General features: G+C 35.0%; 30 protein-coding genes, 1 non-coding gene and 2 pseudogenes across 55 annotated transcripts; 22 read left to right on the top strand and 11 right to left on the bottom strand.

Moving 5' to 3' along the window:
* The first annotated feature begins 6,248 nt into the window (after window positions 1-6,248).
* On the top strand, window positions 6,249-11,348 carry LOC102612407 (autophagy-related protein 101). 3 transcript variants are annotated; one of them, XM_052444911.1, is made up of 8 exons: window positions 6,249-6,505; window positions 6,595-6,631; window positions 6,838-6,977; window positions 7,107-7,202; window positions 7,705-7,870; window positions 7,968-8,127; window positions 10,294-10,411; window positions 10,889-11,348. In XM_052444911.1, the coding sequence occupies exons 1-7, from the start codon at window positions 6,473-6,475 to the stop codon at window positions 10,367-10,369; spliced, it is 708 nt and encodes a 235-aa protein (XP_052300871.1). In that variant the 5' UTR covers window positions 6,249-6,472; the 3' UTR covers window positions 10,370-10,411; window positions 10,889-11,348. The 3 variants fall into 3 exon arrangements, with proteins under 3 accessions (XP_052300871.1, XP_052300870.1, XP_006466658.1); XM_052444910.1 differs by lacking the exon at window positions 10,889-11,348 and having other exon boundaries at window positions 6,250-6,505; window positions 10,294-10,559; XM_006466595.4 differs by lacking the exon at window positions 10,889-11,348 and having other exon boundaries at window positions 6,257-6,505; window positions 6,892-6,977; window positions 10,294-10,559.
* Window positions 11,349-29,242: 17,894 nt separating this feature from the next.
* Window positions 29,243-30,692, top strand: LOC127903808 (methylesterase 10-like; annotated as a pseudogene).
* A 13,961-nt stretch (window positions 30,693-44,653) lies between these two features.
* LOC102612910 (salicylic acid-binding protein 2-like) lies at window positions 44,654-45,928 on the top strand. The gene is made up of 3 exons (XM_006466596.4): window positions 44,654-45,046; window positions 45,216-45,359; window positions 45,589-45,928. The coding sequence occupies exons 1-3, from the start codon at window positions 44,669-44,671 to the stop codon at window positions 45,868-45,870; spliced, it is 804 nt and encodes a 267-aa protein (XP_006466659.2). The 5' UTR covers window positions 44,654-44,668; the 3' UTR covers window positions 45,871-45,928.
* A 3,252-nt stretch (window positions 45,929-49,180) lies between these two features.
* Window positions 49,181-103,383, bottom strand: LOC102614294 (uncharacterized). 10 transcript variants are annotated; one of them, XR_008056668.1, is made up of 13 exons: window positions 103,202-103,382; window positions 103,036-103,098; window positions 102,835-102,948; window positions 102,537-102,623; window positions 101,863-102,438; window positions 100,681-101,157; window positions 99,618-99,679; window positions 99,432-99,537; window positions 99,254-99,333; window positions 98,624-98,950; window positions 98,043-98,095; window positions 73,053-73,098; window positions 49,181-49,811 (listed from the first exon to the last, which is right to left on the bottom strand). XR_008056668.1 is itself a non-coding variant. In XM_052444903.1 (12 exons), exons 1-11 carry the CDS (start codon window positions 103,265-103,267, stop codon window positions 98,019-98,021), a joined length of 2,019 nt encoding a protein of 672 aa, XP_052300863.1. In that variant the 5' UTR covers window positions 103,268-103,383; the 3' UTR covers window positions 49,181-49,811; window positions 97,994-98,018. The 10 variants fall into 10 exon arrangements, 7 of the variants coding, with proteins under 7 accessions (XP_052300863.1, XP_052300865.1, XP_052300864.1 ...); XR_008056667.1 differs by lacking the exon at window positions 73,053-73,098 and having other exon boundaries at window positions 97,994-98,095; XM_052444903.1 differs by lacking the exon at window positions 73,053-73,098 and having other exon boundaries at window positions 97,994-98,079; window positions 103,202-103,383.
* LOC107178665 (methylesterase 10) lies at window positions 61,614-62,997 on the top strand. Its single transcript, XM_052444908.1, has 3 exons — window positions 61,614-62,078; window positions 62,189-62,326; window positions 62,651-62,997. The coding sequence occupies exons 1-3, from the start codon at window positions 61,713-61,715 to the stop codon at window positions 62,927-62,929; spliced, it is 783 nt and encodes a 260-aa protein (XP_052300868.1). The 5' UTR covers window positions 61,614-61,712; the 3' UTR covers window positions 62,930-62,997.
* On the top strand, window positions 67,853-69,147 carry LOC102613503 (salicylic acid-binding protein 2-like). Its single transcript, XM_006466598.4, has 3 exons — window positions 67,853-68,265; window positions 68,435-68,578; window positions 68,808-69,147. The coding sequence occupies exons 1-3, from the start codon at window positions 67,888-67,890 to the stop codon at window positions 69,087-69,089; spliced, it is 804 nt and encodes a 267-aa protein (XP_006466661.1). The 5' UTR covers window positions 67,853-67,887; the 3' UTR covers window positions 69,090-69,147.
* LOC102613996 (salicylic acid-binding protein 2-like) lies at window positions 93,297-94,587 on the top strand. The gene is made up of 3 exons (XM_006466600.4): window positions 93,297-93,689; window positions 93,859-94,002; window positions 94,248-94,587. Exons 1-3 carry the CDS (start codon window positions 93,312-93,314, stop codon window positions 94,527-94,529), a joined length of 804 nt encoding a protein of 267 aa, XP_006466663.2. The 5' UTR covers window positions 93,297-93,311; the 3' UTR covers window positions 94,530-94,587.
* Window positions 103,384-104,546: 1,163 nt separating the features above from the next.
* Window positions 104,547-107,073, top strand: LOC102614584 (pentatricopeptide repeat-containing protein At3g50420). Its single transcript, XM_006466602.4, has one exon. It carries the CDS (start codon window positions 104,621-104,623, stop codon window positions 106,907-106,909), a length of 2,289 nt encoding a protein of 762 aa, XP_006466665.2. The 5' UTR covers window positions 104,547-104,620; the 3' UTR covers window positions 106,910-107,073.
* A 151-nt stretch (window positions 107,074-107,224) lies between these two features.
* On the bottom strand, window positions 107,225-111,609 carry LOC102614875 (nuclear pore complex protein NUP58). Its single transcript, XM_006466604.3, has 6 exons — window positions 111,243-111,609; window positions 110,899-111,013; window positions 109,820-110,293; window positions 108,809-109,319; window positions 107,814-107,854; window positions 107,225-107,606 (listed from the first exon to the last, which is right to left on the bottom strand). The coding sequence occupies exons 1-6, from the start codon at window positions 111,599-111,601 to the stop codon at window positions 107,568-107,570; spliced, it is 1,539 nt and encodes a 512-aa protein (XP_006466667.1). The 5' UTR covers window positions 111,602-111,609; the 3' UTR covers window positions 107,225-107,567.
* A 2,875-nt stretch (window positions 111,610-114,484) lies between these two features.
* Window positions 114,485-115,689, bottom strand: LOC102615356 (dof zinc finger protein DOF3.4). Its single transcript, XM_006466605.4, has one exon. It carries the CDS (start codon window positions 115,623-115,625, stop codon window positions 114,636-114,638), a length of 990 nt encoding a protein of 329 aa, XP_006466668.1. The 5' UTR covers window positions 115,626-115,689; the 3' UTR covers window positions 114,485-114,635.
* Window positions 115,690-119,577: 3,888 nt separating this feature from the next.
* Window positions 119,578-121,612, bottom strand: LOC102611416 (GDSL esterase/lipase At2g23540). The gene is made up of 5 exons (XM_006466681.4): window positions 121,195-121,612; window positions 120,951-121,081; window positions 120,596-120,844; window positions 120,198-120,453; window positions 119,578-120,077 (listed from the first exon to the last, which is right to left on the bottom strand). The coding sequence occupies exons 1-5, from the start codon at window positions 121,466-121,468 to the stop codon at window positions 119,854-119,856; spliced, it is 1,134 nt and encodes a 377-aa protein (XP_006466744.1). The 5' UTR covers window positions 121,469-121,612; the 3' UTR covers window positions 119,578-119,853.
* Window positions 121,613-125,193: 3,581 nt separating this feature from the next.
* On the top strand, window positions 125,194-128,615 carry LOC102615649 (uncharacterized). Of its 2 annotated transcripts, XM_006466606.4 has the most exons (5): window positions 125,196-125,707; window positions 126,010-126,246; window positions 127,048-127,131; window positions 127,270-127,399; window positions 127,487-128,615. In XM_006466606.4, exons 1-5 carry the CDS (start codon window positions 125,442-125,444, stop codon window positions 128,309-128,311), a joined length of 1,542 nt encoding a protein of 513 aa, XP_006466669.1. In that variant the 5' UTR covers window positions 125,196-125,441; the 3' UTR covers window positions 128,312-128,615. The 2 variants fall into 2 exon arrangements, with proteins under 2 accessions (XP_024955858.1, XP_006466669.1); XM_025100090.2 differs by lacking the exon at window positions 126,010-126,246 and having other exon boundaries at window positions 125,194-125,707.
* A 4,752-nt stretch (window positions 128,616-133,367) lies between these two features.
* Window positions 133,368-137,443, top strand: LOC102615948 (uncharacterized). Its single transcript, XM_006466607.4, has one exon. It carries the CDS (start codon window positions 134,175-134,177, stop codon window positions 137,010-137,012), a length of 2,838 nt encoding a protein of 945 aa, XP_006466670.1. The 5' UTR covers window positions 133,368-134,174; the 3' UTR covers window positions 137,013-137,443.
* A 1,310-nt stretch (window positions 137,444-138,753) lies between these two features.
* On the bottom strand, window positions 138,754-144,893 carry LOC102616238 (uncharacterized). 2 transcript variants are annotated; one of them, XM_006466608.4, is made up of 11 exons: window positions 144,446-144,893; window positions 143,395-143,573; window positions 143,005-143,227; window positions 142,772-142,913; window positions 142,478-142,678; window positions 142,138-142,269; window positions 141,897-142,025; window positions 140,763-141,172; window positions 140,347-140,563; window positions 140,017-140,207; window positions 138,754-139,329 (listed from the first exon to the last, which is right to left on the bottom strand). In XM_006466608.4, exons 1-11 carry the CDS (start codon window positions 144,805-144,807, stop codon window positions 139,152-139,154), a joined length of 2,364 nt encoding a protein of 787 aa, XP_006466671.1. In that variant the 5' UTR covers window positions 144,808-144,893; the 3' UTR covers window positions 138,754-139,151. The 2 variants fall into 2 exon arrangements, with proteins under 2 accessions (XP_006466671.1, XP_006466672.1); XM_006466609.4 differs by having other exon boundaries at window positions 143,395-143,592; window positions 144,446-144,757.
* Window positions 144,894-145,351: 458 nt separating this feature from the next.
* Window positions 145,352-146,191, bottom strand: LOC107178632 (cytochrome P450 81D1-like). The gene is given in 3 exon segments (XM_015534023.3): window positions 145,352-145,717; window positions 145,719-146,104; window positions 146,183-146,191. Coding segments are annotated over 2 exon segments (573 nt in total). The 5' UTR covers window positions 146,054-146,104; window positions 146,183-146,191; the 3' UTR covers window positions 145,352-145,479.
* A 1,599-nt stretch (window positions 146,192-147,790) lies between these two features.
* On the top strand, window positions 147,791-150,534 carry LOC102616724 (putative B3 domain-containing protein At5g66980). Its single transcript, XM_006466610.3, has 4 exons — window positions 147,791-147,990; window positions 148,281-148,698; window positions 148,792-148,937; window positions 150,103-150,534. The coding sequence occupies exons 1-4, from the start codon at window positions 147,892-147,894 to the stop codon at window positions 150,367-150,369; spliced, it is 930 nt and encodes a 309-aa protein (XP_006466673.1). The 5' UTR covers window positions 147,791-147,891; the 3' UTR covers window positions 150,370-150,534.
* A 1,077-nt stretch (window positions 150,535-151,611) lies between these two features.
* Window positions 151,612-153,696, top strand: LOC102611716 (cytochrome P450 CYP82D47-like; annotated as a pseudogene).
* Window positions 153,697-155,011: 1,315 nt separating this feature from the next.
* LOC102617325 (protein root UVB sensitive 4) lies at window positions 155,012-159,373 on the top strand. Its single transcript, XM_006466612.4, has 10 exons — window positions 155,012-155,807; window positions 156,280-156,426; window positions 156,664-156,810; window positions 157,216-157,278; window positions 157,364-157,440; window positions 157,591-157,696; window positions 157,876-157,978; window positions 158,084-158,235; window positions 158,341-158,406; window positions 158,581-159,373. The coding sequence occupies exons 1-10, from the start codon at window positions 155,331-155,333 to the stop codon at window positions 158,815-158,817; spliced, it is 1,575 nt and encodes a 524-aa protein (XP_006466675.1). The 5' UTR covers window positions 155,012-155,330; the 3' UTR covers window positions 158,818-159,373.
* Window positions 159,374-159,496: 123 nt separating this feature from the next.
* Window positions 159,497-165,711, bottom strand: LOC102617025 (extra-large guanine nucleotide-binding protein 1). The gene is made up of 8 exons (XM_006466611.4): window positions 164,256-165,711; window positions 164,032-164,169; window positions 163,835-163,939; window positions 163,544-163,729; window positions 162,780-162,960; window positions 162,037-162,278; window positions 161,023-161,186; window positions 159,497-160,319 (listed from the first exon to the last, which is right to left on the bottom strand). The coding sequence occupies exons 1-8, from the start codon at window positions 165,474-165,476 to the stop codon at window positions 159,722-159,724; spliced, it is 2,835 nt and encodes a 944-aa protein (XP_006466674.1). The 5' UTR covers window positions 165,477-165,711; the 3' UTR covers window positions 159,497-159,721.
* A 5,556-nt stretch (window positions 165,712-171,267) lies between these two features.
* On the bottom strand, window positions 171,268-173,533 carry LOC102612004 (protein JINGUBANG). Its single transcript, XM_006466682.4, has 2 exons — window positions 171,922-173,533; window positions 171,268-171,553 (listed from the first exon to the last, which is right to left on the bottom strand). The coding sequence occupies exon 1, from the start codon at window positions 173,373-173,375 to the stop codon at window positions 171,951-171,953; it is 1,425 nt and encodes a 474-aa protein (XP_006466745.4). The 5' UTR covers window positions 173,376-173,533; the 3' UTR covers window positions 171,268-171,553; window positions 171,922-171,950.
* Window positions 173,534-176,546: 3,013 nt separating this feature from the next.
* On the top strand, window positions 176,547-199,681 carry LOC102617616 (uncharacterized). Of its 5 annotated transcripts, XR_008050589.1 has the most exons (37): window positions 176,549-177,074; window positions 177,169-177,262; window positions 177,691-179,948; window positions 180,587-180,701; window positions 181,408-182,274; window positions 182,478-182,745; window positions 182,820-183,271; window positions 184,162-184,288; window positions 184,573-184,697; window positions 185,332-185,999; window positions 186,111-186,228; window positions 186,315-186,431; window positions 186,536-186,630; window positions 187,214-187,362; window positions 188,048-188,103; window positions 188,210-188,423; window positions 189,199-189,618; window positions 189,692-189,969; window positions 190,110-190,195; window positions 190,292-190,378; window positions 190,469-190,730; window positions 190,845-191,252; window positions 191,375-191,471; window positions 192,199-192,518; window positions 193,024-193,140; window positions 193,238-193,405; window positions 193,611-193,739; window positions 193,822-193,911; window positions 194,005-194,111; window positions 194,255-194,403; window positions 195,112-195,194; window positions 195,274-195,369; window positions 195,489-195,611; window positions 196,883-196,966; window positions 197,293-197,436; window positions 197,522-198,312; window positions 198,419-199,681. XR_008050589.1 is itself a non-coding variant. In XM_052431233.1 (36 exons), the coding sequence occupies exons 1-36, from the start codon at window positions 176,791-176,793 to the stop codon at window positions 197,858-197,860; spliced, it is 9,594 nt and encodes a 3,197-aa protein (XP_052287193.1). In that variant the 5' UTR covers window positions 176,549-176,790; the 3' UTR covers window positions 197,861-199,681. The 5 variants fall into 5 exon arrangements, 4 of the variants coding, with proteins under 4 accessions (XP_052287196.1, XP_052287195.1, XP_052287193.1 ...); XM_052431233.1 differs by having other exon boundaries at window positions 197,522-199,681; XM_052431234.1 differs by lacking the exons at window positions 182,478-182,745; window positions 182,820-183,271 and having other exon boundaries at window positions 197,522-199,681.
* Window positions 199,682-200,421: 740 nt separating this feature from the next.
* Window positions 200,422-202,132, bottom strand: LOC102617901 (uncharacterized). Its single transcript, XM_006466614.4, has 5 exons — window positions 201,970-202,132; window positions 201,818-201,870; window positions 201,063-201,239; window positions 200,868-200,948; window positions 200,422-200,768 (listed from the first exon to the last, which is right to left on the bottom strand). The coding sequence occupies exons 1-5, from the start codon at window positions 202,027-202,029 to the stop codon at window positions 200,606-200,608; spliced, it is 534 nt and encodes a 177-aa protein (XP_006466677.1). The 5' UTR covers window positions 202,030-202,132; the 3' UTR covers window positions 200,422-200,605.
* A 7,232-nt stretch (window positions 202,133-209,364) lies between these two features.
* LOC102618181 (wall-associated receptor kinase-like 14) lies at window positions 209,365-214,286 on the top strand. Its single transcript, XM_006466615.4, has 4 exons — window positions 209,365-209,703; window positions 209,827-210,587; window positions 211,918-211,989; window positions 212,680-214,286. Exons 2-4 carry the CDS (start codon window positions 209,861-209,863, stop codon window positions 213,957-213,959), a joined length of 2,079 nt encoding a protein of 692 aa, XP_006466678.1. The 5' UTR covers window positions 209,365-209,703; window positions 209,827-209,860; the 3' UTR covers window positions 213,960-214,286.
* Window positions 214,287-215,622: 1,336 nt separating this feature from the next.
* LOC102618853 (thioredoxin-like protein HCF164, chloroplastic) lies at window positions 215,623-217,411 on the bottom strand. Its single transcript, XM_006466618.4, has 4 exons — window positions 217,014-217,411; window positions 216,715-216,939; window positions 216,446-216,549; window positions 215,623-216,286 (listed from the first exon to the last, which is right to left on the bottom strand). The coding sequence occupies exons 1-4, from the start codon at window positions 217,188-217,190 to the stop codon at window positions 216,004-216,006; spliced, it is 789 nt and encodes a 262-aa protein (XP_006466681.1). The 5' UTR covers window positions 217,191-217,411; the 3' UTR covers window positions 215,623-216,003.
* A 434-nt stretch (window positions 217,412-217,845) lies between these two features.
* LOC102619151 (uncharacterized) lies at window positions 217,846-218,475 on the bottom strand. The gene has a single exon (XM_006466619.4). It carries the CDS (start codon window positions 218,446-218,448, stop codon window positions 217,939-217,941), a length of 510 nt encoding a protein of 169 aa, XP_006466682.1. The 5' UTR covers window positions 218,449-218,475; the 3' UTR covers window positions 217,846-217,938.
* Window positions 218,476-219,073: 598 nt separating this feature from the next.
* Window positions 219,074-222,527, top strand: LOC102619438 (uncharacterized). 2 transcript variants are annotated; one of them, XM_006466620.4, is made up of 6 exons: window positions 219,074-219,439; window positions 220,261-220,517; window positions 220,909-221,106; window positions 221,202-221,292; window positions 221,472-221,745; window positions 221,833-222,527. In XM_006466620.4, exons 1-6 carry the CDS (start codon window positions 219,153-219,155, stop codon window positions 222,163-222,165), a joined length of 1,440 nt encoding a protein of 479 aa, XP_006466683.1. In that variant the 5' UTR covers window positions 219,074-219,152; the 3' UTR covers window positions 222,166-222,527. The 2 variants fall into 2 exon arrangements, with proteins under 2 accessions (XP_006466683.1, XP_015389539.1); XM_015534053.3 differs by having other exon boundaries at window positions 219,079-219,439; window positions 220,912-221,106.
* Window positions 222,528-226,782: 4,255 nt separating this feature from the next.
* Window positions 226,783-229,655, top strand: LOC102619748 (BTB/POZ domain-containing protein At5g66560). Its single transcript, XM_006466621.4, has 4 exons — window positions 226,783-227,303; window positions 227,387-227,456; window positions 227,544-228,818; window positions 228,939-229,655. Exons 1-4 carry the CDS (start codon window positions 227,266-227,268, stop codon window positions 229,473-229,475), a joined length of 1,920 nt encoding a protein of 639 aa, XP_006466684.1. The 5' UTR covers window positions 226,783-227,265; the 3' UTR covers window positions 229,476-229,655.
* Window positions 229,656-231,531: 1,876 nt separating this feature from the next.
* Window positions 231,532-234,154, top strand: LOC102620025 (cold-regulated 413 plasma membrane protein 2). 5 transcript variants are annotated; one of them, XM_006466625.3, is made up of 5 exons: window positions 231,532-231,690; window positions 231,861-232,075; window positions 233,342-233,449; window positions 233,534-233,604; window positions 233,730-234,154. In XM_006466625.3, the coding sequence occupies exons 2-5, from the start codon at window positions 231,897-231,899 to the stop codon at window positions 233,981-233,983; spliced, it is 612 nt and encodes a 203-aa protein (XP_006466688.1). In that variant the 5' UTR covers window positions 231,532-231,690; window positions 231,861-231,896; the 3' UTR covers window positions 233,984-234,154. The 5 variants fall into 5 exon arrangements, with proteins under 5 accessions (XP_006466688.1, XP_006466686.1, XP_006466687.1 ...); XM_006466623.4 differs by having other exon boundaries at window positions 231,538-231,690; window positions 231,781-232,075; XM_006466624.4 differs by having other exon boundaries at window positions 231,628-231,776.
* An 800-nt stretch (window positions 234,155-234,954) lies between these two features.
* Window positions 234,955-235,042, top strand: LOC112496464 (small nucleolar RNA SNOR75). The gene has a single exon (XR_003063024.1). It is a non-coding gene; the product is annotated as a small nucleolar RNA SNOR75 (small nucleolar RNA).
* Window positions 235,043-236,542: 1,500 nt separating this feature from the next.
* LOC102621051 (oxygen-evolving enhancer protein 1, chloroplastic) lies at window positions 236,543-238,312 on the top strand. The gene is made up of 2 exons (XM_006466627.3): window positions 236,543-236,921; window positions 237,399-238,312. The coding sequence occupies exons 1-2, from the start codon at window positions 236,676-236,678 to the stop codon at window positions 238,155-238,157; spliced, it is 1,005 nt and encodes a 334-aa protein (XP_006466690.1). The 5' UTR covers window positions 236,543-236,675; the 3' UTR covers window positions 238,158-238,312.
* A 1,763-nt stretch (window positions 238,313-240,075) lies between these two features.
* On the top strand, window positions 240,076-241,215 carry LOC102621320 (CASP-like protein ARALYDRAFT_485429). 3 transcript variants are annotated; one of them, XM_015534081.3, is made up of 3 exons: window positions 240,076-240,390; window positions 240,544-240,688; window positions 240,803-240,981. In XM_015534081.3, the coding sequence occupies exons 1-3, from the start codon at window positions 240,260-240,262 to the stop codon at window positions 240,929-240,931; spliced, it is 405 nt and encodes a 134-aa protein (XP_015389567.1). In that variant the 5' UTR covers window positions 240,076-240,259; the 3' UTR covers window positions 240,932-240,981. The 3 variants fall into 3 exon arrangements, with proteins under 3 accessions (XP_015389567.1, XP_006466691.1, XP_006466692.1); XM_006466628.4 differs by having other exon boundaries at window positions 240,096-240,390; window positions 240,840-241,215; XM_006466629.4 differs by having other exon boundaries at window positions 240,103-240,390; window positions 240,556-240,688; window positions 240,840-241,215.
* A 2,656-nt stretch (window positions 241,216-243,871) lies between these two features.
* Window positions 243,872-245,784, top strand: LOC102621820 (uncharacterized). Its single transcript, XM_006466630.4, has 3 exons — window positions 243,872-245,018; window positions 245,100-245,324; window positions 245,422-245,784. The coding sequence occupies exons 1-3, from the start codon at window positions 244,839-244,841 to the stop codon at window positions 245,575-245,577; spliced, it is 561 nt and encodes a 186-aa protein (XP_006466693.1). The 5' UTR covers window positions 243,872-244,838; the 3' UTR covers window positions 245,578-245,784.
* A 6,274-nt stretch (window positions 245,785-252,058) lies between these two features.
* Window positions 252,059-252,902, top strand: LOC102622105 (uncharacterized). The gene has a single exon (XM_006466631.4). It carries the CDS (start codon window positions 252,169-252,171, stop codon window positions 252,637-252,639), a length of 471 nt encoding a protein of 156 aa, XP_006466694.1. The 5' UTR covers window positions 252,059-252,168; the 3' UTR covers window positions 252,640-252,902.
* The last annotated feature ends 2,665 nt before the right edge of the window (window positions 252,903-255,567 follow it).

The following is a 255,567-nucleotide window of genomic DNA, read 5'->3' as shown; positions in this document are numbered from 1 at the left end:
TTTAAGCCTCAACAGAAGATTAGGATTCAATATTGGTCAAACAATTGTACGACGTTGAAGTTTAATCAAATCCAAACACATTTAGCACGAATGAGTATCAGTTATGCACAAGTTTGCATTTATACAGAATAAGTTTGAAATTTTACCAAGGTAATTACTAATTCTTCACCCAAGGTTTGTGACCTCAAACCTAAAAAACTGGTTTCGACTTCATTAAAAAATTTCAATTAAGATGAATTATAGTTAATTAAAAAGAGGAAGAGGCTATTTTAACTTAATTATTTTACTAAAAATTTCAATATAAAATTTTGCCATTATCTTATATAATTTTATGATAGATATTGAAAGTGAAATCAGCATTTAATGATGCAAATTCATCAACTACTGGATTGCATGAGATTAATAGCTCAAAATTTAAGTTAAAATAGTCAATAGTTGTTAAAATAGCCTCACTCTCTAGATTTGTTAAAGTCTGAGAAAGCTATTAGGCCATATGATTTAATAGTGTAGTGGAATTATACTATTAAACCATATCGTTTAATAACTTTTCCGAATTTTAATGAAGTCCAAGATCCTTGATGAAATCAGTGCTACAAAAAAAAATTGTAAATTGTAATATATTACATGACGAAATACATTGCTTAGAGTGTGTGTTTTTCTTATCTTTTAACTTATAAAATTTATTATTTGATACATAAGTGACACATATAATTAGATATCAATTGGGACGCCTTTCATTGCTGTTATGTTTATCTTAAAAATACATGTTATTACACCCAAATAAGTCGAAGAACATAAAATGGACAAGATTTTGCCAAATATCATTTGTCCAAATGATAACCAGTGAGCTAAACATAAGCAAACGGTGATCAATACAGACTTTAACTAGTGTATCGCGACCAATTTTTTTCATTTTTCTTTCCCCCCTTTTTCTAAATCCTAAAGAACCAGCTTAATGAAGCCATTTATTATTATTTCTTTTTCTGAAAAAATGAAAACAACTATGATATTCTATTTGTGTGTACGTACATTTAAAAGCTTCGTGATTAATTATTATTATTATTATTAAAAAAAAGAATATTAAATTCAAGAAATAGGAGGCAACAACATCAAATCAGGAATCGTAAGAAAATGTATTTAAGGGAACCCTTTTGATAGAACAACTTGGAGCTGGTGAAACACATAATTGTCGTATTAGGGAATACTATACAATGTTACTGAGGGAGATTGTTGATAAAAATTAAGGAGCATTTACGTTTCCTTTGATAACTTTATTCCAACAGAATCATGACTATATATGCTCCGTATTTGTTTTTTTTTTTTTTCCATGCTTGGATATGATGATAAATCTCAGGGGACAATGGCTTTAACATGGAGATCGTTTCTCTTTCATGTAAACGCAAAGGCCAAAGCTCTTTTGTTTCTCTTTAAATTGGGCAATGATCAGACTAATTTTATTTATTTCCAAAGCTCTTGCTTTAGCCTCGCTGGGTAGTGGGGATGCTGCAAAACGCAGACGAGAAAAGTAATATTTTGATTTATGATGGGAAAGGAAAATTTGACGTACAGTGAGAAGTTTAGAAATCACCCTAAATAACTCCTATCAATATTTTTCTTTATTGGATCTAGCTTTTCAAAAATCAAAAGCATTTCTACCGATATAACTTTAAATCTAACGAAGATTGTTTATTTTTTGTCCAAAGTCTAAATTTAATTTATTTTTAGATGGACCAATAGTAAAAAGTAGCAACGATTCAATGCTCTCACGCATATATTTTCTCAAGAGTCAGAGTGCATTTAATGAAATTCTCGGATCGAGTTCTGACCCTCATCAAGTAGGAAATATGAATAGAATCATGCAAAGAGTTGTTAAACTATATAAATTATCTTTTTATTATTTTTTTATTTATTTATGTTCTTTGTTCTATGCATATCTAACTATCAACTTTCTTTTATTGTAAATGAAGAATTTTAAACATAATAAGACCGTGGGTGAGTGTATTTTGTAATAGGTCTATCTCTTTGTATTGTAATTCAAATAATTAAACAATTTGTAGTCGGCCTAAATAATTAACAAAAAAAAAATACATATAGTATACTTAAAAAATACATGTGTTAGATATATATTTTTTTTCATTCTTTGTTAAGGTACATATTATCAAATTTCTTTAACTAATCCAATAATTTATTTATAACTTGTCAAGTATCTAACAAGTAAATATAAGAATTATTAATACTTGTGAGGTTATATATGTTGAAATATCATTTTTTTCTTTTTAAGAAAATAAATAACTTAATACTTATATTCAGATATTGAAAATATATATATATATATATATATATATTATTTAGATATATGCATTAAGACCTATTCAGACTTCAACTAATTAAATTCAAACTCATTCAAATTTTGGACAAAAAAAAAAAGCTACCTAAGTAAATTTTAATAGAAACATATATGCAACAATAATTTTTTGGATAATTATTGAAAAGGGATTAATTGGATAATTGGCTTAATCGGTATGAATTAAATGGGCATTTACTTGAAGAATAATACTAGACATCCTAACATTCGAATATTAGTTTACTAGGGATATTATTTTATTGAAAAATTATTAGTTGTCCACCAGAAGTTTATCCCCATATAAAAAATACTATAAAAAATTTGAATTTGTTCAAATTTATAATCAATACATGTAATTTGTATCAATTATTCACCAAAAAATATAATTACTTTTACAAAATGACAAAACAAAAGTAAACACAAATTATATTAGTATTATTTTGTAAGGATAATTTTAACCTCTTAGTAGATAATTGATATTGAAAGTGAAATTCTATATTGCAAGTGCAAGTCGACGTTCCTGATATGAAAGGTGAAAGTGGAGTGAAGCCGGCTCTAAGCAGGATCCAAAGACGTTCAAATCCAGTTCCAATCTGTTGTAAACAGTAAGTAAAAAAAATCAAACGCATATAAATTTTTATAATATTTTTTAATAAGGTAAGTTTTGGATAGGTGATCGATAATTTCCCTACTTCATTTAAGTATATTTTAATTGTCCCAACCCGTAATTAAGTTTATGACTTACAAGTACATCTGTTTGTGGAGAAATTCTATAATATATCTAATGTTCCATGTCATTTGATGATGTGAAACCACTAACTAATAATTTTTTTACATGTGTCAATCAATTTTTTAACTTTACCTTATTAAAAGTCAAACAATTCCCTCATTTTCTCTATATTTGCTTTAGTTTCAAAAATTCTTCTTCCCTCTTCCAAATTCCAAGAAACATTATTTTATTTAGAAATTATAAAAATAATAAATTGAACAAAGTGCCTACAGAGGGCCTAATTTCATCCTCCTGCTTGTGAGTTTTCAATTTATAGTTTATTTTTAGCACTAGTGCTGACGTTTTGTTATTTAATGAAAAAAAAAATATTTTGATATGTGCGGAATAATATTGAGCAACAGTGAAAAACTATTCTATGGCTTTTTTTTTTTAAAGGAAGATTCTATTAATTTAAGGAAGAAAATAGGCACATCAAGTTTGAAGGGTATGAACCCATCCATACAATAGTTTCGCATTTTTCTAAAGTTAGTTTAGCTAGAGAATGGGCAATAGTATTGCAAGATCTATGAGCGTACTTGATACTAACTTGTTCAAATTGTTTCATTAAGCTTTGAATTTCTGAAAGTACCTGATAAATCTCGGTTCTGCTGCCTTACCTATTGTTTACTAAGTTAACCACTCCTCGTGCATCTGATTCCACGATCAAAGCTCGTACATGTGCATCTCTAGCAATCTGCATGCCCCATTCCAGGCTTCTGCCTCAGCAAAAGAAACATCTCCAAAGAATTTTGAGACCTTAATTGCAGCTGCTATCACCTTCCAGCTCTCATCTCTAATAATAGCTCCCGGCCCTACAAGGTTTGATTCTGAGTTGGTAGCTGGATCCACTTATGGCCTTTTAAATTATTGAACATTTGGTTATTTTTTCACTGAAGTTGATTATAAATGATTCTCTTTCAAATGGCTTCCCTACAATATTATTGAAAATTCAAAACTGAGTTCCATTCACGAGGGCATGTTTACCAAAGGAAACATACATATTTTACTTGCAATAATTTTGGAATTTACAAGTAATCTATATAATCGTGACACATGTTTGTCCATCAAGAAACAATGAATTATACAATTACAAAAAAAATATCCAGCATCACTATCTTAACTTGTTTCACAGTATATTAAGCAAAAGAAAAATTTACTAAATGTTTCTTAGCTCCTTCTGCAAATGCTTGAACTATGATAGCCCCTAACCTTAATTCACTTTGCAAATATGAAAATAGTCTTGTTTTGATGCTCCTTTTGCTTCCCATTCACAAATCCATTCCCCTAGAAAATCATGTCACTAGCTTAATTAGAAAATTTGTTGCATTTTTTTTTTTGGCAGGGGAATGGAGTTGTAAATGGGAAGAAAATTTGTTGCATTTTTTTTTGCAAGGGAATGGAGTTGTAAATGAGAAGGAGGATGAAATCAGGCTCTTCGTAGGCACTTTATTCAATTTATTATTTTTATAATTTCTAATAAATTAATGTTTCTTGGAATTTAGAAGAGAGAAGAAGAATTTTTGAAACTAGAGCAAAAAAAGAAAGGGTGGGAATTGCTTACCTTTTAATTATTAAAAATTAATTAACATATGTAAAAAAATTATTGATTAGTAGTTTCACATCATCGGATGACATGGAATATCATATATATTGTAGAATTTCTCCTTTTTGCAAATGTAATTATTTTTAAATTTTGTTCAAATGGCAACTTCTTCAATAATAGGATCCTCCTGTGGTGCAACTATGGTACCGTGCCACAATTTTTGTCTTTATTCATCAAGGTCGTTGGATGGTTAGTCGTTCAATCCGACGATTTAAATTAATTATTGGAGAAACGACGCGACAACTTACAACCTTCGTAGCCGGTTTTGTGTAAATGTAATACCATCTAATAGTCAGAGTGCATTTCCGAAACCTTGTTACTACTACATTAATAACAACGATTTCACTTGAAAATCAATCTGCATATTGCAGTTATTGTTGGAATTAAATCTAACGGTTGAAATTGTAGGTAGGTGACGGTGAAAAATTTCGATTAAGAATGTAAACAGGGGTCGTCAAAGAATGTGAGGTTATTAAGGAGGACTAATTTGAAGAATCTCACTGCACTAAGCGCCGAATTGAAGGAGCAAAAGGGACATAAAAAAAGGTTTACCATGTCGATGATTACCCCAATGCTCAAACCGCTTAGCCATTCACCTTTTCGCAACCAAAGTATTTTGAACAGCCCATCTTCAAAATTCACTAAAAAATCGCATTCACAGGCATGAAGCCTACATATGCATGCCAAACAAATCTCATATTTTATTTAAATCAACACGCATGCCATAGACCAATGCACCCTTGGTCCAATGAGAGAAGCCTTACCCTTACAATGTTGAGTGCAAGGGTTCGAGCCTCCTTAAAAGTATTATAGAGGTTAGTTTCAGTACTCCCTCAATTATCAACTAATTGAGTGAAGACAGTCTCTCTCTCACGAAAATGTGAGTGGAGTAGGCACCCTCGAATATTAGAGAGAGTTTAAAGTATCTGGGCAAATACTTAAGTGGGTTAATGTACGGTGGTGGCGGTTAATGTACGGTGGTGGCATAATTTCTCAATAATCTTGCAGTGCCTGCAAAAATCCCAGATTTATAATACCAACAAGGGCAACTTCAATAATCCAGAGATCAATAGAATATAATAGCAGAAATCGACAGTAACATTTTTCTTAAATGCGTCATGGCAAAATCAAAATCACAAGCACCCAAATATACAAATTCATTTACGATTTAAGGAAAGAATCTTTACCCTTCCTTGCCTTACGAAATTTCTGATAATTCCCCTCCCTTGCAAAAGTCAAATTTGAGATTCAAATCCGTATCGCATCCTATTCTCGTATTTATGTTTCCATCGACTTCAAGAGCTTCATTTACACACAACCGATTTAAACGGTTGTTATCGGTTGTTGTTAGTAACTGTCTACTCTCCGATAATTTATTTAAACTGTTAGATTGAACGAACTTATATCCAACGGTTTCATTGAATAAAGACAAAAATTATGATACGGTACCACAGTTGCATCATAAACAAGTCCTCAATAATAACATAAAAGATGGTCAAGTCAACGACCCAAACGGGTCGAAACGGCCCGCCCTGGCTAATCTCAACTCTTCTAAAGCACGAGTAAGCTTTTAATCTAAGAGATTAACTTTATCACTCCGATCGGAGAAACATTAGTTCGTCAAGTTACACTCAACGGACTACCTCAAACTCTGTCAGCAACCAATCGTTGATTGCCACCGCATCACCTTACCCACAGATTCAAATATTTACTTCAAAGCTAAAGCTTTAATTTCTCCTTTGAGTTTGTCATCGTCATGAACTGCGAAGTCTGCCAACTCAAAGAACTGGTACTCAAAACTGATTTCTCTATTTATACTTTAATTAATTCTCTGTTTTATTTATTATCGAGTTTCTTTTTTTGTTTAATTCTTTCTAGGAAGTCGAACACTACGAAATACGCGAAGTTTTGCGCTGTAAGTTACTGATTTTGGCTTACTTTTCTTCTAAATGCTTCTTCTTCTTCTTCTGATGATTATTATTATTATTATTATTATTATTATTATTATTATTATTATTATTATTTGGCTCTTTATTTACTTCAATTTCAGTAATCTGATCAAATTAGCGCCTATTGATTGTCAATCATTTGATATCTCTATTTGCATCTATGTATATGTAGATGGAAGGATAAATGAATTTATGGGACTGAAATGGCCAGGTGATTTATTTGCAGGTATATTACACACAATTATTTTTCATCGAGCATTAGGTCTTGTGCGGCCTAAAGATATTGATCTCGAACTTTTTGAAATCACATATGTAAGTGATTCTGATTTACTGTGCGTTAAATGTCGTTTTCTCGTAGCTTTATGGAAAAATTGAATGTCTTTAGGATTTGATTGATTACCTTTTTATTGTTACTTGAATGTTTTAGATATTTTTGTGTAGGTGCAATGTGGAGATTTGGAAGTTGAGAAGAAAATAGATGAGAAGATTGAGCAATTCATAAGTTGGGTTGAAAAGCATCCTAACAAGAAAAGTCAGGTCATTATTTGCTTACAATTTTTATTTAACGCAACTTTTAGTTTTTGGTGTCGGCTTATTCCTTAAAGTTTTTTGTCTGTTCTAGAATGACAATCTGCTATTGTTGTTTCAAATCTTATTTGAATCATCTGGAGTTGTTAAGAATCTTCTTTTGGTCATGGGGACAGAATATTTAGTTTTTGTGGAGAATGCATGTTAAATACTCTTTTAAGTTAGAACATGGAATTAGGTTACTTCCATAATGTGACAGTTTGAAATTTTCTGTTCTGGTATGAGTTTGGAGTACTTCTTTATCATCCACCGCTCCCTGACCTAAACAATTTATGTTGGCATTTTAAGTGTAGCATATTTTTGTTTTGTGTTTTTTGTTGACTTGAAAAATTATTAGTGCAGGGCTTTTTATCTTAGATTACTTCTAAGTTGAGGTTTAGGCTCCGCCATGTGCTTTCTTTTGGTTAGGTTCATATCTGTTTGTTTACTAACTTCTGAAATAATTATGCAGATATGTTTATCTTTCTATGAAGTAAAAAACAAACAGCCATCATGGTTCACTAACAAAATTGAACGCCTATACTGGGAGCAGTGGTATGTGAATTTGAATGTGGCCCAACTCCCAAAAGCTCATTCCAACAAGTCTCATCATTCCAAAGTTGTATTCGACCCTGGAGGTACTGAAACTATAGATTTAACTTAAAGAATATTTGATGTCTCACTTATTCGAAGGTATATGCTTCTTATTTTCCCTCATTATATCCTTGAATACAGAGAGCGCATCTGAGGAGAGAAGCGTTCACCGGGCAGCACTAGAAGCTTCTCTTCGTGATGTTTTATTTCAAATAATAAAATTTGTTAATGAGAAAAAAGACCACGTTCCTTCCATTTCTGAGGGTGTCATCTATTTTCCTTATGAAATAACCATCCCAAGGTCAGCTCTCCTTTAATAGCTTTTTCTTCATTAATGTGAATGCCTATTTTACTTTTCATGTGGTAGTTTTGTTATTATCGCTCATGCTTATATGTGGAAAGTGAGTGATTTTTCCCCACCTCTTGATTGTCTTAGCCTTCTTGCTTCAAAGGATTTCTTTATCCCTTGTGATCGAAGTTATACAGTGGCTTAGGTTTGGATGAATTTTATGTGACTGTTTTAGCAAAATGATGCCAATAAAGCTTCAGTACATTTTCTTTAAAATTTTTGTTGCGTGTTTGCTGAACTTTAATAATGTTTACTTCTCTTGTTGCTATGATTTTGAAATAAAATTTACATACATGTTTTTTACTTTTTTCTTTTAATGTTGTTGGATAGGTGGGTCGCCCATGATGGGCCGACCTGACCCGACCCGCACATGGTAACTACCATGTAGTTACATGTACGGTTATGGAGATTGAGAGGGAAGTTAATTTTAAACAAACTTCCTCCACTTTGGCTAAAATCTCTCTAATGATAAGAATAAGAGTAGAGATACATAAAAATTGTTAAAAATCATCTTCTTCTCTTCTTCGTGAAGATTAAAATTAAGAACGTTGAACAATCCATAAAAAGGGCATTTATACTGTGATCAGAGAAGGATTTCCGCTTGTGATTTCTTTCCGACCATTAACGTGATCCAATACTTGATTACTCCGCTGCTTAATTCGAGAATAAAGGTATTTCTAGAATCCTTATTTTTCCTTCGAATGCAATAGAAAAATTGTCTTTGAAATTGTTCAAGCAAGAAAAAGAACCGGATGGGGAGGGAGAAAGAATACACACAATCTTGGATGAAAGTTGTAGTTATGTTCACTGTTTTTCCCACTTGGTGGCTGTTTCATCCAAGAACGATCTTAATATTACTATAATTTGTGTGACTGAAGCCACTTTCTGTGTTTATCGATTGTTGTTTCATGGGTGATCTGGGCAATATAATTTATTTTGGATAGATTTATGCCTACTGAAGAGGGTCGGTAGTATTCAAGGGTTATGTTTTTCATTTATGGTCACCATCATTGTGGAAGGATATTAGCACAGAGAATGTTATTGTTCAACAGAAAAATTTCTTTAGGAGCAGTATAATGTCCAAGACTATAGTTTACATGAGGTTGAGTTGAGAAAATTTCTACATGGCATAAGGTCTAACATGAATCATACTGTGACATTTGTCCTGCATTGTTGGTTCAGCTCCTCTGATTCTTTATGGACCAAAGTAAGATCTGATATGGGTTGTTAGCTGGTGCAATGTTGTCCATCACCAAATATTGATTCCTTACCCTTGCATTAGTATAATGCAATATAGTAATTCTAATATCCAACTACCTTGGAGCAAATAAAATGGTGTAGACATTGGCTTTTCGTTTGGACTCTGATAATCGTAGGTCCAACCTGTTGAAATCACCAAACAAGTAAATTTTCTTTTTCTTTTGGTTGAGGGCTCCTTGAAGCATTTTTGTTTAGAAGGCTGACTGCAGAGGGTAGGTTGCTTATGCTTCTAGAAATTTGGAATTCTTTATGTGAAGTAAATTTAATACACACAAATTGTGATAGGTCATTTGAGAAATATACTGATGGAGGTGAGACTGATTGTTTACTAGGTTTGTTTAACGATTCTGCAAAATTTCTCCAATGCTAAGTTTGTTCTGAATTATTGTCCTTTTTTACCATATACGTGGCTGTTTTTTTATGTAATTATGAAATCTGAAGTATAATTGATTGCTTGGGCAATGATTTCTAAGTTCCCAATCTTCCGACCTGATTTACAACCCTTCTTCATACCTGTTATTAGTTTATTTGATTTTTTTTTTTAATAATTAAAGCCAATTATGTAATGTAGTAGTATAGTTCATCTGCAAGTAAAGGTGCATCTCCATGTCTTGTATATATCCATTTACCAAACAGATCTGTTTATACACTAGCAACATTTTATTTTTATTTTTATTTTGGGGGGGAACTGATAAAGAGGTCTGAGTAATGAAGTTTTGTCAACACAGAAAGATAACTGCCCTTGGTGACATGTCTTTGTTTTATCAATCTATGAGAAGTTGTTGCTGTCGTCAAATCTGTTTAATAAGAAACATTTCTGATTTATGTGTGAACCAATATTGTGCCTCTGTTTCTCAGTTCATCGGATTCTGCTTTTGGGATGGATATGATCAAGAGAATGCTCCAGACCGGGCATCCAACCATGCTCAGCTGAATATCAGCATTAGCGATCTGAATAACTTGTCAAACTCTGAAGGTAAAATGGTATAATTCTTCTAATAGTACTGCTGATAGGAGTATTGGAGTTGTTAACCTTGTATATGAGAAGCAATCGATAAGAGGATGTTTGCACAATTTGTGTAAATGTTGTCCGTTTGTATAATTTAATCTTCATTTTTTCTTTCTGCTTGTGGTGATTAATTTGCCTGTACATACTATTCTGATACATTTTTCAATAAACCGGAGTCAACAGTAAGGTGCTGCACATTGTTTCTTTCCAAAATGGGTTTGATAGGGGGGGAAATGATGAGCTTTTTTTAAAATAAAAAAAAAATTGGTGTGGTACAGACTTACCGATGATGACCCTTCTACTGCAGAGATTTATTTTAATTGGCTAAAAATGCTTCAGTCATCTTTGCTGCTTTATTTATTTATTAATTTATTTTCGAAGTGTTAAAAGAGTCTTGAAGTTGTTGGATTGATCTTTCGGCCCGCCCTTGTTGCGTAAGTTTAGGTGCAGAAGTAATTCTAATTGGGCATTCAAATCGATCAACTTGGATTCTTAAAATAAACTATATCGAAAGTGTGGTGATTGACGGATCGTATGGAGGACAGAAAACAACAAACGAAGCTGCCTCTTTTTAAACTAATTTAAAAAGGAAAAGAATTCCTGGCCAACGGCAGACACTTGCCTGGGAGAGAGGCCCAGATGCTAATGGGCATTTCATTCTCGGGACTTTAGGATTCAAGCCTGGAGGCTTGATTATTGGGCGAAGTCATCCATACTCATGTTCTGAGGTCCGCAGGAAACAAGTTTAGGGTTAGAAGATTTGAGGTGAAGGAGGTTGTGTTCGTTCTGATTTCATTATGAATTTGAATCAAAACTGAGAAATTGTGATATAAATATAAGCCGCGGATGCACAGGGGTCACTTCGGACATGAGAAAAAGACTGATAGAAAAAGACTGAACGATTGTCGATTACATCTGGTATTTATTATTATTACTATTTTTTTGGGGAAATATAACCCAAAATGAAAGACAACCCAAAATATTATTATTATAATTACTATATATAGAGTGATTTTTCAATTAGAATTCTTTAACTTTAATAAAATTACGAATTAGTTAAAAGAAAAAAAAATTAAATTTTAATACACAATAAAATACAGTACATTGAAGACTGGGATTCCTAATTGAAAAATTACTCTATATATATATATATATATATAATATCTCCTTCTGGTATCAGAGCCAAGGGGAGGATAGTGTAATATAGGATAGAGATTTTGTGTTTAAAGACTTATATTTTTGTTGAATATTGTTTGTGTGGTGAGTGTTACCTCTGGGTGCCTCGGTAGTTTTTGGTCGTAAGTCCCGATTTAGTTGAAGGGCAGTAAAACCAATTCTTAGCCTTGGATTGTAGCCATACCAACAAGACTAAAACTTAGATATAGGTCCTAACCCATGGATTCTTTGCTCTGTAGAGCATCATCCTTTTCTAGCTCTTCCTCTGGAAGAGCTAGTGATTCAAAGAATGTTGTGAATTCTGAAGAATTTGTAATTGAAGACTTTAATAAAGCAATTGATAATTGGGAATTACCAAAGGTTAATAAAGAAATGATTTATAAAACAAAAAAGCTTGATTTTTTAAAGAATGATTATGTTATAAAGACTGAAGAACGTGACATAACCCTTTCAAAGTCTTTTGAAACAATTCATTTGTTTTCAGAACAATCTTTAAAGAAATTAAGAGATAAAAATTTTAATTATATTCACATCGGCTTAATACAAGTCGGCATAAAACCCCTTACTACAGAAGGACTTAATACTTCCATACTTGCTATCCTAAGAGATGGGCGATTCATCTCTTTTGATGATTCTTTACTAAGTAGTATAGAATCAAGTCTTTGTAAAGGACCCATTTCATTTAATTATTATCCAAACATAACGATTTCCTTAAAAGACAAGAACATTTTAAAAACCATGATTTTACAAATCAAAACCCACAATTATGATATGATTGAGGGATCTATTCCAGTAGCCTTAATTTATAAAATTTCTTACAAAGCCATGATTTCTGCGTTTAGTACGCAACATAAATTCCAGTCAAAAAGAGATGAGACTCTTCTCTTACGTTCTGTTTCCTTCTGGTATGCAGGATGGATGTGATTATGCAGAATTTAAAATTTAAACTTTAATATTGCAATAAATAACCAATTTTTAATAGGTACGTGGCGTTGTAACCAGATCGATGCAGAACTTAATCTGCCTTTGAGATCAGATCTGACTTAGAACAGATCAATATCTCGCACGTTCTGTTTTCCAGCCGATATACCCTTTTTAAATTTCTTTGCAATCTTTAAGCAGAAAATGTTTTCTTTAGCAAACCTAGCAACAGATCTAAAGGCTCATAGATAGTATTAGATCTGGATCCCAGAAATAATACTCTGAATGGTTGGAGGGAAAAGAGAAGATACAACAGAAGACAGAGATCCAGTCTCTTTGCTTCTGAGGAACGTAACAATTTATACGACAGATCTGATACAAATCAGTCTGCAAAGTGTTGTGCAAATTTTAATGTACTCGCAAGCGCACGAATCTATTGTAGTATAGACTAATGGTGACAAATGTCGATCCCACGAGGAGGTGGATTTTAATTATGTAGAATTAATTTTGTAAATGGGTGATTGGATTTGTGGTGGAAATGATTTGAAATATGCTAAATCTTAAATTGAATTGGTGAGAATAAATTCTAAAATTGGAATTGAAATGGCGAGAATAAATTAAAGAGAAATCTATTGAAATGACGTACTTGAGTATCTAGATCCGTATCAACATGCATCATGGGCTAAATAATCCTTATTAATGCCAATTAAATCATGAGGGGGGAATTCACACCTCATGAACCACGCTCTAATCAATATGGTGCTAAGGGCTTATCGTGCCAAATAATAATAACCTTATACTAGAGAGCCGGTGTAACCAAGGCGGTATCTAGACAAGATTATTATTATTTATCGACGAGAAGTCAAAACATCCACAAAAACTAGAGGGGAAGAGAAAATAAATTTACCAAATTAAGCCCATGACACATGTTGAGACTTTACCTTCAACCCAAGCTTGAAAGAAAATTAGCTACTCATAATTGAACTAGGGGCAAAATGGAAATTTATTAAAATACGAAGAAAATACAAGATGGAGAAGGAATTACAGAAAATGGATCCCAAAAATGGATTCAGAGATATCAAATTAGGGGGGGGGAGACCCTCTTTTTATAGATACATGGAGTAAATCATGGCCATCGGATTAAAAACAGTTTGGACGCTCAGGATTGCCCCACGTCATCAGTCAACAGTCCACGGTTTGACCACGCGGATGAACAGTAACACGGTTTGACTCGGATGAACAGTAACGCGGTTTGACTCGGATGAACAGTAATGCAGTTTGACTCGGATGAACAGTAACGCGGTTTGGTTGAAAATAATCCTATGTGATGCATGTACCGTACGCGAGATTTTTCATCCACTGATATGCTGCCACGTCACCATCAACAGTACATAAGAATTTTAGCCCAACAGGATCGTGCCACCTCATCAGTCAATGCCACATCATCGGTCAATGCCACGTCATCGATCCGTCTATGTGAACAGTGTTGTGAACAGTAACATAGTTAGTACCGTACACGTGAATAGTACCGTACATATGAATAGTGCCATTTTTCCTTTTATGCTCCTCCTAAGGTTTTCGACCGTCCTGAGTTCAAAAGTGATGTCCGTTTTGCCGTCTGATCTCTCCTTTATTGTGAAATAACTATAATGCCCCTAAAATACATAAAATACTTAATTAAAATAAAACACATGTAATTAAATCACAAGAAGGTTAAATACATAAAAGTAAGGGTTGTTAGTAAGACTTGAAATGTAAAATGACGGTTTTCTCTTTTATAAATATGCATTTTCTAACACTCAACACACCCCCCAACTAGCTTATTGCTAGTCCCTAGCAAATAAAGCGAAAACAAAATTCAAATTCAAAATTTTTTTTTTTAAATAGAAACACTCGTATTTATTCCATCAGATTAATGATAGCAATCAAATAAAAGTATAAGCATTATCTCCAGTCTAAAGCAACATCACACCCACATCAACCATCCACATGAATCAGCCCAATAGATTTTGTTATAGCTACTTTCAAGAATGACATGTCAAACCCCAAAATCTCATTGGAAGTAGTGACACTCTCACAAAGAAATTAAAACCAATAAAAATAGTCACTCCAATGAATGGTAATTGAGAGAGAAAATAATAAAGAAGTGATATCACATGTTCTCACCAAGATGAAATAAACATGTCCTTAGCTTAGAAATAATACGATCTCAAGTCAAATAAAAATGCTAGTCAACCCAATTTATTTATCTTTTTTATTTATTTTTATTATGCACCACTACATCTTTTTAGCCCATATAACTAGCTTCTACTTCAAACTATAATTCCCTAAAATCAAGAAGGACTTTTATTAGGACGTAACGTAGGCTAGGGATATGGTTAACAAAGAAGGGAAGTAAGGAAAACAAAGTGTATGTTTGAGAAAAATGCAAAGATTTTTTTTTTTGGAAGTTGCAAGGTGGATTTCACCTATTATTTTTATTTTTTATTTTTCTTTTGAAACAACAATTTTTGTTTTGTTGTTTTTTTTTTATTTGGCATAACTTCACTGAACAAAAATACTTATTTACATTTTTCTCAAACATAAATAGGTGATGGAACTTATAAGACATTGGGTAATACTCCAAATCGGAGTGGGTTAAGATAAGTTTAACAAATAAAAGGTTTTTTTTTTTTTAAAAGACTCAAAATGGTTAACTATGGATATTTCACAAAATGGATGGCTAGAAAGGCTCAAACGGGACAAAGATGGCATTTCCATCGTCTTTTAGGGCTCTAAATAATCATCAATATCTACTAGTTAGATGGGTCTCCCAATGTAGCACACACTTTTTTTTCTTTTTTTTTCTTGTTTTTATTTATTTTATAATTTTTTTTTAAGGGTTAACTCAAAAGAAATCTAGAGATCGTGTATATAATAATAAACTGTTAAGCTGTATAAAGAATGGGCAAAAGGGTTACTCTCCAAGAAAAATGATAGGCTCAAAAACTCACTTGGTACTTATTACGACATGTTCATTCCTTCAAGCAACTCACATTTGTCTCCGACATCAACATGTAAAGTAGCAAACATAGCGTAACATCACTTAAGACCAAAGATAATACAAATACTAAAATTTGAAATTAATCATGTCATCCAATGTTAAAACAAATCGCACAAATTTTTTTTAAACAACATTCTACCCCCCAACCTATTCTAAACATGAAAGGAAAATATGCATGCAGAAATGTGAAAATGATGCATAAAAACTAATTAGAAAAGTTACACGTAAAATGATAGAAAACGAAAATAATTTTTTTTTTTTTAAAGAAGATGCGTTTCTAGAGGAACTACACTCCATATTCAGCCATCTTCGACTCAAAAGTTGGAAAATGTATATTTATAGAGGAGAAATTAAAAAGAAGAAAAATAAACATAAACACATAATAAAGAAAAAAAATGTCTGAATTTTTTTTTTAAAGTTTTTTTTAAAACGATGAAGATGCGTTTCTAGAGTCACTACACTCCATATTCAGCCATCTTCAACACAAAAAGTTAGCAACAGTTAGTTTCTATAACAAAAAATTAGTAAAAACTTAACCAAAATTCCACAATTGTCGATTATTCCCTCCCCCCAACCAGAACGAAACATTGTCTTCAATGTTTGAAATGAAAGAAGTAGAGTTTAGAAGACATCACCTGGGTGGTGCAACACAGAAAATAATATTTACAAGCGGAGAGTTAAATCTAATTTGTACTTCTTACTGCGGCTACTATTGCCATCATTATGTGGATGCTCCAACACAAAGGTCCAGGGGTCTGGCTCCGGTTTATAAGCTTGTAACAGATCAAGTAGCTCATTAGCAGTGTGAGCACAAATAAAAAGTTTTTTCACATTAGAATGAATGAAATAGTTTTTTATTGCATGGTTAAGAAATGCGATAAAGCCATCATAAAAGTTATTGACATTTAACAAACCGATGGGTTTTTGGTGGATGTGCAGATGGGCCCAAGATGCTAGTGTGATAAGTGCCCTTAGTGTTGCAAGATCTCCTGGAAGGAAAATAAAAGCATCAGCATGATTAAGCATTTCAGTTATTCTTTCTTGCATACCTGAGAAGACTAACTCTTCTTCAGTTGATGAGTCAGACGAACTGCCCAATGGTTTTAGGACTCTTGGGATGATGCCTAACACTTGACTTCCTCTGATAAAAGCTGCTTCTGAGACCATTTTTGATAACCCTCGGTTACCTCCTCCATACACCAAGTGTAATTTTCTCGCTGCTATGCTTCGACCAAGATCTATAGCTGCCTCAACGAACTCTTTATGTTTGCCATAGGTAAATCCAAAAAGCACACAAATGTTCTTGAATTGTCTATTGGGAGTAGCTGCCATTGTGATACTTCTCGAAAACAATTTGTGAGTGCTTGACAAAAATGAAATCACATTTAAGAATCTTGGTGACAGTGGATCACAGTTGTGTATGAGGTAACATGTCAGTGTCAAATAACATGTAAAGCACGTGGCTCGCTAGTCAAAAAGGAAACAGTAAAAGGGAAAAAGAAAACAGTAATAAGGAAAAAGCAAACAGTAATAAAATTTTTAAAGACAATAATGCACACAATAAAATAATAGTGAAATAAAATAACAGTAAAGTGAAAGGATATTTACAGGTAGTTGCGACTATGACTCACATCTTTCTCTGGGTTTAAGTCCAGAAACGGCTTGAACGCCCTCTATGGGTCGAGGATAGGCTTCCTATCCAGTTTTCTTATAAACTGGCAAACAGGGTCGTTTATAGTTAGATTCCCGAGACTATATCGTGCATGCTCTTTCTGGAATAATGGTCATAACTGGAGAATCGCTCCTTGCACATATCCACTGGGATGCGTTTCAAGAGACAAAAGGATATCATCAAATGACTCCTTATTCAAGCCATCCCTAATGAATTGAATCTTATCTTCCCTGTTATCAGACATCATTCCTAAAGAACATGGGTTTTTATTGCAACTCATTCTGGCACACTTATGACAAGCAACAGAAATTCTTCGAGCTCGTCGTTTTCTTGCATAATTTCCTTTACCACAACCAGACATGTATGCAATAAATTTTGGAGGTAACTCACCTGCCGATCGTACTTTAGCCTCGATTAATCAACGGATGTCAGCAGGTATGTTATTCCTCATGAGTAATCGCATGCGTTCGGACCGAGCTTTGTAGATCGTAAGGAGGGCATTCTGAGGAAGTGAAGGGAATCGCTTGTGAAGTTTCGCTAGAATCTCGTTTCTGTCCATACTTTTGCCTCAAAATATCAGTTATTATGGGAAACTGAAGTAACCGACTTGATTGTCACGGAGTACCGTTATCCGCCACTTCACCGAGGTAACAAACTAAAGCACACAAACAGAAAAATAAATTAAAACACACAAAGAAAATTAAAATCGTTCTCTTATTGAATTTACCTCAAGCTCCAACTGGATGTCGTAAACACTTCTCTCAATGTCTCTGAGTTGACTTTCTAAACCCTCAACATAGGTTACTAACTCTGGTGGTTGTAGAGCCCAAATGCGATGTGTTTTACAAAATTGAATCTGCCTTTTGAGATGAGTTTTGACACGTTGAAGTGGTTTAAGAATGTTCAGGAGGAACGGTCTAAGTAAGGTACTCATGATTAAAAACGATAAAAGAAAACTTAATAGTTAAACAAACACAATTATGCAAAAATAATTTCAATTAGCAGAAGAATAATATAAAGAAAGAAAAAAAATCAAATCAACGAAAAGAAAAAAAATCAATTCAAATCTGGTGGGTCACTCAAATTTATTTCGGTGTCTTCTCCATGTGGTTGGTATTCTAGATATGGCTTTAATCTTTGACAATTAACTTTAAACGTGACACTGTTCTTTGGGTCCTTAATTTCAATTGCCCCATGTGGAAAAACAGTATGAACAATAAATGGGCTAGACCAACGAGAGTTAACTTACCTGGGAATAGGTGCAAGCGAGAATTGAATAAAAGCACTTTCTGACCCGGAGTGAACGATTTTCTCATAATTTGCTTATCATGGAAGACTTTCATTCGTTGCTTGTAAATCTTGGCATTTTCGTATGCATCATTACGAATTTCTTCAAGTTCTGCCAGCTGTAATCTTCTTTCTGAGCTGGCTTGTTGCATGTCAAAATTGAATTTCTTGATGGCCCAATATACACGATGCTCGAGTTCCACAGGTAGGTGGCAAGCTTTTTCATATACTAGCCTGTAGGGTGACATCCCAATCGGGGTCTTGAAAGCCGTTCTATATGCCCATAATGCATCATCAAGTCTTAATGACCAATCTTTCCTGTCTGGCCTCACCGTTTTTTCTAATATGTGCTTTATTTCTCGATTGGATATCTCAACTTGGCCACTGGTTTGCGGATGATACGGAGTCGCCACTTTGTGTGTGATTGAATACTTTGTCAAAAAAGCTTTGAATGCTTTGTTACAAAAGTGGGCACCACCATCACTAATTATTGCTCGAGAGAATCCAAAGCGTGAGACAATATTGCTTTTCAAAAATCCTATCACCACCTTGTGATCATTGGTTCTACATGGAATTGCTTCTACCCATTTCGATACGTAGTCAACAGTAACCAATATGTATTGATGGCCAAAAGAAGAGGGAAAGGGTCCTATGAAGTCGATACCCCATACATTAAAAATCTCAACCACTAAAATTGGATTTAGTGGCATCATATTCCTTCGTGTAATGCTCCCCATTTGTTGACACCTATCACATGAAGAACAAAAAGTGTAAGCATCTCGAAATATAGTTGGCCAATAAAAAACCACATTGTAAAACTTTAGCTGCTGTTTTCTTAGCATTGAAATGGCCTCCACAAGCTTGTTCATGGCAGAATGAAAGAATATTCTGAATTTCATTTTCTGGGACACATTGTCTAACAATTTTGTTAACATAAATATGTTAATAATATTGATTTTGATGATAACAAATTTTAAATGTATTTTGACATAAATATTGGAGCTATTTCTTAATAAACGAAAACTCTTTTAATCATTGCCTTATTTCTTCATAAAATATGGTTTTTCAAATTAGAAAGAAATTCTCTGCAAAAACATGTTTAAAATTACAATTCTGGTTATAAACGGTGAACCGGTTATTTTAAACGGTTAACCGATTATAGGCAGAGAGTAACACATTTCCTAAACCTCTAACCGTTTATGGAAAACGGAAAACACAATGGATAGGGAGGTTACTGGAAATTAACGGTAAACCGTTTGCTTTTAAACGGTTAACCGATTATCACCAGAGAGCAACATATTTGCCTAAGCTCTAGCCGTTTATGCTTAACGGAAACACCTAAGATGGGAAGGCTACTGGACACTAACGGGGAACCGTTTATTTTAAACGGTTAACCGATAACGTCCAGAATTGAAGGTTGTCCTCTTCTGGCATTGATTAACGAAAACTGATAAGGCTAATTTATTGTGCAGGTTACTGGAGACAAACGGCAAACCGTTTATTTTTAAACGGTCAACCGATAACACCCAGAGAAGCCACTTTATGCAAACCCTTAACCGCTAAATGAAAACGGATTAACTGATGTTCATTGTGCAGGTCTCTGGAAGTTAACGGCGAAAGGGCAATCCTAAACGGCAAACCGTTTATTTAAAATCTGGCCCAACGGTAACTTTGACCAGCCTAAACGGTTAACCGTTAATGGCTAACGGCGAACCGTTTTCTGTCCGACAGTTTGTAACGGCTAGATTTTCAGCTCCAAATATAAATAAGCTCATTCAAATTCAAAGAAGATTGATCACAACACAACTATTTGAGCTAATATTCGAGAATACAATCTTCATAGAGCTTAGAACACATTCTTGCTTCATCTACTCACATATCAAACATCATTGTGTAATCTTATATATTGTGAGAGGCAAAACAATTTGTAATCTTTTACTTTGAGTGATTGTAAGTGTTGGGATACACTTGGGTTAAGAGATTGGGGATAATCTCTTGTTGTAAAGGTCCATTGACACATTGGAAGTCAAGTGTAAGCATTTGAAGCCTTGGAGGCTTGCTTAGTGGAATCCTCAAGCCCGGAAAGCTTGGAGGCGTGGACGTAGGCGAGGTTGGCCGAACCACGTAAAAATCTCGTGTTTGAATCTCTCTTCCCTTATCTTTTTATATTGTGATCATCTTAATTGTTATTGCTTTGAATTTGAGTTATATTTGCATTAAGATTTTCTTTAATATTGAATAATTTTTTTAGAATCCCAATTCACCCCCCCTCTTGGGTTGCATACTTGTATTTCAAATTTGATCAGTACAATACTTGAACAAATACGGGTCATCCCAAAAGAAATTCTTTATCTCTGCAAAGAATTTAGCCTTGTCTTGCTTGGTCCAATGCTCTGGAAGTTTACCTGTAACAAGATAATTAACTATATCAGCATACCAAGGTAATACTTCCACACTCATTAATTGTTCATCTGGAAATGACTCATTCAATATTAATGGCTCTGTAATTGTGTCAAAATGGAGACGAGAGAGGTGGTCCGCCACAACATTTTCTGTCCCTTTCTTATCTTTGAATTCCAAGTCAAATTCCTGCAAAAGTAACACCCAACGAATTAGTCTAGCTTTTGCATCTTTCTTTGTGAGAAGATATTTAAGAGCAGCATGATCTGTGAATATAATTATTTTACAACCAATGAGATAGGATCGAAATTTTTCCAATGCAAACACTACTGCTAGTATTTCTTTTTCAGTAGTTGAATAGTTCAACTGTGCATCATTTAATGTCATACTAGCATAGTAAATAACGTAGGGAATTCGATCAACTCTTTGTCCTAATACTGCTCCTACTGCATAATCAGATGCATCACACATTAGCTCAAATGGTAAGCTCCAGTTTGGGGCCTGAATGATGGGTGCTGATGTCAACAACTGTTTTAATTTTTCAAACGCCATAAGACATGAATCATTAAAGATAAAAGGTACATCCTTAGCAAGTAAATTGCATAAGGGTCTAGAAACTTTGCTAAAATCTTTAATGAAACGTCTATAGAAACCAGCATGCCCAAGGAAAGATCTTACTTCTCTGACTGTTTTGGGTGGAGGAAGATAAAAAATGAGATCCACATTGGCTTTGTCAACCTCAATACCTTTGCTCGAAATGATGTGACCGAGAACAATACCTTGTTTTACCATAAAATGGCATTTCTCCCAATTTAAGACCAAGTTCTTCTCGATACATCTCTGCAAAACTAGTGTTAAATGATGTAAACATTGATCAAACGAGTCACCAAAGACAGAAAAGTCATCCATAAAGACTTCAAGAAATCGTTCAACCATATCAGAAAAAATGCTTAGCATGCATCGTTAAAATGTAGCAGGTGCATTACATAATCCAAATGGCATCCTCCTATATGCAAAAGTGCCAAAAGGACAAGTGAAAGTAGTTTTCTCTTGATCTTTTGGTGCTATGGGAATCTGATTATATCCTGAGTAGCCATCTAGAAAGCAATAAAATTCATGGCCTGCTAATCTATCAAGCATTTGATCAATAAATGGTAAAGGAAAATGGTCTTTACGTGTGACAGAATTCAATTTTCTATAATCAATGCATACACGCCATCCTGTAGGTACTCTAGTGGGTATCAATTCATTATCAGCATTGGTAACTACTGTGACTCCTGACGTTTTGGGGACGACTTGTACAGGACTGACCCATGAACTATCAGAAATTGGGTAAATGATACTTGCATCTAATAGCTTAAGGACTTCAGTTCTAATAACTTCTTTCATGTTATGATTTAACCGACGTTGCATCTCCCTAGTAGATTTAGCATTTTCATCGAGGTGAATGTAATGCATGCAGTCTACTGGGTTTATACCTTTAATGTCTGCTATGGTCCATCCGAATGCCCCTTTGTGCTCTTTCAAAACATCCAACAACTTACCTTTTTGTTCGTTATTGAGGGATGATGAAATGATTACCGGGAAAGTACTTTCTTCTCCCAAAAATGCATATTTCAATGTGTTGGGCAATGGTTTGAGCTCAAGTTTCGGTGGTGATTCTGATGATGGGATGAGTTTCTTCTCTGATGGTGCTAGTTGTTCAACTCTTGACTTCCATTTATTGGTGTCCATGGATGGTGCTGAGTCAAGTAGGGCGTTGACCTCTTCGACCGATCTGTTAATATCAAAATCAAAACCAAAGTGAGTTAAACATGTCTGTAAAGGATCATCACTAAGGTTTGAAATAAAAGTGTCATCAATTAATGCTTCTATTAAATCCACATCAACAATTCCATCATCTGCATTGTGAGGTTGTTTGGTAATGTTGAAGATGTTCAGCTCCATAGTCATGTTGCCGAAGGACAACTGCATATTTCTAATCCTGCATTGAATGTGAGCATCCGCAGTTGCCAAGAAAGGTCGGCCTAAAATAATGGGGATGTGCTTCCTTGAATCCTGTATAGGTTGAGTGTCAATTACAATGAAATCAACAGGAAAATAAAACTTGTCTACCTGGATAAGCACGTCCTCCACAATACCACGAGGTATTTTCGTGGACTGATCTGCAAGTTGTAACACCACTGGAGTTGGGTGTAATTCTCCCAGTCCAAGTTTCACAAATATTAAATAAGGCAACAGATTTACACTAGCTCTTAAATCCAACAAAGCATTCTTAATTGTGTGGTTCCCTATACTACATGAGATAATGGGGGAGCCTGGGTCTTTGCATTTTAAAGGAATTTTATGTTGGAGTATAGAACTAATGTTTTCTGTTAAAAATGCATTCTTTTGAACATGCATATTTCTCTTTTTAGTACAAAGGTCTTTAAGAAACTTGGCATAAGATGGAACTTGTTTAATAGCATCAAGTAAAGGGATGTTAACACTTACCTGTTTGAAGATTTCAAGAATCTCACCTGTGAATTTTCCCTTCTTGCCTTTAGCTAACCTCTGGGGAAATGGAGCTTTCGGAACATATTCTCGTGGGTTGGTTTCTTTTTTCTCCTCCGGTGGTGAGTCCTCAATACTCACAGGTACAATTTGATTTTCTTTTGTCACTGGCATCTCCACTTTGTTGTCGACTTCTTTTCCTTTTCGCAAGGTCATTACTGCTTTGACTTCTCTATGCTGCTGTGGTGAACTGGTACTTGCTTCATGCACTCCTTTAGGGTTAGGCACTGGTTGACTTGGAAACTTACCTTTCTCAACGGTCATTGCCAAGGTCTGAACTGAAAAAGCAAGTTGTCCCACCATCTTCTCGAGGCTTGAAACTGATTGGGCTTGTGAGTTGAAGCCCGCTCTCAATTCATTTCGTAGTCCATCAATGGTGCGGTTCTGTTGCTCAATCGTAGAGTGAGTAAGATTCTTGAAATTTTGGAATGAATCCTCCCATGGTCTAGGTTGGGAGTAGTTCTGGTTCTGATTGTATGGTCTAAATGGGGGCTGAGAGGCTTGAGGAATTTGCGGAATTGGTTGCATTCGTGGAGCTGGAGCTGCTGGTCCATTCTGTTGGAATCCTTGAGACCAAGAAAAATTGGGGTGGTCTCTCCATCCAGGATTATATGTGTTGGAGTATGGGTTGTAATTCGATGGTTTTCTTATTACACCTATGGCATTGGCTTGATCTGAGTATGAGTCATGGTCATGTGATTATGTTGATTTAGCAGTCGATAACGATGCTATTTGTCGAGCAAGACCTTCAACCATCTCCTTGACTTCTTTGATTCCTGAAGTTGATTCGCCAATTTGAACCTCATTCACTCCTTTAATTCTTCTAGTAATCCTGAGTGATCGACTCCGTTGTTGGGAATTATCTGCTTGTCGCTGGAAGAATTCCCAAATTTCTGATGCACTTTTTGACATTAGCTCTCCTCCACTTGTTGCCATTAGCCATTCTTGCACATTCGGCAATAATCCCTCCAAAAAGTATTGACATTGGTGCCATTTCTCGTACCCATGATGTGGACACTTCAAGAGTAGCCCATTGAATTGCTCTCACGTTTCGAAAAACTGATCGTCCTTTCTCTGGGTAAACTCCGAGATTTCCCTGCGAATAACATTGGTTTTATGCACTGGGAAATATTTATTCAAAAATTTTGTAATCATTTGTTCCCATGATGTGATGCTATTAACAGGCAAAGTATTTAACCATGAACGAGCTCTATCCTTTAAAGAAAATGGGAATAATCTGAGTTTAACATCATCGTCTGAAAAATTCTTATATTTAAATGTTTGACAAATGGCATGAAAATCATTCAGATGATTATATGGGTCCTCATTTTCTAAGCCATAGAATGTGGGGAGACAATTTAGCACACTAGGTTTTAGTTCAAAACTTATAGCAGCTACATTTGGGTATCTTATGCATGATGTGCTCAAATTAGCTAAGGGACTAAAATAGTCCTTAAATGGCCTCTCTTGTGGTGCTTGTAAATCCATTCCAAATTTATTTTTAATGTACTTTTGTGTGCGAAGTGTTTTTTCTAGTTCAAGGTCTATAGGTTCAAGATTAGGAAATAATGACCTACGACCATGCATGCAAAACAAATAAAATAAAAATAAAGATGGGAACAAAACAAATAAAAATAAAGAAGAGGGAGAAATTACGATACTAACCTTATTGCGCTATTACAACCTTTCTATAAAAATACACAAAAACAGATACGTGAAATAAATTAACTAAAAATAAATTAATAAAATAAAAAAAATTACAAAGAAAAATAAATTAAAAATTAAATCACAGAATTTTAAAGAAGAGAAAAAGAAAAGAAATACTAGCCTTTAAATGTAGATTCACTTTTTTTTCTTTTTTTTTAATTAAAAAAATACAAGAAAACAAATAAAAGAAATTATTCAAAAAAATTAATTCTATAAATTAAAATTACTTACCTCCCCGGCAACGGCGCCAAAAACTTGTTGTGCAAATTTTAATATACTCGCAAGCCACGTCACCATCAACAGTACATAAGAATTTTAGCCCAACAGGATCGTGATACCTCATCAGTCAATGCCACGTCATCGATCCGTCTATGTGAACAGTGTTGTGAACAGTAACGTAATTAGTACCGTACACGTGAATAGTACCGTACATATGAATAGTGCTATTTTTCCTTTTATGCTCCTCCTAAGGTTTTCGACCGTCCTGAGTTCAAAAGTGATGTTCGTTTTGCCGTCTGATCTCTCCTTTATTGTGAAATGACTATAATGCCCCTAAAATACATAAAATACTTAATTAAAATAAAACACATGTAATTAAATCACAAGAAGGTTAAATACATAAAAGTAAGGGTTGTTAGTAAGACATGAAATGTAAAATGACGGTTTTCTCCTTTATAAATATGCATTTTCTAACACTCAACACAAAGCATGCATAAAAATTTAAATTACTGAAATTTAAATGCTTTAAAATAAATTGCAGAAATTTAAACATACAGAACTTTAAATTTATTACAAACTTTAAAAGGAATTACAAATCTTACATTTGATTTTTCTTGCTTTGTTCTTCTTTAAAGAAAAATATAGAAGAAATGGGAAATTAATCTGAAGACAGGAAAATTCCTTATCGTCTTCCGATTCCTGATTCCCAGAGAGAGAGAGAGAGAAAGGAGAAAGAAAGAAAGAAAAATTAGAATTCAAAAAATCTGAGGAGTCTAAGTCTTCCTCCCGATTTAAATACAAAGACTGGATCTTTAACTGTAGCGAGTCTGTAGCTTCACAACTGTAGCAAAATTGTAGCTTCATCATTGTAGCGAAACTGTAGCTTTATCACTGTAGCGAAACTGTAGTTTTAAAATTATTCGGGTGAAGAGACATGTGCGCTTTCACTTGTGTCCAGAGGACCACCCGGCAAAACAATTTTACTCTTTTTTTTTACATCAACGAGAAAGAAATAGTACAAATAATCACAAATAATTACAAATAATATTTTAGTGCTTTATTGGAGAGAAGATCCCGAAGCAGTCGTTTTCATTGTCGTCACCAAGGGATATAAAGGGCTCTGCACTTTCGTTGTCGGATGAGCTGGCAACAGATGGCTCAGATCTAGATGCAAGCAGCTGTTCCATGACTTTAAAATATTCTTCTTCTGTTTTGGCACTTGCCAATAGAGATTGGGCTTTAGATTTTTGGGTAAGGAATGTTCCTTGGGCTTTAATATCTTTGACGGTTGAGTGTAGAAGGTTTTTAGAGGAGAGCCAATTTTCGATCATATTAACAGTCAATTTGGACTGTTCATCAAATTTTGACCCCCATTTGACTTTAAAGGTTCTTTGTAAAATTAGTTGGGCATCTTGTGGATGGTATCGGAAGTTCCACATCCATACCCAGAGAAGAAAGAAATTTGTAAGAAACAGAGAAAATGAGGAAATCGTTTCTCAAATTCTGTAGGTACATAATGGGTTTTAAAAAGATTTAGGCACTGGATGGCATTTTGGGTGAGGATTTCAGGGCATGGGCCGAAATAATTCCACCACTGCTGGAACCAGTTTTAAAGGCTTTGGACGGTTATTTTTGAGTTGAAGAAAAATAACAAAGAATGAGTTTTCTTTGGGTTTTGGATGAAAAATGTGTTAAACCATGCCTGTTGATAGTCCCAGTAAGAATAGGACAGGCAGTGTGGCAAACACATTTGAAAATTGGCGGGGAAGGGTTTTAGTTTATGGAGTTGGTCTCCCCATTGTTTTGGGCTCAAAACCTTTAGGATAATGGCAGTGGAGTAGGCTGGTTCTGTATGGGTTTCGCTAAGGAAGAAATGTTTAAATTTTACAAACTCAGTAGACTCCAAAATGCTTTGATAATAACACTAGGGCTTTGTTAAGTCCCAAGGTTTGAAAAACCATCCCTTAGGGAAAATATTTGAAATTAGTTGAAAAGGATCAGTGTGGTAAAAACCATCTTCCATGGATAAAACATTTTGAAAATGGGCTTTATCATACTAATCCGAAGTTTTCTTTGAAATATTTGTTTGGGAAAGAACAATCTGGGATGATGAACTTTCTCCAGAAAGAACTACATTTTGTAAAGAGGCTTTAGAAATTTTTTTAGAAATGGATTTTTCTTCTTTAGGGGAAATCTGACTTTGAGAAAAGCTTTGTAATGCAAGCATAAGTTCAGGGGATTTAGAAATGGATTTCATACATTCATTTACCTGTTCTTGAGAGGCGTTGGCTTTAGATTTGGCTTCTTCGTCTTCAATCATATCGATCCATGATTTGATTGGCATGGCTGATGAAAGTAATTTTTCTTTAGGAGGGGAAGATTGGGAGGCTTTAGAAGGTGTCTGGGATACAGGGTCTTTGAGGATCCATTTTCGTTTGTCTTTCTTTTTGGGCGGCATTTATCTGTTTTGAAGGAATTCCCTGGTTAGAAAATCAGGGAGAGAATTTGTATCTCCTTTAATAATATATATATATATATATATATATATATATTCGGACAAATCACTTTCAAAATTAAAGAAAAGGGTAAATTTTAGGGACCTCCCCTGAGGTTTGAAGTATTAACATTTTAATAGAATGTATTGATGTAATTACACATACCTCCCTTGTCGTTAGTATAAAAATGCGTATGGTGTTAGTATAAAAGAATAAATATGTAAAAGCTTATTTAAAATTCAAAATAATTCAAAATTAAAGCTTTAAGTTCTTGATGTCTGTGAAACATTGCTTGGTTTACTCTATTATCTAGTGGTGTGTAATGACCAGTGGACAAAAGTAAAAAAAATATTCACAAAATAAAGCATGCACTTAGCTTTCTCTTTCATCTACGCAACACCCAACCATTTCGTCTTCCTAAGGCTGTGAAGAAGCAGCTGCATTTGCCCAAAACCTTTTCAAGATTAAAAAACATTTTAGCTTCAATTACGAACAAGAAGAGTTCTGATGGTGGCCGAAGTCTTCCATGAAGCGAGTACCAGCGGCGAACGACTTTATTCGCAACAGGAGTGAGAAAGAAATAATATGTAGGTGATTTTGTTGAACCTGAGTTAATTAAACCTGAAAATGGGTTCTTTGTATCTTGAATTTTTTTTTTGTGCATGTTGATTTCAACAACCGTGGGTTTTGATTTTCCTCATTTTGAGCTAATCAAAGTGTAATGATAGAAAACTTTAGCCTTTATGTAAATTTTGATTTAAAAATTAGTGGGTTTATCACTGTTATGAAGTTGTTCTGCACTGAGCAAAGGAATGAAAAGAGAAAAAAAAAATCTTTTCTCAATATTTTTTCTTGACTTATCCTTGTTTTGAATTCTTTTGCGTCATCATCGTCCGTAATTGATTAATTTGCAGTTGGAAACTAGAGAGACTCGAACAAAATCGTAGCTTATATGGCATCTCCTAGTTGTAGAGATATAGTGGTTTTATTTTAAATTACTTTGGCATGTTTTCAGCACCTATTAGAATTTTTGATAATTCCGTGCTTGTTCCACAATTTTTTTCCTTTTTTTCTTGGCCACTCCTACTGCATTCTCTTTTTTGGTTTATTTTAAGCTGTGGTAGCTGGTGAAAAGATTGATTATATTTTATGACAATTCATCAGCTGCCTGTACCCATCGGTTCTCATTCATTTTATTTAATAATTTATTATTTTTGCGGGAAGGGTGTTTTAATAATTTTAACAGTCAACTAACGGTCAACTTAACTGGTAATTAACAACGAGGGAAGTATGTGTAATTGCATTAATACATTCTATCAAAGTGTTAATACTTCAAACCTCAGGGAAGGTCCTTAAAAATTACCCGAAAAAAAAAAAAGAAAACTTACCCATCGTTTTTGGAGTTAGAATCTCTTGAAAGCCCCAAAGTTAAAGGTAGGCTACGGAAAGAGTTGACTTTCGTAGCGATGGAGGAGAGGAAGCATTTTGTGTTAGTTCATGGAGCTTGCCTTGGAGCCTGGTGTTGTACAAAGTCGTGACCCTTCTGAAACTTGCCTGTCACCATGTGAGTGCTATAGACCTTGGAGCTTCTGGGGTCAATAGCAAGCGGCTCGATGATGAAATTGCTTCCATTTCAGATTATTTGCAGCCGCTGATGGAGTTCATGGCCTGTTTACCACAAGAAAAAAAGGTGATTTTGGTTGGTCACAGCTACAGCGGCCTCTGTATTTCTCTTACCATGGAAAATTTTCATAAGAAAATATCGGTTGCAGTGTTTATCTCCGCATATATGCCTCACTACAAGTCTCCACCAGCAGCTCTCATACAAGAAGTAAAGAAATTTTTCTAATTTTTTATATAATCAATTAATTTGTTAATATAATATCTATAAAAAAATGCATCTTTCATTTTAATTATTTACGTGTTTGGTGTGGTTGTCAGTATTTTAACAGGACCCCAGTGGAGTCTTTACTGGATTGCCAATTTACATTCAACAAAGGCCTGGAAAATCCGCCAACTTCAGCTCTCTTTGGAGCAGAGTACATGAAGACCGTGCTTTGCAAGCGCTGCAAGTTAGAGGCAAGCCATCAAGTTCTTCATTAAAAGCATACAAAATTCCATCGCATGTGTTTTTTTTTTTTAAAGTACACTCAAATTTTCTACTTTCGTTAATAATCGATAATATTAAAAAAAATGTCTATCTGACATTTCGCAAGAAGGAAGAAAATTTCTACTTAATTATTCTTTAATTGAGGTAGGAATTGATTCTTTATGTTTCAAAATGGGAACTCGAACTACTACTCACACATCTCGCCACTTAGACCTCGGCCTCACGCATTGATTAATGGGTAACTGAATTTGTGTCTTTCCTAATTAATTAATTATTCACTTTCATGATGCAGGATTTGGAACTGACCAAAATGTTGGTCAGACCAACGGGGTTTTTCGTGGAAGATTTGTCCAAAGAATCTCTGTTGACAAAAGAAAAGTTCGGGTCGGTGGATCGAGTTTACGTCATCTGCAAAGAAGATGAAGTGATGAAAGAGGTCTTCCAGCGAGCGATGATCGAGGATTACCATCCTAAACAAGTTGTGTCAATTTCTGCAGCTGGCCATATGGTCATGCTTTCAAAGCCTGAAGAGCTTTGCCAAATTCTACTAGAAGACATTGCTCACAAATAATAGTATAATATTGTTATGATTTGTGATTAATTTTATTATTATATAATACAATAATATCTCCACTACAATGAGAAGATCTTTGCTGGGTGGGCAATCTAATTCAAAATAGAAAGAAATCCAATCCAATCCAATCCTTACTATTATTTATTGCATTCCTTGATATCATACGTCGTCGGCGTGGTTGTGTTTTCAAACGGTTCTTTACACGTGGTTCAGTCCGCATGCGTTAACTTATTCAACAATCAGCAAGTCGGCAGGCAAGGCGAGGTTACGAAAGTCAAGCAACCTAAATGAGGACGCACAGCACAGGACTAATTGGACCCGGTGAATGGTGATACAGGGGTCACGTGCGTGAGTAGTGATCGGTCGATCGTTGTTATTGATTATTTATGACCCAAAGCACTGAACCAAATTGTATTGTTATCAAATATGATTACGGAAAGAGGGACAGAGACGTATGGTGGTCACCTTCCACTATTGTTATCAAATATGGAGTGGCGACAAAATCGATTTCAGATTGTGGTCCAATTCATATATATGGGTCCGCTTAAAATACAGCCGCTGTATCTCGTACAGCTGCTTTTTTCTATTTTTTTAATTCAGTACGTAACGGCCACCGGTACCATCGTTTTAATTGGTTAAAGAGGCCAAAATTAAAAGGTGACTATCACACAGATCCCTCATTTTAAGTAAATATTAAGAAAATCAATTCCACATTATTAAACTATGAAAGACCCCCTCAACTTTAAAAAATGAAAATATTTCTTTTTTCTTTTAATTCATGGAAAATATAGTTAATATATTTAACCTATGTACTAATGAAAAAATATAATTAAATAATTAGACTACTATATTTAAAAATATAATTATATTATTTTTTTAATATTATGTTATAAATTAAATGATATTTTGCTTTAAAAAATGTAACTTATATACTAATGAGAATAATATTTAAATATAATAAATTAAAATAAATTATATATTAATTAAGCTATTTTTATTATTATGTTATAAATGTAATGATATTTTGCTTAAGAAACTATCAAAACAATTTTATCATCTTTAATTGCATTACAATCTAAATATCTAAACTTATAATGAAATCAATTTATTTCTAAATATTTGGAAGAAATCAATCTTACTATCTCATGATACACATATAAGGATTTAAATCTCTACCTACTAAAATGAGGGTAATGTTCATCCAACTATCGAATTATTATGATTCCAAACATGTAATTACCCCTCAAATACTGTTGTTGTTATTATTAGAGGCTAACATTAATATGTTTTATATATACCACAAATATAAAGCATCTAATATTTGATATTTTTAAATAAAACTCACAAACAATCTTTTATGCAAATTAATTCATACAAACTTATGTAAAATTAATTACTTTATTTAATCTTTTTTGTTATAATAATTTTTTTGTTAAACATTAATCAAATTCATAATGGTACATGACATGGATAATTACAATTTAAATGCAACTAATATTGAATAATGTTATATTATATTGTACTTACAATTATATAATTTAAGCATGGCAATTATATTTCTAAATTAAATCAAATTATTTGAGTAATACTGCACTCACTAGATAGTTACATGATTTGTAATTTGGTATAATGAATGATGCGCAATTATCACAAAAATTGTTCAATCTTACATTTATATCCATATTTTTCTAAAATTAAGTTAATTTATATAACAACTAAAAATAATAAAATTATATAAAACCATATAAAAATATAAAAATTATATATCCATTTTCATATTAAGTAGTATGTTTGACTAAATTTACTTTTGAAACTCTCTATTCTATTGGAGAGAAATATAATCTTATGAATCTATTTTTATTTGTGCATGTTGAACTTGTTATAATCTTATCTTATGTGCAGTGAAAAATGTTTTTGTTGTACTTCTAACTAAATTTTATATATATAATTTTATTCTAGTGGTAAAAGGAATTGAATTTGAATATGATTTTTTTTCAATATAGCTTAATAACAACTAAATTTGAGCCCATAGATTCAAACCTTAACTGTTTTGTTTTGAACTCAAATGATTTACAACTAAATTAACTGATAGCCATAATTTGATTATTAATATATTTACATAGTAGTGTATCTCATCTATATTAAATTATTAATATAGTTGTAAATAATTAATTTTATATCAACAAAATATATACATATATATACATACAGACATATATATATATATATATGTGTGTGTGTGTGTGTGTGTGTGTGTGTGTGTGTGTGTGTGTGTCTATATATATATATATATATAGACACACACACACACACACACACATATATATATATGTATTATGTAAAATTTTCACATAAAAAAGTTTTATCTTGGCGGGTAAAAATGAAAATATTATTTACAAAATTACAAAAATGAATTTTGAGATTTTGAACGGTTACAACAAATCTATCTATGGAAGTTTTATTATTCATCAAACTTTTATTATCTTTTTTATTAATTTGAAAACTTTCATATTTTTTTTCCAATTTCTACTAATAATATAAATACTCACATTATGACATTTCTTTGGAAACCCTAGCCGCTCTCCATAAACCATCAAAGACGCTCACTCACGTCAAACCCTCACAAGCCAACAAGCGAGCAGTTGCCGCCGTCTTCATTCCTACGCCCATTACGGTCCTATGTATCAGCATTTGAAATTTTGAATATTGTTTATTGCTTCGCAGAATTATTTTCTAATATCATTTGGTTTTCTTTTATACATGCAGAGACCCTTATGATCTAACAGCATCTGAAATCTAGCTTTTGAAAATTGTAAATTGATTTAGTTTTGTATTGGTTTTATTTGGTGCTAAAAGTTTTTAAAATTATTTTCCCGCAAGCTTGTAAAAAGTTCTCATATACCTATTTGGATGAATGGAATTTTTTATTTGATTAATATTTTTATGCACTGGATAAATTAATAGGGCATTGTAATTTCATTTACAAACAAATGCCAACAAACCATTTAAAAAATAATAAAAATACGCCAAAATTATAATCTTATGTTATAACTGCTGGGTTATATTTTTTTAATGCCATATTAGTCATGATAAAAATTGAAGAACTCTTTTAGTTGAGTCCTAAATAATTGTATTTCTAGTTAAGTCCTAAAAATTGAATAACTTATTTTGGTAAATGGAAAATTATAGGGATATTTAAACGAGAATGATACTCAATTAAAAAAAATAATGTTAAAAATTATAAGTTTTTGAATGGACTAATGCTATATAGTTGAGTAATGAACAAGAATTGGCTACCATCTAATTCGGTTGTAAATGAACTTAATTTTTGTTTAATTCATCCTCCAATTGAGCAATTCTCTTTAACTTCTTTTAATCTATAAATTGAGTTCTTATTCTACAGGTATTCTATGATTTCTCCATCTTCAAAGAGCAAGCAAGCATTGAAAAGTTGAAATGAGAGATTTTTGTGTATTATTTTTTTACTTTTTAGTATATCTAAAGGTTCAATTGTACTCTTGGAATTTGAGTGAAATTATTAATGTGAAACTCCATTATTAAGTGCAAACCAAAATCGTATTAGTGAATGTTGTTTCTTATACCATAGTGTTATGTTGTAACACCATATTAGTTGGAATATCCATCCAAATATATTAAGCTTTTAAAAATAATTTTAGCTACTAAGATCATTTTTGTTTAAGTCGTGAAAAATGATTAACTTATTTTGTTTGTACAAGGGATAATCAAATTTATGATCATATCTTATGAAGTAATGAATATTGATATTGAATAAATAAAGATACTTTCATTATTGGTTATTAATTTTTATGACCTATAAAAATGTATTGCAATTTGGAGTAATAAAAAAATAGTTTAAAAATAAAAGTCGACATTATTGTTGAATTGCGGTGTTGAATTTACCTATTAGAGAAAAATATCCTTTCAATATTTAATTTAGGAAGAAAAATTAATGTTTAATATATTTTCTTCTTTCTTGATTGCATTGATTTTTTTATTTTTTTATTTTACAAAATATTGTTGAATTTGAATTGCGTTTATTGTGTTTAAAGCATTAATTAAAGATAAATAAATTGTGGCTAAGTAGAATTGGATCAATGTAATACAAATTTACAAATTTTTCAATTTTAATATAAAAGTTAATTTTCACAGTTCATGGGATAATCATAAAATAAATAAACAAATTTTGGTATAGTAATAAATATGAAATGGTATGGTATAAAGTGTTGCTACTATAGTAATAAATGTTCATAACCATATTAGTCATAATAAACTCTTAAAAATTATTTTAGTTAAGTCTTGAAAATTTAAGAACTTATTTTATAAATTAAAAATTATATCCATACTTAAAAACGAAAAAGAAGGATACTCATTATTTAAAAAAAATTGTTAACAAATCTCATGGGGCAAGATAGTAATAATAATAATTTTAGTAAGAGTAAAAAAAATAATAGTGATAATAATACAAGTATAATATATTAATATTTATAATTAATAGCATAAATTTTTGGTTGAAGTAATAAGAAATTAAGAAAAATAATTTGAAAAGAAAACAGTGGTAAAAATTTAATTTGAATTAAAAAAATCTTAATTCTTGATTTATTTTAGTTTAAAGATAAATAAATATAATTAATTGAATTATAAAATGGGCATAACATTTATAAAGATCAAAAGTTAAGTATAAATAATTTCAAGTTCAAGAAATCTCTTGAAGTCAATTGATCCCAAAAAAAGAAAAAAGAAAATTCAACACAAATAGATTAAGAAAGTTTCAAGTTTTGTTAGCTCAAATATGTTTTATAACTTATGCCATCATAATTTTTAAAAATAATTTTTTGGAGAAGCATAGCAATTGCATGCGCTCTTAAATGTTATTTTTTATTTACTGTCGAAGTTTTGAAAAATTAAAGAAATTATTTTAAAAAGTAAAGAGAGAGATGAAAATAAATGCATTAATTTATTTTAACAATAACTAAAAATAGTCAACTAAAATGATAAAATGAGAATAAATATGTATAGAGACTAAAGCTCAAGTATATATACAATCAAGTTCAAGAGATCTCATGATATATATAAAAGGGAATTAGGTTAAGGACCAAAATATTGGAAAAGATTAAGGGTTACAATAAATGTTTTTCAGTATTATATGGTAAGTTGATGTTTTATAAAATAGTAAGGGTTCAAACATAATTCAACTTATTAAAATTATTGTTTCCGGTAATACAAGTAATTTTGATATTTAACATAAATAACTGAAATTTCACCAAATTAATTGGAATATTGAACGCAAAATTAGTGAAATAATAGTTGAAACATATAAAAGTAAATATGAGAAAATATAACCCAAATTAGGAACCTACTTAACCAAAAATAAAATTACGAAAAATAAATTCAGTACTTAACTCAAATAATTGGAATTTGTCCAAGTTAATGAGAATATTCAACACAAAACTAGAGGAATAATTAGATGAAATATTTGAACCAATAAGTGAGAAAATCTAACGAAAATTAGGAACTTATCCAACGGGAAATGAAAATTACTTGGAATCTAACCCAAAATATTGGTATTGAACGAACTTAGTAGGAATACCTAACATAAAACTAGTGGACTAATAATTTGAAACATATGAACCTAAATATGAAAAAGCTTAAGCAAATTGGGGAACTAATTTAACCAAAAAAAATTATTTCGGTATTTAATCCAAATAAATGAAATCTTACCAAGTTAATTGGAATATTGAACACAAAACTAGTGAAATTATAATTGAAACATATAACCCCACAAGGGAGAAAATATAACCAAAATTAGGGACTTATGTAACCAAAAATAAAATTACGAAAAATAAATTCGGTACTTAACCCAAATAATTGGAATCTATTCAAGTTAATGGGAATATTCAACACAAAACTAGAAGAATAATTAGATGAAATATTTGAACCAATAAGCGAGAAAATCTAACGAAAATTAGAAACTCATCCAACGGGAAATGAAAATTACTTGGAATCTAACCCAAAATATTGGTATTGAACGAACTTAGTAAGAATACCTAACACAAAACTAGTCGACTAATAATTTGAAACATATGAACCTAATTATTAAAAAGGTTAACGAAAATTGGGAACTAATTTAACAAAAAAAATTATTTCGGTATTTAACCCAAATAAATGAAATCTTATCAAATTAATTGGAATATTGAACAAAAACTAGTGGAATCATAATTGAAACGTATAAACCCACAAGGAAGAAAGTGTAACCAAAATTAGGAACATACTTAACCAAAAATAAAATTACGAAAAATAAATTCGGTACTTAACCCAAATAATTGGAATCTATTTAAGTTAATGGGAATATTCAACACAAAACTAGAGGAATAATTAGATGAAACATTTGAACCAATAAGTGAGAAAATCTAACGAAAATTAGGAACTCATCCAACGAGAAATGAAAATTACTTGGAATCTAACCCAAAATATTGGTATTGATCGAACTTAGTAGGAATACCTAACACAAAATTAGTGGACTAATAATTTGAAACATGTGAACCTAAATATTAAAAAGCTTAACGAAAATTGGGAACTAATTTAACAAAAAAAATTATTTCGGTATTTAACCCAAATAAATGAAATCTTATCAAATTAATTGGAATATTGAACACAAACTAGTGGAATCATAATTGAAACGTATAAACCCACAAGGAAGAAAGTGTAACCAAAATTAGGAACATACTTAACCAAAAATAAAATTACGAAAAATAAATTCGGTACTTAACCCAAATAATTGGAATCTATTTAAGTTAATGGGAATATTCAACACAAAACTAGAGGAATAATTAGATGAAACATTTGAACCAATAAGTGAGAAAATCTAACGAAAATTAGGAAATCATCCAACGGGAAATGAAAATTACTTGGAATCTAACCCAAAATATTGGTATTGATCGAACTTAGTAGGAATACCTAACACAAAATTAGTGGACTAATAATTTGAAACATGTGAACCTAAATATTAAAAAGCTTAACCAAAATTGGGAACTAATTTAACAAAAAAAATTATTTCGGTATTTAACCCAAATAAATGAAATCTTATCAAATTAATTGGAATATTGAACACAAACTACTGGAATCATAATTGAAACGTATAAACCCACAAGGAAGAAAGTGTAACCAAAATTAGGAACATACTTAACCAAAAATAAAATTACGAAAAATAAATTCGGTACTTAACCCAAATAATTGGAATCTATTTAAGTTAATGGGAATATTCAACACAAAACTAGAGGAATAATTAGATGAAACATTTGAACCAATAAGTGAGAAAATCTAACGAAAATTAGGAAATCATCCAACGGGAAATGAAAATTACTTGGAATCTAACCCAAAATATTGGTATTGATCGAACTTAGTAGGAATACCTAACACAAAATTAGTGGACTAATAATTTGAAACATGTGAACCTAAATATTAAAAAGCTTAACCAAAATTGGGAACTAATTTAACAAAAAAAATTATTTCGGTATTTAACCCAAATAAATGAAATCTTATCAAATTAATTGGAATATTGAACACAAACTACTGGAATCATAATTGAAACGTATAAACCCACAAGGAAGAAAGTGTAACCAAAATTAGGAACATACTTAACCAAAAATAAAATTACGAAAAATAAATTCGGTACTTAACCCAAATAATTGGAATCTATTTAAGTTAATGGGAATATTCAACACAAAACTAGAGGAATAATTAGATGAAACATTTGAACCAATAAGTGAGAAAATCTAACGAAAATTAGGAAATCATCCAACGGGAAATGAAAATTACTTGGAATCTAACCCAAAATATTGGTATTGATCGAACTTAGTAGGAATACCTAACACAAAATTAGTGGACTAATAATTTGAAACATGTTAACCTAACTATTAAAAAGCTTAACCAAAATTGGGAACTAATTTACAAAAAAAATTATTTCGGTATTTAACCCAAATAAATGAAATCTTACCAAGTTAATTGGAATATTGAACACAAAACTAATGAAATTATAATTGAAACATATAACCCCACAAGGGAGAAAATATAACCAAAATTAGGGACTTATTTAACCAAAAATAAAATTAAGAAAAATAAATTCGGTACTTAACTCAAATAATTGGAATCTGTCCAAGTTAATGGGAATATTCAATGCAAAACTAGAGGAGTAATTAGATGAAACATTTGAACCAATAAGCGAGAAAATCTAACGAAAATTAGGAACTCATCTAACGGGAAATGAAAATTACTTAGAATCTAACTCAAAATATTGGTATTGAACGAACTTAGTAGGAATACTTAACACAAAACTAGTGGACTAATAATTTGAAACATGTGAACCTAAATATGAAAAAGCTTAACCAAAATTGGGAACTAGTTTAACAAAAAAAAATTGTTTCGGCATTTAACCCAAATAAATGAAATCTTACCAAGCGAATTGGAATATTGAACGTAAAATTTGTGAAATAATAGTTGAAACATATAAACCAAAAAGGGAGAAAGTGTAACCAAATTTAGGAACTTATTTAACGATAAATGAATTTACTTGGAATCTAACCTAAAAAATTTGTATTTAACAAATTTAGTAGGAATATTATACATAAAACTAATGGATTGAGAAGTGGAAACAAATAAACCAATTATTGAGAAAGTTTAACGAAAATTAGGGACATGTGAAATTAATTTGAAACGTCCACCTAATATATTGATATTTAACCAAAAAAATTGGAACATGATTATTTTACTCTTTTTTTAAACTTTTTTAACTTTTTTTTAAATTAAAAATATTTTTCTCACTCAAATCTTTTTAATATTAATTGTTTATAAATTTCCTTATTTTTTTCACATTAAAAATAAATTTTTTAAAAATTATTAGATGAACAACCGGTAAAATACCGGTTGTTCAAGTTTTTTTTTCACTGTTGAAGCAGCTGTATTACATACAGCGCGGTACTATATGATGACTCCATATATATACATAGTGACCTTGCTACGTTACAGACTCTGTATATCTACCAGCAGGCCTCCAGTTTCCATAATTGCAAGACAATTTCACTAGAAACCGCCCTGCTGCCGCATCACTATTATTAGTGGCAAGTTTCCTTTTTTGGATAGGATGATGTACAATTGTTTATTATCACTTTCGTGTGATAAGAATTTTTTTTTTCCCCTCTTGTCATTTTTTTGGGAGGAGATTTCACTTCAATAATAAATTAATAATAAAGGGATTACATATAGTTTAAGTTTCCGAGATAAAAAGCGAACGATGAATTATAAATGAGACGATCGATTGGATTAAATGAAAAATATAATCACATGGAATGAATAGATTAATATATGATCTAAAGTCTAAGCGAACAATAAAATTGTCAATTTCTACTACCGTACATAGTCACTGCCTTCTTAATTACTTTTCACTTCCTCTTTATTTTCATATTACTAAAGTCTTTGTACTGAAGGCCATTTTGTAATGATATAATTTTTAAAATAGTTGATATTAGTTATAGTGTAGAAATAATTATTTGTGAAGAAGAAGAGTTAAATATTTAGTAAAATTTATTTTTAAAAGTAATTTTCAAAAAAAAATTTACCAAACACTAGAATTTGCCTGTATGTACTTTAAAAAATATATAATCTGTATAGATTAAAAAAAATAGGAAATTAAAAAAAATTATTTAATTTGTATTTGTGTGTGAAATAGGATACAAGGGTAGATTAATGGTGTGTGAAATTCCAAATATATATATATATATATATTGTGGTAACAAATAATACTCCTAAGCTTTATGAACCTTAGGAGGTGATAAGGATTAAGGAGGTACAAAGAACAAGAGAAAAGAAAAGGGTATTGAAATTGAAATCTGAATGCTTATGCTTGAAAAAAGAGGAAGGTGAAAGCGAACATAGAAAGAAAAAGAGTCAATAAAAGAAAAAGTGGGAAAGAAATTAAAAGGAGTGAGTGAGTTGTAATAATCAAAAATCCCAGTCAAAAGGTCAACTGCAATTAATTTTTGTTAGTTGTTACTTATCCAGACGCTAGTACGTTGAGAGACAGAGAGAGAGAGAGATGGACGGTACTAAAACCACAGGGTTTGTTTTGTTATCATTTTTGGGTGAGGCAAGATTTTTCATTTACGTATGGTGGTCACCTTCAATTATTGTTATCAAAGATGATTACAATTTCCATTTAGAGTGGTGAGAAAGTCGATTTCAGATTGTGGTCCAATTCATATATACATAAATCTGCCAGCAGGCTTCCAGTTTCCATAATTGCGAGACAATTTCATTAGAAACCGCCCCGCTGCCGCATCACTATTATTAGTGGTAAGTTTCCTGTTTTGGATAGGAATAGGATGATGTACAATTGCTTATTATCACTTTCGTGTGATAAGATTTTTTTTTCCCTCTTCATTTATTTGGGAGGAGATTTCACTTCAACAATAAATTAATAATAAAGGGATTACATATAATTTAAATTTCTGAGTTATAAACGAGACAATCGATTAGATAAAATAAAAAATATAAACACATGGAATGAAATAGACTAATATATGATCTAAAGTCTAAACGAACAATAAAATTACCAATTTCCACTATCGCATAATTTTTGTAATGATATAATGATCTGAAGGCCATTTTGTAATGATATAATTTTTAAAATAGTTGATATTATTTATAGTGTAGAAATAATCATTCGTGAAGAAGAAGGGTTAAATATTTAGTAAAATTTATTTACCAAACACTGGAATTTGCCTATATGCACTTTAAAAAATATAAAATCTGCATAGATTGAAAAAAATTAGGAAATTAAAAAAATTATTTAATTTGTATTTGTGTATGAAATAGGATACAGGGGTAAATTAATGGTGTGTGAAATTCCCAAAAAAATATATATATATTGTGGTAGTAGGATTTGTTGAAGTAATACTCTGTAACAGCAATAGTCAACAAATGAATTTCAACGTTAAAAGAAGAATGACATTTTCGCCCCTCATAAAAATTACTTTTATCATTTGTTTAATTACAAATATTTAAGAATTATTTCTTTTTTGGAGTTACAGCATTCAAAAAAAAATCCAATGATGGTATACATGACTTTTTAACACACAAATTGATATTAGACAAAATTTAATTCTCAAACAAATTAAATTTAGTCAATTTATATGTTAAAAAAACACATTTACTAGGAATATATGAGCATAAGCTTGAACGCATGCATGAAAATTTTATGAATAATGTCATGACATTAATTTTCATTTTAAAATTTTGACGGTGAATGATGTCATGTCATATGTCATTCGTCAAGCAAATTACGAAATTTTTTCATGAATTTCATTTTGATTGATAATTTTACTTCATCATTCACTTGAAGAATGCAATATTTGAGGCAAACATTTTAGAACAAAATTTGAAATATGAAGCATGCATTATTCAATTTTTTTTGGAGACACTGCTTAAGTCCAAGGGGCAGACGTGGGTCTTACTATTAGCTAGTGTTGAAACAATAAGCTTGCCGATTATCGTGTGATCATTCCTTCGAAACTTTGTTGGATCGGAGCTTGTGGTTGTGGGATTAAGCTTTCAATTGGTCGATGAGAATACGACAATGCTATGCTTCATTTTATATTTGCCGCCCCACACTCGTCACCCACCAAGCTTAATCGGAGAAATTAAAGAAAATGGAGAAGGACCATAAGGCGCAGTTTGTTCTAGTACATGGTACTTGCTTTGCCGTTGATGGAGTTCATCATGGCTTCTCTACCACAAGAGGAGCCAGCGATGTTTTAGTGGGTCACAGTTATTTATGGTGGTCTCGGAGTTTCATTAGCCATGGAGAGCTTCCCGGACAAAATTTTAGTAGCTGTTCATGCCTAATTTAATATCCCCTGGCAACTCTAGCACAAGAAGTAATCAATATTAATTACATTGTATTAATGTATCTCTTAAACATTAATCATGCGTGTTTCACATGCAAATAGCTAGCTAGCTGTCTGTTTCATTTGTTGGGTGCATTCACGAAACAGTTCTTCAAATTGAAATCAATGGATACTGTACCAGACTTCAAGTTCTCATTTGATCATGGAAGAGATGACCCACCAACTTCTGCTATTTTTTGGCGCCGTTGCACCCAAAAGAGGTCAAGCATGATTAACATTAATTATTACTATTATTATATTATGGCTAAATTCTGTCATAATGGATGCAGCCCTTGGAATTAGCCAAGATGCTGTTAAGACCAAGTCATGAGCTGCTTTTAGCTAATGATAAGCTTTTCGAGGAAGATTTTCAGACATGGTTTATTGAGATATTACCCAACCAAAGATGTGAAGCTTATTCAAGGATCTGATTTTGATCACATGGTTATGCTTCCAAAGCTTCAAGAGCTTCATAAATGCCTACTGGAAATTGCTCAATCATTTAGTTAAACTGGTCCTCCCCCGCGCCACCCCCATCTTTTTCTTTTCTTTTTTAAAAAATTTTGGATCCAGTTAAACATGTCTTTCAATAAAAGCAATAATTTGTGAATATTCGCTTTCAATCAGATTTGTAATAATCTTATCATTCACTTTATATGGAAAACACTAGAGAGACGCACCTCATATGTCACAACACTTAACATTTAAAAATTAATTGGCATATAATTTTGTGCGATAAGGAGTAATATCCAATAATTCGTATTTTAAACGCTAAACATTAATAGATGTTTTACTGTCCTAGATGTGGTAAAAATATCCGTTCGGTCCGGACCCGGACCGTACCCAGGCGTTGTGGTTCAGGTATTACCTGGTTTGGGTATGAAGCCGGGTCGGTCTTGAGCATCACTTGATAAACCCGGAACCCGGATTTTATTAAAAAAAATTATAAAATGTATATTATTTTAAATATTTATATTTATTTGACTCATTTATTATACATATATAAAGTTTTAAACACTTAAAGTTTATATTTTCATGTCAAATTTTATTGAAATAAATTTAAAACTTATAAATTACCAAAAAAATAAAAAAATATATACACATATAATATTAAAAAAATATAAAATTCGGGTACCCAGATTAAAACCTGGCCCGGACCCAGACCCAGACCCGGACTGGTTGCATCCGGGCAGGGTCCGGTCATTGTAATACCCGGACCCGGTCCGGGGTTTTGCCATCCCTAACTGTCCTATTCAGCTTGTTGTCAACTTTGAAATTTTTTAAATATTGTTATAGTGTAAAATCAATCAAATTTTCTTTTCACCCGTATAATTAAGGTTTAAATTCTTGACCTCTTATTTCCACACAAGAGATTTTACTAATTAAACTAGATCTAAATGGTACCCACAAAACTTCTACTTTCAATAACCATTGAATCCCTTATCTCAAGAATCAATAGCAATGCAAAGAAATCTAATATATAAAAGCGAGGCTATTTGAACTCACTAATTTCCTTTCAACACTCATTTTTTAGTTAAATTAATCATCAAATGATAAATTATTATTTTAATTCATTAATTCTCAAAAATCACAAACTTACCATTAATTAACTATTTTCTTTCTCTATCGTAACGATGATCAAAGTCTAAATTAATCTATCTTTATTTCAATTTTTCAAACCTTTCTTGTTAAATCAACTTTATCTTTCTCTAACTTTTTACTGTTCATTATCAATTCTTGCATATTACTATCATTCAAAATTTTTACTTATGAAATTTGACCAAAAAATTTTAATAGATTAAAAATAGTACTCAAACTTTTATTTTTTATTTTTACATAATAGGGATTATTCCCTTCATTTTGTTTTAGATTACAATAGAATTTTAATAACGTATACAAATATCTAAGCTCTTAGATTGAATCAAATGAAAGGCTGGATTTAAGTTTCGGACCAGTAAAGTGTTTCGTAATTGAATTGGTAAGATTGGGACCCACCCAAATTCTGAAATTCAATTTGAAGAGTATGAACGATGCGTCATCAGTGTGTGTGTGTAATAAATGCAACACAAAGGGAAGAAGGCATTATAAATAGTTAAGTAGAGAAAAGAAAATGGAAGAAGTAGTAGGCATGGAAGAGAAGCATTTTGTTCTAGTTCATGGAGTAAACCATGGAGCATGGTGTTGGTACAAACTGAAAGCAATGCTGGTGGCGGGGGGTCACAGGGTGACGACGGTGGACCTAGCCGCCTCGGGCATCAACATGGAGAGAATTGAGGATGTGCACACATTCCAGGCATACAGTGAGCCCTTGATGGAGATTTTGGCATCACTTCCTGCCGAAGAAAAGGTCATACTTGTCGGACACAGCCTTGGGGGCGTCACTTTGGCCCTTGCCGCTGACAAATTCCCACACAAAATCTCCGTGGCTGTTTTCGTAACTGCATTCATGCCTGACACCACACACCGCCCATCTTTTGTTTTGGAGCAGGTTCCCGCATCTCTCTCGTCTCATCTGAATCTGATCATCACATTTATTTGAGATGCATGCGTGTTTAAAGTTGAAACTGATCTGTAACTCTTTAATTAACCAGTCAATTAATTGCGATTACTGTATTTTGTTCTAATTTGTTGGATTTTATGTGCATGTTGAAAAGTAGTATTCTGAGAAGATGGGAAAAGAGGACGGCAGCTGGTTGGACACTCAATTTTCACAATGTGACGAGTCAAATCCATCTCACATTTCCATGCTTTTCGGCCGCGAGTTCTTGACTATCAAGATCTATCAGCTTTGTCCTCCTGAGGTAATTAATTTACTGCGCATCACATTCATCGGACGTGCAATTGTGCTTTGTCAAATTGTATCCTACCCATATCTCGACAGCGACACCATGCAAATCATGTTAAACTTTATCATTATTATTATTATTACTACTCACATGTCAGAATTAATTAATTGTCGCCGTAGAACATTTTTTTTATACCATATCACCCTATTCATTCAATTTGTTTATGTATTATGTTAATTGAAAGGATCTGGAGCTGGCCAAGATGTTGGTGAGGCCAGGATCAATGTTTATAGACAACTTATCGAAGGAAAGTAAGTTCAGCAATGAAGGATACGGATCTGTTAAGCGAGTTTATCTTGTATGCGAAGAGGATATTGGTCTCCCTAAGCAATTTCAGCACTGGATGATCCAAAACTATCCCGTTAATGAGGTGATGGAGATCAAGGGCGGTGATCACATGGCAATGCTTTCCGAGCCACAGAAACTTTGCGATTGTCTGTCTCAGATTTCTCTTAAGTATGCATAAAATTAATCTTGTCAGAAGCTTTTCATACAAATAAATAAATCAAGTGCTTTCTCCGTTTTCTCTTTGCCTCTTGCGGTTAAATTAATGTTGTTCGTGGGTGTGATATGTCCAAGTCGTGACGGCAAGGCTCAAATCACATTATTCTGCTACTTCTTGTATTATTGTGCCGCATAAATAAATCAAGTGCTTATTATTGTTGTCTTTATGCATTCACTCGGACGTGATACACTCGGGAATTAATCGTGTATTTTTCGCTGGACAGTAGACATGATATAACTTCAGTGATATGAGTGTTCCAAGTTCAAGATAAGCCTGCCTACTGCTCCTCCACAAAAGTCAAATCATCTGACTGCACGCTTTTTTATTACAAAACTCACATATTTGTAGTTATTCATGCAGCCCTTAAAGCATATGGACCATAAAAAAACATAACTGATACAGATTAAGAGTATGCTTGTAAGTTGTAACTATTATGCTGCAACCTAATATTGAAAACAACAGAGTTTAAATACAAGATTAAAACTTGCAAATTCTTTAACTTAATTGATCTTGTCCTTCAAAAAAAACTTGTTTCCACCATAATATGATACATCTTCTGAAATCTTTTGAATAATATTTTCCGGCCATTCAGAATTTTGAAAGCGAAGCGACTAAGATGTATTCGTTGTGATATAATTAAATATTAGAGATGGATAAAAATAGATTTGGAATCTTTTTGTTTTTTTTTTTCTCTGCGACAATGGAGTTTGATAAAAATAAATAAAAGGGTTGAGAAAGAAGGGTAAAAATTTTGGAAAAATTAAGCAATAAAGGAAAATTTCGATAGTTAATAAAGCGTTATTGCATTAGATACTAGAGTCATTCAATCTGGGTCATTCGCGTCATTAATAATACTTAAAAGACTATTGAATAGGTTTGTTTGATTAACATAACATAGCTTATCAAAGGAGGGGGGAAAAATAACATAACCAAGTGCAAGGACATCAAGTCATGTCAAGATTCCACCCTAGAAGCGTAGGGAAAGAACCGAGTTTAATAAATGGCTTTGCGTAATCGAATTGTCCGCAATTAACCACCAAAAGATACTACAATCTGTCTCTCTGACCCATCTATCTATATCTATATATATATATAAAGCTGAGTCTTGAGGAGGTGATGTGGCATCACCATTTCTCATTTTTGTATATTCTCTATGATCTAATAAATAAAGAAATTTTCTTTTAGATTTGGCTTTTCATCTTCTCATAATTAATTTGATTGTTATTACACAATAACAATTATGTAAAGATTTTAATGATGCATATTCTTTGTAATAAACATCCAAGGGGGAGTATTATGAATTTATTAAAATAAATCTAGATGTTCATAACATATATCTCTTAGTCTCCCCACTATCTCCCATTAACAACTTTTAACTTCCCTATAACTCCCACTATCTCATAAGGAATTATGATTCATAATTTTTCATTAATTTCATGGAGTGATTATGTAACTATAAAAGGAGAGCTCATCTTTTTGTTTTGTACACACACAATTGGAATGAATAAAATCACTCTATAATATATTCTCTTATTTTATTCTTTATCTTGCATTGCTTCTTTATTTGTATTGCTGGCTAATAGTTTTTTTTTTGTTTTTTATAAGGCTGCCTCATCTTAAGAAAAAAGTCAATTCATATTTTTTATCAGTTTTATTAAGTGTAAAGTAAAAAAAAAAAAATAATACTAAATTTTTTTCAAAGCCGCGTGAAACGCGGTTCTATTGTCTAGTATAGATTATAAAATCTAAAACCGATACGACACCCTCATTTTCACCAACAGAGCCACACAGTAGTGTTCTTGGTGAGGGCACATGCCTCCTCACTTAACTCAGATATTTAAAAATCAGTTGATCATATTTTTGCATAGTTATGCTTTTCTTAAAAATGAAACCCCTCATTCATTATTAAAAATTTTACAAGGTTCAGCTTAAAACAATTCCAATACAGTCAAAATAAAAAATTGTGCCCAATTCCCTGCGGTTTAACTCTTATTTTTCCACTTTTGGAAAACTTCCTTTGGCCCCACAAAGTAGTTTAATGCCCTGTAGCTTGAAGTACTCCCATTGCTATGCAAAAGTCATGTTACTTGTTAGGTAAAGTCAAAGACACGAGTAAAAAATGGCCAAAGATGTCATATCACACACATTGAACATAAACTTCTCGTTGGTTGTAATGAAAGTGGCAAGGAAAAAATGGCCAATAGATGACTAGAAGAAAAATCTTTCTCAGATTATTCAACGAGGGAAAACAGTAAGGACAGCTCTGCCCTTGCGAGGTACCCGTTCCCCTGATCCTCATAAGGAAATAGACAAAATACTCCTATAGCCAAAATAAGGCGCGTGCAATCCTCATAAAGACACACTTCAATGCATCCAGCCCTAAACAACCTCAACAAACTCATTCTCATGCTGCACAAGCAGAAGAACAAAATTCGGATGCAAAAGATGAAGTCAAAGAAATGAGTTCAGAGATCTCTTTCGTCTGACTCCTTTACAAGGACACCAGAAAAATTTCCACAATGAGCAGATCAGAAAGCATGAATGTTAACTGCACATTAAAAAAGTGGGCAAATATCCTTACCTTCATCAACTGTTCAAAAGATTTATATGATAAATCAATAACATTGAAATATCAACACAAATTTGGCCCAAGGGTTTTGACGAACTGGAGAGCTCTTTCAGAACATCTGTCTCAGCTGTTCTGATAAATATTTCCATTCATTTTTACCAATTAAACAAATGCATCTTTAATAGATTGAAAGGATCTCATTTTTACCATTTCTTCTTATTCTTGAGAAATACTGGACTGGCTGAAATTCCTTTAAGGTTGTGTTTGGTTAAAAGGAGGGAATGGAGGAGAGAAAAATAATTTGAATTCCTTTTTTTAATTCCATTGTTTGATTCGACATAACTTGTAATAATTTAACATCTATTAGAAATTAATATAAATTATAATGTGGATTTTAAATTTCACACCAAGATGTGAAGAATTCAAATTCCCCTTATGTCGGAAACTAAAGCTTCCAAAAATACCCCTTCAACTTTTTAACTTATTTAATGTAATCACATAATTATTATTTATACTTTCATTTTTTTCAATTCAACATTATAGATAATTTTAAATTAATTAAATTTAAATAATGATTTAAAAAGTTTAATAAAATAAATTTATTTATTTATTTAATAGAAAAATATTAAATATTAAATATTAAATATTAAATTGACAGTCACTGAATGGTAGGACTGACGCCGGTGTCACTGGTGTGTGTTACTCATTGCGACTGTCATTCGACTTGCCGATCAACGATCAACATTACTATGTCATCGTCGAGATCAAAAAATGGTTGTATATTGTTCAAATCTGACTGATTGGCGATGATTTGGCGGTTGCTAGTGGCTATGGATGGTCGGAAATGGAAGTGGCAGCCTTGATGGACAAAACCAAGGCGACGACGTGACAAGAAAAAGGTGAAAACTCGACGATTTGAGGCAGCGATATCCGCAGCTTTCACGCTTCAATTGGAGGCTTTCCGGCAATATTCAGCGGCAGCGATGGATGGGGAATGATGGTTGGCTCTTGAAGTTCTGATCAGTACCTTCCATTACCGGTGATGTGGAGGGAATAAAAAATGGCTTTCAGGTCGGGCTCTCAGGTTCGGGTTGACTTGTTTCTCTCATGTGACCCAACTCTCTCTCTAACATTTGCTGTTTAATTTTTTTGAATTATATTCATGATAAATATTGAAAGCTTAACGCTTATTAAGGTTAAAATTGTCTAAATAAAAAATTAGAGATTTCCTTTCTTTATATAATTATGTAACAAACCAAATATTAGAAAAGTTTTGTACTCTCCTCTCCTCTCCTCTTCTCTCTTTTTCTCCACTTTCCTCTCCTCTCATCTTCTCACATTTCTTCAAACCCAACATCACCTAAGTGGTCCTCCCTTCTTTGAATTGTCACGGTCATCTTGCCATAGAGCAAAGTTCCTGAAATCTCATTAAACTGAAAAATATATAAACAAAATAAGTAACTACAGTGTCCTTAATAAAGAAACAACATGACAATAAAATCTTCTTTTTTTTTTCGTTGTTTGGTTTGACATAATGTATAATAATTTAACGTCTATTAGAAATTAATATCCATTATAATGTAGAATTTGAATTCCACAACAAGAAGTGAAGAATTCAAATTCCCCTTATGTTGGAAACCAAAACTTCTAAAAATACCCCTTCAACTTTTTAACTTATTTAATGTAATCACATAATTACTATTTATACTTTCATTTTTTTTCAATTCAACATTATAGATAATTTTAAATTAATTAAATTTAAATAATGATTTAAAAAGCTTAATAAAATAAATTTATTTCTGTTGGCATTTTAAGTCTAGCATATTTTTGTTGACTTGAAAAATTATTCATGCAAGGCTTTTTGTCTTAGATTACTTCTAAGTTGAGGTTTATGCTCCGCCATATCTGTTTGTTTACTAACTTCTGAAATAATTATGCAGATATGTTTATCTTTCTATGAAGTAAAAAACAAACAGCCATCATGGTTCACTAACAAAATTGAACGCCTATACTGGGAGCAGTGGTATGTGAATTTGAATGTGGCCCTAGGGGTGGGCAAAATATCCGACCCGACCCGATCCGACCCGATCCGATCCGAAAACTTTCGGGTTCAGATCGGATCGGGTGGTGAACAAAACCCGATCGGGTGAAATTGTCTCAACCCGATCGGATCATGTTCGGATCGGGTGAAACCCGATCCGATCCGAAAACCCGATCGGGTTGAGAAAAAAAATTTGGCAAATACAAATTAGTAACAGAATACAAAATACAAATACACACTCACATGAGTATACAACACAATCACTGAATTAGACAATCAGTAACTCACTTACTCACAGAATACAGAATCTACAGATCACACATCACAGAGTCACAGACTTCACAGTGTTACACTTACACAGACTCACGGATTTGCATTTTACAGTAATTCACAAAGTATTCACCTCACCGCAACAAAATAATTCAATAATTCACAAGAACAGAACACGAGCAAAGCAAAGTCTCATTTTGGCTCACAAACCCTCACTCACTCAAACAGTCAAACACTCACCAGTCACTGCCTCACGATATCACAAACCCTCACTGTCACACACAAATCACTGAAAGTCTGAAACCAGCACTCAAGCCGTTAAGCACAAGCAGTCAACCCACACCCATTCCCGCCTCACGACCTCCGTCGCTCACCACACGCAGCAAACACACACGCACAGTTCACGGAGCTACCTTCAATCGGCCACCACACGCAGCAACCGCTGCCGAGAACGACCCGAACTGAAGCCGAAGCTGATTCGCGAAGATCGTGACCCGATCTACAGATCTGCTGCAACCAAGCTCCGGATCCAAGCCTTGAATCCTCTACTCCACCATCACTCAGTCCGATTGAAGATCCACCCGGCAAGCTGCCTCCGATCCGCTCGAGTCTCCACCATTGGCATTCACGAGTCACGCCTGTTGAGTGTTGACATCCGGCCACCACACCCTCACGGTCACGCCTCACGGTCACGGGTCACGGCTCCAATCTCAAAACTCAAAAGGTCTCTTCACTCTCTGTTTTGGAAGTTGAAAGTTTGGATTTGGAACTGAACTCTTGAAGCCCGAACCGAATAAGCAAATCCGGCTTTTGAAGTTTGAACTTGTTTAAGTGATGGTATATCCGTATATAATATATAGTTATATATGCATTAATGATTAATTATAATTGTTATTTTTTATATGTTATTTGAGAAATGTTAATTGTAAATGTTAATTATATATTGTTAAATGTTATCAATAAAATGAAAATAATCCGGCATTAATTTTCTGTTACTTATTAATAATTGATTTTTTGTATGAATAGTAATGTTAGATTAAAAATTAAAATTAAATATTATGTTACAATATAAATTATAATTATATATGTCATATGATATGTGTATTTGTAGAATAGTTTCAACTTCAACAAAAAATTAACCAATTTAATTGCAGTAGTTTCAAGTTTTAACTTCAACAAATAATTAATCAATTTAATTAATTGCATGATAACCATTAACCAATAAGTAAATATTAAGTGGTTAAGCACATATAATGTGGGCATAATAAGAATTAAGAATTTAAGATACGGATATGTAATTAATATTATTTATTTTGGCCAATGGATAATTAGATTTATAAATTAAATAATTACTTTAATTTCTTGGTTTTCTTTTATGGAATATGCATCTTGAATTCTTGATCATATATAAACATTATGGTGGAAAATTGGAAATATCGATTTCAAAAAGTTTCATAAATTAAATTAACAATTATTTGAATCAATTTGTAATACTAACTATTAAGTAGATTTTTTTTAATAGTCTTTTTGTGTTTTAATTTATGAATTAATGATTAATAATTATTTATTTGTATGTTTAGATGTCTGGACACTCAAGATCGAATTCAATGAGTGATGATGACAATCAAAGTGTTCAAATGGAAGGAACTCAAAAGGCAAAGCGGAAAAGACCAGCGATGAAGAAAAGATCTGCGACGTGGAATCATTTTACTCTGCTCGAGGACAATCCAAACAAATGCAAGTGCAACTATTGTGGTAGACAATATCAATGTCATTCAAGGCGTGATGGGATTACAAATATGAGAAATCATATACTGGCTTGCCTTGCATACAAGACATTCCGGGAACAACAAGAGGGAAGTCAATAAAACTTGACAACTGAGGGTGGGGAAGGAAATGCAAGTAATATGGTTTTGGCTAAAGGGTGGAGTCAAGACGCTTGTAGAAGGGCAGTCACCAAAATGATCATTATGGGTGAGTTGCCACTTAGTTTTGTGGATAACAAAGGGTTCAGGCATTTCTGTAGTGTAGCCATTCCACAGTTTGTTATGCCATCTCGGAGAACTGTTGGTAGGGATGTTATGGATTTATTTTTGGAAGAAAAGATAATGTTGAAGAGTTTGATTTGCAACAACAAACAGCGAGTGTCTCTTACCACTGATTTATGGACTTCTGTTCAAAACATGAGCTACATGGTGATCACAGCTCATTTTATTGATAGTGACTGGTGTTTGAACAGAAGGATTATTAGTTTCAGTGTGATTGAAGATCATAGAGGGAAAACAATCGGTAAAAAGATTGTAGCTTGTTTACAAGATTGGGGGATAGAGAGGTTGTTTGCAATAACTGTTGATAATGCCAGTACAAATGATGTTGCTGTTAATTATGTGACTATGCAATTACTTGGTTGGAGGAATGATGATGCAATTGTATTGGCGGGTCAGTATATGCATGTGCGTTGTTGTGCACATATTTTGAACTTGATTGTTGTTTCGGGGTTGAATGAATTGCATGCTAGTGTTGCCGCCATCCGGAATGCTGTGAAGTATGTGAGATCCTCCACAACGAGGCTACAGGCATTTAAACAGTGTGCTCAACAAGTGAAATGTCCAAATGGAACGGTTGTTTTAGATTGTCCTACTAGGTGGAATTCCACCTATTTAATGTTGATGACTGCGTTGAAGTTTCAGGCAGCATTTGATAGAATGGCAGAGGTGGATAAACCATATGAGGCATATTTTCTTGAGAAAGAAAATAACGTTAAGAGGGTGGGCCCGCCTGGACCTGAGGATTGGGAGAGTGCAGGGCGAATTGTGAAGTTTTTGAAGGTATTTTATGATGCCACATTGTTATTTTCTGCTTCTTTGAGTGTGACTTCTAATCTTTGTTATGATACCATTGGCTTAATTGAGAGCTCATTGACTGCATTAGAAGGAAGTAGAGATCCTTGGGTGGTGGCTATGGCTTATCAAATGAGGGAAAAATTTGATAAATATTGGGAGTCTTCAGGGAAGATAAATAAAATGTTGATTGTTGCCTCTATTCTTGATCCACGAGCTAAAATGGACTTTGCCAAACATATTTTTGAGATCATTTTTGCCAATGATGGTTGGAAAGTTGAAGAAATGACCAAAGCAGTGAAAGATTTGTTGAATGAGCTTTATGATGCATATAGTGCAATGTGCTCCAGTTCCACACCATCGATGTGTAGTGAGAGTGCTCCTAGTGGCAGTTATGGTGGTACAAGTTATTCTCCTTATTTTACAAATGAGGTTGGTTTGTCAGAGGGTCCTAGTGGTGATGGTGATGACATTTTCCGAGTTTCTCGCCCTTTCTTTGGGTATGCTCAGAAAGTGTTTGTTCAGAATGAGGGCAAGAGAGTAGTATCTGAGGTGGAACGATATTTGAGTGACCCAGTTGAAGATCCAAGCAATCTTAAGCTCAATGTTTTGCTTTGGTGGAAGGTTAATGGATCGAAGTATCCAATATTAGAGAAAATTGCAAGGGATGTCCTCGCTGTTCCTGTTTCCACAGTGGCATCTGAATCTGCCTTTAGCACAGGGCGTCGCGTCATTGACGAATATCGGAGTTCTTTGACCCCTTGTATGGTTGAGGCATTGATATGTACCGAAAATTGGTTACAAGCTAAACTTTTTGCTAATCCTGTCTATAACCTTCAGGAAGATATTAAAGAGCAGATATTCCATATGGAGCTACAAGAAGGTAATATTTTTCTCATATTTTATAAATTTAAGATGTATTATAACTTTATAAATAGCATTTACATGTACTTAAGTTACTTACTAATTTCTTTTTTTTTTAACATTTTAAAGAGTTTGTAAGATCACAAGCTTCAACGGTGGAAACAGTGAGTGCTGATATGGGTGTTATGGATATTTGAAAGGTAATTCTTAATATATATTATTATTTATAATTTCATATTATATGTTTAGGTTGTAATTTACACTATAATAATAGATAATAGTTGTTATAGTTTTAATTTATAATTGTTTCATTTATTTTAGACACATTGAAATTGTTGGAATGGTATTACCTAGGAATTAAGATTATTATTAAATTTACTTGATGATGAATGCCATGAAATAAGCCACAATTGACTTAATTTTTTTTCTTATATTTAATCAAGTACACACATGAATTGGGCATATGTGTTTGTGTTTAATGTCCCTTTATTTGTCATGTGGCTTAAAGAAAGTAGTTAAATGATTATCTATTATTTTTTCAATTTTTTCCTAGGGGATATATGCTTCAATTCTTCGACTTGGAGTAGAAGAAATTGAAGTTAAAAGTTGTCAAAGTGCTTGCGAGGAACGATGGAGTCGTAGAGGAAGTTGATCTACATTTACATTTAAATTTTGTTGTGTTTTGGATTTTGGAACTTTGTCATTTGTGTTTTGGAAAATGGAAACTATTTAATTATGTTTAATTTTGTGTTCTAAAGATTAATGTTTAGATTTTAGAATTGGACATTGCGCTTTGGATGGAGACTATTAAATTTAAATTTTGTGTTAATTTTAATTTTATGCTTTGTGTTAATTTTTAATTTTGAATCATTTGAATTTAATTCTATAGTAGTTTTCTTTTTTTGTTGGTTGAAATGAATGGATGAATGAATGAGGGAGGACAAGGAAGGTGGGAAAGAAATATCTTAGTTAGCAAGGTGACAATAGTGAAAGAGAAATGTCCTTGTTTTATAAAGGACATGCATGTTCATGTTGTTATTGCCAGAATGAAAATGAATCAATCCCTTGCGTTTGTTGTGTTTGTCTTTTGGATTAGATAAAGTGTATGCAAATTGCAAAGTGTATCTAAGTTTTCTTTTAAACGGCTGTATCTCCACTTCTCCAGAGGTCCCCATGGCAAAAAGCCAAAAAGAAAAAAAAATAGAAAAAAAAATATTTCCTTATCAAGTATCAACGTGTGGCCCCAGGACAAAATTAATGTCACTGATTGAGTTATGCCATTTGGTAGAGGGTTTTCTTTTTTTGTGATTTATTATATTTTAATATTAGATTTAATGGGTTTTATCTTTTACTATAAGACATTAAGAGTTTAAGACTTATTATTGTGCCACATAGCAACTTGTTAAGGTTTTCTTTGAATTTTGAACAAACATGACCATAGGATAAGATTAAAATTTGTAAAAAATAATTTATTTTTTGATTGTGAAAAAATTTTGGACAGGAGAAATTCTAGCGTGATGTTTTAGGTCTTTATAATCTAATATGAAACCATTAACAAATAATATTTTAACATATGTACATAATTTCTAAATTTATAAGTTATTTTATTAAAAGTCATACAATTTCTTTTTCCTCCCTTTCACTCTCTTCCCTCTAATTAAAGATAATTAATGGAGTAATTCAATTAAAGTTACGTTTGATCCCCAATTGTCAAATTGCCAAATTAATTAATTTTAACCCAAATTGATCCGAATAACCCGAATTTAATCCGAACCCGAATTAACCCGAATCCGATCCGAATTAACCCGACCCGAATTAACCCGATTTCATCCGAATAACCCGAATTTAATCCGAACCCGACTTAACCCGCATCCGATCCGATCCGAACTCCACCCGACTTTTTAACCCGATCCGATCCGATCCGAATTAATTCGGATCGGATCGGATCGGGTTTTAAGTTCGGGTGAAGTTCGGATCGATTTTTACCCAACCCGACCAACCCGAAACCCGATCGGGTTGATCCGAACCCGATCCGAACCCGATTTTGCCCACCCCTATGTGGCCCAACTCCCAAAAGCTCATTCCAACAAGTCTCATCATTCCAAAGTTGTATTCGACCCTGGAGGTACTGAAACTATGGATTTAACTTAAAGAATATTTGATGTCTCACTTATTTGAAGGTATATGCTTCTTATTTTCCCTCATTATATCCTTGAATACAGAGAGCGCATCTGAGGAGAGAAGCGTTCGCCGGGCAGCACTTGAAGCTTCTCTTCGTGATGTTTTATTTCAAATAATAAAATTTGTTAATGAGAAAAAAGACCATGTTCCTTCCATTTCTGAGGGTGTCATCTATTTTCCTTGTGAAATAACCATCCCAAGGTCAGCTCTCCTTTAATAGCTTTTTCTTCATTAATGTGAAGGCCTATTTTACTTTTCATGTGGTAGTTTTGTTATTATCGCTCATGCTTATATGTGGAAAGTGAGTGATTTTTCCCCACCTCTTGATTGTCTTAGCCTTCTTGCTTCAAAGGATTTCTTTATCCCTTGTGATCGAAGTTATACAGTGGCTTAGGTTTGGATGAATTTTATGTGACTGTTTTAGCAAAATGATGCCAATAAAGCTTCAGTACATTTTCTTGAAAATTTTTGTTGCGTGTTTGCTGAACTTTAATAATGTTTACTTCTCTTGTTGCTATGATTTTGTAATAAAATTTACATACATGTTTTTGACTTTTTTCTTTTAATGCTGTTGGATGGGTGGGTCGCCCATGATGGGCCGACCTGACCCGACCCACACATGGTAACTACCATGTACGGTTATGAAGATTGAGAGGGAAGTTAATTTTAAATAAACTTCCTCCACTGGCTAAAATCTCTCTAATGATAAGAATAAGAGTAGAGATACATAAAAATTGTTAAAAATCATCTTCTTCTCTTCTTCATGAAGATTAAAATTAAGACCATTGAACAATCCATAAAAAAGGACATTTATACTGTGAGCAAAGAAGGATTTCCGCTTGTGATTTCTTTCCGACCATTAATGTGATCCAATACTTGATTGCTCTGCTGCTTATTTCGAGAAGAAAGGTATTTCTAGAACCCTTATTTTTCCTTCAAATGCAGTAGAAGAATTGTCTTTGAAATTGTTCAAGCAAGAAAAAGAACCGGATAGGGAGGGAGAAAGAATACACACAATCTTGGATGAAAGTTGTAGTTATGTTCACTGTTTTTCCCACTTGGTGGCTGTTTCATCCAAGAACGAACTTAATATTACTATAATTTGTGTGACTGAAGCCACTTTCTGTGTTTATCGATTGTTGTTTCATGGGTGATCTGGGCAATATAATTTATTTTGGATAGATTTATGCCTACTGAAGAGGGTCGGTAGTATTCAAGGGTTATCTTTTTCATTTACGGTCACCATCATTGTGGAAGGATATTAGCACAGAGAATGTTATTGTTCAACAGAAAAATTTCTTTAGGAGCAGTATAATGTCCAAGACTATAGTTTACATGAGGTTGAGTTGAGAAAATTTCTACATGGCATAAGGTCTAACATGAATCATACTGTGACATTTGTCCTGCATTGTTGGTTCAGCTCCTCTGATTCTTTATGGACCAAAGTAAGATCTGATATGGGTTGTTAGCTGGTGCAATGTTGTCCATCACCAAATATTGATTCCTTACCCTTGCATTAGTATACCCAACTACCTTGGAGCAAATAAAATGGTGTGGACATTGGCTTTTCGTTTGGACTCTGATAATCGTAGGTCCAACCTGTTGAAATCACCAAACAAGTAAATTTTCTTTTTCTTTTGGTTGAGGGCTCCTTGAAGCATTTTTGTTTAGAAGGCTGACTGCAGAGGGTAGGTTGCTTATGCTTCTAGAAATTTGGAATTCTTTATGTGAAGTAAATTTAATACACACAAATTGTGATAGGTCATTTGAGAAATATCCTGATGGAGGTGAGACTGATTGTTTACTAGGTTTGTTTAACGATTCTGCAAAATGTCTCCAATGCTAAGTTTGTTCTGAATTATTGTCCTTTTTTACCATAAACGTGGCTGTTTTTTATGTGATTACGAAATCTGAAGTATAATTGATTGCTTGGGCAATGATTTCTAAGTTCCCAATCTTCCGACCTGATGTACAACCCTTCTTTCATACCTGTTATTAGTTTATTTGATTTTTTTTTAATAATTAAAGCCAATTATGTAATGTAGTAGTATAGTTCATCTGCAAGTAAAGGTGCATCTCCATGTCCTGTATATATCCATTTACCAAACAGATCTGTTTGCACACTAGCAACATTATTATTATTTTTTTTGGGGGGGGGGGGGGGGGGGGGAGAGACTGATAAAGAGGTCTGAGTAATGAATTTTTGTCAACACAGAAAGATAACTGCCCTTGGTGACATGTCTTTGTTTTATCAATCTATGAGAAGTTGTTGCTGTCGTCAAATCTGTTTAATAAGAAACATTTCTGATTTATGTGTGAACCAATATTGTGCCTCTGTTTCTCAGTTCATCGGATTCTGCTTTTGGGATGGATATGATCAAGAGAATGCTCCAGACCGGGCATCCAACCATGCTCAGCTGAATATCAGCATTAGCGATCTGAATAACTTGTCAAACTCTGAAGGTAAAATGGTATAATTCTTCTAATAGTACTGCTGATAGGAGTATTGGAGTTGTTAATCTTGTATATGAGAAGCAATCGATAAGAGGATGTTTGCACAATTTGTGTAAATGTTGTCCGTTTGTATAATTTAATCTTCATTTTTTCTTTCTGCTTGTGGTGATTAATTTGCCTGTACATACTATTCTGATACATTTTTCAATAAACCGGAGTCAACAGTAAGGTGCTGCACATTGTTTCTTTCCAAAATGGGTTTGATAGGGGGGGAAATGATGAGCTTTTTTTAAAATAAAAAAAAAATTGGTGTGGTATAGACTTACCGATGATGACCCTTCTACTGCAGAGATTTATTTTAATTGGCTAAAAATGCTTCAGTCATCTTTGCTGCTTTATTTATTTATTAATTTATTTTCGAAGTGTTAAAAGAGTCTTGAAGTTGTTGGATTGATCTTTCGGCCCGCCCTTGTTGCGTAAGTTTAGATGCAGAAGTAATTCTAATTGGGCATTCAAATCGATCAACTTGGATTCTTAAAATAAACTATAATCGAAAGTGTGGTGATTGACGGGTCGTATTGGAGGACAGAAAACAACAAACGAAGCTGCCTCTTTTTAAACTAATTTAAAAAGGAAAAGAATTCCTGGCCAACGGCAGACACATGCCTGGGAGAGAGGCCCAGATGCTGATGGGCATTTCATTTTCGGGACTTTAGGATTCAAGCCTGGAGGCTTGATTATTGGGCGAAGTCATCCATACTCATGTTCTGAGATCCGCAGGAAACAAGTTTAGGGTTAGAAGATTTGAGGTGAAGGAGATTGTGTTCGTTCTGATTTCATTATGAATTTGAATCAAAACTGAGAAATTGTGATATAAATATAAGCCGCGGATGCACAGGGGCCACTTCGGACATGAGAAAAAGACTGAACGATTGTCGATTACATCTGGTATTTATTATTATTACTATTTTTTTGGGGAAATATAACCCAAAATGAAAGACAACCCAAAATATTATTATTATAATTACTATATATAGAGTGATTTTTCAATTAGAATTCTTTAACTTTAATAAAATTAAGAATTAGTTAAAAGAAAAAAAATTAAATTTTAATACACAATAAAATATAGTACATTGAAGACCGGTATTCCTAATTGAAAAATTACTATATATATTCGGACAAATCACTTTCAAAATTAAAGAAAAGGGTAAATTTTAGGGACCTCCCCTGAGGTTTGAAGTATTAACACTTTAATAGAATGTATTGATGTAATTATACATACCTCCCTTGTTGTTAGTATAAAAATACGTATGGTGTTAGTATAAAAGGATAAATATGTAAAAACTTATTTAAAATTCAAAATAATTCAAAATTAAAGCTTTAAGTTCTTGATGTCTGCGAAATCTTGCTTGGTTTACTCTATTATCTAGTGGTGTGTAATGACCAGTGGACAAAAGTAAAAAAAATATTCACAAAACAAAGCATGCACTTAGCTTTCTCTTTCATCTACGCAACACCCAATCATTTTCGTCTTCCTAAGGCTGTGAAGAAGCAGCTGCATTTGTCCAAAACCTTTTCAAGATTAAAAAACATTTTAGCTTCAATTATGGACAAGATGAGTTCTGATGGTGGCCCAAGTCTTCCATCAAGCGAGTACCAACGGCGAACGACTTCATCCGCAACAGGAGTGAGAAAGAAATAATCTGTAGGTGATTTTGTTGAACCTGAGTTAATTAAACCTAAAAATGGGTTCCTTGTATTTTGATTTTTTTTTTGTGCATGTTGATTTCAACAACCGTGGGTTTTGATTTTCTTCATTTTGAGCTAATCAAAGTGTAATGATAGAAAGCTTTTAGCCTTTATGTAAATTTTGATTTAAAAATTAATGGGTTTATCACTATTATGAAGTTGTTCTGCACTGAGCAAAGGAATGAAAAGAGAAAAAAAAAAATCTTTTCTCAATATTTTTTCTTGACTTATCCTTGTTTTGAATTCTTTTGTGTCATCATCGTTCGTAATTGATTAATTCGCAGTTGGAAACTAGAGAGACTCGAACAAAATCATAGCTTATATGGCATCTCCTAGTTGTAGAGATATAGTGGTTTTATTTTAAACTACTTTGGCATGTTTTCGGCACCTATTAGAATTTTTGATAATTCCGTGCTGGTTCCACAATTTTTTCCCTTTTTTTCTTTGCCACTCCTACTGCATTCTCATTTTTGGTTTATTTTAAGCTGTGGTAGCTGGTGAAAAGATTGATTATATTTTATGGCAATTCATCAGCTGCATGTACCCATCGGTTCTCATCCATTTTATTTAATAATTTATTATTTTTGTGGGAAGGGTGTTTTAGTAATTTTAACAGTCAACTAACGGTCAACTTAACTGGTAATTAACGGCGAGGGAAATATGTGTAATTGCATCAATACATTCTATCAAAATGTTAATACTTCAAACCTCAGGGGAGGTCCCTAAAAATTACCCGAAAAGAAAAGAAAACTTACCCATCGTTTTTGGAGTTAGAATCTCCGCTGAAAGCCCCAAAGTTAAAGGTAGGCTACGGAAAGAGTTGACTTTCGTAGCGATGGAGGAGAGGAAGCATTTTGTGTTAGTTCATGGATCTTGCCTTGGAGCCTGGTGTTGGTACAAAGTCGTGACCCTTCTGAAACTTGCCGGTCACCATGTGAGTGCTATAGACCTTGGAGCTTCTGGGGTCAATAGCAAGCGGCTCGATGATGAAATTGCTTCCATTTCAGATTATTTGCAGCCGCTGATGGAGTTCATGGCCTGTTTACCACAAGAAAAAAAGGTGATTTTGGTTGGTCACAGCTACAGCGGCCTCTGTATTTCTCTTGCCATGGAAAATTTTCATGAGAAAATATCGGTTGCAGTGTTTATCTCCGCATATATGCCTCACTACAAGTCTCCACCAGCAGCTCTCATACAAGAAGTAAAGAAATTTTTCTAATTTTTTATATAATCAATTAATTTGTTAATATAATATCTATAAAAAAATGCATCTTTGATTTTAATTATTTACGTGTTTGGTGTGGTTGTCAGTATTTTAACAGGACCCCAGTGGAGTCTTTACTGGATTGCCAATTTACATTCAACAAAGGCCTGGAAAATCCGCCAACTTCAGCTCTCTTTGGACCAGAGTACATGAAGACCGTGCTTTGCAAGCGCTGCCAGTTAGAGGCAAGCCATCAAGTTCTTCATTAAAAGCATACAAAATTCCATCGCATGTGTTTTTTTTTTTTTTAAGTACTACTCAAATTTTCTACTTTCGTTAATAATCGCTAATATTAAAAAAATGTCAATATGACATTTCGCAAGAGGGAAGAAAATTTCTACTTAATTATTCTTTAATTCAAAGAGGAATTGATTTTTTATGTTTCAAAATGGGAACTCGAACTACTACTCACACATCTCGCCACTTAGACCTCGGCCTCATGCATTAATTAATGGTTAACTGAATTTGTGTCTTTCCTAATTAATTAGTTATTCACTTTCATGATGCAGGATTTGGAACTGACCAAAATGTTGGTCAGACCAACGGGGTTTTTCGTGGAAGATTTGTCCAAAGAATCTCTGTTGACAAAAGAAAAGTTCGGGTCGGTGGATCGAGTTTATGTCATCTGCAAAGAAGATGAAGTGATGAAAGAGGACTTCCAGCGAGCGATGATCGAGGATTACCATCCTAAACAAGTTGTGTCAATTTCTGCAGCTGGCCATATGGTCATGCTTTCAAAGCCTGAAGAGCTTTGCCAAATTCTACTAGAAGACATTGCTCACAAATAATAGTCTAATATTGTTATGATTTGTGATTAATTTTATTATTATATAATACAATAATATCTCCACTTCAATGAGAAGATCTTTCCTGGGTGGCCAATCTAATTCAAAATAGAAAGAAATCCAATCCAATCCAATCCTTACTATTATTTATTGCATTCCTTGATATCATACGTCGTCGGCGTGGTTGCGTTTTCAAACGGTTCTTTACACGTGGTTCAGTCCGCATGCGTTAACTTATTCAACAATCAGCAAGTCGGCAGGCAAGGCGAGGTTAAGAAAATCAAGCAACATAAATGAGGACGCAGAGCACGGGACTAATTCGACCCGGTGAATGGTGATACAGGGGTCACGTGCGTGAGTAGTGATCGGTCGATCGTTGTTATTGATTATTTATGACCCAAAGCACTGAACCAAATTGTATTGTTATCAAATACGATTACGGAAAGAGGGACAGAGACGTATGGTGGTCGCCTTCCACTATTGTTATCAAATATGGAGTGGCGACAAAATCGATTTCAGATTGGGGTCCAATTCATATATATACATATTGACCTTGCTACGTTACAGACTCTGTATATCTGCCAGCAGGCTTCCAGTTTCCATAATTGCCAAAATAGGATACAAGGGTAGATTAATGGTGTGTGAAATTCCCAATATATATATATATATATATTGTGGTAATAGGATTTGTTGAAGTAATACTCCTAAGCTTTATGAACCTTAGGAGGTGATAAGGATTAAGGAGGTACAAAGAACAAGAGAAAAGAAAGGGTATTGAAATTGAAATCTGAATGCTTATGCTTGAAAAAAGAGGAAGGTGAAAGCGAACATAGAAAGAAAAAGAGTCAATAAATGAAAAAGTGGGAAAGAAATTAAAAGGAGTGAGTGAGTTGTAATAATAAAAAATCCCAGTCAAAAGGTCAACTGCAAGTAATTTTTGTTAGTTGTTACTTATCCAGACGCTAGTACGTTGAGAGAGAGAGAGAGAGATGGACGGTACTAAAAACAGAGGGTTTGTTTTGTTATCATTTTTGGGTGAGGCAAGATTTTTCATTTACGTATGGTGGTCACCTTCAATTAATGTTATCAAAGATGATTACAATTTCCATTTGGAGTGGTGACAAAGTCGATTTCAGATTGTGGTCCAATTCATATATACATAAATCTGCCAGCAGGCTTCCAGTTTCCATAATTGCGAGACAATTTCATTAGAAATCTCCCCGCTGCCGCATCACTATTATTAGTGGTAAGTTCTTTTTTTGGATAGGAATAGGATGATGTACAATTGTTTATTATCACTTTCGTGTGATAAGATTTTTTTTTTCCCTCTTCATTTATTTGGGAGGAGATTTCACTTCAATAATAAAGGGATTACATATAATTTAAGTTTCTGAGTTATAAACGAGACAATCGATTAGATAAAATAAAAAATATAAACACATGGAATGAAATAGACTAATATATGATCTAAAGTCTAAACGAACAATAAAATTGCCAATTTCCACTATCGCATATAGTCACTGCCTTCTTAATTGCTTTTCACTTCCTCTTCATTTTCATATTATTAAAGTCTTTGTACTGAAGGCCATTTTGTAATGATATAATTTTTAAAATAGTTGATATTAGTTATAGTGTAGAAATAATCATTCGTGAAGAAGAAGGGTTAAATATTTAGTAAAATTTATTTACCAAACACTAGAATTTGCCTATATGTACTTTAAAAAATATAAAATCTGCATAGATTGAAAAAAATTAGGAAATTAAAAAAATTATTTAATTTGTATTTGTGTATGAAATAGGATACAGGGGTAGATTAATGGTGTGTGAAATTCCCAAAAATATATATATATATTGTGGTAGTAGGATTTGTTGAAGTAATACTCTGTAACAGCAATAGTCAACAAATGAATATCAAAGTTAAAAGAAGAATGACATTTTCGCCCCTCATAAAAATTACTTTTATCATTTGTTTAATTACAAATATTTAAGAATTATTTCTTTTTTGGAGTTACAGCATTCAAAAAAAAATCCAATGATGGTATACATGACTTTTTAACACACAAATTGATATTAGACAAAATTTAATTCTCAAACAAATTAAATTTAGTCAATTTATATGTTAAAAAATGACATTTACTAGGAATATATGAGCATAAGCTTGAACGCATGCATGAAAATTTTATGAATAATGTCATGACATTAATTTTCATTTTAAAATTTTGACGGTGAATGATGTCATGTCATATGTCATTCGTCAAGCAAATTACGAAATTTTTTCATGAATTTCATTTTGATTGATAATTTTACTTCATCATTCACTTGAAGAATGCAATATTTGAGGCAAACATTTTAGAACAAAATTTGAAATATGAAGCATGCATTATTCAATTTTTTTTGGAGACACTGCTTAAGTCCAAGGGGCAGACGTGGGTCTTACTATTAGCTAGTGTTGAAACAATAAGCTTGCCGATTATCGTGTGATCATTCCTTCGAAACTTTGTTGGATCGGAGCTTGTGGTTGTGGGATTAAGCTTTCAATTGGTCGATGAGAAAACGACAATGCTATGCTTCGTTTTATATTTGCCGCCCCACACTCGTCATCCACCGAGCTTAATCGGAGAAATTAAAGAAAATGGAGGAGAAGGACGATAAGGCGCAGTTTGTTCTAGTACATGGTACTTGCTTTGCCGTTGATGGAGTTCATCATGGCTTCTCTACCACAAGAGGAGCCAGCGATGTTTTAGTGGGTCACAGTTATTTATGGTGGTCTCGGAGTTTCATTAGCCATGGAGAGCTTCCCGGACAAAATTTTAGTAGCTGTTCATGCCTAATTTAATATCCCCTGGCAACTCTAGTACAAGAAGTAATCAATATTAATTACATTATATTAATGTATCTCTTAAACATTAATCATGCGTGTTTCACATGCAAATAGCTAGCTAGCTGTCTGTTTCGTTTGTTGGGTGCATTCACGAAACAGTTCTTCAAATTCAAATCAATGGATACTGTACCAGACTTCAAGTTCTCATTTGATCATGGAAGAGATGACCCACCAACTTCTGCTATTTTTTGGCGCCGTTGCACCCAAAAGAGGTAAAGCATGATTAATATTAATTATTATTATTATTATATTATGGCTAAATTCTGTCACAATGGATGCAGCCCTTGGAATTAGCCAAGATGCTGTTAAGACCAAGTCATGAGCTGCTTTTAGCTAATGATAAGCTTTTCGAGGAAGATTTTCAGACATGGTTTATTGAGATATTACCCAACCAAAGATGTGAAGCTTATTCAAGGATCTGATTTTGATCACATGGTTACGCTTCCAAAGCTTCAAGAGCTTCATAAATGCCTACTGGAAATTGCTCAATCATTTAGTTAAACTGGTCCTCCCCCGCGCCGCCCCCATCTTTTTCTTTTCTTTTTTAAAAATTTTTGGATCCAGTTAAACCTGTCTTTCAATAAAAGCAATAATTTGTGAATATTCGCTTTCAATCAGATTTGTAATAATCTTATCATTCACTTTATATGGAAAACACTAGAGAGACGCACCTCATATGTCACAACACTTAACATTTAAAAATTAATTGGCATATAATTTTGTGCGATAAGGAGTAATATCCAATAATTCGTATTTTAAATGCTAAACGTTAATAGATGTTTTACTGTCCTAGAGGTGGTAAAAATATCCGTTCGGTCCGGACCCGGACCATACCCAGGCGTTGTGGGTCGGGTATTACCTGATCCGGGTATGAAATCGGGTCGGTCTTGGACATCACTTGATAAACTCGGAATCCGGATTTTATTAAAAAAAATTATAAAATATATATTTATTTGACTTATTTATTATACATATATAAAGTTTTAAACACTTAAAGTTCATATTTTCATGTCAAATTTTATTGAAATAAATTTAAAACTTATAAAATTACCAAAAAATAAAAAATATATACACATATAATATTAAAAAATATAAAATTCGAGTACCCAGATTAAAACCCGGCTCGGACCCAGACCTGGACCGGTTGCCTCCGGGCAGGGTCCGGTCATTGTAATACCCAGACCCGGCCCGGGGTTTTGCCATCCCTAATTGTCCTATTCAGCTTGTTGTCAACTTTGAAATTTTTTTAAATATTATTATACTGTGAAATCAATCAAATTTTCTTTTCACCCGTATAATTAAGGTTTAAATTCTTGACCTCTTATTTCTACACAAGAGATTTTACTAATTAAACTAGATCTAAATGGTACCCACAAAACTTCTACTTTCAATAACCATTGAATCCCTTATCTCAAGAATCAATAACGATGCAAAGAAATCTAATATATAAAAGCGAGGCTATTTGAACTCACTAATTTCCCTTCAACACTCATTTTTTAGTTAAATTAATTGTCAAATGATAAATTATTATTTTAATTCATTAATTCTCAAAAATCACAAACTTACCATTAATTAACTATTTTCTTTCTCTAACGTAACGTTGATCAAAATCTAAGTTAATCTATCTGTCTTTCAATTTTTCAAACCTTTCTTGTTAAATCAACTTTATCTTTCTCTAACTTTTTACTGTTCATTATCAATTCTTGCATATTACTATCATTCAAAATTTTTACTTATGAAATTTGACCAAAAAATTTTAATAGATTAAAAATAGTACTCAAACTTTTATTTTTTATTTTTACATAATAGGAATTATTCCCTTCATTTTGTTTTAGATTACAATAGAATTTTAATAACGTATACAAATATCTAAGCTCTTAGATTGAATCAAATGAATGGCTGGATTTAAGTTTGGGACCAGTAAAGTGTTTCGTAATTGAATTGGTAAGATTGGGACCCACCCAAATTCTGAAATTCAATTTGAAGAGTATGAACGATGCGTCATCAGTGTGTATGTGTAATAAATGCAACACAAAGGGGAGAAGGCATTATAAATAACTACTTAAGTAGAGAAAAGAAAATGGAAGAAGTAGTAGGCATGGAAGAGAAGCATTTTGTTCTAGTTCATGGAGTAAACCATGGAGCATGGTGTTGGTACAAACTGAAAGCAATGCTGGTGGCGGGGGGTCACCGGGTGACGACGGTGGACCTAGCCGCCTCGGGCATCAACATGAAGAGAATTGAGGATGTGCACACATTCCAGGCATACAGTGAGCCCTTGATGGAGGTTTTGGCATCACTTCCTGCCGAAGAAAAGGTCATACTTGTCGGACACAGCCTTGGGGGCGTCACTTTGGCCCTTGCCGCTGACAAATTCCCACACAAAATCTCCGTGGCTGTTTTCGTAACTGCATTCATGCCTGACACCACACACCGCCCATCTTTTGTTTTGGAGCAGGTTCCCGCATCTCTCTCGTCTCATCTGAATCTGATCATCACATTTATTTGAGATGCATGCGTGTTTAAAGTTGATACTGATCTGTAACTCTTTAATTAACCAGTCAATTAATTGCGATTACTGTATTTTGTTCTAATTTGTTGGATTTTATGTGCATGTTGAAAAGTAGTATTCTGAGAAGATGGGAAAAGAGGACGGCAGCTGGTTGGACACTCAATTTTCACAATGTGACGAGTCAAATCCATCTCACATTTCCATGCTTTTCGGCCGCGAGTTCTTGACTATCAAGATCTATCAGCTTTGTCCTCCTGAGGTAATTAATTTACTGCGCATCACATTCATCGGACGTGCAATTGTGCTTTGTCAAATTGTATCCTACCCATATCTCGACAGCGACACCATGCAAATCATGTTAAACTTTATCATTATTATTATTATTACTACTCACATGTCAGAATTAATTAATTGTCGCCGTAGAACATTTTTTTTATACCATATCACCCTATTCATTCAATTTGTTTATGTATTATGTTAATTGAAAGGATCTGGAGCTGGCCAAGATGTTGGTGAGGCCAGGATCAATGTTTATAGACAACTTATCGAAGGAAAGTAAGTTCAGCAATGAAGGATACGGATCTGTTAAGCGAGTTTATCTTGTATGCGAAGAGGATATTGGTCTCCCTAAGCAATTTCAGCACTGGATGATCCAAAACTATCCCGTTAATGAGGTGATGGAGATCAAGGGCGGTGATCACATGGCAATGCTTTCCGAGCCACAGAAACTTTGCGATTGTCTGTCTCAGATTTCTCTTAAGTATGCATAAAATTAATCTTGTCAGAAGCTTTTCATACAAATAAATAAATCAAGTGCTTTCTCCGTTTTCTCTTTGCCTCTTGCGGTTAAATTAATGTTGTTCGTGGGTGTGATATGTCCAAGTCGTGACGGCAAGGCTCAAATCACATTATTCTGCTACTTCTTGTATTATTGTGCCGCATAAATAAATCAAGTGCTTATTATTGTTGTCTTTATGCATTCACTCGGACGTGATACACTCGGGAATTAATCGTGTATTTTTCGCTGGACAGTAGACATGATATAACTTCAGTGATATGAGTGTTCCAAGTTCAAGATAAGCCTGCCTACTGCTCCTCCACAAAAGTCAAATCATCTGACTGCACGCTTTTTTATTACAAAACTCACATATTTGTAGTTATTCATGCAGCCCTTAAAGCATATGGACCATAAAAAAACATAACTGATACAGATTAAGAGTATGCTTGTAAGTTGTAACTATTATGCTGCAACCTAATATTGAAAACAACAGAGTTTAAATACAAGATTAAAACTTGCAAATTCTTTAACTTAATTGATCTTGTCCTTCAAAAAAAACTTGTTTCCACCATAATATGATACATCTTCTGAAATCTTTTGAATAATATTTTCCGGCCATTCAGAATTTTGAAAGCGAAGCGACTAAGATGTATTCGTTGTGATATAATTAAATATTAGAGATGGATAAAAATAGATTTGGAATCTTTTTGTTTTTTTTTTTCTCTGCGACAATGGAGTTTGATAAAAATAAATAAAAGGGTTGAGAAAGAAGGGTAAAAATTTTGGAAAAATTAAGCAATAAAGGAAATTTTCGATAGTTAATAAAGCGTTATTGCATTAGATACTAGAGTCATTCAATCTGGGTCATTCGCGTCATTAATAATACTTAAAAGACTATTGAATAGGTTTGTTTGATTAACATAACATAGCTTATCAAAGGAGGGGGGAAAAATAACATAACCAAGTGCAAGGACATCAAGTCATGTCAAGATTCCACCCTAGAAGCGTAGGGAAAGAACCGAGTTTAATAAATGGCTTTGCGTAATCGAATTGTCCGCAATTAACCACCAAAAGATACTACAATCTGTCTCTCTGACCCATCTATCTATATCTATATATCTATATATATATATATATAAAGCTGAGTCTTGAGGAGGTGATGTGGCATCACCATTTCTCATTTTTGTATATTCTCTATGATCTAATAAATAGAGAAATTTTCTTTTAGATTTGGCTTTTCATCTTCTCATAATTAATTTGATTGTTGTTACATAATAACAATTATATAAAGATTTTAATGATGCATATTTTTTGTAATAAACATCCAAGGGGGAGTATTATGAATTTATTAAAATAAATGTAGATGTTCATAACACATATCTCTTAGTCTCCCCACTATCTCCCATTAACAACTTTTAACTTCCCTATAACTCCCACTATCTCATAAGGAATTATGATTCATAATTTTTCATTAATTTCATGGAGTGATTATGTAACTATAAAAGGAGAGTTCATCTTTTTGTTTTGTACACACACAATTGGAATGAATAAAATCACTCTATAATATATTCTCTCATTTTATTCTTTATCTTGCGTTGCTTCTTTATTTGTATTGCTGGCTAATAGTTTTTTTTTGTTTTTTATAAGGCTGTCTCATCTTAAGAAAAAAGTCAATTCATATTTTTTATCAGTTTCATCAAGTGTAAAGTAAAAAAAAAAAAGAATAATACTAAATTTTTTTCAAAGCCGCGTGAAACGCGGTTCTATTGTCTAGTATAGATTATAAAATCTAAAACCGATACGACACCCTCATTTTCACCAACAGAGCCACACAGTAGTGTTCTTGGTGAGGGCGCATGCCTCCTCACTTAACTCAGATATTTAAAAATCAGTTGATCATATTTCTGCATAGTTATGCTTTTCTTAAAAATGAAACCCCTCATTCATTATTAAAAATTTTACAAGGTTCAGCTTAAAACAATTCCAATACAGTCAAAATAAAAAATTGTGCCCAATTCCCTGCGGTTTAACTCTTATTTTTCCACTTTTGGAAAACTTCCTTTGGCCCCACAAAGTAGTTTAATGCCCTGTAGCTTGAAGTACTCCCATTGCTATGCAAAAGTCATGTTACTTGTTAGGTAAAGTCAAAGACACGAGTAAAAAATGGCCAAAGATGTCATATCACACACATTGAACATAAACTTCTCGTTGGTTGTAATGAAAGTGGCAAGGAAAAAATGGCCAATAGATGACTAGAAGAAAAATCTTTCTCAGATTATTCAACGGGGGAAAACAGTAAGGACAGCTCTGCCCTTGCGAGGTACCCGTTCCCCTGATCCTCATAAGGAAATAGACAAAATACTCCTATAGCCAAAATAAGGCGCGTGCAATCCTCATAAAGACACACTTTAATGCATCCAGCCCTAAACAACCTCAACAAACTCATTCTCATGCTGCACAAGCAGAAGAACAAAATTCGGATGCAAAAGATGAAGTCAAAGAAATGAGTTCAGAGATCTCTTTCGTTTGACTCCTTTACAAGGACACCAGAAAAATTTCCACAATGAGCAGATCAGAAAACATGAATATTAACTGCACATTAAAAAAGTGGGCAAATATCCTTACCTTCATCAACTGTTCAAAAGATTTATATGATAAATCAATAACATTGAAATATCAACACAAATTTGGCCCAAGGGTTTTGACGAACTGGAGAGCTCTTTCAGAACATCTGTCTCAGCTGTTCTGATAAATATTTCCATTCATTTTTACCAATTAAACAAATGCATCTTTAATAGATTGAAAGGATCTCATTTTTACCATTTCTTCTTATTCTTGAGAAATACTGGACTGGCTGAAATTCCTTTAAGGTTGTGTTTGGTTAAAAGGAGGGAATGGAGGAGAGAAAAATAATTTGAATTCCTTTTTTTAATTCCATTGTTTGATTCGACATAACTTGTAATAATTTAACATCTATTAGAAATTAATATAAATTATAATGTGGATTTTAAATTTCACACCAAGATGTGAAGAATTCAAATTCTCCTTATGTCGGAAACTAAAGCTTCCAAAAATACCCCTTCAACTTTTTAACTTATTTAATGTAATCACATAATTATTATTTATACTTTCATTTTTTTCAATTCAACATTATAGATAATTTTAAATTAATTAAATTTAAATAATGATTTAAAAAGTTTAATAAAATAAATTTATTTATTTATTTAATAGAAAAATATTAAATATTAAATATTAAATATTAAATTGACAGTCACTGAATGGTAGGACTGACGCCGGTGTCACTGGTGTGTGTTACTCATTGCGACTGTCATTCGACTTGCCGATCAACGATCAACATTACTATGTCATCGTCGAGATCAAAAAATGGTTGTATATTGTTCAAATCTGATTGATTGGCGACGATTTGGCGGTTGCTAGTGGCTATGGATGGTCGGAAATGGAAGTGGCAGCCTTGATAGACAAAACCACGGCGACGACGTGACAAGAAAAAGGTGAAAATTCGACAATTTGAGGCAGCGATATCCGCAGCTTTTCACGCTTCAATTGGAGGCTTTCCGGCAATATTCGGCGGCAGTGATGGATGGGGAATGATGGTTGGCTCTTGAAGTTCTGATCAGTACCTTCCATTACCGGTGATGTGGCAGGAATAAAAAACGGCTTTCAGGTCGGGCTCTCAGGTTCGGGTTGACTTGTTTCTCTCATGTGACCCAACTCTCTCTCTAACATTTGCTGTTTAATTTTTTTTAATTATATTCATGATAAATATTGAAAGCTTAACGCTTATTAAGATTAAAATTATCTAAATAAAAAATTAGAGATTTCCTTTCTTTATATAATTATGTAACAAACCAAATATTAGAAAAGTTTTGTACTCTCCTCTCCTCTCCTCTCCTCTCCTATTCTCTCTTTTCCTCCACTTTCCTCTCCTCTCATCTTCTCACATTTCTTCAAACCAAACATCACCTAAGTGGTCCTCCCTTCTTTGAATTGTCACGGTCATCTTGCCATAGAGCAAAGTTCCTGAATCCCATTAAACTGAAAAATATCTAAACAAAATAAGTAACTACAGTGTCCTTAATAAAGAAACAACATGACAATAAAATCTTTTTTTTTTATTTTCGTTGTTTGGTTTGACATAATGTGTAATAATTTAACGTCTATTAGAAATTAATATCCATTATAATGTGGAATTTGAATTCCACACCAAGAAGCGAAGAATTCAAATTCCCCTTATGTTGGAAACCAAAACTTCCAAAAATACCCCTTCAACTTTTTAACTTATTTAATGTAATCACATAATTACTATTTATACTTTCATTTTTTTTCAATTCAACATTATAGATAATTTTAAATTAAATAAATTTAAATAATGATTGAAAAAACTTAATAAAATAAATTTATTTATGTTGGCATTTTAAGTCTAGCATATTTTTCTTGACTTGAAAAATTATTCATGCAGGGCTTTTTGTCTTAGATTACTTCTAAGTTGAGGTTTATGCTCCGCCATATCTGTTTGTTTACTAACTTCTGAAATAATTATGCAGATATGTTTATCTTTCTATGAAGTAAAAAACAAACAGCCATCATGGTTCACTAACAAAATTGAACGCCTATACTGGGAGCAGTGGTATGTGAATTTGAATGTGGCCCAACTCCCGAAAGCTCATTCCAACAAGTCTCATCATTCCAAAGTTGTATTCGACCCTGGAGGTACTGAAACTATGGATTTAACTTAAAGAATATTTGATGTCTCACTTATTTGAAGGTATATGCTTCTTATTTTCCCTCATTATATCCTTGAATACAGAGAGCGCATCTGAGGAGAGAAGCGTTCGCCGGGCAGCACTTGAAGCTTCTCTTCGTGATGTTTTATTTCAAATAATAAAATTTGTTAATGAGAAAAAAGACCATGTTCCTTCCATTTCTGAGGGTGTCATCTATTTTCCTTGTGAAATAACCATCCCAAGGTCAGCTCTCCTTTAATAGCTTTTTCTTCATTAATGTGAAGGCCTATTTTACTTTTCATGTGGTAGTTTTGTTATTATCGCTCATGCTTATATGTGGAAAGTGAGTGATTTTTCCCCACCTCTTGATTGTCTTAGCCTTCTTGCTTCAAAGGATTTCTTTATCCCTTGTGATCGAAGTTATACAGTGGCTTAGGTTTGGATGAATTTTATGTGACTGTTTTAGCAAAATGATGCCAATAAAGCTTCAGTACATTTTCTTGAAAATTTTTGTTGCGTGTTTGCTGAACTTTAATAATGTTTACTTCTCTTGTTGCTATGATTTTGTAATAAAATTTACATACATGTTTTTGACTTTTTTCTTTTAATGCTGTTGGATGGGTGGGTCGCCCATGATGGGCCGACCTGACCCGACCCACACATGGTAACTACCATGTACGGTTATGAAGATTGAGAGGGAAGTTAATTTTAAATAAACTTCCTCCACTGGCTAAAATCTCTCTAATGATAAGAATAAGAGTAGAGATACATAAAAATTGTTAAAAATCATCTTCTTCTCTTCTTCGTGAAGATTAAAATTAAGACCATTGAACAATCCATAAAAAAGGACATTTATACTGTGAGCAAAGAAGGATTTCCGCTTGTGATTTCTTTCCGACCATTAATGTGATCCAATACTTGATTGCTCTGCTGCTTATTTCGAGAAGAAAGGTATTTCTAGAACCCTTATTTTTCCTTCAAATGCAGTAGAAGAATTGTCTTTGAAATTGTTCAAGCAAGAAAAAGAACCGGATAGGGAGGGAGAAAGAATACACACAATCTTGGATGAAAGTTGTAGTTATGTTCACTGTTTTTCCCACTTGGTGGCTGTTTCATCCAAGAACGAACTTAATATTACTATAATTTGTGTGACTGAAGCCACTTTCTGTGTTTATCGATTGTTGTTTCATGGGTGATCTGGGCAATATAATTTATTTTGGATAGATTTATGCCTACTGAAGAGGGTCGGTAGTATTCAAGGGTTATCTTTTTCATTTACGGTCACCATCATTGTGGAAGGATATTAGCACAGAGAATGTTATTGTTCAACAGAAAAATTTCTTTAGGAGCAGTATAATGTCCAAGACTATAGTTTACATGAGGTTGAGTTGAGAAAATTTCTACATGGCATAAGGTCTAACATGAATCATACTGTGACATTTGTCCTGCATTGTTGGTTCAGCTCCTCTGATTCTTTATGGACCAAAGTAAGATCTGATATGGGTTGTTAGCTGGTGCAATGTTTTCCATCACCAAATATTGATTCCTTACCCTTGCATTAGTATACCCAACTACCTTGGAGCAAATAAAATGGTGTGGACATTGGCTTTTCGTTTGGACTCTGATAATCGTAGGTCCAACCTGTTGAAATCACCAAACAAGTAAATTTTCTTTTTCTTTTGGTTGAGGGCTCCTTGAAGCATTTTTGTTTAGAAGGCTGACTGCAGAGGGTAGGTTGCTTATGCTTCTAGAAATTTGGAATTCTTTATGTGAAGTAAATTTAATACACACAAATTGTGATAGGTCATTTGAGAAATATCCTGATGGAGGTGAGACTGATTGTTTACTAGGTTTGTTTAACGATTCTGCAAAATGTCTCCAATGCTAAGTTTGTTCTGAATTATTGTCCCTTTTTACCATAAACGTGGCTGTTTTTTATGTGATTACGAAATCTGAAGTATAATTGATTGCTTGGGCAATGATTTCTAAGTTCCCAATCTTCCGACCTGATGTACAACCCTTCTTTCATACCTGTTATTAGTTTATTTGATTTTTTTTTAATAATTAAAGCCAATTATGTAATGTAGTAGTATAGTTCATCTGGAAGTAAAGGCGCATCTCCATGTCCTGTATATATCCATTTACCAAACAGATCTGTTTGCACACTAGCAACATTATTATTATTTTTTTTTTTGGGGGGGGGGGGGGGGGGAGAGAGACTGATAAAGAGGTCTGAGTAATGAATTTTTGTCAACACAGAAAGATAACTGCCCTTGGTGACATGTCTTTGTTTTATCAATCTATGAGAAGTTGTTGCTGTCGTCAAATCTGTTTAATAAGAAACATCTCTGATTTATGTGTGAACCAATATTGTGCTTCTGTTTCTCAGTTCATCGGATTCTGCTTTTGGGATGGATATGATCAAGAGAATGCTCCAGACCGGGCATCCAACCATGCTCAGCTGAATATCAGCATTAGCGATCTGAATAACTTGTCAAACTCTGAAGGTAAAATGGTATAATTCTGCTAATAGTACTGCTGATAGGAGTATTGGAGTTGTTAACCTTGTATATGAGAAGCAAACGATAAGAGCATGTTTAATTGCACAATTTGTGTAAATGTTGTCCGTTTGTATACTTTAATCTTCATTTTTTCTTTCTGCTTGTGGTGATTAATTTGCCTGTAAATACTATTCTGATACATTTTTCAATAAACCGGAGTCAACAGTAAGGTGCTGCACATTGTTTCTTTCCAAAATGGGTTTGATAGGGGGGGAAATGATGAGCTTTTTTTAAAATAAAAAAAAAAAAATTGGTGTGGTATAGACTCACCGATGATAACCCTTCTACTGCAGAGATTTATTTTAATTGGCTAAAAATGCTTCAGTCATCTTTGCTGCTTTATTTATTTATTAATTTATTTTCGAAGTGTTAAAAGAGTCTTGAAGTTGTTGGATTGATCTTTCGGCCCGCCCTTGTTGCGTAAGTTTAGGTGCAGAAGTAATTCTAATTGGGCATTTAAATCAATCAACTTGGATTCTTAAAATAAACTATAATCGAAAGTGTGGTGATTGACGGGTCGTATTGGAGGACAGAAAACAACAAACGAAGCTGCCTCTTTTTAAACTAATTTAAAAAGGAAAAGAATTCCTGGCCAACGGCAGACACATGCCTGGGAGAGAGGCCCAGATGCTGATGGGCATTTCATTTTCGGGACTTTAGGATTCAAGCCTGGAGGCTTGATTATTGGGCGAAGTCATCCATACTCATGTTCTGAGGTCCGCAGGAAACAAGTTTAGGGTTAGAAGATTTGAGGTGAAGGAGATTGTGTTCGTTCTGATTTCATTATGAATTTGAATCAAAACTGAGAAATTGTGATATAAATATAAGCCGCGGATGCACAGGGGCCACTTCGGACATGAGAAAAAGACTGAACGATTGTCGATTACATCTGGTATTTATTATTATTACTATTTTTTTGGGGAAATATAACCCAAAATGAAAGACAACCCAAAATATTATTATTATAATTACTATATATAGAGTGATTTTTCAATTAGAATTCTTTAACTTTAATAAAATTAAGAATTAGTTAAAAGAAAAAAAAATTAAATTTTAATACACAATAAAATATAGTACATTGAAGACCGGGATTCCTAATTGAAAAATTACTATATATGTATATTTGGACAAATCACTTTCAAAATTAAAGAAAGCATAAATTTTAGGGACCTCCCCTGAGATTTGAAGTATTAACACTTTAATAGAATGTATTGATGTAATTACACACACCTCCCTTGTCGTTAGTATAAAAATACGTATGGTGTTAGTATAAAATGATAAATATGTAAAAGCTTATTTAAAATTCAAAATAATTCAAAATTAAAGCTTTAAGTTCTTGATGTCTGCGAAATCTTGCTTGGTTTACTCTATTATCTACTGGTGTGTAATGACCAGTGGACAAAAGTAAAAAAAATCTTCACAAAATAAAGCCTGCACTTAGCTTTCTCTTTCATCGAAGCAACACCCAGCCATTTTCGCCTTCCTAAGGTTGTGAAAAAGCGGCTGCATTTGCCCAAAACCATTTCAAGATTAAAACATAGTTTAGCTTCAATTACGAACAAGATGAGTTCTGATGGTGGCCCAAGTCTTCCATGAAGCGAGTAACAACGGCAAACGACTTCATCTGCGACAGGAGTGAGAAAGAGATAATATGTAGATGATTTTGTTGAACCTGGGTTAATTAAACCTGAAAATGGGTTCTTTGTATTTTGAATTTTTTTTTGTGCATGTTGATTTCAACAACTGTGGGTTTTGATTTTCTTCATTTTGAGCTAATTAAAGTGTAATGATAGAAAGCTTTAGCCTTTATGTAAATTTTGATTTAAAAATTAGTGGGTTTATCATTGTTATGAAGTTGTTCTGCATTGAGCAAGGGAATGAAAAGAGAGAAAAAAAAAATCTTTTCTCAATATTTTTTCTTGACTTATCCTTGTTTTGAATTCTTTTTCGTCATCATCGTCCATAATTGATTAATTTGCAGTTGGAAACTAGAGAGACTCGAACAAAATCATAGCTTATATGGCATCTCCTAGTTGTAGAGATATAGTGGTTTTATTTTAAACTACTTTGGCATGTTTTCGGCACCTATTAGAATTTTTTATAATTTCGTGCTGGTTCCACAATTTTTTTCCTTTTTTTCTTTGCCACTCCTATTGCATTCTCTTTTTTGGTTTATTTTAAGCTGTGGTAGTTGGTGAAAAGATTGATTATATTTTATGGCAATTCATCAGCTGCCTGTATCCATCGGTTCTCATCCATTTTATTTAATAATTTATTATTTTTGCGGGAAGGGTGTTTTAGTAATTTTAACAGTCAACTAACGGTTAACTTAACTGGTAATTGACGGCGAGGGAAGTATGTGTAATTGTATTAATACATTCTATCAAAGTGTTAATACTTCAAACCTCAAGAGAGGTCCCTAAAAATTACCCGAAAAGAAAAGAAAACTTACCCATCGTTTTTGGAGTTAGAATCTCCGCTGAAAGCCCCAAAGTTAAAGGTAGGCTACGGAAAGAGTTGACTTTCGTAGCGATGGAGGAGAGGAAGCATTTTGTGTTAGTTCATGGAGCTTGCCTTGGAGCCTGGTGTTGGTACAAAGTCGTGACCCTTCTGAAACTTGCCGGTCACCATGTGAGTGCTATAGACCTTGGATCTTCTGGGGTCAATAGCAAGCGGCTCGATGATGAAATTGCTTCCATTTCAGATTATTTGCAGTCGCTGATGGAGTTCATGGCCTGTTTACCACAAGAAAAAAAGGTGATTTTGGTTGGTCACAGCTACAGCGGCCTCTGTATTTCTCTTGCCATGGAAAATTTTCATGAGAAAATATCGGTTGCAATGTTTATCTCCGCATATATGCCTCACTACAAGTCTCCACCAGCAGCTCTCATACAAGAAATAAAGAAATTTTTCTAATTTTTTATATAATCAATTAATTTGTTAATATAATATCTATAAAAAAATGCATATTTGATTTTAATTATTTACGTGTTTGGTGTGGTTGTCAGTATTTTAACAGGACCCCAGTGGAGTCTTTACTGGATTGCCAATTTACATTCAACAAAGGCTTGGAAAATCCGCCAACTTCAGCTCTCTTTGGACCAGAGTACATGAAGATCGTGCTTTGCAAGTGCTGCCAGTTAGAGGCAAGCCATCAAGTTCTGTTGGGAAAATATGCTCTTTAAAAGCATATGTGTTTATTTAATTGTAATAAACAATTTTTCTGATTAATAAAATAAATGAGGTATTTTATTCAAATATCTTAATTGCATTAATATTTGTATTAAAGTCCATTTAATCATATTATATGTATTTATGTGATCACCATGTGGATTCACAAAAGACATAAATACAAGTTATCTTATGATTAAATAAATTTAGTTCGCAGTTGATAAATAAAGTTGGGCACTTTATTTAGGTATAGACTATAATAAATTCATTGAATGATTTGTCTTAATCATGTATGAATTTATTGATGTAGTACGACTACATTAAACAGGATCACATGTGAGATTTAATTAACTTTGTAATAACTGTCAGACTTATTAAATCTCATAGGCATTGATTTTACTGTAATCTTAATCTTGAGTTAATTATGATTTCATGATTGTAATTGTTATTCCATTTGAGTTACCAATGGGCACGACACATCCTTGTGGTCAAGATTACCCGGTATCTTGGTGGGAGCAATTATGAGTATTAGAGTTATGGATTAACAATATAGAATTTGTACAACACATCTCTTGATAGGTTTTCGGCACTTGATCATAGAATTCTCTGGCCAGAGTGTGTCAACATATTTAGTATGTTGAAAATGATCATTAGAGAAAACCAGTAAGGATCAAGGAATAAGATGTTATTAAATTGATTGGACAGTTGAGATATCAATTTAATTAACGATGTGGTACAAAGGATTGTGCAGTAAAGAAATCAATGTGGCTTGGGACGAATTATTATTCGAGCATACAATTATGGAAGTCAGTTCCAATCTTTTAGTGGAGTAGATTTAGAATTAAATAATTGGGTTAGTTTAATTACAGGCCTAATTATTGTAGCCACTATTGTATGTTCCCAAATGATCCCCGGGTTAGCTCATTTAACTGACTGCACCACTACTGGACTAATAAGTAAGATAACTAGCTATTTAGGTCAAAAGCCTAAATATATCATTTAGTGGGAGGCTCCATTTAATTAGCTTTTGTATAAGGGGCCTTATGTTATTTTACAAGGTGGGTCCCCTATTGAAAAAGAAAATAACGTGAGTTTTATTTAGGGCATTATTTGGAGCCTAGGATTTTCACTAAAGGGAGATATATAAGGCTTATTTTCTCTAAAGAAAAAAAAAAGAAAAAAGCCACTTTATATAGATCAGAGAATAAGATTTTTCTCTCCATTGTTGAGAGAAAAATTTTCTCGTGCTAGTTGCTTTGGTAGTGATAAAGGCGCCCACACGTCAAGTGCAGATCGAACCTGAGTCATAACCTGGAAGATCATTGGTGACAGTTCATGATCTAACAAGCGTGGTGGTGACGGTTCGTGATCTAACAAGCGTGGTGGTGACGGATCGTGATCTAACAAGCGTGGTGGTGACGGATCGTGATCTAACAAGAGTGGTGGTGGCGGATCGTGATCTAAGAGCCTAAATCACTTCAGCGGAAAAAGCCAACTCGGATTTTCAAGGTACGATTTCTAGAATACGAATTCTTATATATTATATGAGAGCGATCTTCAAAAGGTTTTATAAAAATTTAAAAACCGAATTTTTTAAACCAACAAGTTCTTCATTAAAAGCATACAAAATTCCATCGCATGTGTTTTTTTTTTTTTTTAAGTACTGCTCAAATTTTCTACTTTCGTTAATAATCGCTAATATTAAAAAAATGTCAATATGACATTTCGCAAGAGGGAAGAAAATTTCTACTTAATTATTCTTTAATTCAGAGAGGAATTGATTTTTTATGTTTCAAAATGGGAACTCGAACTACTACTCACACATCTCGCCACTTAGACCTCGGCCTCATGCATTAATTAATGGGTAACTGAATTTGTGTCTTTCCTAATTAATTAGTTATTCACTTTCATGATGCAGGATTTGGAACTGACCAAAATGTTGGTCAGACCAACGGGGTTTTTCGTGGAAGATTTGTCCAAAGAATCTCTGTTGACAAAAGAAAAGTTCGGGTCGGTGGATCGAGTTTATGTCATCTGCAAAGAAGATGAAGTGATGAAAGAGGACTTCCAGCGAGCGATGATCGAGGATTACCATCCTAAACAAGTTGTGTCAATTTCTGCAGCTGGCCATATGGTCATGCTTTCAAAGCCTGAAGAGCTTTGCCAAATTCTACTAGAAGACATTGCTCACAAATAATAGTCTAATATTGTTATGATTTGTGATTAATTTTATTATTATATAATACAATAATATCTCCACTTCAATGAGAAGATCTTTCCTGGGTGGCCAATCTAATTCAAAATAGAAAGAAATCCAATCCAATCCAATCCTTACTATTATTTATTGCATTCCTTGATATCATACGTCGTCGGCGTGGTTGCGTTTTCAAACGGTTCTTTACACGTGGTTCAGTCCGCATGCGTTAACTTATTCAACAATCAGCAAGTCGGCAGGCAAGGCGAGGTTAAGAAAATCAAGCAACATAAATGAGGACGCAGAGCACGGGACTAATTCGACCCGGTGAATGGTGATACAGGGGTCACGTGCGTGAGTAGTGATCGGTCGATCGTTGCTATTGATTATTTATGACCCAAAGCACTGAACCAAATTTTATTGTTATCAAATACGATTACGGAAAGAGGGACAGAGACGTATGGTGGTCACCTTCAATTATTGTTATCAAATATGATTACAATTTTCATTTGGAGTGGCGACAAAGTCGATTTCAGATTGTGGTCCAATTCATATATATACGTATGGACCTTGCTACGTTACAGACTCTGTATATCTGCCAGCAGGCTTCCAGTTTCCATAATTGCGAGACAATTTCATCAGAAACCGCCCCGCTGCCGCATCACTATTATTAGTGGCAAATTTCCTTTTTTGGATAGGAATAGGATGATGTACAATTGTTTACTATCACTTTCGTGTGATTAAGATTTTTTTTCCCTCTTGTCATTTTTTTGGGAGGAGATTTCACTTCAATAATAAATTAATAATAAAGGGATTACATATAGTTTAAGGTTCCGAGATAAAAAACGAACGATGAATTATAAATGAGACGATCGACTGGATTAAATGAAAAATATAAACACATGAAATGAATAGATTAATATATTATCTAAAGTCTAAACGAACAACAAAATTGCCAATTTCTACTACTGTACATAGTCATTGCCTTCTTAATTGCTTTTCACTCCCTCTTTATGAACCTTAGGAGGTATCTAAAGTCTAAACGAACTAGAATTTACATGTATGTACTTTAAAAAATATATAATTTGTATAGATTAAAAAAATTAGGAAATTAAAAAAAATTATTTAATTTGTATTTGTGTATGAAATAGGATACAAGGGTAGATTGATGGTGTGTGAAATTCCCAAAATATATATATATATATATATATATATATATATATATATTGTGGTAATAGGATTTGTTGAAGTAATACTCCTAAGCTTTATGAACCTTAGGAGGTGATAAGGATTAAGGAGGTACAAATAACAAGAGAAAAGAAAAGGGTATTGAAATTGAAATCTGAATGCTTATGCTTGAAAAAAGAGGAAGGTGAAAGCGAACATAGAAAGAAAAAGAGTAAATAAATGAAAAAGTGGGAAAGAAATTAAAAGGAGTGAGTGAGTTGTAATAATCAAAAATCCCAGTAAAAAGGTCAACTGCAATTAATTTTTGTTAGTTGTTACTTATCCAAACGCTAGTACGTTGAGAGAGAGATGGACGGTACTAAAAACACAGCGTTTGTTTTGTTATCATTTTTGGGTGAGGCAAGATTTTTCATTTACGTATGGTGTAACACCCCAGTCCGAAATCGAAGGGTAAATATGTTCATAAATTCAAACGTCTAATACTAAAAAATCTCTCCCGAGGATATAAAAATAATAACAAAAATCTCAAACTTCAAATTACACGTTCATAATAGAAATAATAAAATAGAAACACAAGTCTATTCCTCCTTTTATTCAAATGGCAAACAGAAACGAAAAATTACTAACTCCAAAGCAAAGCGCACCTCTCAAAAGAAACTTAATCTGCAAAAAGTAATGACGAGGGGTGAGCCGTCAACTCGGTAAGTAAAACCATTTCTATCATACTAGGTCTATCGATACAAAAATATTGCAAGCGTTCTTTTGTTTAAAACATGTATCATAATCCATAAATTTCATAAAACGATATATCACGATAATATAACATAAAATACTTTGTTAAAAAGAATTTAGGTTTGAAAACATTTACATAAAACTAATTTTGTTATCAAAATCAATTAATCCTTTAAGTAGTATAAAAATATTTATACTTATAATAATAATATCAAAATACTTATACATATCCAGTACATTAGGAATGAAGTTACTTACCTCGACAAATGAATTTGAATTAACACACCTCTAAGCTTCTAAGAGCCTCAATCACCTTCAATACCTTGAACAAATACAAAATATGACAATTAATAACTTATTCTAAGAATCTGATTTTCTAATTCATACCCGTACAAGTCTGATTCTCAGAATTTTAACTCTTAATCTAAAACTCATAATGATATAATATTCTATGGAACTATTCTGGACATCCATGAGTACCCCATGTAAAATTTACAAGAGGATCCGATATCAAAAACATTTTAAAAACTATTTACTTCTCAGCAAATTCGAAACTGTTTTCACATAATCTAAACCAAACAGAACGGGTTCCGTGATTTTTATAAAATAAAATACTAATCAGAAAATTATGAAATTAAAACTGGGAATTTTAGACACATATATTAACCTACATATAAACTTTCAGAATTTTCCGAGTTCATTTGATGGTACAAATAGTCTTGTGAATCCGATCGCAATGCTAGAATCACAGTTTTCCAGTGCAGTGGTTTCTATTTCGAAAATACATATAAAATTGAAAACGAAGTCGAATTTAATGAAATAAAATTTAATCAAGAAGCCCTACATGTCTAGTTTCCAGAAATATAAATTTCATAAGAAAACTCTGATACGAAGGAATTTGGAGTTAAGGGTAGAAAGGAATAAGACAAAGTGGGAACTGTTGGTGATGAAGCTACTTGCCTTTATTGAATTCATTCAGGCTATAAATATAGCCATACATGGAAGAGAAAATAACAACAAAGCTGGAAAATAGGAAATGTTGCAGAATAGGCAACAGAATAGCAACAGAATAGCACCACTCTACTACCCAAGACTTATTCAATAACCGACTCAATAATTAATGACTGAACAAACAAACTAGACTAAGTCTTCCATCTTGCCAGTAGGCCCACTATCACTTTCCATCTTGTTGCCACTACTAGCACGTGTATGCACATATCATTCCCCACCGCTTAAGGATCCTTGTCCACAAGGATGAAATCAGGATATGACTTGGTGAAACGCCATTCATTCTCCCAGGTGGCATCTTCTGCTGGTACACCGACCCACTTCACCAATATTTCAGATTTTGGGCGATATTTACCCTTGTGGATCACTCGTCGATCTAAAACGGCTTCAGGTTGTGGAAGGACAGTCGAAGTATCTGAGACAGGGGGAAGTTGGGTGGACGTTGCAGTGACTGGTCTCAAATGCTTCTTTAACAAACTGACATGAAACACATCATGAATTTGATAACCAAGAGGCAAAGCCAGTTTATAAGCCACCGGACCAACTTTCGCAGTGACTTTATAAGGACCAAAGAAACGTGGGGTGAGCTTTATGGAGGAACGAAAAGCCACAGAAATCTGTCTATATGGTTGGAGTTTCAAATACACATAATCTCCCACAAGGAAAGAGGCCTCGCGCCGGTGTTGGTCAGCTTGACATTTCATCCGGTCTTGAGCCAGCAGAAGGTTATGTCGCAGCTCACGTAGGATAGCATCTCGGTCACGTAGGTACGCATTTACTGCTTGGACGTGGGAAGTACCCGGTACATAAGCTAATAGACGTGGCGGCAGAATTCCATAAACAGCTTCGAAGGGTGTCATCTTGGTGGAGGAGTGAGTGGAAGTGTTGTAGCTGAACTCGGCCCAGGGAATCCATTCGAGCCACTTCCGCGGCTGGTCACCTGCAAAACAGCGTAAATATTGCTCCAAAGTTCGATTGACAACTTCGGTTTGGCCGTCGGATTGAGGATGGTAACTTGAGCTCATACACAACTTGGTTCCCTGCAGCTGGAACAATGCTCGCCAAAAGGAGCTGATAAACACCTTGTCCCGATCGCTGACAATTGATGTCGGAATACCGTGCAGGCGAACCACGTTGGCAACAAATGCCTTGGCAACAATTATAGCAGTAAACGGGTGTTTCAAGGCAACGAAGTGAGCATATTTGGTCAAGCGGTCGACGACTACCATGATGGCAGTATATCCATTAGAAGATGGTAACCCCTCAATAAAGTCCATCGAGACATCAGTCCATATTGGAGTAGGGACAGGTAGCGGCTGAAGCAACCCTGCCGGCTTCATACAATCAGTTTTGAACCGCTGACAGATATCACATTGCTGCAAAAAATCCTTCACCATCTGGCGCATATTAGACCAAAAAAAACTCTGTTTGATACGAGAGAGGGTTTTATGGAACCCAAAGTGCCCACCAATTGGTGACGAATGGCAGTCAGCCATTATCTTTGGAATCAAGGATGAGTTGGGGCTCAAATACACTTGGTTTCCCTTGAACCATACTCCATCATGTTGGAGCAACTTGTGGGCAACTGGAGAAGGGTTTTTTTGTAATAATTCTTCATAAAATGAGTCCTGTTGGACTTCCTTTTGAAGCACTGGCCACCAATTTGCACGTGGTTTGGAAATGGATAAAATTTGGAATTCAACTACACGTGACAAAGAATCTGCACCTTGATTTTCAGGGCCACGTTTATACTCAATTTCATAATCATAACCAAGTAGTTTTGGCAGCCATCGTGTTTGTGCTGGTGTAGTAATCCGTTGCTCCAGTAGGTACTTGAGACTTTTTTGGTCAGTGTGGACTGTAAATGGTTTCCCAAGCAAGTATGGACACCATATCTTGATTGCTTTGACAATAGCTAACATTTCTTTCTCATAGGTGGACAAAGATAAGGCCGAACCCTTCAGTGCTTGGCTAAAATACGCCACTGGTCGATTTTCTTGGGTAAGAATTGCACCCAGTCCGATTCCGCTGGCATCGCATTCAATCACGAATCGTTGAGTAAAATCGGGAAGGCGTAAAATTGGTGGTGACGTCAAGGCCTCTTTTAATTGTGTGAAGGCCATCTCTGCTACCTCATTCCATTGAAATCCATCCTTGCTCAAGAGACGGGTCAGGGGAGCTGCTATACTACCGAAATGACAGATAAATTTCCGATAGTAGCCTGCTAAACCGAGGAACCCACGGACCCCTTTTGCTGTTGTTGGTGTTGGCCACTCAATGACAGCTTGTATTTTGGCTGGATCAACCGATACGCCTTGCTCCGAAATAACGTGGCCCAAGTACTCCACCTGTAAAACACCGAATCGACATTTCGACTCTTTTGCAAACAAACTGTTAGTTGATAGGATTTGGAGAACAATTTGTAGATGTGCGAGATGGTCTTCCCATGATCTTGAATATATTAGAATGTCATCAAAGAAAACCAAAATAAATTTCCGGAGGTAGGGACGAAAGAGATCATTCATGAGACTTTGAAAGGTTGCTGGTGCGTTAGTGAGGCCAAATGGCATCACTATAAATTCGTAATGGCCTTCGTGTGTCCGGAATGCTGTTTTAAGAATGTCATCTTCCTGCACCCGAATCTGATGATACCCAGACCGTAAATCCAATTTAGAGTAGAATTTGGCCCCATGGAGTTCATCTAATAGCTCATCGATAATAGGAATTGGATATTTATCTTTAACTGTGATGTCGTTCAGAGCTCGATAGTCCACACAAAAACGCCAGGCTCCATCTGCTTTCTTTACTAACAAAACTGGGGAAGAGAACGGACTGTTACTTGGCCGTATCAAACCAGATTGTAAAAGCTCTTTTACCATCTTCTCTATCTCAGTTTTCTGGTAATAAGGGTATCGATATGGCCGCACACTCACTGGTCCTGCGCTCGGCTGCAATGGGATCTGGTGGTCATGTGACCGCCTTGGAGGCAAGCTGGTGGGTGATTCAAATACATGGGAGAATTTTGCTAGGAGTTGGCCTATCTCAGGTGGGTAGGACTTTGGTTGGCTGCTGCTGGTGGTGGAAGGAATTATTTGGAAAAATAATCCAGTGCCTTGTAACCCATTGGATTCCTTGTCAGACAAAGCTTCGATGCTGGTTCGTCTCAATCCTTGGAAGGTCTGGGAGGTCCCTTCTACTTTGAAGTTCATGGTGAGCTGCTTGTAGTCCATCTTGATGGGTCCGAGAGTTTCAAGCCATTATACACCTAAGACCAATTGGCATGCCGCGAACGGAAGAATGTAGTAGTCGGCGGTAACGGAATATCCTTGAATGGTGAGGGTGAGACCGCGACATTGTCCAATACATTCTATCTTCTCACGGTTAGCAACCATGACTTCGAATTTCTTATCCCGGATCACTGGTAACCCAAACTTAGAGACTATAGCATGATCAATGAAGTTGTGCGTACTACCACCATCTATTAGCACCATCACATTCTTGTTTTTCAGCTTGCCCAGAACGCGTATGGTTTGTGGGTGTTCAGTTCTTGCAATTGCATGAAAAGAAATTTCTGGTGTAACTTCATGATGTTCTTGTTCTGGGTGAGCGCCTTCAACATCCTCAGTGTTCATATGAGGGAAATCCTCGATCATGAATAATTGAGGTCGTTCGCAACGGTGGCCAGCAATGAACTTCTCGTCACAGTAATAACATAATCCCTTCTCTCGTCGTTCGCGTGCCTCCTGATTGGTGATTCGGCGGAATGTTGCTGGGTGAGCATTCGAGCTTTGGTTCATACGCTGGGTTGGTGAAGGTCCTAGCACACCAGCTGTGGGGTTGGGTGAGGCCTTTGGTGTCAATGAGGCTGGTTGGAAACGAGTTTGCTGGTTTGGCTTCCTCTGCAGTTGGTTGCGTTCTTCGATCAGCCTAGCCACTCCTATTGTATCTGCCAAGGTTCGCGGTTGTTTAATTTTTACATCTATGCGAATTTCATCTCGAAGTCCTGCAATAAAACAACCGATGAGAAAATTCTCGGGCAAGCCATCAACTCGGTGGGAAAGCTTTTCAAAAGCTTCTTGATAAGCTGCTACGGATGTGGTTTGTTTAAGACGAGTCAGAGCTTCTGACGGGTCTTCGTAGTCGGTTGGACCAAATCGAAGTTGAACAGCCTTGGTGAACTCATCCCATGTGAGTGGTCCACGGAATTTTGTCAACCATCTGTGCCATTGCAAGGCGATGCCTTCTAAATGAAAGGAGGCTAGTTGAACTTGTTGTGCTGGTGTAATGTTCTTGAAATCAAAGTACTGTTCGGCCTTGTAAATCCAGCCAGTTGGGTCGTCTCCGTTAAATTTTGGGAAGGACAACTTGAGGTGTTGATGAGGGTGGTCATTGATAATGTTAGAACGAGAAGTATGTGGGTGTGAGGAGTCATCACGTGGGCTAGTGTTTTGGTTATGGGAGGCTCTAAGAGCTTGAAGCTCGGTTAACACTTCCTGTAAGACTGCATTCACCTGATCAAAACTGGTATCGTGTCGTGCTAAGATTTCGTTGACCTCGTTGCAGAATTCTGCATTTGTTTTGCCGCGAGTGTCCATGGTCGGACCTGTCTCTGATACCAATGATACGAAGGAATTTGGAGTTAAGGGTAGAAAGGAATAAGACAAAGTGGGAACTGTTGGTGATAAAGCTACTTGCCTTTATTGAATTCATTCAAGCTATAAATATAGCCATACATGGAAGAGAAAATAACAACAAAGCTGGAAAATAGGAAATGCTGCAGAATAGGCAACAAAATAGCACCACTCTACTACCCAAGACTTATTCAATAACCGACTCAATAATTAATGACTGAACAAACAAACTAGACTAAGTCTTCCATCTTGCCAGTAGGCCCACTATCACTTTCCATCTTGTTGCCACTACTAGCACGTGTATGCACATATCAAACTCGTTCAGAAAATATAGGTTTAAATTCGAGATACTCATGCTGTCCAGAATTATCCTGTGTGCTTAATACGTACGTCAAGAATTGATTAACTAAACTTATAATAAATCAAAACCCTAAACAAAGCCTAAATACATTCTAAATCATGCATTATGATCTATAACCATCTAAAATCGTGCCAATATAAACCCTAGATAGAGTGATTAGAAATATGTTGCGAATATGGAGAATTACTTACCCGTTACTTTGATTCTCTCCTAAACAAAGGTTTGAATCCTAGGATTTGGGCACGAGTGTAAAGAGCAGCAGAGAAGAAGAATAAACGTCGTGGACTAAGGGTTATGGAAGAGGAAAAGTATGAATTTATAGGGAATTTTAAGAAACCCTATTTAATAAGGAAAAATAACCATTTTTCAAAACTATCTCATAAATAACCTCTATTTATAATTTAGTATCTCTTTCTTAATAAGGGTTATAGGCCACCCATAATTATCAATGAAAGCCCAATTTCCATAATTTAATATTATGGAAATTTGTGGTGTTACATATGGTGGTCACCTTCAATTATTGTTATCAAATATGATTACAATTTCCATTTCGAGTGGTGACAAAGTCGATTTCAGATTGTGGTCCAATTCATATATACATAAATCTGCCAGCAGGCTTCCAGTTTCCATAATTGTGAGACAATTTCATTAGAAACCGCCCCGCTGCCGCATCACTATTATTAGTGGTAAGTTTCCTTTTTTGGATAGGATGATGTACAATTGTTTATTATCACTTTCGTGTGATAAGATTTTTTTTTTCCCTCTTCATTTATTTGGGAGGAGATTTCACTTCAATAATAAATTAATAATAAAGGGATTACATATAATTTAAGTTTCTGAGTTATAAACGAGACAATCGATTAGACAAAATAAAAAATATAAACACATGGAATGAAATAGACTAATATATGATCTAAAGTCTAAACAAACAATAAAATTGCCAATTTCCACTATCGCATAGAGTCACTGCCTTCTTAATTGCTTTTCACTTCCTCTTTATTTTCATATTATTAAAGTCGCCATTTTGTAATGATATAATTTTTAAAATAGCTGATATTAGTTATAGTGTAGAAATAATCATTCGTGAAGAAGAAGGGTTAAATATTTAGTAAAATTTATTTACCAAACACTAGAATTTGCCTATATGTACTTTAAAAAATATAAAATCTGCATAGGTTGAAAAAAAATTAGGAAATTAAAAAAATCATTTAATTTGTATTTGTGTATGAAATAGGATACAGGGGTAGATTAATGGTGTGTGAAATTCCAAAAAAAAAAAATTTGTGGTAGTAGGATTTGTTGAAGTAATACTCTGTAACAGCAATAGTCAACAAATGAATATCAACGTTAAAAGAAGAGTGACATTTTCGCCCCTCATAAAAATTACTTTTATCATTTGTTCAATTACAAATATTTAAGAATTATTTCTTTTTTGGAGTTACAGCATTCAAAAAAAAAAATCCAATGATGGTATACATGACTTTTTAACACACAAATTGATATTAGACAAAATTTAATTCTCAAACAAATTAAATTTAGTCAATTTATATGTTAAAAAATCACATTTACTAGGAATATATGAGCATAAGCTTTAACGCATGCATGAAAATTTTATGAATAATGTCGTGACATTAATTTTCATTTTAAAATTTTGACTGTGAATGATGTCATGTCATATGTCATTCGTCAAGCAAATAACGAAAATTTTTCATGAATTTCATTTTGATTGATAATTTTACTTCATCATTCACTTGAAGAATGCAATATTTGAGACAAACATTTTAGAATAAAATTTGAAATATGAAGCATGCATTATTCAAATTTTTTTGGAGACACTGCTTAAAGCCTTAAATCCAAGGGGCAGACGTGGGTCTTACTATTAGCTAGTGTTGAAACAATAACCTTGCCGATTATCGTGTGATCATTCCTTCGAAACTTTGTTGGATCGGAGCTTGTGGTTGTGGGATTAAGCTTTCAATTGGTCGATGAGAATACGACAATGCTATGCTTCATTTTATATTTGCCACCCCACACTCGTCACCCACCGAGCTTAATCGGAGAAATTAAAGAAAATGGAGGAGAAGGACGATAAGGCGCAGTTTGTTCTAGTACATGGTACTTGCTTTGCCGTTGATGGAGTTCATCATGGCTTCTCTACCACAAGAGGAGCCAGCGATGTTTTAGTGGGTCACAGTTATTTATGGTGGTCTCGGAGTTTCATTAGCCATGGAGAGCTTCCCGGACAAAATTTTAGTAGTTGTTCATGCCTAATTTAATATCCCCTGGCAACTCTAGTACAAGAAGTAATCAATATTAATTACATTATATTAATGTATCTCTTAAACATTAATCATGCGTGTTTCACATGCAAATAGCTAGCTAGCTGTCTGTTTCATTTGTTGGGTGCATTCACGAAACAGTTCTTCAAATTGAAATCAATGGATACTGTACCAGACTTCAAGTTCTCATTTGATCATGGAAGAGATGACCCACCAACTTCTACTATTTTTTGGCGCCGTTGCACCCAAAAGAGGTAAAGCATGATTAATATTAATTATTATTATTATATTATGGCTAAATTCTGTCATAATGGATGCAGCCCTTGGAATTAGCCAAGATGCTGTTAAGACCAAGTCATGAGCTGCTTTTAGCTAATGATAAGCTTTTCGAGGAAGATTTTCAGAGATGGTTTATTGAGATATTACCCAACCAAAGATGTGAAGCTTATTCAATGATCTGATTTTGATCACATGGTTATGCTCAGGGGCGGATCTAGTATGTGATTAGTGGGGGCTTGAGCCCACTGGAAATTGCTCAATCATTTAGTTAAACTGGCCCTCCCCCGGGCCGCCCCCATCTTTTTCTTTTTCTTTTCTTTTTTAAAAAATTTTGGATCCAGTTAAACCTGTCTTTCAATAAAAACAATAATTTGTGAATATTTCGCTTTCAATCAGATTTGTAATAATAGGAATTATTCCCTTCATTTTGTTTTAGATTACAATAGAATTTTAAGAACGTACACAAATATTTAAGATTTTAGATTTTTTTTTAACTGATTAAGTATCAGGTTACTGTATTACACAAATATATTTACAATTGCTATGACAACAGATCATTGCATTGATATTTACAATCCGATATATACTTGAGACTTATATTATTACATTTTTATTCTTAAAGTGCATACCTAACCAAATACCATTCACGGAGGAGTGATGTCTCTACTCCGAGTGATGTCTCTACTCCACTTGTATTTCGTAAAGAAAAAAAATATTATAAGTAACTTCCACACAATTATATTAATTGAAGAAAGTTGAGTTCATGGAGACTCAAACTATTGCCCTCGTTATCATATTTGACTTTAAGGGTAATGGTTCAATCTACAAGACAAGTGGCTAAGCTCTTAGATTGAATCAAATGAATGGCTGGATTTTAATAAGTGAAGATCTTTTAAGTCTGGGACCAGTAAAGTGTTTCCTAATTGAATTGCTAAGATTGGGACCCACCCAAATTCTGAAATTCAATTTGAAGAGTACGAATGATGCGTCATCAGTGTGTGTGTAATAAATGCAACACAAAGGGAAGAAGGCATTATAAATAACTAGTTAAGTAGAGAAAAGAAAATGGAAGAAGTAGTAGGCATGAAAGGGAAGCATTTTGTTCTAGTTCATGGAGCAAACCATGGAGCATGGTGTTGGTACAAACTGAAAGCAAGGCTGGTGGCGGGGGGTCACCGGGTGACGGCGGTGGACCTAGCCGCCTCGGGCATCAACACGAAGAGAATTGAGGATGTGCACACATTCCATGCATACAGTGAGCCCTTGATGGAGGTCTTGGCATCACTTCCTGCCGAAGAAAAGGTCATACTTGTGGGACACAGCCTTGGGGGCGTCACTTTGGCCCTTGCCGCTGACAAATTCCCACACAAAATCTCCGTGGCTGTTTTCGTAACTGCATTCATGCCTGACACCACACACCGCCCATCTTTTGTTTTGGAGCAGGTTCCCGTATCTCTCTCGTCTCATCTGAATCTGATCATCACATTTATTTGAGATGCATGCGTGTTTAAAGTTGAAACTGATCTGTAACTCTTTAATTAACCAGTCAATTAATTGCGATTACTATATTTTGTTCTAATTTGTTGGATTTTATGTGCATGTTGAAAAGTAGTATTGTGAGAAGATCGGAAAAGAGGACGACAGCTGGTTGGACACTCAATTTTCACAATGTGACGAGTCAAATCCATCTCACATTTCCATGCTTTTCGGCCGCGAGTTCTTGACTATCAAGCTCTATCAGCTTTGTCCTCCTGAGGTAATTAATTTACTGCGCATCACATTCATCGGACGTGCAATTGTGCTTTGTCAAATTGTATCCTACCCATATCTCGACAGCGACACCATGCAAATCATGTTAAACTTTATCATTATTATTATTATTACTACTCACATGTCAGAATTAATTAATTAATTAATTAATTAATTGTCGCCGTAGAACATTTTTTTTATACCATATCACCCTATTCATTCAATTTGTTTATGTATTATGTTAATTGAAAGGATCTGGAGCTGGCCAAGATGTTGGTGAGGCCAGGATCAATGTTTATAGACAACTTATCGAAGGAAAGTAAGTTCAGCAATGAAGGATACGGATCTGTTAAGCGAGTTTATCTTGTATGCGAAGAGGATATTGGTCTCCCTAAGCAATTTCAGCACTGGATGATCCAAAACTATCCCGTTAATGAGGTGATGGAGATCAAGGGCGGTGATCACATGGCAATGCTTTCCGAGCCACGGAAACTTTGCGATTGTCTGTCTCAGATTTCTCTTAAGTATGCATAAAATTAATCATGTCAGATGCTTTTCAAACAAATAAATAAATCAAGTGCTTTCTCCGTTTTCTCTTTGCCACTTGCGGTTAAATTAATGTTGTTCGTGGGTGTGATATGTCCAAGTCGTGACGACAATGCTCAAATCACATTATTCTGCTACTTCTTGTATTATTGTGCTCTGCGTATATTGGCGCTGTTGCATGATTATTAATTTGAAGCTTGGGCTTATTACTTTGTTGTCTTTATGCATTCACTCGGACGTGATACACTCGGGAATTAATCGTGTATTTTTCGCTGGACAGTAGACATGATATAACTTCAGTGATATGAGTGTTCCAAGTTCAAGATAAGCCTGCCTATACTCCTCCACAAAAGTCAAGTCATCTGACTGCACGCTTTTTTATTACAAAACTCACATATTTGTAGTTATTCATGCAGCCCTTAAAGCATATGGACCATGAAAAACATAACTGATACAGATTAAGAGTATGCTTGTAAGTTGTAACTATTATGCTACAACCTGATATTGAAAACAACAGAGTTTAAATACAAGACTAAAACTTGCAAATTCTTTAACTTAATTGATCTTGTCCTTCAAAACAAAATTGTTTCCACTATAATATGATACATCTTCTGAAATCTTTTGAATAATATTTTCCGGCCATGCAGAATTTTGAAAGCGAAGCGACTAAGATGTATTCGTTGTGATATAATTAAATATTAGAGATGGATAAAAATAGATTTGGAATCTTGTTGTTTTTTTTCTCTGCAACAATGGAGTTTGATAAAAATAAATAAAAGGGTTGAGAAAGAAGGGTAAAAATTTAGGAAAAATTAAGTAATAAAGGAAAATTTCGATAGTTAATAAAGCATTATTGCATTAGATACTAGAGTCATTCAATCTGGGTCATTCGCGTCATTAACTGTGTTTACTTTCTGGAGTGGGAGTGAGGAGTGCGGATTCCTCTCACCCCAGTGTTTACTTCACTAAATTGGAGAGGGATTAAGAATCTCACTCCGTGGACCCCACTTATTTTTTGAGTGGAGAGTAGGAGTGGGACTCCCACTGGGGGAGGTGGGAGTGGAAATAAAATCCACTCCCACCTCTCCTTTTTCTACCTTTTTTTTATTTAATTCAATATAATATTTTATAATTAATAAAATAAAATAAATAATATTAAATTTATTTGAATAATATTATTATATTTAACTAAATAATAATTTGCATTGATTCTAAGTTAAAATTATTTAAAAATAATATTATTATATTAATAGAGAATTAATAAATATAATATTATTATATTTATTTTTAAAATAATAGTACTATATTTATTTAATATTAATAATTAATAATAATAAATAGTTTATTCCAAGAATATATTAATTTTGTACTAAATAATATTATATTATTATTTTATATAATAATAAATTTAATACAACTATATTTAAATTAATATAATTATATTAAATAAAATAAAATAGCGTTTCATTTTATATTAAAATTAAAATTAATAAAAATTGTGATTTTCATAATTAAGAATATTAATAATTATTATAAATTTACAAATATAATAAAATAAATATTTATTCATTAAATATATATTTTTATTAACTTTGTAATTAAAAACTATAATTCTTTAAATAAAGATAAAATTATAATTTGAAACTTACTCCCAATCCAAGACAAAATAAACACATAAATTGGATTTTAATTTCCATTTCATGCTTCAATTCCAGTGTAAGTAAATAACCTACTGTCACTCCCACTCCACACTTTCAATCCTAAGATTCTCATTCCAATCTAAAAAGTAAACGCTACTTAAATATTTAAAAGACTATTGAATAGGTTTGTTAGATTAACATAACATAGCTTATCAAAGGAGGGGGGAAAAATAACATAACCAAGTGCAAGGACCTCAAGTCATGTCAAGATTCCGCCCTAGAAGCGTAGGGAAAGAACCAAGTTTAATAAATGGCTTTGCAACCACCATAAGATACTACTATTTGTCTCTCTGACCCATATAGATTAAGATAAAGTCAAAGAAATGAGTTCAAAGATCCCTTTCTTCTGACTCCTTTACAAGGACACCAGAAAAATTTCCGCAATAAGCAGATCAGAAAGCATGAATGTTAACTGCACATTAAAAAAGTGGGCAAATATCCTTACCTTCATCAATTGTTCAAAAGATTTATCTGATAAATCAATACCATTGAAATTTCAACATAAATTTGGCCCAAGGGTTTTGACGAACTGGAGAGCCCTTTCAAGACATCTGTCTCAACTGCTCTGATAAATATTTCCATTCATTTTTACCAATTAAACAAATGCCTCTTTAATATATTGAAAAGATCTCATTTTTACCATTTCTTCTTAATCTTGAGAAATACTGGACTGGCTGAAATTCTTTACGGTTGTGTTTGGTTAAAAGGAGGAAATGGAGGAGGGAAAAATAATTTGAATTCTTTTTTTTTATTTCTGTTGTTTGTTTTGACATAACTTGTAATAATTTAACTTCTATTAAAAATTAATATCCATTATAATATGAAATTTGAATTCTACACCAAGAAGTGAAGAATTCAAATTCCCCTTATGTTAAAAATCAAAACTTCTAAAAATACCCCTTTAACTTTTTAACTTGTTTAATGTAATCACATAATTATTATTTATAGTTTTATTTTTTTCAATTCAACATTATAGAAAATTTTAAATTAATTAAATTTAAATAATGATTTAAAAAGCTTAATAAAATAAATTTATTTATTTATTTAATATAAAAATATTAAATATTAAATTAACAGTCGCCGGATCGTAGGATTGCCGCCACCGCCGGTGTCACTGGCGTGTGTTACTCACTGCGACTACCATTCGACTTGCTGATCAACGATCAACATTACTATGTCATCGTCGAGATCAAAAAATGGTTGTATGTTGTTCAAATCCGGCTGATCGGCAACGATTTGGTGGTTGCTAGTGGCTATGGATGGTCGGAAATGGAAGTGGCAGCCTTGATAGACAAAACCAAGGTGACACCGTGACAAGAAAAAGATGAAAACTCACCGATTTGAGGCAGTGATATCCGCAGCTTTTCATGATTCAATTGGAGGCTTTCCGACAATATTCACCAGCAGTGATGGATGGGGAATGATCGCTGGCTCTTGAGGTTCTGATCAATACCTTCCATTACCGGTGATGTGGCGGGAATCATTAATGACTTTTGGGTTGGGTTCTCAGGTTCGGGTTGACCCGTTTCTCTCCTGTGACCTGACTCTTTCTCTAACATTTGCTGTTTAATTTTTTTGAATTATATTCATGATAAATATTGAAAGCTAAGCACTTATTAAGGTTAAAATTGTCTAAATAAAAAATTAGAGATTTCCTTTCTCTATATAATTATGTATCAAACCAAACATTAGAAAAGTTTTTCACTCTCCTATCCTCTCTTTTCTTTTCCTCCACTTTCCTCTCCTCTCATCTTCTCACATTTCTTCAAACCAAACATCACCTAAGTGGTCCTCCCTTCTTTGAATTGTCACGGTCATCTTGCCATAGAGCAAAGTTCCTGAAATCTCATTAAACTGAAAAATATATAAACAAAATAAATAACTACAGTGTCCTTAATAAAGAAACGTGCCAATAAAATCTGTAGTCCCAGATTCGCATTCACTTGTATGTAACATTTAGCCTAGGCGATGAGAGCTATACCGCTAGTCAAATTTAAACATAAACTATCCCTACATCATTTTGCCTTGTTACCATAAACTGTTGTGACTTTAATGACACCAGAAAATCCGAGCCACTAATAAGAGTACAAATGTTTAGAAAGAATAAATTATCGATTCTCAATAAGGCCATGTAAATTTAAGAATCTCTTTAGTGATGAATTACCATATAGGCGAGATATTGACGTATTTTAGGAACATTGCTATTTTATATAAACAAGAAAAGATTAGATACTCAACTTCACAAGGTATGCTTTTCCTTATTTCCATGTCTTATCAAACAACCAAAATAAATACAGGAAAATAACAAACCATTTACCAAAAGCAGTTAGCACAAAGAAAATGAATGCAACTTAAAGAAGTATGGAGGGAGAGAGAAGACACCGTTTTAGAAGAACTTCTGGATTATATTGGAACAGATTCTTCTGATGAAGGTTTTCCACAGATGTCTTCAAAGAAAACAAACATTCTTTGGCTTTCTTGTAATGAGATTCTGCAGTTACATAGTGCTGATAGCTATATTCAAGGTCACTCTTACATTCCTCCTCAAGTGATGGAATGTTTTTCAAGGTTGTAGATGGTAGGCCAAACTGATCATTTGAGCTTCCCAATAACATTTTTCTTCTCTTGTCAGATGATTGGTTTGTAACTTTCCCACTAAGTGAAAATTCCATGAACAAGGGCCATGAATCACTTACCAATCGCAGGCACCTAGTGAAAATATGTCAAAAGCAATGACATTGAAAAGGTATGCCGAAATCAGGTTGGGTAAATATATAAATACATATGAGAGACAGATGCTGCTCAAGTCCCACCCTTTAGAGCCAACTATATTTTACTGCAGCACATTTTCTATAAAGTTCAATCAGATAAAAAAGTGAAACATATATATATAAATCAATATATTTGGTTTATCAACAAATTAAATGCCAGATAATCGTCATTCGCTGCAATTTAATATTTCTCAAATAAGTGAAAAGGGAAGAATATGAAGAAAACAACTTGAACACACACCTTAAAAGATATTCAGCACAATCAGTGCCTGTGTCCTTCGAAATAAGGTAATCAAGAAGCACTTGATGATCATAGTGTAACTGAAAACAAGAGATCATAATATCACAGATTCCAACAGATGCTTTCCCCATTTCCATTATTAATAGAAGCAACACTGTAACGTGTAGAAAAACTTCACCTCCGCTAGAAATAGATGGAAAAGGTGCACGGGATTAAAAACATTTGATACATGAAAAAGAATGTCTTCTTTCGTATCCTGAGATGTCCATTTTCTCTTGTTAAACCTACATTCCGCTCCACAGTCCATTAAAAGCGCACTGGATAAAATAATTCATAAAGAAAAGCAATGAAAATTGATCCTCACTTTTGCTCCACACAAAATGGCAAACTTAGCAATTGCAGAAGCACTTTGAATAATATATCGTCCTATAGTTTCGACAGAGGCAAATGATTAGAACTTTGAATGAACAGCATAAATAACATGAAAAAAGAACATTTGGGTGTAGTACTATGCAATAACTAGTCCAAACTTTCAGACTGACAGAAAGAAGGAAAAAAGGGGTAAAAAAAGATAAGTATATTCCTATAATGACCTTGGCTTCAGTAATTGTGCAATCATTTCTCATTTTGCTGAAGAAAATTCAAATTTTCAGATAGATAAAATCTTGCATGTAATTTTTATAAGCACCGCCAATGTGCATTCAACAAGAATCAGAAATAATGAGTCAAGTCCCATTATAGATTCTAGAAAATGGATTTACTCCCTTGCTTAGCAAGACATTAAAAGCCACAGACATTGGTTCATCCCATACCCCATATAACCATAGAACAACAACAAAAAGTCTTCAGATAGCTAAAACCTTGTGTGTCATTTTTACAAGCAGCCAATGTGCAGTCAACAAGAATCAGTAACAAACTAACAATGACTCAAGTCCCGCAGCAGATTCCACAAAATGGATTTGCTCCCTTGCCTACCAAAACATTCAAACTACAGACATTAGTTCATGCCATACCCCATTTAAGCATTCAACAACAACAAACAGATGTTATGACTAGACAAGATTATGCAATCTTTCCCCAACAGGACAACGTAGATGTTTTCCTCTCTTGCAGTAGAGGCAAGAGCTCAAGGGTTTGAATCCCCCAGAGATGGATTTGATTAATTTGGGATGGGGTTCATCAGTGAACACTAATTAAAAAAAATAACACAATCCAGAAGCATTTGATTTTAATAAACTAGAAAATTTGACAGAGATCCTTAGTGTACAAGGTTTGTTGGACCAAGCTATGAAATTCATCAGGTAGTAATAAAAGTTTTGGATGTAAACATTCAAGAACAATTATACAACCTATAAAATAATTTCTTTTTCTGAGACAGAGAGAAAGAGAGACTTAAAAGTAAAACTGCTTAGGGGCAGAAGACAAACCTCATGCACAAATAGCTGGAGGAAGGATAAGGAGAAGTTAACACAATTTTCTATATACATTTCATAGTCAACAAACACATCCAAGTGAAGATTCCCTTGAAGCCACTTATATAGCTCTAATAAACCTCTCCTTCTACCAATACAATCCAAATCTGGGTCAAAATTCAAGCATGAGTCTGTTGTTAAACATGCACAAAGCTTTTTGGCACCTCCTCTTGGGTTGATCAAACTGAAGCAGCACCTCAGGAAAAGGAAAATAGCTTGTCTTTTTAAGTGACGAGAACACATATTATATACCTCTCCATCAGAATTACTCAATAGAAATGGAGAGCCTTCTAAACAATCATCCTGAACAGACCCCGGTGAAGCTATGGGTTGCCACAAGAGCTCTTGAAAGTAATTATGAAGAAGCTGCAACCACGAAACAAGAATGCAACAATCTAGATGAATTTGGAGACTCAACCTGAGCATTAGAACCTGCAAAATATGATTCGGTCTGAGTATTTGGTAGATCTATAACAGTAATAACATATTTTCACGGATCAAGGGTATTTCTCTATACACTTGTGGATATTTTAACATATCAAATAAAAAGAGTTACTTAAATAATCAAAACGAAGATTGTGAGAGATTCATCGCATTAAAAAAAAAAAGGGGAAAATAGCTGAACTTGTGGCCAGCTGTTAGCATCTGGTGCATGAGAATGTACATGTTCTTAATCCTCCAAAATGACAAGTTAGAAACAGGTAAAAGAGTACATTAAAAGATTTCAAAAAGAAAATAAAAGACGCACTAAATAGACTGCTACAAAATTGTCAGCAGAAGTAACAGCATCAAAACGACTAGAACCTAAATGAAAATTCTCACCATGAGCAGAAAAATCTAAATAAGGTTAAAAGTAGTAAAAATCTACAAAATCTATAAGATATCCATTAAAAAAATTTGAGCTTCTGACCAAAATCTCAGCACTTTTCTTTCTCAATCCTAGAGCCAACCTATTAGAATAAGATATGGGGAAATATTTCAATTGAAAAATGCAGCATAACTTGCATTCCTAGGAAGCCCTTACCAGCAATAAGTAATAATGATTGTAGACAGTTGGCTAAGAATAATGAGTGAACAATGTATTCCAGGACTCTGTTTCCTGAGTTCACCAAGCAAGCAACTGAAGTAGATACTTACCAGCAACTTGTGTCTGAAGTATTGACGGATGCAAGTTATAACATGTTGTCCTTGCATGCTGAGGCACCAATAGAAAAGTTTAGGTACAAGGTTGGTGACTAGACCAAAAAAGGGATGTTCATCTTGAGAACGACCTGCGTCATCGACAGAACCACATTGCTCAACCATAGAACAGAAAAACTGAATTAAGTTCCCCAGAAACACAACCCCTGACGCGTCATCCAAAGCATCTACAGAAAAGCTATTCTGACTATTATAAATCACATCCAAGGAATCCCAAGGCATATTTGAAAGGCTATAATACACGGAATCTAAATATACTTCAGCAAGATTATCGTCATATTCAAAATCTTGATTTAAACACTTCAATATGCTGCGTAACACTCGAACAATTTCGGCCAAAGTAGACCACCCAGCATTTTTCAATCTAGGTTTTACAACCAAAAGACTTGAAGAATTGCAATGCGAATTCTCCAGTCCAGCCGTTGAAGATGCGGAAGAAAAAGACAATGCATTGGTAGCCACCAACTCCATGCAAAGACACAAGAAACGTATAAAGAAGCCCCAATTGCTTCCCTGCAGACCATGCTAGCCAATAAGATAAATTGCACAATTCATTTTGATTTGCAGTCAGCATTTTTCTAATATGAAAATATATATATATATAAACATACAGATGTAGCCAGGAACCCGGAGATGGCTACTAAAATTTTGACAGCCAAATGTTGAACATAGCGATTCTTAAGAGTAAGCAAAAATACCTACATCCAAACAGAACACAGAAAGGTTAAATCCACTGAATTATGCATCAAGCAAATTTACTGTTTCAGTTAAGTACGCATTCTCAATTAATTACTATCTATACACACAACTCTACAAACAAAAAGAGTCCCGACTAAATATAAGCATACATTTGTCAACGGCAGAAATTGTCAATTCGTAAATAATTCTTTTCCTTAAAAATGCAATTACCAATTCAGCTACGATGTTGGATAAATAACGATGGTCCTCAGATTGTGCACTCAATTCATCATCGTCGGAATCACTCTCAAGTTGACGAGTCCAGAGCTGAATTTGCCTCAAGACCTGAAACAGAAATTGGTTTATGAAAAATAACCTTTCCCTGCATGAGGAATTGAGGTGTATGCATATTAGTCAGATAAAGAAGCGAACCTGCGAGAGAGAAGCGAGAAGTTCTTTCTCTTTCTCTTTGGTCAAAGAAACTACCTCTGCTGCCTACAATAACAGAGGACATTGGAACACCAGATAAAAGACAATATATATATATATATAGAGAGAGAGAGAGAGAGAGTGGAGAGTGGAGAGTTATAGGACTGACGGTACACGGACGGACAGAATCACTGATCAGGCGGTGAAGACGGGAGTATGTAGAGCCGCCGGACATTTTCCAGCTACGATTATCGCTCTTCTTGTTCTCTTTGTGCCTCCGGGGCTTTCGATTTTGAAGTAGTGTGTGTTTCGTATAGTTTTGGAAGGTTGGAAGTACTTTTTTTTTTTCTCCTTTAATTCTAAAAATATTTATTAAAGTTTTTAGGGGCGTTTGGTTTGTGCTCTTCAAAAATTATTTTACCTCTTCTTCTATACACCTAAAATATAAAATTTTAGGAGTAAAGGTAAAATAATTTTTTATTTTATTTTACATATAATATCTAAAATATCCTAATAATATATATATATATATACTCTAAAAACTTGTTTGTTGAATTTGAACACTAAAGAAACGTGTACTTTTTATATAAATTGATCACTTGGGTGTATTTTGTGAAAAGTTGTATGATTATGAAGTTAGTTTTTTTTTGTACATTTTTTTAGTAATTTAACAACTTAAAAGTTCTTAAAAGTACTTAAAAGAGTTTTTTAATTGATAACCAAACATCCAATTGTTTTTTGTCAAAAGTCCTATTTAAAAATAGAGAAACTTTTTTAGAAAAAATCTATTCCCATAATTTTAGAAAAAGTCCATAGACTATGTTCAATAAACTCAACTAAATAAACCTAAGATCTCAAATAGGGTGAACAAAAATGTTTGGGTAGCCCAGCCCTTTATTTGAAAAAAAAAAATTTGTAAATCAGAATAATAAATTAAAATTTTAAAAATAATAGAAAAATTAAAAACAATAAATCTCTAATTTATAAATCAATAATAATTCAAAAAATCTAAAATTATAATACTAAACTATATTGTAACTGTTAATTAATTAAGAGACTGCTCGAATTAGAGAATCTAATATTAAAAAATTAAATTTGTTTGGAGGAAGAAGTGGGAGGCCTAATAACAAAGTATCATGCGTCGATATTAAGTTTTATAATAGAAGGAAAATTATCAAAAGGATCCAGGATTATGCCGGATACCCTAAGTATTCTGCAGGTTACCTAAGGTACACCACATAAGGGTAGAAAAGTTAGAAAAATATTTCAGGTGATAAAAGTATAGCCAGACCCGCACTTTACCATCTCTAGTCCCAAATGCAGATTTCTTACAATGCGTGCAAACTTTTAAATAGTAGGTTTTCGTGCACAAGTGCTACTAGAGTATTTTAAGAAATTATAATGGGAATTTAAAGTATTATCGTGCAAAGTCAACCAGCACACGACTACATTACACGAATCCCTAATTTATTAGTGATATTGTATGTTAAGTCCTTTTTGGGTATAAATATAAGTGTGATATACGGATAGTATGTATAATTGTGATATAGAATATTCATTCATAACTGTGTGAATATTGTAAACTTGTATGTGCTTTTTGTGGTTTTTCCAGACCTACGGATCCAGATGTTATTATCCAAAGATAAGTCTAAATTTTCTTTCACCTTTTAAATCCAAACGGCTAGGAGTTTTGGCGGGTGAAGGTTTCAACTTTCAACGAACGGAGCAGGCACTCAGGTCCTTAATTTTTATGCCGCCAACGCATGAAAACCTCTGCCGTAATATAGCTACTCTTATACAAATATGCGCCTCAATAACCTCCCTGAAAAGAGCGCGTCAAATACACGCGCTCGTTTTAACTACCAATCACATTCCCATCAATGCTCAATCTCCGTATATGTACAACAACGTCCTCTCAATGTACGGGCGGTGCGGCTCGATAAGAGACGCGCGCCAAGTGTTTGACGAAATTCCCAAAAGAAGTCTGGTTTCGTATAATGCACTCATTGCAGCATATTCTCGTGATCATGATCATGCTCACTTGACCTTCAGATTGATTGACCAGATGGAGTTCGAATGTTTGAGGCCTAATGGTTTGACCTTCACGAGCCTGGCACAGGCAGTTTCGTTGCTCGAGGATCAGTTGATGGGGTCTCTGCTTCATGCCCAAGTGATAAAATATGGATCCTCGGAAGACACTTGTGTTCAAACGTCTTTGCTCGGGATGTACTCAAATTGTGGGGATTTTGAATCTGCAAAGAGAATTTTTGGTTTAATAGGCGATAAAGATGCTGTTGCTTGGAATAGCATTATTCTTGGGAATTTCAAGAATGATAAGATGAAAGAAGGGCTTTCTTTATTTGGTGCTATGGTGGGGTCCGGTGTAAATCCTACTCAGTTTTCTTATTCTATGCTTCTAAATGCTTGTAGCAGAATGGGAAATTTTGTTTGTGGAAAAGTTATTCATGCCCGAGTGATCATATCAAACACACAAGTCGATTTGCCTTTGGAAAATGCTTTGCTTGACATGTATTCCAAATGCAGTGACACGCAAACAGCATTTAGTGTTTTTACAAGAATTGAAAATCCAGATCTGGTTTCATGGAACTCAATGATTGCTGGCTATATGGAAAATGGAAATGGAGAAAAAGCAGTGGATATGTTTGTTGCATTGCGAAGAATGTCACTTCTGAAACCAGATGAGTATACTTTTGCTGCCATCATATCTGCTACTTCTGCTCTCCCTGCTTCTGCTTATGGGAAGCCTTTACATGCCTTAGTTATTAAAACTGGATACGATAGTAGTGTGTTTGTGGGAACTACACTTTTGAACATGTATTTCAAAAATGGTGATGCAGAATCCCCTCAAAAGGTTTTTATGTTGATTGCAGAGAAGGATATTGTGCTTTGGACTGAGATGATCATCGGTCATTCGAGAATGGGTGACGGGGAATGTGCAATCAAACTCTTCTGTAAAATGTGTAGAGAAGGCCTTAAATGTGATACCTTTGCTCTTAGTGGGGCTCTGAGTGCTTGTGCTGACCTTGCAATTTTGAAACAAGGTGAGATGATTCATTCTCAGGCAGAGAAAACAGGGCATGGTGTTGAAATGTCTGTTTGTGGGAGTCTGGTAGATATGTATGCCAAAAATGGTGATCTTCGAGCTGCTGAATCAATATTTTCTCAAGTTTTGCACCCTGATTTGAAGTGCTGGAATGTGTTGCTCGGTGGATATAGTCACTACGGAATGGCAGAGGAGGCATTCATGGTCTTTGAAGTGATCCTGGAACATGGCCTGAGACCAGATGAAATAACATTTTTGTCTCTGCTGTCTGCTTGCGGTCATAGTGGTTTGGTCGAAAGAGGGAAGATCTTGTGGAATCAAATGAAGGAACATAGTTTAATTCCTGGGCATAAACACTACTCTTGCATGGTTAGTTTGTTAAGTCGAGCAGGACTGCTAGATGAGGCTGAAAATTTGATAGCAGAATCACCTTATAGTGAAATCCGTATAGAACTGTGGAGAACTTTGCTAAGCACATGTGTCGCTAAAAGAAATTCCAGAATGGTTATTCAAGCGGCGGAGCAAGTTTTAAGATTGGATCCAGAAGACGGTACTACACATATACTGCTATCTAATCTTTACGCGGCCACAGGGAGATGGGATTGTGTTGCGAAAATGAGGAGAAAGATGAAAGGATCAATGTTGGTAAAGGAACCTGGGCTAAGCTGGATTGAGGCCAAGAATAACGTTCATGTATTCTCTTCTGGCGATCAGTCACACCCCAAGATTGATGACGCCCAAGCTGAACTACATAGGCTTCGTGGGAACATGAGAAAATTAGTGACAGATGAATTTGGTAAAGAAGTTATCTAAATAGGATGTAAAGACTAATAGCAAGTGAGAATTGGACAATTTGTTCCAGTAAAAATGTATTTTTGAAAGAGCATGTAATTAAAGAACCTCTTGTCTCAGGCAGCTGACCGAGGAGGGCAATTGTATCTCGATTTCATGAAAGCATATTTTATTATTATTATTTATACTATTAGTGTCATTAATCTTCAAACGGACCACAATGTACGCACCAGCCTGTTCACGGTGCGAGCATCTCTGGGCTCTTGGTCAGAAAAGTAAAGCCTGTCATGCAAATTTTACATTGTTTTCTTCTGTAGATAAATTTATTGGAGAAAGTACCAGGAACACAATATCTCAATAAGCATTGATCCAATGGAAATTACAACATAGGGTAATCAGAGAACAAAATTTTTAAGAAAAAAATAAAACCTAATCTAATCTTTCTTAATGTGAGAAGAAAGCTTATTTTGACATGTTAGATATCTCTGACACTGACCACAAAAATCCTACCTAAAAGATATCATACAACATTACATCAACATAGATCTCCGAACCAAACAAGAACCTATTGGAGGTCCTTCTGAACAGATAGTTTGTTGCCAACTATGAATGCCTTCAGCTAGCAAAAATTCGAGGATGTGGATGTTCCCTCCAAAATTCAAGACTGAAGACGCTGTGATTAGCGTCGGGCAGTTCGAGTTTTTGGCCTTGTTGATTTCTGCAAGGACAGCAGAAAAGGAAAGAAAATTCAGTAGATGGATACTATGCATTAAGGAAACTTATGAAAGCAAGAAAGTGAAGCATGTGGACTAAGCTTCATCTCAAATAGCTGCTGTATATTAAAAATGACTTAAAACTAAAACTAGGTTCATTGAAATTTCTTCTTAGGCGTAAATAGAAAAGGAAAAAATGATTTTTCACTCACAGATGCAGCCCCAAAGCTAGCCCCAGATCCTGATGGAGCACCTGTAGTTCCGACAAAAGGGAAAGTAAGGAAAAAAAATTTTAAAATAGCAGCCAAAAATAACTTCAATGGCTCTTCTTATTACTTAACACACTAGCTATCAACTAAATAAAATAAATAAATATGCTCCTTTATAAATATTTTTTTTTTTCAGATGTATTGATCTAATACTTTATACAGATACTGGATGGTAATACTTTGTGCAGACAGTAAAATAAATAACATAACCATCAAGAATAACTTAAATTCAACAAGTGTCTACCTCCTCACTTATCATAAACTAACTAGATTATCTGCCAAGTCAATGAGGCAAAAGGAGTCCTCAGTTTCAACATCTTAGCCAATGCTTCATGTCATAAATAAACCAGAACACAAACAAAATATTGAATAATCATAAAACTTAATATAGAATAAGAAATCAATTTCTAGTAAGGAGTTCTGAGGAATGAGAAATTCTATAATCAGTATCACCAGAATCAAATTTCTGGAGATCTTATGTGTATATCTCAAGGTATTTAAAATTATACAATAATAACCCAAAGAAAAAAAAATGGCTACAAAATAATTGAAGAACCTTCTCATGTCACTACATTCACAGTGCTATTGCAGAACACAATTTCAATAATGTAGTTATCTGTGTTTACGAGATTTATTGCTGTTGCAAACAACACCTACTTTGTTAATTTTCTTTCATATGAAGGACAAATTATTGGTATTTATCCAAACAGAATTCGTGTATATAGCCAGCCAAAATACTGCATGAATAAAGTGAACCCCAGCCTGAAAGAAGCCTAAAAGAAGAATGCTATGTTTCCAACCAGTGGTAAAAAGGAAAAAGAATACAATAAAAAGGAAAAAGAATTGCCAATTTTTTTCCTTTTTATCAGATAGAATAAAGTGCCCATTTGATTGTAGTTGTAGATATTGAAATTTAAAACTAAACAGGATCAAAATACCTGATGCAAATGGTGTTGAAAAAAGTGATGCTCCAGCAGATGTCGTAGACCCAAAAGATGGAACAGTACTACCAAACAAAGACAGAGTTGATGCAGCAAATAAAGATGATGATGACATTTGTGGTGATACACCAGATCCAAATAATGAGGAAGGTGAAGCAGAGGTGGCTGGTGTTGCAAACAGAGAAGACGACATAGAGGAAGCTGGAGCAGAAGACGGTGTGCTAAAAAGAGAGAGCCCACCTCCTGAAGAAGCTGATATCACCGCTGATGTCTGTGGGGCGACCAATGCCCCTGTAGCTGTGTTTGTGAGCGACCCACCAACTTGCGCTGATGGTTGTGAATTTACAGGCAAATGCAAAGTTGGATGTACCCTCTTAGCAGCGGCTTCCTGTCTGGCTGTTTCTCGTCGATCAGCCTCAAGAAACGGGTCACTACCATCTCCTCGTCGACGCTGGTCAGCGAGATAAGCTGTTTTCATAGTTTCAACATATTGATGAATGCTCTCCGCCTAAGGCACACACGATATAGCATAGATTATAAATCACAACTCAAAATTCTTCCAGCACCTCAACATGCTGAAACCACATACTTTGACATTGAAATTCATACATGTAAGACTGCATAATATAAAATGAACCGTGAAATAGCATCATATTCTGCTTAAGGCCCATGTACTTAAAACATTGGCAAATACAATCTAACACAAGTTATTAAGTACTCTTGCAGCCTTTTCATGTGGTTCTCCAAGAGGCACGACATGTGCCAGACAACCAGTCAGTGTTCCATAAAGTTATTTCCCAAAAAGAAGAATGTTCCAGCACCACATCTGGTGAAAGAATTCTCTTTCAACTCAAATTAGATCCACAAACTTTAAATATCAGTTTTTTTTCACATGCATTAAAATATTGAAGTAGCATATGTAGCATTTACATCCTTATAAAGGACAGACAATAAGATAAACAAATTGCAGATAATTAAAAGCCGTTCTAAGGTTTTCTCCAGTATTACCTTGGCAGCCACGTGAACAAAAAAGATATGCACGTTTGATATGACTTGAGGTAGAGACTGCAGTAAAGAGGATCCGTGGCTGGAAGAGTTCCTATCTGGGTCTAGAAGAATCAGTTGCTCTAACTCTTCAATCCATTGGCGGAACTCACCCAGATATTTCTCAAATCTGGCAACTGTTTGCTGCAAAAAAGCTGATGGTTTCTTTGGAAGTCCTCGGTAAAAGTCAAACACTGGAACTACAGAGCTACTTGCTGGTTGACCAGTGGAAGAAGGTGCTGCTGTTGCTCCCGAAGCCTGGGATGGTGCAGTAGCACTTGAAGCACTTCCTGCATTAGGATGTAGAAACCTAGGGCGCAGCATCATGAAAGAACGAACAGCTATCTCTGTGTTCCGCAACATGTCTTTAACAACAGCCATCCGCTCTTGCAACTGAGCTTTCTGCCTTTCCATGGAAGTACTGATTCCCCCAAGTTCCTTCCAAAATTTATTAAGAATATTCACTATTATGCCATGACGTTGCATTTAGAATGGCATTGTGAAAGATAATAGTATAACTCATGCCAAAAAAAATAAAAGGGCCAGAGAAAACAATCCTAGGCCTTGTGACGGTCATTGATAGAGGAGGAGAGATTACGTCATTAGATGGTTTGTTAATTAACTCAATATCACAACCTTATAGCTGCTCTTCAAGCAAAAGAAGACTGAGATACGGTGATATCAAATCATTGAACTATCTTATGCCTTCCAAGATTTTACAAATCAAACTCAGAACATTTTGTCATTACTTTTCAATATTTGAACACTCTTGTGGCATGGAAGACACAAGTATCATAGTCCAAAAGTTGCCAATTAGGCATGTCAAAAGTCATATGTAAAAAGCATATAAACACTATAAATTGATGTACATCTTGCCAGCTAAGATTTTGTTATTCAATCCAAAGAATATTTGGGGAAAAAAAATAATAACAATATTGCAACAGCTCACAAAAATAAAAACAAAAGTGCTTTCACAAATAGTTTACAAAACAAACCAGATACCAATAAAAAATATTCAATTGACAGAAACTCAAAATGCATACTTGGACAATATGGCTTGCATCGAGCTCGAACCCTTCATTGGAAACCGAAGAATCATAAAGGCGACTACATTGATCTAGCCGCTGGCTCTCATCCCTGTACTCCAAAACCCGCTCCCTACATGCATCAGCTCAACACCCATCAAAACAGTCTTATTCATCGAAACTCAGAACACAACTGAAAATTCTACTCAAATTACACAGTTTGCCTAAGAAGCAAAGCTACAATGTCTAACTAATAACTCATAATGTAAACATATATTCTCCGCCCTAAGTTGCATAAAAACCCTAAACACTCTATTGCCAACAACGTAGACAAAAATTTAAAAAAGAAAAAAAAAACACACTCGATTTGAAGAAGAATCTTTTGCGAATCCGGGTGAAGATCCGCCCATTTGGTACTATAGTTCGCCGGAGCTCTGTCATTCGTGAAAAGAAACAAATGCTGTTGTTGCGGCTGCTGCTGTTGTTGCTGTTGTGGAAGAAACTGTTGCTGCTGCTGCTGCTGCGAAAAAAGTGGGCTGCTCTGAAAAGGGTTTTGTTGTTGCTGCTGCTGCTGCTGCTGGGGCTGGAAGAGTGACTGGGGTTGCTGTTGTTGTGGAGTCGAAAACAGTGAAAACGACATTGTAGGGTATTGAATTGGGGAAGAAATTGAAAAAACCCCCTCTTCAAACCCCGCCCTTGGTTGCTGTTTTGGGAGATTCATCGCCGAGGGGTGAAATTGGTATTTAACTGCAGTCAGGAGAATCATATTTGCGTGTCTTGTTTGCAGTTTTGTCGCTTTTTATAATATTCCTTAAATTGATGTTGCTTTTCAAAACAAAATTGGCCAATTAGTCCCAAAGTTAACGTCAAAACGAAATTCAAACTCTAATTTTGTACGTATTGACGAGGGTTACATGTATGATAATTGATAAATGGAAAATGCTATCGTGATAAAAATCACATTATATAGTTGTGGGTGTCATGAATTTTATGCGTCCATAAAATTTAAGTATAGAGAGTGCACAAGTATATCAAATGAACCGTTTAAAATAAACTACATAACTAATAAATAGAAGGAGAATATCAAATAAATCCATAATAATAATAATAATAATAATAAATTAGATCTTAAGAATATTTATCTCCCACCAGGTAGATTTCTTATGCTAGATTGAAAGGGATCCAGACATTAATTAGATTGAGTAATGGATTTTTTTTATTTTTTATATATAAGTTGTTTTTCTACTTGAATGATTTAAGTGCAAAAGAAAAAATTACTTATTTCTTAAATAATAAAATATCATAATTTAAAATTTGCAAGTTCTCATTGAAAAATGTAACATATTTTCTAACATACCTCTTCCATTATTAAAATCAAGGATTTCTCCATCTGCAGGACCTGTGTAGAAATTTTACCTTTTATGGGTGTTGAGTACATAAAAGCACCAGGTCGGCTATGCTACTATTTCTGCCCCGGCACGGATCGCTTCAGCCAAAGTGATATGAGCAGAACACGTGGGCTAACATGAGCCGACCAGAGATAAATACAACCAAGGAAACATACCGACCAGAGGTATATACCGAGCCGGCACTCATCCCCAGAGAAGCGGGAACACGATCCCACAGAATCGCGGTAGTTGCGCTTTTCCCAGAACCGTTGAAGGACACGCGAGATCCACGTTTGCCCACAATGTAACAGTTAGAGTCCCATGAGGGGCTGCCACTACCCGAAAAAGGTGGGATGAATGGCAAACGGAAACGTGGGGACAACGGCTATAAAAGAAGAAGAAATCGATGAAGAAAGGGATAGAAAAACTGGAGAGAGGGAAAACGCTGCCAAATTGCAACCAGACCATTTCCTTACAAATTTTTAATAAACTCCTGGAATCCAAATTACATTGTTTTCCCGTAAACATCTTGTGCTAACTTAGGCATCGGAGGGTTTACGTCGGCAAAACCACCAGCGTCTCTGATCCATTTTTAGTGAGTGCAGGTCTATTGAGAGAAAGAAGGACGATTTCAATCCCAGTGAACGAGCAACAGTAGATAACACAAACGTTGGTGAAAGAATCTGGTCGGTCAAGAGGCGAGCAGATTTCAGCATCAACAATGGGGATCAACTTTCTTTATTGTTAGCAAACCTTCTAAACATAACAACCCTTATTAACAACCTAAAAATTTGTCACGGAAGAACAACAAACTTGGTTTCAAGGGTGGCAATTTGTTGGGTCGGACTTGGGCACAACAAGAATAAAAGATCCAACCAGACAAAAACCCGATCATTTAAATTTTGGATCGGGTTAGACCCAATCCGATTGAGGTCAAGATCAAGTTGGGCCTTTTTTCAAGCCCGAATTTCATAATTTGTAATTTTTTTAAATATTTAAGTAATTTAAATTTTTTAAAAATATACGTAACCTCACTTATAATTTTAACATAAACATAAAAATTACTTAAGCTCTCAACCATATAATTATATAAATAATAAAATAAACATGATTCAAAATAATTTCTTATAAAATTATACAAATAAAATTATTTTTATTTTATTTTGAATTTCAGATCAGATAGGACTTGAACCCTAACTTAAATTTTAATCGGATCCTAATATTTAAGCTCGATCTCAACCCAAAATCCTTAAATTCAGTTCAAAGTCCAAAAATTTTGGTCCGATCAATCGAGCTAAAATTCCAACCGGATGTTTTTGCCATGCATTCCGTTCACACTAGTTTGAAATGGAACCAATAAAAGCTGCAGCAAAGCAGCAATATAAGAAAAAAGTAACAAAATGACGGTATGTGATTTAAGGTAAGGTAAGGACACAAGTTTAAAACATGTTCCCCAAACAGTGATTTTTAATTATTATTTATCACTATTCTCGATTTCACGTGGATAATAGCTTTGGACGTGTATTCTCAAAATTAAAAAAAAAAAAAAAAAAAATCCGAGAACTTGCAACCATTTTGCATGCGTTCTTCGAAGAATGATGAGAAAGTAGCGAGAATAACGAATATATAGACGGGTTTCAATGAATGCAAAGGTTAATTTGCAGAAACCGCATTCAGTTTTTACTTTTCAGTGAGGACACAATTATTGTCTTAAAGTGAAACTTTCCTCTTAGTCTCAGTCAAAGTTTCCGAGAAAATTTACACGTTAAAAGTACAATTATTAGAAGCTGTCTGGCTTGAACATTGAATGATGTGTAGACAAACAGCAGGTAAAATTTTCTACGAAATTTTAACAACTATTTTGCCATTTCTGCAGAATGGACGATAATGCAACTATTTCCTCTAAATTAAGCCCAATCAATCCCCCAGCGGATTTTATACAGATTCCAATTGATGGAGATGCAAAATTTTCTGCCATGTTCCATGTACGCGATGAGTTTCAGCTTAGCATTTAGGATAGGATAGGGAGTATTATGTGCTGAAGCAAGTGAAAAATACAAAGTGGTTTGGTACGCATGCATGTTGCACCAAAAACAGAGTACACACCCGTGAGTCCCTGCCAAGTCTACTGCACAAAATAGGTACATAAACAACCAAACCACATGGCATGATGCATGCACATCCTAAAATTTGAAATTTCAAAAAGGGGAAAAAAATAAATAAATAAATAAAAGAGTCATATAGCTATCTTTCCTCTAACAATATCACCACTAGTTTAATCTCCACACTAATTAATTAAGAAACCATTTTAAAAAGAAAAAAAAAAAAAGGGACAAGACAAAGAAATAGTCAGGATGAAACAACAGATCACTTGAGACCATTTCCAGGAGTAGAAATAGCCAGATCAGGCCAAGAAAAGCAATCTGCAGTGCCAAACCCAGAAGTAGTAGTTGCTTCTCCACTCTCAAACTGCCACGTGTTACCAATTCCAGAAGAACCACCGCCACCGCCACCATTAGCTGCTGCAGCACCAGCGTCAGAGACCCCAGCCAAACCCCAAGCCCCTCTCCCGAGCCCAGCAAGACCCACATCACCAACAAACCCAGAGCCGAGCCCAAGCCCAAACCCGCCCAAAGCCAAGAAACCCGGTCCCTGAGGACTCAACAAAGACGCAAAACCCCCAGCCCCAGTCCCATTCCCGCACACCCCATAACCGCCGTTCATATTAGCGGCCTTCAACGGCGCAGAGCCACCCTGAAATGGCACCAAAACAGGAGTCGCATGCAAAGGGTAGTCTTGATGAGCAGAGCCAACAGCAACACCAGGAGTGATCGACATGGTGTTGGTGGCAGCACAAGTACTGGATGGAATGGTACGACAGCGTTTCGCGTTCTTGCGGGTGCCACCGCCAATGGGGATGTCCCTGAGAGTGCCACCGTGGGTCCAGTAACGGCGGCAGGACTTGCAGAAGTGGCGGGGCTGAGAGAAGTTGTAGTTGTTGTAGTAACAGAACTTGGTGTTGGTGGATTCACAACGTGGGCAAGGAAGCTGCTCCTGTTCAGCTGCAGGGTTCTTCGCGGTGACCCTCTTGTTGCTGCTGCTGCTGCTGCTGTTGTTGTTGTTGTTGTTGTTGTTGTTATTTTCATTGGAGTCTGTCGGCATCTTTTGCTGATATTTTTGGTAAGTGTCAAACAAGAGGAACTTTGGAATGGCTTTTGCTTTTGGTGTTATGTGGAGGAGATGTTGGAAGGAATGAAGTAAACAAGTGAATGAATTTATGGAAAAGATATAGAGGAGATTGGACTTGAGAGAGAGAGAGAGAGACAGAGAGAGAATGAATGAGAGAATCTGAAACATGTGCTGCTGCGCCTGGGGGCTTATATGAGCAGGCTTTTTACAGTGTGTTCTGTTAGGCACTAGGCACGACAATTCAGCCGGCTAGGCCTAGGCGGGCTAACTACGCTATATATGCCTCTGCTTCTGTTTAATTTCACTGTTTGAGTCGGCTCTAATCAGCTAGCTAGGTGTGCGGCTTGTTATTATTTTTATAGGCTTAGTTTTGCAACAATTGGAGGGAGCAGAAGTGGTCAAATATGGGGCCCTTACCTGATTGATGTAAATTGCCTCCTTATAAATTAATTATGTACCCTTATGTATATTAAAAAAAAAAGGAGGGAAAGAAAAGATGTTGCATGGATGCTAATTCTTGTTTATAGATTAATTATATGTTTTATTTTGATTACAATTAAATTGCACTTTTTAGATAATTCAACATTTGAATCTTGATGATTGACATATTTCTTACATAAGTTGTAATCAAATTAGTCATACTTTCAATAACACAGAGATTATTTAGTGTAATTTTAAGTTTACATTTGTATAAGATTTTTTTTTCGACAATGAATTAAGATGTCATCATCACTAATTTGTAAACAGAAAAATGATTTCTTTTCTACTATCAATTTATATTTTCATTCCCCGCATTTATCTGATTAGCCACATTCATTTTATGGTTGTATTGTTATTATTATTATTCAAAATAATCATCATTCAGTGGTAGCAATGACACGAACTAATTCATTTCTTCTAAAAAAATTACCAACGAAACACCGCAACTTGTATTTTTCCATATGTCATAACCATGATAATTGCCTAACCTCAAACTGATTTAGCTTATCCAGTCAAAAATTCCAAAAATAACTTACTAAAATTACCGTGGTGTGTCTAGCTACTATTAACTTGTAGGATTTTTTTTCTTTTAAACAATAAAATTACTAACATGTAGTTGATACAAATTATTCATTTTTATGTTTGTTTTATCGGACTCAATAAAATATTTGAATTTTATAATTTGTCTGAAATTTATTTTTTTATCATTAAAACATGTGGCTTAAAGACTTGTGTTCGTAACTCTATGTATTCATGCAATAGGTGGCTCAACTATGCTTATAGGAGTATATGGGTAGCAAACAAGATTTTTTATTTCATTCGGCTACGGGGAAAAATCCAAGCCAGTTGGTTGGCTACTTGGATTAGAGTTCTACAGTTCTAGTACCCGAGGAAAATAATTGAAATGATTGTCACACCCCTGTCTTATTCCATTATTAATTATTCTGGACATGCAAAGTATCTACGTCTCTTTAATTATTCAAATAATTTGACCTCTAGTGGATAAACGAAAATGATTTGGTTGGGTTGGCTTCGATTTGCGGACGAATGGCCATCCCAAATTATCAATTATGTGCTAATCGAGGTGATCCAAAACACATCCATGACTTTAAAGAATGAAGCCGGTACTTTCTAGTGAGTAGTTACGGATTTAAAAATCCTTCCTAGCCAACTTACTTTTGCTGTGTCTTGCTCGTTTGGATTATGGGGCTTTTTTTTTTTTTTTAATACTGTTTATACAGGATTGTAGCTATTACAATTAATATTTACACATAAATTCTACAATTGGGACCTTCATCGTGGCATGTACTCCTCTGAAGAGCTGCCCAAATTCTTCAAACCCTCCCAAATATTCGAGGGCTGTCCACTCTACTCACATTTCGTGAGGAATAGACTGACTCCATTCAATTATGTGATAATTGAGGAAGGATTACAAATAAGTCTCATAAATACTTTTATGGAAGCTCAAACCCTTGCACTCATTATTCTAAGTGTAAGGACTCTCCCACTGGACCAAAGGCTCATTGGTGGATTCTGGGACTTAAGATGGTGTACAAAGAAAATACTAAAAAAAAATTTCGTACAAGTAATAAGTTGATACTTTACCATAATATTGTAATTAAGCTGTATAATTTAAAAATATTAATAATTAAATTGCACTTAATCTTGATTAATAAAATTTTTAAGTTATTATAAATTATAATATTATGCAACTTCATTTTCGCCCCTATAACAGTAAGAAGGGAAAATGAAAAATTGTCAGTGATCAAAATTGAAAGAAGGAAGCGGCAGAAAATGGGAGAGACTTTTTATTAGCCTTATTTCAATAGGCGTGAAGGAAGAGGATAAAGATTAGATTAGAGAAGGAATTGATGAGTGGGGTCAGTACCGACAGAATCATTGTGTCGGGGCAGCGTGGGGTGCAATTATTGGGTCTTCCCTCTGATTTCGGACGCGTCATGTCCGCATCAGATTCCTCCTCCGTACATCCCCATCTCAATCTCTTGCCGGATTTATCGCTCCACGGTTCCCTTTGGCCTTTCACCAAAGGTCCAACCTCTAGCAAATCCAACAATGCCAGATAATTAACCAAACTCTTTCTTTCTTTCTTTCTCTTGAACTCAACATCTTTCAATTCTCCCATCCCATCTCATTCCTTCTTCTTTTTAGCTATTCCCTGCCGTTTGATGCATTTCTAACCCCTATAGTGCTTGTGATCAACATTCAACGGTAATCCGCTCATCCTTCAACTAAGAATATTGGGTATATATATAAATTATTAGGTGTATTTTGAATTATTCGTTTCATGAAATGATAATTTTTAAAATATCATCAAAATTATTGTAAACTTCAACTAATCAAAAAAATAGAAGTGGATTGATCAAAATTTTTAATTTCCTTAACAAAAATAAAAGTAAATTGAATTAAACAATGATTTACAAAGTATTCCTAAGATTATTATTTCATCAGGTTATCCGAAATTATCATATTATTATTTGAATGCTCCAAAATCAAGCCAATTTTTGATTTCATATAAAATATGAGGAGAAGCATAAACAAAATCTAACGAAATTAACTTTAAAGCCGAAGAGAATGATTAGGTTTATTAAATTGGATCGATAAGATTAAGCAGAACCAAATATACATATGATATATACACATTTGGAGTCCATCTGCGCGGCAGTACGTGACGTGCAGAATGAATGAGTAGATGCGAACAAACAAAGGAAGAGTCCAAGTTTACAGAACACCAACGAGCATTGAGCAAGCAAAACGCACAGTGTCGGGAGGCACGCCCGGCGTTCAGTAGCCATCCTTCGAAATTTCTCGGCCACACACACTATCGAGTATCAATCTCATCTGTCGCTTTCATTAACCTCAATGGCCAAATCCTTTTTCTTTTCTCCTTTGTTTTAAAATTTTTTTAATCTCTCTATCCAGCTCGCTGCATAATTGCCTGTGCAGACATTATCCGCCTTTCTCCCTGACCTCTTTTTTTCTTTTTGGCATTTTCTCACTCACTGTGATTCTCTTCTCCTACTTCACATGGACGATGGATTGTGGTTCTCTTAATTTGCAATGTTTTGGTTCGATGCTTCACTTACTGTTTGTGTCCATGTGCTTTCGTCTTTTCACTGTACAATATTAGTATTTATTATTACCGTTTTCCTTTCTCTGACTTGGACTTCATCATTGTCTATTCACATCTAAATAATTGTTCGGTTCCACCTTTTGCTTTTCTACCTGCCTACTGCTTTGTCTTTTAAACAACTTTTAAAAAAAGAAAAAAAAATGGGGAAATTGGTTTTGTGGATAAGAAAAAACAAACAAACACGTTTTAATTAAAGGTACAAGTTATTACTGCATTTTGATACATAAATTTCCAAATGACGTGTTGAATATATTCTTTAATCAACAAACAAATAGATGATTCCAAACACGCCATTGATTAATTGCATAGAGATCAGAGGGATATTAATTTCTTTTTTGCTAATTAAAGTTAAGAACATAGGTTAGCTAGATTCTTCTAGTTCATTCTGATATTGATTTCGTATTGTTGAACACGGCGTCACTGAACACAAAGCTAATCGGTACACTAACCACAGGAATTATATATCAATGCAGATCACCAACCATCATCTACGTACATTGACTATATTATTTATTGCTTTCAAAAGAAGTATTTGAAGCCAACAATAAAGGTTTAGTTGTCCAATTTTCAGGATCAATCAAAGCTTGTAAAGGTCCTTAAAAAATAAAAAATAAAAAAAAGGAAGATGAAGAAAAACAAAACTACGGAATTAAACAAGAAAACCTGGGACTTTTCTTCGAAGAAGGGAAGAGAATGTACGTAATTTTAATTTAATGAGGACACAACAGATGCACGATATTTAATATTGCACTAGTAAGCGATTAACTAAAGAGCTCGAAGCCGTCTGAGATTCATTGGGGAAATGTACTTTCTGTCCCCGTCGAGAAGTTGCTTGGCAATAATAAGATTGGCAGCTTCACTTGGATGATAGGGGTCCCAGAATACGTGCTTGGACCGATCCTGGCACATACTGGACGTTGGCCCACATGGAATTATTCCGGCAAATTGACCCCCGTTCCCGCAACATGCTCTGCTTGCTGTCGTAAATCCTGCATTCATTCATTCGTTCGTTCGTTCGTTAACAATCCTAACATTAATTCAGCCAATTAAAACTGATTGATTATAATAAGATTAATTGATGCATGCTCATTAATAGTTATATTTATTACCGTATTTGTCGTAATTAGTGATTACTTCCAGGACAAGATCATAGACATTGGCAAGAACGAAAGTGGCACCGGGGAGATTTTCGTTTAGTTGGGCGAGTAGATCCTTCAAACGGCCGTTGTATTGAATCGCAAGCTTATTCGCCAACTCCACGCACTCATTTTCATTCAATTGATTTATCGTCTTCTGATAAGGAATGCACCCTATTGGACCCACGTTTCCGATCACAAACTTCCGAGCATCCAGTCGGTAAAGCCTCTGCCGCAAAATTTATTTATTTATTTAGATAATAATTAATTAATTAAAAATTAAAGAGACCATATATTATGTGTATACATAAAGAAAGATCGATGCACTCGGAATGTAGGTTAATTAATGGATTGGTATAAGATTTACGTACGGTAAGTTGGTCTCTTAAGTGATTGATCATGTCATCAACAAAAGCATCTGGGCTTTCCGTAATTCTTGCTCCGACGGAGAGAACTGGGAGAAGGTAATTGTTGAGAAAATCATTTGCTCCAATTGTGATGGAGAAGATGGATTCTTTCATAAGAAAATCTCTTGCCTTGGATGCACCCAACAATTTATCAATCTGTTTTCTAGTGATGTTAAAATAATCAACCTGAACATCCATTCCCAGCCTGTTAACCTGATGTCACATAAATTAACAAAGAACAACATGCATTAATAATATTACTGCTTATTGATGTAAATGAATGTATATGGGAATCCATTAATTATATATGTGTACTAACAAATATTCTCCCAGTTGCATTCATGACCCCTCCTCCTCCAGAGCCATAATTCACCCCATATAAAATAGCTTTTCCAGTTGAATTTGGAGACAAGTATGGCACAGCATAGTGTGGCTGTCCCAGCTCCTCTCCTGGAAACAAATAAACATGTGTAATTAATTAATTGCATAATAAATTAATGAAGCACTAGTACCGTACTGTAGGATTCATAAGTTAATATGCTTCCCGGAGATGATCAGCTTACCAACAATGTCAGCAATGGTTCTGCCATTGGTGTATCGTCCTGTAGGATTTCCGCCGGATGCTTTAAAATCGATTCCATTTGGCCGCATATTTGCCTTTGACAATGTTGGTAAATAATTATTGTTTCCGGCATCGACTAAAGAATCACCAAAGACAAAAGAAGCTCCTAAAGCTTCATTATGATCATCAGCTGCATCACCAAAATAGCTCGAGCTGGTCATCATCACAAATGAAATAACCCAGGCCAGCAACTTGCGAACTTTCACAACAGCCATGGCTTCTTATTGATTAGACGTTGATGAAAACTGTATAATCACTCTTCATAACTCCCTACATGCTAGCATATGTGACATATAAATAAATACGTTCTTGTTGAAAAGAGGATCCTTGGTTAAAACTTGTAAGCTTGCTTTAATGAGTTGTATTTGGTTTGACGATGACGGGCCCAGTTGATTAATTACAAGGTTCGTGAGGTAGTTTATCAGCATTGTCCATTTTTCTCGACGTGTTAAGAACATGAAGATTTAGCTTTTTCCACAAGCAATTGCGGCACATTTTGGTCAAATATACGCTTCAAAGTATTTATTTCTTTTTTCTTTTTTGTTCAATTAGAGAGTGCCTTGTCCTAATAACGGTGACGCCCTCGATACAAATAAAATAAGTTGAGAATGTTCTATTCTATTAGCCTTTGCCCACATCATATGGAGGTGGTTTTGTGTTACATATAGAAATTGTCTACGACGGGAAATTAAACAAAATAATTAAGAACAAGCGATACATGCACTAATCCAAAGAAATTAAGACCTCCATAAATATATTTTTTTATATTTCGAGGGACCAAATACCTCTCAATACAATTAGACAGTTGCTAAATAAAATATTTTAACATACCATTATTGATCACATTAATGCTAGTTTTAAATACTAGCCTACAGAACTTGACTTAAAGATTAGGAGCTCAATAAACCTCATGTTCCCTAGAATTATGTAAATATAACAAATATTTTTACTTAAGTTAAAGTAAATTATGATAACAACTCAAAATAGATAAAGATAATCTGAGAATAAACTTACGTAAAAATTTAATTTTTAGAAGACAATATCATTCTGAGTGTATCAAATTGAAACAATGAATTGCACTTTCCCTCTTTTAAATTGCCAATTAATTAATTAATTTTTTAATCAGAAGCTTTGAATAAGGGCATCAATGTGTTCCTATTCCAATCATTTTGTTCGATCAAGTGGTTCAATAACATTTGACAATTTTGATCGGTTTTGACAGATTTGTTATATCTAATCACCAAGAGGTCGAGCTAACAAATTCGATTGACAAATTGAATTGCAAGCTTTTGTTTGGTTGGCGTGTTGGTTTGTATTCCAATCTACTAGAAATTACATTAGATTTGAATTGGATTTTGTCAGATTCCTAGTAATTTCAAAAGCCCACCGATGGACATGTGGAGGCGAATTTAGAACAGAAGTAATACTATTGACACCCCTAAAATTTTCTCATGCGACCCCGCTCTTATAATTACAATTTTATCCCTATTTAAATTTCCAATAATAGACAAATGTAAATAATAGGGATAAAATTGAGAGGTACATTAGATTGAATGGATTTAATTACAATTTAATCACCTATAGTTATAGGTTTATCCCTGTTTAAATTTTCACGAAAAAGCAAAAGACTCACGATGAAGATAAAACGTCCTCTCCGCACAAGCCCATGAACCACGAAATCGAATAAATTAGTATTTATTTAGTACAATTTGCAATTTTACACAAAGAGCAAATTTCTTCTTCTTTTGTTTCCAAAGAGCGAGCAAGCATGAAGCATGCAACAAAGAGATCTATAAATCTTTTGTTGGAATGTGGGTCGAGAATTCTATGAATAGAAGATTGATAATGGGGATAAATAGATGATTCATATATCCAAAGAATTTAAGATGAGACGCGTTGCTTAAAAAAGAGGAAGAAGTACAAGGAAAAAAATAACGTAAAACATGGGGTGTAGCTCAGGGTGCTTTTGGGACCAATTTTGCATGTTAAAAAATTAGAATTTTTAAAAATACTGAGGGATGTATTTTAAGTAAAATGATATTCAAAGGCAGTGGATGGTTATAGTCTATACACTAATGTTGCGTTTACTTTTTGGATTGGAGTGGGAATTCTGAGGAGTGGGAATCCTTGGATTAGGAGTGTGGAGTGGAAGTGGGAGTAGGGTGTTTACTTAGACTAAATGAAAGTATGGATTGTCAATCAGAATCCTAATTATTTGTTTACTTTGTCTTAGATTGGGAGTAAATTGTTTTAAATTACAATTTTATCCTTATGTACAGAATTATAATTTGTAATTAAAAAATTAATAAAAAATATTTGGAAAATAAAATAAATATTTTATTATATTTCTAAATTAATAATAATTACTAATATTCTTAATATGTAAATCATAATTTTTTATTCATTTGAATTTAAATTATGTGAATAAAAATTATTAATAATAGCAACACAAATGAAATATTATTATTGATAATATAGTACAAAATTAATATTTTTTTAGAATAAAATATTTATTATTATTAATAAAATAAATAAATAATATTTTATTAAAATTAATGTTTAATATTATTAATTTAAATATAATATTTATTTATTTTTATTTTATTAAATTTAATAAAATAAATATGATATAATTATTATTTTTAATAAATTTTATTTATTTATTTTATTAAATATTATTTATTTATTTTATTATAGGGATAAAATGGGAAGAGGGGGGAGTGGATTCCCACTCCCACCTCCCCCCATGGGAGTGGGAATCCCACTCCCCACTCCAAAATTGAGTGGGACCCACGGATTCCCACTCCCACTCCCCCCTTTTTTAAAGTAAGTAAACACTGGAGTGGGAGGAATCCACACTCCACACTCCCACTCCAGAAAGTAAACACTACCTAAGGGTGTGTTTATCAATTGATAATATTTACCAATTGGTAATTGGAATAGATAGGGATGAAAATCAAAATAAGTTATTTACTTGAGGAATTTGAATTAGTATAGGTTGTATTCTTATTGATGTGATTAGAATGAATTATTTTAAATTACTAAAATGTCTTTAATTATTTTTTATTATTATTTATTAAAATAATGATGATTGTTATTTAAAAAATATTATTGAGAGTAATAATAATACATGAGTTGGCTATTTTGACATCACTATAAAATAGATTAATAAATTGTTGGGTGTATTCAAGATGAGATTTTTTTTACGAAGAAATCTATCTATTGTTGGGTGTATCTAAGGCAAGAGATTTCTTTTACAAAGGAATCTATCTTCTCCTAGTTCTATCCATTGGAGCAAGAATTACAAAAAATATTGATGCTTTTATTGAGAACATAATCAATCACTTAAGAGACCAACTTACGATACGTAAATTTTGTATGAATATATTAATTATTTATATTATGAATGAATCGATCTTTTTTTATGTATATACGTGTGTCATCATCATCGTCGTCATTAAATTTTATTCTCCAATCCCACAATTAAAATATGTATTTTAGGTAAAATGATAATTGAGGGGGTTGATAGCTATAGTCTATACACTCATTGATTTTTATTTTTTGTGAACATGTGAAAGCTTGTAATAAATTGTCCTCCAGAATATTTGTGGATACTTAAACATGTCCACCATACAAGCGAAAAAATTATTCTTATTTCTAGTTATTTATTCAAATCACCATACTTACACATGCATATTGTTTGCGCTCGTCACATGCTCTTATGTAATTTTTCTTTTTTATCACATTTTTTTAATATAAATAAAAAAGATTTACAGTATCCTCCTTGTTATTGTTATTTATAATTTTAATTTTTTTTTTGAAAAACTCTTACGCCTATGTTATAATTTAGAAATCTTCCCTGTTTTCCTTCTTAAAATATGATGTACAAAAAATGCACATGCCGCACTTGAGCAATTTTAAATTATTTTTACCTTGAAAATCTAAACACAATGCTTCGGTTTTTTATGGTATCTGCAGAATGCAGTCTGCAAAGGCCAATAAAGTCATTTTGAAGAACCCAACGTCACATTTCCCATTTCATATTTCCCTCCTCCTTCAATTTCCTACGGTTTTGCGAATCGCCAAACCGATCCTCTCAGTTCTCAAAAAACCCGACCGTTGGAGTCTCAAAAATTTAAAATCACAGAGAGAAAAAGAAATCGAAAGTGAAAGAGAAACAGGAGCAAGATGTCTAAAACCCTGAAGGAAACTAAAGAAAACCCTAAAACCCACAACAGAAATGGCCAGCAAACTCCAAGTATGTCCCTTTACGAACAGTCAAGGGAAGAGAGAATCAAAGAGAACATTCAAAGGTTGCAACAACTGGGCGTTATTGACCTTTCTCAGAAGCTGAACTCTGCTGTCCGTCCAAAACGCGCACCCAAACACTCTCGCTCTGACTCACGGCCCTCGATTCCCGTCCTCCAATCTGGACCCCTCCGTCGCTCCTCCAGGTCAATTTATCACCTTACCCACCGACCATTCCACTCTTGATAGTTCAAAGTTCTGATTTTGTTTCTTTTATATGATGAAAAAGTTTTGATCTGCTATTTGAATATGGGAACTATGAAATGTTAGAAGCAATTTTTTTTCCCACTAATCCAAATTGGTAGTATCTTTGCGCTGATGCTTGATTAGCAATTAAATGGAACATGTTAGGCCATTAATAGGTCACACAGTGTTGGTGATTTGTAATTTCTTTTGGGATTAGGTGTTTGTGCTAATTTGTATTTGGTATTTGTTCTGGGTGGCTTAGGCTGCAAAATGCAACACCGGTTAGCTACTCAGAAGTGATGTTGTCAAAAAAGGATAAGGGTTTGGACGATAAGGATGTTAAGTTAGAGGAGGGGTCAAAACCAGAGGTTTATACAGAAGAGCATGAAAAGCTGTTGGGTAAAACTGAGAGAAGCTGGACATTCTTTGTCGATGGGTATGGGGAAGATGGTAGGCGAATTTATGATCCAGTTAAAGGAAAGACTTGCCATCAATGCAGGTCAGATATTGTCAATTCTATTTGTGCTTGCGTGCAACTGGGGACGTTAGGCTTTCATCTTTTGCCGTCTGATTTTAAAATGGGTTGCCTTATCGAAAGAAAAACCATCTAGTTCATTATTACGCTATGGTATCAAAATCTACGTAGGTAAAATGAAACTGGATAATTTTATTATTATTTAGGAAAGACTGCCAAAATGTACCAATTCTATCACATACCAAAATGTACCAATTTTATCACATAAGAAAAGTTTGTTTTCTAGTTACGTTTGCAGTTACAGTCTCAGATGGGGATCACCTGGTGAACTGTGATTGTGCTTATGAGTGCAGTGGCTAAATGCAAGTTACTAGTGTAACTGGTTGAAATGGGAGCTGGAAGTTGAAATGCTGCAGGATATATGATACTCTCTCTGCTATATAGCTGAAATTTTAGATAATTTTTTATTAGCAAATCTTGGACTGAGAAGTTTACATTATAAGTGAGATGCACACACTCGTGCATCTCTTTTATGAAAAATTTTCATATTGCCTTGTGGAGATAATGTCTAGATTTACAAGGGTAGAACTGGAAATGAAATGGGATCTCTATTTCTGTTTGGAAAGGAGCCTTGTATCAGTTGCATTTGGGAGGATCTTATTTGAGATTCAGTTTTGATACTGCAAGTTTTTATTTCCTTTCATTAATATAATTTTACTAATGCCTGTGTGCAAGATTTGAAGGTTATTGATTGATTATCAGACATTCTCTCCCTGAAGAATTGCATTAGTTTCACTTATTAGAAAGATGGAAATTGATTTGCAGGCAGAAAACTCTCGGTCATCGTACTCACTGCAGTGAATGCAAGCTGGTCCAAGGACAGTTCTGTGGAGATTGTTTGTACATGAGGTAAATTTTTCTAAAAAGAGTTGACTTAGCCAGTTCTGCAGAGTTCAGTGTGTTGAAGTTTGAATTTAATTTATCAGATGCCTTGATATGCATCCTAAGTTCTAAAGTTAAGTCTGCCTTTGCGTCTTTTATGTTCAGATATGGGGAGCATGTGCTTGAAGCATTAGAGAATCCAAATTGGATTTGCCCAGTGTGTCGCGGAATTTGCAACTGCAGTTTGTGCCGGCAAGCAAAAGGATGGTGTCCTACAGGCCCCCTCTACAAGAAGGTTAATTCTCAACTGCAATTTAATATTGCCTCACACATCTTTTTATAGTAAAAAAGTTGGACCATACCATTTTTGTCCTCCTTCCAGATATCAAGTCTGGGCTTCAAATCAGTTGCACATTATCTCATTCAAACCCAGCGTGCTCAAACTACTTTGGAAAAGATTCCTGATACTGTCAACCAAGCCTCTGCAAAGAGATCACTTTCTTTTTCAGACAGGGAAGCATTGTCAAAGGATTCTTCCCAGGTCAATGAAAATGAGCCGGTAAAGATAAAGCCTCAAGACACTGAGGACTTAAATATTGACAAAGAGTGTAACATGCAAGGCAGCTCATGCCCTTCAACTTCAAATAACAATAATACTTCTAGGAAGAGATCGTTGCTGTTTTCAAATATTGAAAATGAGTCCAAGAATGTGGATTCCACTGAGGTTGACTTGAAAGTCCAGAACCATTTTGGATTTTCAACGCCTCAATTGGAAGAAGAGACAAGCAATGGGTTCAAAGCTGAGGAAGAGAAGAAATTATATAATTTGGGTAATGACAGCGATATTGCATTGGACAGTTGCCAAAAATCTGAAAAAAAGCATGCTGCCATCAAACGGATCCCTGATAGTATAGGCGGCAGATTAAGGCAGAGGCGTAGAAAAGGTAATGATCATGATGATATAGAGTTACCATTGGTGAATGAGAAAAGATTAGAGGTTAAGCAAGCTTTAAGCAATACTTTTCCAGTCAAAGAGAAGGACATGCCTGTTAGTGATGTTACTCCAGAACAGATGAACAAACCAGACCAAGACAGCAAGGGTGGAAGATCAAGGCAGATGGATATAGAAGAAGAAATAAAAAGTTCCATAGCTCCTGGCCCTGACAGCATTGCTAGGAGATTGAGGCCTAGGTACAAAACAACCTGAAAATAAAAAGTTTATTATGTTCGTCGGCAACCCTATAGCTAACATCATATTGCCAGTGGGAGTATTATTTGGTTTTGCCGATTTAAATGTCGGTGGCTGTGTTGAATTTTGATTTTGTTGTCGTTAACTTCGGTTACGAAACTAGGAATGACAGACTTATAACATTATTGTCCTAGTTGATGGGTAACAGCTTGAACTAACTTACTTTTTGGTCATTTTCATTGTTAATCTCCTCGACTGAACTCATTATGTGGTAACTTACAGTAGACCCTAATATAACTCATGAGATCCCAAGTGTTTCACAGATTGCCATATTCTTAAATTAAGTGATGACTTCAAAGTTATTAAGTTACATTGTATTTTTGAATCAGGTGACTACTTTTAGGTTGCTATAAGTTATAAATAATTTAACTCGGCAGTTGCCCTTGTTAACATGCCAAGATTGGCCATAAAACAATAATATTGTGCACCACTTCCTAATTCAGTGTAGTGTAGTAATGGGACTATAGCACAGTAAGTGGACCAAACACACCCACTAGTTCTTTTAACTAAGGGGTGATTTGAGAATGCGGTAGTTGATGAAATAAGTTATTTGTATTATACTAATAAAATAAGCTATTGGTTAAAAAATTAATTTTTCGTTTGGTAAATTATATTGTTGCGATAGTTATGAGTTTAAAAATTAGAGTGCATGCATTTGTTAAGTTTTATTACAAAAGTGTTATTTTACTATAGAATGACCAAAATAGATATAAGTATATAGTTATCTTTTTGTTAAAATATTAAGGTTAAAATAATTTTTTTTAAAAAAATATAGTGGCTTATTTAATAAGCTGTTAATAAAAGCAACCTTCTACATGCTTTTAGAAGTTAATATAAAAAAAATATTAAATAAGCAATTATTAAAAAATTTACCAAACATTTGTTTTGTCAACACTTATGAAATAAGCTGTTTATACAGTTTCAATTTCAATATCAAATAGAGTCTAAGAGTGATGTGTATTTCAATTTCAAGTTCAATTTCTAATTTTATCTTTTGTATTTTAAAATGTATTAAAATTAAAACTTATCTAATTAAACTTCCATAGAATTTTGCTCTCAATGTCATCACAGGTTTTTTAATTCTACAAAGTTTTGAAACAACAAAGAAGTTAATTAAAAGAGTAAGAATTTGATTTAGAATAAGTTTTATCCACTTATTCATAATTTTTTTTTTTTTTTGGGCAAGAAAGATAATTTAGTAAAAAGTTTTCATAGATTATTGCCTTTATAAACATGGTAAAGGACAATCAAATTTTGTGCCTATTTTATTTCTTTTCGAAATGGAGTGGGACTGTGGGAGAGAAAGAATCGCTCACTGGGGTTTATTAAGGAATAAAAGCAATAGATAAATGCTACGTCGAGAAGAGGTTGGAAGAGGTCGAAATGGGCAAGACAGAGTAGCTCACTGGGCTTACTGAAGAATAACTATATAATAAAGATTATTTTAGAAACTAAATAGGATATAAATGTAAAAAAAAAAAAAAGAAGGGGGGGGGGGGGTTTGAAAAGGATAATAGACGGGTGTTAATAGGTAAAAGTAGGATCTCGAAGTAGACAACTGTTCATGAGGCCCATATTCATGAACATGTCTCGACAGCCAACCCACGCTGGCCATGTTATTTTTTTCAATCTTTTCCAACCAACCCCACAACCGGTCTCCAGCATTAATTGGGTGATGGTGAACTACCAAACTAAAGAAAAAAAAAAAGGAAAAATGGCAAAGCTTCCAGTGCATATTCACTCACCCAATTAATTTTTCGGTAGAACCTGGAAAACAGGAAAAGAAATTGACATGAAAAGGATTAAAAGCGAAAGTAGTGGGTAGAAAGAGCCAAAGACAAACACCATAAAGCAAAAGACATGATTACAAAAGGAAGATAATTCATTCTCCACTGTCCACTCCCATAAGTAACTTTAACAAAGCTTGGTGTCCTCATTGGGCTTATTAAAGTTCAAACATTAAATTGTCCAGACACACATAGCCACGACTCGGCCTTCTTCGTCTCCTCCCACTATCACATTCACTAATTAATCACCGTGGCCGTATGTCATGGGCTTGTCAAAATAAAACGCAAAGTGAGAGTGAGGGACACTACTGCGCAAAGCATTTACTTCTTTTCTTGTTGCAGGCTAACATTCTTTTCGTGTTGCAGGCGACGTAAGTCATCCATGCCTGCGCATATACCCTTTAAAAAGCCTATTCATCATTTGCCGCTTTAGTAGTCGCCTCTAACGTGTCATTGTCTGGGACTATTTGAGCTTTCCTTGAGTTTCTTTGGCTAGAAAATGTTACAAGTGTTTAAAAACCTTCATCATATCCTGGTTATCTATATGATCATTGCTTATTCTCTTTGTATTTTGATTGTTGACTTGACTACTCATGAACCTTCATCATATCGTGGGCTTGATCTTAAATCATAGCGATAATAACAACTTATAGTAATGCACGTGCTCTCCACGTACAAGTGATTGTGATTGAATCTGCTTTTAACCTATCCAACGGCAATCAATTATCTCTTTTGAGCTATTTGTATTTGTATTATTTCATCATTGGGATAATTCGATAAACATACATCTATCATCTATGTGTGTGTGTGTATTTTTAATTTCAGAATTTTACAAATTACAAAGTGGGTTGACTCGGGTTTTGCTTGTTTCCCTTGAAATGTCAGAATGATAAAATGAATTCTTTTTCTTTTTAATTTAAAAAAAAACATGGGATTTCTTTAATGATTGTTAAAAGAAAAAGAAAAAGAAAAAGAAAACTCTTGTATTTTTTATATATAAACTGCATCTAACCCGCACTGTGTTATATAGAATGACTGTACATGACAGATAAAGGGCCTTCACATTGAAGTATGAAGACACCATAAGTTCATAACAGAAGGAATTTTTCATGGGAACTTTAGATGGTCAATAAAGGAAAAGCAAAGACAATAATCTCAATTCAAAATTATTTCTTCTCCCTACTGGCTTGGCATCAACGCACCACACTACTCAAGTCCAAAAGCTTCTTGGTGGTTTTAATTCACTGTGAAACCTAAAGGCCAAATATTAATTACTTAATTTAAAGTTGATTGGGAGAATGTTCTTATAAAAAAATCGTAAAGACCATAATGACCTTTGACATACAAATTAGCAGCAATTCAACCCTAACACAAAGAGCAAAGAAAAAAAAGTTATAGATGAATCTTGATGACGATTGTTAAATCTTTAGCCTCGAACGATGCACAAGCTCATAAATAATGCGCCGAGCGTCTTTTTTTATTTTTTATTTTTACCCTTTTTGACTTTATTAAGCTTTAGTCAATTAGGTCCCTCCAAATAGAGGATTTGAACCGTAGTGAAGCCAAATCCAATTGGCCCTTCTCTTTCGAGGCAAAATTCTGGGGTTTTGTGCGCTGGTTCGTCCCCTCAGGAAATTGGAATCCAAAGGGGGCATGCTTGTGTTGTGAGCTCACAGCTCTGTACTTTTGCCCAAGAGTTGTTGGTATTAAGAATCATCTTGACCCTTTTTTTTTTTTTAAGCGGCATTACCATTAATTGGAAACAAATATTATACATAGCCCGCCGTAGATTCTTAATAAACATACGAATTTTAATTTTCTTAATCTACTGAATTTAAAGCCAAAACATTCCATTATTAAAGGGTCGAGTTATTTACTTAAAATTGGGACCGCAATGGAAAATTGGATCATGTCAAATCTTATTCCACGGAGATCGGAGGCCCACGACACCTAACATCTTAAATAGAGATGCCGTAGCAATCATAATAAATTTGTGGGATGCATGATATAATTAGATGCTATTAAATACCCTCTGCAAATTTAGGCTGCCTTCCATGAGAGTGTTTGGTCCCATAAATAAGGTGATTCGTCAAAACGAAGTAATAATTCAATGACATAAGAGCCTTACCAAATTTCTAACTAAAATTTACGAGCTAAAATTAAGATTGATGAAAGAAAGAGAGTTGGCCAGTTGGGCATTGATGGAGAACTGGGACTTTTATTTAAATTATTTCTTGTTTAATCAAATCCCTCTTGAAATAGTTGACTAAATGTCCAATTTTCCCCTTTTTTTTTGGTTGTTAGTAAAGCCTAAAATGCTTTTAAAATGACGGAAAAATAAAACAATTAGTAAAATTGGTGTGCCTATCTATAATGTAAGATTTGTTCTGCGCATTATTTGTCTTCTCTACTTAAAAAAAGACGGATGATTATCTTAGTCATGACATAGCCAAAACCAAAACAAATAAAAATAATCAATACCCATCACCTGCCAAAAGCCACACCCAAGCAGTACTTAAATTCATGCATTAAAAAAATGTTTGTCACCAGAAAACTCTGGATTTAAGCTCTCTAGTATTTTAAAATGTGCATAATGTATGATTTGATACTTGATAGAGCAAATGACAGTGGACAAGAATACTTATTAATTAATATCTGCAATGGAGCGCCATATACTAAAGCCAATCAATGTAGACACAGAAACAACAAAATTGTGAAACCGCATTTCAAGAAACTATATTTCAAGAAAAAGAAAAATCTTATTTTGGCCCTTGTTGTAGCTAGTAAAGTTGTACAAATTTCATGTGTCAAATAAACAAGGCCAAAATTCCAATAAAAAATTGGCAGCAGTTGGAAGTGTATTTACTGGTGAATGAAGTAAACTGGGGGGGATTTCAAATTCAATTTTCAGGGAGGGTGCAGGGTGCAAGCGTCTGGGTGGCCTTGTTGTGGGATTGGACTTCTAGGAAGTTTGCCAAGATGGACAGAAAACAGCTTTTACAAGCCAGCTGATTATTTGACTTTTAGCAAGGACTGTTGATAGAGGGGGGGAAAATAAAAAGCCTTTTTAAAAGGGTCCCCACTACATGACAGCCCCCTAAAATAAAATAACAAAAATTAACTTAAAAAAAATTAAAACAAACCAAACAAAATGCTAAATAATTAATTAAAAAACTGTAAAAACCACTTGCATTTGGTTTGTGAAAGTCAATGTCCTTTCCCACTGTTTGTTAAGGGCGGTCATTGTGAAAACCGAAAAGATTTAGAGAGAGAGAGAGAGAGAGAGAGAGAGACAGTGTGATTGGTGAATGGTGATATCTCAACACCAGTGTGCTTTTGGATTTACTTCCTCAAAACTTATTAATGAGCATTTGATGCATGTGAAGGGTTCCCTTAGCTTTTATTTCTCTGTTGCAGTGAACAGAGAGTGAGAGTGAGAGAGAAAAGAAAAAGGGGGAAAAAAAAAACTTGAGAGAGAGAAAAAGAAAAAGAGAGGGCTTTTGTTTTTGGGGTTCTCAAGCTGGAGTCTTTGGCTTTTTATTTTGTTTAAATCATATTCCTTCTACATTTTTTTTTAAATCTTTTTTTTTTTTAATGTCATCCCCTTGTTTGTGAGAGCTTCGTTGTAGATTTTGGGATCTGGTTTTTGGGTTCTAGGGTTGGAGACTTTGACTCTCTCTCTCTTCACCTTTCTCTTTCATGGGTTTTGACTTTCTTTTATCGGTTAAATTCTGGGGTCTTTTGTGGGTTTTCACCTGATATTTGTTGAATTCGGTCCTCCGATTCGCCAAGTGTTAACATTTCTCTGTTCTTTGTTGGTTCTTTGACTCTCAATTTGTAGCTGGGTTCTCGAAGATTGTTCATTCGTAGGGCTTTCTTGATCTGGTTCAAGATCTGTTCTTTTTCTGCTTTCTGGGTTCTGGCTCATTGGATGGGCTAAAAAGTGGAAATTTTTTATTTTTTCTTTTTGGTAGAATTTCAGCTGGTTTTCGGGGTTTTTCTCTGTGAAGATTGGTTCTTGACGCCCACCTTTGATGCATCTTTCACTGTGGAAACCGATATCTCACTGTGCTGCTCTAATCTTGGACAAGAAGAGCAGCAGGAGAAAAGATGGGTCTGATTCCACGGTTGATATTAAGAGGAACCCATCGATTCTCCGAAAACTTGAAGAACACAGGCTTAGAGAAGCTCTTGAAGAGGCCTCAGAAGATGGCTCACTCTTCAAATCACAAGATATTGAATCCGAGCCTCTTGCTAATCAAGATGAGAGCTTAGGTCGATCAAGATCGCTTGCAAGACTCCATGCTCAGCGTGAATTCTTGCGAGCAACTGCTTTAGCTGCCGAGCGAGTTTTTGAGACGGAAGAAAGCATTCCTGACCTGAGTGAAGCTTTGTCAAAGTTCTTGACAATGTATCCGAAGTACCAGTCATCAGACAAGATTGATCAATTAAGAGCAAATGAGTATTCACATTTGTCTCCTAAGGTATGCCTTGATTACTGTGGATTTGGCCTTTTCTCTTATATTCAGACTTTGCACTACTGGGAGTCCTCTACATTTAGTTTGTCTGAGATAACTGCAAATTTGAGTAATCATGCTCTTTATGGTGGTGCTGAGAAAGGGACTGTTGAGCATGATATAAAGACTAGGATAATGGATCATTTGAACATACCTGAGAATGAGTATGGCCTTGTTTTTACTGTGAGCAGAGGGTCTGCCTTTAAATTGTTAGCTGAGTCATACCCTTTTCATACCAACAAGAAGTTGTTGACAATGTTTGATTATGAGAGCCAGTCTGTGAATTGGATGGCTCAGAGTGCTAAAGAGAAGGGGGCAAAAGTTTACAGTGCGTGGTTTAAATGGCCAACTCTTAAGCTGTGTTCTACTGATTTGAGAAAGCAAATTTCAAGTAAGAAGAGAAGGAAGAAGGATTCTGCTGCTGGTCTGTTTGTGTTTCCAGTGCAATCTAGAGTTACTGGGGCTAAATACTCATACCAATGGATGGCACTGGCTCAGCAGAACCATTGGCATGTCTTGCTTGACGCTGGGTCATTGGGTCCTAAAGATATGGATTCACTTGGATTGTCATTATTCCGTCCAGATTTCATTATAACATCATTCTATAGGGTATTTGGGTTTGACCCTACTGGCTTTGGATGCCTTCTGATAAAGAAATCAGTGATGGGGAGCCTTCAGAATCAATCTGGACAAACGGGTTCTGGAATGGTGAAGATTACCCCGGAATATCCTTTGTATCTTAGTGATTCTGTTGATGGTCTGGACAGATTGGCTGGGGTTGAAGATGATGAGGTTGTTGCAAATGGTGATAAACCATCTGAAAGTCGCCCAGGGTCGCAGTTGCCTGCCTTTTCTGGTGCATTTACGTCTGCTCAGGTGAGGGATGTATTTGAGACGGAAATGGAGCAGGACAACAGCTCTGATAGGGATGGAACTAGCACCATATTTGAAGAAACTGAAAGTATTTCAGTTGGTGAAGTGATGAAAAGTCCAGTCTTCAGTGAAGATGAGTCATCAGACAACTCATTCTGGATCGATTTGGGTCAGAGTCCACTGGGTTCTGATAATGCAGGCCAATTGAACAAACAAAAAATTGCCTCTCCCTTGCCTCCCCTTTGGTTTAGCGGCAAAAAGAATCACAAGCGGCTCTCACCGAAGCCAACATGGAAGATATATGGCAGCCCAATTTTTGATGACAAAGAGGCAAACCTTGGCGCTCCTGATGACCACCATGTGTTATCGTTTGATGCTGCTGTTCTATCAGTTTCACAGGATTTAGACCGTGTTAAGGAGGTTCCTGAGGAAGAGCAATTTTCTGGAATGACCCATAATTTCCGAAATAACAATAAAAGTTCAGGTTGTCCACGTGTTGAGGAGATTCAAGAAGAACCCAGTATCAGCAAGGACTCCACTGGGTTTGCTTCCAACTCTGTCATGAATGGATCTTGTCTCAATAATTCAAGTTCTTCTTCACACCATCATGGCCTGGCTAATGGTTTGACTTCTGAGATTTGTTCAGAAGTCAAGGAGAGTGCAATAAGAAGAGAAACAGAAGGTGAATTTAGGTTGTTGGGGAGGAGAGAAGGGAGTAGATATATAGGTGGTAGGTTTTTTGGTTTGGAAGATGAACATCCTAGCAGAGGGAGGAGGGTATCCTTTAGCATGGAGGACAATCGTAAAGAGCGCCTAAGCCATACTATGGAGACAGGAGAAGTATCTGTAACCAGCTTTGATGATGAAGACTATAGCAGTGATGGAGAGTATGGTGATGGACAAGACTGGAACCGCCGAGAACCAGAGATTATATGCCGGCATCTTGATCATATTAACATGTTAGGTCTTAATAAGACCACTTGCCGTCTGCGGTTTTTAATCAATTGGCTTGTGACCTCATTGCTGCAACTAAGGTTCTCTGATTCAGATGGGGAGAGCAGAGCTCATCTCATTCATATCTATGGCCCCAAGATAAAATATGAAAGGGGTGCAGCTGTGGCCTTCAATGTGAGAGATAAAGAAAGGGGTCTGATAAATCCGGAGGTTGTTCAGAAGCTAGCTGAAAAGGAGGGCATCTCCCTAGGTATTGGTTTTCTTAGTCACATACGGATCTTGGATAGTCCAAGACAGCAAGGTGGGTCTTCGAGTCTTGATGATACTACACTGTGCAGGCCAATGGACAATGGCCGACATGATGGGAAAGGAGGGTTTATACGGGTAGAGGTTGTCACAGCTTCTCTAGGCTTCCTGACAAACTTTGAGGATGTCTACAAACTGTGGGCTTTCGTGGCCAAGTTTCTTAACCCAGCTTTCGTCAGAGAGGGTGCACTTCCTACTGTAGAAGAAAGCTCAGAGACATAAAATGGGATGGATGATCTTATTCTGGTTTTGAGGAAGATCAAATCTCTTCTGCCTAGAAAATCATTTGGGGAGACATCTGTGAGTTGAAGCAAAAGTTTTGGATGCCCCAGACAGGATCTGCGTGGCTGATTCTTTTGCATTTCCTCATGACTATTTACATTGGTTGCAAGGCAGGTGAATTTGTTAATTCATGTTTGTTGCTTGAAAATTTTCTTTTTCTTCTTTTGGGTACTTGTAGAGTTGGCTTAATATATGTATCATCTGGAAAAGTCATGGTGACCTGAAAAGCAGAATTTCATGGGCAGAGCGGTCTACGCTTGATGTCTTGCTCATGTCCTATACAGAATTGAATTTCTTTCTGTTGTAAACAATTAGCTTATTGTGCTTGCTGCAGTTTAATATATATATATACAGTAGCATGTTCACCACTACTCCAATTTCAGTTTGCGCATTGGTGATTATCTAATTGAACTAACAAACCAATAATTGATTTTGACAAGCAAGTGAAAAACAGGAGTTAGGACTTGTTAAATGGAACTTTTAGAGGAATGTTTCTTCTGAGACAAGTAGTTTAAATTTAGATGCAACTTTCTCATGTGTTATCTTATCAGGACGAGAAGGGATTATTGGAAGCTGACGGGTGGAAGTTTGGTGTTTAAATTTTCTGTAGTTCAGGGAGCATAGCGAGGAATGTGTAGCTACTAGTGAACAATGTTCAATTTACAGGGAATTATGATAGTTGTGTATGATGCAGAGCAATTAGGAATGCCTAGCATCTGGTAAAGCTTCATATCTTTCTGCCTGGTTGCTTTGGTAAACCTTGTTCTTCCTATACTTGGGTACCGTGATTTGCAGGAAAGAATAGTTGGTCTCGTGACAGTTTAAGAACATGAGCTGAGTTTTAACATGAAATTTAGATCACGACACCAGCTTAATTTTGGGTCTAGTTTTTTTCTCGACTTTGAATTAATAACTTTTTGTTTACAAATTCAAGTTGAACTGGCTTAAGCAGTTCGGCTGGTTTTCTTTGGGACGGACAAAGGATAGCTTATTTAAAATTAGGCATGAATGAAACGGTGATACAGTGGGAACAGGATAGGAATATTATATCATTCTATGCATGATGCATCTCATTTCATAATCAATTCCAGAGTGAAGGAAATCAAAGTTTGTTTGATGGGGCCACTTTCTCGCAGTAATTATCACAATTGGGCCATATCCATAAAGTTTGTTTGCCACAATAATAATGCTGAAGTTACAATTCATTTTGCTTCTCTTTCTTTTGGGATTTTGGTGGAAGCTCGAGTGATTCTTTTAACATAAAGTTGGTATTTTGTGCACATGGACATTGCTCAATGCAAACTTCCTTTGAAAACATGATAATAATGATCAAACCTGCTTAACAATATAAAGAAACAAAACAAGAAAACCTAACCCGATCTATATTTAACACTTCAAGTATGATTCATAATGGAAATCCTGAATACTTCCCAAAAGATTGCATTAATGAGAAAGCAGAGCAATATTTGAAAATTATTCTGAAAGCACTTGTGCGGAAACTGCTTTCTGAAGGGAACTTTTAACTATTTAAGTGGTAGTTGGTGACAATGAAAAGTTGACGAACTTCAGCTAGTTGAAGACGCAGTCGCCCGCAAAAAGATAAAACTAGAGGATTTTTGAAAATTTTGCATGTCTTCATCAGGAAATATTTTTCATGCAAATAAATGAATAAAAAATGGTATCTGCAAAGCTTCTCCACTTCTATAAGCCATTATTGCTTGCTTCTCTTCATCAAGTATCAATGAATAAGATACGTTGACATGTACAGATAACAAACTTGCAATATGAATACAATTTAAAAGGTGTAATGCGTACCCCATTCCAAACGCTTCCTGTCTTAATTACATTGGTCACTTTTGCAAAAGGAACTAGATCATTCAACATCGTAAACCTGTCGAATCAATTGCACAGCCACCATATGGAATTGAAATACTGAAAGTGATCCTGTTTTCAGGCACTGATTGGGAGCTGGTTTATACAATAGATGGCCAATTTGGAATTTTGTAACTATTGCAGAGATGAGCCATCCCACCTACCTAGCATCTCTATAAGCATGGAAATCAACTGATAAAGCCAAATTCACGACTCCATCATTTTTATGAGAAATGCAGTTTCCAGTGCGGACTCCTTGCACTGCAGATATCTGTTTTCTTCCACTATATCTGTTGTTAAATTAAGCAGTATAGGACGTTTGGGATCATAAATAGTAGATTCACGTACTCTTGCAACCCATTTTGCAGCTTCCCAGACCCCAAATCTGAAAACATGCCAAACATTGAAGATTGGTGACATTGCAAACATTAAGAAAAGGGAAAGGAAAGAAGCAATGTAAAACAAAACATTAAAGAAGCAAATGTAAAACAAAACATTAAGCTTCTAGATGGCCGAAAAGGATAATCTATTTGCTGTAAAGATACGAGCAAACTTATCTTCTTATTGACGGAAAACATTAAAACATTCAGTACAAAAGGCCTACAGCAGCCATTAATTAGGAACATAAAGACTAGATTTGTTTTCTCATGAAAGTGATGCAAAAGGAATCTTGTGTCTTCTCATCAAGGAACAAAAAGTGTCCTCACCCAAATCGATTGGACAACATACCCGATTACCTCATTCAATTATCAGAGCGGAAATAATTGCAAATGATTTAAGGCCAAATTCCTTCTAAGCATGCTCTAATTTGCGTGAACTATGTCTAATTACAGCAGATCAAATGATTCAAAAACCTATAAAATCTTAAATAATCAGACATGAAAATTGAAAAGACAGTAAACTTCCATACACCATCTTGGCTTCCAATAACAGCACCTTGTAAATAATAGTTACAAGGTTAGAGAAATGAAGAATGCACATGGATAAAAGCAAGCTTGCAAAGGTGATCATCTTACTACCATATATTTTGAAAGATAAAAAGAGCCTGACATATATTATTAGGAAATATTACCGTGTATTGAAAGATGATGTTACTAATACAGCTGGATATAATACATCCTTCTGAATATTATCATAGGGAGAATAATTACGTATGGCATGAAAATCATCAATGTCCCCAGGGTACCCAAACTCTTCGTAATCAGCAGCTATAAGTGGTAAAATGGGATAGAGAAGAGTGTTGGTTGCATCGAGGAACGGAACCTGTTCAAAAAGTAAAAAGTGGAGCCTTAGACAAATTTTGGAAGATATACAACAATATTCTTTCTCAAAATTTACACTATGTGATAAGTAACGAGATGAGAATTGTGCAACAAGAACAGGAAAGCATCTTCATTTATACCTCCAAAACAACTGCACGAAATAAATCGGGGCAACAATTGATGGCTGCAGCTACCAGAAGTCCTCCAGCACTATATCCCCAACCAGCAAGCTTGTGTTCTTTCACAATTTCTTTCTCAATAAGGAACCGGGCACAAGAGATGAAATCTTTGATGGAATTCAGCTTCTTTGTACGTCTGCCATCATGATGCCATTTCTTTCCTCCACCACCTCCACCCCTGGATACAGATTGTAAAAGCCATTGCATTACAATTTAAAAGATAGGTCATCACTCATCAAAATGCATAGTAAATATAAAAAGGTCAATTTCATGGAAATAATTAATATTCCATAAGAGGACTTTGAACACAAATGAAGAGGCTGCTAAAATGAGCCCAAAAAAAAAAAAATGCATTACTAGTTACTTTGAAAACAGACCTGACATCAGCAAATGCAACGACCCAACCACGATCAAGAAGGCTTTTCAACTCACTGCGCCATCGCTTGTCAAGTAATTCACCATAAGCTCCATGGCCATGAAGCAACCCAGGATTTTGGTTCTCCTTTTTATATTTGGGGGAATATATGATTGTTAAAGGAACCGAAATCCCATCATGTGAAGGAACATCATATTGTTCACAAGAATAGAACTCAGATAGATCATTCCACAAGTTATCACTGTCAGATTTGAGTTCATTCACAGATTCACCACTTTTAGCATTCAAAGATATGGTTGCAGAAGAGGCTGTTCCATACAAAATTCTAGTTCTTTCGCGAAGCATATTCTGCTGTTGAATAATATTCCACTTACCATATGATAAGTCGTAATCAACCACAGCATCAGGCATCTGTAAAAAGGTCGGAAAAAGAATTTGATTGGAGACATGTTTTTTCCTCATCTAAAAATGAATAACAAGCTGCTGCATAATCTACCATATAGTATAACTTTCGTCTCTGTGAACCTATGCTAGTGTGATGGGCTTGTTAGAGCGAAGCTCAAATTTCCGCCATTAATACCTCAAGAAATCAAGTGACATTAGCTTTTTCTTTTTTTAAGTTGTTTAAATCTACAAATTTAGATATAGACAGTGGTGGCACAACCCATAGATCTACGGAGCATTAGCTCCGAATATTCAGCGTATATATAGACTGCCTACTTCAGATTTTAACAAATTTTTAACAAATGTTTAGAGAGATATATCTACCCCCATCCAATTTTTTTTTGGAAGGGATAGAAATGAGCTCCTGTTGGGGGGGGTGGTTGAACTCGGACCCTGAAATTGCCGAGGGCGTGAGTTCACAACTGGGCTTGCCAGTGACATTAATTGGAAACAAAAAATTTCAGAATATGTTATCAGTTCAAGAAAGGAATGAATTTACAAGGATCACAGTGTATGCTAGTGGTCCAAATAACAGTACATATGGTTCCACATGCACAAGACATTTAGAAGGAAAACTATGAACCAGTAGCCAATCTTTTTTTTGACTAAATACACGTGATGTGAAAATAGATTGCAATAGAATCATGCTGAAACCATCATCAGAAGGGAATGGCAACAAAGCCTGACATACCACAGGTGATGATATTGTGAAGCGCATAGTTGAAGAGTAGTAGTCATAGTTTGGTCCTGGCGCAATTTGAGACACATATTTTGGAAGAGGAAGGAAATGAGGATGAAGCTCCTTCAGATGAACTACTCCCTGATATGATAACCAAAAAATTAAGCAGTACATCATTGGACTCTAGGTAAAAATGTTGCAAGCATAGTATACTACGCATAAAACCTCAAGATAATCGTATTTATTGTCTCACCTTTCCAGCTGGCAAAGGTAGAGAAACCGAGCAGAGTCTATACGTTCGACCTTCCCTTAAAATAAGTGCCATATGTGTTTTGCAGAAATCAACATCTTCTACAACTAAACCTTGGTCATCGATGAATACACTCTGAAGCAAATGAGATAGTGGATAACTAAAAGAGTATTTGAAGCTAAAATAAAACATCCTAACAAACATTCACTAAAGAAAGTAAGCCCAAAAAAGCATTGAATTGGAAGTCACATTCGCAACAACAAAACCTGCTTTAGTCTTTATAGTCTGAATGAGCAAATACTTGTAAAAAGAAAAAAAAAAAAAAAAAGAGTTAACTACAAACCTCCCAAGTTCGCGAAGGAAAGGAAGCATCAACAGGACAACGAAGAAGATAATGATTATCAGCTTCTTGACCTTCTTTGGCAGCATCTGTAAATAAATAGAGGAACCCTTCATGATGCTCAACTATGCAGTGGGCTAGACCTTCACACTCCCAAACTAATGTCAAGCCAGAAAACGGATCAGCTGCATTGATCAGAAAGACCTAAAAGATGCCCCCAATTATCAAAGAACTTACAATTATTGTAACTAATGTTAAACGATTTTAAGTTGACTACAAACTGTATCAAATTGATACCTTTGAAGATGTAGTTGAAAATGTATGTACACACACGAAGTGGAAATCTTTTGTGTGTCTAATGTTAACATAAACATTTTCATTGGATTCCTCTAGAAGCAAAGCGTCTTCATCAGTTGATCCAATTATGCTACAGTAAATCCTGGTGATAAAATAAAAAGTCTCAGTTCTATAATTCAATAGCCAAGAGAACATGTTAAAATGATAAAACACAAGGATTTACGTTCACTAACTGGTATGGCCTCTTATTTTGATCAGAAACAACATAGATCAATGCCTGACCATCCTTCGCCCAAGCTATGTTTGACACCCGAACTGCTTGAGGCTTGCTACATAGTGCACCTGAGTTTAAATTCCTCACAGATAATGTAAAGTAGTCATTATCCTTGTCGTACATGGTGTATGCAAGAAACTTGTGATCTGGGGATACTTCTGATAATTCTTCATAAGCATAACCTATAAATAAAAATAGGTCCAGAAAAGAAACTAAGAAGCAGCAGATGATGTTATAGTTCATCATTCATTTCCTTTTCTACCAAAAAAATAATAAATAATAAATAAATAAAGAAAAGAAACTAAGAACCAAAGGGCTTTTTGGAAGAAAAGGAACACTAGAGTAGTACCTCCAAATCTCTCGGCTTCTTGATTGTAATCAAGCAACTTCTGCTCAATTTTCTTGCCAGAGGTAAAATCAAACCCAGCTGCTGGAGACTTGTGAGAAATGAATTCTTCATTTAAGCTTACCAATCTACGACACAACACCAGATACTGCTTTCCTTCTTCAACACGCCGATAATACAACCTGCGGTGATGAAGATCACCTTCAAATAGTAAAAGGACCATTCAGATTCTGAAACAATATTCAGATCCTGAAACAGAATAAATAATGATCCATCTGGATGATTTGTGATTATAAAAAGTGAACCCTTCCTAGAAGAAGGAAGGAAAATGTACCCATAGTAACTTTCTAATACTGTTTCCTCTGCTAAAGTCCCTTGATTTCCAAAAATTACCTACTTCAATTAATACATTCAAAATTCTGTTTTTCTTAGAAACCAGATGGCTGAAAGAATCTCACAAAATTATCATAATTTAAATAATTAGTAACCAGAACAAACTACCAAAATTACATGGTTAGCTTGATATGAGCTTTAGTTGTCAGATATTCATGCTTCTAGAAAACCAAAGAAACATAAGATTTATATTTTTCTTTGCATTCCTTCTAGTGCATCCAAACTGCATGTGAAACTAATCATCAAACAATTGATGAAACACGTGACATTCATTTAGCACCAACTAATAAAGCATCAAACAGGCTAATAAATTGTTTTAAGAGCGTTTTCGGCAGTGACATAAGAGCTTTTGTACTTACCATATAGTGTTAATATGTGATTTTCCACACTCTTTAACGATAAAAGAACCTTCACACAAAGCACTTTTGAGCGAAAGTGCTTTCTGTTAAAGACACTCCAAATGCATCCTAATTTATAATTGGAACAAATTTTAATTTTGTTCTACTCTTTAAGAAATTCGCACGAGCACTAACAGGCACCAAAGTTTCCACACATTTTCCCCAAACAGCGGCTTAATTCGTGTTCATTTAGTAGCATCTGCGGAAAGAAAAAGATGAACGCGAGAGGAGAGATGAGAGAAATGTGATCGTATTAATAATACCAGGGGCCCCAGCGGAGGGGAGGAGTGGAAAGCTCAAAAGCCAAGCGAGAGGCCATCTCGGACTGGAGCTTAGATTGGAGTCTCTCGGTGTCGGACATAACGGCTTCGGCGTACTTCTCTTCTTGCTCGATGTACATGTCCATGTGTCGCATCGCCACCTTGTCATTCAGGCTCGACATCCAGCTGTACGGATCTTCCCACGTGTGGTCATGGAACGTGAACCTCTGTGGTTTTTTCGGGGGTTTAGGGGGCGACGGCGCAGCCGGAGGTCTCGACGTTTTTGGAGGCTTGTAGTGGCGGACTTGGGTTAGAGAACCGTGGTTATTGTAGAAGCAGCGGACGGCCGTTAGCAGATGGCGCATGGTGGTGGTGACCTCTTGTGTAGGGTTCAGGGTTTAACGGCCTGAAGGAAAAGATTTTGGCACTTCTCGCTTTTGAGTCTTTGATGAGTATATTATAATTAATGAACTTTTTAACACTAATAATGAATGAATTTTTTTTTTTTTAATATTGTTATACATGTTTGTTGTTTGTTATGATATTATATTAGACATTATAATTAATATTTTTGATAATCAACGAAAGATTAAAATTGACTTTCATAATATTTTTACGGAGGTTCAAACACTTACACTTAACATTATAAGAGTTCTCCTACTAAGTCAAATGTCCATTGACCCTAATAATGAATGAAATTAAAATAACTAGAAAATGCGGTTATACAAGTCAAAATCAATTATATTATCTCACAATTATTCCGTGAAAGCTATATTATTTGAAATAAAATTTAAGAATATTTCATACTACTCTTTTTCAAAACCAACACACAAATTTATGTCCCTGTGTGTGTGTGTTGCCATTAATCTATCATTGTGCCCATGTTTCATAAGAGCAAGGCCAGGTAAATTCAGGAATAGATACTTTGCATACAAATACAACTTGCTCTTTGTCCCAAGAAGAAAAAAAGCAATTTTACACAAATTGAGCTTTTCAACTACAGATTTACGTATAAATATTGAAGTAACATTTAAATTTCAACATTTTTCTTTCCTTTTTGATGTAATTTTGGAGAGAATGTCTTTTGTAATGGGTCGTGGTTTACACATGGCCTCTAGTGGCACGGCTTTAGATTGGGTGAGCCCAATTGCCTCAGTCATGTCAATTTCTTCGTCGCCAACTTTTTCCCACTCAAAACATTGGATCAAGGACCCCAGGGCCAAGCCTATAATTATTTGGGCCAGGCCAGCCCCAGGACATGCTCTTCTTCCCATACTTTCGGGCTTCAGATTCCCCATTTTGAAACCTTTCGGGCTTAAAAGTTAATGGATCATCCCACAATGTTCGATCTCTATGAATAGCCCATGCATTGACTAATAGCATGGTGTCGCGTGGCATAGAGAAATCTCCGATCGGGCAGACATCGGATGACATGTGAGGTAATAGAAGCGGGGCCGCTGGATATAATCTAAGAGTCTCGGATATTATGCTTTGAAGATAAGGTAGCTTGGGAAGATCTGATTCATCAATCAAATGTTGGTGACCAATGCGAGTATCCAATTCAGCTCTAGCTTTCTTCAAAATATCAGGGTGATTAAGTAAATTGGACATGGCGCATTCTAGCGTGACAGCAGACGTATCAGTTCCACCAACAAGCAGGACCTGTTGGTTATTAAAAAAATTAAAAATTAAAAGCAAACGTCAAGGGAGGGAGGTATGAAGGATTAAGGAGTAAATTACCAGAACAAGTGCTTTTGATAATCATTTGATCATTTGTTTGATATGGTATTGTACTGTTATTGGATTATCTTTTTGTCTTTACTCTCTGTGGCCTCGTTCACACTCCTACAGGAAAGAGTAGAGGAACGATTTTTGGAGAAAACAATTTGTCATTTGATTGGACATCAACTTCAAATTCAATGATTCAATCGCTAGTATACTGTTGTTTTCTTTGCGGTTTTGACTTACTGCGAAGCACTTTTTCATACGAATAAACAACTAAATAGTTGACAGTTCAACTAACTTGCACCGGCCACCCTCCAATAGATAAGGGGTAAGTCAGTAAATTCATGGTGGCTGCCATACTGAATGAGGACTAATAATTGTGCCAAAGGCTAAAAAATTTCACCCAAAATGTTGTCGTTTTGAATGAGATTTTACGTTTAAATTTCTATGTTGCGGAAGTGGAAGAGAAGTCGAAGATTTTTTTGTGATTTATCTTTGTTTTTTTCAATTTTACAATCTGTGAATCTTACATTATATCGGATTTACTACTCTTCTATTATTCTTCTCTTCATGTATTCATATATACACGCAGTAGAAGTGCCTAACCAAACTCAAAAAGTTAAATCAAGAATTGAGATTTGTGCAATTCATACCTAACACAAATTTAATACGTGAAACATTTTTTCTAACACCCCCGTTGTGTACGTGTCAATCTTTTTATATTAGTTCTTATCACATGGTAAGATAATGTATGTTTAGTTGTGCATAAGTTTGTTTATAATATCATTTAGTAGGAGGGTGCGCTTATGATTTTTAGGTATCGATAAAATTGAATGAGAGATTAATGATTGAATGATAGTATGATTGTCTATAGAGAAAAAAATATATTTTGTAGTCTTTGTGATAAGATTATTTTTCAACGTACGTCGAAAATAATTATAAATGTATTAAATTAAATCTATTAATGAATTTTTAATTTGTTGATGTTTTTAAAATTATATTGTTGTTTGAACTTTATCTTGGTTAGATTGATATAGGGTGTTTTTATTTAACGAGTAATAAAAAAAGTTTGTAGTAAATTATATTGGAAAATTATCGACTGACCACATTTTTTTTAGGTTTTTTCAAAAATACACAATTCTTTTTTTTTTTTGTTGAATTCCACCTGAAGTTACATTATTTTGCTTTTATCTACTTCCGTCTTTAAACTGTTAAGAGAACTAACAGAATATTGTATAAATGATTTTTTTGCCCTAAAATGTAAAAGGTAAATTATCTATGGATCACCTATTTTTTTCATATTTTTAAAAATACACAATTTTATTTTTGAACTCCACTTAAAATTATATTGTTTTGCACCTATTCACTTCTGTGCCATTGTGAAATGATAATTTAACCTTATGATACCAGCAAAGTTATAATAATATTATAATAGAAACGAACCAATAAAAAAAATATTAACTTTAGGTAGAACATCTTTAAAAAAAAATTGTGTATTAAAAAAAAAAATCGGCGGATAATTTTTCAATTATCTTTATGAATAAAATCTTTTTGAATCTATTTACTTAATTTTTTTAAAAACGGCCCTTTACTGACAAAGGGGTAAAAGTAGTCCCAATAGAACAAGGAGATGATACGTTTAGTAATCCCATAAAATCCGGACTCTCGAACAATGTGGTTCAAAGCAAACAAGAAAAATTTCAGAGACATAAGGAAGAAAGACGATGGTGAGACCAGCAAGAAGAAAATCCTCTCCCTCTGACAAAAGCACCGACTCTGAGTTCTTTAAAGTCTATCTCCCCGCTTTTAGTTCCAAGCAACTGGTACTATTCCTTTTAAGCCAATAACAACAATGTACAGTATGTTCTGTCACTGCACAATTATGTGTAATTTTGCCCTCCCTTCAGGGTATATATGCACTTGTTCTGTGCGCTTGTCATCTTGATGTTTATTTAATTTTTTCTTCTCATTAATTCGGGACAAGTGCATGCTTTTGTACCCTTTTGTATGTGTCCCAAAATAATTGTTGATATAAATTAGCATATGTTATTTATGAATTGTATATGTAGCTGAACCATATGTTGATAATATTTTTGGATTAACTATTATGAAGGCAATACCACCAGCTTTTGCCAAGCACTTGAATGTAACCGTGCCAAAACATGTGATTATCAGAGATTATGCTGGAAGGCAGTGGCGTGGCAAGATGGAAGAAGTTGAAGGGGTCATAGTAATAAAAGATTGTTGGGAAAGGTTTGCATGCGTACATTCTTTGGAACTTGGGGACTTCTTAGTTTTTAAATACAATGGAAGTTCTCTATTTGATGTGAAAATATACGGCATCAACGGGTGTCTGAAGGAAGGCACGAATACTACACATCACAAGAAAGAAACTCCAATTGCTGACATGAATGCTATACCTGTGAAGAAAGAAATTGGGAGAGAAGCAGAGCAAACTTCTATCATGGATGATCCTTCTTGCAACCAAGACGATTTGGAAATTATGCTCATCTCAAGTGGAAAACGAGGCGGTACAATGTAGACTTGTAGTTACGGATCTTATTTTGAAGGTCAAGGTTTTGCCATATGTTTTGTAATTGTCTGATGTATACTTACTTATACAGGTTCATCTGTGGCAAGTCGAGTGAAAACTAGACTCAGGGATGAAAAAGATACCGGAGAAGACAGAGCTTTTAAAGCTGCTAGGCTTGTTGTCCCGAAGAATCCACATTTTGTGTCAGTCTTCTCTCAGTATTCGAGATATGCTGTGGTGAGTGAGTTTCAAATCTTCTTTATATTGTGCATTTTGTGTCTACTTCGAAAACTTATTATCTATTTTCATTAAAAAAAAAAGAGTAAGAAAGAGTTGTTTTAAATATTTATGCAAGGATAATTAGGTCTCTTATTCATGGTTGCAGCCCCTAATATTCACCAATTTAAATAATTGAGAATTTAGAATAAAGTAAAATTGACATGAGAATAAGTCAAGGAGGAAACTAGAAATATATAACCTGACTCTCGACTACTTTCTAAATTAATAATTTATTAAAGTGTGACTAGAGACTTAATGATGAAAATTTAGCTAAGAACATGATAGAGGCTAGAGGTCTACAGCTAAGAAAACACCCACGGAAGTTTGGCTCTCAGTGAACTTTGATGGATTACTGGGAAAAATTTGTAGATTAGGGGTGCAGAAGTGGAAGATAGAAGAGAGACAGCATTATTAGTTTAACTGTTAAAATTTTCTGGAAGGGTTGGTAATTAGTCATACCATGAATAAGGTATTTTATCTGTTAGTTGTGTATAAAGTTATTGGATGTTACATTGTGTGGAAATTTCATTGGTTCGGAGATTGATTCAAGAGACGAAAGAGCTATGAACTTTATGTCATCAATTATTGGAAAAAAGATAGAAATACTGAAGTACTAGCTGCTTGGGTCGAGGTTTGGTTTACATTTATGTAGTATTAAAAAAATAAAATAACAATAATAAAGTACCAGCCTATCTGGAATATTTGCCATCACAACAAAATTGAGATCACTAGTTTGTGTGTTTTGATCAATATCTTATTGTATGACTATATGAAAGACAAGAGATTGATGCTGCAGCAGACCGTGTGTGCATTTGTTCCCAGTTCATGGTATTAAAGAAGTATAGTATGATATGACATACAGTAGTATTAGAATATTTATACATGCACAAAACATCCAGATATTATAAAATATCATTTACATTGAACTTAATTTTGTTTTGTTGATGCTTTTACATTTCTGTCAGATTTCTTTGGTTTTTCCCTTTTACTAGTATTATTATCATTTTTTTTTCTGCAAAAGTAAAGAAACTCATTCTTGTTGGTAGCACTATAAGTTATTCTAGTTTTAACTATTAAATGCATTTTAGGAAGAATTTATGTTTAATGATGTTGCTTGGTGTAGAATGTTTCTGTTAGAGTGGTCAGATCACATGGCATTAAACTGGAGCCAGAGATGATGCTTCGTGATCAAAATGGAAGAAAGTGGCCTGTGAAGATTTCTTTTAGAACAAACGGTCGTATTGTCATCACCGGTGGGTGGAGCGACTTTTGGAGGGAGCAGAAACTGGAGGCTGGAGACAAATGTGTATTTGAGTTTGTCCTTACCAGAGGGAATATGAGCAAAGAAATGAAGGTGCAAGTTGTTCGCAAAATGAAGACTTGCCTCTAGCAATACTTTTGTTATTATAGGGAACATTACTTGGCTCAGGGTACAAGAACTTGATTTTGTTCTAACTCTTAATTCAGGAGTAATACTTTTAACTGAAGCACTCTAGACTTCATCTGTGACTGTACACTTCTTAACTTTGAATTAACTTGGATTTGGAAATTCTTAGATGGTCTCCAGTTTCCTTTTTGTTTTCCAAAAAAAAAAATCATGGTTAAACTTGTATAGTTGATACCTGGACTTTTCTCGTTTTGATCCCAATTTTCAGGCACAGCCTTAATTGGATGGAAATACCATATTTTAGTCGATATAAATCCCAATTTATTCCATTTAGTTAGAGAGGACTGCACAAGGCTGATTTTGTCAAATTATCTATGCAAGTTGTACTACCATACCATCTTGTTCTATGATCTTCCCAAAACCCGGTTGAGTATATTACCCAAAGTCCCAGCTCAGTTGGGTACATTATCCAAAGTTCCAGCTCTGCTTAAATATACGGAAACAAATCAGTACATTTCATATGAGTAGGAAAAGTGATATGCCCCACCAGAGGAGGAGCTTTGATTGCCACCCATAGATCCAATACTATAGAATCTCCTGTTGATATCTTTAAGACAAGAAAGTACCAAAATTCAAAATGAAATGAAAGCGGGAGGATTGCAACCGTTTTCTACCCAATTATGCCAAAACAGGGAAAACATTCTTTTAAGTTAGACAAATAATAGAAAGAAATAACAACTTACCGCTCCAGAGCTTGACTGAATTATATAACATCTTATATCTCTTCATTGCCCTCTTAGGCTTTACTACAGCAAGAGGTACACTACATTCTGCTTAGTTCTTCTCCTCTACGTGTGGCATTTGCTCTGTTTTCACAGATTTAACCTGTTGGCTGTAGCAAAACAAAGGTTTGCAGAAATTGCAGGACCTGGAAACTGAATATTGTTCACAGAAAATGGAAGTTCCAAGGGACTCCTGAGCTACCTTTGCTAGGATTCATAGAAAACGTAACGCGAGCTTATAAATTTTATATCGGATGTGAAGAATTTTGGAAAATTACAGCACAAACTTGTTATCTCAAATCATATTATTTGTTTCTATCCTGATTTCTTCAAAATTCTTTTTCGCCGGTGATGTTATTTGATATCCATCTTTGTTTTATTGGTTTTGCCGATTAATATTGGTACTGTTGACTGTTTAAAGCACTAAAAATGGGTTGGGGCCGTCCCACCACCTGTGAGCGACATGGCAGACAATTATGGACCTGTCTTTACTAAAAGATTAGGATCACATAATGCTTTGGTTGTGAATAGTTAGGAAGTGGCCAGAGAGTGTTTTACCCTCCACGATAAGGCTTTCTCCACCAGACCAGCCATTACAGCCTCGAAACTGCTAGGCTACCACTATGCCGTGTTTGGTTTTGCTCCTTATGGACCTTACTGGCTTGAGATGCGAAAGATAACTGCAGTTGAACTTCTGTCACATTACAGGCTTGATATGTTCAAGCACATATGGATTTCAGAGGTGCAGACTTCTATGAAAGAGTTGTACATGACTTACACTTTTAGTGCAGAGCATGCAGTTCTGGTGGACATGAAGGACTGGTTTAAGAATTTGAAACATAACATCACTTTTAGAACGGTGACAGGGAGAAGATTCTTTGGAAATATTGCTGATGGCAAGAAAGAGCAGGCACTGCACTCCCTAAAATTTATCTGGGATTTCTTAGATCTGTTGGGACACTTGTGTTGTCTGATGCAATTCTATCTCTTTATTGGTTGGAAAGGAACTCGATGCTCTGGTTGGAGGATGGCTGGAGGAGCATAAACAGAAGAGACTTCTGGGTGGAGAAGGAAACGAGGAGCAGGATTTCATAGATGTTATGCTTAACATTCTAGAAGATGTCTGGATATTTACTTTCGACGCTGATACCATTAACAAAGCAACTAGCTTGGCAAGTACTTTTGCCTTTCAAACCAGAAAAGCTATCACAGTAACTGTGGCTAGTGGCAGTTCCAAACGTGCTCATATTCTCAACATTCTCCCATACTTAATGCCTTGCTATATGTTTGTAGCTTTAAAGTGGTAATGCTGCTTATTTCAATTACAGTACTAAGGGCCAAAGTTCAGCTATTAAGACACTAGGTTTTTAGTTGTCTTAAGCATCTAAACAAAGAAAAGAACAGGGAAAAGGTTCTTAGAAACACCATTCCGGATCAAGTGAGACATGGGTTCAACATTTCTGGGAAATGTAAGGACTTGGCACAGATTTTTATAAAGAAGCTTGCAGTGAATCTCCAACACAATCTGTTGGTTAGTTGATTATCCAAACTGGATTGTTTTCAATAAATTGCACGGTAATCAATGCTTCGGTTTTCATTCCTTACCAGCAACCTTCTCCTACTTTTGTATTTGGAAATGGGTCATGGTCAATGCTTGATTGATATCAAACTATCATTTTCCACTTAATATCCCATTTCACAATAAAATACTTACCCTAAAATATGAAAGTATGAAATTTTCTAAAGTGACAAACATTTTACTGTGCGTAAAAGTCAACACGTTGCAAGAACAGGTTGTAAAAATTTGAATGAAACTCGACACAGACTTACACGAGTACAAAAAAATTTGCAAGCAGTAGGAATTTTGTTTGCTTCATAACTAAATTGCAAAGTTTATAACTTAACCTATAGTTAACAGTCAAGAAATTTAGGACATACCATCAATCTGAATAAATTTTGTTTGTGTACCTTGATAGTCAATTCCAACTATTTTGAGTGTCAAAAAGAGCATCGTAAAGAGATTTTTCTAGTGTCACCTCACCCCCCATTCCCTACTTTGGTGACACCACCGCTGCCCCTCTAATTTGGGCTCTATCTTTAATCCTCAATAATACTCGTGTTAAAAAAGGCTCAAGAGGAACTGGACATATTTGTTGGCAAAGACAGAAATGTGCAAGAGGCTGGCATTAAAAATCTGCGATACCTCCAGGCAGTTGTTAAGGAAACATTGCGCATGTACGCTCCAAGCCCTATTCTTCTTCGTGCTGCAAAGGATGACTGCACTCTCTCAAATGGCTACCACGTTGCAGCAGGTACATCCTTAATGTTGAACATCTGGAAAATCCAATGCGATGAGCGCGTGTGGTCTGATCCTAATGAGTTCCAACCTGAGAGATTCTTGACTAGCCATAAGGACACCGACGTCTGGGGTCTAAATTTTGAAATGATTCCTTTTGGCTCGAGAAGAAGATCGTGTCCAGGGGTTTCACTAGCTCTCCAAATGCTAAATTTGACAATGGCTAGCCTGTTGCATAGTTTTGAAGGGTGAACCCATCAAACAAAGCAGTGGATATGACTGAGAGCAGCGGCCTGATACACTTATAAGCAACCCCACTTGAAGTTCTCCTTACTCCGCTTCTTGCTTCCCGGCTTTACTCTTAGATCAAATGACAGAAGACTTTGTAATAGTAAGGCCTAGCAGTTACTTGAGGAGATAGCTCGTGGTCTGTGTGGTATTTGATATTCAAGCTTTGTTGAATGCTTCTATATGTGGACGAGAGTTTACTCTTTTGGTCCTGAAATATCCATAAAATGTAGCTTTCGACGTATAAATTGACTGGAGTAAGCAAGAGGATGTAATTAGAAACAATACACATATCCATAAATTCACCATCATACCAAATTATTGGTGCATCGTATTTAGCATGGGAATCCATGCTCTGGATGCAATACTAGTTTGCCAAACAAGCGAAGAAATGGATGAAGTCTAATTTAAAATATAAAAAATCTGATGCCACCTGCAGGAAACTGCCAGGTTTGGGGTTGATAATTGTGATTATCTCTTGTTCCTGAAAGCTGATTCTATCTGGTATTGACGTATGATGCATGTGCTCTGAAAAAGCAACGCAGTTAATGTGGTAAGTTTCCGCGTAATTAACAATATCTTTCAAAAGAATTTAGTTGAGTTTATCTCATTGAAAAAACTAATAGGATGGACGATGAATTCTGAGCAAGTGAATAAACTAACTGGATGCATGACAATCTCTCTATGTTGTAGAGGAGTATCTTATTGTGAGTGCGGATAATTAATGTATCCATAAGACAAGCTATTTTTTCAGTCAGATGGTTCCATGAAGTAGGCATAAGGGCAAGAAATTCTTAGGTTGTTCATTTTTATCAATCTTGTCCATATCTTAATGCTTTATCCTTGTTGTCTGCCATTAGCATAGGAAACTCTCATTTGTTTCGTTATCAACCCAGTGCTCTTTGGCATTAGCCATCAGGTGAAGATGTGGACATGTCAGAGAGCACTGGGTTGACAAATTTGAAAGCATCCGCTCTTGAAGTTCTCCTCACCCCGCGTCTGAAAACGAGGCTTTTTGGACAATAAAAGTGCTTCGTACTCCGAAGCTAATGATGAAGAAGCCCCATGCGGTAAATGAAATTAGCAATGTCACATAGTATGAACATGCTTTACATGATCACATGGCTTTGCCGCTTGCTATCATTGCTAAATCTAATAAAGTCCATTAACATCTAGCAAGTTGATGATCGTCCGGCCTTCATTTACAAAGAGAAGCATATAAAATCGATATATTTAGTTGTATCATCCAAAACTTGTCCAAAATAAGCCACCCTCGTTTATAATATTTTAACCAACAAACAAGTGAGTGGTAATGGAGAAAAGATCGATCCGTTATACAAGAAGATACCATATTGATCCTTGAATAAAAAATAAAAATAAAAATGAGAACAGAGCGAACGCTGCGTTCCAGCATTGGTAGTGCGACGTCGTGTCCGTAATACGCATGCACCCCCTGAAGTGAATTCCCCAACACTATTCCTTTGCTTTCTATTTTTTTAATCCCTAAAACACTAAACCCAGCTATTCCCAAAGCCACCGAATTTGGCGGGAAACTTAACTTCGCGTAAAACCTTAATCCCAAAACCTCCCCAATTCTCATGCAATCCACTCTAAACCCTATCTCAAACTCAAGTTCTCACCAATTTCAATTACCATGGAAATACGCAAAACCGCCACAGTGCATTTCAAAGACCCTAAAATTTACTTCTAAAAAAACCCTAACTTTCGCCGCCAACTCTTTGCGAACCTCAATCAACTATGAATCAGAGGAGAGCCTCAATAAAGGGCCCGAACCTGCGGGACCCACGAAGCTTCCAGTGGTGGTTCGTGGGTCGGGGCGGGTTTCAAGATATTTCTGGGACGGAAATTGTTTGCAATTGATCAGTGTCGACGGTGGTGCTTCATCGTTTCGTTTTGAGTCCGATGACCAGTTTAGGAAATTGTTTAAAATTTGTAGTTTAACTGTCAGGGATTTTTTTATACCCAAACAAGTGAGCGGAAATTACATGGGGTATGTTAAATGGAAGTTCTTGCACCGTCTTTTTAGCTCCGCTCTTCAGGTTCTTGCTACTCAGGTAATGATATCATTGCTGAGTTATATATTTAACATTTTTATAACATCAAGTGAAGTGAATGTAATTTGAATTAGTGTTAGTGGTTTGTGACAATGGTGTTTAAAAAGTTCCATAATTTATTGGTGCTATCCTGAATTGAACTTTAAGTTGGTGAAAAGAAGTGGACAACGGAAAATTGCTGCAGCTTGACGAATTTTTTGTTATTATATTTGTTTACTGTTGTAGAGAATTGTCATCTTTGATTATTGAAAATTTAACTTGTTTTATCTTGGTGGCCTGGTTTTTAACGACTTTAAACTGAAATAGTATGGAAGAGAGATACTTAAGATTACTTAAGACGGTGGTTTACACATTGTATGTTTTAGGTGCGATCAATCAGAGAAAACTCTACCCTTGCTGTTAAAAGCAATGGAGATTTCCATGTAAAACTTGATTATATGCTACCTTAGTTGTGGGAATGGTTTTATGTCAGGCAATGTTTCGGGCTATAGGAATTGGGCATTCACATTCACTTCCAGCAGCAGCAGCTCTGAATTGGGTCATGAAGGACGGACTTGGACGATTATGTAGGTGCATCTACACTGCAAGCCTAGCTTCTGCTTTTGATACCAATTTGAAGGCATGCCTTCTATTTCATTTCGAATTTGGTTCTCATTGTTACTTGATTTGCTTTGATTTGTTCAAAGTCTTTTATTTTATTTTAATTTAATTTCTACATTGTGGTCCATGCAGTTACCATCACTTCATTTGGTGATGTTCGTAGTAGTTAAAAAATTATAAACTGCCGATCATATACCATAGAATATATTAATTAGAACATAGAATAAGGGATGATCTTTTCCCATATCTTTTGCAGAGGGTCAGATTTTTGACGTCTGTGATGTTCAGTTTGAGCATTGGGGTTGAGCTGCTAACGCCCGTATTCCCTCAGTACTTCTTGCTGCTAGCATCTCTAGCCAACATTGCTAAACAGATAAGTCTGGCTTGCTACTTGGCAACTGGTGTAAGAATCCACTCTTGAACATTCTCTTAAGCCCTCTTTCACTGTGTTGGCCGCAGCTTTTAGTTTTTTATTTGTTTTTCGATAAGGGTAGCAAAGGTAGGTATATGCATTTAAACATTAATTCTTTCTATCTCTTCAGCTGAAGTTGATGTGACATCAATCTTTCTCCTCTTTCTTTTTCTTTTCCTTTTTTTTCCCCCCCCCCCCCCCTTTTCTTGGGAAAAGGTTTTATGTTTTGTTTCACTTTGGTCTTCTGTCCCACTTTAGCAATTCTCACTCCCTAAAAAGAAACAACAAAGCATTACCGTCATATTGTAGAATTCATTGTTCTTTGTTGCTGACAACTTTGTAGTGGGTTTTACAATCTTTCCATGGTGCATTGATGTCATCATTCCTTATGATCAGTCTGCAGTTCATAGAAGCTTTGCTGTAGCAGATAACCTTGGTGAAATTTCTGCAAAAGCACAGGTTATAATTTTTCTTCGCATGTATTATATAAAGTCTTTGTTTTCTTCATTTGGTTTAGAAACCTGATCTTTGGTATGGGTGCCAGATACAAACAGTGTGCTTTGATAATCTTGGCCTCATGCTTGCTGCATCTTTGAATATGTTGTTGAAGAACAATCAAAGGTTTTCTTCTTTTATGTTTAATATGCTTAATGGCCTGAGCGTAGAAATTAGTTGAGATAATTATTAACCTTTCAATCTCGATAAATGACCTTTCCTGCCATTTGTGCACTTTTTGTTAATCAATTTCCTAACTTTTGATTATTGTGCTAGATTGCAAGCAGGTTTACCTTTTGTTGTATACCCCATTTTCTCAGCCATTGACCTTCTCGGAATATATCAAGCGCTTAAGCATGTTCATCTTCAAACACTGACTAAGGTTAGGAGGCACTGGCTTTTAATATGTCTGACTATTTAATGTATGTCTGCTAACTATCTCCGACCACCCTTATAATTACATTAATACACGCTTACACAAGGACTATATACCTTTCACTAGGTAATTTTTCTTTGATAAATACTTGACCTTCTCACTCTTTTACCTTTTTGTATGTTCAGGATAGGCTTGAAATCATTCTTGACAAATGGATTGAGTCCGGACATGTGCCTTCACCTGCTGAAGTTAGTAAAGATGAAGGCATTGATTTCCTTTGGAGCAAAGGTGTGCTTCAATGTTTCTTGTAACTGCCTGTTTTCAGTTTTATGAGCTATCTAGGAATGCACACCATCAATGAAGCTTAAATTAAATTTGTGAGATTTTGAGCAGGCAGACAAATGTGGCCCATCAGAATAGGATGCATAAATCCCAAAGGTCAGATACCTAAGTTGTCGATGATGGCAATGCAGTCTTTAAGCGGGGAAGATTATTACTTCATGTGCATGGAGATCTTCTGCAGAGGTTTAGCTAGAAAAGGGCAAGTGAGTATGGCAATAAAATATTGTTCAAGAAGACAATTAACACTCATTTTATAGTTGCTGATCTCATCCTTTTTTCTCATTTATCATATCTGGGGGACATTGTAGCTCGGTATCCTTCTGTGTCTGAGAGAAGGTGCTAGCTCAACAGATATTATCTTGGGCATGTTGCAGGTACGAAGAGATTTTCTAAGAAAATTATTCTTACAACTTTATATATGCAAGTACCATTATATTTTCAAGTTTTCTAGAAGTGTTGCTAGATGGAAGGAGGTACTTCTTGATTGTATTTGTTCCCCTCATTCAATTGATGAGCTCTAATGTGATCAAATAATTGCTGTCCTGTAGGCCTGTTATGTCCGCAAGGCTCTCCAATTGAGCAGTTGGTGGATGAACATGGTAGTAGCTGGTGATGTCTCAGATCTGGTTCTCAATGAGTGGTTTAAATTGAACGAGGATAGCAAGCAATGTGCCAAGAGAGACATGTGCTTGTTGAATGAACAAATGTCAGGACTAGGTTGGGCAATGAAAAATATTCTGTTGAGTACGCAGGAGAGGGTTCAATACAGTTTTGTAGATGACTGAAGATATCAGGGTATTCTTGAAATTTTTGTGTGCTGCCCTCAAGGCAGATGAGAGTTTTGGGATCATGCAGTATACTGTTTTGTAGATGACTGAAGATATCAGGGTATTCTTGAAATTTTGGTGTGCTACCCTCAAGCTAGAAGATAGTTTTGGGACTGGGATTTGAGGGGGGAGGAAAAAAAAAGATTTATTTTCTTCGTTAGCGTCAATTAGGAACAACTTGGTTAAGAAGCTAACGTTTTCGTTTACAAGGTATCTGCAAATCATGCTCGTATCGTATATAATAATATATGCCGCTTACGAACTTTCAAGGAAAGGGCCATTGGGCTACAGGCTAGCGGTGGGCCAATGTTGTGGGCGCCAGCTCAAGATTCAAGCTTTCATGGGGCTATTTTCTCTTTCTACAAAAATGCAAAATTAAATATTAATAGATCTCTCTCCCCAGCATCGATAAGGGTAAATTTCTGAGAGGTTAACTGCAAACGTATGTTTCTAAAGTTCCAGCCCTGTATTTGAGATAATGAATTCTTCCATCCACCAAAGTTTCATTACACAACTGAAAGTTTTCGAGAAGACCTTGACCTTGTATGCGTAGGCTACAACACTTTAACTAGATCAGACGTTTTGTCATTTCTATTACTATTGAACATAACCAACCGACGGCCGACATACATAAGCATGATACAAAAACTGTTTAAAAAAAAGTCTCCATGGACAAGACGTAATGTTCCATACGTGCAGTACACCAATTAATGAACCATATCAGCATGACAGTTAAAATAATACCTAAAAGGATTGGGAAAGCTTACAGCAGTGGGTCATGGAAGGGAACGCTCTCTCTGTTCATTTACATACTATTGCATATGTACACTCTTAGGACCCATTTACAAGGCTTTTCTGATTATCAATGAGAGAAGGAGCTTGCCTCAGTGCTGTACATCGAGTACTCACTAATGCTAAATATGGTTTTCTCTTCATCCCACTTTAGAACCTCCCTTGCATATTTAAGAGCAGCATCAACACTATTAGGCTCCAATCCCTTCACCAGGGAAACATACAATTTCCGCCCAGTGAGAGATGAATAAAGCCTCTTGAACTTGACAGCAACATAGTGGGAAGCCAGCTGACCTAGTGAGGGGCTATGATTGATGTTGTTGCTGTTTCTGTTGCCATTGGGGTGATGACGGCTGATCACTGGATGAAAATCTTCAAACCAGTCGCACTGGTTCAACGGTACATTTTCTATTTTTTCCTCAAACAGATCATATTTGTTTAGTATCAAAAGAAATTCCATCTGATCAAAAGTTGGATGAGTAACAATGCTTTCAAAGAATTTCCTGCTCAGCATCATCTTGTTCATAAGTGACCCATTGCCGTCAACAGAAAATTGGTCATAGTCACTCAAGGCAACACAGAAAATGACCATTCCAATGTCTTCAAACATCTCTAGCCACTTGCAGTTTTCCCCAAGACCTCTTGCCTGGACTCTAATAAGTTGGTATCTGATAAACAACCCCAGAATGGAAAATGTCAAAGGATTTTAAAAATAAAAATAAAAAGTTAAAAAAGCAGTCTACATGCTAATGTCACAATGTCCATAAAAGATGAGAAATGAAGATTGCATAATATGTAAATAGCATAGGTCAATGTGTCAGAAATCAGAGAACTAACTGGACAAACAAAATGCAGCAGAGAATTAAAGCTAATGGATTGTCAATGCAACAGGAGGTGGTTCTCTGATTTATCAGATGCAATATCTCCAACCTTAGCTAGTTTAAGAGAAGTATAATAGCAATTTCCAAAGCACATGTAAGAATTTTTTATCTTTTACCATCTCTGTGGAGCATGAACCACCCACCTATAGCTTACTTTTATACAAGTATTAGACCTATGAAACTGTGTCAGGATGCAGAAAAGTGTGTCTATAAAAAGCCCAATTTCCATCTTCAAAGAAGAAACTGGGTTTTAATGGCCTAATTTAGAATCCAAGCCAAATAGGAGATTACCGTTTTAATAGTCCAGTGATCCGCACATGTTCTCATTATTTATTTCTATGATCTGCCTATATATCTTTTAGAACTGTCCTACCCAAGGCAACTGAAAATGGAAGGCGCTTATCTCACAAACATGAGACCAATATACCCTAGAAATAGGCTTCATTTCTTTCCTTTATTTTTTTGCAAAATTTTTTACACTGGCACCCACCTAAGCAAAGAGTCATGCTGATCAGCAGTGTCAACAGAATCATCAGAAGCTGAGCGGGGAAATGAGAAGTCCACACAAGCAAGCCCATTTGATGAAGTGACACCCTCAGCATATAGAATATCCAAATCTGAAGGCTCATAGTCTGTTCTTGATATATCAACAACCTGAAGACAAGAAGATAACAATAGAAATATTAACAAGAGTTAGCCATAATTATCATCCTCGCTCACACCAAAATGAACCCAAATTCTTCTTAAACAATTCATTTTTCCTTTAACACAACTCTTTTTCCTATTATTCATGAGGCCCTTTATAACAAGTCTGGGATTCTTGGAAAGTTGTGGACCCATCAATTCATTGCAGGCAGACTTGCTTCTTATTTTTTATTTTTTTCAAAAGAAAAGAGAATCTATTTTCCTTTCAAGAGTATTAAAACCTAGGTCACTAAAAGATCTTCACTAAGATCCAGGTGTTCATCTTATTTCTACAACGTGCTAATTCCTCCATTTAAATGCTTAGCTTACCATGCATTTGTGTTATCCAGGTTGAATAACCAGACAACTACTACGTAGAAAGTAAGGCCAACACATTTTTGTAGGGTAGTAGCATACTTTTTTTTCGTCTAATATTACAATACAATTCTACTGATATCATAATCAGAAGTCTGCTGAGACCTGGCTTGATATAGTCCATTTGAAGCTCAATACAAAATCCGCTCCAAAAAAGGATGGAGAGGCAAATTCTAAATTAGGCAAAATATACTTCCACAACCACATGGAGAGTCCTGAACCCATTGACCTCAAGGATGAGGCGAGGAGGTGTCAAACCACTAGGCCAAGATATGTAGTAGTATCTTAAAATCCCGATTATATTCACTGACATTAGACGTTAAGTTTAAGAATAGAAATCTTCAGGCTTGTAAAATTAACGTCCGGTAATTTATTATTGAGAGGCACAAGTACCAACAATTTTAAAAAATTTAGTGGAGCCTAAGAATAGCAAGCATGATTTTACCCGCTCTAGGAAATAACTAGCAACACTAGATAGCATTTCCAGTTCACTTCTCCGGCTGTAAGTTGCCTGAATGGCAGCATCCTTCCATAGCTCCTCAACCAAGGGAGAATATTCACGAGTAGCAGCTGGGAAAATAGCTTCCAAATTGCCTGACACCATAGTCTTCAGAAGCCAATCAGAAAATGCTTTAAGCCTTGGGCCAATCGTGTAGATAGTTTTGCCATCAGTGCCGTCAGAACTCCCTATCATTGACCAGAGAAACTCAACTGAGACAATTAGAAAATATATGATTTGTGTGAACAACAATGCAATCATGTTAAAAGTAGTTCCTGACACCTTGCAGCTAAAAAATTTCCATATCATTGAAAAATACTTAACATGCCTGACAAGCATTCTAGAAATTTGGCATTAAACGAAAACACTTCTAGAGACCTTAGGGGCTTAAGTGACTTTCACATAAAATGTTTTGGAATCTTAAATAGTCAAATTATCCAAAAATAAATCCTCAGTATAAAGTTAGTGATTTAGACAATAGGATCTTACCTGCCATTTATGCAACATAAAAACCTCAAATCTATTAAGCACCTGTGTCAAGTTGACACCAACACATGGAAAGGTATGTGTATTTGGAATATATACATATGCAAGTTGACACGGCATGTGTATTGGAACATAAAATTTGTTCAATATACATGAAGTTAAATAAGTTAGGGGCAAAGAGAAGAATGAATACACTTTCTTACCAACTGGGTTCATTTCATCCAAAGATTGTTTCTTCCTCTTTTCACCCAAAATTTCTTCCTCAAAACGCTCACGACCTTCAAGAAGTATGCCAAGATAGCCATACACATTGCTCTGGATCTTCAACTTAATATTCTCATGCTCATCATCTGAGAACGGAACGGCTTTATAGAGAATTTTGGCCTGAAACATTTGTTAATAAATAAATCAATATTTTAACGTTATCAGCAATAATATATCATAAGATAATAATGGTCATATAATTGAAAAATCAAAATATTGTCAAAACATTTTTCCTTAAAGGTCCACCTATGCTGTAAAAGCAAGTTCACTTCATACTCTTAATAATCATAAACAGCTAAAAATGACTATGCAACTATTTAATTCATTCACAAAATCCTTCAATGTCAACTCCTAGGGGTTGAACACAAATTATTCCTAGCATTTTTAGCATTAACATTAGTCAAAACTAATGCATCTTCGCTCCAACATCAGAGCAAGAGTAGACATATAATTTGTATCATAAAAAGTTAACAAGATACCCACAGATGAAATATGATTACCATATAATGAACAAACTTAACTTGATTATTATAGCATAATGCTCAAATTTTTTTAGGGGCCCCCTGCCAGAACTCTTCTCCTCGTTCACATTAAGTAATACAAGTTTATTTAAGCAACATTGCAATCAGTTCGATACATAGGTCCCCACATAAAAATAATTGCAATATTGAGTTGGAAAAAGCATTTCCCCATTTTGAAGTACCTGCTTAAATATAGTACTCGTCCCAGATCCACTGCAACCGACCAAAAGTAACTTTTGAAGTGTTCTCCGTTCAATATAGTCAGGAATGGATCTGCTCATCAGACCACTTCCTTGTTCTGCACCAGGATTTGAAGATTTTGAAGGAACTGGCAGCGACAAAACAGCACAGACTAGCTTTGTCTTAGCCTGAGAAGCAATGTCTAGTATATAAATGCCAGATTGATGCTGAGAAACTTTTGGAAAGATAGACTTAAACACAAACGGAGAAACAAATTCAAACATAAACCATACCATGCCCCAAATATATCCTTTAGTATTCTTCTGTCCCTCTTCTTGATATGACCCATCCTCATTCACCCAAAAGTGTGGATTGCCGGCACATTGAACTCCTGCCAGCTGTAAGTTAACGTTCAACAGAAATTGATATTAACATTTCATGGACATAAATTAATTTCCAAAAAGAATAATACAAGTCTAGAAACACTGACCTGCAACATCCTCAGCTCTACTTTAGTGATCTCCCGACCATTGATGAAAATCTGTGTGTTTCCATTGCTAGCATCTGGCTTGATTGGACCCCCAACACTCAGATGCGGACTAATAATCTTTGATGGCTTCTGTCCTTCCTGTGAAGATTCAGCAGAAGCGTCAATATCCAAAATAATGAACTAAAATCGTTGTAAATAGATATATTCAAATATGCCATATTCACCTTTCCCCAAAGACCAGATACTTTATCATACCAATAATTCCCTGGTTTTAGCTTCTTCGGTGGGTTAGGACATGTCTGCAATATAACCAACTCCTCACGACAAAGAGGTTTCCCATTTACGCAAATATACTCCGGAGGCAACTGATTCGCCTCACACAACTTCTCAGCCTTCATTATTTGCTTAACCTCCAATGGATTAAGCAAGCGCTTTAGCATTCTAGAACATTTTCCCAAACTCCCTCGTTTAGCCTCATCAATAGGATACCCAATGCATGTAACACACTTCCTTCCTTCAGGCATTGACCCCATTGCTCTAAGCACACAATTACAACAATACTTTGCATCACAGACGATACAAACCTCTTTCTCTGTAAACCTGTTTCCCTTAAAACACCTATAACACGAACCTTTCTTCCCTCTCGTTTCAGGCTCTCTCTTAACTCGCTGCATAATCCTTGGTGCCTCTTGACTGAACTCATCCCCAAAATCGTCGTCTTCGTCCTCATCTTCAGATGCAATATCACGAAACGTAACAACCGGCCCTCTTCTTGCATCACCATTAGATTCAAAGCCATCATCGTCATGATTAATTCTATTACTCAAATCTCCAGTTTTAAGAGATGAAACCCGTGATGAGGGGTAATCCATACTCAAAACAGATTCATTTGATTCCCAATCAGGCTGATTTAACTCATCAGTCATATCCAAACTCTCTTTTCCAACGTTCGAACCTCTCAATCTCGACCAACTCTCTCTTGACCTCTCAGAACTACTGATATTCAAATTCTCAGTAGTCGGATTAAATCCGTTTGAACAATTACCTAATTCGCCGGACACATAATTTGAAAACTCTAAAGCGCCTGAGCTACTTAATTCACCAGACAATACACAATTGACACTGTCGGCGGCTCTATCGATAACGGACGTCGGCGAAACTGTCGTTTCAGATTTTACTTCAGCCTCAACCGAAGCGGGTTTGAGTTCCTTGGAGAAACTTGTTTTCAATTTATCGGCCGATACAATCGGATGGACAACCGGCAGCGACAATTTATCGGAGAGAGAAACTTGCTTGACAACGGCGGCCACAGGAATTTTCTGTACATTGATCGGAACGGCTCGCGGAATATCGTAGGATACCGGTGGTCCTTCATATTCAGTTGCAAATGAGTATTGGATCGGCGCATCTTCAGCTACGGGAGCTGAAATCAATTCCGGCGTCATTGTTTCGTTCAGTATAGCTTCAGATGTAACCCTAAACTCGATTCATATTCAATCTCAGAAATTAAAAGAAATAATAAATAAATCCATAAACAGAGAGCGTTGGAAGGAGTAAAATAGAAGGGAAAGTCGAAAGTGGGCGAAAATTGGAAAATGACTGGAGGTAAAGAAAAGGGGAAAAAAAAAACCGTAGGTTCAGCTGTAGCTCTAGCTAGCTCTGTGCTGGACACGAATGGGGGAATCAATCTGTTGTTTTATTTTTGAAATAAATGCACACGTTAGTTTGCTTTTGGGGTTCTATCATATAGATCCCTGACCTTTTCCCTTTTTTATTTATTTAATATTTAAATTAAAAGAAATGGCAGAAATATCAAAAACGTCTATTTCGCTGTAGGACTTAGGATTGTGATCAAGATGATGAATGAAACATAAATTTAATTAGGAGATGGATATATTTATTATTTTCATACTCATTTCTTATTTAGAGAAAGTCCGATCGCCTCCCTATTCTCCTATACACTGTATTTTTATAAGCTTATGTAATATTATTAATAAACATTATACATAAAATAATTTATTCATTTGATATTTAATATATTTATTTTTAAAATTTTTAATAAAAACATAATTGATAGATACAAGTTTATTCATGTAAATTTATGAAGAATCTTACAAGTATAGTTATGCTTTTGATTCTAAAGTTGTCTACAGTAAATACTTTTGGACATTTAATTCATGATATAATGTTGACATAGATACTTTGAATGATTTTGTTGAATAGTTAAATATGGTGGTTTATGTAATGAATTGGTGCTAAAAACATTGTTATTTTGTGTTAATAACCATGTTTGATGCTTTAAATTTTGGATGATCTCGTAAGTAAGATATGTCAATGACATTGATCTTAGTTGGACAAAAAATTATCAATAACTTTAGTTTATTTTGATATTTTGGTGTTTCTAATTAGTTATTAACATAGTGTATTTTAGTTTTTTTTTTTAGTTAAACAAATCATTATTCATTAAACGGGGTCTTATTATAGTTTAATTAAATTAAGTTTTGAACATAAATAGTAAGTTATTTGGGGTAGAGAGATAAAAAAAATTCATCTATTAACATTTTAAAGACCAATAAAGTGACGTAGTGATCTCCCCTTCCCTCTTTATTGCCATTACTAAATAAATATGTCTCTATATTTAGAGAATAATAATAACACCCTTCAATATTAGAGCTACATCTAGTTAAATATATATTAAGGATCAAAGTGGATTGTAAATCTACGTCCAATTTATATTTTTTATTGCTAAATTATTTTTCAAAAATTGCTTACTCGGGATTTTTTTTTTAGATCTAAAATATTTATAAGCATTGAATAAGTTAACAATTTAAAAATAAATTTTAAATAAATTATTATTCGATAATCTAACATGATCTTAAACATACACTTATTCTAAACATAGGCCAAGATAATTGGTCATTGGTAATTTTAGAAATTATAACAAGTCGGCCGACCTCTTTAATATAAATGGACAAGCTATAACTTTAGAGTGAAAAATGTAAGATTTTAGGGATGAAAATGATAAACCATTGTCAGCTTTATTTTAATTTAGAATTGGACCGATGATTTTTTGCTGGGGAAAAGGGCCACGTGGGGTCCAGGGAACTTTTGTCTTTTACATCGTGTTGTTGGCATCTTAGAGCTGTTAGGGGCGCTGGGCTAGGGAAAAGGACCAGGGTGATTTTTACCGTTTGTTGGTTGGTGGTGGTGTTCGGTGATGTGAGGTTCCGCTGTTACAAATTTGAAGCCGAGGGTGATGGTGATGGACATGGATTGTTCCGCTGAATGGGCAAGGGATCAGAACCTTTTTGTTTGGGCCACCCCCACCTCCCTTGACACCAAAAAAAAAAAAAAAACCCAGTTTATCTGATAACTTGTTATTTTTTGTTAATTTGCAATTTGCAAAGTTGATGTAGGACACAAGAAAACCGATTGTATGTTGCACAATTGAAATTAAAATCCAATCCATCATGGAACATGGCTCGTCTCTGAATTGCTTTTGGTTTAAAAAGTTTAAAAGTAATTTTGAAAAGTTAAAAATTAATTTTATTAATTAGTAATTTTTTTAAAAAATTACTTTTGGTGAAATCGCTCCATTGTATCTAGATTTAAAAGTAAGGAAGAATTAGTTTTTTAAAATCTGATTTTAAGAATTAGTCTTACTCTTATTACAATTATATATATATATCCTCACATATATTATAAAAATCTAAAATTATCCTTATTTAATTAAGAAATAAAACCAAGGAATTTAAAGAAAGTAATATTATTACAAATAATATTGAGACAACAAAATAAAATCATTTATTTTAATTATTAATTGTTATAAATACACAATAAAATGAATATTTTTCATACATATGTCTATAAATGTTGTAAATAAATTTTACTTAATATTAAGTGTATTTCAGTCATTTATATTCTTACCGCAATTCAACATATAATTTATTAAGCGCATATGACTGCTTTTAAAATTTAAACCACTTTTAAAATTAAATTTTACCAAACATTGAAGTGATTCTCTTCCCAACTAATTATTTTTAAAGCACAACTAATATTTTTTTTTTAAATATAGCATTATCAAATTAGCCTTAAGACTAAAGTATCAAGAAAGTATTTTTTGAATATTTTTATATAACTTAAATGGACATCACGGACATAGTTTCCCAAATGGATATAGTATTATCAAACTAGCCCTAAAACTAAATTAGATATCGTCTTCTAGTTGAATGGGTGGTGTGAATAGCTCTCCTCATGCCTAAAACCGGTTCAACTTCAGTGGCCCAACTTAATAGATAGGCGTTACTATCAAGTGTTGCCTTTGATTTTTTGTACCTAAAGTTGTAATGGTTTTGTATCACAAATTGCGACATCACAGCAATACGGGAGACTATTGAGAAGGCATCCCCAAAAATCTAGAACTGAACTTTGCTACTTTAACTCAAAGCTTGAACATAATACCAGAAAGCTTCTCGCAAATCCTGTTAGTTTTGTTGTGCTAAATAGACTTTGATTTGAAGATACACGTGCAATACAGGGTTAAACTAAGAGGTTTTTACTGAAAGCAAATTACCAGTGATTTTAATTAAATACAAGTTTATTTAGGCGAGTTTTAAAATTGTAAATGTGTCAAAAGGAGATGTGAGATGTTTGGAGAGGTGTGACTGTGTGAGCAGCACCACTCGTGTTTAATTAAATCACTATTCTATATTATTTTTCCTCTGTTCTTTTTTCTGTGATTTGTAAAAAAGTTCGGTTTCATTTGGATTTAACAGAATTATTTTGATGTAGAAAACAACACCACCACCACTACAATGATGATGTGTTTACCAATCATGGACGAGAATAAATTGTTGGGATGGGAATAAAAATTTGTTGGGGACGAGAATCAACAATGGGGCCCATGTCACTGTTGGGAATTAGGAATGGGCTCGAATTCCCAATTCCTAGATCCCAGGAGTTACGCATCAAAACCCCATTTTCAAGACTAGTGAAAAATACCCATCCTCAAACTTCTAAATTTTTAATTGTCTTAATTAAATCACAAAAATATAAAAACAAAAAAAAAAAATGAAAGAAAAATTATCTACTCCCAATCGAACCGAAAGGCAACAGGCAGCGGCACCCCAGAATTGTTAAACAAGTTTTGTAGCACCTATAATCGTTGGTCGTGCAGCCACTGACGAGTCACCTGCCGTTGATTTCGCGCCAAAGCGCGGCACCCCAAAATTGTTAAACAAGTACCGTAGCACGTACAATCATTTGTGGTGCAGCCACTGACGAGTCGCCTGCCGTTGATTTCGCACCAAAGCAGCAGCACCTGCTGTCAACTGGGGCATTTCGTTGCCTATCTCGTCGTCGAAGGAAGCATCACCGCCGGTCATTTTTGCTGCTGCCGATTGACACTGACGATAATTATTATTATTATTATTATTGTTGTAGTTGTAATAACTATAATAATTATTATTTTATTATTATTGATATTATATTATTATCATTATTATATTGTCTTTTTGTTATTATTATTATCACCATCATCATTAACAATAAGCTTTTTTAATAATAATAATAATAATAATAATAATAATAATAATAACAACAACAACGGCTAAATAATAATCATAACAAAAATAATTAACTGATTCCAAAGTAAACACATGATACCAATACACTTCATTTTCATTTTAGTTCTTCCAGCTCAAATATTTGATTTATTCTTAATTTGATTCCAACCCATCCCTATTCTTTATTGGTAGATACACTATAAAACTGAGAATATGAACATTTTCATTGATAATCGTTCGAGTTAGAGAACATGTGACTTCTTTTCACTAATTTATAAGTTCTATTTGCATTTAGGATAAATTTGTAAAGTGTGATTACTATTAAATTTCCACTGTTATATATTATAACTATCACATAATAATTTATATTTTTCAATTTCCACTTGTACTGATCATTCCTTAAAGACAGCCCCATACATGAATTTACTGCTGCTAATTTGAGTTTTATGATTATCTTTTCTTATATGATTATTGATTGGTAGTCGATGGATAAACATAACACAAGAGCTTTAAATGATCAAAATATGATTCCAAATTCATTAATCAATTGCCTGCACCAACTAAAATGGACTATATATGTAGTCTTACACTTTTGCCCAACGCATGCGCATATTGTACGCGGGGAGCTGCCATTTAGCTAGGATGCAATCAACCATCACTTGGACAAGTACCTTATCTCCTAATTTGTTAACCCAATATTATTTTTCCTATAAGTTTCTTCCGCGCAAACAGAAAAGCTTAGTTAGGCTAGTTGCTTTTAATAGATCGACAACAGATCACATAGAAAATCAATGCCAAACTATCTGTTCTGCCATTCATATTAATTGTTGCTTGGTGTCTAGCTGTTCTTATTGCTTCTTCGAAAAGAAACTTCACATCATTTTATTCATAACTGCAGCTACATAATATAAATTTTCATTTTAACTTAAGCAACCAGCTGATTACCGAATGGCATAAAAATCATTGCATAGATGCCTTGTTCTATATATATATATATATATATAAGAATAAAAAAATTGTAATTAAATTAAAGAACTAGTATATATTAATATTTCAAGGGTGTTGTTACATTGGCGGTGCCTCTGCCTACCCCCACTCTTTGGAGTGAAGAAACTGCTCTTACAGGGGTCCTGTTGGCCATAATATGGTCGGCTAACTTTAGAAACAAAGAAGAAGGATGGCACTTTTCGTCATTATAGTATTACTTTTACACAATTCTTCTTAACTAGTAGCACAATTCAATCCTTTTCGTTAATTTTATATATGCCCTAGCAGTAAAAGAAATGAACTCAACCGGATTATTTTATTTATTATACAGCTGAAAGTAGTACTGGATTCCATTTTTTGTTTGGTTTTTCTTTTTAATTTTAAAATCTCATGTGTCGATTTCAAACCAGATAACATAGGTTTGCTTACAAGTTGTTCCATTTTCTACTTGATTTCTTTAGTCTTCTAATTGTCGACAAAACTGGATCCAATTGTTCCTCCTACTTTGTCATCCTTATTGACTCCTGTAGCCTGCTGAGATCACAGCATCATTCAAAATTCCAAACCCTTGTAATTTAAATAGAGAATACATGGCATGCATGCAAACTCCAGCACAAGTTTTTCTCAGCGCTCGAATCAAAAGATGTATCTATATATATTTTTAAAAAGAAATCCTCTAATTAATTAATTCACAGTATAGAAGACTTTGGTTGCGTGACACCAAAGTTCACATATTCAATACTGATCGCGCCATTGTTTATAATAAATTTTTTATACACTCATGACTTCTGATACAGCTAACGATGAAGAGTTTTAAAAAAACATAGGGGATTACAACGACCAATCAGACACACATCCATTTTCAACATCAGCTTGCAAGGATAATCTTCTTGGGCGATTCTTTCATGTCTTTCCCTGCGATCTAAGATTCTCCAAGCTTTCAAATATAATGGATTTTCCACTGTTCTTCCCTGGATAAAGCATGTACGCCCGGACAAAAAAAGGGAACAAGAAAATGTCAAGAATCGAAGATGGAAGAGGTGTTAGGAAAAGACAAATGGCAATTACCTATCTGTTCAAATTATTATTCAATTGTATGCTTCGGCTTATGCTACCACATTAATTCCAACCTCTATGAGTGAGTATAAATCTTAATTCTCATTTTAATTTACTTGTCACAAACAAGCAAAAATATATCTAAATGAACGTTATTAGTATGTATTAACAAAGAAAAATGTTACAAAATTTTCCCAATTCATAATTGGATTTTCTCGAACCATGCATGTATGCAAAAATGACAATCAACTTAATTACATTGAATCACACAGATTAAACTTACGTTAAATTGGTGAACTTTTATTTTTACTTTTAGCTTCTCTTCTGGCAAATTCTTCCCTGGGAAGAGAAGCTTGGCGCATACGGCAGTGAGTTAGGCGCAACACCATGTCCTTCCAATGGATGTTGTTGGGTAGTGGATACTAGCGGCGGTGCTTGCTCCGATACCCTCCACATCTTCACGGACTTATCTAGACTGCCGCTGTACAATATCCACCGCTTTTCTCGTGATAAAGACTCATCATCTTTCTCAACTGCTAAGCACTTGACAGGCCCGCTGTGTCCTGTTAACATGGACAGACATATGTGCTCATTCTCCTTTCTCCTCCATATGCATATACTCATATCAGCCGAGCCACTGAACACAAGATTCCCAGCCGTAACCAAGCAAAGAATCGCCAGTTTATGTCCTCTCAAGACACCACCATGAGATAGATTCAATTCCCTTTCCCAGAAGTTAACTAACCCGTCTGATGAGCCGCAATAAACAATCGCGGCATCCGGGCTAATAGCCAATGCGGTGACTGCACATTCTTGCTTCAACAAAGTCTGCGAAAAGAAATGCTTCGTTCCTTTCCCTTGTAATTCCCTTCTCCAAACTTTAACCGTGCCATCAGCTGATCCTGTAAAAACCAAACCATCAAATCCCGCAACAATGGAATTAACAGCATCGTCGTGAGCTATAACGGATTCTAGGCACTTGTAATCAGAGGTTCGCCAGACTTTGAATGTTTTGTCCCAAGAAGCTGAGTAAAGAAGGTTTTGATCTTCACTCATGCTAAGAGAAGATATTGCATCGAAGTGCTTGATCCAAAGCCCGTTACGACGTCGTCTAACTTCAATATAATTGCTTGGTTTCATTGAACACTTGATAAAATCCTTAAAAGTTGGCAATGTTCCAACACGCTTATGAATGCTAGCGTCTTTGGAAGAAACTTTCCAAACTCTAATCTTGCCATCTTGATGACCGCTAAAGATCTTCTCATTCGAAATCACAATCGCTTTCACTAACCCACTATTCGATTTAAAACCAGAAAATTCCCTCTGGTTCTTCCAAACCCTAATATTCTTGCTATCAGAACCAGTGTATAACAAATCACCAGCAGCCGCTAGCGAATATATATGACCCTCTTCACGTACCAATGATCCTATCAGCACATTTGGGGAGAAACCATCATCATTATTACTAGGAGGGGGCACAGATACGTGATGAGTTGACCATGGAGACTTGGAAAATGGAGAAGATGAATCATTATGAGTTGGTGAACCATCTTGTGCAATCGCGAATGCTTTGTCGTATATTGGTGGTGTATTGTTGTTGTTGCCGCCGCAGTATGGAATTGAGAAATCTTCGTCCATTGGTTCGGAGCTTTTGAGCCTACCAAATTTTTGGGCACGGGCACTGTTCTCTTCTGAAAATATTCGGCCAGGTCTTGACCCCCCTCGTGCTCCTTTCATAATTATGATTTTATTTTTATTTTTATGGCCTAATATAACAACCGATGCAAGCCGGTGTGCACAAAGAACTAATAACTTGGCAAAAGCATCTAGCGCGTGGTCTAATGTAAAGAATAATGACGAAAACTGGTTTTGAAGGAAGCCGAAAGTTTGAAGAATATTAGTATGAAATGAGAAAAAGTATGCAAACAGAACGCCTGAGAGAGAGAGGATGAAGAATAAAAGACTTTGCACTGACATTGAAATTTGGAGAATTTCGAGGGGCCCCATACTTAGATGGCAACTGCCGAAAAACGGTTCCGTTTGATAAGATTATGCATTGAAAAATTTCGCCACTGTTGAAACGCGTATTCACCTAAGGTTGTCTTTTGGTTTCTTATCTTGTGATCGCTCAAGCTTTCCAGTCACATTTTGCCACTTGGATCTTTAGTGCTCTTGAAATGACAGTCCTATCCCAATTGTCTTAGGTGGCAACAAAGTAAAGCATTATTCATTCATTGATTATTGAAATTAGCGTGGGCGGCGTTGTAGAACTAAAAACTTTTATGGGACTACCCAATCCTGAAACGGAGGAAGCGGAAAGCGTACGATTGTCACTTGAAACCGTTGGACTTTTCTGTTTTGCTAATCAGGAATAAACTCTGACCTTTGACTTTGTCAAAATTATATCTGAAAATTGTCCTCCTTGTCGTTAAGCGAGCATCAAAATCGAATAGAGATTATTTATCCTACAATAGATTAATCTTTATGGAAATATCTTGAGTTTCTAAACAAATTATAGGGAGTATCCAAAAATAATAATAATTAAGAGTGTCGCACAACAATAGGTAACATAATAAAATGTTAAATATAATTAATGAGCAATCCACTGAATTTTAATAATAAAAATATATATTTGAAATTGATTTAACTAGTAATTTAGTGGCTCAAATAGCTTCACTCTTAGCTTAAAACTCTTGCACATGAGTTAAATGATTATGTAACCTTTACCGTTTGTAATTTTGGTACTTCTCGTTAATTTTGTTGCTTCCCGTAATAACTCATATTATTGTCGATCTCGCCTTTCATAAAAGCATGCCGTAACAACTGAACCTTAACAAGCTAAATTTAATTTACAACACTATTTAGTTACTCTAATTATAAACTTAACTATTAAGAGAATATTAAATTATATTCAAGTACGATTTGAACCTTATACCTCTTATGCGTATCTTGAGGGGGCTGCAATTTTATCAGTTAAATAAACTATTATCAAAAGAAAATATTATTTATAAATAGTTTTATACGTAATTAATTCAAAAGGATGAGACGCATGAAATTCAAAAGATAAAAAATGTAAACATAGTTCTTCTAAAAGAATCGCTGAATATATAGTTTTAAAACCATAATTGAAATGGGAGAAATTGCTATTGTTACATTTTCAAATTACTGTTGTTAGATTCGAGAATTAATTACAGTATAAAGGTTACAGTTTTCTTAATTTAAAACTATTACTTAAATTTTCATCAAGTATGACTTATCCAATTTAATGATGTAAATCCAAAGTAACGATGGAGTTATAATTTTTTTTACTAATTTGTTTTGTATAAATTATCCTGACGTGATTAAAATAGTTAAATTAAATGTCTCTGAACTCACATAATTTATTTTATTATTTTATATTTTCATTTGAACAATAATTTTATGTCACATTAATTTGTATAAATAAGTTTATACAATAATTTGTATTATCATCTCTCCTAAATGTAAAGTGAAAAGTAGCACTTAATTTTTTATTTATCTATCATTAAAGTGAATGAATGCAGTAAATAAAAATTTAAATCATGATTTAAACATTATAATTTTAAATCAAAGGAGCCCACACTAAACTAAATTAGATTCAAGAATCAATTGCAATATACATTGAAAAAAAAGGAAATAAAAAAAAGGTCTATAATTGATAAATTTTAGATTTGAGACTTTCAACAAAGAAGCTGCTAGGGGTGGACAAATTCGGTTTGGATCGGTTTGGGACATATTCTCAAACCGATCCAAACTAATCGGTTTGAAATATTTTCAAACCGATATCAACCTAAAAATTTTTTAAACCGAACCGATTCAAATCGACTGGATCGGTTTGGATCGGTTTGGATCCAGTTTGAACTTATTAACTAAAATTCCACTTCTTTTATATTATTTTACCTAAATTATTTGTTATTTTTTTGTATCCGTAATCCAAATTGATACCTCTTTTATATTATTCATATCTACTTTGATATCTACATAACAATTCAAAGATACATCCATACAAGTTTACAGCATAATACATCCTAATAAACAAGTTCTTAACCTGTTCATTCAAAACAAACTCACAAAATTAAAATAAACTTGAACAACATTTGACAATTAAAATATTGAGCATCTTGTCCATCAAAATTTATGCCCCAATTACTTTTGATTTGTCAAAATCTGCATAAAATGATAAATATAATTAGTTAGATTGCTTAACTTAGAATATAATATAATTATATAATATTTCTGGATTGGATCGGTTTGAATCGGTTTAGAATCCTTCCAAACCGAAATCCAAACCGAGTGATGTCGGTTTGCAATCCAATAAACCGAAACCAGTTTTTTTACTAATGAAACCGATCCAAACCAATCCAAATGGTCGGTTTGGATCGGTTTGGATCGGTTCGGTTAAAATATGCCCACCCCTAGAAGCTGCAATGTTTATTGTTTTGTGTGAAATATAAGTGAGTCTGAATATGGTTGAAGTTTAAATAGGTCTACGTATAAATGTATGATATGTTTGATAACCTTTTTAAAAATATATGAATATAAATAGCATTTTGTTTCTTTTTATAAATAAAAAAGTATTTTAAATATATTTATCTAACATTTATGTGTTTATAAGTCAAAAGAAATAAAAAATTAAGTTTTATAATTTAATAAATAAGTATATTTAATAAAAATTAGACACAAACAAAATTTAAACAAATGTCTAAAATTAATAAAAATTAAAAGTGGAGACATTTAATAAACAAATCCATAAGATTTTAATATTTATATGAAAACCTGAAACGCGCACTAGGAAAAAAAAGGCAAAAAAAAAAAAAAGAAGAGGAAAACAAGTTCAGTGGTAATTTTATCCTATATACATATAAAATAAAATTGAAGGAAAAAGTTTTCATTTTTCAAAAGCAAAACAAGGACGAGGGAGGAACAAACAAACAAAACTTTCGAAAACAGAAAAGAATAATCACCCGCAAAGACAGAGTACGCCTAGCGACAGAATAAAGAATGGTAGGATATATCCAGTGTTAGTTAAGTTTCCCGCTCTGCTAAAACCCCAAACCTTTTGGTCGAACTTTCCGACTGTTTCTCGAGAGACATTTCCAATTTTTGGAAGAATTCCTCAACTAACCAATCCACAATGTTCTTCACAAAATTAATCCACCGTAAGCTATCATCTCTCTTGCAACCATGGTTGCGGGACGAGCCGGAGCTGGAACTCAAATTAGGGTTCATAAACTCTATCGCAATTGTGAAAAACCTCAGATTTAACAATTTGGCTCTCAATCGGATACTGGACCAGGAATCAAGTAGCGTGTATGTGAAGGAATTAAATATCGAACACTTGAGCCTTCGCTTCTCCAATTGGTCATCCACTGCCTTCTCCCTTGAAGTTCGCGGCGTCGACGTCACTCTATCTGCTAGGTAGTCGGACTCTTGCTTTTCTGTTTCTATTTTTCTTTCTTTCTTCTTATTAAATAAATGAATTCTATTTTGAATTTTTGATCACTTCATGAAGGGAAATCAAGGAAAGAGGACTGCAAAAGGATAAGAAAACGAGTCGTTCTGCTTCAGAGAATGTAAAAAAGAATATTTCTGCAATCGATCCTGAGGTAAATTTGTGTTAATGCTAAACAATTTTAGCTAAATTCTGGTGATATTTGTTGCCATTATTTTTATTACTTGGCAACGGCTACTAGCTTTAAATGTTCCATTACATTTCATGCACACAAAGGCATTGTTTTAAGCCAGCTTTTTAATGAAATGGAGACTGAGTGAATAGTCAGTCCAGCTGCTCTTTTAGCTTCTGTCTAGTGCACAACTGTGTGAGGCTTCATCCATATGTTGCTCAATCAAATTTTTGGTGGCTTGGCTTCATAGATTGAAATCTATTGTTAAAGTTAGAAGACTTAAAAAAGTTTAGTCTTGTGAAATTTTTATTCTCCTTTGCTGATTTATGCAGTTGAAGGCTTGTATACCAATTTGATCAGTTTACTTGGTGATAATAAGTTGATAACTGAGACATTTAATCTTTTTCCAGGGTGGTGCTGTGCATGACGTCTTGGAAAGGATCTTGAACACCACTCCATCAAGAAGTAGGATCGCAACAGCTATTGTAAATCTTATTCTCAATCATTGCTATTTACAGATGGTTGGCATTAATCTGCAGCTGCATTTACCCATTTCCAGTGATTCCTTTGCATACATCTCAGAACTAAAGGAGCTTAATGCAGAATCTCTGTATTTTCATCAAGGATGCCTTTTGAGAGGATTAGTTGGTTTGGTTTTTCGACCTCTGAAAAAGAGCTCTTTTGTCATCAGTGGCAGTGGTTTTGAGATTGGGTACAAGAGGAATGATCATATAAACCATGTTTGTTCTTCAAATGAGCTTTTGGCTTGTGCAAAACTGGATGAACTTCAGCTTGTATATTTCGATATTCACTCTCTAGAGTTAAATATTTTATTTTCCCCAGTTGATCTTGCCATTTTTGCAGTTCTTGCTGAACTGTCTCCTAAAGGGTCAAAGCATGTAAGAAATGGTCGATTACTGTGGAAACTAGTTTCAAGGAGAATTGGCCACGTGATTTCAGCTCCTAGTTTGTCATTGCATAATTTAGTTACTCATGTTAGCCTGTGGCTACGTTATGTCAATGCCTATGCACATTTACTGTTTCTACTTGGATATTCTGCTGACCATTTGCTAAAAAGATATGCCTTGAAGATATCCCAAGATGAAACATTTTTAGCTTCTGTCAAAAACAATTGGGAGGTGATTACTGATATTGAAATTGAGCTACCTGCTGAGGCTATTGCACAGGCACGGCGAATAGCTCGTTACCGAGCTGCAGTAAATGTTCAACGGGATGAAGATAGTGACAAAAAATTCTCTGTCAGTAGTCACTTAAAAATTTTCTCCAAGATCCTTCCTCTACTAGCGTGTGTATGGAAAGCTATGTACAGAATATTCCATCTAATTGCACAGTTGTTATTTTTGTTTAGATTGTCGACCAAGGATCCAGAATCCAGTGTCAATGTGCGTCAGGGAATTGTTTCTGAATATTCCTATCCACAACGTTGCTTCTGTCTAAACCTCGAAAAACTCTTTATCACTTTTTACCCCGAACACTCGGCTGAGCCTGTTAATCAAAGATTAGAATCACAAACTGGCATTTCATATTCAGATTTCCTTTCATTCTGCCTTTCAGTTGATGCACTGATATTGATGTACACGGAAGACATTTCTGAAAAGTCTTTCCTTTTTTCCTGTGGGCAATTGAAGGTTACATCCTCAAGTTATATCAGAGCTCCTCTGAGGAGAAGTAGTTCAATGGATTCTACTGCTTCTGTGAAAGGACATCGAAGAAAAGGAAGAGTTACTAATGCCAAAATTGTTTTGTGGGGTGAGCCTGCAGAACTGTTTACCCTTTCAGAAACTAACAAAAGCAGTCCCACTGATCATGCAGAAGGTGCATTTGACCCAGTTCTGGAAGATTTTCTGGGAGAAATGTGGTTCAATTGGAAAAGATTTTGCATGAAATTTGATGAAAGTGAGATTGAATATTCTGAAAATCCATGGCTTCTCTGTGAGACTAAAAGTTTTTTGACATATCCAGACCTCAAGAATCCAGATTCTGGGTTTTGGAAATGCAATTTGACAGTGGGAAAGTTGAATTTGGCTTTGGAATATTCATCTTTACTCTCAATGGCTCTTCTTCTTCGGCAGATACAACATGTTGCGACTTGGACCAAGGGCAATGCAATGCCAAGGGCTCCTTCAGGGTCTACACCTACCATTGCAGATCAGCCAGAGATCAGTTGCAATGATAAATTTGAGAGCTGTGCTGGTGGAATAAAGATGGCCTTGTGTAGAATGCTTCCAGAGAAACATATTCAAATTGGAGTGCTCATAGCCGGTCCTCACATCCAAATGTCACTAAGGAAGATTGCATTTCAAAATAGAAGGGCAGAAAAGAATCATTTGGTCGGTCAAGATGATTTTCACCTGGAATTTGATGTTCATAACATTAAGTTTGTTGCTTTGCCAACCTCAAAATCTGATTCGACATCATTTGTCAGAATCCCAGGATCTGATGATGCAAAACTAGAGTGTATACGATTGCAGAAACCTCAGATAATTGCTAAATCAGATGATGAGAAGTATGCATCTCAAGGGTGGATTTCAATTTGTGCTTACCTTAGAATTGATGGTTTGAACACTTACTTGGTTGACGTTGTAAGAAACCAACGGAGTCTAATTTTTGCATTGAAGCCAATAAGCTTTCACTTTTCATCCTCCAGGTAGGGGATCTCAGCCTCGTGATATCACTTTATATTCTTTTCATAAGAATAATTCAGTACATTATTTTGAATGGATGCATTTTGCGCATTATTATATATGGATTAGATTTTTTTTTTTTAAATCCCTCATTCTTGAACACATTCCAAACGAAAAACTGAAAATTCTAGGGATCTTGTAATTTGTATTTTAAAGTATCATTTTATTTATTTATTTATTATGGGTGGGCCGAGGACATTCAGTTATCAAAATTTAGGTTGGAGTTACCCATCCTATATCTTACTTATAAACCCATTATTCTCTTATTTTCTGGCTAATGATATATTACACCATTGATCCGTCCACATTCTGGCTGACAAGGTCTGGCTCTGACTTGTTGAGGTGGGCTACGGACATTTAGGTATCCAACCCAAAACACTTGCCTCTTGGGTGGAGTGACCAATTGAACTTATAAGGATATATCTGTCCTCTGTAGCCAATGCAGAACAATCAAGTCATTAATTATATATAAAATGGTTTTACTTTAGCTGTCAAAATTTTTGGTGATCATTATGGATTGCTTGGAGAGAAATATTATAATGTTGTTATTTACAGGAACTCTATGCTGTTTTAATGGTGAAAAGGATTATCTTTGTTGCAGGGAGTATGTTCATTCATTAACCACAACTGTTAATGCCTTTGCTGCAGCTTTATGTGGGATGGCTGGAGGATTCACTATTATTTCATTTATTGATGAAATGCATGCTTTATTTCAGGTGATTTTATCACTGTGGCCAGATTCAATTTGAGGATGTTTTAATTTATAATCTTACTCATTAATAAGATATCATGTGAGAATGTTCTCCATACTGTTTTCAATTTTTGTTTTTCTTGTATTGTTTTACTTTCTTTTGATGGTAATTCCTGTTTGCTAAAACTTGCCACTTCAAGGTGCTGTAGGAAGGTTTTTTCTCTATTTTTTTGACCGGCTATAAGTAACTATAGCATGTGGCACGGTTATGCTACAAGGCTTTTGTGATGAAAGACCTGACGACAAGAGAGGGGATGGGAGGGGAAGTGAGAAAAGAAAAGACTAGATGTTAGGTTTTCTATATCTTTTACCTGCCAAAATAATGTCACCTAAAAGTCCAAATCAAGGCTATTTATAGATGCTGGACCAATTTTTGGATAGGCAACAGCATGTATTCATGTTTGAATGCTTTGGCATGAAAAAGTGGTTATATCGTCCTTGTTGTTCATGGATGACTATATTATTTCTCTCGTATTCATAATAAAACAATAACTATTATCCTTTATCTAAAAGGAAAATTAATTTGGTGAACCCGCAAAGTTCATAACATTATGTTATTGTTTCTTTAATTGCCCTATTTCTGTCGTCCTAAACTTTAAGTATTTTCATTGTAATGCATTTTTTTCTTATCTTTGATCTATTCATGTGTAAACAATATTCCTCTTTTCTAGGTGGTTGCAGGCTTATTCTCTGAAGTGTCATATGCTTGTAATGGGTTCGATTATGTAATTTATGTACCCTTTCAAGAATTTATACAGCAGGATATTGTATCCTTGGAACATGAGAACGGGGAGTCTACTGTAAAAGGAGCATCATTCATATGTACGAGCACTCTGTTTTCACTTAGCGGGACCTTTAAGCTTGAGCCGATGGATATATTTTGTCATAAATATAGGATAAGAGAAAAAGTGAGTTTTGTGAAAAATATTGATGCTTCAAGTGGTAAAATGTTTTCTGATGTTTTGCTTGATTGCGGAGTTTGGATTTCTGTTTATCAAACATGTATGGATATATCTTGTGAAGAAGGGAAAATAGAAGTTGTCATAGATTTTTCAGGAATTAAGTCTCAATTGATCAGATATGAGGGTCATTTAGGAAATGTTCTTGACCACTTGGTATTTAGAAATTTGCTGCTGCAGCCACATAACTGCTTACATGAACTCTCTCTTTCTAACTGCATATTTACAATGTGGTTTTGTCGCCGTCATGATGCCTTATCCCCACATGCTGAGAGTGATACAGTTGGTGGTTCTCATTCTGGGAGTAATATTCCTCATTCAGTGGGGAATTCCACTTTAACAAGTGAATCTGAAAAATCGACTGCTTGGTCTCACCATTTTGTTCAGAAGGTGGGATTTGATCCGAATATCTTCATACCAGCCCCAAGTCACTGGCTACTGCTAAACATTGCATTTGGTGAGGTCTTAATGACAAACTGCCTGGTAAAGAATGTTCTGGTTGGATCACATCAATTCAATAAGCTTCTGTCATCACTTTCAGTTGGAGGAGAATTTCAGTCAGTTTCTTGTGCGATCCAGGTGAGTGATCATATCCCGGAGTAGAAAAATTAATTCTCCTTTTTTTTTGGCTTTACTTGCTCATATAATCAACTTTTTGAATATTTTTGTTTAAATTTCTTCGAACCACTTAAAGTAACTTATATTCTCGAACTATCTCTAAGATGATTGTGAGTTTCTACTTTATTTTTTTATGTGTGAGTGATCTATGATGCTACTGGCAGGGTGGTCTTCTTTTACTCGAGATAACGGCTTTGCTGATGTTTGTTAGCTGTTTTTCTTCATACCTCAATTACATTGCAAGTCTTTTATCTATCTTACAATCATCCACTGAAGATAATGTGCATATCAGTGGACCGAATAGTGATTGCATTGAGGAGTCTGCCCAAGGAAGACTCCTTGCATCTCGAAAAGATAAAGAACAGCTGCTAGAAGTTCTCACTGCTCATGTTTCGCAACTATCCCTTATTCTTGTTTTTTACGATGAATCTGGTATATGCATCCCTTTTTTTGTCCTCCATAATAATTATCCCAAATGAATTTCAATGATCCGTCCAGTTATGCAGGGAATGTTCGGGAGCTTGTGCTGGAGGTTGATGCTCACATGAAACTTGGAATGTCAAACTTGGAAAAGAAATTCATGATTGACTTTTCTCGCTTGTCGATCCTTTCTCGATTTCTTCAAGAAAGCATGGAGAATGAAAGTCAAATTCCTCATTTCTCTCCTGTCGTTTCAAATGATTTGTCATCTCATTCTGTAGCTGGAGAAGGCACAGTAACAGTTCAGTATAATAATCAGAATGGTTCATTCAATGGTGCAAGTTGCTCAACAAATCCTGTTTCCCAGAATGAATTTTCCATGAACAATTGTTCTACTGAAGGCTTCCGCTTAAGCCATCAGAACTATATCTTGAACCATTTAAGTGTTTTTTTATCAGCTGAGAAACTTGAGAATTATTGGGTTGGTATTGGTTCCATTTCAGGTTTTGATGTGACAATTTCTCTTCCTGAATTACAGGTATGACATGCTATTTTATTCTTATTACTTTTAAGATTGCTGGCGTCTTTTCTTTCTAATGTGCATTTTGGCTTGACGCTGATGCTTAATTAATACTAGGGAAATTACCATTTTCCCACCCTATAGATGGCAAAAGACTGAATATATTACAACACTTTGAAGTCTACCATTTTTATACCTGAGGTTTCCAAAAATACTGTTACTACACCTTGCTGTTAAATTTATGAGTGAAGTTATTCTAAAAGATGATTGTTCCCTTGCGTTGTAATTTAACATTATGATGCAGCATATTTTTCAGTAACAGCTAGGTAGGGCAAATGATGGCAGTTTTGGGCATATAATATATTGTTTTGAAGCTGTCAATGAGAGGAACAAAATTCCTAGCAAATGTTTTCCCAAATTCTGTCTCTTAGTGCCTCTAAAATCTGTTTAAAGTCTTTTTTAAATATTCAAACAGCTTTTTGAGGCATCGAACGACAGAATTTGGCAAAACATTGCTATAACTTTTGTTCCTCTCATTGAGAGCTTTGAAACGATATATTAAATTCCCAAATACAACATCATTTCCCTATCTAGTCTTTGCTGAAAAATGTTCTAAATCATAATGTTAAATTCATCATGTTAAATTACATTGCAAGGGCAAATTGTCCTTTTGTAAGATTCAGTAATAGATTCTAACTCTGTTAATGGCCCGGTGTAGAAATGGTATTTTTAGAAACTTCTGCTATAAAAATGGTAGATTTCAAACTGTTATAATATTTTTGGCCTTTTGCCGTCCACGGGGTGGAAAAATGATAGTTTCCCTTACTACTAATTTTAATGCTATGCTGCTTTGTTTCCAGCATTTGAACTTTGAGGTTGTCATGTTCTAACCTGATCTTTTATGTCAGATGATTATGTCTACAGTTTCGTCCTTCTATGGAATATCCAGCAAAGAAATGTCTAGGAAAACAACAGAAAGACACCAATCTATAAAACAAGAAAGCAGCAATGGTTTTAAAGCTATGGTTCCAAACGGTACTTTGATTTCTTCTCTATTTTTCAATTTTGGAGATCTGAGATGCTGTTTTGTCATAATATTTTATGCGGCTGCTTTTTGGCATACGTTTATATTGTAGAGATTTTGTCTTATTGATTTTCTGTAAATCCAGAGTCAACCCTTGTCCTTCTCACTTTTTGCACTTTCTTTTTGATAGAAGTATAATATTGCTTAAAAAAAAGGTCCTTGGAACTCTTGAGCTTAAAACTCTTGCTTGAAAATTTTGGAAATTCGAATTAAATATGACTCATGATTGGTATAGGAGCAATTGTTGCCATTCAAGATGTAGACCAGCATACATACTTTGCAGTTGAAGATGGAGAAAATAAGTACACTCTAGCAGGAGCAATTCATTATTCTCTTGTGGGAGAAAGGGCTCTTTTTAGGGTAAGTAATTCTGATCGCTTTGCATTTCCTTCAAATATTTGAGCCTTGAAAATTGACATTTTAATTTGTCATTTATATTTCTGTGTATGCAGTAGTTGTTTACATACAGACTGTAAATCATGGCTTCTTTGTAGAAGTTATGAAGTATCTGGACTTTTTAGCATTGAATGTTTGGTTAACTAGGTTTTTTGATGTTTTAGTTTGGTGCGCAGATTCTTTGTAGCACAAATAGAATGAGCAAACTAGTTCAGTTCAGTTGATTATCACCAATGCTGGTGTCACAATACAGCTTGGTGGTACGGTTAAATTTAGTCCACCAGACTGCTGAATGACAGTATTATGGTCTGGGTGCGTGTGTATAAGTAACTGCGAGCGTTGAAGGGTTAAGAAAGGATATAAACTAAACCCTAAAGGGAGAGAAAGAAGGCAGAAATTGAAATCAAGTATGTCTCAGAAGAAACAGACCAAAAAATAAATAGTTATTTATGGAGTCATGAGTTTCATGAATTACAAAAACAGTTGATATATGTGTTTTTTTTAATCAGCCAGTTCTGTCATTGGGTTTATCACTTATTGGAATTTAACATGTCTCTATGATAGTTTACCCTAAACCTCTTCTCAAACTTATGTACAGGTCAAGTACCACAAGCAAAAGAGATGGATGTCGTCAGTTCTGTGGTTCTCTTTGATATCATTGTATGCTAAGAATGATTTGGGTGAACCATTACGATTGAACTGTCACTCAGGATCATGTTTTGTTGACATTTCTAGCTCTGATGATAGCAGTTGCACACTCTGGAGAATGCTACCTTGTGACTCTGAGAGTTATAGGGGTGATGTGGACTGGGAAGCTCAAAATCAGTTGGTTAAAGATACCTTTTATCTTGTGAACAAGAAGAATGACTGTGCTGTTGCTTTTATTGATGGGGTTCCAGAGTTTGTCAAGAAACCAGGAAATTCATTCAAGTTCAAAGAATTCAATAATCTTGCTGTGACTCGTGACTTGGTGGTATCAGATGGGTACTCTTTTGATGCTTCTGGAACTAATGTGTCTCGTACTGAACATGATGATGAAGATAAAACTTCTGAGAAGAGTGGAGGTCTCCCTTGTATTCATATTAAAATTGACAAAGTCGCTCTGACTGTTGTCCATGAGCTTTTAGATACAAAGGACAGGCTCCCACTCTTTTGTGCTTGCGTGAGTGATACCCAAATTGCTGTACAAAGTTTATCTACGAAGGCCAGGGTTATGAGCACGTCAAGGGCTTTGCTATCTTACTTTGATGCGCAAAGAAATTTATGGTGAGCATCCATTTTTAAATTCGAATTAATGGTGATTATAATAGAAAAATATTACTTATTGCCTTTGTTTGAAATTTAACTGCCATTCAAATCATGTTTTTGGAATTGTAGGAGAGAACTTGTTCAACCGGTTGAAATTTGCATATACTACCGGTCTAGTTTCCAAATTCAGGGTTCCGAAGCACTTTGGCATAGGGTGCCTCTTCGTATCTATTGCAGAATTAAGGAGGTTAGAGTTTCGTTCTTTCACTTTCTTTTTAAGGGTTTCTTTTACTCTTACAATACTCTGAACAATTGTGTGTGTCATGTTAGCAGTTTCAGATATTTCTCACTGAGCTTTCACTGGACATTCTTCTGTTTGTGGTTGGGAAATTGGATTTGGCTGGTCCTTATTTAATCAGAAGCTCTCGTATTCTGGCCAACTGTTGCAAGGTTGTGTACATGTGTTTTGGGTTGGGCAGGGTGTTCAGTTGTTTGTATTTATGTTCTGCCTATGTCTGGCTTTGTTAAAATGTATTGAAAAACAACTGTGGCAGGTGGAAAACCAGTCAGGCTTAAACCTTCATTGTCACTTTGACGAACAACAAAGTGTGACAGTTGGTAGAAAACAGTCTGCTTCCATTTTCTTAAGGTATTTAACTGGACTGCATGGATCATAATCTCCCCTGCCTTAATATGTATTTGTTAAAGTTTGTATTTACTTTCAGCTTGATCTTATGGCTCTTGGCAGAAAATAATCAGCATTCATCTGCTAGTTTTTGCCATCTTCTCTCATTTATCTGAATGTGTGTGAATACTCTTGATACGTCTAGTTACACTTATAGGCATGGTTTAAAGGACAATGAAATGACAGAATTTTCCCAAAAGAAAATTGCTAATAACTACCTATGGGTGCCAACTGGTTCAGTTGGTGAAATCTCTTGGGTTGAAAACAAGAGGTGAACCCCACTCACATGGGGAGTCAATTTGGTTGCCATTACGCTAAACTAAAAAGAAGGAGGGAAAACATAAGAAGAAGAAGAATGCTTAATAATTAATAGGTTTCTATAAAATGTAACATCTCGCATAATTATTTTATTTGTTGGTAGGGCTTTGAAAGTCATTTTTATGCGCTCACATGCATGCATGTATGTTGGCATGCAGGATTTGCACTCTTGTTTCTTATTTGGATATTTGACATATTGATTGATCTTTGATTATTTCATGTTTGCAAGGAACTCAACTTTGGTAAATCAAGCTCCAGATAGTTCTTCAGTTGTTTCAATCCAACTTTCCCTTGGTTCCTTTACGACTTCTCCAATCTATCTTTCACTTTTAGAATCTCGATCACTCACTTGGAGAACACGCATAGTGTCAGCCCAAGGTATGTAAATTTGTTGTCTTCTTATGCAACATTTTCGAGTAAATTTGTCTGGTACACTGTGTAGAAGGCGCTTCAGATGAAGCTGAACTGTTGAGCCGGCCATAGGCCATTGCAAATATTTGTGTTTTGTAAATGCATGATCAGTTTGTCTGTCAGTGTCAAGTATCGGTTTTAGTGAATGCTGCCTATTTGTGGCTAACTGTGTTGTCATGTATGGATTGAGTATAGAATTTAATGTTTATGGCAGCCACAGTGCTTCAATTTGTGCACATAGAGAGAGAGAGAGAGATGCTGGCATCAGCTGACAAGTAATTGGACAATTGAGTTAAAAGCCCTTCATACAGTGAGGAATAAAGGAGAATTCTTTAAGAAATGCTGCTAAGTTTATCTGTATTACTTGGAGAGGAATTCTGTTTGAACCTCAAATTGAGTAAAGTTTTTGGTGGGTAAAAAGAAACATGTATAGGAAGCTTGATGGGAAGTTTGTGATTTGAACAAAAATTGTGCTTTTTGGTGAAGAACTGACTACAGATAAAAAATCATTTTTCTTTTCTTATTTAGAAATATAAAGAATTGTTTAGATATTGTTCTAAGTTCATCTGATTTTTCTGTGCAATTCTTATAAGTGCTACAAATAATTTGGAAATCAAAATCAAGAATTATCTCATCTCTGGTCATTGAACAGATTCAAGAACTTTCCCTGGACCATTTATTGTTGTAGACATTTCAAGGACATCTGAGGTACTTGCTCAAATGACTGCTCTCAACCCTGCATTTCTGCCTAGTTTAAATGTGCTTTTAGCATTCTTATTTTAATTTTTTCCTTAATTCCTGTTATAACTGGTAGGATGGTCTGTCAATTGTGGTTTCTCCTCTGATAAGAGTACATAATGAAACGGAGTTCTCAATGGAGCTTCGCTTTCGACGAGTCCAGGAACAAGAAGATGATTTTGCTTCTATTTTGCTAAAGCCAGGGCATACCATTGATGATTCCATGGCGATGTTTGATGCTGTTAGTTTCTCTGGTGGATTGAAGAAGGCATTGATGTCTTTAAGTGTTGGTATGCATTGTCAACTTTACAAATAGTTCCACTATTAAGTTTAATTTTACTGGGCATAATTATTCTTCTCCTTGTCCAACTATCTTCCCATTCTTCTTATAAATTTGTGAAAATTTGTATTTTGTTATTTTTTAGAAGCACAAATTACAGGTGCTGTGTGGAGGGAAATTCAAGGGAAATTCATCGTGGATTGTTTGATCTATGTGTTCCCAATTTTTTGAATCAGAGCATCAAATTATAATTTAAACAGATTACAGAGGAACGGTTGAAGGGTAAACTGTATGATGTGGAGCTGGATTATTGAAAGTCTTATGCTCAAGAGTTTGGATTTTCATTGCCCAAAAAAGGGGTGTAGTAAAAATTAGACTGAGCTTAAGTTTAACGAGATAAATTTTGATCATCTTGCTTTTTTAATTCTAGTCTTTCTGACAGATAAAAATTAAACTTGCTGAAGTTTTCTAGCACAGAGTTTGAGGGTTGGGCTGGGACCCAGGGTCTGGATCTTGTTGCTAACAATAAAAATATCTCCAAAGTGATTTTTACTGATACTGAGTTTTGTGATTTTGTTTCAATAAGTTGCTTTTAGTAATAACTATGTTTTTTGCTACTCCCCCAACCCCCAATCCCCTCTTCTTGTTTTGACTATTGAATCTTGTCTTCCACTTGAAGACAAAAACAAGTTGCGCTGCGGTTCTTTATTCTTCTTGAGTTTTTTTTTTTTTTCCCTTTCCCCCTCCTGAAATCTGACTTTTTTGGTTTGGCAATTGATTCATAGGAAACTTCTTATTCTCTTTTAGACCTGGAAGTTCAGATGGCTTGATAAGCTCAAAGAGTTCACTTTCAGCGGAATGGTCAGAAGAACTTACAGGTGGAAAGGCTGTTCGTCTCTCTGGAATTTTTGATAAATTAAGCTATGAAGTCCGAAGGGCTTTATCTGTTCAATCAGAGAAATGTTCCTTCAGTACTGCGCATTGTGTCCTCAAAGCGGGAGATATTCATGTTGCAAGCATGCATTTTCTAATTCAAAGTATTGGAAGAAATGTGCCTATTATAGAACCAGATAAGTCCAGTGATGGATTCGAGAGTAGGAGTTTGCCAATTGCATTACAAGAGCAGAAGGAAATTTTTCTTCTTCCGACTGTGCTGGTCACCAATTTATTGCACTTGGATATACATGTCCTCTTGTCGGAGACTGGTAAAGAGCAGGAAATGAACTGGAATAATAATTCTTATATTTTATTGCTGTCTTAACTTCCATTTGTTTGCAGATCTGTGTACCAACTCTGGCTCTGAGAACATTGGCAAGCAGGCAACAATACCGTGTGGATCAAAGGCTGATTTTTATGCTAATCCTGCCATAATGTATTTTATTATTACTTTACCTGCTTTTAGATCAAGCTGCAAACCATTAAACAGCAGTGATTGGGTAAATAAGTTACTTAAGCACAAGAATGATGTCCGTTATTTGGACATTGATCTGGATTTTGGTGCTGGAAAGTATTTTGCTTCCTTAAGATTGTCTCGTGGGCAGAGAGGCATATTGGAGGTTGTTGCATGATGACCGTATATAATTTTCAATGTTTAGTTGATATATTTCTAGTCATTCAGTTTTTGCATCCAACACATATTTATAGGAGCTCCAAAAAATCTTTTCAATTTGTTAAACTGTTCATTATTTGCTTCCAGGCTACTATCTTTACATCGTATACCCTGAGGAATGAAACTGATGTTTCTCTACTTTTCTATGCCCCAAATCAGAAGCCTCTATCACGGTAGTCACTGCAATAACTGGAGAATAATTAACAAACTTTTTGTGAACTGATCTATTGTCTCTCTTTTATGTACTTTATGACCATACATATTTGCAGGGATGAAGTACAAAAATCTGGTTTCGGTATTTCTCCTGAAATAGGGCTGCTTTTATCCCCAAAGTCAACTGGATCATGGTTTCTAAAGTAAGATAAATTATATGACCTGGCTCTGTGAATGCATGAGGTTGATCCTCTCCCTATATGAAGCTCATAAAATTGCACAACTTTTGCCAGATCACACAAGTTACGGTTCAGATTGTTGGACGATCATTCATCTGAGGCTTTGTTAGACTTAGATATTTTGTCAGGCCTTACAGAGATAAAATTGGAAATAGATGAAGGATCTGGTGTCAAGTATTTTAGCAAGTTTGGAGTTTCTATGGGTCCGTCTTCAAGTAAAGTGGCTGTTCCATCTCAAACAACAACTATTGTCCCAAGGCATGTTGTACTTAATGAGACAGAGGAAAGGATCATTGTCCGTCAATGTTATCTGGAGGTTTGCTCTTAATTCATCAATTCTTTGGGTGTCATTTCTTTGTTGTTGGATTTCTTAGCTAAATAATTACGGCTTGTGTTCTGAACTCCCCCTCATCTTGTTGGTTCTTGAAAGGATGACAGGGCAGGCATGTTTCCCATCAATAGTAAAGAGAGAAAAACATTGCAGTTGCATGATGGGGTTGACAAGAAGAGAGCATTCAGTTCATTTGAGAATTTCATCCGAAAGCATAGAAATGATAATGATAAATCATTGATATATATTCAGTTTCAACTGGATGAGTCTGAGCTTGGTTGGTCAGGGCCACTGTGCATCTCTTCCCTTGGGCGGTTTTTCCTAAAATTTAGAAAAAAATCTGATCAAGTGAAAGAACTGGGGAAAAGTATAATAGAATTTGCAGCTGTTCATGTGGCAGAAGAAGGCTCCTCTCTTGTTGTGCACTTTCATAAACCACCAAATGTCAATCTACCATATCGGATTGAGAACTGTTTGCGTGGTGCATCTGTTACATACTATCAAAAGGTTGTGTTCTTGTTTCATTTCTTTTATATTTCAGATACCAACTTAATTGGAGTGGAGTGATAACTATTATGTTTGTATTAGCTGGTATATTTTTTCCCAAATAATTGTTGGGGAACTTTCAGGAATCGTCAGAGGCAGAGGTTCTTGGATCTGAATGCAGTGTTGATTATGTGTGGGATGATTTGACTCTTCCGCATAAATTGGTTGTTCTAATCAATGGTAATTAACAGTGTTATTACTTTGTAGTCTTTATTATAATAGTTTGGTTTCAGTTTATTTGATTGCATGATGAAAAGTGGAGATCAAGCATTCATATTCTGGGAATTTTTGGATAGTCTTGAATTTCATTTTCTCTTAGTTCATTTTTAATTTTAACTTGATCGTGTGATTGCACATTCAAAGATAGTTATCCATCAAATTCCGTATGAAATGTGGCATGCACGTGCAGCCTATCTTGCTCGAGTATCGTTCCTGTTAAAGAAATTTAGCTTGATCTCAGCACCATCAATTGTCTCATTTGAGAATTAACCTCACTAGCATAGCGTTGTATCTAGTAGACAATTTAGAGTTATGGTGCAGGATGAGGGTGTCCCATTTTACTTCATTTGCTTTGATCAAAGGGAGGGCCAGACTTATGTGGTGGTTCCCAATACGGCATGATGTATAAACAAATGTAAGAGTAGATTATTGTTTCATTTGGTTTTAATTCATGGAGTATGTGGCCTGTAGACACATGACAGAATTATTAAACATCAAATGTAGCTTCCTTAGGTGACATGGCCGTTACAATATCAAAAAGGTGTCTACCATGTAATGTCATATGCAGCATGATTATTTCTCATAACTTGGGTCAAGTGCCTGTAACCAGATAGCCCAGCTGGTAAAGTATTGGTTTTTGGCATATAGAAACCCATTAATTAATTGGATATCGTCATTTTATTTGTAGATATGCATACATTGCGTGAAATTAACTTGGACAAGGTGCGGCCATGGAAGCCCTTTTTCAAACTTAAGCAACACAGAAGCTTAGCATCTTATGCTGCTTTTGGCAAAAAATTGGGAGACCAGAGGACTAGTTTCGGTGAATTTAATGGAATGGAGATAGTAAAGGTGGGGTATGAAGTGCGTGCAGATGGTCCTACACGCATTTTACGAATTTGCGAGTCTTCAGATAGTCATAAGAGAAACACAGCATCCAAGTTCTGTGCTAAGATTCAGCTTAGAATATCTTATTTTGCTCTCCACTTGCTTGAACATCGGAAGCAGGTTAGTGTTAGTTATATTAAATTGTTGAAGGATTAGTGCACCTAACATGTCGTTTTAAATTTTTATGTCAGATCTGATTTCTTTTTCTCACCTGCATTGATTCAGTGGTGTACAAATGGTCTTTATTTGAAAATTTTATCAATAAGGATAAAGGTCTATTTTTTTCATCACCTCCAGTTATTTTCTGATACATTAACTCAAAATTTCATTCTTTTAAACTGTGATTATGTTCTATTGATGACAATGAGAGAGTTCCATTATCCTCTACATGGCCAATCATATGGCATCTCTATATCATATCAGTAATGGTGCAGATATTTTAACTCAAATTGGGACTTAAACTCCTATCCATTAAAATTACACTGCTGACATAGATGAATTGTTGAGGTACAAGAGACCTCTCATGCATTTCCTGGAAAATTGTGATTTCGTACAATAGGACACCTGAAAGCCAAGAACAGCATTCAGCTAATTGTGTGCATATGATTTTCATGATTTGCTGAAGGATATGGACGAGAGTGATGCATCGTCATATGCACCAATTGTAGTTGGAAGGCTTGGTAATATCAACCTGGACTCTGTTTTCAGAGATCAGCAGAAATATAACCAGATTTCTGTGCAGGTAAATAACTTTACGGAGTTTACAGATCTTTACATGCTGCTTTAGGCAATTATTTTCGTTTTACACTGATCCTCCCTAAATTCTCAAATTGTTGCAGTCACTGAACGTGGAGCATAAGAGGTTAGGAGCCCCTTTTGCAGCAATGCTCCGAAGACATCAGTTAGGTTACAGTGAGTCAAATGATTGTGTACTCAAAATTGTTTGTATACTACTTTCGAACAGCTCAAATGTGAAACAAGTTAAATATTCATCAATCATTCTGCAGGTATAATCAGGCACCACTCTGCCTTTTACTTTTCCCTTATTCTGCCTCAAGTTATTTTGTTGCTTCTCTCATTGCTGTTTGAGACTAAAACTAGTTGTTGGGAGAGACTGTTGCTAGAGTTAATGATATAGCATAGGTTTTATAGTCATTGGAAATGCATGTACTGACTACAGAAACCTACATTTTGAAATGTTGTCATACACAGCCTGTTGATTTGAACCTCGATGAGGAGACCTTGATGAGTATTGCCTCATTTTGGAGGACATCTCTCAGTGACTCAAATACTCAGAGTCGGCAGTTTTACTTTGATCATTTTGAAATTCTTCCAATAAAGGTTTGATGCCTCTACTCAGCCCTTGCTTGACTATGACTCTAAGCTGGAATCTGACCACTGTTGTTTCTATATATATTTTTAGATTATTGCTAACTTTCTTCCTGGGGACTCTTATTCAAGTTATAACTCAGCCCAGGAAACTGTACGGTCACTGCTGCATAGTGTGGTAAAGGTGTGACCTGCATTTTCTCTAAATACATATGGGACTTGATGTGTGAATTAAATGCTCTACCATTAATATATTAGTTGATTTTGTACTTTGCAGGTCCCTTCCATAAAAAATATGGTAGTAGAGCTCAATGGTGTTCTTGTTACTCATGCTTTGATTACAGTGCGTGAATTACTTAATAAATGTGGGCAACATTATCTATGGTAACCCTTTTATGCATTCTTGTGAGCACCTTCATTTTTTTTTCGTGGTTCGGCGGGGGGGGGGGGGGGGGGGGGGGGACACTTTCTGGGTGGTTTTACCTATTTAGTACGGTACATCAGGCCTAACATTGATTTCATGTCAGGTATGCCATGAGGTCAATCTATATTGCTAAAGGAAGCCCATTGCTTCCACCAGCTTTTGCTTCTATTTTTGATGATTCGGCTTCATCCTCTCTTGATGTCTTCTTTGACCCTTCCTATGGATTGACAAATCTTCCTGGTTTGACTTTAGGTAACTTTTCTGCATTTTTTTGTTTCTTCCTTTTCTGGTTTTTGGTTTTTGGTTTTTCATCCTTTCTTCAATACATCAATGTTTATTAATCATTTTGGCGGATATTTTTAACATCGTTGTTCATGTATAAATGTAATTAGCTGTAGGCATAGCTTCCGGTAACTAATTACATGATATAAATTTTTGTGTCTGCTATTGTTTTTTCTCCTTTCTTTCTTGCGGCATGCTTAGATTGTTTTATTTCAGATTGGATTTACATTTTTGAGTTCCCTATTGCTATGCTTTTCTGTAGTTGTGAAATTAGTTAAGGCCAAGTAGTTGGTGCATGATAAAATAATGAAGGAAAAAAAAGAGAGAACAAAAACTCTGTTAATTATAATTTAATAATATGAATTACATCGGTTTTTAATAGAAGCGAACATAAGGCTCGGCTCGTAGAATTAAGGAGCAGAAACAATAATATAAAGAAAAAAAAAGGAAAAAAACTAAAAAAGGAAATATCCTAAAATTTGAATAATTCTAATTTCCTGATTCTATGGGATCGGATTCCTAACTTTCCTACAAATATCCTGTGATTTTCCTGACTGCCAAAGTTGTAAAGTTCATCAGTATTCCTCAGTTATAGAACTCAGAAAACGTGGAAATGCTGGCGGATTTTTGGGTATCAAAAAAGAAAAAGGATGTGAAATTTAGTTTCTCTTCTGGCAGGTACCTTCAAATTTATTAGTAAATGTATTGATGGCAAAGGGTTCTCAGGGACAAAACGTTACTTCGGTGATCTTGGAAAAACTGTAAGTTTAATTTGCTTTCAGTTTCTTGTATGATTGCTACTGCTCTTGTCAAAGCTGTTAACTGAATGACGGCTTGCAGTTGAAAACAGCAGGGTCTAATGTACTCTTTGCTGCTGTAACTGAAATATCAGACTCAGTATTGAGGGGAGCAGAGACAAGTGGTTTTGATGGATTGGTACAAACTCTTATGTTATATTTGTGCATATAATAAATTTTCTGGTGTTAACATTGCTATCACTTGAGGGATTGTCAAACTTTTACCATTAATGTTTTGTCTGTTTGTGTATTTTCAAGGTGAGTGGTTTTCACCATGGAATTTTGAAATTGGCTATGGAGCCATCATTATTGGGGAGTGCTTTGATTGGAGGTGGCCCAGATCGAAATATCAACCTTGATCGAAGTCCTGGGATTGATGAGGTAATGTATATTCTTGTTGCAAGTTAAAAAACTGTCTAATAAGAGCACATCAAAGAGCCTGAACATTGTCAATTCAGCTAAATGCGGAGAAAGATTGAATGGTGCTGAGCCAGCAATATTAGGAGTAGCAGCCCTATTTCAATAAACCAAGATAGTAGATAAACTATTTGGATGGACTAGTGCTCCCTTGTCCTTCTAGATATAGTAACGGTGATGGACCCCTCCAATTTGTTTGGTGGGGGCTTAAAACTGATGGTGAGAGCAATGAAAACTAAAGAAATTATGTAAAAGATTGGAAACAAACATTAGACATTGGAACTTTCTTTCAAAAGGAAAAAAAAAAAAGGGGGTCATTTAACAAATATGACTATGATATTTGTCTCTCTCCTTCTTGGTGTGTGATGTGTAAGAGAAGTGCAGAATCTTCGAATCATCTTTTTTTTTTCTCTGTTTTGTGGCTTCAAAGTTTTGGTATAAGTTGTGCAAAGAAGCTAATATTTTGTGGGTCATTCCAGGTTCTTGTGATTCTCTTCTTATGGGGGTATTCTTTTGCTTTTGGTAGAGGAACATAGGCTAAAACTATTTGGAAATGTGCAGTAGCAGCACTGTTTTGGGTAATATGGGTGTTTGTATTTTTTAGGGAAAAAGTGTAGATAATGCCATAGAACTGTAGGATAGAGTTCGTCTTCTCACTTCAATTCGGGCTTCAGTTTTTAAGGAGTTTCAAGATTCATTTTTTTTCTTCATACGTCTAAACTGGGATGGGGTTTTGAGATAGAGAGTTATAACTGATTCTAGCATTGTATAGTATACTTTTGTATAACACAATAATACTAGTCTTGTTTTCTCAGTGGACAGCTGGTCCACTGTCCGGGTTTTTCATCTTCTTCGTTAATACATTTTTGAGTTTCTTATCCAAAAAAAAAAAAAAGAAGATATTTTACTTACAAAAGGAAATAATTTGGGGGTAATTTCTTTTAGCAGGGACGCTGGTCCTTAACTGGGTCTGTCAATTTATAGTACTGACATTAAACTCTCAATAGCCCCTAATTTGTTGATGCTGATATGATGTCAATTGCTTGAATGGTTGGAGAATGATTGTTGGGTAGTAAGAAAACATTTCCGGTTTATTATTATGAAGCATCTGACTTACATGTTGCAACAATATTGGCTTTGGATCCTCTTATCTTCTTACTTCTTGGGGGCCGCATGCTGCCGGATTTGTATTTTTTTTTAAGTCACCCACTAATCAGTTATTTGGAATTTTTCAGCTGTATATTGAAGGATATCTGCAGGCAATGCTGGATTCGATGTACAGACAAGAATATCTTAGAGTCAGAGTCATTGACAATCAGGTAACTGATGAGAAAGACTCTGAGCATATTCAGCTTGTATTTAATCTTGAGACTTGAAACTGAAGTCTTGAGGCTTCAGAACTTCACTGGTGAAGCTTACTATAATTCAAAATTGTTTGGGAGTCGCAGAACCTTGTAGTAAATGGAAATAGTCAAGCGAGTTTTCTTCCTATCCATTTTTCTTGACACCCCCAGGGGATGTGTTTCAAACCCTTTCTTCCTATCCATTTTTCTTGACACACCCTGGGGATGTGTTTCAAACCCTGCCCTCACTATTAGAAATATCCTGCTATCAGTTTTGTTAACATTTTTTAACTTTTCTGTAGGTTTTCCTCAAAAACTTACCCCCAAACAATGCTCTCATAAATGAGATCATGGATCGCGTGAAGGGGTTCCTTGAGAGTGAGGGATTGTTGAAAGGAGATCCTTCGAGAACTTCTCGCCCCTCACGCCAGCTCCGAGGAGAAAATGTCAGTGCCCTCAACTAACTCTGCCTTCTTTTTCTGTTTTTATTTTTATTTATTGTTAACCCATGCATGAATTTATTGTCCACAGGAATGGAAAATTGGACCGACAGTGTTGACATTGTGTGAACACCTGTTTGTGAGCTTTGCAATCCGCATGCTGAGGAGGAGAGCTGATAAGCTTATAGCTGGCATCAAGTTAAAGAAAAAGTCAGAAGCTGATAATGATAAAGCAGTTGTCCCTGTACAACGGGGTGAAGGAAGGGACAGTGGGAAGTTTATTTGGAAATGGGGTATTGGGAAATTTGTATTGTCGGGTATTATAGCATATATCGATGGAAGGCTATGTCGTGGTATCCCTAATCCTATAGCAAGGCGGATTGTTGGTGGCTTTTTGTTGAGTTTTCTAGACAAAAGGGATAATCAATGAGCTTTTTTCTTGTATATTCTCGAATCTCTTGTTCTCATTAATATTTGTAATTTTTCCTTTCTGCTTTTGTGACTTGTGAGCACGTGTGCGTGTGTGATTCTATCGCAGGCACTTCTCTTGTCATAATAATATGAAACAGTTATGCCACGATTACTCTCGTCGGTGGTGTCCCCAATCTGAGGTTTATCGCTAATGTAGATTTTAAGACTAGGGCCACCGAACTTATCTGATAGCTAATACAGGTGGCTATACACTTAGCCATTTAGCTTGGTTGCTGGGATGGGTTTCCGTTTATGTACGAGGCCTTGTCAAGATTCAAGATGCCCCGGTTTTAGTCTGTAACAGCTGAAATAGATGCCCCCGGTTTTCGTCTGAAACAGCTGAAGCGGCCCATGGTTTATCACTTTCGTTGAACCTGCGGTCCCGTCGTTTTCAATCGCTGATTGCTTCAGGTTCAAGTTTTCATAAATGTAAAATTTTAATTTTAAATTTGTTTTTCAGCAAAATCATTCCATCAATGGAGCGAGCTCTTATAGTGCTTTCAACATTGGTTGCCAGATCCGTAAAAGCTGGGAGCTGACTTCGGTTGCATGCACTCTAAGCCCAAGCTTATGTAAACAGATGAGGAATGGAATGTTTCGTTCATTCTTTCCACTATCTCTGAAACAAATAATTTTAAAGATTGTTCTTTCAACCAAAAAATTGTTAAGACTGGCCAACAAAACTAAAAGTAAGTTAATCCACTACACTGTTGGAGTCTTATGGCAATTTGGACTTGACCCTAGAGCACGTGTACATCAACTTATTTCTATCAGTACACAAAAGTCAAGTGTAGTAAGCATCATTAGTAGAAACTATCTCCATAAGACGGCTGCTGACTAAGTGCCAACTGCCGAAGGCAAGGCACCGGGTTTTAGGCAAACATAAGGATCCGATAGCCCGGCCCAGCGTATGCTCCTCCACCGCCGAGCTTTATTTATTGGTATTTTACCAACTGCACTGCAGTGTCGTATTAGCTACCTCCATCCACAGTTGATATAACAAAGCCCACTGTTTTGTGGAAACCGGAAAGAAACGTTACACACACGCAACACCGGGGGGGGGAAACATGTGCAAGAATGAAAACAAATGGCGAATAAACACTAAAAATGGGAAAACCAACGGCCCTCCCACTATATGTACCGTGGTTAGACAATTCCGTTCCATATGCGAAGTAAGTTATCTCACTTCCTCGTAAGCTATATCTCTGATTTCTCCATAGTGACACACACAATTTCTTGCAATTAAACAAAGAAATGGCTTTCATGATTTCAAAAGCTGAAACTTCATTCTCGGACGCGGAGAAGGCGAGCTTAAACCACTCAGAAGAAAAAGATAATATCACAAGACAGCTTTATTTGAGATCGTCATCAACTTCAAGAGACTCTTCGTCCAGTACTACCACTGGAGTCTTGGACAGAAAGGTTGTCCTCAAACGTATCCGTCACCATAGAAGCTTAAACAAGGTCAAAAGCGCTTTCCAAGCTCTGGCCAGCAGCTCAGGCTCAGGACAGCATGAGCACCAGTGGCTGGATGATGCTTTCTCTTCCCCGTGAACTTCTCTTCTCACAGCCAAAATTATTAAATGTTTATTTAATTAATTAAATTAATTAAAGTTTGTATGATATTACACGTATGCGGCTTCAGTTCCGTCTTCTTGTACTTTAACTAGAAAGGTAGTGAGTTGTGAAACTTGAAATGGCTCCGTCATTCATATGAGCAAGAGAATGACTGGTTGATTTTGTAGCCCGCTTCTTATATATATATATATATATTGATGAGTGCCTGCTTCTTATATTTGAAATAGAACAATCCAACTCTCGAGTGAAAACTTCACCACTTCCATCAAATAATTCAATACATTTCTACTTCACCACCATATAATCTATTGTATATATTTTTGAATACTTGTATTATGTTCTGTTTGTTTTTTCGCTTATAATTTCTATTGGGGGCCTTGTTCCCACATTCTGAATTGCATCTTGATGTTGTTAATTTGTAGCGTCATGAGAATCAAAAGGTTCATACAGCAAAGCCCATGATCCCCTACCCTAGGAAATTTCTGTTGGACAGCTTATACATGCCAGCCAATCCCCAAACGAATGATATGAACGATGTCTAGAGATTTCTGCAATGGAATATCCAACATCATTTATCGTGCAAATGTCTGAGCGAGAGAACTCTTGAGACCCTTCCTTAGGCATCAACTAACACGTCCTCCGTGTCTCAGAGGCCAGAAGCAAGTTTCTGTAACAGGATGTCTGCATATTAACATCCACTTTCCATTGAAAAAAAATGCACCAAGTATATATATTGAAATCTTTTTGGGTTATTTGATTGTCCATATTGCTCGTTTGTGAATTTTGACGGCTACGCTTTCCTTAATATATATATATATATTTTTAAAAAAAGCCAGTACTGGGGAGTTCTGCCGCTTGTAGTACATTTTAAGGCCAACAAAGACAAGCGAGGGCCCAATTTTAATCAGCGCCGAATCTCTTGCAAGATACCATTGTCTGAAGTGGGGAACAAAGTAACCACTTTGGATATAACTCATTTTAACAAACAATCTTAAGTACAATAATGCAATTACCAACACTAAAACAAATTTCAGAAAATCTTGGTGCTGGAGCTATTGGACAAGCCATCCCATATTAGCTTCAATGACTGATTAACTGAAGAATCAACACCCAAGTTTGTCATTTTTCACTTTAACAAGCCAGAAGAAGAAAGGAGGCGAAGTGCTTGGTTAGAGTTGTTCAGAACCGCAGACGACCTTGACACCTGCATTTTCCTTTTCTTTAGGAACTCCAAGGATCTGTTTAAGCATTCGGGAGGAGGAATATCATTCAAAACAACAGGTTCTGACCTGCAAATCGAAGTTAATGAACAAAATATTAAATTTCAATTGTTTTTTAACCAAAAAGAAACTTTCTTCCATCATCAAGGAAGGAACAAGACCCTTTACCCTGCACTTTTCTTTTTCTTCTTCCTTGAAGTAGGTTTCACCTCAGCCTTCTCATCTTCAGAATCTGAAAAGAAAACTTGTCTGAAGAAAGACAACCTCTTAGTTAGTATGTAGCAGCTAACAGAGTAGAAAACTCAGTGCATGTGCATGCCACAAATACAGACACACAAATGGGAGAGAGATGGGGCATCATACTTCTCTTGAGCGGCAAGCATTTCAACAATGTCACTCGGAAGCATCCCCGCTCTACCCAAAGACTCATTTTCTGGCTCGATTTTGGCTACATCTCGGATGCCTTCACCTACTTTTGAAGGTCGTGATGTTTTCCTTTGAGCCCATAGTCTCCGACGTTCCTTTCCCTCACGAAGAATTCTGTGGAAAGATGCATAACAAGATTCAGTAAATAAATCTTTTAGGGCAAAACCATCAGTTTAACAATTATCTTTTAGAAAAGAATTTCAAACCACAATACAAATCTGACAGGCCTTAGCATTGGCAAAGAAAGAAACAACAATCAGAATTATGAACTAGCAAGCTTTCAAAATTTCATTCTAAATCCAGATGTTAGGAAGTAAATTAAAAAAAAAAAATCAGGCTGATTCCATTCCATCATCACCTATGAACACTTGCCTCCACCAGAAAGACAGTAAATAGCTTATACAGAACATCGGTCTTCCATGTCATTTGACCCCATAATAAAGCCAGGAAAAACAAGTTCATGGCTCAAATTTACAGCACCCCGCATGTGCCGTATTATATTATTTGGCGCTAAAATCTCTATAAACGCAGTTCATCTACTGACCTAAACTTCTCTTCTCTGCGTAATGTCGGCTACACAATAAATGACCTTTGCACCATTCAATTTTTTTAAAAATAAATAAATTATCGAACCCCACTACGTTCACAATCTACAGAACTGATAACTTATTTTGCATTTACTTTTCTCCTACCTGGCTTTGTTTTCTTTCTGGACTTTTCGTATCTCCTCGTCTTGCTGCAACCCCTGCCCATATTTTTAACTCTGGTTAGTAATAATAAAAACAAATTTCAAATAATAAAATTCTTATTTTTACACCAATAAACAAAGAAATAAAAACCACACCTGCTCGGCTGTGAGCTCCTCGGGCTCATCCGAGTCATTATCTTCTTTCTCCGACGACATTCTCAATTCTCAAATCTCAAACCCCCTCTCTGAAACGAAAGACATTGAAGCTAGGGTTAACTGCTTAAGGTGCCAGTTAGTTTTGTGGTGTTTTTGATTGGGCTGGCCTGGCCTATTTCAACACTTTCAGAAAAGCCCACTCATCTCAACTAACTCAATTTAAGGCCCACGATGGCTTTTATTCATTAAACCCTGATTTTTTATAAAACAAATCATATAATAAACTCATGGTGCCATTGCTAGCTTGCCTTATACTATATTGTATTGCGTTAAAACATTATTTTTATATAAATTCATACTTTATTATAATTTTTAGTTGCATTGTATTGCATTAAGAAAGTAGTTAGTATAATGAAAGGAGCATAAAATAAATCCATGTGGGGATGATTTAAACTATATTGTATTAAAGTTGTTCATATTTTAACTTTAATCATTTTACTTTTATTATTCAATAACTTATAATAAATTTATATTTATATTTAAATAAAATTTGATTTTAAATAATGATGTAAAATATTAATAAACCTGGACATTTAACAAATAAATGATAATACATTATTTTACTTTTACTGTATAAAGTTGTTTTAATTATTTTACTTGAAACATGTAAAAAGTATTTTAATTATTTAATCATTTATTATTTACCAAGATACTAAATTTAAATTAAATAATCATATTCGACATCAACAAATGAAAGTTACTTTATAATTAAATTAAAATTTTATATTATATTGTTTTATAATATAATATAATATAAGTTATATTTTATTATACAATAATGTCGGATTATAATATATTATATTTATAATTATATTATGTCATAATCATATGCCAAGACTACGGGTAACGTACGCCGATCTTTTGTCAAGTATTTAATCACTAAATCTTATGACCGAAGACGGGCATGTGCTGAAACAAATAGACTGGCACATCTTGGTTAATTAACAACTAACATTTTTGTGGAACAAAATTAGCCAGTGAGAAGGTTCTAAGGTGCGAACAAATAATTGGTTACCAAATTGATTAAGAAATTTTGGTCCTTAATTAATTATGAGACTCATACAAAACCCAGAAAAACAAATTCAAGATGAGAACTCAACCCCCAAACAAAAGATCAAAATTCAAAGTATTTCTTTGTTTCGTTCGGCATAGATTTTCAAATTGAATTTTTGTTAGCCGAGATTTTGAAAATAAAACTTAAAAAAAAAAATCGAAATAGTTGTTTAATTGTTAATGAAAACTTTTATTAAAAAATTTTAAAATTATTTTAACAGACAAGTTTTTTAAGGTTATATTATGAAATGAATAAAATAAGAGTTTCACATAAATAAAAGATGTTTTAAATATTTATGACTGTTAAATAAATTATACCAAACAAACACTTATACTCTACTGTTGAATTTAAAATTTACGAATATTTTTCATTAAATTTATTGGGTTTAGAATAAATTTTTTTACGGCAAATAGCCTGCACCCTTACTCAATATTTTCTAGTTTTCTTTAACAAAATAAACATCATGTAGCTCGGGCAGAAGTAGCAGCTGTTAATCTGGCATTTAGATTGCAAACGATGCAGAGTTGCTCCCTCAAACCGATTGCAATATGTAGTTGATTTTGTGTTATATAAGAAGAGGGGTAGAACTGAAATCTTTTGGACTATTGTGGATATTCAGAAAAAATAAATAAATAAAAAAGATGCAGAGTTAACAATACGGTTGAAATTTAGGGAGATCATAATGCAATTGCTCATACTTTAGTTAAGATAAACTCATGTTTGGAAGAATTAATGGGGTGTTTATTTCTAGTCCAACCAACGTCATTACGAAACTTCGGATTGTACGTGAAACATCGAGCCATTTTCAGAAGTTCTAGTGATCTCAAATTGTTCATCACAAGATCGATAGCCCAATTAGTTAGTGTATTATCGTGGAAGCTATAGATTCATTAAAAATTCCAAGTACAAGAGGATATAGTTCATTTGGAATAGGGGATTGAGGTGCATAGTTAAAATTATAAAATGTATATGTATGTGTATATATATATATTAGTCTTCGCAAGAGAAAGAAACAATTGTACAATCAAACATGTACATTTTGGCGTAGAGGGATCGCAAGAGGCTTGACCAGCTACCTTGTTGTAATTAAGTTTGGTCAAAGAATTATTGCCAAAATGGATGATGCTTCTCTTGGAAATTTCGCATGAAACTCTCATGAGTAGCGGGTCAGTTAAGCTATTTGCAGTTTTCAAATGATTCAGACGTTCAGTAAGGGAGTCTATTTGTCTTATTTATGACTTCTAGTTACTGCTGATTTCATTTGACTATATATATATATATATATATAATCATTCTTTAGCAAGTGCGTCTTCATTTTAGTAAATTAAAGATACTAGTAAAAAATAAAAAATACAAAATTTAAATTATTAACAGATAAAAAATATAAATTTCAATACACAAATTGAAAAAAAATATATAATTTTTAATATATTAAAGTACGTGTTCTTTTATATTTTAATTACAGCCTCACACTAATAAATTAAATAAGGATGCCCTGGTTGCATGGGGCAAATATGGTATCTTTCGGAGGTCATAATCTGAGCCACATGTGTCTATTTTGAGGGTTTGAAAATTATGATGAGAATACTGCTTTTGCCATTTTGCACCATGTTCAAATTAGAAATTTTACTTTTTTTCTAGTCATTTTTCAGTTTTAAGATATTTTCTTAATTATTTTAGGTTATATTTTTTATTTTTAGATATCGGATTTGAACACCACTTGTTTTACTTTTCTTATTTTGATTAAGAGAATTTTATTATAACATAATATTTAAAATTTGTCTATTTTTATAAATTTATAATATTTAAAGTTATTATATAAAGGGCCCAAAACCTTAGTTTTGTTAATTCATACTTATTCAATAAACTTAATTATTCAAAAACCTTTGTTTCTCTTATCAATCAATTTTAAATGTTTTCGTTTCATCATTATACACACAAGATGCCAATACAAAGCTATTCACATATGTACATAAAAATGAATGTATTATATATTTTGCAAAATATTAAATAAATGTAGTAAAAGAAGATTAATATGCAAAGTCTGCTTTGATAGAATTGCAAGGATTACGTTAAAATTAGGATGCGAAGGGTCAGTACTAGGGATTATGATTCTCTTATGATCTGATCATGAGTAAAAATACATGTAAATGATTCGTAGTTAATAAATAAAGAAAATGAAAAAGTTAAATCCTACCTATACATTATCATTTAAAGACACATGACACAAGATCTTAAAAAATTTATGAAAGCTCAAATTAGGAGATGATCTTTATCCCAATACTAGAGGTAGAGACAGCAAACAAATAGCTGTTGCAGAAGACTTAGACAAGTCATGCCCTTTTAATTTGTTGCGTGTCATTTGTCTCGTAATTTCTTGTTTTTGTGCACTCTATTTTTAGGTCGTTGTTTGTTTCCCTTTCTATTTAATTGAAGCGAAGTATATCATTGTTAGTGTTCCATTTGCTCAATTTTTAAAAATTAATTAATTATGTGTCATAAGAAGATTTTTGTAATATAATTAATTTCTATATGCTTGACAAGAATCAAGGATTTGGCATCAGGGTCGATTAGTATGTCGAAAGATTCTCAACTGTTAAGCAAGATTAATTTAGATAATTTCGTTACTTGTCTCTCTCTCTCTATATATATATATATATATTATGATATAAAATAGATCCTTTTTATAAACTGGTTTGTTTACTCAGTCAAAAAGAAATTAAAAAAAAAAAAAGAGTGAGAATACAAACAGAACTGTCCTCTTCTTTGAATTAATGTGAAAATGGTACAAGAATCAAGTCATTGCAATTTGCAAGCGCACGTCTAGGATTAGAGGATAAGACTCGTAGACTCGAAGAGTTTAAGCATAAAAAATGACGTACCGTAGACCCCGGCGACTGGTGACTTTTATTCCGTGTTTAAGCAGAAAAAGAAGTCTCATGAATCTTTTTTTTTTTTAATTTTAATTTTTTAAAAATATATTAGAAAAACAAAAGAGAAAGTCTCAATTTCACATCCTTGTTTGCGGATAAGAATCTTTTTTTTTTCTTTTAATTTTGTTCCTTCCTCATCCTTCCTGGTCTTCAAATTTTAGTGAAAAAAATGGGTTATATCAGTAAATAAAAATTGAAAAAAAATTGGTCAGTTAAACACAAAACTCAATTTTGACCCTTATTAAACAAAAAGCAATGACTCATCTATTAAGGAACTGGCATGTGTCATGGCCCATGTAAAAAAAAAATAGTTTAATAATTAATATTTTATATTAAAAAAATATCTATTTTATAGGTTTGAAAAAATTCTTTAGTCCCTCCAACCAAGATCGGCTTGTTCGGCCCTGACTTGGACCGACCAATGGGATCAACTAGGAAGGTGTTAAAGATTTAGGATATAGGTAAACTTCCTTGTTAGTCATGCAGATGCGGTTAGGTTATTTCCATATACACACCTTCAAAGTCCTACATACGCACATACAAATGTACCGTAGCAAATCAAATTGAAAAAAAAAAAAAAAAAAAAAAAAAAACCCAAAGTCATATATTCTCTCAATTCTTTTACCCTTTCTAAGCATATTGGTGACGCCCGTCGTGCAAGTTTTCCATGGACGACACTCAACACGACACCATTTAAAAAAAAAAATAAAAAAATAAAAACCTCAGACTTGGAGGAAAGCTAGCTGTCACTTTCCGGCATTTCGGTGTGCCGTGTGGTGCCCCACTTAATTGGTGGTCTATGGTCGGAAAATGCTGCTTTAATTTGTGTGTCGTTTTAATTAATTAAAGCAAAAGCTAAAGCAAAAATGTTCGTACGGTTTTACCATTCAATTTTAAGTTGATTCGTAACTACACCACTTGTGATTTCAGGCGGGCTTCAGCTTTTAGACTCAGCTCATGGGTACACAACCAGAGGGCTCTGTTTATTCTATACATATTACTTATTTAAGTCAACTTCGCTTGAGAAAAGAAAGTGTTTTATTCTGAATTGCGAAAAATACTCGGAAAAAGAAAACGTTTCGAGTAGCTTCCTTGCTCATACATAATTAATGAACTTTTCATGCATGGAAATGAGAAATTTTTAAAAATAACTAGCAGCTTAATGTACTTATAATCCATTAAAATTACTTAATTAATTAGCATTATCTGGTGATGAGGAGCCGAAACAAGCAAAGCATAAATGACCATATAATATTGTTAGCAAGTCGTTGTACCGGTTCCACCCAATTACACATATATAGTATAGTTACAGCTGCAACTGTCTTGCATTAATATTTTTAATTTCCTTTGTGTTCTTTTTTTTTTTTTTTTTTTATAATCCCCGTTTCAAAAGGTTTGATATTTTCAGTTTAAGAAGCAACAAAACTCGCTCATTGCAAATATGGTATTTGCCAAAATACTAAATTGGGAGAGTTCAAAATAAGAAAATATCACAAAAGATGAGATAGTTTGATCATTTTCTTGCTTGAAGTTGAAATAGTACGGTACCACTCTTGTATACAGTAGAGGTATAACAGCACTATTGCTAGCTGCAACGATTTGAAAAAAAAAAAAAGAAATTTACCCGCCTCTCATCGATTGTCTGATTGATTTTTTTCATCTTATTATGAGGCAGTTGTTACATTGGAGCAGCTCTAATGTAGAGCAGCTTTCACAACTATTAAATATTTATAGTTGAATTTAAAATAATTGTAACAATATATATATATCAAATGATTTAAGAGACTGTTCTACTTTAGAACTAATCCAAGCTAGCTGAACCCTTTCTATGATTTTATCTAACTCCGAGCACAATTAACGGAGTTAGTGAAGTCAACGGCACAAACCAGGACTGCTCAAGTTCCGGTCAACAATTTTTGCGGATAAGAAAGGGTAACATCGTAAAACCAACCACAGTAGTTAGTTTCTTTACCTTTTCTTCTGTCAGAATGTCCTTTACTCGCCCGATTCCCGGTCGACCAGTCGAAAGAGACGGCACGGCAGGCTAGTAGCACTCCTATTTTATTCCATATGCCAATACTGCCCTTATGAGTATTTCTTAAACATTAAAATTTGATAAAAATATATAATCATTTGATAAAAAAAAATAATAATCTTCTTTCACATTAAAATTTATACTTTATATATCTATTTTTTTTATAATGAATAATAGATGGATTTTTAAACAAAACTTTTTAAATAATTTTTATTCAAGAATTTATAATTTTATCATCACTCATAAATTTTTTTTTTGTTGAATTACAGTTAGTGGGTGTTTATTGTAATATAATTCTGACAATCTTTTATTCATTTATTTACTTTTTTAACATAACTACTTAAGATAAAGAGTAATGAGAATTGAAATCTAATTCAACCAAATAAGGTAACCGAAAAATACGGGGTATACATAGTTGAATTCATGCCTAAAAAAGGGAGAGAAGCATGATTTGATGTTTTAAATCCACAACCCCACTTTCGGCTTTCCTCCTCAATCAATCAATCAATGGTACCGGGCTTATTACATGACCAAACCTACATAAATTTTATGATCTAGAGACTCTAGAGCCCTACCTGTCATGGTTGACTTTCAACTTTGTGACAACATTTTAGGCATTGTCTCAGCTAACTTCAATTAAAACTAAAATGGTGCATAAAATATCTGAAATCACTCTTAACATGCAAAGCAAATAGAATGTGGTGGGTCCAACAATTGTCCACAATGATGGCGGTCCACATTCCCACCTTCGTCAAATCATTTACTATATGATTGATTATCACCAAATAAGCATAAGGTTGGTTGGATTAAAGCAAGTCCACATACAAAAAACTTTTGTTATATAGTCAAGACCAATTATAATTTGCATGTTGACGGACCACATAAATACTTCCAGCAATTCTACATATATATATCCCTTCAAAATAAAATTATACAACAGTTACTTTTAAGGAAAACATTTATGGTATATTACTTTATGAAAAAGATACTTTAATTTTGGTATTATACCATAATCACATTTATTTTTTAAAAGAATTCCATCAACATTTAATTTCTAAAAAAATATGTATTTATTTATTTTATTACTTATGTAACTTTATTTTAGTGATCAAATATATGATATAATTTTTTTAATAATTTCTTAGTTGAGTTGAAGAGTATTTTTATTTTTATCTCATTTTCAATAATGAGATAAAGAGTATCACATAAAAGATTAAAGAGAAAAAAAAAAAAAAGAGAAGAGGATATTTCTGTAATTACAAGTAGCCAACTTGCACTTAACACGAAAGAGAGGAAGCTGAGGCGCTCTCTCTCAGAATTTCAACCGTATTTATTAATTTTTTTTTCTCTTTTATTTCCGTTTAGCCAAACTTCAGTATTTCATTTGAAATTGCAGAGCATTTACGGCGGGCCATTGAAACATTCTGAAGAAGAAGTAGTAAGTATTTGACCGCACCAAAATTTCATCTCCTTGGGCCTTGGCAAAGGGAAAAATGAAATGAAGAGCTTTAATTTACCATAAATGTCCCTGCCCCTCAAGTCTCAACCTCCGCCTCTTCTTTGAGCATTTACTGATGTAGATGACCTCCCAACGGCTTTCAGAAATTCTCCTTTATTTTCTCCACTAATTTTCCTTCTAGTCAAACTGCGCTGTAAGGACACCAACCACTCTCATGCTCTTTCGATCAAGCTTTCATCGTCATCAAGTTTTATTTATTTATTTATTTGTTTATTTTCTTTTCGTTCTGTTAACCAATCTCTTGTTTTATTCGCAGAAAAGCTAGGGCCCATAATTGATGAGTGGAGATCATGATTCCTCAACTAAGTTTATCTCTTCTCATCTCCATCTGTATACTCTATCTTGCTAACGCCGCCGACTTGTGCGACCGCACCTGTAGGAACGGGAAATCAACTAAACGCGTGCCGTACCCGTTCGGATTCTCACCGGGTTGCGCGATCCGTTTAACCTGTGCGAACGCAACCGTGAAAATCGGAGAGTTTGAGGTCCAAAACGTGACGGCGGACAGCATCTTCGTCAACCTTCCCACAAAATGCCACCGGCAGATTACGTCACTCCATCCGCTGTTCGGTCCCAACTACGGGATGACGCGGCAGAACAGCCTGCTTCTTCAGAACTGTACGACTCATCAAAACGGCTGCGTTATACCGACGAGTTTGGTCGAGCAACGCTTCAATCTAAAGACGTGTGGTGTTGGTAGCGATAATATAACGTGTTTCTCTTGGCCATACAACGAAAATAAGAGTGCGAGTTTCATGAGCTTTAATGACTTGAGTCGGACTGGGTGCAACTATCTGTTTTCATCGTTGGCTTTTAACTCAGGCGGAAACTCGGCCGGGTCGCTCGAGTTTCAGCTATTGGAGCTGGGTTGGGGGCTTAATGGCTCCTGCAATTGCTCTAAAAATGCCGATTGTACTCCTAATGTCACGCTCGCCAACGGAATTTCTGGGCACCGTTGCCGGTGTCAGGAAGGTTTTGAAGGTGATGGTTTCGTAGCCGGTGATGGATGCCGGAGAAGTGAGTTAACTCGCCGTTTCTTATTAAATCCTTTTAATTATTTATTTGCTTAATTTGTCTGCTTTAATTCTATATTCTAAGTGTCTGGTCTTTGGTGAGGTGGCCGGTGAAATTGGTCAAACCGGGAAAGCCCACGGTTGGCTTCGTGCGGTGTTATATCCTGACCAATAACTGAGTGACACCTTATTATGACGAAAGTGCCCTCCTCCCCCTACCTCTTGAGGTTGAAATTTGACTGGATTTCTTTTTGTTAGTTCATATTATAAATATTAGTGTCATTACTGTAATTATCGTTATTTTCGTTTGGAAAATTGGAAGTGGGAGCGTGGAATTGTGGAATTATTCATAGTGGTTCCTTCCTAATCAAGGGGATTATTATTATTATTATTATTATTTTGGGTCGCCGGAGTGAGTCAGGATATGAGTTATTTGATTTGGGTACGTTATCTAGAGTTTAGAAAAGTATGCATGATTCGATGTAAGTACATAAGTAATCAACGGGGTATGAGTAACTAGGTCCCACGTGTCTAGAATTGAGCCGATAGGGAAATGGGAAATTATGATTTCAGATAAAGATGTGATGGGATGGGGCAATTTGTCACAGTTCATGGGAACTTTGTTGATATGAACGATACAATGATTTCTAACCATGATGAGCGGGGTTATATTATGTCGGCCGGGAATATAGGCCTGCAGTATGTATTTATAATTGGCAAGCTTTGCTTAGGAGATAATCTTGGTGAAGTTGGAAGTCAAACCTTCTACAGTTATTCTAACTCACCTTTTGGAATCGGTAGTATTAGTCTAAGCACATGTTTGAACCACATAATTTTGAACTTCTAAGCAACAAAAAGTCAAATGATTAGGACTATTTCAGTGGACGCCTAAACTAAAGATTCCCTTCCCCCATCAGTCAGTGAATATCAACAAATTGCTTTGCATATAATTGGTAATATTTGAGACATTGGCAAGAATTTTAGCTGATTTTAGCCGGACATCTGTGCCTTAATGCCTCTTGAGTCTGATTACAAAAATTTGTTCCTTAGCTTCTGTTTCATGGAGTTGCTGAATGTTATAAATCAAAAGATTGAGCAGACGCATACAAAAGTAAAAGCCATATTTCCAAGCTAGCAATATGGAACCTCTCCAAAATGTTTTTTTGAACGAGGAAAATCCATGTGAACCTCACTAATACAAGTAAATAGTGTATGGATATTGCTTGATCTGATGAAGCTATTTGTTAGTTTATGGAACTTAAATACAACCGAAACTTTATTGCCTTGTTATTTTCAAGTGATATCCTTGCTTACCCCCTTTTTCCTTGTCACAGCTTCTGACTGCAGTGCTTCAAAGTATTTATCTGGCAAATGTGGGGGGACTAGAATTGGTGCTCTTGTTGGAGGTAAATTTTATCTTTAATTCAATGAATCACAGTCACTGAGTCTCATGTTTCGATAATTGTTGTTTTAACATGCAATTCTTACCTTGAATCAACTTAAATTCCTTAAAAGTGTCATATAAGGAACTGCAGGATCATCTTATTATAAAAGTTTCGGTTTCATCCTCGATTGTCACTTTTTGCTGTGTTCCTCAACTAGTCAGTTATGTACTTGCTTAAAAATTCTTGTGCTTCTCTTGTTTCTCACTAAACTTATTTTCTTTTTTATATTTAAATTCAAATCCTTGAAAATTAATGAACTTTTGAAGGTAATAAAAGGTTTTGATTTTGTTAGAGGATATATTGTTTTAGTGATCCTTGTATATAAAATTCTTACTGATATGACCTGATAAACTGAATCGAAGACTAGTTTCTGAACGATTCCTTTGGATTCTTGTGATTTGACATATTCTTATTCTAAACTTTAACACTACCATCCCAAGTAATTGCTTGTGGGCCAATTCCTTATGTTAGTGTGATGACTATAATTCGGTTTAGTCACAATAACACTTGACTAAATATTGATTTCTCTTTTCTTAACTTTTGGAATCATGATAAAGAATTTGTTCTGAAAACAAATACTGTAGTAATTTTGACATTTTATTTTCTAATGAAGAAATGTAATAGAACATGTATAAAATTTGTCATTTTTAGGGCTTATTGCTGGAGCTTCCATAGTGGCTGTTGTGGCTCTTCTATGTTACTGCTTCCGAAAGCGGTCCACTTCTTTGAGAAACCAGCTGAGCGCAAAGCGCCTTCTGTGTCAAGCAGCTGGCAACTCTAGTGTACCCTTTTACCCTTACAAAGAAATTGAAAAAGCCACCAGTTTTTTCTCTGAAAAACATAGGCTGGGAACTGGTGCCTATGGTACAGTTTATGCAGGGAAGCTCCACAATGATGATTGGGTTGCCATAAAAAGGTTTAGATATCGAGACACTGACAGTATTGACCAAGTTATGAATGAGATTAAGCTTCTCTCCTCTGTGAGCCACCCAAATCTACTTCGACTCCTAGGTTGCTGCATCGAGGAAGGTGAGCCTATACTTGTTTATGAATTTATGCCCAATGGTACTCTGTGTCAGCATCTGCAAAGAGAGAGAGGAAGTGGACTTCCTTGGACAATACGGATTACCATAGCCACTGAGACTGCTCAAGCAATTGCCTATCTTCACTCAGCTATGAATCCACCAATTTACCACCGAGACATCAAATCCAGCAATATACTATTGGATTACAACTATAGGTCAAAGGTAGCGGATTTTGGGCTTTCCAGACTTGGCATGACTGAGTCATCTCACATCTCAACTGCTCCACAAGGAACTCCAGGCTACCTTGATCCTCAATACCATCAGTATTTCCATCTTTCTGACAAAAGTGATGTTTACAGTTTTGGGGTAGTTCTTATTGAGATCATAACTGCACTGAAAGTGGTTGATTTTTCTCGCCCTCACAGTGAGGTGAATTTGGCTGCACTTGCTATTGATAGGATTGGAAGAGGTTGTGTGGATGAGATAATAGATCCATACCTTGAGCCACATAGGGATGCGTGGACACTCTCATCCATTCACAATGTTGCTGAGCTAGCATTTAGATGCCTTGCATTTCATAGGGACATGAGGCCTTCTATGATGGAAGTGGCAGAAGAGCTAGAACACATCAGGGTCAGTTCATGGGCTTCAAATATTTATATGGGCTCACCCCCAGTGTCTTGTTGTTCATTATCGGAATGCGGAAGTCAGAGATCACTGAGTGGCTTGACAGTTAAGAAGGCAGGGGTTAAGAGTCAGAGGTTGGTTGTTCCCCCTAAATCTGGTGATTGTCTGACTACATTGGATGAGGTGAAGGATAGCTCCCCTGTTTCTGTACAGGATCCTTGGTTAAGCGAACAGAGCTCACCTTCCACAAACAGCTTGTTGGGTAATGTAGTGCAATGACTTCAAAGATGTTCTCGGGGTGCTTGGCTTCCTGAAAATTTTGTGAATGCCGTTCAAATTTTTTTGGTATTCCTACCAATGCACCCTCGCTGCTTGTACATCTCTCATAGTTTATAGATATCTTCATGTATGCTTGATTTATCACCTCCTCTTCTTTACAGTAGTATAGTCAGAATCTTGCAAGTGGATAATGTGGAAACCATCACTACAATGATTATACGTGTATATTTGTGAACGGAAAATTTTCAGATGATCTCTAGTTCTTGTGTTGTGAAGGGTCGTTAGAGCCTATACCATAATACAAGATGCTGTGATGTTATTCGATTCTATGCACGTGGCAAACTTGGAATGAAGGTTATGACTCATGGAAGTACAATTCCTGAGCAGAGCAGAGCAGATTTTTGAACCATTAGCTCTTGAACCTGAAAATTGCTTCAAGCATTCCTATCGTATCGCTTATTAGCTATTGAATAACGATGACCAAGACTCGAATGATTAGCACTATTTTATATAAATTTTGTTAGCAGGAATAACTATGATAACTTACAAGCTTGCCTTTTTCGTTTCTATTTAATATGACCAAGTTTTCATTGGCAATTTAGTGAAAAGACAATCCAGAAGAGCGTCATCTGAGCCGTTAAAAAAAAATATATATTAGACTTCATGTTCATGCCTAGAATGTTTGTGTGATGCGTCGGTGAGGATGCCAGCTTTGTATAACATTCTGATTTCCCAAGTGATATTTTATTTGCATGGCAAAGAGTGTAATATCCAAAAGCAGAATTTTACTTAACATAAACATCAGCAAAACAGCAGTTAATGTCTAAAATAGTTTTGCTTCAGTGCTGAAATTTGGAATTAGTTCTGATAAAAATGACTCAAAAGATTGGAAATTCAAAGTAACTTCAGATGGTATAAAGAAGAATAGGAGGGGACGTTGCAATTCACTAGTGCAACTCCGTTTAAACAATCAGAAAGACGAATGAATAACCGCTCTCCCCACTTCTCTTTCTGGCCAAGCCTTCATTTTCAATGAAAGCATTTTTAACACACATGACTACGTGATGGATATGATCCAATGAAACAGTTATATTTGATAGTCCATAAGCAATTACTACCACTTCCATGGAATTTGCAAGCATCTCATTCCAAGAGAAGAAAGAAGTGAAGATGAAAATTCCACTTGGACTGACATCAAGGGAAGTTGCGAAGTTCAGAAATATGTGTACATTACAGTAACATGAATTATTCCTGGACAAAATTCAACAATTGTGGAATAAATCCAACCTGTAAAGTGAACTTGTAGAAGTGGAGATACAATGCCTTCTGGTAAAACACAATGACAGACAATCACATTTCAGTTATAGAACATTCAACCTGAAAGTCAATGATTGATAATCAAGATTAATGCTGAATACTATGAACCAATATTCTAGCTGGATTCTTGTTATTTTAAAGGATCAATAAATAAGCTTTGAACTCTTTAATATGATCAATGGGCAAAACAAATTAAATGTTGACTTTGTGGCTACTAAACTGCTTGCTTTGCAGTGAGCCTGAGTTTGTTATCTCATCTCACTTTCTCAGATCCAGATGCTAAGACAAATGCATAACCTAAGGGTAAGACTACAAGATTCTGTTCACAGTGTGAAACCAAAAAAAATAAATAATAACAACTTGAATAGCTTCAAAAACAAAATATTTAGCTGTAGCTTCAGAAAACAGGTCATGACTGAATGGTTGAAGTTACAGAAATATTTGAATGGGACGAGCTTGCATGTTATGCCTGTTCTAAGATTTTTCAAATTGGGAGTGAAGACTCCCAGGTACAAATGCCTTAATCAATCAAGTCAAGTGGTATGAACCTGCTTCTCTTCGAAGGTCTTCCCTATCAGTGACTGCCAGATGACATTACTCATTACAGTACAAATTTGCTAGAAACTTGGGATGTGATGATCCTATCAATGAGTTCGAATAAAATAAGCTTGTGTGCTTATTTCCAGTGACAAAATTGATCGGTCACTTTTCAAAAGGAAGGTCACCTCTACCCATGACTTCTGGGATCAACAACTTGATGGACCTTCCTGTTTTCAGCACTTGAATACTGCCCCACAATGCGAGCATGAGGAATTGATGCTTTTCCACGGGCAAGGGCATCCACATTCTCAAGCAGGTACTGCCTTGGAAGTCTACCTACAACATTACCCTCCTCATTCCCCTCTCTGTCCAGAAACGCAAAATGTGGAATACCCTCAACACCAAACTCATCAAGTTCTTGCTCCCATTTCGTGTTGTCAACATTCAGCATAACAAAATTCACACGGTCCCTACACCAAAAGACAGCAGTTCTGATTAAGGAAATCATCCACAGGCCTATAACTAACTAGGTGAAGAATTAACTGAAAGAACCTTGAACATTCACAATCATTAGAATTGCTAAATATGTGAATACGGAATAACAGATTAAAGCTAGCGGAGATGATTACTTGTATTGCTGTTCCACTCTGTATACATCTGGAGCTAATTCTCTACATACTTCACACCAATCTGCATAGAACTCTAGAACAGTGGGCTTCCCATTTGTAAGGGCCTAGAAAACCAGACAACCAAAACACGGACAACAACAAAAATAAGCCAACAACAGCGAAAGTCAAGAATTATATATGCGGTAAAAGGAATCGCAGCAAAAAGTATTGAAGTGGATGAGAGCAAAATTAATATTGAAAAGTGAATTAAAGGAATAGAACAAACAAACCTGTTCATAGGGTAAGGCAGCAGCAGAGAGGTCCTTCAAAGAAACACCAAAATCAAGTCTTGTAAATAAGAAGAGTCCCAAAGCAGCAAGAGTAGAAGCCACCGCTATTCCTCTATTGATTTCTTTGTTTGGAAATTCAATAAACCCGGCATCCGCGCTCTTCTGGGTACTGCTGACATCACTATCACTGACGGAATTACTCTCAACGTTAACGACTGCTTTCTCCTGCAGCCAGCCAAGAACTAAATGATTTGCTAGTAATAAATCTTGTTAAGCTAAAAGGAAAATGAAAAACACACCGTTTCGGATTCAGCTGGATTAGGGGTCGTCTGGCAAGCTATGATTGTGGGGAACCTGCGAGCCTTGAGCCGATAATGAATTGAGGCCTTAATGAGCAGTGAAGGTTGCGGCACGGTTGTGTTAAAAGGTGGTCGCAACCTATGGAAACTAACTGGGTTGGAACACACGCGAGCCATGGACACACTCGCACAAAAACAACCTCTAATTCTATTCTCAATTTATGACTTCAGTTGGTCATTTATCATTACTTCTGACTAAGGTTGCTGATTGCAGTCGCAGATAAATAAACAGGATAAGATTTGCCCGCCTATTCCCCCCTTTTTTTAACTTTTTGTCTTGGTAACTCTCCCGATGAGGCTTTAATTTCTCGGCTTCAACCTTGTCCGTAAACTAAAGAGGGCCACAAGCTGCCTGCCTAATATCTGCTACCCATTAATAATTTCGTTGATTGATTTTTATGTGTTGGCATTTGTACCTTAGGCAAACTGATGTGAATCTTAAATGTGTTTGAAAATATAAATAATTAAAACAAATATAAATAAATGAGTTTATAGTGTATATAATATTATAATTTTTTGTTTTTTATATGCATATGCATAGTAGTAATTGGGTACCCCTCCGGTCTGAATGAATAATTTTCATTATTATATATTTTTATGCTATAAAATGGAGATTAAGTTTTACTTTCTCAAAAAATCACTTTTAAATAAAAACCTTTATGATCGTTCTTTTAACTTTAAATAATTACCGCAGCTTCATTTCTCACATCACATAAGTAAAAAATAAAAATATCAAAAAAGAAAAGAAAATAACTAAAATCAAGTGACATAATTAAACAAGCAAATGAACAATTCATTGGAATCATTCAATAATTTTCAATTTAAATACAAAATCCCAGGAAGATAAAACCAAGAGAGGTAGTGATTATTGTGGTTCAGGTCCCAAGATCCCATTTACAACGGAAGTGGCAACCAACACGCCGACAAGCTCGGCTCCCGCCACCGCTCCCGCTTGCGCCAGCCCTCCAAAACCCGCCGTCGTTTCGACCTCTTTCTCGGACGCCTCGATTCGTTCCTCTACGGTTTCGATCTTTTTCTCCACTTCCCTCACAATATCCACGGCTTCCTCCTCTGCCTGCTTAAGTTTCCTCCTTAGACCGAACAGCGGAATATCCTCCGCCGAAGACGCCGACTCTCTCGCCGTTAAAACAGGCAGTGCCGTGAGCGAGAAGAACAGTAAGTTCCTGCGGCTGGCGTGAAGTGCCTGCGCAGATTTAGGTGCGTGCGCCTTGCAAGTGACAGGGCGCGCATTATTACGCACACGAAGGAGCGTGGGAGCTCGGGAGAGTGAAGACCAAGGTATAGTAGAAGCCATGGCTCTCAGGCTGCTCTTTTGAGTCAAGTGAGTGGTTACGAACTTCTGTGGTGTCATCATGTGTGTAAACAAAACAAAACAAAACAAAACAAAACAAAGGATATTTTGTAAAACTAGTCCAACTTTCCCTTTGAAGGAAAAAGGATTGTATGTTTGTATTTCAAACAAAGAGACTATTTTAACCTTCAAATATCCCTGCACCCCCCACCTTTTTTTTTTTATTTAATATGAGTAATCTTTTAAAGAAATCAATCAATTATTTAAATAGGAGGGGCACTGTTCATACAAAAAAAAAGTATTTTGAACACTCATATTTTAATAAAATTTTATATTATTAAAATATCTCAATAATAGTTTACAATTGAGGACTATATTCAATAACTCCAAAAAATATATTACTCATTCAACATACAATTATATAATTATAAACCCTAATTTTCATTTTTCAGTTTGATCAATCTAATAAATTCTTAAATTCTCAAACTACAAATTCATTCCCAAACTGTTGTTCTAAATAGTGCAAAGAAGTACTTCTATAAAGGAGAGAGAGAAAGATTTGCGTAAAACAATTATTTTTTAATAGGATCTTAGGAATAGTAGAACTTAATGTTTTGTCACTCTCGGGGTAATATAAATAAAATTATAATCACTTTTTAACATATACAGCCTTAAGAGACGATGTCGTTTCGCTAAATCCGGCGTCTAATAAAAATATTTATTCCTACTCGGCCATTCCGTTTTGAACAAATTTTGAAACGAAGCAAATGGCGGAAGAAGAAGGTTCACAGACGGTGGCGGAGCAAACTGCGCAACCCACAGAAACAGTAGGAACCACCCAAGCCTCGGTCGAAGCCACTATGGAATCTGTGACTGTGAGCGGTACCGAGTCGACATGCAACAACAACTGTGAAACTTCCGGTGCCATCGCCGACGGAGAACGGGAGAAGACGGTAGAGTTTGCAGACGAGTTGATGGAGAAAGGAACCAATGCTTTGAAAGAAAGTGATTACGGCGAGGCTGCTGAGTGCTTTAGCCGTGCTTTGGAGATCAGGTTAGGGTTTTCACCCGGATGTTATGATTTTGACTATTGGAAATTAAATTTGTACTTTTGACCAAAATAAATGCTTCATTTTCTTAATTACTTTTTAGTTTAAGAACCCCGGACCGAAGTTAAGTATTTGGCATTATAGAAGAATAACGCCAAGTTAGGTTATTGAATTTGAACTAGCAATTGTGCTTTTGTCGGGAGACGTTAGGGTTTGGCAGTGATTGCACATTGATTTTTATTTGCTGGTGCTTTATTTGTCAATTATGCTAACATGTGCCCTGTCCAAAGCCTGAGCTTTTGCCGTTATGTTTTGTATGAAAGAATTCTTCCCCTGATGTTGGGTAGATCTTGTCAACACCATCTGATGACACTTATTTTGCTTATCTTTTTTTAATAATAGATATCAGCAAGTGTGTGACATCTTTTGTGAAAAGGAATCATTTCATTTTCGTACCCTTAATATGTGCTTCTGCTTCTCTCAATTGACTGATTGTGTTTTTGGGAGTGTTTTTGCAAATTGCTAAAACTGTGTTTTGTGTCAAAGTGTTTAGTTGAAATACATATGAGTGCTTTTTAAGATTTGAGGGGGGGTGGGGGAATGCTTAAGGTGCTCAGACCCAATGGTTATTTTGTAATAGAGGATTTTTAGGTCAGAAAAAGCCTTCAAAGTGCTTTCTTAAGAAGCAATTGATAAGGGTTTTGAGTTAAGAGCATTCTGAAGCACATTCTGATTTTGTTTTTAAATAATCTTTTGGCCTCTGTGTTATTGGGTTCCTTTTCCTGATATGGTTTAGTAAAATTTAACATTCTACTGGTAACATTAGGGTTTCTCATTATGGTGAACTTGCTCTTGAGTGTGTAAATGCATATTATCAATACGGACGTGCACTGCTGTACAAAGCTCAAGAGGAGGCAGATCCATTGGTTTCAGTGCCTAAAAAGGAGGGTGATTCTCAACAAGGCTCTGACAAAGATGACTCTGTTAAGAATGCTGTTAATGGAGAATCTTCTACGGCTTCTGTTTCAAGTAGTGCTGAACAACACGGCAGTTCAAACAATCAGGATGAAGCAGCAGATGATGGTTTGTTTTCAATTGAACTCTTTTAACTCATTAGAGTTCCCTGCAGTGCCAGCTGGTCTTGATTTCTCTTCTTCCATTATATCTTTTTTGCCTTTTCAAATAATTTACAGGCCAATTGTGGTTTTGTGTGAATGAATATAATGGAACCCGTTGAAGATCTGTGATAGTAAGAGAATAAGTCCTTGGTATATGAAAGGCTATTTAGGATCCTTGCTTTGGATGATGTGAGATGGTGGAACTGACTGAATTTTCCGCCCAAAACTTTTTGGATATTATTCCTTGATGTACTTACGCATGCCTAAAAGTAATCAGAATCATTATAATCATCATCATTTTTTGGGACTTTAACTGTATATTGAGCTTGCTGTTTACTTTTTTTTTTTTTGGGTAGCAGTTCCAGGTGACAACGAAGAAGATGAAGAAGGTAATGATGGTGAGAATGTTGCTGAAGCAGATGAAGACGAGTCTGACCTTGATTTGGCATGGAAAATGCTAGACGTTGCAAGGGCAATTGCTGAAAAGCACTGGGGTGACTCAATGGAGAAAGTGGACATATTATCAGCATTGGCTGAGGTTGCACTGGAAAGAGGTCTGTTTTTATATATTACATGTAGAACCCGACTGGTATGTAAATCCCTTTTGCAAAAAAAAAATAACACCAAAATTCTGTTATGCATCATGCAGAGGACATTGAAACGTCTCTTAGTGACTACCAGAAAGCACTAACTATTTTGGAACGTATGGTTGAACCTGACAGTCGACACATAGCTGAACTGTATCCTTGTCGACAACAAAATATGTATTTAGGTGAAACTGTCCAATTCTGTTTTTTTTCACTCTGTTGTTGGATGAATTGAGCAGTTTGGGGTCTAGCCAATAAACCTATTTCCAAAATTCTACCCTTTTATTTTGTTCGGCTTTTTTTTTTATTGCTACCTTAATTCTATTATTCAGAAATTTCCGCATCTGTTTATGTCTGGAGATTGGTTCCAAGCCTCAAGAGGCAATTCCATACTGCCACAAAGCCATATCTGTTTGCAAATCACGGGTACAACGGCTCTTGAACGAAGTAAAGAGTTTGGGGGAGTCAGCTACATCATCTGCTCCTGCTGAATTAGATGATGGCATCCAGCAGTCCTCCAGTGAGCTCCAAAATGATAAACTTCTGACAGACAAGGAAGCAGAGATTGAAACACTCTCTGGCCTCTGTGGAGACCTGGAAAAGAAGGCAAGTCCAATTTGAATCTCTATAAGAACTCCTAAAAATCTATAAATTAACCTCCATGAGTTAATGGTACATTCTTCGTAACTGCAGCTTGAAGATTTACAACAGGTGGCCTTGAACCCAAAGTCAATTCTTTCAGAAATCCTGGGGATAGCATCTGCCAAGGCTAAAGGTGATGAGAAGAGTTCAACTTCAGCTGTTTTGAGCTCTTCACGTATGGGTACTGCACACAGTGATGGAGATTTTGATTCTCCAACTGTTTCAACCGCCCACACAAGTGGAGCTGCTGGGGTCACACACCTTGGTGTTGTAGGAAGAGGTGTCAAGCGTGTATCAATGAGCACAGGATCAGCAGAATCAAGGCCATCGAAGAAATCCACATCAGACCCTTCATCTGACAAAGGGGATGGGAGTGTCTGTTGATGTGTCTGGGTCTTTTAAAGCTTACCATTTGAATGATGTGAATGTGGGTGGTTGATTTCCTTCCTCACCGGACTTTAGGTTTATTTTGCCAGGCTTGTTTTAAAGATAGGTTTCCTCTGTGGCTTTAGTGAATTGGAGTACTTCTGTTGCTTTTGCTTATTGTATCATCTGCATAGAATAAGGATATTTTCTAATTTGTATTAGGTGGAAAAGGATCTTTTTGAATCCATATCGTGATTATATCGAGGGCTCTGCCATGAATTATATAATTCAAAAGACTGTTCTATGCTAGGCCGTTGTTTGGTGTAATATGAACATTGCCCAAGCCTAATCAAATGTCCCTTTACGTGATGATTGGATGATGTTCTGTGTCTTCAACTTTTTTAAGTGCTTGATAATTAGAATCACTCTTTATCATATTCTCTCCTTGGTTCTTCAATACTATAAGATAGTCGGCGGCAGCCGGTGATCATCTTTTTTGAGCAGCTGCCTTGTGTGAAACAATAGATATGAGAGTTTATAAAGCGTCTGATGGGGTAGCGGTTGCCAATTTGTTATGGTGATTTATTGATGAAGTGTCGTGGTTACCTGATACAAAGATTGTAGCCCAATGAAATGGTATACACAACGTCAAGGTTTCGAGGTTGTAGTGGAGAAGACGGTTGGATAAGAGGAAATGTATGACCATGATCATTATGACTAGTCTTTTTTATTATAGTTAAAAAGTTTGATCCACTGAGATTTGAGCATTGCAGTTATAAGGCTGGATATGTGATCGTGAGCGAAAAAATATAGGTTGGTGGTGAAGTGATGTGGGATGGTAATGACGATGACAGATAATGAACGAGAGCTCAAATGATACCTAACATGAAAATTGTTGGAGAAAGTACAGGAATTAATCATGTTGTGATTTGTAGTTTTGCACGAGGAAACCTGATTCAATTCACAAAATAAGGCCAAAACTCCTGACGTAGAAACCAATGGACACATGGCCATAGGCATCTCCAAAATTGGTGAGTTCCAAGGGCAAGCCGTAATGTATGATGAACAAGTGCGAAAATGGTCGATAACATCAAAGTGATGGCATGGGTATTAAAAGGCTGAAAAATGGGCAAGAGAAACAGAGAAAGCAAGGCGTACGTCTTCGTCTGTCAGAGAAAACACAAGCCAATCAAAGAAAGAAAGAATGTGCTTCAGGGTGGATTGCAAGCAATGTGGGAAATATACGTGGGGTGGATGCGGCAAGCACCTAGCCACCCTCTACAACAGCATTGAGAGCGGCAAACACTGCATGTGCCGCTCGTGGCCTGGTGTTGTCGTCCCAGCCCCCGCTGCCCAGACAGCTACTGTGCAACTGCAACCATCCAGGGCTTCGGCTTCAACTGCCACAGGTATACACTATATCCATTATAATTTCTAGTTGTTTAAGTTTTGTTTTGGCTTGAGTTTCAAGAAATTTTACTGACCCATCATATATCAAGATTCGTGTTGTGTTGTGTATTGGGAAATGGGAATATATATATTGATAAATCTTGGTTTTTCTTCCCTTTACTGACAAATCTTGCTTCTTTGAGGATGTTTATCTTTTATAATTAATCTCTTACTCTTAAGTTTTTTTGTTAAATAAAAAAATATAAGTTCAATATTTTCAATTTTATATGAAAAGAAAAGAAAAAATCATCGTCAGTATTTGTCATATCTAGTATAATATTATAACATTGAAAGGATAGGAACGGGCTCGGTGCAGCCACCGATGCATATACATTTAACATTGACTAAACCCTCATATTATAGTTTATTTCATTCGTAGATTAATTTTAAGAGCAAAAGCTTCGTAGTTAGTAGTTACCACGGGCAAATCTCTTTTCTTTTCATTTTTAAACTTTTATTATTTTTATTCATGAAAATAGATTATAGTAAGAGAAAGGATAAGAAAACAGTAACCGACCAGCAAATTGTAAAACGAATACTCTTTAATTCTTTATTTCCGTTGACATAACGTTTTCTTTGTTTCTTAGCAGAAGATTAATTAAGTATTTTTAATGACCTGAACAATTTAAATGTACGATATTTGAGTTTATTATTTTCATTGTAATTTGTACATTCATTCTTCGTCATTGCGGGTCAATCAAAACGTGCGGTCGAAATGTTAAATGTTGGTTGGAATTTAAGTCTATAAAAGTTTGCCAAAAAAAAGGACAAATCTAAGCAATATCAAGCTAAAGCAGCAGAAGTACTGCTTCTTTTTTGTTTTTATTGATGTGAAAGTGAGTTAGCAAAGCACATACCCATTGGTGTTTTCATGGTTCACTTTTGCAGGCACTGCGAGATCTTAAGGTGCTTTGGATGCTGGCCAGGCCAGTAGGTGCTGTGTTAAGAGTCATGGTGGGCCTATTGCCTAAATAATGCTGTGGGAGAGACGGATTTTATTATTAGTTGTATTGGATGCCATTTATAGGTTTCCTGTAAAGTAGTGGTTTGAGCTTGGCCAGCAGATTCAAACTGTTGGAAACGATATAATGAAAGCAATCATGGTCAATATCTTGTTGGCCTATCTTGCTTTTCTATATGACTGGATTAATTAATTAATAATAAATTCTTGTTATCTTGTGCAATTGTGCTTAAAACAAAATATGCCTCAGCTTAACCCGCTAATGTTTTAGGGTTTGGGGTCACTTTTGGATTTTGCGTCATGTTTCTTGTGCTGCTGCCTTTTCTTTTCTTTTCTTTTCACCTACTCGTTATTTTCTGTTGCGTGCCTTACTCCTGTGTGTTAGAGGGAGAGAGGTTTGAAATTTGGAGATTGAAAAGTTCGAGGAAGTGATTAAGGTGCCCTCCATTTTTCACCTTGGCGCTGGTGGAGAGTTCGAAGCTCATGTTTCTCAAGTAGAACAAGGTGTCCCACGTTACAGCATTTTTTATAATCAAAAGCAAGTTCGGGGTTCTGACCTAGAGAAAATTTTGGCTTTTCTTTCTTTCTTTTTTTTTTTTTGAAAGGTCTTGGCTTTTCATATCGTCTTAGATATTATTAAGAGGGCGGGAAGAACAATTTACACCGAGTAGTGCTAGAGAGAAAGAAGCATGAGAGAGAGAAAGACGAGAGAAAGACGAGAGAATTTTGCCATCTCTCTCTACTCTTTTCTTCATTATTTCTCTCGTCTTTCTCTCGTTTTTCTCTATACCAAGCATTTTCCATTCACACCATAGACTGCATAACAAACAAGTGGTGCATGCCCAAATGAACTATATATATATACCCTGTACCCATCCTTTCTTTTGTGCATTTTGTCTAATGATTAGTTACCAAACCATGTGATTGCAGAAATAAAGGGCACGGTAACACTAAAGTCCACTTCTCGAATGATTTCATCTTTCTCTTCGGTCTAAAGAAGTTACAAATGCATCCGAAGGTTCAGTTCGAGGCAAGTGGGGTGTTGATAATTGTCTTCCACTAGCCACTGCTTTTGACATCATCATAACCCCCCCTTCTTTCTAATCATGATATTAATTAATTAGTTTAATAATTCGATCATTATCCACATCCACATGATGACCCCGCCCTCTAATTCTTTCAAAACGGCGTTACCCTTGTCCGTAAGATTGGTCTGGTCAGACATATTAATATGAACATAAAATCTTTCAAAATTATGCCAACCCAACCCAGTGAAAATTCATAAATGATTACATGCTTTTCTTCTCAGTCATTGAGATGGGTCATAAATGCAGGGATGGAAGGCTACAAAAGAGTAGGTATGTTACCATAAATGTAACCGAGTGCCCGACTTTTATGTTCAGACCTAAAATTTCAAATTCGGAAGCCAATATCAAGAGATATAAATTGAATGTTGAGATTTCCTTGGCATCGAAGTTTGTAGAGAGATATCTATATATCTACAAGTGGGTCATGTCCTACATGTGACTATTTATTCGGATGCTCCGTATTTATGGACCTTTGCAGTCTAATCTTGGCCGGTCGAAACGGCGATTCCCTCCCCTATTGGGCTAATCTATCATACATGCCACATGCAATTTTAACCATAAATCGAAGACAATTAGACAAAGGTATCTTCTATTCCATCCACCTAAGGTGGACCAGACTAAAAGACGGCCTTTCTGTCCTCTTGGATTATTGGGAGCTGTTATAAGAACGACATCTTTGATTAAGATATATTAGCCTCATTTAATTTCTGTAGCCGTTTCATGATATAAAGATTCCTTAAAATCCATTGCTTAGCCTGCAGACAATTCTGTGTAAAATAACTAAACACGAGTGGTTGGTGCAGGTTATTGATCGACGTTATACCGTAAGCCTGCAGGAGAAAAAGACACATGGACTATTTTACCCTTTTTCTTCGTTTTTTTTTCAAAATTCAGACACATGGTTTTCATACTATGAAATATGTTGTTGTCATGTATGGTCTTAATTATCAACAAAGACGCAAACTGAAACTGTGGCATGCAATGAGACCAAAATTTAATAATAATAACAATAATAGCAATAATAATTTGCATGATTTACGCAAAAGTTAAACCCCAGTTGGCAAGCAACGAGTTTATTGCTATTGGGATGATGCTTCTATTCCATATAATTAAGCTCCAATGGATGAATGGAGAACGACACACGTGCTCTCTAGTCCCAAATTTTACCCCCTTCTTGACGTTTAGAGCAAGGAAAGGTGGTTGAGATTCTGATGCGATTCAAAGAAAGAGAAACAAATAAATAAATTTTATTAAAGCAGTGATCATATGATCCCCTTTTCGAAATTTGTTCGAGCTTCGTTTGTCCTCTCTCTCAGTTCTCTGATTCCGAACCCCATTTCTCTCTTTCATTTTATATTCTCAATTTTGTTAGTCCTCCATAAACAAAAGAATAATATTTTAAATTAAAAAGAAGGAAAAAAAAAAAAAAGAACTCTTAACTCTCTCATTCAGTCATTCTACCCCTCAGAAGTCATAAGCCTCCACCCTTGTTCTTTACTTTATTTCTTCTTTCTTTAGGGTTTCATTATCCTATCCTTTTTCCATTTTTATGGATCTGAATTAGTTTCTGACCAAAATCATTAGAGAAAGCAAGAAATTTGTGACCAAAATTGGGTAAAAATGGCAGCCGGAAAGCCTACCTCCAAAGGGCAAGCATGGTTAGTCTTACGCTAATACACTCTAAAATCTTCCTTTGAAATACTCTGAAGTCAGAAATTTTATTGGGCCATTCCCATTGCAGGTTTTGTACTACTGGTTTACCGAGCGACATTGTGATCGAAGTTGATGAAATGTCCTTTCATCTTCACAAGGTCAGTTCAATTTCATATGTTTCTCATCTTTTACTAGTAGAAATCTCAATTTTAGTATAACATTTTCTTTTTGGTTTATGGTTTCAGTTTCCTTTAATGTCAAAGAGTCGCAAGCTTCACCAACTGATAACGGAGCAAGAAAATGAGCCCACCATGGCTTGGAAACAAGAAAAGGAAACTGAAATCGAAGAGGAGGAGGGGGAAGAAGAAGAAGAAGTTACCTGCCACGTCAGCATACCGGAGGACTTCCCAGGCGGATCGGAGACTTTCGAGATGGTGGCCAAGTTCTGCTACGGCGTGAAGATGGAGCTGTCGTCTTCTAACGTAGCTCCTCTCCGTTGCGCCGGAGAGTATCTCGAAATGACAGAAGAGTTCGCCGGGGACAACCTCATTTCCAAGACTGAGAGATTCCTCTCTCAATCCGTTTTCAAAAGCTTAAAGGACTCCATTAGAGCCTTGAAATCCTGCGAAAACGTCGTCTCGTCTGCGGAATCCCTAGGCATTATTCGGAGATGTATTGATTCAATCGCTTTACGAGCATCCTCCGCCGACCCTGCCTTGTTTGGCTGGCCGGTGACTGAAGGCGGAGGATCATCAGCTTCAAACCAGAATTTGTGGAACGGAATTGAAACAAATTTACGTAGAAAGAACGGGAGGACTTCAGAATCCCAATCCTGGTTTGAAGATCTATCGCAGCTAAATTTGCCCTTCTTTAAGCGATTAATTGCGGAAATGAAATCGCGAGACGTCAGCGGAGAGATTATTGAGAGTTGTTTGATGTTCTACGCTAAGAAACACATTCCAGGAATATGGAGGTCTGGCTCTAGCAGAAAGCAGAGCTCGCCTTCAACAATACCTTCGGAAAGTGAACAGAGGGAGCTGCTAGAGACTGTAATTGCGAATCTTCCCTTACAGAAGAGCTCCTCCGCCACTTCAACTACTTCTACAAGGTTCTTGTTCGGCTTGCTCAGAGCTGCCAACATACTGAACGCTTCAGAATCCTGTCGTTCTGCTTTGGAAATGAAAATCGGATCTCAGCTGGATCAAGCTACGCTCGATGATCTATTAATTCCGAGCTATTCCTATCTCAACGAAACCTTGTATGATGTCAATTGTGTTGAAAGAATCTTGGGCTACTTTTTGGATGGACTACAGAGTGAAGAAAATCGAGAGACCACAACATCTGCAAGTAGATCTCCACCGTTGATGCTCGTCGGTAAATTAATCGACGGCTATCTTTCGGAGATCGCTTCAGATGCTAATCTTAAACCGGAAAAATTCTACAATCTCGCCATCTCTCTTCCCGATCAAGCTAGGCTCTTCGACGACGGCCTTTACAGAGCGGTTGATATCTATCTTAAGGTAGTGAATAGAATATTTTATTTACCAAAGTAAAAAAGAAAAAAAAAAGTCACTCAAAATATAATATGATATTAAAACCAAATGAATGTTCAACGTTGCTTGTCATTATCTGTTTTACAGGCGCATTCTTGGATACCAGAGGCAGAGCGAGAGAAGATCTGTGGAGTACTGGACTGCCAGAAGCTGACACTAGAAGCGTGCACACACGCGGCACAGAACGAGCGTCTACCGTTACGGGCGGTGGTCCAGGTTCTGTTTTTTGAGCAGTTACAGCTACGTCACGCGATTGCCGGGACACTGTTGTCGGCGGAGGGGGCGCCGCAAGAAGCGGGGAGAGCATCGGGAATAAGACAGGAAGAGGAGACAGAGGGAGAGGGAGAGGGGAGTGGCAGTGCCACGTGGAGGGTTGCAGTGAGGGAGAATCAGGTGCTGCGGCTGGACATGGATAGCATGAGGACGCGGGTGCATCAGCTAGAGAGAGAGTGTTCTACGATGAAGAAAGTGATTGAGAACATCGATAAGAAGGGTCCCGCTGGGGGATGGAAAGGTTCGTTGACTAGGAAGTTTGGATGCAAGTTCAAGACTCAGGTGTGTGATTCGCATGAACAAACGGTCGTGGATGCCAGAAAGGCCAGGCAACACCATCATCGCCAATAGAACTCACCTTCCTATTTCACGTAACTTTTATCAGCTAATTGTCTTTCTGTGGAGCAGCAGCAGCTGTCTATGAATTTGTTTTGCTGAGCCACCGTCATCGTTCTGTTAATGCCACTTGCAAGTTCTTTAATTCTAGTTTCTACAAAATAATCAATTTTATTCAAATGCGATTTTCACAAACCCTACTGTGTCTCCAAATGTTGCGCTTAACATAGCAGTGGCCTGTGAGGTATCGTCAGGATTTATGGAGGTATAGCTATCTATTTTATTTTTTTTAATTACATAAGATTATTGCTTAGATTTTAACTAACATTTATAATTATATAATTATTGAAATTAATTTATATTAAATAAAAAATACAGCGTTCGCTCAATTATTTTTTATAATTAAAGAAAGAATTAAATCACTGTGAATTTGACAATTGTGAAGGCAAGGTTAAGTATAGTTATCTAATAAATTTTCTCTTATTTTTATAAAGTTGCAAGCTGTAATTATTTATAAAATTCTCTTCATGTTTTTAAGAAATTTATAAATGTAAAGCAATTTTTTTTTAAAATATAACAAAAAATTGATGATCAATAATGAAAATCTTTTTTGTTGAAAATAGGAATGTTTTATCATTGTAATACACCATTATTGGAAGTTAGAAAGTTAAGAATTCCTCATTGTAGGTTAAGGTTTGCATACAATACTTCTTGATGGGCTAGATAATTATTACTTCCCTTGCTTCTCAGTTATCACTTCTCATGAGAGTCACTCGTATAGAGTAGTCACGGTCAAGATTAGACTTTTGGTCACAAATATTATATACCTTCCGTGTGTCCTTATTTGGTATTTGTTGCCTTGTGGTGATTTTTGTTGGCTTGTAATGATAATTGGGGCGTTGTGGAAGAGTCCGCTTTCAAAGAAACGTTTTTTTGTTACTTTCTCCGATTAGTAGACAGGCAATATAATAGGATAGGCTGGTAGGGGGCAAGTGAATCTTCATTTTTGGACAACTTTTATTTTCTTTTTAAGACAGCTTTATATTATATTATATATATTTAATATTAAACGAAAGGAGGTGTTTCTTTTTTACAATTAGAGAAAGGCATTCACAGTCACAGACTCACAGTCACCGGATTGGAGAAATAAAAAAATCGGTTCTTCCTGACATCTCAGAAAAAAACTCGACTTTGGATGCGGGGATTAACGGAGTCCATCAGCTTACGAACACAACCACGACTGTGTGCAGTGTGCACTGCCCATAATATTGGACTTTAAAATTGGCAATGAAAACGTTCGGCTGACTTTCGTTAAGAAAAGGAAAATTAAAAAAAAAAAAAAAAAAGCCCCTCAAATTTTGAACATCAAACCAATGGCTTTCGTCTGCCTTCCCCAGATCCCTCGATGTCTAGTTGAGTGTAATGGTTAAGTTCTTAGGTACGAAATTGAAGCCCACAATTGGGCCACAAAATATGGGCTCAAATTCTGAGCCCAGTAAGAAAGTATGGCATATTGCAAGCCGCAAATGGAGCAAGAGATTTTAGATTATGTGTGATTAAAAAATTCAAGTCGATGGCTCTGGAGTTTGGATTGAGATCTGTGTCCCGATGGTTCCATGAAACTCAAATCCTGATCGGAACCAGAAATCGAGTAATATACATGCAAAAAGTATTCTTCTAATTTTATGTGTACAAATTTATGGGAGTTCTATAAAATTGGCAAAGAGAATAAAAGTAAGAGATGGATTACAAAATAGATATCACTGTTGAAAATGGTTTTATATCCAATGATGAGTTGTGAATTCAATAAATCGATGGGCAGCAATTTATTATTATTATTATTATTATTTTAATGATAGTCTTAGCCCAGTTTAGGTTCTGTACACTTCGGGGCTTAAACCCACAACAGACGCCAAGTTACATCACTCTTTAGTCTTTAAAACCAAAAGACCCAACGTGTACATCCCCGGAAGTCGGCACGTAAGCAAGATCCAAGAAGTGGCGTAGAGCCACGTGGACCACTGTCTTAAACTTGATGAGCCCCCATCCCATTCCCACGGGCCACGGCCCAGCGGTGAAAAGCCGAAACAAAAACGGATGGGATCCGAAACTTATGGCAGTTGGCGTCAATGTCTCACATTCTCGAAAGGGTTAAAAGCTAAGCTCAAAACGCGGGGGCCCCCTCACAGTTACTTGCACTTTGGTTTCCAAAGATAAAATATCCAACAAGGTAAAGTCCCAACTAAAACGGGGAATAATAGTAATAGCTACTGATAAGCGTCTTACTCCTCTTAGTTGTCTCTTGTCTGTCTTTGCGTAGGTTGCTCCATCTCAAATCTCAATTTTTTTCCGTAACAGACGCAGAGGTTTATATATAAGAGATTATTGATTTTCATTCAGGGTTGGATTTCTTGTTTCCCGGAACGGAAAGGCGAAATGGGGAGATTGAATTATTTGGCTATGAAAACTGATGATCAGGTTGCAGCAGAGTTGATCAGCTCTGATTTCAATGAGCTTAAGATTGCTGCAAAAAAGCTCGTCAATGATGCAACCAGGCTTGGGGGCCTTGGCTTCGGCACTTCTTTTCTCAAATGGGTTGCCTCCTTTGCTGCTATGTGGGTATTTTATTCTTATGAATACATTACACATCAATACATCACAATCTGTTCTCTGTTTACTTAATTGGTGCGTTTGTCATCAGAATGCCTTGATCTTTGATGCTCTTGTTTAATCTGTTGTAATTTTCTTTGTTGAGGAGTAGCGGTTTCTTTTAAGCGATGTTTGTCAAAATAGAAAAGTCAAAACACTATTTCTTTATCTACATTTTCTTAAATGGCTTCCTTATATTTGTTGATTGTTTAATTCTAAGCCTTTTCCTCATGCAACTTCCTGACAATTAGGCTATTTTTATTTTTAATTTTTTTTAAATGATATATAAATAGAATCAGTCTGCAGAAGTTTAATAACATATACAACTATACTGTCAAATAAATTTTTTTCACTCCTATGATTACTTTGCTGCTCTGAATTTAAACAGGGGAAAATGACATTTAAAAAAAAAATGTTAATGTTATGATGAACCAAATGACGGTATGTCGATAGATGCAATGATTTAAAGGGAGGACCCAAAGCTTATTATGTTTATGGTGATTATTGTCAGATTCATTATATATCTGTATGAATAAAATTTTCTCTGTAACTTGACTATCAATTCAATTTTTTTGTTTGCTTACATAAGCACAGATATATTATGAGTATTTATACTGCATATGGTTCAGGCTTGACCTGTTAGGCATCCGATGGATATTCCCCAAACCTTGTAGGTGATTCAACCCAGTTAGCTGAGGACTATCCTATGCTTCAAACTTCTTTATTGTTCAGTAAGATTTCAGGCAGTACTTGAGGAAAATATAAGAATTCTAACTTTGTTTCATACTTAAGTTGTAATTGATATGCTCATGTCATGTTGCTGTTCGAAAGGAAAACTGTTCTGCGTTCGTTTTAATTTCCTCCTCTTTCTTAATCTTGGATGCCGAGATGATAAAGAGAAAAGAAGAAAAAGATCATGAGTATTACAGACCTTTCACACATTGTAACTGTGTTGAATTTTTTGCAAGAGTTATACTATTGCTGTAGATGACTATTTATTATTACCAGAAACTTAAGTGCAGTACTATTGCTGTAGATGACTACAGGCTGTCACATCCTAATTGCCTTCTAAACTGTCTCAATTTTAAACACAGGAAAGGCTTGATTGTTCTAGCCTTCACACAGTTCTGTGAATACCTGTTGTCTCTGCCTTGAGCTCCATATCATGTTCAGTTTAGCTATTGGTGTATTTTGTAATTACTAACTTAGTCTCTTAATGTTATTTATTGCAGTTACTTGTTGATATTGGATCGAACAAACTGGAGATCGAACATGCTGACTGCACTCTTAGTACCTTACATATTCTTTAGTTTTCCCTCAGTGCTATTCAACTTTTTTAGGTGAAAATTTCTGCAGTCACTTGCTTTTTATTTTTTTATGATTGTCTTCAGCTGAAATTGGATTCTTGACTAATGATCACTCAGAGGAGAGGTTGGAAGATGGATAGCTTTCATTGCAGTAGTGCTAAGACTTTTCTTTCCAAGACATTTTCCAGGTATATGTTCAACTCAGTGCACTCATTTAACTTCTCCATCATAACTTTTCAGCAATCCTAGGATGATATGCTGCTCTTACTTTCTATTTCCCTTGCCAATATAAAAACGATGGGTCTCTCTGCAGATTGGCTGGATATGCCTGGATCGCTGATTCTTCTTTTAGTGGTGGCTCCAAGTTTCTTTGCACACACGCTGAAGGACAGCTGGGTTGGTGTTGTAATTTGTCTTCTAATTGGCTGTTACTTACTGCAAGAACACATTAGAGCATCTGGTGGGTTCAGAAATTCTTTCACTCAAGGCCACGGTATTTCCAACACTCTCGGCATTGTTCTTCTGTTGGTGTACCCTGTCTGGGCCTTGGTGCTTCACCTCATCTAGTTCCTCTAGTTCTAGTACCTTGGACTGCAGAATTGTGTTTGCCTGTGCAACCAACTGGAACATGAACAAAAACATTCTTATTTTTACCAAGAATATGTGTATGCTTTAGAATTTTAATAAACCAATGTCAACCCTCGTTTGCTTAAAATATGTTTTAATCTTTGTTCCAAATTCCGATCAACTCGATCATAGACAGTAGGGGTGTTCGCGGATCTGATTTTACGGATTGGACTTCAATCCATATTCGATCCATCATTTTGCGGATTATAATTTTTCAATCCAATTTAATTCACGGATTGATAAAATTCAATCCAAATCCAATCCATACATCTGCGGATTGGATGTGGATTTGACTTAATCCATACGTCTGCGGATCGGATGCGGATTTGACTCAATTCATATGCAATTCAACATTTTGCGCATTAGTTTTTGAATTAAAAATTTTTAGTTCTCTCCAACTAATGAAATGAAAAAATCTAATATAAAAATAATTTTATTACTAATTAAATTTAAAATTAAATAAAATTTAAATAAATTAATTATTTAAATAAAGTTAAAATAATACATTTAAAGTTTACAATAAAAAGGGGGAGGGGGGGGGGGTGTGGTTTACAACATCCACCACCAGCCAATGTCCACCGGCGATAAATGCGTGAGCCCATTGGGCTCATTTTCCAAATGGCTTTGTGTAAAAAGTTACGTCGCCTACGGTCCAAAAGGGATTCAGCAATGGTATAATCAAAGAAGAAAAAATTGAGGCGAAAACCCTAACCCTAAAACCTTGCGGGCTCTCTCCCCTATAAAATCAGACGAGACCTTCATAAACCATCAGCAGCTTCGAGCCTCTCGTTCTGTTATTTTCATTGTTGACGGACCTCTATGGTCTATATCTTTATTTTTTTTGTTTTGTTTTTTGAATTTTAAAGATGGCTAATATCTCTTGCATGTAAATGAATGATGAAGGGATGATTTCTCGGTGATGATCAAAAAATGATGACGAGTCCGATAATTTCCATTCTTACAATCGTGACGACAAATCGAGGCATTTGTCTGAGAGAACTCCTAACCCTCATCATCAATTTTGCTCTTCAAGCTTTTGACAAAGAAAATTATCGTTTTTTTTTATATCATTATTTTGGTGGTAATGTTGATTTTTGCCTGTATGGTCATGAAAGTGGGCGTAGTGATGATTGCAGATTTACCGTCTTATCTTTTATATGATGAATAAATCACCTCCTACTCATTCTGAATGCCTTCTAATTAACCGTCGAATAAATTTACGGTGTTTATTATGGTTTGATCATTTGGGTAGAAGTGATTTTCTCGGGGTTTTAAGATTATTATTAAAAAAGATTTTATTCGGTTTTATCTTATTTTCAGATTGGGGTTTGAGATTTAAAGGCTAATGGCTCTTGTTTTGTTGTCAATAGGAGCGTAATCATAGAATGCGGTTTGGGTTTCTGATGTTGATAATGACTTTCGCATCTGCTGCTCTTAAATTGATCAGTCTCTAAAAGCCCATCTTGGAGCAACCAATACAACCCAACTTGCAATAGATATAAGCCCCTTTGCCTTTGGTAAGAAAGATAACCAAAGGCCATCTACCATAGATTCTATAATGTTGCCTAAAATTTCTCGAACAGATAACACGGAGAGTGTGCTGGCTCAAAAATTCTCAGAAATAATCTTATAAACATACAGAAATTAAGAAAAATATTTGACACTAATGAAGCAAAGGTCGCAGTTCAGGACCTCCTATGGGCTATTAAGTTGTTGCTTGTAGGGGTTAATGGCATTTGTGGGCGTTTCCAGGGTTTAACGTTATGAATAATGATGTTTTTTTTATAACTGAAATGAGTTCCAAAAAGAAAATGACAAGCCCAGAAAGTATGTGAGACAAAAAAATTGAATTATAGGGAATTTTATTGGTCTTCTAATGATAGTATAATATTTTTTATTCTAATTAGTTTACACTAATCAGTATTGTTAATGTCATGTGCGTGCGGATAGATTGAGTTGTTTGTAAGGGTTGATGACTTGCTGTTAGTCTAATCATAGACATTTTATGATTTTATTTTAAATTTCATTTGAAGTGTGTTGCGTTATTTTATCAAATGATTAAGAGTTTATCACATAAATTTAAGATAAAATTTTAAAATGTTATTCATCGAGTCTAACTATGTTGGTTATACTCTAACTCAGAGAATCCATTACAATTATTAAATTTAAAATTAAAATAATTAATACTCATTTCAACTTTAAATTCAATGGACATAGGCTGTGGCAAACGGACTTAAAACTGATTTTTGAGTGCGAGCTTGTTATTGAATTTGTTGCAACCACACGTTACGTTGGTCTTATTTTGTGACTTCAAAGGATCTGAAATCTGAACCAGCTTTATTTCCCCACATCACCGGTCGGCATTTTGATGAAAGATGGAGAAAGTATCAATGTCAGTATCTTTATCCGAAATGAAAAATATTCCACGTGGCAAATCAAGAAACCAACGACATTAGCTTCAAGCATCCAATAGGAAGAAGCCTTATCCTATCTCTTATCTTACTCCCACCAAAGCCACCAAAATAATCCCTTCCTCCACATACAAAACAAGTAACCCTCTGTAAAGAGTTTAGTTTGTTTCTTAGAAGATAAAGGGATACTAGCAAGTAACCCACGAGTGGTAGGGAGCAAGATGGCAGCCTCGTTACAAGCCGCAGCTACACTGATGCAACCCACCAAGGTGGGTGTGGTACCCGCTCGCAGCAGCAGCCTGCAGCTGAGGTCTTCACAGAGCGTTTCGAAGGCTTTTGGTGTCGACTCAGCTGGTGCTAGGATCTCTTGCACTTTGAATAATGACTTGAAGGATTTGGCTCAGAAATGTGTTGATGCTACCAAGATCGCTGGCTTTGCCCTCGCCACTTCTGCTCTCGTCGTTTCGGTCTGTCTATCATCTCTTACTATGTTTTCCTTTTGCTTCTATTTACTACTATCGATTATTATTTTTTTAGTACATATGTGACAGCATAATGATTTTGTAACATGTGTTGTATTATTTCTTGGTATGTTTAGTTTCGATTTTCACTTGTCAACGCAAAAGTGTACTAAATGCTCCTAGTCATTAATTTATCCCCATCATGTTGTTCTGTTCTGAATTATGCCGATACACTACTATAAATATTTGGAGACGGGTTGTGGCTCTTTTCAATTGACGGAGAAGGCAACAATTATCAGGCGCCAATAAATGTTCTCTCACTCTCAGAGTTTAGGCCGTCAACAGACCAAATTTCAATTTTAATTTGTTATAATTGCTGTTACTATAACTAAATCATCGAAGAATTAGTTTAAAGATAGTGAAAATGTTGTTGGGAAAGGACTTTATGATCTGACATTGTTGAATAATTGCTTGTTTCCTCAGGGAGCAAGTGCTGAAGGTGTTCCAAAGAGGCTAACCTATGATGAAATCCAGAGCAAGACATACATGGAAGTAAAGGGAACCGGAACTGCTAACCAGTGCCCAACCATTGATGGCGGAGTTGACTCTTTTGCCTTCAAACCTGGCAAATACCAGGCTAAGAAGTTCTGCCTAGAACCAACTTCCTTCACTGTCAAGGCTGAGAGTGTCAACAAGAATGCCCCACCAGATTTCCAGAACACCAAGCTCATGACCCGCCTTACCTACACCCTTGACGAGATTGAGGGACCTTTTGAAGTGTCCCCCGATGGCACCATTAAGTTTGTGGAGAAGGATGGAATTGACTATGCTGCTGTGACAGTTCAGCTGCCTGGAGGCGAGCGTGTGCCCTTCCTTTTCACCATCAAACAATTGGTAGCATCAGGCAAGCCTGAGAATTTCGGAGGAGAGTTCCTTGTACCATCATACCGTGGATCATCCTTCTTGGACCCAAAGGGAAGGGGTGGTTCAACTGGTTATGACAATGCTATTGCATTGCCTGCTGGCGGAAGAGGGGATGAGGAAGATCTCGCCAAGGAGAATATCAAGAATACTTCATCTTCAACAGGGAAGATCACCCTCAGCGTTACCAAGAGCAAGCCTGAGACTGGAGAGGTTATTGGAGTGTTTGAGAGCCTTCAGCCATCTGATACTGATATGGGAGCCAAGGTTCCAAAGGATGTTAAGATCCAGGGTATCTGGTATGCACAGCTTGAGCAATAGAGCTTTTCTTGTATGAGTGTACTTATTCCTATTCAGATTTTGAAACATGTTGAAGGTGTTGCTAAACATTTCTGTAATTCAATTTAGTAGCACTGAGAATGTTGTCATGTCTGTATATTATCGTGGCATGCTATAATAATGCTTGCAATTCTGAACGGTGATGGGTTTGAGTGATTTGAGGCCTGAACACACCTCTCACCAGTGATATCGAAAGCCTGGAGACATTTCCACATGTAGCCTATAGCCGCCCATCCCATTATGGGATTCTCCTGATCGGGAATAGCCTGATGCAGTGATTGGAATTGACATTGTTAATGTTCATCCTGTTATTACCTCAAAACTTATTAGCCCATGGAAGGTCAGAAATGAGGCCATAGAAGGTCATAAATGATCATCTTTCCAGGTCGCTAGCACTATTTATTAAACTCCTGGCCGTGGAGAATGAATATGCCAACTCTTGCCAAAATGTATTCCGGCTTCAGATATCAGGGAAACTTTATTGCTCTAACTTAATTAGAGGCTACAGGAACTTGACTATTCGTTCTTAATTCTGAACTTGAATTTTCGATTGGTGCTTAACTGCTAATTGCTGGACTCATTTGACATTCATTCTGTTTGTCCCTACTCACTTGTACATTCTACCTTGAGATTGATTTGTCCACTGAAAAAATATAAATCCTAGGGTGGTTTTAGCAGAAAGAGATAATTCAAATGTGACCAGGATTTGTGGGGGCGTATTCCTTCTATCATATTTAATTTTTGGGATTCTTTTACCGATCTCAGTTTCCATGCTCTGATTTTAAAAAATTGCACCTACGATCTGATCATCAATGTATTTAGAAGCATGTCTATGATTGACAGCCTTTTATAATTAAATTGTCGTGTTTCGGTGTTTGTGCTTGGAGTTGGGAGGCCATTCTTTAAACTCATATCTCAGCTCTGGCAAAAAGATCGTTTAGATTCTCTCTCAGACACATACAAGGTGTATGTTGATTCATACAAAGGATTATCTTGGAAGACTCGTTGCGTAGGATCACCATGCACATCCATTCCCCCTCCCCCCCCCCCCCCAACTTCGTGATGATTTGAAAATGTTAATTACTTCCAAGTTGTCAATGTTTCAAACATTGAGCTGGAGTTTGAACATGACGGAGAGCTGTTCCCACTCATTAATGATAGTGATTCCAAAGCGCGACTCATGAAGCTTTGTAAGTTATATGGACCATTAAGAATGACTATTAACTCAAATGCAAATGAGTGAAGGACCCATTCTTCAAAAGTTAGTGCAGATAAAAAGGATTAATTTAAGAAAAATATTAATTGATCTTTCCAGCAAAAGAGACAACTTTTTGGCTTCGAGATGGCCCAAATTCGGCCTACACGTTGTATTCGTTCCAAATGTACCTGAAATCGCTTCCATTATTGGTACTGGATAGGTCCATGCAAGAATTAGAATTTTTTAAAATAAATATATATATAAATAAAGAGAGAGAGAGAGAAAAGTTAAATACATAATGACGTAGCAAGTGCAGTCAAACAAAAGTGGGAAAAACTGATGTAGTAATAACTAGTAAGTGGGCTGATGAAAAGACTTCCATAGAAACAATGAGATTCATCTCAAAGAAATAGTCTAAAGTGTCCTGTTATTGATGTAAGTTATGGTTCAATTAAACTCCAGCTTTCACTGGGTTTTGAAATTGACGTTTTCTTATTTCTAAACTTTTTGTTTGCTTGTAACTTTACTTAGATTCCTTTTCCGTTTGATATATATACATTCCTAATCGGGTAATTTTTATAATTTTCTAATCAATGTTTAAGTTAAGTTTTACCCCGTTTGATTGACCAATACCGTGCAGGATAAAAAATAAAGTCCAAGGAATGAAAGAAAGACTGTAGCCATTAACCAACACGTCTCTATTTTTCCATCACAAAATCAAACAGAATATAAAAAAGACTTTGAAATTGTATCACACTGGCAACAGTTTGCTTCTGTTACCCATTTTCTGCGGTCTAGCTGGTTCCCCAGCTACTCATGGCTTTTGTTCCCTTTTATTCATTTCTAATTGAATTCTGGGGATGAAGTGCCAAACAATATTGATTCAATGGACGAAGTGCCGGGAGCACTGGGGTCAAGCGCCAGCTTGGCTTTGCGTTTTGGTCAGACCATTTTCTCCTCCGCTTCAATCCTTTTTATGAGTTTTCATGTCGAATTCTACAGCTACACTTCTTTCTGGTAAATTCCCAGTGTCTTAATTTAATTTATGTCCTTTGATGCCTATTGCAAATTGGAAGAAGAGATTAGAGGTCAAGAAGTTGAAGTCAATATTAGTTGTTAAGAATTCAATTTATGAGAGACTTGATGTATGTATGTTGTTGTTTGATTAAGCAATTTTTGCAGTTATTTGGTGACGGTAATGGGTTTGGTGATTCCATGGAGTATGGCGTTAGGACTAGTAGATGGCTATGCTGTTTTCTTTAAGAATTTACCCCGTCGACCAAGAGTAATGTTATTTGTCATTGCGGGAGATTGGGTACGTTAGCTTCTTTTACATTTCATTTTAAAATTTTCATATATATAATTTTCTTCATTTGACGAAGAAATACAAATACATATATATGTACGTTTTTGTTTTGTTCAATTACAGGTTCTGGCATGTACGTTTTTGTTTTCTTCAATTACAGGTTCTGGCATTTCTTTCACTAGCTGCAGCCTGCTCAACAGCAAGTGTTACAGAACTCTTGATGCATGCCAGCCAGCCAAATTGCCCAGCTAAGTTATGCAATAGATATCAAATATCTGCTGCCACTGCTTTCTTGTCTTGGTTTATGCTATTTGCTTCGTCTCTCTTCAATCTCTGGTTGCTGGCTTCTTTGTGATTTCTCATTTCAGCCTAGCTAGCAATTAAAACCCAAGTTAAATGTAGAGTTTTTAGTCCATACACCCGACTAATTAATGACCAAGACCTAGTTAGTTACGTTGCAATAAAACCAAAGTTCAGTTTATACTGATATTGCTGTAAGTAATCTGGAAATAATACAGTGAAAACTTTCATGCGCATCTGTGTTTTGCCTTTGCTTTTCAAGAAATTTAAACAGATAGGAAAAAAGGGATTTGATGAGTATAGTAGTACAAATTGTCCCCAATGGAGCACCTCTTCCGGACTCTCCGGCTCTACTATTGTTGTGACTTGACTTAGGGTGCGTTGCTGTCCCCTATATTCTTATTGATTTCTATAAGAAAACAAAGCACAACTGCTCCAAACGCACCTTTAACTCTGCAATACTTATTACGGGTCTCATAACTTTGTCACAGTCACAAAACAAAAAGAGAGAATATTAACCAGAATGCTTTTAGCATCTGAGTCTATAGAATGTCGAGGCAAATGGGAAATTGATGCCCACTTCGCATGACATATCGTTGCCGAGCTTTTCAATATTCCTACAAGCAGACCCATTGTGCTCATTCAATTTCAAGGAAATTCGAACAATTGCTTAAATAATAACAAGTGATAAATCATGACGGCAAACTTCTTAGTTGAAAGAAAAAAAAAATCCCCGTGGGGGGAAGCTACTGCTAGTATTTTTGTAATGCCCCTATTAGCTGTTGCGGAATCACTTTTTTGTTTTTTGTTTTTTATGCGAAAGTAAATTTTTCATTGAGAAAACTCATTAAATAAGTACAAGAACTAATTGAGAATATTACCCTTCAAACAAATAAGTTTCACTATTTAAAAGAGTGTAATTGAAAAAATATTTTCTCAATGTAAAAGAAAACATCTTTTTATGTGTTATCATGAAAAATAAAAAATTAAATCATACCTACCACCAAAATAAGTTCACCAAATAGATTTTTGGATATTATTTATAGAACTGCAATTTTGGCCATTTATGTGATAAACTATGAAAGCTTTGCAATAAAATTAACATCATTTTATTCCATTTGTTAATTGGGTTATGAATTTTTTATTACATGTGCACTTATTTATATTTCAAATTATTTTTAGTTTAATCTATCAATTAATTGGTTTTTATTTTATTTTAACCACTTCATCGTGTCATACAAAATAAGCATTTAAAATTAAGTTTCGTTAAGGATTAATAAACTATCACGTCAATATTGTATCCAAGGGTAAATTTGTAAAAGAATTTAAAAAAATTAGATTTTTTTTCATTTTTTTAGGTGAAGGGGAGAATTTGGTAATACAAAAATACGAGAATTATGGGGTAAATGGTTTATACTTTATAGTGATTTTAGTTGGGGAGAAAGTGGTTATCTCTCCATAATAAGATTATAATTTTTGTAACGGTGAGACTATTATGCCCTTTAAAATTTATTTGAACATTTATTTTAATAAATTATTTTTATTACAAAAATACCTATCATATGAATTACTAATAAGGACTCTCTCTTATAAAATAAAATAATATAATTACTCTCAATATTCATATAATACACTCACTATTCAATATGTAATCCTCTTGCAATAAATCCTAAAAAATTTATTTCCAATCTCTTAAAACAATATTTAGTAAAACAATGGGGAAATCATAATAGATTTTGAACAAATTTTTATTCTTTGATTAAAAAGAGAAAAAAAAAATGTAGTCTTCTCCTCCTTTTTTGTTTAGAGTGCAAATAACTCCCTTTTTATAAATGCTATTTTTTATAATCAAATGGCAATTCAATCTCTTTCCTACTCACATAAATAGAATTAAAACCTTAAATCTCTTATTTTGAATATAAGAGGATTTTTCCATCTCAACTAGCTAGATGACACCCAAATAGAGGAATGACAATGCATATCAGCCATTGCGTGTTTGTCATTATTGAACCCGCACCTGCGGAAAATTTGAATTATTAAACCTACCTAGCAAGTTTTTATTTTTTAAAGAAATTAGTTGTTCCAGATTTTAATAATTACCAAACTTACCCACACTTCGCAATGGGTTTTTTGTGAGTTCCATATTTAAAATCACAAATATTAAAATATACTTTTAATGATACATAAAAATATAAATGATATAATTCAACCCTAAAAAATCCGCATAAAATACTTGGTTCTATATTTTATCAATGTAAATGAATAATTAAAGTTTCAACATTAAAATAAATATGCAAAATATATCAATCTAACAAAAACATTTATGTTGTATGCAGATCATCATCACTATGATCAATATCTTGCTCCATCTTTAAATCAATATACAAGTATTGTGAACAATATTAACAAGTGAATTTTGGACAACTACCATTAACAATTAATTAAACTAATAAGAAGCCAACTTTAGCAAGCAATCATTAAATTCAACTCATTAAAGCAAAACAAAAAAAAAATTCAAATAAAAATAAAAATATTAATAATATTAAACTTGAAAATTACAAAATTTCTACTTATTAAAAGCTTATTGTATCGATCTTTACATACACACATAGACACACTCTTTAAAAAGAGCAATACATGCGGCTTCAATGAGTTAGGTTAGGTTAAGTTTAGGTCACGAGTGATAACTTTACATTAAATATATTTATAAACATTTTTTTAATGTAATTTTATGATTGAAATAAAAATAAAAATCTGTTTTTGAAAAAAAAGAAAAAAGAATGCAGATTGGCAAATACTCATGCAATTTTTTTTCACTATAAAAAATCCATCCGCAACCTATAAAATTACCTACAGCTGAAAGCTTTTTACGGACATATTTCGGATAATTTTACTATTCCTACCCACATTATCAGACAAATGTTATAACTTACCAATGATATTTGGGTAGGGAAGAATTATGTATCGGTGATATTATGCCACATCGCAACAACTAATAAAAGTGTTCAAAAAGTTGGTCAAATGCTTTTACCTCTTCGGAAATTGGACCGTTGGTTCCCGCGTTAAATACACCCTCTCTTGTTGTTAGCTCTCTACGCAATTTCAATTTTCTAACTCCCAAAACCCTCCGTTATCTTATCTTATCACCCAGAGCATCTTCATCTCCATGCCCAAATCATCAACAACAGTATGCGTTCGACCAAATAATTATTTACTACACATTGATAAGGGGCTATTCAAAGAGTGACAACCACCGACCCAGGAAATGGATATTTCTTTGTATGGTCAAATGATAAATTTGGGTCTTTCTCCTAATAGTTTTACTCTGCCATTGGTTCTCAGAGCTTGTGCTGCCGAATTAGTGTAGTGGGTTGCTCCAGTTGTCCATGTTCTTTGTGCCATACTGGGAATTGGGTCTTTCAAGTTTGCGTAATACGCATGTAATAATGTTAAGCCGGGTTGATTGTAAATGCCCGGAAGGTGTTTGCTGAAAGTTCTGATAGGACTTTGATACCTGAGTGATAACTGATTTTTTTATTTTTTTTTTATGAGAAAAGAAAATAAAAGAAAAAAAATTCTTGTGGCACAATCCACATCAGCTTTTTCTTATTATTCTTATTTTGACAAGGTTTTCTCCTTTTTATTTCCTCCTATTCTACACAAAATTTGGCTGCTTCAACAAATTATCAGAATATAATAACTAGGACTCCGTGACCCTTGCGGATAAGAAATCCTGTTATAATATAAAACTAACGATATCAATACGATAAGATTAAAGAGCCTGAACTACAGAAAGCAAGCAATTGAATCGAAAGAGAGAGATTTTGTTCAAGGTATTTACTCAATATTGTAGACAATCATGGAAGCACAGGAAGGCGATCTGTCATGGTTACAGGATTTTATACAAGCCAAATTTTATGTGCCCTGTCAATGCAGCCCAAAATTCACTACCAACTTCTGCTGCGAGTGCAAGGGCTTACCCTTCTGTGAAGATTGTAAAAATAACACCCACACACACGATGACCACAATGTGTTGCGAGTAAGTTCTTGTTTTTTCTTCTCTTTGCTTAGCAGTGACTGCCAGTACTAATAGTGATTTTGTTAACTTATTTAATCTCAGGTGTGTAAAGCTTCACGTCAAACAGCAACCACAGTTTTGATGATAAAAAAATTGTTGGATGTGTCTGATATCCAGACATACTCAATCAATGGGCAAAGAATTGTTTACATATCTCAAAGGCAAAGCAACGAGAAACATAATCCAAAAGTGATCGGCAGGAAGTGTGAAATATGTGGATGGTCAAATTTGTCGTCATCGGTCAAATTCTGTTCGGTAGAATGCAAAGTAAGTGCTTTTGGAGGAACTGCTTTATTATCTATAAACAGTTTTTATTATTTTAAGGGAAAATTAACTCGTAAAGCATTCTTTCTTCCTGGTACAGGTAGATTGGGCAAGTAAAGAAGAGAAGACCATAAGATGTATTAAACAGAAAAATTGGAGCACTCCAAAGCCATTAGAAGAATGTTATGTAGCTCCATCTGGTTCTTTTAGAAAAAGGCCTAGAAAAGGGTGCCCCATAAGATCTCCTTTAGTGTAAATCCTGGTAGTCAGAATTATTCTCCCGAAAGTTGAGAAATAATATGGATTAGCGCATTTTTTAATTTGGGCTGCCTAAACTGTAAACACTAGTGTCGAAGATGTGTTTTTGTTGGTTGTCGGGGGTTTAATGTCTACTTTGCCATCTATGATTCGGTTCATAAAACCAAATATAATTTTCCAGAAAACGGATGAGCTCAATTAGTCTTCTTTTCCTAAGCTATCAAGTGAATATGCAAATCTAAACTGGGTCCTCCCAATTCTGTGCCAGATTCATTCAGAAATCAACTACCAATTAATTTAATCTGCGCAATGCCAATGAATACTTAACCCAAAATTTTTTGGGACTGAGTTCTCTATATCCCTTTTTCCATGATTTAAAAAAAAAAAAAAACTAGCAACTTCACGTACTGTAAATTACTAAATACAGAGAATTAGAGAAAGGAATCTGACAAAGGAAGGATTGAATTAGATTATTCTGGTAATGTTGTGGCTGGCATGTGGTTAAAGTCTTTATACAAGATAATAAGGGAAAGAAAATACTCTTAGGAGACGCGCTTCTATGACATGAATCAATCTCCATATTTCTTAAAGCTCAGAATTTGAACTGGGCAACAAAAACTTTATGGTTGTTACAAGTGCATTAAAACACACTGCAGAATAGCTGTAAATTCTTAATTTTCTTTCCACTTAGCCACTGACTATCACACCCTGAAATAGGAACAAGTATAAAAGGAAACACTGCTGCTAATCAAGTAAAGCATGAACACTGGTCTCTCTTTGTATGTTTGTTTCTAGGGCTCGGATGCTTGTGACGATGAGACCGGGTGCCATTTACATTATACTACTCTGGATGTATTCACTCTTGGGAAGAATACAAGTTTGTTGAAGAATACTCTAAAGGACAAACCAAGTACTAATTAAGTGTGAATGTAGAATGAAACAGAGCCTTTTTGGAAACAAGAGTAGTGCATTGAAATACAACCGCGTGAACTACATTCAAAAAATAGAAACATGCATACATAAAATGCTTATAAAGAGAAACAAAATATGAAAAAAAGAAAATGGAAAGGGCATGATCACACTATAGGAGCTCGGGTCTTAGGGAGAACCTCGGTTTGGAATTGGAAGTAACAACTGCCATAACTATATTTGCAGTCCCAAGTCTTAAGTTCTAATAAAACCAGTAAATGAGAAGCTTGAATTCTACCCCGCAATTAAATTGAAAGATAGAGAACATCAGCAAAGAAGTATTTTCTTCTAGGCATTTCTCACTCATTAACGGAGAGAAAAAATGGAGGGGCAAGAGTTTGATCTGCCATGGCTAGATCCTCTTCTTCAAGCCAAATTTTATGTGCCATGTCAATGTGGGTTGAAAGATAGTACCTATTTCTGTATTGACTGCAAGTGTCTGCCTTTTTGTGAATTTTGCGAGACCAACAAACATAATGGCCACAAGGTTCTAAAAGTAAGTTCTTTCGTGGTGCCTACTCCTTTTCTTTTATTTTAATTTCGTGGTTGTAGCTTCATATATCATTATTATTTTTGTTTTCCCCTTGGTTGGTCTTCCTTCTAATTTCATCAGGTGTACAAAGCCTCATATCAAGTGGGAATTAAGATTGTAGAGATAAGTGAGTTGTTGGATACATCTGATATACAAAGTTACGTAATTAATTCTAAGAGAATTGTTTATATAACTCAAAGACAAAGTAAGAAGCAAAACAATCATGGAGGAGGTGGGTGTGGCAGTGGTAATAAGTGTGAAACCTGTGGGTGGTCAAATTTGTTTTCACCGGCCAAGTTTTGTTCAATCCAGTGCAAAGTAAGAATTCTTGTTTAAAATCAATCTTTTTCTCTCTTTACTTATATATATAAGAGAAAACAAAGTAACAACTTCTTCCAACACGTAGGTGCGTTTGTCAAGTGGAGAAGAAAAACAAGGGGAGGAGTCAAAAGATGACGGCGTAAGTGACCTTAACTCTGATGGCATTCTAGAGAAATCAGTCCAAAAATTAGCTAGTAAACAATCATCATCAACTTCAACAACTAAGCGGACTTTTAAAGCACCTCAAAATTCTTTCAGGAAAAAATGTAGGAAAGGGACGCCTAAGAGGTCCCCTTTAATGTAGATCTTTATGAAGTATCTGAAGAAGCAGTTTATTTGCTGTGATGTGCAAGCAATTAAACCAGTATTATTGAATTAATATTCCGGATCTTTGTGTGGATAGGAAGTGGCAAAGGGGATAAACTGAAATAGATCTTTCTCTATTTTTTATTATTATAAATCAGATATGTATCAAGTATCCGCTTATTTATAACAGAAGAGAGGAAGCAATATCTATTTAAGCATGAACCTGTGGCATAAAACAAAATTGTTTGCTTGTAAAAGATATACTTAAAGCACCGATTTTTTTCTTGATGGGATAAGTAATGCAATGATTCATGAACACACAACAACTTGATTGTTTGAGATTGCACCGTTGATTTGATTAGCTCTAAGCATAGATGTTGTGCAATTGTTTGAGATTTAAATTAGATTAATACAGAAAAGCCACATTGAGGACCCACTATCTGTAGTTGTTAATTAAGCGAATTAATATCAAGTGTGGTGGGGAGGAACGTTCATGGAAATGACAAATGCCAGCTTTTTAACTGAATCTTTGAATAGATTGAACATCAAAGACATTCAGACACTAAAATCTGGAAGATGTCTAGTCGAAATAACTTAGATTAGTATGTATTTAAGGAGCCTAAACACATAATTGAGAGAGTAATGAGTTTTTGTTGGTTGGTGGGGTTTGCTCTCTGCTCTGCCAACTGTGTTTGCTTCACAACTCATCGATTCAGCCAAAAAAAAAATAGATGTTTCAATAGATTTTCATGACTCAAGACTCGTGTTCTTCAAGATTATGAATTATTGGCATGTACAAGTTATGGGATGTGGAAGTTGCTACTTGCTTGCCAGGAAAGAAAGTTAGATCCTTTCAGGTAGTGAGCAAAAATTTAACGTTGTAACTTATTGGGATTGATATCTTGAAGTTACTAACTTTCTAATCTAGTATTTAAAGCATTGAAATATGAATTCAGACTTAGTATTTGAGAAAATCATAGTTCTGAATCAATTAACCAATTTTGGGCGTGATTATTATGAGGAAAAGAGAGAATTTTTTTTTTTGTATATATATTTTATTAGAAAGTTGGACTATATCATATCTAAGATTTTCTCGTATGAAATATAAAATTAATATTGGTCCAGGACAAACGGCAGTTTTGTGTTAATACTCGGATTAAATTATCCTCAGGTATATGATCGATAACTCCCCACCCATATGAGAGTGGAATTCAAATTCAAGATTTCTTATTCCCAAATATATATAATATATTCTCACTATCATTGTCTCATTAAATCCTCTGTGTGTATCTTGCACTAGTCTCTATTTAAGTATTTTTAGCTTATTCAACTGAAATACTTTGTATATAACTTGAATTAAAAATTAAATTAAAATGATGGCTTTCACAACTGTACGAGGCGGTACAAAGAAGACAAGAATTAATAAAGTCAGATGCAAAAAGGTGTTGTAAATAAGACCTTCAGCTAGGTTTCGCTTTCCGGGAAGGAAGAGAATCAAAACCAAGTGATTGTTCATCGATTTATTTATAATGAGAAAATTAAAAAGTTTCCAACTTGACTGATCAAAAAGAGAGTCACCTTATATAATATTGATTAAAGCATTCCTGCTAGGCCTTTTTGTCAAAGAGAGGATCACTGCCTCTGCTTATTTCAAAAGTACTTTGGGATCGGGTGTGAAAGTAGAAAGAAGCTAACAAATTATGAAGCTTCACTGATACATAGGGGTGGGACATCCTCATTCCCTCAATTATTAATCCAACTAGGCAAAATCCAAGGCATCTAACAAATAGAAAAATTAAAAAAAAAAAAAGATTATTAAATCTTCCTAAATAAGCCATTGATCCTGAATGTATCATGACAAGCTCAAAACTCTCTATCAATGTTTGCCTGAAATGAAAAGTAATTAAGTACAGGGAATCCACCCACCCTCTTTTATTCTATGTTCAAGACTTCTCTTGCATATGAAGTTTGGAATCTCACCAAAAGGAAACGATTGAAGTTATAAAGTTAGGGGTTACTTATATCTTAATTTATGCTTTTCTTTTGTTGCTTTAGTTAACGTGATTTTTTTTTTTTTTGGGTCTGATCTATTGGGTAAATATGTATATAAAGTTTGATTATGTAACTAATAATCAAACAAATAAATCAGTGTACTTTCAATAATTTTAAATCATACATGAGGTTTATCGAGTTTATTCACAGCAAAAATTTTACATCAATGCAATCAACAAACTAATTGAATTTATGATAAAAATGTTATATGATATAAGATTCATAGTTTAACTTATATTACAATCTACATACGTTTATAATAATAATTATTATAAATTTTAAATATATATGTGAAAGGCCTTCTAAATAAACTCACTATATTTACCATAGATTAATGTTTGGTCTATTGACGGGACAAATTCGCCTCATCTCTTCTCACATATTAATGAGTGATTTTCCCATATATTCATCTTTTGAAGAAATTATATAATACATCATAAACATCATGATATCCACACAATACTAAATAATATTATACTGTGTGTATATTTATTTTGAAAAATTAAAATGTAAGTGATAATTATATTAAATTCAACTATATGTCACACATGCAATAATTGAATGTGTTACCTACGTATTTTATAATGATTCATACTCATACAAAATCACTAGATTGGAAACTTTGACATGATGCACAAATTGGACATAATTAAAAGTAACGGTATATTAAAAAAAAAAAGACAAAATCACTAAAAAAATATGTATTTTTTTTTTTATTACAAAAGATGTTCAAGTACATTAAGTGATTTTGTATTTATGTACATGAGCAATCTATGGATGAGATGAGAGATTCAATTAGTTTTTATGTCGAAAAAAATATAATAATAATAACAGAGGAATGTTAAAAAAATAGTGTAATGTTATAAGCCAACAGACCATCCCACCATTCTCCAGTCTACGAATATAATTAAAAGAAGTGATGGCGAAGCAAAAGCGATTAAGTGTGGGTGCAATGCAGAGGCGGGCCGATGTGTAAGCAACAGCACAAATAAAATGACGAAATTGGGAATTGAATGCAGCACCGGGATGCAAGCAAGGACTGTGTAGGTGCAGGATTGGGGGCCTTGGCGCTGAACCAAGCACACCCTCGCCCTAACCCACTTCATCTCGCGGAATTCCTTGTCGGATTGTTTGGTTGCTTTTACTTTACTCTTCCAAATGACCGCCTTTTCAACGTGTCTTTTCTCTTGCTTTGCAGCGAAGCTCCCTGCCCTGTTTACGTGCCACGTTTCTCTCCTCCGCAGTTTTGCTTTTTCCTATTTTTTCAATTATTTATGTGCCCTTCCATTTCTTATATATTTACACCACTGCCCTTGTCCATTTCCCCTTTTTTTTTTAATTTGTCAATAAATGGCTCATCATATTATTCAACCGGAATTTTTTTTATACTATTCGACCAGAATTTGGTCGGTGGGGTTCTTTTTTTTTTTTTTTTAAAAAAAAAAAAAAAAGAGATCCAACCCTTTCGAAAAAAAAGAAAAAAGATATAACGGTAGAAAACATATAACATCTAACATTACATATGCAGAACTTTTTTGAGGTTGTTAGAAGATGTGAGCACGGGTAGCTCATAAGTCATAAGAATCATCCAAGTGGGCATCCTTTGGAGTAGAAAGCTTCAAAAGACCCTTTCTTTAGAGGCACTGTTGGTATGGGCATGGCTTCCTTAGTTTCACAAACAGCATATTTTAACTCCATCAAAGCACTCGAAAATTTATAGCCATAAATGGAAGGTTCCCCATTCAATATAATAGTGGTTATTAGCTAGCATATTGCGCACCTGTTGAAATAGTCACCAATACGGCAATACCAGTATACCACAGGCACATAGCTAGATGTAGCTGCCTATCTTCACGTGAATCCATCGACCACGTCATTTTTTCATCAACTAAGCCCAAACTTTTTGTACCACAAATTCACAATATATATACAGTTACTGATTCAGATTCACAGATCAGTCTGATTAATGTTACAGTAATTAAAGGCAAAATTTTCCACAACGAGCAAATTGAATTGAATTTTTTTTTCTTTTTTCTTTTTTTTTTAATTAAAAGGGAAAAGATAGAGCCCAGTCCCTGTCACTGTAATACATCTTGAAACGAGGGCTGCAGTTGAAAGACACTCAAAACAACTTACAACCTGTCACCACCAACTTACAGGCTGGCATTGGCAAAGCCGAGCCCATGGATCAATGAAACCAAAGAATAAACCAAACCCCATTAGCAAACCGACAAATCTTACATGGCAACAAAATAAGTTGAATAAACGATGCTCTCTATATAAACGTGGCCTCATTCTCTGTGTCTTCTTCAAAACTCAAAGCTTAATTATTAACTCTTAAGCCTCCCTCAAAGCTGAAGCTTTGTATTGTAATTAATTTGAAGATTTGACGAAGAACTAAGTTTAATAATGGGTATTTGCAGTTCTTGTGAATCAACCCATGTAGTCACTGCAAAGCTTGTTCTACAGGATGGAAGATTGCAAGAATATTCATATCCAGTTAAAGTCTCTTACGTTTTACAGAAGTATCCCACTTACTTTATCTGCAACTCGGATGAAATGGAATTCGACGACGTCCTTTCAGCTATAAGCGAAGACGAAGAACTGCAGCCTGGCCAGCTTTACTTCGCATTGCCATTGAGCCGGCTGAGGCATCCCCTTCAGGCTGAAGAAATGGCTGCATTAGCCGTCAAAGCCAGCAATGCTTTAATGAAAAGTGGTGATAAATGCGCCTGTCGTAAGAAATTAGTGTGTCCAGTTACTTCTCCGGGCGACGGCTCTCCCCGGAAGATGGCCTCCGGTGGCGGTGCTGGCCGCTTGGGGAGAGGAGGTCAGGGGAGAAAGTTTTCGGCAATGTTGGGTGCAATACCTGAACAATAACAGGAGGATGGGACGGTGTTCTGATTCTGACTTCTCCGGCAAATGCTAGAGGGGTATCTTGGGACATTTAATGTAAATATTTTAATGATCTAGGGCTTATCTTTCTGTAAATTTGGTGATCGGTTGGTTGATTCGGTTGGGTCGGGGAATTTTACATATGTCTTGAGGGGAAACATTCCCATGTAAGGGTTGTGTTACAATTTTACCCCTAAATGGGATGATCAAGAATCTAATCGTAAGTTCTGGACAAATCATTACCGTAATTAGCTACTAGCATTTTTAATCTTCAAATTTATTCTATTCTCTAATCAATGGAATCCAAATTCAGAACTGCGAAGCCACTATCACTCGCGTTGCCAGCTTGAGCTACATGAGCAGTTGACCATTTAAATTCAATTGCTTTGCCGCCTGCGTACGTTACTCGCTACCCTATATATAAATTAATCAGAAATTAATTAAATAATTAACAGATAACATGAGCGCAGCTAGATGTACCACGAATGACAAACCTTAATGGAATTTTAGCTTTAACTAGATAAAAGGCTGTAACAGATGTTAACAAGACGAGCTAATTAACTGGATTTAGATTTCCAAGTACTTGACAAACACTTTTGGGTTGGAGTATACAAAAATGAGTAGATCTTTGTTGGATCAGTGGTCTCTAGGACTCTTTATCTCTTTGAGAAATTCGTTCTAATTTGTTTGCATGAGCTTCGCTACACGCGTGTATGTAAATATCATTGCACGAGGATTGGGATGGGACATGCGAGGATAATTAAAGAAAAAAAAAAGGAAGAAGAAGAAGACGGCTAGGGATGGCAATTGTACCCGCAAACCCACAAATTCGCTCAAACCCACCCGCTAAAACCTGTCCGTTGCGGGTAATTTTACCCGTTGCGGGCGGGTTTAGTATTATAAATTAAAACCCGCACATGGATGCGGGTGGGTTTGGTATTAACCTTATATCCGGTGGATACCCGCATGGATATCCACCAAACCCGTAATATTTTTTTCAAATATTTTTAATTTAATTTTAATCTAAAAATGTATAAAGAAAATAATGTCATTAATTAAATTACCAAATAGCCAAAGGCTCAAAGTTGTGTATGTGTGTATGTGGCCTATATCCTATTCTAAAGTCATAATCTAAAGAAAACTAAAGGCATTTTCCTTCGAATTAGTATTTGAAAATATTAATCTTAATTATTATTATAGGCATTGTGTTGGATGGGTGCTTATGATGGTAAATGAAATGAATATCTTCTCTTGGAGCTTGTTTTAAATGATAATATGAAATGTAATTATTATTTTTAGATACTAGTTTGTGTTTTTTAAATGGATTTGTGTAATTTATACTTAAATTTGAGAATTTGTGTTGAATTGATGTGGAAATTTTAATTTTTCATTTACATTATTTAAATATAAAATTGAGTATGTTATATGGAATTTGAGGTTATTATTATAAATTTATATATTAAACATTTGTGATTTTAAATACGAAAACCCGCAAAAAATCCGCCGGATACCATTGCGGGTTTGGTAATTGTTAAAACCCACTGCGGGTGGGTTTTTGTAAAAAAATTAAAACCCGCTGCGGGTTACGGATGGTTTTGATAATTTAAATTTTGTGTGGATTTAGGTTTGGTAATGACAAATCCGCTGCGGGCGGTGCCCATTGCCATCCCTAAAGACGGCAATGCAGTACAAGCTACTGCCTGCTTCGGCCTTGCTAGACTAGCTAGTAGCTGTGTGCTATAGATTTGAAGCCAGCGTGGGTGTTTTTGGGAGAGTAAATTGTTTACAGCTGTTGTAAGTCTGTGAAGCAATAATATACATACATCATTAATAATTGGGGCCGATGCTGATTGATGATAATGAGGGTCATAGTGCCTTCTTTTTAGCACTAGCCTCTATCAAGGTTAAGTTACAGGTTCTAAATAATTATAATCGTTGTGGTCTAATTACGCAAATAATTAAAACACGAGGTATTTTGATCATGCAAAACTGAAGGTGATGGGTAAAATATCTATTACGTACATAGTGTTAGACGATCTCTTCCTTGGGAGATGGAGTATTATTTGGTTGGTCGGTCACATCGGGCTTGTTTTATTGAAGAGATGTAGCGAATTGAAATGCATTTGTTCTGCATGGGAAGGCTTTATCTAGACAGGCAGGCGTTGAAATTTGAGGGATTCACTGTAGATGATTCTAGGCGCATCAATACGCTTCACAGCTTACATGTTAGCTAGCAAGCAGCAATATTCTATCCCAAAAACAGCGGTTCAATGACAACGGGTGAAACTTTACCAACTTTTACATTCAATTACTTTCCGGAAACTAATTTTAAAAATCTCCATAAGTAGAAATTTAATTTTGACAAATCTCTTCATCAGTTTTGGATTTGGGGGGGGGGGTTTAATAATTTGCCCAGCTGCCCACGTTCTTACCAAGGTCCAATTCAGATCAGTTGTTTTGTTCATCTTATAAAATATACTATCATTTCACTTTTTGTTGTTTATCCTAATAACAACAACATATCCGAATTTCGCTTTCACAGTCAATTATTAGAGGAACCCTAATTTGCTGAGTCTGATAGATCACTCATTCATTTCCGAGGAGGTATAAATTATGTTAATTTATTATTATTATTTTCCAAAATGACAGTGACCTTAGGATGATATATGATCGTCAAAAAGCCGGCTGGGGAATCCAATAATGTAAAAATATTTGGTCCTGAAGAGAATTGGTGGATAGAATCGGACAATAAAGTAAAGCAACACGATTGGTTACTTAGAAGCGCACGTGATTAAAACAAGTGGGTGACTTCGCTAAAAAGTAAATTTTTTCAGACACACAACACATTAATTATTTTATTTACAAGCTGAACCACGACCAACCCCACCGCAGCACCATTTTTATGCTTGATGG

Source organism: Citrus sinensis, chromosome 7, assembly GCF_022201045.2.
Source record: "Citrus sinensis cultivar Valencia sweet orange chromosome 7, DVS_A1.0, whole genome shotgun sequence".
NCBI classification, from domain to species: domain Eukaryota; kingdom Viridiplantae; phylum Streptophyta; class Magnoliopsida; order Sapindales; family Rutaceae; genus Citrus; species Citrus sinensis.
This window is presented reverse-complemented; position numbering and strand designations above follow the sequence as displayed.

Coding starts and splice junctions, on each gene's coding strand:
- LOC102613503 (XM_006466598.4), top strand. CDS start 67,888: ATGGAAGAAGTAGTAGGCATGGAAGAGAAGCATTTTGTTCTAGTTCAT. Junction 68,266..68,434: donor CATCTTTTGTTTTGGAGCAG/GTTCCCGCATCT, acceptor GTTGAAAAGTAG/TATTCTGAGAAGATGGGAAA. Junction 68,579..68,807: donor ATCAGCTTTGTCCTCCTGAG/GTAATTAATTTA, acceptor GTTAATTGAAAG/GATCTGGAGCTGGCCAAGAT.
- LOC102618181 (XM_006466615.4), top strand. CDS start 209,861: ATGATTCCTCAACTAAGTTTATCTCTTCTCATCTCCATCTGTATACTC. Junction 210,588..211,917: donor CGGTGATGGATGCCGGAGAA/GTGAGTTAACTC, acceptor TCCTTGTCACAG/CTTCTGACTGCAGTGCTTCA. Junction 211,990..212,679: donor AATTGGTGCTCTTGTTGGAG/GTAAATTTTATC, acceptor TGTCATTTTTAG/GGCTTATTGCTGGAGCTTCC.
- LOC102615356 (XM_006466605.4), bottom strand. CDS start 115,625: ATGTTTCAGATTCTCTCATTCATTCTCTCTCTGTCTCTCTCTCTCTCT.
- LOC102617325 (XM_006466612.4), top strand. CDS start 155,331: ATGCAATCCACTCTAAACCCTATCTCAAACTCAAGTTCTCACCAATTT. Junction 157,441..157,590: donor TTGTTGAAGAACAATCAAAG/GTTTTCTTCTTT, acceptor TTATTGTGCTAG/ATTGCAAGCAGGTTTACCTT. Junction 158,407..158,580: donor TTATCTTGGGCATGTTGCAG/GTACGAAGAGAT, acceptor GCTGTCCTGTAG/GCCTGTTATGTCCGCAAGGC.
- LOC102614584 (XM_006466602.4), top strand. CDS start 104,621: ATGTGCTTTTTGTGGTTTTTCCAGACCTACGGATCCAGATGTTATTAT.
- LOC102616724 (XM_006466610.3), top strand. CDS start 147,892: ATGGTGAGACCAGCAAGAAGAAAATCCTCTCCCTCTGACAAAAGCACC. Junction 147,991..148,280: donor CTTTTAGTTCCAAGCAACTG/GTACTATTCCTT, acceptor ACTATTATGAAG/GCAATACCACCAGCTTTTGC. Junction 148,699..148,791: donor CTCAAGTGGAAAACGAGGCG/GTACAATGTAGA, acceptor TTACTTATACAG/GTTCATCTGTGGCAAGTCGA.
- LOC102620025 (XM_006466625.3), top strand. CDS start 231,897: ATGGGGAGATTGAATTATTTGGCTATGAAAACTGATGATCAGGTTGCA. Junction 233,450..233,533: donor GTGCTATTCAACTTTTTTAG/GTGAAAATTTCT, acceptor ATGATCACTCAG/AGGAGAGGTTGGAAGATGGA. Junction 233,605..233,729: donor CTTTCCAAGACATTTTCCAG/GTATATGTTCAA, acceptor GTCTCTCTGCAG/ATTGGCTGGATATGCCTGGA.
- LOC102616238 (XM_006466608.4), bottom strand. CDS start 144,807: ATGCGCCATCTGCTAACGGCCGTCCGCTGCTTCTACAATAACCACGGT. Junction 142,679..142,771: donor TTTCAACTACATCTTCAAAG/GTATCAATTTGA, acceptor GGCATCTTTTAG/GTCTTTCTGATCAATGCAGC. Junction 139,330..140,016: donor ACATCATCTTTCAATACACG/GTAATATTTCCT, acceptor GCATGTTTTCAG/ATTTGGGGTCTGGGAAGCTG.
- LOC102615948 (XM_006466607.4), top strand. CDS start 134,175: ATGCATCTTTCACTGTGGAAACCGATATCTCACTGTGCTGCTCTAATC.
- LOC102617901 (XM_006466614.4), bottom strand. CDS start 202,029: ATGTCGTCGGAGAAAGAAGATAATGACTCGGATGAGCCCGAGGAGCTC. Junction 200,949..201,062: donor ATGCTTGCCGCTCAAGAGAA/GTATGATGCCCC, acceptor GTCTTTCTTCAG/ACAAGTTTTCTTTTCAGATT. Junction 200,769..200,867: donor AAGAAAAAGAAAAGTGCAGG/GTAAAGGGTCTT, acceptor TTCGATTTGCAG/GTCAGAACCTGTTGTTTTGA.
- LOC102619151 (XM_006466619.4), bottom strand. CDS start 218,448: ATGATGACACCACAGAAGTTCGTAACCACTCACTTGACTCAAAAGAGC.
- LOC102613996 (XM_006466600.4), top strand. CDS start 93,312: ATGGAAGAAGTAGTAGGCATGAAAGGGAAGCATTTTGTTCTAGTTCAT. Junction 93,690..93,858: donor CATCTTTTGTTTTGGAGCAG/GTTCCCGTATCT, acceptor GTTGAAAAGTAG/TATTGTGAGAAGATCGGAAA. Junction 94,003..94,247: donor ATCAGCTTTGTCCTCCTGAG/GTAATTAATTTA, acceptor GTTAATTGAAAG/GATCTGGAGCTGGCCAAGAT.
- LOC102619748 (XM_006466621.4), top strand. CDS start 227,266: ATGGCAGCCGGAAAGCCTACCTCCAAAGGGCAAGCATG. Junction 227,304..227,386: donor ACCTCCAAAGGGCAAGCATG/GTTAGTCTTACG, acceptor TTCCCATTGCAG/GTTTTGTACTACTGGTTTAC. Junction 227,457..227,543: donor TGTCCTTTCATCTTCACAAG/GTCAGTTCAATT, acceptor TTATGGTTTCAG/TTTCCTTTAATGTCAAAGAG.
- LOC102614875 (XM_006466604.3), bottom strand. CDS start 111,601: ATGAATCTCCCAAAACAGCAACCAAGGGCGGGGTTTGAAGAGGGGGTT. Junction 111,014..111,242: donor AAGATTCTTCTTCAAATCGA/GTGTGTTTTTTT, acceptor TGATGCATGTAG/GGAGCGGGTTTTGGAGTACA. Junction 110,294..110,898: donor ATGCAAGCCATATTGTCCAA/GTATGCATTTTG, acceptor AAATTTTGGAAG/GAACTTGGGGGAATCAGTAC.
- LOC102614294 (XM_052444903.1), bottom strand. CDS start 103,267: ATGTCCGGCGGCTCTACATACTCCCGTCTTCACCGCCTGATCAGTGAT. Junction 99,680..100,680: donor TCCAGCTATTTGTGCATGAG/GTTTGTCTTCTG, acceptor TCGAAACTATAG/GACGATATATTATTCAAAGT. Junction 99,538..99,617: donor CCATTTTGTGTGGAGCAAAA/GTGAGGATCAAT, acceptor AGCGGAATGTAG/GTTTAACAAGAGAAAATGGA.
- LOC102612910 (XM_006466596.4), top strand. CDS start 44,669: ATGGAAGAAGTAGTAGGCATGGAAGAGAAGCATTTTGTTCTAGTTCAT. Junction 45,047..45,215: donor CATCTTTTGTTTTGGAGCAG/GTTCCCGCATCT, acceptor GTTGAAAAGTAG/TATTCTGAGAAGATGGGAAA. Junction 45,360..45,588: donor ATCAGCTTTGTCCTCCTGAG/GTAATTAATTTA, acceptor GTTAATTGAAAG/GATCTGGAGCTGGCCAAGAT.
- LOC102611416 (XM_006466681.4), bottom strand. CDS start 121,468: ATGGCTGTTGTGAAAGTTCGCAAGTTGCTGGCCTGGGTTATTTCATTT. Junction 120,845..120,950: donor ATGCAACTGGGAGAATATTT/GTTAGTACACAT, acceptor ATGTGACATCAG/GTTAACAGGCTGGGAATGGA. Junction 120,454..120,595: donor ACTTAAGAGACCAACTTACC/GTACGTAAATCT, acceptor ATTTTGCGGCAG/AGGCTTTACCGACTGGATGC.
- LOC102621051 (XM_006466627.3), top strand. CDS start 236,676: ATGGCAGCCTCGTTACAAGCCGCAGCTACACTGATGCAACCCACCAAG. Junction 236,922..237,398: donor CTTCTGCTCTCGTCGTTTCG/GTCTGTCTATCA, acceptor TTGTTTCCTCAG/GGAGCAAGTGCTGAAGGTGT.
- LOC102617616 (XM_052431233.1), top strand. CDS start 176,791: ATGTTCTTCACAAAATTAATCCACCGTAAGCTATCATCTCTCTTGCAA. Junction 186,432..186,535: donor TTCTGGCCAACTGTTGCAAG/GTTGTGTACATG, acceptor CAACTGTGGCAG/GTGGAAAACCAGTCAGGCTT. Junction 193,912..194,004: donor TGCTGCATAGTGTGGTAAAG/GTGTGACCTGCA, acceptor TGTACTTTGCAG/GTCCCTTCCATAAAAAATAT.
- LOC102612004 (XM_006466682.4), bottom strand. CDS start 173,375: ATGAAAGGAGCACGAGGGGGGTCAAGACCTGGCCGAATATTTTCAGAA.
- LOC102612407 (XM_052444911.1), top strand. CDS start 6,473: ATGAACTGCGAAGTCTGCCAACTCAAAGAACTG. Junction 6,506..6,594: donor TCTGCCAACTCAAAGAACTG/GTACTCAAAACT, acceptor AATTCTTTCTAG/GAAGTCGAACACTACGAAAT. Junction 7,203..7,704: donor ATCCTAACAAGAAAAGTCAG/GTCATTATTTGC, acceptor ATAATTATGCAG/ATATGTTTATCTTTCTATGA.
- LOC102617025 (XM_006466611.4), bottom strand. CDS start 165,476: ATGACGCCGGAATTGATTTCAGCTCCCGTAGCTGAAGATGCGCCGATC. Junction 164,170..164,255: donor TATCTGGTCTTTGGGGAAAG/GTGAATATGGCA, acceptor GAATCTTCACAG/GAAGGACAGAAGCCATCAAA. Junction 162,279..162,779: donor GGATGAAATGAACCCAGTTG/GTAAGAAAGTGT, acceptor GGTCAATGATAG/GGAGTTCTGACGGCACTGAT.
- LOC102621320 (XM_006466628.4), top strand. CDS start 240,260: ATGGACGAAGTGCCGGGAGCACTGGGGTCAAGCGCCAGCTTGGCTTTG. Junction 240,391..240,543: donor TACAGCTACACTTCTTTCTG/GTAAATTCCCAG, acceptor TGTTTGATTAAG/CAATTTTTGCAGTTATTTGG. Junction 240,689..240,839: donor TTGTCATTGCGGGAGATTGG/GTACGTTAGCTT, acceptor CTTCAATTACAG/GTTCTGGCATTTCTTTCACT.
- LOC102622105 (XM_006466631.4), top strand. CDS start 252,169: ATGGGTATTTGCAGTTCTTGTGAATCAACCCATGTAGTCACTGCAAAG.
- LOC102621820 (XM_006466630.4), top strand. CDS start 244,839: ATGGAAGCACAGGAAGGCGATCTGTCATGGTTACAGGATTTTATACAA. Junction 245,019..245,099: donor ATGACCACAATGTGTTGCGA/GTAAGTTCTTGT, acceptor ATTTAATCTCAG/GTGTGTAAAGCTTCACGTCA. Junction 245,325..245,421: donor TCTGTTCGGTAGAATGCAAA/GTAAGTGCTTTT, acceptor TTCCTGGTACAG/GTAGATTGGGCAAGTAAAGA.
- LOC102619438 (XM_006466620.4), top strand. CDS start 219,153: ATGGCGGAAGAAGAAGGTTCACAGACGGTGGCGGAGCAAACTGCGCAA. Junction 221,107..221,201: donor TGAGGTTGCACTGGAAAGAG/GTCTGTTTTTAT, acceptor TGCATCATGCAG/AGGACATTGAAACGTCTCTT. Junction 221,746..221,832: donor GTGGAGACCTGGAAAAGAAG/GCAAGTCCAATT, acceptor TCGTAACTGCAG/CTTGAAGATTTACAACAGGT.
- LOC102618853 (XM_006466618.4), bottom strand. CDS start 217,190: ATGGCTCGCGTGTGTTCCAACCCAGTTAGTTTCCATAGGTTGCGACCA. Junction 216,550..216,714: donor CTGCCTTACCCTATGAACAG/GTTTGTTTGTTC, acceptor CTGGTTTTCTAG/GCCCTTACAAATGGGAAGCC. Junction 216,287..216,445: donor AGAGTGGAACAGCAATACAA/GTAATCATCTCC, acceptor CTTTTGGTGTAG/GGACCGTGTGAATTTTGTTA.
- LOC102615649 (XM_006466606.4), top strand. CDS start 125,442: ATGTCTAAAACCCTGAAGGAAACTAAAGAAAACCCTAAAACCCACAAC. Junction 125,708..126,009: donor CCCCTCCGTCGCTCCTCCAG/GTCAATTTATCA, acceptor TGGGTGGCTTAG/GCTGCAAAATGCAACACCGG. Junction 127,132..127,269: donor GGAGATTGTTTGTACATGAG/GTAAATTTTTCT, acceptor TTTTATGTTCAG/ATATGGGGAGCATGTGCTTG.
- LOC107178665 (XM_052444908.1), top strand. CDS start 61,713: ATGGAGGAGAGGAAGCATTTTGTGTTAGTTCATGGATCTTGCCTTGGA. Junction 62,079..62,188: donor CAGCAGCTCTCATACAAGAA/GTAAAGAAATTT, acceptor TGTGGTTGTCAG/TATTTTAACAGGACCCCAGT. Junction 62,327..62,650: donor GCAAGCGCTGCCAGTTAGAG/GCAAGCCATCAA, acceptor TTCATGATGCAG/GATTTGGAACTGACCAAAAT.